This window comes from Bos mutus, chromosome 9 (genome assembly GCF_027580195.1).
Source record: "Bos mutus isolate GX-2022 chromosome 9, NWIPB_WYAK_1.1, whole genome shotgun sequence".
In the NCBI taxonomy this organism is placed as follows: domain Eukaryota; kingdom Metazoa; phylum Chordata; class Mammalia; order Artiodactyla; family Bovidae; genus Bos; species Bos mutus.
Genome location: NC_091625.1, coordinates 39,194,199 through 39,422,974, shown reverse-complemented (window position 1 = coordinate 39,422,974; position 228,776 = coordinate 39,194,199). Strand labels below are relative to the sequence as shown.

The 228,776-nt window shown below is 40.7% G+C and overlaps 3 protein-coding genes, 2 long non-coding RNA genes and 1 other non-coding gene across 15 annotated transcripts in view; 2 read left to right on the top strand and 4 right to left on the bottom strand.

The window, feature by feature from the left end:
* The first annotated feature begins 35,482 nt into the window (after positions 1-35,482).
* Positions 35,483-154,902, top strand: SLC16A10 (solute carrier family 16 member 10). Its single transcript, XM_005890219.2, has 6 exons — positions 35,483-36,014; positions 104,465-104,609; positions 109,559-110,021; positions 134,198-134,341; positions 142,706-142,934; positions 145,186-154,902. Exons 1-6 carry the CDS (start codon positions 35,678-35,680, stop codon positions 145,413-145,415), a joined length of 1,548 nt encoding a protein of 515 aa, XP_005890281.2. The 5' UTR covers positions 35,483-35,677; the 3' UTR covers positions 145,416-154,902.
* Positions 87,162-106,257, bottom strand: LOC138989141 (uncharacterized). 2 transcript variants are annotated; one of them, XR_011465362.1, is made up of 3 exons: positions 106,008-106,257; positions 90,009-90,180; positions 87,162-89,418 (listed from the first exon to the last, which is right to left on the bottom strand). It is a non-coding gene; the product is annotated as an uncharacterized lncRNA (long non-coding RNA). The 2 variants fall into 2 exon arrangements; XR_011465361.1 differs by lacking the exon at positions 106,008-106,257 and adding an exon at positions 102,379-102,570.
* TRNAE-CUC (transfer RNA glutamic acid (anticodon CUC)) lies at positions 108,672-108,744 on the bottom strand. Its single transcript has one exon. It is a non-coding gene; the product is annotated as a tRNA-Glu (tRNA).
* Positions 124,661-165,543, bottom strand: LOC138989140 (uncharacterized). 2 transcript variants are annotated; one of them, XR_011465360.1, is made up of 4 exons: positions 165,387-165,543; positions 131,907-132,963; positions 131,089-131,236; positions 124,661-130,594 (listed from the first exon to the last, which is right to left on the bottom strand). It is a non-coding gene; the product is annotated as an uncharacterized lncRNA (long non-coding RNA). The 2 variants fall into 2 exon arrangements; XR_011465359.1 differs by having other exon boundaries at positions 131,089-132,963.
* Positions 165,544-165,652: 109 nt separating this feature from the next.
* On the top strand, positions 165,653-181,302 carry MFSD4B (major facilitator superfamily domain containing 4B). Its single transcript, XM_070376426.1, is given in 5 exon segments — positions 165,653-166,031; positions 167,718-167,886; positions 169,196-169,312; positions 170,901-172,111; positions 172,113-181,302. Coding segments are annotated over 5 exon segments (1,737 nt in total). The 5' UTR covers positions 165,653-165,848; the 3' UTR covers positions 172,170-181,302.
* A 25,439-nt stretch (positions 181,303-206,741) lies between these two features.
* REV3L (REV3 like, DNA directed polymerase zeta catalytic subunit) overlaps positions 206,742-228,776 on the bottom strand; it is a 180,017-nt gene continuing 157,982 nt past the window's right edge. For all 8 annotated transcript variants that reach the window (XM_070376418.1, XM_070376420.1, XM_070376419.1 and 5 more), the window contains 7 exons: positions 226,593-226,702; positions 221,471-221,585; positions 217,102-217,239; positions 214,850-215,040; positions 213,823-214,069; positions 211,971-212,180; positions 206,742-207,868 (listed from right to left, as the gene is read on the bottom strand). In XM_070376418.1, coding sequence (XP_070232519.1) covers positions 207,728-207,868; positions 211,971-212,180; positions 213,823-214,069; positions 214,850-215,040; positions 217,102-217,239; positions 221,471-221,585; positions 226,593-226,702 — 1,152 coding nt within the window. In that variant the 3' untranslated portion in view covers positions 206,742-207,727. The remainder of the gene's footprint in view (positions 207,869-211,970; positions 212,181-213,822; positions 214,070-214,849; positions 215,041-217,101; positions 217,240-221,470; positions 221,586-226,592; positions 226,703-228,776) is intronic.

Below are 228,776 nucleotides of genomic sequence, written 5' to 3'. Positions count from 1 at the left end.
ATTGGAGAAGGAAATGGCAACCCACTCCAGTGTTCTTGCCTGGAGAATCCCAGGGACGGGGGAGCCTGGTGAGCTGCCGTCTGTGGGGTCGCACAGAGTCAGACACGACTGAAGTGACTTAGCAGTAGCAGCAGCAGTGCCAACTTAAGAACAATAAAGGAACAGGAAAAAGGAGGAGAAAGAAGGGAAAGAAAGAGGAAGACAGGGAGGAAGAGAAAACCATCTCACCATAAGAAACTTGCTGCTTCCGTCCTTCCACCACATCCTGAGTCCTTGTCTAGATGTTTCTATAATAATCAGGTAAGAGTGAGGCACGTTTTTAGTGCTATATGGCTTTGTGTCATATCAATTCAATAAAGCATATCATCAATTATCAATTCCTTATTGAATGAGCAGTATATTTAGGGTCATCAGCAGAATTCCTTGGCAGTTTCTTTGCTGTGGGAAGAGTGCATAAAGAATAGAAGTAAGATAAAATTCTCCAAGCAGGCTCCTCAAGCTGTGGTCCTATCACTTTTAGGGAATGTGGTATAGCCTACTTTTCCAACCCTGGTCATCCTCAGGGTCCTCAATTTGTGCAAGAAGGCAACTCATTTACCAGTAGCAGAGGACAGCTGTTCTCCAAGAACTTGCCAGAGAGTATAATCTTTTGGGGGATATATTCATGTATTGAATGGAGAAAGAAATGGCCACGCACTCCAGTACTCTTGCCTGGAAAATCTCATGGACAGAGGAGCCTGGTAGGCTACAGCCCATGGGGTTGTGAAGAGTCAGACACAACTGAGTGACTTCACTTTCGTTTTTCACTCTCATGCGTTGGAGAAGGAAATGGTAACCTACTCCAGTATTCTTGCCTGGAGAATCCCAGGGACAGAGGATCCTGATGGACTGCTGTCTATGGGGTCACACAGGGTCGGACACGACTGAAGCGACTTAGCAGCAGCAGCAGCAGCAGCATGTATTATAAGATTCGCCCTTTTAAAATGTACACATCAGTAGTTTTAGGATATTCACAGAGTTGTACAACAATCACTACTAACTTCAGAACATTTTTATCACCTCAAGAAGTCCCGTATCCATTAGCAGTCACTCTTCATTCTTCCCTCCTCTGAGTAATCCACTTTCTATCTCCACAGATTTGCCTATTCTGGACATTTCATGTAAATGGAATGGTACAATATGTGTTTTTTTGTGATTAACTTTCACTTAGCATAATGTTTTCAAAGTTCACCCGTGTTGTAGCATGTATAAATACTCCAGTCCATTTGTGACTGAATAGGGTTCCATTGCATGATATACTAGCTTGAACTCACTGTCACTCAGTATTCAACAGTTAGGCCATTGGAAAAATGAGTAAAGTCCTCAAATATATATATGAACAGCAATGCTCTGTATGGAATTGTGCTGTAAATGTCAAATGATGAAATGAAGATTGTCTAATTGTTACTAAACAAATATGTTCATAAAATTACACATCTCCAGAATGGAAATTTGATTCACTCATACTTGCAGAAGCAATATAAATTGCACAAATCTTTATCAGCTTTTGGGTTTTTTTTTAAGATAATATTCTTATCAGACCTTTTCTTCCCCATCCCACACACGATTTACTATGAAATGTCTCTTGTTTTAAATGAATTTCTTTTAAACAACTATTTTCCAATACCGGTTATCTCCAACTTCAAAAGCTAACAGTGATCATTTCTAGGTGGTAAACTTATGGGTGATTTTTATTTTCTCTTTTCACTTGTCTCTAGTTTTCTCAATGAGCATCATTATATTTGTAAATATTGATAATATGGGAAAGAAGGGGGAAAAAGGCTGAAAAAAATAGTTATAGAAGTTCTCCTGAAAGATGCACAGGCTGTTTGTTTTTCCAGAGTATATCATTGGATTATTAAGCCTGAGAGCATTGAATTGCATTTTCTTTAGTGCCCTATCCTGTATTAAAGAGGATTCTAAGAACATCCTTATGTTGTTGCATTGAAAGATATCGCCGGGACTGTCATTTACCACATCTTGTAGGACATTCTCTGAACACCTGTCTTAGTCTCTTCAGTCTTAGTACTAGAAATAGTAATGCTTCTTCCAAGGAAGTAGTTTGCTTTTTCAAAAAAGTTCTTAGTGTTAATTTTTCAAATAGATACATGGAGATACAACTCATAGGCTGTACAATTCATCCATTTAAAATGTATGATTCAAATGTATGATTCAGTCATAAAATGTATGATTCAATGGCTTTTAAACTATTTGGAGAGTGGCATAACTATCACTACAGTTAATTTTATAACATTTTCATTATCCCAAAAGAAACCTTCTACTCCTTAGCCTCCATTTCCTCTCTTCTTCCCCAGGCCAAGATAACTACTAATCTATTTGCTCTATGGATTTACCTAATTTGGGCATTTCATTTAATTGGAACCATATGAAATGGGATCCTTTGTGACTGCCTTTTTCCCTGAGCATGATGTTTTCAAGGCTCGTCCATTTTGTACATTGTATCAGTACTTCATCGATTTTTTATTGTCAAGTAGTATTTCACTGTATGGATGTGCCCCTTTCTATTTATTCATTCTTATGTTGATGGCCATTTGGATCATTTTCACCATTTAGCTATTGTAAACAATGCTGCTGTGAATGTTTGTGTACATGTATTTGCATGAATACCTGTTTTTAATTCTTTTAGATATATTACTAGGGATGATATAAGTGAATTATGTGTTAATCCTATGTTCTGATTTCTCCACATTCTTACCAAAACTTGTAGTTTTTGTTTTTCTAATGGACACTAAATGTTGTCTCATTTAGTCTTTTGCATTTCTGATTTTTCCGTGCTATTTAATTTATTTAATTTGTCCACAAAAGGAGATACTTCTTTGCCAGTAAATAACAGGTTACCATAAGCTGTTTTCAGACAGTTACTTTGCATTGCGGTTTTGATTTGCATTACCCTGATGACCAGTGATGTTAAATATCTTTTTATGTACTTATCGGCTGTTGGTAAATCTTCCTTGGAGAAATGTCTGTTAGATCCTTTCCTCATATAACAATAGGGTTATTTGTCTTTGGGGGCTTCCCTGGTGGCTCAGATGGTAAGGAATCTGCTTGTAATGTGGGAGATCTGGGTTGGATCCCTGGGTCGGGAAGATCCCCTGGAGAAGGGACTGGCTACCCACTCCAGTATTCTTGCCTGGAGAACTCCATGAACAGAGGAGCCTGGCAGGCTACAGTCCATGGGGTCACACAGAGTCAGAGGCAACTAAGAGCGACTAACGCTTCCGCTTTCTGTTTGTCTTTTAATTACTAAGTTGTATGGGCTCTTTGTCATCGTTTTCCTGCCAAGAAGCAATCCTCATTTGATTTCATGGCTGCAGTCACTGTCCACAGTGATTCCGGAGCCTAAGAAAAAGAAATCTGTCCTTACTTCCACCTTTTCTCCTTCTATTTGCCCTGCAGTAATGGGGCCAGATGCCATGATCTTAGTTGTTTTTTTCAATATTTAGTCTTAAGCCGGCTCTTTCACTCTCCTCCTTCACCCCATCAAGAGGCTCTTTAGTTCCTCTTCGCTTTCTGCCATTAGAGTGGCATCATCCAGGTATCTGAGGTTGTTGATGTTTCTCCCGTGTATCTTGATTCCAGCTTGTAACTCATCCAGCTCAGCATTTCTCATGAGGTGCTCAGAATATAGGTTAAACAGCAGGGTGACAGCAGACAGCCCTGTCCTACTCCTTTCTTCATCTTGAACCAGTCAGTTATTCCATACAGGGTTCTAACTGTTGCTTCTTGACCCACAGACATTAAAATGATGACAAAACTGGACAGTGTGTTGAAAGCAGAGATATGAACTCTGCCGACATAGGTCTGTATAATCAAGGCTATAGTCTTCTCAGTGGTTACTTACAGTTGTGAGAGCTGGACCATAAAGAAAGCAGAATGCCAAAGAATTGATGCCTTCGAACTGTGGTGCTAGAGAAGACTCCTGAAAGTCCCTTGGACTGCAAGATCAAACCAGTCAATCTTAAGGGAGATGAACCCTGAATATTCACTGGAAAGACTGATACTGAAGCTGAAGTTTCAGTATTTTGGTCATCTGATGTGAGCAGACAACTCATTGGAAAAGTCTGATGCTGGGAAAGATTGAGGGCAGAAGGAGAAGTGGGCGTCAGAGGATGAGATGGCTGGACAGCATCACCGATGCAATGAGCATGAACTTGGGTAAACTCCAGGAGATGGTGAGGGACAGGGAGGTCTTGTGTGTTGCAGTTTGTGGGGCTGCAAAGAGTGGGACATGACTGGGTGACTGAGCAACAACAGCAGTGAGCTCTTTATGGGCTTCCCCAGTGGCTCAGCAGTAAAGAATCTGCCTGCAATGCAGGAGCTGCAGGGGCTGTGGGTTTAATCACTGGGTCGGGAAGATCCCCTGGAGGAGGGCATGGCAACCCACTCCAATATTCTTTCCTGGAGAATTGCATGGACAGAGGAGCCTGGCAGGCTACAGTCCATAGGGTCACAAAGAGATATGACTGAAGCAACTTAGCATGCATACATGCATGGGCTCTTCATACATTCTAGAATCAAGTCCCCTGTTAGATACATGACTTATAAATATTTTCTCCTATCCTGTGAGTTTTCTTTTTGTTTTCTTGATGATGTCCTTTGAAGCATGAAAATTTTGAATTTTGATTAAGTCCCATTTATTAATTTTTTCTTTTGTTGATTGTGTTTTGGTGTCATATCTGAGAAACCATTGCCTATTCCAATGTCACAAAGATTCCTATGTTTTCTCTGAAGGGTTTTAGAGTTTTGGCTCTTACATTTAGGTCTTTGATTTTGAGTTAATTTTTGTATTGTGTGAGATAGGGAACTCAAATTCATTCTTTGACATATGGATATCCGGCAGCCTTGCACCATTTGTTGAAAAGACTGTTCTTTCCCAACTGAATAGTTTTGCATCCTAGTCAAAGATCAGTTTGCAGTAAATATAAGAGTTTATTTCTGGACTCTCAGTTTTATTCTGTTGACCCATATGCTTGTCATAATGCCAGTCCATGCTGTCTTGAACACTGTTGCCTTGTAGTGAGTTTTGAAATGGAGAAATGTGTCTTCAAACTTTGTTCTTTTTCAAGATTGTTTTGGCTTTTCTGGTCTCTTAAATTTTCACATGAATTTTAGAATCAGTTGTTAATTTCTGCAAAGAAGTCAGCTGTGATTTTGACAGGGATTTTTGCAAACCATGAACATGAGATATCTTTCCATTTATGTAGGTCTTTAATTTCTTTCAATGCTGCTTTGTAGTTTCTTTATTTCTTTCTTTCTTTTTTAGTGTAAAAGCCTTTTACTTTTTTTATTAAAATTAGTACCAAGTATTTATTCTTTCTGACACTATTATAAATGGAATTCTTTTCTTTATTTCATTTTCTGTGTTCCAATCTGAATGCCTTCTATTTCTTATTGTTGTCTAATTGCCTGGCTAGAATGTCCTGCTCAATGTTAAATAGAAATGAGGACACCAGACATCTTCGTCCTGCTTCTGATCTTAGGGGGAAATAGCCAGTCTTTCACCACTGATTTGATGTTAACTGTGGGTTTTGTTTTGTTTTTTAATAAATGTTTTATATCAGGTTGAAGACATTTCCTTCTATTCCTAGTTTGTTGAGTGTTTTTATCAAGTGGTCTTGAATTTTGTTAAATGCTTTTTCTGCATCTGTTATGATGATCCTGTAGTGTTTGGCCTTTATTCTATTAATGTGACATATTACATTAATTGACTTTTGAAGGTTAAGCCAATCTTGCATTCCTAGGATAAATCCTGTTTGATCATAGTATATAATCCTATTTTTACTCTACAAGACATACCAGTGTGAGCCTCTAAAATCTGCTTTTACAAAGATGGAAGAATTAGAAAGTGAGTATTTTCATTACAAACACATTTACTAATTTTTAAAAAAAATTCAGAATAAGGAGCCCTAAAAATAATTGGAATCTTTAGATATTATATGGTTCTAGTTCCAAAAATATTGTTTGCATACATTCTTCCAGGAGCACAATGTATTTTAAAATAAGGTTCACCTGTGTTTATATAATGAGAAAAGGGGAAAGCTAATGTTGGATTTCTTTTAAAGGTAAAATGTTAGTTGCTCAGTCATGTCTGACTCTCTGTGATCGCATGGACTATAACCTGCCAGGCTCCTCTGTCCGTGGAATTCTCCAGACAGGAATACTGGAGTGAGTTTCCATTCTTTTTGACCAGCAGGTCATCCTGACCCAGGAATCAAACCCAAGTCTCCTGCATTGCAGTCAGATTCTTTACTATCTGTGCCACCAGGGAAGTCCTTTAGAGGTAAAGTCCTGATCTAATTATTGAGAGGATTAGCCAACTCTAATGTGGATTAGTCCACATTTTATTCATTTAGCAAAAACATGCAAGCATAATATTTTTGCTCCTTTTCAGCATGTTCAGAGGCCCAGAAACCTTTGGTACAGAATACCTTTTGAGGTAAATTTTATTAACGGAACTCCAGGAACTCTTATTATATCTTTGTTTTTGATTAGCTAGTCTCACTGCTTTTGCATAACCTTGGATGTTTTGAAATAATATTGCATTGTTCCAACAATCTTTTAGGTATGAATTTTTCAGACAAGGAGATTTATGTCCAGGTGTGTCAAGGTAATTGCTGCTCTGCATCTTAAGATTTCACCTTAGATGCAGAGACTGTAACAGACTCTTTTTACTTCTGGCCCAGTTTTAGAGACTTGGAGTAGGTTCCAATTTCCATTTGACAGTCCTTTGTGATGTTCAGCCTTTGTGATATGGGATGATTGGAATAACCTTCCCTTCTACAAAGCTTTTAAAATAGCTTGGGTTTTGTTTTTTGTTGCTCAATTGTTTGAAAGGGAACACGCTTGTATGTCTTCATTTAATGAACTAGATTGAGTTTGACACAGAGTTGAAAGAGGGTGCACTGCTGTTGATGAGATTCTTACCAATTTAGGCCATGGAATTACCTCTAACTTCCTTTACCAAGCTGTTACTAGAACCACTAACAAACAACCTGCTTGGAAGATCATCTTCATTCCATGCCAGCAAGGTCAGTGAAAGGTGTTAAATGACTTAAAGGAAGCAGGAGAGTGCCACTCCCTTCAAAACCCCAAGAGCATATTTGTGGGTGGTGATTGTATACAACTGCTACCCATCCTCCATCCAGGAAGTCCAGGCTTGCTCTTCATGGTTAAAAATAAATTTAACCAACCAGATAATTTCAGATAACTTACATCCTATTCACTCTTCCAGAAATTATTTATGGAAGCTATAGGATGTACTAGGCCATAGGGACACAAGTAGGAACTAGACATCTTCCCACCCCGATGGAGCTTGAGATCCTCTACTTAAAGAACATGCAAAACTAAACCAAAAAAATTATTATAAATCGTAATAATACTTTTCATAAGATTTATGAAACACATCATGGCCTGGGATGGAGAACATCAGGAAGCCACCTCTGTCACCTGGGCTGTTCAGGGAAGTGAAATGTTAGCAGAGACCTGTGGGACAAGAGGTTGGTCATGTAAAAAGCAGGGGAACAGAGGTCTAGGGAGAAGGACCAGTGCGTGCAAAGGTCCAGAGCCTGGAGCAGGGCTCACCTGTTCTAGTAACTACAGAAAGCCAGCTCGTCTGGAAGGTAGACAGTAAGGGAGCCCAAGGTTAGTGGGGATCCAGATCATGCTCAGCCTTTTAAGCAACTATATTAGTTTGTTAGGGCCTAGGATTTGTGAGTTTTGCTTTGTTTTTTTCTGCTGTTGTCGTTTAGTCGCTAACTCATGTCCGACTCAGCCTGACAGGCTCCTCTGTCCGTGGGATTTCCCAGGCAGGAATACTGGAGTGGGTTGCCATTCCCTTCTCTAAAGATTTGTGGGTTTTGTTTTGTTTTGTTTTCTGTACCGTGAAACAATTAGCTCAATGCTGACACCATCTGCCTGGAGATAGGCTCAGATCCCACAGGTTAAGAGCTTAGTCCTACAAGGTGCAACCCCCCATACACACCACTCTTGGGTTTGATTAATTTGCTAGAATCAATCACAAAACACTGAGAAATATTTTACTTACTAGATTACTGGCTTACTATGAAAGGATGTGGAGAAGGCAATGGCAACCCATTCCAGTACTCTTGCCTGGAAAATCCCATGGATGGAGGAGCCTGGAAGGCTGCAGTCCATGGGGTCGCTGAGGGTCGGACACAACTGAGCGATTTCACTTTCACTTTTCACTTTCACGCATTGAAGAAGGAAATGGCAACCCACTCCAGTGTTCTTGCCTGGAGAATCCCAGGGACGGGGGAGCCTGGTGGGCTGCCGTCTATGGGGTTACACAGAGTCGGACACGACTGAAGCGACTTAGCAGCAGCAGCAGCATGAAAGGATATAACTCAAGAACACTCAGATGGAAGAGATGCTTAGATCAAGGTGTGTGGGAAGGGGTGAGGAGCTTCCAAGCTCTGTGAGAGAAATAGTCACTGCATCTCCACATGTTGACCAATTTAGAAGCTCTCTGAACTCGGTTCTTTTGGGTTTTAATGGAGGCTTCATTACAAAGGCAAGATTGATTAAATCATCGGCCTTTGGTGATGGAGCTCAATCTCCAACCCCTCTCTCCTCTTTAGAGGGCTGAAGTTTCCAATCCTCTAATCCCTTGATTGGTTCCCCTGGCAACTAGCCCAGATCCTTAGGTTACCTAGGAGCCTTCCCCAAATCACCTAATTAACATAACAAAAGACACCTTTATTGCACTCATCACTTTGAAAATTCCAAGGGTTTTAGGAGCTCTGTGCCATTAAGGGGAGGAAAACCAAATATATATTTCTTATTATAAATCACAACATCACAGGCTACCATAACAAAATAGCACAAACTAGGTGGCTTAAACAGCAGGAATTTATTTTGTCACAGTGGAGAAATGGAAGCTGGAACACCTCCAAGATCGAGTTGTTGGCAGTTTGGTTTCTCCTGCAGCCTCTCTCCTTGGTTTGCAGGTGGCTGCCTTCTCACTGTGTCCTCACGTGGCTTTTCCTCTGTGTCCATGCATCCCTGGTGTCTCTGTATGTATTAATCTCTTCTACTAAGGACACTGTTGTTGTTCAATCACTAAGTTGTGTCCAACTCTTTGAAACCCTATGGACTGTAACCCACCAGGCTCCTCTGTCCATGGGAGTTTCCAGACGAGAATACTGGAGTGAGTTGCCATCCCTTCTCCAGGGGATCTTCCCGACCCAGGGATTGAACCCAAGTCTCCTTTGTCTCCTGCATTGGCAGGTGGATTTTTTGCCACTGAGCCACCTGGGAAGCCCCTGTCTACTGGGATATTAAAAAATAACAGGCCCCAAGTGGAGTTGCTTGTACTAAACCCCATGTCGTCAAACTGAGACTTAATTACAGTTTCATCTCTCCTAGAAATGGAATCTTAAACGAGTCAGAAATTGCCTGATCAGCACTAGTTAGATAGTCTACATGAGAGACCCCTGTCATCCCCTAAAGTAAAGTAACCTTAAATAACCAACACACTTTTTTGCCTAGTATAATTTCCTTGGTCCTACTCCCTTCGGGCTATAAAAGTCTCTCATTTTGTACAGCTTCTTAGAGCTCCTTTCGGTCTGCTAGATTGGCTGCTGCCCAATTCGAACTGAGTTTTACTCAAATAAACGCTTAAAATTTTTAATATGCCTTAGTTTATCTTTTAGTCATATGAGCACATGAATTTGGGGGCTTGGTGGGACATGATCAGTCCATAACAGCAATATTAAGGCTTTCAGATTTGCTCTTTAGAGCAGTGGAAAACCATTGAAAGATTAGAAGCAAGGATTATGTTAAAAAGGATGTAGCTGATGATTTTAGACATCATTTTTATTTTTTTACTAACAAAACCCTGTATTTTCTTTGAAGGCTTCAATGTATTCAGTCAAAAACACAAACTCACTGGTTCCCTTGGCACAGGGAAGCCCATGGGAGGATATGTTACAGTATAAGTGGTTATAATGAGATATAATTTGGAAGTCTACTGAGTGGACATCAGTAGTCTCAGGGAAGGCTGTTGTTTTACTGATGAAAAGGTATGTTTCTTTATTCTACATTTTTTTTTTCCTATCTGGGAAAAGGATATAATGCCAGGAGGTACAGCAGACATCTTGCAACCATGAGGATGAAGGTTTCACGCTAAAGATATATAGAGCAGGCGGATAGAAGGAGCTTGGTTTTCAGATCACACCCTTGAGCTACTATTTATATAAGCTCTAGTTAGTCTATATGCAGACTTTTTGTTACATGTGAATAATAAATCCCTACTTGTTTAAACCACTGAGGTAGGGATTCCTGTTAGAGCTGAATACACTACTGTCTGGCACAGAGGGCTGGGGGAGAAGGAACACCAGTTTAGAGCCTTTGCCAGAGTCTAGCCCAGAGATGATGAGGACTTGCATTAGAATGGCAGCAATGGTCTTGGAACAAATTGGAAGGATCCCAGATGTAAGAAATAAGAAATATTGCCTGAGTAGCCCCTACATTCGGAGAAGGCAATGGCATCCCACTCCAGTACTCTTGCCTGGAAAATCCCATGGATGGAGGAGCCTGGTTGGCTGTAGTCCATGGGGTCGCTAGAGTTGGACACGACTGAGCCACTTCACTTTCACTTTTCGCTTTCATGCATTGGAGAAGGAAATGGCAACCCACTCCAGTGTTCTTGCCTGGAGAATCCCAGGGGCGGGGAAGCCTGGGGGGCTGCCGTCTATGGGGTCGCACAGAGTTGGACACGACTGACGTGACTTAGCAGCAGCAGCAGCAGCAGCAGCCCCTACATTTGATCCCAAGGATTAGGGTCATTGAGCCCACTCTGCTTTATTTGGCCTTCCCTTAAAGTCCTGTAGCATGCACAGCTTCAATAAACATTTTTGAGCACATACTCAGTGCTGGGTCCTGTACTTTTGAGGTATTTTCCCCTGGCTACTCACAAGTACATAAATCATTCTTTCCTGTGAAGTTAGTTGTTTTCAACTTTATGCCCATAATCCACAGTAATAAATACATTTTTAAGGATGACTGAAAGACGTGTAACTTGATATGCAACTGGAAAAGAAAAGTTTCACAAAGTGGAGTTCAAAATATGTACCTCAAGCTTTAGGATTTTTCATTCTATTCTACTATTTTTTAAAAAAGATCCTGGGGGACTTACCTGGTGGTCCAGGTAGCTGAGACTCCATGCTCCCAATGCAGGAGGCCTAGGTTCAATCCCTTATCAGACAACTAGATCCCACATGAGGCAACTAAAAATCCTGCATGTCTCAACAAAGACATGCTCAGCCAAAAAAAAAAAAAAAAAGATACCGATCACATCCATCGTTTGCTAAGTTTGCTTTCATGATCCACCAATGAGTCAAGGACCACAGTTTGAAAACTCAAACTCTATCATTCTTTGGGCCTCCACTCTTCACTCACTAGTGATATCTGTTGGACTGATATCTGTCTTACCATCTGGACCATGAACCCCTCCTCACCTCACTGTATCTATTCATAGTGCTGGCACTGTGCCTGGCACACAGTGGATTATAGGTTCCTTGAGATCAAGAGCTGCACAGTGTGACCCTTTGGGTCCCCTTGGCACTATGAACATGAGAAATCCACCCTTCCTGTTTATCTGGGGCTGAGTAGGGGGAGGTCTTAGAAGTTCAGGAAAACAGGAAAATCTTGTTTCCAACAAATACTTTAGCTCACTGTCCATATTTCTCTTCAATAATCTCCCTCTTTTTTAGGACCTGTAACATTATTATTTTATCAAACCTCTCAGATTTTTGGTTATCTTTCTGAATATTAAATGCATGAACTAATTGAGTTAGTAAAGTAAGACTCCTTAAAATACTAGCAGGATAGATCTAGTGCTGAAGGCTGGCCCTCTAACTGGGAAATTTCAAGAAAACTATGAGAAAAGAGCCGTGGCCAGGAGATGGAGGGATGTCTGTGGCAAGGTTGTCACGCCATCCCTGAAGATCTGCTGGAGAGATCTGCCTTTGATCTACTGGAGAGACTGATGGCTAGAGAGGCCCGGGGAGGTTTCCTGGAGCATGTGGGCTTTCACAAGCCAATGAACATGAAATAAAAAACAGCCTCATTTCTGGAGCAAGGTTCAGTCTTCCAGTCAGCCTCCATTCATTAACGAGAAACATTCCTGCCTCCTGGCTTCTGGGTCACCCTATCCTGTGGATTGGAGATGGAAATATCAGACTTGACATTCCTGGCTCGTAGGAGCAGACCTGGCTGACAGGCACCTTGGCCCAAGGGAGGGTCCCGCTGTTCCTAGGAGAGCCACCCTTTGTTGCCTACTAAGAAATTGCTTTTCTAATAAAAAGAACAAGGCAGCTTTAATTTGGCAATTTGGAACAGACTCCAAGATACACTGATAAGTGAAAAAAGCAAATTGCAGACATTGTATATAATATGCTGCCATTAGGGAGAGAAGAAAGAAGAATATTATTTACATTTATTTATAAATGCATATTTGGATATATGTAGAATATCCCTGGAAGAACACACAACAGAGTGGAACTAGTTTTATGTTTAAGGAGAACTGAAGGGCTGGGAGATAGGGATGGGAGAGACTTATTTTTCATGTATACCTTTACTGCATTTTGAATTTTTACTATGTATATATTATAAGACTCAAATAGATTATTGTTTCAATCAAAGGAATTCATGCAATCATTAAAAGTGGTATTTATGAAATATGTGCTAAACATAGCTTATACTATTTTAAATGAACTATTATATATGTATGCTAACACTAAATTAAATCTAACAACCTTATCATCTGCTGCTGCTGCTGCTGCTGCTGCTGCTGCTAAGTCGCTTCAGTCGTGTCCGACTCTGTGTGACGCCATAGACGGCAGTCCACCAGGCTCCCCCGTCCCTGGGATTTTCCAGACAAGAACACTGGAGTGGGTTGCCATTTCCTTCTCCAATGCATGAAAGTGAAAAGTGAAAGTGAAGTCATTCAGTCATGTCCGACTCTTAGCGACCCCATGGACTGCAGCCTACCAGGCTCCTCCATCCATGGGATTTTCCAGGCAAGAGTACATATGCTGGCAATAACCAAAAAATAAGCAAAACTCTTCAGTTCAGTTCAGTTACTCAGTCGTGTCCAACTCTTTGTGACCCCATGGACTGCAGCACGCCAGGCCTCCCCGTCCATCACCAACTCCCAGAGTTTACCCAAACTCATGTCCATTGAGTTAGTGATGCCATCCAACCATTTCATCCTCTGTCATCCCCTTCTCCTCCTGCCTTCAATCTTCCCCAGCATCAGGGTCTTTTCAAATGAGTCCCATTTTCTCTTCCCATCAGGTGGCCAAAGTATTGGAGTTTTAGCTTCAACATCTGTCCTTCCAATGAACACTCAGGACTGATCTCCTTTAGGATGGACTGGTTGGATCTCCTTGCAGTCCAAGGGACTCTCAAGAGTCTTCTCCAACACCACAGTTCAAAAGCATCAATTCTTCGGCACTCAGCTTTCTTCAGTCCAACTCTCACATCCATACATGCTACTGGAAAAACCATAGCCTTGACTGGATGGACCTTTGTTGGCAAAGTAATGTCTCTGCTTTTTAATATGCTATCTAGGTTGGTCACAACTTTTCTTCCAAGGAGTAAGAGTCTTTTAATTTCATGGCTGCAATCACCATCTGCAGTGATTTTGGAGCCCCAAAAATTAAGTCTGACACTGTTTCCACTGTTTCCCTGTCTATTTGCCATGAAGTGATGGGACCAGATGCCATGATCCTAGTTTTCTGAATGTTGAGCTTTAAGCCAACTTTTTCGCTCTCCTCTTTCACTTTCATCAAGAGGCTCTTTAGTTCTTCTTCACTTTATGTATATAGAAAAAGATTGGAAGGAAACGTTCCACAAGGGTAATGGTGATTTCTGAAACTAAGTATTCTCTCCTTTTTTCCCCCATTATTTCCAAATTTTCCTTTATTATATCTTTTATTGCATAATAGTAAAAAAAAAATCTTTTAACAAAGAGAGTAAATTGCTGTCCCTTTCCATGTTGCAACTGAGCTATCCAGGAACGGACTCACCTGTCCATTCCCCATGACTTGTGGTCTTGATGCCCTTTCTGGCTACAAAGGTAAATTTGAACCAGAGATGAGCCCCGAGGGGCACTGGGCAGAGTCAGAAAGAAAGACAAAGGAAGGATGTCAGGTGCCTTCTACCTGGTGGATTTTCTTCACTTCATCACAGACTTGAGTGGGCGTGTGGGAGTCAGGTGTTCCTGGCTGGATATCGCTGCTCCCTAAAGCGGTTTCCATCTACTGTGCTCCAGCCTCCTGGATCACCAACTGTTCTAGGTTCTTTCTAGTTTGTAGCTCAGGATGTCATACTTAATTCCTATACTGTGCCCATGTTTGTTGGTTTGATTGCTTTTTTCCTCGCTGTGTGGCATGCAGGGATCTCAGTTCCCTGACCAGGGACTGAACCGATGCCTCCTGCACTGCAAGGGCAGAATCCTTACCACCGGACCACCCCGGAAGTCCCCAGTAGTGCCTGTCTTGATTCTCAACTTGCGGGTGGACCTCCTCTTTGTAGGTGTATCCTTGCCTGCACTGCAAGTCCCAACCTCCCACTCTGTAGTCTTGTACTGTCCACTCCCTCTGAGTTTTTGCAGAATGCTCCAAGGTGCATTAAACAGGTTTGGAGTGAACGTGATGATTCCCTGCCAAACCTGCTGGCTGTCTTGTACTCCCCGGCTCTGTTAATATCATTACCACCCACCCAGCTGCCCAGCCAGGAATCTTGGCAGTTTGACTTGACTCTTTTCTTTCCCTTTGTTTTGCCAGTTCTTCTTTTCCCTCCATACCCTCACCCGTCACCCTTCATCTTTAGCCTTCCAGTGTTTAGTCCAATCTATCACCAAGCAGCTCTCCGACTTAAAAGACTCCCAGCAGAGCTCCCTTCATAGGATAAAATCCAAATTTCTTGTTTGGTAGAAGGCCTGCCCGTCTCTGGCCACATCCCCTATCACTACCTAAATTATTACAGCTTTCAACTTAATGTTCCGTGAACAACAGATGTTCTTTACAGCTCTGTACTTTAGTGCATGCTATTTCTAATACTTAGCAGTCTCCTATTCATCTTGCAGAATTACCTGAATTATCACCTCCTCCCCGAAGCCTTCCCAACTTCCCCAGACAGTAACTGTAGCTCCCTCCTATGTGCTTTGTATAGACGTTAATCCCTACCACAAGACAGAGATTGTGTTCTTTTTTATAGTCCCAACGTTCTCCTTGCTCAATGCCCAGTGCACAATAGATGCTCAAAATATTGAATGAATTAATAAAAAGTTTGCACTTCTTCAGTATTCCTCCTGTATTATGTTGTTGCTGTTGTTTAATTGCCAAGTTATGTTGGAGTCCTTGTGACCCCATTGACTGTAGCCCTCCAGGCTCCTCTGTCCATGGGATTTCCCAGGCAAGAATACTGGAGTGAGTTGACATTTCATTCTCCAGGGGATTTTCCCAACCTGGAGATCAAACCCGCATCTCCTGCATTGCAGACGGATTCTTTACTGCTGAACCACCAGGGAATCCCTCCTGTGTTATACTGGCCTTCAAATGTTGTGAAATTTACTAGGCAACACAGAGCTGTTGACAACAGGAGCAAAGGAAACTTCCCTTTCATTGGTTTACCTGGTTCTTCCCTCCAGCCTTTTCTGCTTTATCTCTTGATCAGCAGACCTGGGCTCTGTGGGTGGCGGTATGCATAATAAAACACCTAAGCTTTGATTTGCTTCTGTGCTTAATTTTCATCCTACTTAACTATTCTTTGTGAAGGTTTGATAAATAAGCATAAATCCTTTCTTGGCATCAGGCTGCAAGTGGAGTAAGAGGATTCTATTACATCTAAGAACCGTCTAAGCAAACAGAGGCAAGGAGAGCATCAAGATTGTGCTGGAAGGAAAATGGCTTTCAGGCTCTTGGAAGAGTTGCCTACACTGATCCTCTGAGTTTGCTCTCCAGGTTCCATTAGAACAAGGTATTAGCTTTAACCAGTTCTTTGTTTCTATGCCAGGAATGTAGACCAAGGGGTAGTACTTAGAAATAATGAAGATGAACAACAAATTGCTGCTAGAGTAAGACAAAACACAACATTAGGGATGAGTCCTAATCCAGCAGAGACAAGAAGCGGGCGCAGCCTTGGCCATGATCTACAACACAGGGGAGGAGGTGATCCCCTCCAAGGGAACTTGAGCCCCTGCTAAGAGGAGACCCAGACCCAGGACTTCCTGGGTGCTATGGCCACTCCTCCAGAGAGAGAGGTCATCATGTGGGCAGAGTCGGGGCAGATAGAGGTGGGAGCCACCCTCCCAGAAATCAGCCACACCGGTGTACCAAAAGACATTGTTGGGATGAGACACTCAGTTTCTAAGTACTTCCTGTCTCCTCACCACACACCACATGCATACATGCGTGTGCACGCACACACATGGGCACAGCCATGTGCTCTTTCCTTTGAGCTTTCTTCCAATTCTGTTTCACTGTGACCAACTCAGGTAGGAGGTTAGAATAGCCAGGATTATGATGCAGAGACATGGTTCAATTTAATATTTATGTAATATACATATATGGGGTGGGAGAGAAAAAAATGACAGTGATACTGTCATTTTTCTTGAGTCCAAGGTAACCCTTTAGTAGACAAACCACACTGATGTCCAAAGAGCACAGCTTTTCTACCTGACCTTCCTCTCGTTCATTCCTCAGCTGTGGATGACGTCCTCTCTTCTGATTATCTCCACTTCCTCGCCACAAACTCACTCGTCACCTGGCAGCATGGCCCCTTCTCCACTTCTTTCCTAAGCCTCCACCCAGCCTCCTGAATCTTCTCAGATCACATGCTCTCCTTCCAGGGGAGAAGGGCTGTTCCAGTCACAGGACACGGAGGTCGGTGGTCACTCATTTACTGGCTGTGACACCTTCAAGTCCTCTTTGCCCCTTTTGTCCATGTCTCCTTCCCCTCCCCAGCCATCACCTAATGAGTTCCCGGGTCCCACCGAGTCCACCTCACTGGCTCTCTCTAATGTCTGCCAGCCCTTTTTCTCCTCACTGTCATGGCAAAGCACAGAAGTGGGAGAGGGGATGTCGCCACCGTGAACCCCAACTCTATAGCCATGACCGTCTTCCTCTTTGTAGTCTTTTCCTAGGGCTACCGTGACAAATATCACAACAAAAATTTTTATTCTCTCATAGTTCTGGAGAATAAGTAAGTCCAAAATCAAGGTGTGGCAGATGGGTTCCTTCCAGAGGCCCTGAAGGAGAATCTGTTTCATGTCTCTCCTCGATTCTGGTAGCTGCTGACGATCCTTGCCATTCCTTGAGTCCTAGACCCGCGTCACTTCAGTCTCTGCCTCTGTCTTTATAAGACTTTCTCCTCTCTCTGTGTGTATTACCGTGACTCTGTTTTCTTATGAAGACACCAGTTGTTGAATTTAGGATCCATCCTAATGCGTTACGACTTCATCTTGACTAATTATGTCTGCAAAGACCCTCATGTCCAAGTTAGGTGGCATTCTGAAGTTCTGGGTGGGCATGGACTTTTGGAGGACACTATTCAAACCAGCACAGAGTTCCTCCGACTCCTGTTTTCAGCACAGTCCTTCCCCTCCCATTATTTCTTCTTTCCCCTCAGGGGGCCCTCCAGTCGCACTGGCTCCTGGCTTTGTCTGAGTGTGCCAGTCTTCTGATGTCCTCCAACTTTCCCGTCCAGCCTTGACACACAGTGGATGACCTGAAACTTACCACCCCTTACCATCTTACTGTATGGTCTGCCTCTCTCTATGGGATGCAGAGACTGTCATTTGCTAAAAGAAACTTCACACCCCTGAGGTCTAGAACCCTAACAAAACCTCTGCTTCCAACGCAGCAGCTGGGTCCTCCATCCCAGGCAACAGTCTTCAGGGATTCTTGCATAGCTTCACCTCTCTCTCCAGGCCCCAGCCAACGGACCCTCCTTCATTCAGTCTCAGGAGTTGACTCCCTGCTTCACTGAGAAAATTAAGCCAAGAACCTTCAAAAGTATGAAAAACCTGCTCCCCCTCCATTTTAGCTACATTTACAGCTGACCTCACCTCCTCTCCCCATCTCGGGCGCGCTGCTCCTCTGCTGAGTCCCACCCAGCTCCCCCACAGTGCCCAGGAGAACTTACTAGTTCAACCACTTCTGCTCTGTCTCTTAGTCCATACCCATGCCCAAGTCACTCTGGTGTTAAAACACACCTATCTCTGACCCTGTTTTCTTCTGGCTAATTCTCAGTCTCTCTCAGTAAGAGCTGCTTGACAAAACAGACCCTGTGGTAAACACACCTTCCCTTTCCATTGACTCAGAAGTCACTTGCTCCACGCAGCCTACCCATGGGATGTGGTCACTTCTCTCTGCCGCCCCTTTCTCTAATCACCAATGCTCTTTCTTACATGTCCTGTTAGGTGTCGTTGTATCTTCCAAATGAACACTTGCAGACATTTGATAACTGTGGTGCACATAAAGACTGCAAAGTCAGCAGGTTCTGGGCCACACTGTTCCTCTGGCCCACTTAAGGTGTCTGTTTTCCTCGGTGCGACTGGTTGAATGAAGTGGGCCACAACTGCTGAAGGAGACAAGAGAGCAACTTAACAGGACAAGTGAACAGATCCGTCTCCCAGGGTCTCCTCCCTGTGGAAGCTGTGCCGCCACCGCCTTCAGTGAGCAGCAGCTAGTGGTAGTGTGGGCAGGAAGAGGTGGGACGGGACAGGAAGGGTGGCTTCTCCCTGGTGCCAATGCCCTGCTTACCTCCCTTCTGACCTGAGGCTTTACATGTGCACAGGATGGCAGAGGAAGCCTGAATTTTCAGTTCATGCGCATCGTGGCTGGCCCACTCTTTGCCAGCCCACTCCCTTTCCCACACCTCCAGGGTAACCACCTCTTCCTGCCTCCACATCCAGGTCTCCTCTCTTATTCTCTGGGGTGAGAAAAGCCACCAATTATTAAACATTGTAGTCAGGCTTCGAGACAGATGCTTTACATACCACTGCTTTACAGCAGTCCAGTAAGGAAGGTACTATTTTCCCCCATTTTAAGATGAGACATTAAGACTTAAAAGAGGGTGAGTACTTTGCCTGGAGTCACACTGTGGGCCAGTGGAAACCCTGGCCGGGGTGATGCCAGAGCCCATGCTTGTAGCCACTGTCCCGGCCTGCCGTCTCATCTCCATAGGTCAACCTGGATGTCAATTTGCACCTGATTTCATGCACAATGGTGCTGGGGTGTGTTTACGAGGCGTGAGCAATTCTCCCCCTTCCCTGTGTCCCAGCTCTCTCTTCCATTCTCTTATCATAGAAATGCATAAAGGTTGTGGATGGAGATGAGGGATTAAATAGGGGGCAGCAGATATGAACTGGAATCTGATATATTAGATCCCCTCCCGTGTGACTAAGCACAAGGACTGGGACTGCATTCTACTAGTTTTCACATCTCTAATGCCCGTAAATACATGCTGAGAGAAGGAATACGTGGTTCCTCCTGACCGAAATCTACAGGCACATTTGTTTGCCTCGTGGTGGAATCTATTGTGGAAGACCCTCAACCTGACCCTCTTCCTGACCCATTATGGGAGTGTCAGCTCAACAAGACACAATCCTGTAGATGAACTGAGGGAGGCAGGCCTTTGAAGTCTTGCAGATGGTTCAGTTTTCACCATGATTTAATGTGGTAATTTAGGGAAAACCTGGCACAATCTTTACCAACAGGAAAGTGGCTGCTGCTGCTGCTGCTGCTAAGTTGCTTCAGTCTTGTCCGACTCTATGCGACCCCATAGACGGCAGTCCACCAGGCTCCCCATCCCTGGGATTCTCCAGGCTAAGAATACTGGAGTGGGTTGCCACGTCCTTCTCCAATGTATTAAAATGAAAAGTGAAAGTGAAGTCCCTCAGTCGTGCCTGACTCTTAGCGACCCTGTGGACTGCAGCCTACCAGGCTCCTCTGTCCATGGGATTTTCCAGGCAAGAGTACTGGAGTGGGGTGCCATTGCCTTCTGCAGGAAAGTGGCTAGTAAAGTATTAATAACAAAACATGAGATGACAAAGCTAATCCTCTACAGTAGTGTCTAGATAAATGAGGCAAAGGGGGTGGCTAGTAACTCCAGTGCCTCTTGAGATGGCTGTTTCACCTTAGCTTTGTTCCAGTCCTGGTATGTGGCATGCCTGCCATTGCACTGCTCTTATGGCTCTCCTTCATCCTTAGGATAAACCCCACTGCCTCCTCTGACTTTGGGCCCTTCTCTCTCTTCTTCCTGCTTCTGGGATCTCACCTCACACCCTCTCCCTCTCCGGTCTCTTGGCTGGGGGAGCAATTAAAGTGCATCTCCTTCCCTGATTGCCCTGTTGTGTCTTTGTCTTTCTGAGCAAAGACAGAGGAAGAGTGTTCTAGGTAGAGAAGATAGCAGAAGCTAAGGGGAAGCAGGGTATGCTTGAGGAGCAGGGAACAAAAATCAAGCATAACATGTCTTAAGGATGGGATTAGAATGGTAAACAAAAGAATAGTCACACAAGTGCACAAAAATGAATGTACAAGGCTGTTATTCCAGCACTATTGGAAATAAAAAGTGGAAGCAAAAACATGCATCTGTACTACATAACTACTAAAAGTTTTGAAATTCACCTCTGTTGACTTTGAAAGTTATAACATTTTATTGAGCAAAGAAAGCACATACACACACACACACACACAAAGGTATGGGTTATAGCACAAAATATAAATATCCATGATCTATATTGATATAAATAAATGATTAAGCACATAAGTAAAAGGGGGAATAAAGACCTCCATGGACCTTTGCAGGCAAAGTAATGTCTCTGCTTTTTAATATGCTGTCTAGGTTTGACATAGCTTTTCTTCTGAGGAGCAAGCGTCTTTTAATTTCATGACTGCAGTCACCATCTGGAATGATTTTGGAGCCCAAGAAAATAAAGTCTTTCACTGTTTCCATTGTTTCCCCATCTATTTCCCATAAAGTGATGGGACCAGATGCCATGATCTTCATTTTTCGAATGTTGGATTTTAGGCCAACTTTTTCACTCTCCTCTTTCATCTTCATCAAGAGACTTTTTAGTTCCTCTTTGAATTTTGCCATAAAGGTGGTATCATCTGCATATCTGAGATTATAGATATTTCTCCCAGCAATCTTGACTCCAGCTTGTGCTTCATCCAGCCCGGCATTTCACATGATGTACTCTGCATGTAAGTTAAATAAACTTGAGTGACAATATACAGCCTTGACATACTCCTTTCCCAATTTGGAACCAGTCCCTTGTTACATGTCCATTTTTAACCATTGTTTCTTGACCTGCATACAGGTTTCTCAGGAGGCAGGTAAGGTGGATATAAAAGGTACTTAAACACACATACACACCCCCTTCTGTTTGTGAGGCTAGTAGCTAACTGCTTAAAATATTTTTAGCTATCTCTAAACACCATCTATTTCCTGATTTTGCCTGTTGCCCTCACCCTGAGTGCTAAATGTACATGAGCTTAGCTTATGGTTTCCACCACAGTTTTCTAAATTTCTTACATGTTACTATCTTGATTTCTAATCTAACAAGGAAAATCTATACAGATTTTTATCCCAACTAAAATTATTCTACAACAGTAATAAGAATACAAAATTTGGGTCTTAGTCCAATTGCCAAACCTTCATAAAGAGTTGGTTGGTTCTGGGAACTCCCCTAACAGTCCAGTGGTTAGGACTCAGAACTTTCACTGCCAGGGCCTGGGTTTAATCCCTGGTCAGAGAACTAAGGTCTCGCAAGTCACATGGTGCAGCATCCCCCACACAAGAAGAGGTGATCTGTTTCAAAAAGAGGCCAGAGTGGGACTGACCCACAGGGTCCTCTCACCCAGGGCTTGTTAGGATAACAAAGATCCCAGCCAAGGGACAGAAGGTTGAAGGATTTCTGGGGAGTTGAGGTGTTGCTTCTGAGCACCATTAGGAGATGCTGTACAAGGGAGAAGGGAATGAGAAGGATCAGAAAACGTTTCCAAGGGAAAAAAGAGTTAAGGAGAGAAGTGAATGAATGCTTGATAGCCAATGAAAAAAATGCATAAACCAGGATTATAAGGTTTTATATATTCACTCCTCATCCTTGTGTACATTTATGCATCCATTAAACAAACATTAGGTGTACTGAGCAGGCACCAAACTAAGTCTGAGATGATGTAAGATGACTGAGTCTCGGCACACATTGTGAATAGCTCACATTAAGTGGCCAAATGATACAATGATGGTAAAAGGGGCTTGTGAATGGCCCCCACAGCAATGTGTTGGTTATTCTTCCAACATTTAATACAGTGACTGGCATGGGCAGGTGCTCAAAAACGGCTGTGGAATGAAAAAATAAGGAGGGGGGCTGAACAACAAGTGGGAACAGGAGACTGTCGGGGCTGAAAACTAAAGAGGAGATCTGTGTGTTTCAGTCAAATAGGGCCTCTTGATTATTCCAGATACTGGGAACTTCTTGTTCTCAAGTGTCCTTTTCTTATAACCATGTGATTTCGAGTGACGTGATCTCTTTGGGATTGAGTAAAGGAGTACAACCCTATCCTCAAACTACTACCTTTGATATGCTTTGTGAATTGGGCTTATCCTCAAGTTTGTTCAAGAAAGTAGCTGAAGTTAAAATAATACATTGTAAATTCCTTCAAATCCCATGAAAGAAAACAGATAAAACTGTTGAACAAACATTTCCTTTTCTGTGTAAGAATGCAGTCATCTCAAATGGGAACCACTGGTTAAATTATAACCTTACGCGGGTGCTTACGTTAGTTCTGTCTTTCCTGGTTGACCTTCAGGAAGCTGCAGCGAGGATTTAGTATCTAATTTGGGAATCAATTAGTTTGTCAGGTTTTGTAACTTGCTAGTTTCAAGAGATTTACAATAATTGCCCCAAATTAAGTCCCTCAATTTTTTTACATATCATAAAGTGACCATTAGTAGATATAAATGCAATAAATAGAAAGTTTTCAAAGGCTATTTGACCATCAAAGCTCATATGCCTCTTAATTTGTGCCAGGTCAGGGAAAAAAAAATCCCAGAGTGAAATGTGGCCAGAAACCACAGTACAGAGAAGTTTAACAATTCCCCAAGTTCCAGATTGAGCTGGAGAGAAGTCAAAACTTAATCTTACAATCTCATAAATGCTTTGTGACTGTAATTATTACTCAAAGCTATCAAATTGTACAGACATGTACTACCACTGTGAACACCAAATAATATACCTCCAAGTTTTCCAACAGAAAAATTACATTGAAGGTCAATGTATCACAAGTGGCCAGGATCTATTTATTTTGCATCAAAACAGTTTGACATATTTCCTTATATGATAAATAAATGCTTATTATTGAAAATTTAGAAAATGTAGATACTCGAAAAAGAGAAAAAACACAAAATCCCATCTTATGAGGGAAAATCACACATATACTTTTAAAATTAAAAGTAAGATTATACTATTTATAACAGAAAACATACTCAGAACCTAAGATAAAAATTTCTACTTTTATATTGCTTTACTAGAAAAAGCAGCAGCTGGAAAGGCAGAGGGGTAGAGGCTGACACTTCTTTTAGAAATTATAAATACAAAGGAAAATGAAAACTCAAAAAAAAAAAGCAACCTGATCTTAAGGCATGTTCATATGTATTATATTTATATGGTATTACTTCAGGTCAGAGCACTTGAGTTCTTATTTCCTGTGTTTAGTTCTCACAGACATTATTGAATGGTTTGCTGACTGGTAATGTTCAAGTGTTCCACTTAATCTATTAGGTAGAATAGTCTTTATTATACTCAAGAACTGAGTTGGCTAGGAATCAGCCTAGTACAGTGCTTTACACCTGGTAGGTTCTCCATGAATGTTCGTTGAATAAATGAATATATGTATTTAGGTCATAGTTTTAGATATTATGTGAGAGCACAAGCCCAGGATGTTGTATTCGCATGAGTTCAGAGGTCTTATCTTAACAAACTTCAGAACATTGTTTTCTTAAGAGACTCGACTGACATGCACAAGGTGTAGACTGATACTATCACAAAGACTAGGTGACATGACATGCTTCGCAAAGTGCCCCAGAGTTAGTCTGGAAACCTTACCACTCGGCTACTAAGAGAAAGGTTTGCTTCCTAGCAACAGTGAATGAACTATTAACTTTTAGGGAAGATGTATGCCCTTTATCACAAGGAAGAAAGAATGGGCCAAGGACATTGGTTCAGCAATTTCCCACTGGAGAATGATAGAGTTTATTTCATAGACAAGGAGAATTCCAGAGACGAGGTAGTGACTTGTTCAAGGTCATACAACTAAGCTAATGGCAGTGATAGAACTAGGACCCAGTCTTCTGGAATCCTAATTATTGCTTTTTCTACCACCAGGCTCCCTAATAATAACATGCCCTAAAAATGCCGGATCAGGGGTCTCAGTTTCAGAAGCTCACATGACGTTTCTAACTGTGAAAACCAGATGCTTACCATCCTTATGGTAGACAATGGATTCCCAGAGAAGTCCTCATGAATACGTTATCATAAATAGTACAACGGACTTTGAAAATGTGAGATTATCCTGGGTTACCTGAATGGGCCCAAAATAATCACAAGGGTCCTTATGAGAGGAATCTGTAATGTTTTGTATTTCTCCAGAAAAGGAGAGATGATTATACAAGCCAAAAATTGAAGTGATGAAGTGATGAAGTGTTCGAACACGAACACGACTGAGCAACTTCCCTTTCCCTTTTCACTTTCATGCATTGGAGAAGGCCATGGCAACCCACTCCAGTGATCTTGCCTGGAGAATCCCAGGGATGGGGGAGCCTGGTGGGCTGCCGTCTATGGGGTCGCACAGAGTCGGCACGACTGAAGCAACTTAGCAGCAGTAGCTGTGACCCAAGGAATGCCAGCAGTTTCTAGAAGCTGAAAGAGACAGAGAACGCATTTTCCCTTGGAGCCTCCAGAAGGAATCAGTTCTGACATCATCTTGCTTTTAGCCCAGAAGACTCCTTTCAGACCTTCAACCTCCAAAATTGTATGAGAACTACTGTGTTGTTTTAGATCAGTAAATTTGTGGTAACTTGTTAAAGCAGCTAAGAGGAGAATAATACAATCTTTATTTCAAAATAGTTCTGTTATTTTTGTTAGACTATTGAAGGGTGGAGGTTGAATAGGTGATAAAAGAAGAAACACTTTTTGCTCTGTGGGTGGTCAAATAGTTCCTGCTTTGCTCTTTCAAAAGTTTTGTAATAAAGGATGGAAGGGATGGGGAGGAAGGTTCAAAAGGGAGGGGATATATGTATACCTATGGCTGATTCATGTTGAGGTTTGACAGAAAACAAAATTCTGTAAAGCAATTATCCTTCAATTAAAAAATAAATTAATTAAAAAAACTTTGTAATGTTTTGTATTCATCACATTCATCTGTTTTTGTCTCTCCTTTTATCAAGCTCCTAGTTACATACCCAATTTCCATTTTTCTACTCCTATTTAAGCAGACTTGTCTTAAAAAGTGCTTATTAGGTCATTCGTTGAGTTAGGGAGAATAAAAATTGAGGCTTCTATTTGTACCTTTTATCACAAAGCTCCCATGTATATATCATTTTTTCTCCCCAAACCAATTCTTTCTTCTCTTTGACTTTCTTTTTCTTAAGATTCCCCTTTCCTCCTGCACCTTTTTCCCCTGTGCCTCTGCTCCATTAAATTCCAGTTAAATTGCTTAATCATCCACTTGCTTCCTCATTTTTTCCCTGGAGCAGTCTCTCACCATGTCACTTCATGAGTTCCCACCTGATCTTGCTCAAAATAGTACACTTTCCCTATTCCCCATACTCTTCTGAATTTCTCACCCAGTGGCTGAAAACCAATCCGAGGAGTTAGAGATTCTTCAAATTTCAAGGGGTTTCAAAGATCATCATGTCTAACAGCTCATTCATATTTGAATTCATATCTCCTTCCTGATATATTTGACAAATAACCTCCTTTCTTTCCCAATAAGAATCCTCCTTTCTTCCTCTTTCTTTTGCTTTTTAATGTCTGTGTTTAAGGCATGTGCTCAGCCTTTGTTTGAACACCCACCAGATGGACAGCTCATTCTTTAATGAGTCAGTCCATTCCGCCTCTGGATAGCTCTGAGGGAGAAGTTTTTCCTTCTCTTAAGCTAGAATCTTTTCTAACTCATGGGCTTAATTCTATCCCTTAAGTCACATGGTACAATATGACAGTTCTTCAATATTTGAAGATAATTTTCTTATTTCCTCTGGGTTTTCCTCTTCTCTGTAGTCAATATCTCTAGTTCTTTGAACTATTCCCCAGCTTAGGCTGAGCCAATCCATTGTCATTGGTCAAATAAGTACACTTGCCATATAATGGGAGAAATTCATTTTATGTTAACAGGGAAGCCTGCTCTTTGCCATTCTTGATTCTGACTTGTGACTATAAATTTCGAGTCTAGCTCAGTCTTCTCTGCTGATTGTACTTCCTGGTCTCCTGACTGCATTCCTGGAGTCTGGAATCCAGTTTCCGAGCTGATCTTCCTTAGACCTTCTGCTTGTTCTCATACAGTTCAGTTCAGTCGAGTGGCTCAGTCGTGTCCAACTCTTTGCGACCCCATGAATCGCAGCACGCCAGGCCTCCCTGTCCATCACCAGCCCCCGGAGTTCACTCAGACTCACGTCCATCGAGTCAGTGATGCCATCCAGCCATCTCATCCTCTGTCATCCCCTTCTCCTCCTGCCCCCAATCCCTCGCAGCATCAGAGTCTTTTCTAATGAGTCAACTCTTCGCATGAGGTGACCAAAGTACTGGAGTTTCAGCTTTGGCATCACTCCTTCCAAAGAAATCCCAGGACTGATCTCCTTCAGAATGGACTGGTTGGATCTCCTTGCAGTCCAGGGGCTCTCAAGAGTCTTCTCCAACACCACAGTTCAAAAGCATCAATCCTTCGGCGCTCAGCCTTCTTCACAGTCCAACTCTCACATCCATACATGACCACAGGAAAAACCATAGCCTTGACTAGACGAACATTTGTTGGCAAAGTAATGTCTCTGCTTTTCAATATGCTATCAAGGTTGGTCATAACTTTCCTTCCAAGGAGTAAACATCTTTTAATTTCATGGCTGCAGTCACCATCTGCAGTGATTTTAGAACCCCCCAAAATAAAGTCTGACACTGTTTCCACTGTTTCCCCATCTATTTCCCAAGAAGTGATGGGACCGGATGCCATGATCTTCGTTTTCTGAATGTTGAGCTTTAAGCCAACTTTTTCACTCTCCACTTTCACTTTCATCAAGAGGCTTTTTAGTTCCTCTTCACTTTCTGCCATAAGGGTGGTGTCATCTGCATATCTGAGATTATTGATATTTCTCCCAGCAATCTTGATTCCAGCTTGTGCTTCTTCCAGTCCAGCGTTTCTCATTATGTACTCTGCATAGAAGTTAAATAAGCAGGGTGACAATATACAGCCTTGACGTATTCCTTTTCCTATCTGGAACCAATCTGTTGTTCCATGTCCAGTTCTAGCTGTTGCTTCCTGACCTGCATACAGATTTCTCAAGAGGCAGGTCAGGTGGTCTGGTATTCCCATCTCTTTCAGAATTTTCCACAGTTTATTGTGATCCACACAGTCAAAGGCTTTGGTATAGTCAATAAAGCAGAAATAGATGTTTTTCTCATACAGTATGTGTTAATTAGTTGTTCTATCAGCATGTACGAAACACCTACGGAGAGCCAGGCAGGAGCTGCATTGGTTCTGTGCAGCAAGAGACAGTACTTTCTACAGCATTAACTGGTCTCCAGCTCTGATCTGCCAAGTCTGCAGTTTGCTTTCTGTCGCTGACTTCTTATCTCAAACTGTATCTTGTTATTATTGTTTGAAAGTGGGATGGAGATGGGCTGGGATGATGGTTGGGGAGAAGAAAGAACTAAGAGAAGTGTTTTGAAACTCTAGGGGGGAAAAAAAAACAAACACAAAACCACATCAAAAAGAGTTTGCACAATCTTTTGCTAGGAAAAGATAAGTAAAAACCTCCCAATCATAAACTTTTCATGGACTTCCCTGGTGGTCCAGTGGTTAAGACTTTACCCTTCCACTACAGGGGTTTGATCCTGCTTGGGGAAGATTCCACATGCCATGGGGCTTGGCCAAAAAAAAAGCTTTCATGACCAGTAGTCAATGTGTCTGTCTTTAACCATCTCCTCCCTCTTTATATCTCCACAGTCTTGTTCCTCATGTTCAAAAGTATTGCCTATGGAAAATCCAATATAACAGAAAGAGGCTCTGGATTTTGTTTCTGTTTTCTTGATTCCTTTAAATAGTCATATTTAAGATAGTGTTCAGGCTTCCCTGGTGGCTCACATGGTAAAGAATCTGCCTGCAATGTGGGAGACCTGGGTTTGATCCCTGGGTCAGGGAGATTTCCCCCTGGAGAAGGAAATGGCAACCCACTCCAGTATTCTTGCCTGGGAAATCCCATGGACAGAGGAGCCTGGTGGTCTATAGTCCATGGGGTTGCAAAGAGTCGGACACAACTGAGCAACTAACACACACAGGGACAAGATAGTGTGCATCTTATCAGGAATTACTGGTTGAAAAATATATCCCCTTTAAAGGCGGCTCTGGCAGGTTAGGCAAAGGGGAGTAGAGAAGAAGACAGAATGGCTTTAAGGCAAGAGGGCAGAGGAAGCTATTGCTCAAGGGCAAATCAGTGCAGTCTTTCTTCTCTAAGTGCTTTGGGGTATGGATTCTCCATAAACAGTGCCAAATTGCCCCAAACAACTTTTGATCAATCAGAGTTAGTTACGGACCGGTTCTCTGAAGGATTCTCCCCACATTCCATCTTTTCCCAAGGAAAGGAACTATCCTTTATTTTAACTTTCTAAGGACAGGCTCTCAGATGACTCTTTCCAGGTGTTAGCTAACTAATTCAAAGAAAAAGTCCCCACAAGCATAAGACTAGAGGGACACAGAGACCTTGGAAGGATCTCTCTTCTGGGCCACTGGTGTGTTAGGTCTTTGGGAAAAGAGCTTGCAGGGGCCCCTGCTGCAGCCAAAACACTGGGGGACATCCAGGGCAGATGGGAGGGAAAGGAGGACCCTTCATCCCTTGTCTGATAGAGGACTATTTTCTTGTTTCTAAAATAGAGTTAGGCGACATTATATCTCTATCCATGAAGCCAGGAGCAGTAATAGGAGGTTCTGAGGGAAGACCACGATCAGGAGACCTGGTGCCTTGTCACTGTCATGTTGGAAACGTATGTCTTTCTGGAATAGTCAGTCATTTCCTTTTTCTGAGACTCAGATTTCTTCATTTGTAAGATGGGAGCATTGGACAGGATCAGTGTTTTTCAAACCTCAAATCAAAAGTCATTAGTGGGTTGTAAAATCAGTTTAGAGTTTTTGTCAGTAGATTGTCAGTAGATTATTTCAATGAAACAAAATAGATCAGAATGAAGGGCTGTACTTACTATTGTAAGAAACTGCTTTGTTAAATTTTTGTTCCAATGTGTGTGTGTGTGTGTCTTGAGTGTATGTATTGGGTTATGACATCGAATGTGTTTCTAACTATGGATTACGGTTAGAAAATATCATGATTCCTGCGGTTCCTTCTGCCTGGTGTTTTAGGTTTCCCTGTGTCTGCAGAAGGCACTCCATAGGGATTTACCTCCATGGTGATTTCGGAGGACCAGTTTCCATGACACCATCCTACACCCTCAACCCAAGCAGCCAGTCTTTGTACTGAGCCCATGCTGAGCACAGCCACTGAGAGTGAGAGGAGGGGCTGAGGTGTGACCGTGAGCCCCGTTGTTACACAGCGGACTCCATGACATCATGTGGGCTTTTCTATATGTGGACACAGTGTCTCACAGGCCGTATACTCTTTGTTTCTGCTATGATGCTTCAGAAGAGAGTCTTGCTTTAAGCAGACAGTTAAACAAAAGAATAAGATCCCTTCTCTAGAAGAAATATCGTATAATTCCAAGAATACAAAATTTCAAGAAACATTTACAACTAAGGACATTCTTTCAGCAACAAGAATGCCACAGCCCCTTCACAGGGAGGCACAGGTCACAGACAGCTCCTGGTCATTTTCCCACTTCATCTCAACAGTCTTGGGACCATGGGTTGGCAGTTTGTGAAGGGTGGAGGTCAGGGCTGGATTTCAAATCTCCTTCCTCAGAAACCTTCTTAAATTCCATTGTACCACAGGGAGAAGAACTACTGTTACCAAATTTAAATTATCAATATGTTTTTCCTTCTCATGACAGTAAATTTCATTTTTAGTATGCTTCAACATCACCAGGGTGTGAATGGCGGGATGCTGAAGTCAACAGATCTGTGTTGGGCAGTCATGCTTTGGGGACACTTGGTGTAGATGGACAAAGCATGCAGAACCAGAGGCCACCAAGAGGACACACTCCTACAATTTGGGGTAGAGTTGGACAATGTTATCCTCTGCGAAAGAAGCTGATTAAGTATCAAATCCACAATTCTCATTCCAAAATATTTGCAAAGACATTGCTGCTAAAGAATGGGTTTCCCCAAACCTCTTTAGTGATACTAAAACATATCTGAGATGAACTTCGGTATGACTAAGGTAGTGCTGTCATGATGGAAAAATGGAGTGTGGGGTGGGTGGATTGGGTTAGACCCTGAGGAATTGTGTTTAAGTCTCAAACATTGACCTGCAGATAGGCAAGTGACTGGGCCAAGGTCACACTGATGGTAAAGTGACAGAAATTCATCTTCTGATTCCAAGATATTCCAAGATAGCCTGTGTCTTCTGTTGGAGGAGATCAGCATACAGTAGTTTAGAGACATCTTCTCTGAAGATTATTCAGCCTTCTTAACCTGGTTTTGGATTCCCTAATAGGGGCTTGAGAAGGCTTATGGAACAATCAACAGCATAAACACTGATGCACAGTGTTTTGTTTTTAAAGACATTTTATATAAAAATAAAATACTTGAAGAAAGAAGTCATTGCATTAGAAAAAAGGAAATGAAGTTACTTTCAATTAGGAATCTAAAGTGGGTAAATGTGTACACACAATTAAAGTGTGTCCATTTAAGATGTAGGACTGCATCTACATTAGCTATAAAATGATAAGGATGTTTTTTAATTAGGCTGGTATGCATTATCTTAATCCAGTAGATAATGCTTTGTTGTCAAATTTAGATCAGAGTGAAAATAAAAACTTAATCGCTTTTTACTGTATTAGCAATTGGTGATGGACAGGGAAGCCTAGTGTGCTGCAGTCCATGGGGTCACAAAGAGTCAGACACAACTGAGTGACTGAACTGAACTGAAGTGAACTGTATTAGCAACAACCAGTTAGAAGTTCTCATGAAAAAAGTCCATTCACAAAATCAGTGACAACAACATCACCAGCAACAAAAACATGAACGTGAAATGCCCAAAAATAATCCTAACAAGACAGGCATGGGACCTATATAAGAAACATTAGTAAACATGAATAAGGAAAAACATCAATCTTCCTGTTGGAAAATGTGGAGATTGACTATCAAGACAGTATTTATAAAAAAGGATATACAGATGATTAGTAAATATGATATTTGTCACTTATAACCAAAGATTTGAAAAATAAACTAATAAAGAGATTTCATTTTAATTTTAAATGGGCAGGTTTTAAAAATAATTACAAAAAGCTAAAAAAATGGAAATAATCCTATTATTCCCCGTTTCCTGAGGGGCACTAATATGGCATTCTTATACAGTGCTTGTGAGAGTATAAATTGACAATGTTGCTTTCAAATTTATCAACATGTTTAGTGTCTTAAAATATTCATATGCTTCTTACATCTAGAAATGTATTCTAAAAAATGATCACAGATGCTGGTAAAGATTTGTGTGTAAGGATGTTTATTGCAGTGCTATTTTTAATGATGAAAAACCTGAAATACATTATATATGTATAGGTATGATAGGAAATGATTAAATAAATTATGGTCCATTTCTATAGTTGAATCCTATTTAGCCACTAAATATATTTTTGAAGAATATGTAATGACACAGGGAGTTATTTATGATATGATGGTTTAAGTAAAAAATTGCAGGTTACAAAATTGTTCTTAGTTATGTCTCTTAGTTGGGGCTTCCCTGGGGTCCCAGGTAAAGAATCTGCCTGCCAAAGCAGAACACATGGGTTCCATCCCTCGTGTTGCTCCCCTGAACAAGGAAATGACAACCTACTTCAGTGTTCTTGCCTGGGAAATCCTGGGGACATAAGGGCCTGGAAGGCTGTAGTCCATGGGGTTGCAAAGAGCTAGGCATGACTTAGTAACTAGATCAGCAAAAACAATGTATGTTAGTTTACTGGGGCTGCCATAACAAAATATTTCAGACTGGGTGGCTCAAATAATAGAAATTTATCTCTCACGGTTCTGGAGGCTAGAAGTCTAAGGTCACGGTGTCAGCAGCGCTTTTTTATGTGTTTGTTTCTTCTGAGGCCTCTCTCCTTGACTTGCAGATGGCTGTCTTCCTCCTGTGACCTCACATGGCCGTTCACTGGTGTCTTTCTGTGTCCTAATCTCTTCTTCTTATAAGGACATCAGTCAGATTGGTTTAGGGTCCACTCAAATGGCCTCATTCTAACTTAATTACCTTTATTATAGGCCACATCTCCAAATATAATCATGTTCCCAGGTACTGGGGATTAGGGCTTCAATATGATTTTTTTTGGCAGGGAGGTAAAGAGTCAGTCCACAACATTGTAATTCTGATTTTATTTAAAAGTACAGGAAACTTCCCTGGTGGTAAAGTTGGATAAGAACCCGTTGGACATGGGTTCCATTCCTGTCCTGGAAGATCCCATATGACTCGGAGCAACTAAGCCCGTGAACCACAACTACTGAGCCTGCGCTATAGAGCTCTTGAGCCAGAACTACTGAAGCCCGAGTGCTCTGGGGCCTGGGAGCCATAACTCGAGTCTGTGCTCTGCAATAAGGGAAGCCACTACAATGAGAAGCCTATGCACCTCTATGAAGAGTAGCCCCTGCTTACTGAGACTAGAGAAAGCCCCCGTGCAGCAACCAAGACCTATGCATCCAAAAAGAAAGTAAAAAAATAATTTGTAAAAATGAAAACAACAACAAAAAGACTATAAGGAAACAGTAGATTTGTGGCTTTGTGAGCAAATCCTGAAGATTCATAATATGTAGTAACTGGTAAATTACTTTGCAGATGTACAAATCTAAGTCGAATGGACCTTTGAAGATGGCCTATGGCAAAGTCTCATCTCGTTGGGCTTCTTTATGTTTTGTTCATTATCTTGGATGAAGCAATTTTCATTAAGGGCAAAAAGACTCATAATTTTTTGGATGAGCTATACCATATTTTATAGGGGAAATATGTGATAATGGTAGTTATAAAATGGATGCTCTATCTTCCATAAATATGTAAAGAATTAAAAACTATTAAATGTTAAAGAGGTTATTTGAGTGATACAATAATACATTTTAAAAATTTTATTATTTTTTATGGTAACTGCTAAAGCCAGCATGTTTACTTTTACAACTGGAAAACAAATTCATGTTGTTTAAAAAATATTGAAAATATTCCACCTGAAAATATGGGACCAAGTTGGTGTGCTCAACTGAATGCTTTGTGATTCTTTAATTTTTTAAAAAAATTCAATTCAATTTGGTTCAACAATTATTTGTTATGCCCCAAAACTGTGCGTTGTGCTCTGGTCAAAGCTCCATGCAACATCATCTGACCTGTCTAAAAATTCTTACTCTAGTTAAGGAGACTGAAAACCACCCTGCAGCTGATTGCAAAAACTGTTTAAATAAAATATGGAAGTCTGGAGGAAGAACTGATAAAGGTAACTTCATTTTAGAGTTAAGCCTTGAAGATAGAGTGAGAATTCACCATTCCAAAAAGGTGAAAGACAATCAGGCATGGAGGTATTTATTCCCCCTTTTACTTATGTACTTAATCATTTACTTGTATCAATATAGATCATGGATATTTATATTTTGTGCTATAACCCATACCTTTGTGTGTGTGTGTGTGTGTGTGGATGTGCTTTCTTTGCTCAATAAAATGTTATAACTTTCAAAGTCAACAGAGGTGAATTTTAAAAACTTTTAGTAGTTATGTAGTACAGATGCATGTTTTTGCTTCCACTTTTTATTTCCAATAGTGTGGAATAACATCCTTGTACATTCATTTTTGTGCACTTGTGTGACTATTCTTTCGTTTACCATTCTAATCCCATCCTTAAGACATATTATGCTTGATTTTTGTTCCCTGCTCCTCAAGCATACCCTGCTTCCCCTTAGCTTCTGCTATCTTCTCTACCTAGAACACTCTTCCTCTATCTTTGCCCAGGAAAGCTCCTAGTATGATTCAGGGCTCAGCTCAAAGGCTGTTTGCTGTAGAAGCTTTTCTCTAATGTTTTGAAGATAATTTAATGGCTCCATTCCACTTCTCTTTGTTGTATATGTATTGTAACACTTATTATGTGACACTCCTGTTCTATCCTAGGACTTCTTCCTACTAGTTTTTGAACCCGTAGGGGCAGAAATGTGATCAATCACACTCATTTAGGGACTCCATCATCAAGTAATTAGCATATTTTGACTTTGAAGTTAAGAATTTGAGTGACTGAGAAATTAAGAATTGTGCCCAATATTATACAACTAGTTAATCTTCATTTCTTTTACATACATGGTTGTTCCTTGCTTTAAGGAGACAAGAGAAGTTGAATATAGGTACTAGTTTTTGTCTGAAGTGCAAACAACTGTGCTGTAGTTTAAAAGTAATGTTTTCTAGATGTCTGTCAAAAACGTTTGTTTCTTGAAGACTTTGATATGAGTCTGTGTCTTCCAAAATGAGCCTGTTCAATATGCAAAGTATTCATAGGAAATCACATGTGAATGTAGGAGAAATTAAATAGGGCCTCTGATCTTCCTGACTCCCTTTTTAAGTCCGCAGTTGGCATAACATATCTTATGTATTATAATTAGTAATTAGAGGTGAACGCCAGAAAACAACAACAAAAAGAAAACAAAGGGACAATGTTTGCTGGTCAGGCTGTCAGCGGACTGAGACTAAAGAAGGTCCCATTCTGTGGTCCCGATGACCCAATGCAGCCTGCACCTAGGAGGAGACGTGCCCCTTCCGTTAACACTTTCTGGCGGGGTGACCTACACATCTGTGACCCCCGCTGGAGAGGAGGAGGCCCGGCGGCAGGCGCGCGCGCAGATATAGCCACCCGCAGGCACCTGGGTCGCGCGCCGCGGGAGGGGGTGGGCCCCCCGCGTTCTCCCGAAGCCCAATCATCAGGAGATTCCGGGGCAGGTCCCGCCGTCGACCACGCCCCCAGGGGGGTGGGGCGGGGGGGGCGTCTTTAAGAGCTGGCGGTCCGGCCTCCTGCTGAGTCCGGGCGTGGGGCTGTGGACCCGGAGGTTCCAGTGTAAGCCCGCCGCCGCCCGCCCACGGTGGGCTCCACCGCCTTCGCCTCGGCCTCGCTAGCCCGCCAGCCCAACTCGGCGGCTCCTCCGCGAGCCCGCCGGGAACTCGCGCCCCTCGCGCTCCCCGGCGCCCGAGGGGGCCGCCCCCGGCCATGGTGCCCTCCCAGGAGGAGCCCGCCGCCGCGCGGGGGACAAGCGAGGCGCAGCCGCCCGGCTCCGCGCCTCCGGGGGCCGCTCCGCTGCCCGGCGCGGGACCCTTAGACGGCCCGGAGGCGGCGGCGGCCGAGAAGGTGGAAGTAGAGCTGGGTGGGTCGGTGGGCGCCGAGCCCCTTGAGCCCCCTGAGGGCGGCTGGGGTTGGCTGGTGATGCTAGCAGCCATGTGGTGCAACGGGTCGGTGTTCGGCATCCAGAACGCCTGCGGGGTGCTCTTCGTGTCCATGCTGAAGACCTTCGGGTCCAAGGACGATGACAAGATGGTCTTCAAGACAGGTGAGGCACAGCGCCCGCCGCGGCCAGCCCCGGGGGATGGGCGCGGGATGCATCCCGCGTGTGGAGCGAGCTTCTGCGCCTCCTGGTGCGCCCCTGCGGGTCCGTGTGTGTAAAGGGTGTGAGGGGTGGGTCTGTCCAATTGCAAAAGCAGCCCTGCCGCTCCCGGGGCCTCCGTGCGCCTCTCTTTGTGTTGAATCCAGATGTAGAGACTTCATTTGGATACAAGTCACAAAACTTATTTGCTTAGATCTTCCTGCTTCCCCTTTCTGCAGGATAGAGGCTGAGTCTCTGGTAGACTTTCTCTTAATTTTTGAAAACAAACAGACCCTTCCAAAGCCAGTTAGTTACACCGCTCCGTTATTTTTACAATCTCTTTCGTGACCGTGACGGTTGGGTTTTTGTTCTGCTGCCCCCGGCGCTGCAGAGGACTGTGTGTGGTGGGGGGAGGCGGAGTTGGCGAGATGAAAGATCTGTATTGCAAGGACTCGGGAGTTCTGAAGGAAACACGGTTTCGTGCTGGGTTTTTTTGGGGGTGGGGAAGGGGGTGTCACTCTGCTAAATATAGAAAGCATAGGAGGCAGCCAGATCAGGGACTGGGAAGAGGAAGGTGAAGGGTTGCCCTTTTCCTGTTGTGTTCTTTGTCATTTTTAATCATATACCAAATTAGATGAAAAAGGTGCAGACTCAACATTTTTTCCCTTTAAATGATTATTACCTGATCTACCAAGTCTTTTACATGCATTATTTCATGTCATCCTGCGAGGCAGGCGTTATCAACCCCTTTTAGGGGAGAAAAGTGAAGCTTGTTGAAATAAAGTGTTTTAATGAGTCCAGAATGGTGATGAAACATATCTTATTTAAAGGGCCAGGCGATTTTCATTACTAAAACATGCTCCCTCCTTGCCATTTGGGCAACTCTCTGTGGTTAATGAGGGCTTCCCAGGTGGCTTAGTGGTAAAGAACCCACATGCCAATGCAGGAGACCCACCCGGGTTCCATCCCTGGGTTGGGAAGATCTGCTGGAGAAGGAATCACAACCCACTCCAGTATTCTTGCCTGGGAAATCCTGTGGGCAGAGAAGCCTGGTGGGCTACAGTCCACAGGAGTCAAACATGACTTAGTGACTAAACAACAGTGACATATGGTCCTTTTTTTTTTTAACTTTAATTTTCAATTATTTTTAGTGTGTTTTCCTTAGCTCTTTAGTGTGCATACAAAAAAATATGCTAGTCTGTTATAACAAATTCTAAAGGAGCGGTAATGTTGGGAGTTTTAAAGACTTGTATTAAAGAGTATTATACTGTGGTTCTGCATCTTTTCTTCTACTTTGCGTTGTGTTTGCAGTTTATCCCCATAACAATATGAGCTAGTAGCTTAAATTCTTTACATTTTAATGCCTAGTTTTCCATTGTATGAATATATTATACTTTATATGCATTCTTTCTTTAATAAACATTTAGGTTACTTTCAAAATTACCATAGACAGTGCTGCCATGCATATTCTTGTACATTGTCTCCTTGCACATGTGAATCAGGTACCATATTTAACCTGGAATTTCTGTTCCTTAAATAGCTTTTAAAGCTGTTGTGTTCTTCAGGTCACAGAGCTAGGTACAAAAGTGTTCAAAATATAATATCATGTACTTGCTTGGCAGGATAGATATGCATATGCAGTAGTAAACAAAAATAACTTTGTGTATTTTCTCTCTGAGTAGCCAGCATCTGGGAGAGAAAAGGGCACTGAGGCAGAATTCAGAGTCCACATTTTAAGACTAGTTCTTTCAGCATTTAGTAAATTCTTGCCTGGGATTACACTTTTATTGCAGTCAGAACACCAAAACAAAATACTCATTTGTCTACCACAGGTTTTGCAAACTCAGGTGAGTAGATCCATTGTTGTTTGTGGAAAGTCTTATTTTTTTTCTCCTTCCTAACTCATTTTTTTGAGAGAGAGCGAGTGAGCAAGCAAGCAGTTGCTGGAGAGACCGTAGCTTCATCAGGAATCAAGAGTTTTGTGATGTCGAAGCCTCTCTCTCTTTGGTCCCAAAGATTCCCAGTGACAACGATAGCCCAATTCTGGGTAGCTGAAGGGTAGGGAGGCCACAGGGACCCATTCTCTTCAACTTTTTGAAACTCTGTATTTTCAGTTTTGATGAATATCTTCATTTACTCAGCCTTGATGGCTTTTCAGTCTTGTCTGTGTATGTGTGGGTGTGTACTACACAAACAGGTATGCAGGTGTGCACGTTAAATAGTGAAGACTTGGTCTTCCTGACTGCCGTAGGTGGTTGGTTGTGCCCTTGCACACAGGTGCGCGGCTCAGGGTCAGTGCTGACTGAGAACCAGCCTGTGCTCTGGGTGCTGTTGATCTAACTCCTGCAGAGGGGCCCGTGCCCTTGTAGTGGCCCTGTGTAACACCCCAGCCAGATGGCACAACAGCCTGTACTTGTACTTGGTTGATGTGTGAAACATGTACAGCAGATAAACTTTAAGGTCTGAGGTCACCTCATTGGTGAAAAAATGGAGACTGGATAGCCTTTACGCCAATTAATGTTTAAATTCCTGCCCCCCCACCTTTCTGTCTTTCCCTCCATTTTTCCCTCCCTTCTGCCAGCTCTCCCTCCTTTCTCTTTCTCTTTCTCCCCCCACTTTCTGCCTCGCCTTCCCTTCTTCCCTTTCTCTGTCTCGTCCCTCATTTAGTGTCTCTCTTGCTTCCCTCCTCCCTCCCTTCTTCCCCCGTCCATCTCCATCTCCCTCTGCTCATGCACTCTCTTGCAGACACATACGTACAGGTGTTGCATATAAAGTCTATCAACAACAGGTACTGAAGGGTTTGAGAATGCTTGCTTTGAAGTTTGACTCTTCAGGTTTTTATTTTGATATTCTAATGCTGAATCATCTGTGATCAAATGTGTGCTAGCTTCAGGTACAACATAAAACAGATGTGGAATTATTTAAGACTTAATTTTTCAAAGTTTTGGTCCATTTTCTATTACCTTGTTCATGATTGATAATTCCAGCATTAGAGGTCAGTTCATTCTGTCTCCACGTGCTCATTAGCTTCTTCATAGTTAGAAGCTCAAGGCTACACAGGGAGGTGCACAGGGTGGTGGAATGGGAACCTAGGTTTCCAAACGATGGTTCGTAACCATCAACAATGCTTGAGAACCTCCCACGTGTCAGGCCCAGTGCTAAGCACGTTCCATGCTTTCCTATTTTAAACCTTAGTGTGACTGCATGAGATAGGCTCGATTTAATCTTTCTTTTCAGATGTGGAAACTTAGGCTTATGGAGATTAAGTAAGCAGTGGACACCAGGGTTCAACCTCAGGTTTATCTGACTCCAGAAGCTAGGTTTTTAACGACTGATCATATTACATGGGTTGGATAACATTCTGGTAATGCATCATTCTTTATGCTTGATTAATTCAAGCTTTAGAAATGGATAACTATATAGGAATTCTGGAGTTAGAAAAGAAGTGTGAAAGATCAGGATCTCTGTTTCTTGATCTCACTTGGCTGTCAGTAAGCAATTGCCAGTTGTTAATGTCTCATTGAAATAGATTTTTGGGAGTTCCCTGGTGATCTAGTGATTAGGATTCAGCACTTTCACTGTGGTGGCTCCAAGTTCAATCCCTGGTTGGGGAACTGAGATCCTGCAAGCCGAGTGGTGCAGCCAAAATTAAAAAAAAAAAAAAATTTTTGAAGTATAGGGAGATGTTCATTGGAAAGCAAGATAATTTCTTATGGCATTCAAGCCAGACTCTGGAGTTTGCTTTGAAGAACCAGACTCCTTTAGACTGATCCATAGCAGAACAGTATTTCCAGATGTTAAGTGAAGAAGAGACTTCCTCAGGCTTTACTTTTTCTCTTCAAGGCTCTCTTATCTCTTTCTGCGCCACTGATGATCCTCCCACAATTTCTCAGGAACAGGCATGGAGAAATTCATTCACACTAAGATATAAGTGAGTTTACACATCTTAATGTTACTTCTCATTCATACTACAAATGTTTACCCAGTATTTGACACCCTCTGTGCTGGGCATAGAAGGAGGTAATTGAGAGAGACAAGATCAGCTGTCCCCAAGGAGCTTTTGATCTGCTGTGGGATACAAAAGTAAATAGAATATTTCTCTTTGCAATATACCAGGACACAGGCTTGGGGAGATTAAGAGGCTGAAAGTCTAAGGAAATTCCCACGAATGGTGGAGGCTGGGAAAAACGTTTGATGGCCTCTTTCCCTGTGGCAGTAGATCTCATTTTGTGAAATTAAGACTTTGGAAAGGGGAAGAAAGCTGAACTCCGGTGGAGTGCATCACAGCCCCATCATGTTATCCTGGCTGCTGATGACATGGCATTCAGAGATATGCCTTGCACTTACTGCTGTGTTAGAAAGGTCCATCAGAGGGAGCAAGATGAGCTTGAGTTGTCTCTGTTCATCTAAGATTTATCTGTTCGTATGTGCCTGCTTCTTGCCCAGGTGGGGGGAGATCAGACACTTTTGGGAAAACTAAAACAGGTAACTACAGTTAACTGGAACATTGTTTTCCCTTAGAAATTACAACTTACAATTATAATTTAGAAATTATAATTATTGGAAAACCTATTTTTAGTTTTTTCATGAAACTGAAAAAGATTCTAGGGTTCTTTTAGTGCTCTAAAAGAACACTCTCTGGGATCTTACTAGGGTATTAGTCTAGTTTACTTATCTGCTTGGAAAAAGTAAAAATACTTTAGTGGTATGTTGATATTTAGAAACATCTATTTAAAACAAGTATGTTTTCAGAATCAGTATTTAAGGTCACTAATGATATTCTTTTGAAGAAATTATTCACTCTGGTACAGAGGCTGAGTCAAGAAGACCCCTACTATTTCCAGTAATTCCGAGAATGTGTTCTTTAATAGCCTTTCTTTAACATAGAGTCTTGTGGTTAAATAAGTTTGGGAAACAGTGCACATTATCATATTCTTTTGGATATTCCAAGTACAAATCAAGGTATTAAAAATATTCAGTAGTTTTAAAGGAAAATGGGCTATCAAAAAGGTCTTTGGTTATCATCTTTAATACAACTCTACCTTTCCCATATGGAAGGAGATTGCTCTTTAGATAGTTATAATCACAAAGTAGGATTTTTAGTAGCATTGAGGGATGGATGCATCTTGCAGCACCTCTCAACATAGCCTTTTTTTTTTGGTCTTTATTCATTTATTTGCTTTTGACTGCCCTGGGTCTCTGTTGCTTTGGTGCGGCTCTGGTGTAGGCTTTTTCTAGTTGCGGCAGGCGGGGGCTACTCTTTGTTGCGGTTCGAGGTCTTCTCATTGTGGTGGCTTCTCTTGCTACAGAGCACAGGCTCTAGGGCTCACGGGCTTCAAGAGTTGCAGCACACGGGCTCTTTACTTGTGGCTCTAGAGCGCGGGCTCAGTAGTTGTGGCGATCGGGCTTAGTTGTTCCGCAGCATGGGGAATCCTCCTGGACAAGGGATCACACCTGTGTGCCCTGCATTGGCAGGCAGATTTTAATCCACTGTGCCACCAGGGAAGTCCTCAACATACTCTTTCTGGCACCTCTGAAATTTTTAAGTCAGTCAGTTTTTCCTAAAGGTTTCTTTTTCTTTTTTTTTAAAGTTTTTGCATTTACATACTGATATTACGCTGATACTTAAATACATACTGCAGTTGTGTGCTACACCTGAACTTACAGGAGGTTTTGGCTATGGTTCAGAACTGAACTTCTATGTCTGGTTTTTACGCTAAAGGATTTTGTTTTTGGTGGAAAAACCAGTCTGCATAACTAACCATTTCTGTGTTACAGGAAAGTTTTTTAGTAGTGGTGCTTTGTTAAGATGGTTACAGTGAACAAATTATCTGATTCGTGGTCCCATACTGTACACATTTTCCACTATAAGGAAAATGCCTGACTCTTATTTGCACTCAAAGAGAGGTTGAAAAGCCAAGAAAACTCTCTTATGGCAGATGTTATGAGGCTTGAATTTGCTTCATTCTTTTCCATCTTAAAACATTCAACTTTATATTCCGTGAATTAATCTAAACTGCCTGTTAAAATAAGTTGTTAGACCACAAAAATAGTTCAGAATTTTGGAAAGAAATGAGCATGGTATGAGCATTTCGTACTCCCATTTCCAAAATGTTTCTGAATTTAGAAACTTTCTTATAACACAGAAATGGTTAGTTATGCAAACAGGTTTTTCCACCAAAATAAAGCCCTTAGCATAAAAGTGTAAAACATGAAAAGTATAAAGAGTGTATAGTCAATTCTGCTTAAGTACAACAATATGAGTATTCCTGTGGTGTTTTATCATGGGATTTTTATCAGTAGAATTAACTGCCAAAAGAACCAACTCAACCAGAAATAGTGTAGGGATTATTTCGGGAGAGGTTTTGAGGTGTCTTTTATAAGGAATTGTATCCTGTACTCTTGATGTGGTTTGTTGTATCGGTTCTTATTGCATCCATGTGGCAGTTCCTTGAGACTTAGTCCCAGGCCATGTGCCTGCTTCACTCTTCCTGCCTCCCCTGGGTGTCTCGTATGACCTGTGGCTCAAACCACTATCTTGGGGTTGTTATTTCCAAATTTCTTTGTGTTCAGGACCCATGTTACCTATTTCTAGAAAATTCTATTTGGATGCACAGGTATATTGTTATTTAGTTGCTAAGTTGTGACCAACTGTTTTGCAGCCCTGTGGACTGCAGCCTGCCAGGCTCTCTGTCCATGGGATTTCCCAGGCAAGAATACAGGAGTGAGTTGCCATTTCCTTCTCCAGGGGATCTTCCTGACCCAGGAATTGAATCTGAGTGTCCCCTGTTGGCAGGCAGATTCCTTACCACTGAACCACCTGAGAAGCCCACTCTCATATTACTACAGCCTTGTATAACCATATACAAATATACTCACAGTCTTTAATCATAAGTTCCCCAAGTCTCTTGCCTTGGCAGGTGGATTCTTTACCACTGAGCCACCAGGAAGCCCCAAGTGTATCATACTCAACTAAAATGAACTCATTTTTTAGCCACCCCACATAGTGTTTTCACGTACCATCAAAAACCTCAGGTCACCTGTGGGTAGATGTAGCCTTCCTTCTGAATTCTCTTAGTGTATAACACCTCTGGTTGCTCACGTCAAAAACCTGGACTCCATCCTAATTTCTTATTTCTTCTCTTTCCTATTTTGTTAAATCAGACAAGGTCCTTTTGTGTTTACCTCCTTAATGCCTCATAAGTCAATCCCCATCTTATCCTTTAGTGCCGTGCATTAATTTGTGCCTTTATTACTTTTGGCCTCAATTACTGTCAAAACCCATTAACGGGTCTACTGGTCCTCAGTTTAGACACATGAGTGATTTTTCTAGAACATTAGACTATATCATTTTTCTGTTTAAAAGCCATCAGTGATACCCATTAATTCTGGGAAAACCAGAGTCGTTTGAGCACTGGCCCTTGCCTGACCCTGTAACCTTGCTCACCGCTCTCCCTTCTTGCACAGCATGTGGCATCTTAGTTCCCTGACTAGGGATCGATCCCAGACCCCCTGCAATGGGAGCACTGAGTCCTAACCACTTGACCACCAGTGGAAGGAAGGAAGACACTCCCCGTTCTTGGACTTCACACTCCAGCGTAGGCAGAGGAGGTTTTGCACTTTACCAAATCTGCCTTGCTTCTTCGCCTCTGTGTGTGCCACTTCCTCTCTCTAGTGTGGTTGTTGGTCCTTATAAGATTCTGGTGAAATGGCCTGGCTGTTTTATTTTTTTGATCACCGCTGTGGGATAAAAAATGCTTTTTTACAACTGTTGTTATGTTTTTGATGCACATGGGATGTTGTGGGGGTAGCATGAATTCAAATGAATTATGAATTCAGCTCAGAGTGGAAGACAGAGAACCTAATTCCAACTCATCCTGATCTAGCATTGTTTAAGATAACCCATATTTGTTCAAGTGATAATTTGTGTAGACCATAAAGGAAGGGTTTTCATATACATTACTTGATTTTATTTTTTAGAGTAGCCTTGTAGTGTGTCGTTACCTCATTTATAGATAATAAAGTCGCAACTTGCACAGTTTAAGGTTGGCCCACGTGATATCAGTATTTACATTCATTAAGTTGAATGTTGGACAGAAATCTGTCCTTCTGTTAAAGTTGTCTCGAGATGTGGAGTCCTGGCCTTTTATCCCCTTGAAACTATTTTCTGTGTGTTTACCTAAATGTTCTCTAGAACCTACGTAGTTTTTCCTACCCAGGCTACCAGAAATCCTGTGAAGTCGTCCAATCCATCCCATTTAGAGTTATCATAACCCAGCTAGAGATCTGGTCTCATTTTGAAGTGAAATAAATAAACCTTAACAAAAACAAGCTGAACCCCAGACCTTGCTCCTACAATTGGCTCAGCCCAGCTCTGAGCACCCACCTAGCCTGTTGGCACCCAGGCAGGAACTGTGGGTGTTTTTATTGGCAGTGTTTTAGAAGGAGCAACTCCAAGCCTTCTGGGAACTGGGTAGCAGCACCACCCAGGACTGGGTTAATGGAGGAGAGCAGTGCTGTTAGTCATCTCTGTACCACCTGCGTATGAGCAAACCTTTTCAGCTAAGCCATCTTCATTAACAGCAAAATGCCTGGATCCCACCTTGCCTGTAGGCACTAGAAGCAGGGAACTGAGGAGGTGGCTTGCCTTATTCCCAGCTGGAAGTCTTTTTTTTTCATTTCACTAATTAAAAATAAATGGAAGTATAGTTGATTTACAATGTTGTTAATTGCTGCTGTATCACAAAGTGATTCCATTATATATTTAAAGTATTCTTTTTCATTATGGTTTCTCATAGGATATTGAATGTAGTTTGCTGTGTTGCATAGGACTTTGTTGTTTATTCATTCTGTATATGAAAGCGTCCATCTGCTAACCTCAACCTTTCACTCCACTGCTCCTTCAGCCCCTTCCCCCTTGGCAACTAGCAGTCTGTTCTTTATGTCCCTGTGTCTGTTTCATGTTGTTTTCGTTCAGTCGCTCAGTCGTGTCCGACTCTTTGCGACCCCAGGGACTGCAGCACGCCAGACCTCCCTGTCCTTCACTGTCTGCTGGAGCCTGCTCAAACTCATGTCCGTTGAGTTGGTGATGCCATCAGCCGTCTCATCATCTCTCGTCCCCTTCTCCTGCCTTCAACCTTTCCTAGCATCAGGGTCTTTTCTAATGAGTCAGACCTTCACATAAGGTGGCCAAAGTATTGGAGCTTCAGCATAGATAGGTTCATTTGTGTCATAGTTTAGATTCCACATATGAGTGATATCACATGGTATTTGTCTTTCTCATTCTGACTTATGTCTCTTGGTATGATAATCTCTAGTTGTGTCCATGTTGCTGCAAGTGGCATTATTTCATTCTTTTTAATGGTTGAGTTCAGTTCAGTCGCTCAGTTGTGTCTGACTCTTTGCAACCCCATGAATCGCAGCACACCAGGCCTCCCTGTTCATCACCAACTCCCGGAGTTCACTCAGACTCACGTCCATCCAGTCAGTGATGCCATCCAGCCATCTCATCCTCTGTCATCCCCTTCTCCTCCTGCCCCCAATCCCTCCCAGCATCAGAGTCTTTTCTAATGAGTCAACTCTTCCCATGAGGTGACCAAAGTACTGGAGTTTCAGCTTCAGCATCATTCCGTAGTATTCCATTGTATATATGTACCACATCTCCTTTATGCATTTATCTGTCAGTGGGTATTTATTGATTGTTTCCATTTCTTGGCTATTGCATTTCACTAATTTTTAATTATGGGGAAACGCATGAAATAAATATTTGAAATAATGTATGTGGACTAAAGCAGTGTTTCTAACCCTTTTGTTCCCAAACGTAAAAGTCTTCTCATAGCCCTTGAAAATTCTGATACTCCCCTCCAAGGGTAATTTACCTTTTGAGATTCCCTAATACCCAGAAGGGAGAAGGCAATGGCAACCCACTCCAGTACTCTTGCCTGGAAAATCCCATGGTCGGAGGAGCCTGGTAGGCTGCAGCCCATGGGGTCGCTAAGAGTCGGGCACCACTGAGCGACTTCACTTTCACTTTTCACTTTCATGCATTGGAGAAGGAAATGGCAACCCACTCCAGTATTCTTGCCTGGAGAATCCCAGGGACGGGGGAGCGTGGTGGGCTGCCGTCTATGGGGTCGCACAGATTCGGACACGACTGAAGCGACTTAGCAGCAATACCCAGAAGATAAAGCCATTCTCTGTGTTTTTCCACCAGCTAAGATTTTGTCACGTTACTTTTACTGGCATTATTATAATTAGGATTCTTTTTTTTTTTTTTTTAGTTGCACCTCGAGGCATACAGGCTCTTAGTTCCTGGGCCAGCTCTGTGAAAGTGCCCAGTCCTAACCACTGGACTCCCAGGGAATTCCCTAGGACTCTTTTTTGTTTGTTTGTTTTTAAAGACAGTTATAATAGTGAATGTGCTTTTCAAAACTAAGTGTGCCTCTTAGATCTGCTCTTATTAGTAAGGGGGAACCAGCCTGCCTTCCTCCTACAGCCACCCAACTTGAGAATCGGTAACTGGAGTTTTGAATTGAGTTCAAGGCATGCTTTTCTATCATTAGTTAAATCCAAATGAAAGGTCAGCGGTTAAATTAGTGTATAAAACTCAGGGAAAGGTGCATTGATCTGTGGTTCAGCTGTTACCCATTTTTTTGGCTGAGGAGTAAATTGCATCAACAGTGCTCTGCATGTGTTCAGAAAGTAAAAACTTTATTTAGTCTTGTGACCAACTTAGACGCGATCCAAAAACCAATTCTGAAATACGTTTCATGAGAGTAGAAAACCACTACTCATTAAACAGATGTATTTATTGACTTTTCTGGGTAGATAGGTATTAATGCCAGAATCAAGTGGGTTAGTCTGGTGACTGGTTTTAATAGTGAAAACCTTTTCATCTTGTTTAATTATCCTTTTTATTAGTTTTGAGTTTACGTTCCAATTTCAAATGGCAGCATGTCAGAGGATTCACATTTGTCAATGGTTGTTTAAACAAGGGCATTCCACAAAGTTAATTGATGTTTTAGTGCAGATAGGGGCAGAAAGTTGCCCTTGTTGTTGCATAGCACTGTAACACTTGAACTTGGCAACAATTCCTCAACTCCGAAGTTATCTCCCGCTGCCAGGCTTTTAGGTTTCTTTCTGTTTTATCTGTAGCTCTTAGTTTTGCTTTGTTGAACAGTGTTGCTTTTATAATAGTAAAAATATTAATATTAAAAATAACTATTAGCATTAGAATATTAACTTTAATGACTGTAATAGTAAACTTGCCCTAAGATTAAGTGGTTTTATAGGAATAAATGATAGATATATGGAGTTTTCATTGTAATTGTTAGGTTTTGTCTCTTTTTTCTCAAGATAAAAATGTTAATTATGAAATAGTCTAGAACTGATAAATGAAACTGATTTTATTTTTATAATGAAAATCTTTTGTTAATCATATATGAACAGATTAGGAAGAAAGGTGTTTTTTTTTTTTTTTTTGGCCACACCCTGCAGCCTGGGGTATCTCAGTTCCCTGACCAGGAATCAAACCCATGCCGCCTGCATTGGAAGCTCAGAGTCTTAACCACTGGACCACCAGATAAGTCCCAGAGAACTGATTTTAAATCACATCAAGGAAATGGCAATCCACTCCAGTTTTTCTTGCCTGGAAAATCCCATGGACAGAGGAGCCTGGCGGGCTACAGTCCATGGGGTTGCAAGGAGTCGGACACGACTGAGTGACTCAACAACAACAACAACATTATTTGACCACGTTTTGTTTTGGATCAAAATGGAGATATTTAATGTCAGATGGACAGTTGCTAAGACTAGTGCTAATCACACCTAAGCCCCACACAGATATGCAACATGGAATTCTTATTAATGTATGTCTTTTTGGGGGGGGGTGTGTGTAGAGGGACTTAAGGAGGGTCAGAAGAAATAATAGATGAATGTTTGTGTTTATATGCATAATTGTATCCAGAATATTATATAATTACTAATCTAAAATCACGACTGAAGTGACTTAGCAGCAGCAGCAGCAGCAAACGTGGTATTGGATTTTAGGGGAAGGCAAAATGGCTTCTGACTGAGATGATCAGGGAAGGCATTTGGGAGGTAGCTTTTGAGTTAAGACTTCAAAAGATTGGTAATTTTCTTCAGCAGATTTAGCAGAATAGGCATCCCTGGGATGGGTACACACTAATAGTAAATGTCTTACTGTATGTTTTTTATTGCTTTATTGATCCTGTGGGATAATTGCTTTTATGAGCCTCATGTTTCAGATGGGCAGCTGAGGGTGGATTTGAATTCAGTCTCTGGGGTCAGGATCCAGGTTCATTATACTCAGCAACACACTGGGCTCTTTAAATAAATGACAAAGAATTTGGTTTGGCTGGAGCCCAGGATTTGTAGAGGAAAGCCCCCAGAAGATCAGGCCTGGAAAGAATAGGGATGGGAAGATTTAACTGCCAAGTTAAGAAGTTTGGATGTGATTTAATAGGCAATGGGGAGATTCTAAGGATTTCTGAAAAGTATGCCTTGAGAATCATGACTGGGTTTCTGAGGGAAAGAAAGAGGAACATCAGTTTTAGAGCTCTTGGCTGAGAGCCAGCGCAGTGATGGAAGTGGGCAGGGAGGGGTGGATGCGAGACACTTGAAAAGACAGATCAAGTAGTCTGGCAAGTGATGGGTGTGGACAGCGTCATGGAAACTGGGATGATGCCTTCGCTTGGGGACTGTGTCTTAATTTTGAGCTAGGAGCCCCACGTTTTTGTTTTGTACTTGGCCCTACAAATGCTGCAGACAGTGCTGGATGGTGCCACTGACAGGACCAGGAACGTGTGGAGGAGGAGTTGATAGGGAAAGGCTGACTCAAGCTGTTAGACATGATTGTGAAATACCAGAGGACATCAGGCGATGATGTCAAGCAGGTAACTGGAAATGTGAACCTGGAGCGTCAGAGCAAAGCTGAGGCCAGAGGTAGAGCTTTGGAAAGAGCCTGTGTCTTTAAGAGGAATGTGATATAATAATAGAAACTTAGAAATTCTGTCTCAAGAAGCCTTAGAGGCTGCCCCTAGGTAGCTTAGTTGGTTTCCATTGAAATCATCTTATTTAAAAGTAACAAAACTTCATCCTTAAAATCTTTTCAGCATTTAGATTTCTCTAAGACTTGCAACTTTTGAAAGTTTAGATTGTATTTTTTATTATCATTATCTTAAGTATTTTCAAAACTTAGTCCCAAGACTTAGTTTCTGCCCCGCATTCAGTTTTCCATGACTTCTGAGACTATTGGCATTTGCTGTTTCTACATTAACGATACAGTGAATTAAGCTGGTCCCTAAGTCTTACTTTCCAGATGTTCTAGACCCAAGAGCCTGTGGTGAGAGTAGCTTAGAATCATTTCCATTAGTTTATATAATTCTAATTGTAAAGTATTGATAGTGGTGGAAAACTTGTTCAACAGAAAGGTGTTATCTTGTAGATCAGCCTTCTGAGCCTAGGAACTGAGTCAGCTACCTCTCTTACAGTTCATAATGAAAACAGTGTAGGCTCACTCTTTAAAAAATTCATCTAGGAAAACTAGAAAAGCAGTATAAATGAAATTAAGTTTTCTGTTGACTAGGACTAGGGTGGAATATATTATACAGTTTCTTAAGAAATAGGACTTGTCTGTGGCATGTTAACACCAGACATCTGAGGTTTGATTGCAAGGAGGATATGTCTTGTGGTGCTTGCTGCCCAGAAATGGCGTTAGTTCGCTTTTAGGGAAAAGAGCGCCTGGCTGCACGCCGGTTTCTTTTTACGTTGGTTTCCTGTCGCGCAGCCTAGCAGTGAGTCTCACGTAAGATAATGTCAAAGTGCTTTGGATGGACAACACACTGAGATGGGTCAGACACTCTGGTTACTGAGTAGGTTGGTCCAGTCCCTGTGTGTGGGCGTGTTGTGGATTCACGTGCTGCGCTCTAATCTCTCAGAATTCAGGTCCTGAATTGCTCTCTTGTGATGGAAGCCCAGCTGAAGGTGCTGGAAGTACAGTGACCCTGGAGGAAGAGCCAATAAAAGCAGGGAGTGGGTGAAAGGGAATTTAATTGATGGTTGTGCAAGAAGATGGTATCTGCCTGTTTTATAAGCCAAGACACCCCTATCCCCTCTCCTTCCTTCCAGTAACTGTTTCATCTTTAGTACCTTTTGACTTCACTTACAAGGTCTGTGTTAAAGCACGTGTCAGCATTTAAGGCAGTATTTTGACCTTGCTTGCCTGCTGTTGTGCTTACTGGCGTGAACTGAAGTGTACTGGTCTGCTGACAAGTCAGTTTGACACCCAGTAATTGTGGGGAGGGTAGGTAAAAGGGAGGCCAACTCAAGTATTTTTTTTAAAGATTAATTATTTGTTTTGGTTGTGCTGGCTCTTGGTTGCTGCATGTGGGCTTTCTCTTCTTTGCTGCGTGTGGACTTCTCATCGCAGTGGTTTCTCTCATTGTGAGCACAGGCTCTAGGAGCGTGGGCTTCAGTAGTCACAGCTCTTGGGCCCTAGAGCGAAGGCTCCAGTAGTTATAGTGCAGAGGTTTTAGTTGCTTGTGGCACGTAGAATCTTCCTGGATCAGGGATTGAACCCATGACCTCTGCATTGGCAACTGGATTCTTACTGACTGTACCACCAGGGAAGTCCCAAGTCAAGTGTTTTTTCCTCAGAGTTTGAGAAACAGAAGCCATATAGTCTTTTAAATCTCATGCCAACACACCAGAGAGATTTGCTAATAGCAAAGGTTAGGAATAGCAAAAGAACAGTGTGTGTTTTTTGGTATTGACTTCAAAATACACTGGTTTCTATAACTTAGTGTTCATTTGTTATGTGTATGCTAACAAAATTATAATGAGTTGGTATATAATTAGTGGTAGTTATTTTTTGTAGTTTTGATTAGGAAACAAATATTGAGACACTTAAAGCAAAAGGCAGACTGTTACTCTTTTTGGGGAAAAAAAAACCGGATGAAAGTAATGCTTAATCCAATTAATTTGTCTTCTTCCTCCAATTCATCATGATGACTATGGGTGTCTGGTGGCAACTGAGAATGGGTTATGGAAAATGTCAAGGCAAAGTAATCCCTATTATTTATGGTCACTTAAGAAGATAAATTAATCACTGGCCACTAATCTTTGGATAATTACTGTATTTAGCTGGAAATATCCTTAATTTTTTGGAAAGCAAGTCGGTGAGTTAGTAGAATTGTCATAGTTGATCAGCTTTTCTAAGACTAATAATAAGTGAATGGAAATTAGTTGCCTTCAGCCTTTTCTCCCTTGCATTATAGCATGATCTTTTTGAAACTCAGGAAACTGTGTGGAACCAGGGAACATAATACACTGTCTTGTGGTTTTTAAGTAGACGTTCATAGGTTTACCCCAGCTAAGGATTAATAGGGTTGCCTTAACAGGTTAAGGCTTGCAACTTGTGTATATATTTCTGGTTACTAGGATTAGGGAAATTGTGATAACATCATAAAATTGGTTTGAATATAGATTGTTTAGGAAGTGAGTCTTTCGGTGACAGTAATTCCATTTATGCACTAAATACTTTTTGAAGGAGTCAACATAAAAGTATCATATATGTTAGGTACTCAGGTTGGGGTGGGCATAAAGAAAAGTAGATATTTCAATCCCAAGGGAGTAAGGTTAAGGAGGAAGTCTTTGTTTTGTGTTTTCCACATGGGTACAGTGTCTGAATGGAGAAGGCGATGGCACCCCACTCCAGTACTCTTGCCTGGAAAACCCCATGGATGGAGGAGCCTGGTAGGCTGCGGTCCATGGGGTCGCTGAGAGTCAGACACGACTGAGCGACTTCACTTTCACTTTTCACTTTCATGCATTGGAGAAGGAAATGGCAGCCCACTCCAGTGTTCTTGCCTGGAGAATCCCAGGGACGGGGGAGCCTGGTGGGCTGCCATCTATGGGGTCACACAGAGTCGGACACGACTGAAGTGACTTACCATAGCATAGCATACAGTGTCTAAAAGGCAGGCCAGTATTTACCTTTTGGGGTTTGCGGTCTTCATTTAAGAGGTTCCCAAAGAACCTTTTTATCTGAGTACATGAAATTGCTATTCCAGTGGAATCAGAGACATGCTACATATTTACCGTGATCAAGATACTACCATTTTAATAATAACAAAGTTCACACATATTGTAACAAATTGTTGCCTTAATAAGGTTTCTGGAAATAAAACAATTCTGTGTATGTTTCCAGTCAGAGGATTTGTATTATTATAAGAAACACATTATTATAAGTACTCTATATAGGACTGAATTACTATAGAACTGAAAATATTAATTAGGACTATGGAAAATAAATGTAGACACAGAGATTTTAACTAGGGTGTATTTTAGAAGACTCACTTTAATTTTTAGAAGGCAGCTCTATTTTACATGTGGTAAAATTCACCAGTGTTAAGTCTACAGTTTGAGTTCTGACAGTAAGGTGACCATCATTGCAGTCATGATACAGAGCCTTCCATCACCCCCGATGTTCCTGCAGGCCTCTTTTCTGTCAGTCTTCCCCTGCACCTCTGCCCTTGACGACCATTGATCTGCTTTCTGTCACTGTAGTTCTGCTTTTTCTAAAATTTTCTATAAATGGAATCCCACAGTGTTTTCTTTTGTGCCTAGCTTTCCCTCAGCTTGATGCTCTTGAGATTCAATCATATTGTTGCGTGTGCAGTTGGCCCTCCATACCCCTGGTTTTAGTATCCTGGGTTCAACCAACCACATGAAAAAATATTCAGAAAAAAAAATTTCAGAAAGCTCCAAAAAACAAAACTGGAATTTACCCCATGCCAGCAATTATTTTCATAGCATGTACATTAGGTATTATAAATAACCTGTTACTGGACCAAATTGGGTCTGCCCGCCTCAGGCCATGAAGCCAATCTACTGATACTAGGCTATAGTGAAGGGAAGTGGGGCATTTATTGCTGAGCAAGGAGTCCAGGAGAGCTAGTGCTCAAAGCACCTGAACTCCCTGTGGGTTTCAGCAAAGCATTCTTAAAGGCTAGGTGAAAGGGGGACGGTCCAGGGTGTGTGATCAGCTCTCTGATTGGGTGATGGTGAGGTTAACAGGGTGGGGTCATAGGGGTTGATATTTTCATTCCTCAGGCTCCAGTTAGATCTGGAGGCTTTGTGCTTATGGTCATCCAGTAGTTAACTCCTTCCATTTGGTAGTGGTTTTAGGTCTGTAAAACAACTCAGGAGATGTGCATCAGATGCTGTTATCAATGCACTGCAGAGAGGAGCTAAGCAGAGGATGTGCAGGAGGAGTCTGTCCCAGGAAGGCCCATAAAGTCCTGCAGGGCCATAGCCTAGAGATGGTTTAATGCATGTATATAGGACGACGTACATAGGTTATATGTATATGCTTTTTTATTTATATAAGGGACTTGAGCATCTGTAGATTTTGGTATCTGCTGGGGTCCTGGAGTCAACTCTCACATACTGAGAGACGACTGTACTAGCAGGTCAGTCCTTTTTATTGCTGAATAGTATTCCATTGTTTGCCTGTATCCATTCACGTATTGGTGGACATTTGGGTTGTTTCCACGTTATGCCTGCTCTGAATAGTTACTATGAACATTTGTGTGCAAGTCTTTGTATGGACATACGTTTTTGCCTCTTGTGCACCTTATTTTATTTAATTTTATTTTATATGCTTATCTGTATTTTTAAATTTAACAGGAAGATAATACTATGTATTTGTGTGTTTATATGTATTTGCGTGTGACTGAATGAGGAGGTGAAATAGCATGCAGGGACTTTGGAAAGGCAGGTTTTTCACTTGGGTGATTTTGGGTGAGTGGGTTTACTGCCAATCAAGTGAGTCAAATATGGCTGAGATTTTCTTTCCCTTTTTAAAGGAGGTCCTTTGAAATGAGTCAGTGGGAAATGACTGATGACTTCAGCTGGCAGATACTCCTTGGCCTGGGTGTGCAGGAAGCAGGGATTGACTGTAGTTTGTGGAGCAGTGAATGGGAGGCAGGGGTGGAGTTCAGGCTAAGAAAGGAGGGAGGGGAGAAATAGGGTGGTGGCTGGAAGAGAATTAGGGTTGGGAGTTGCAGGGATAACAATTTTTTAAACATGGAGTAGCTTGAGGAGAAAGAACCTGTAGAGAGGGAGAAGGTCAAGTTACCAAGTGGCTAACTGATGGAATAAGTTCACGAGCAGGACTCAGATGGGGGAATCCAGAGCACAGCTGGTGTGGGGCTGCGCCGTGCATTTGCCAGAGGTGCCATCTCTTCAGGACCTGGAGAGCCTGGAGAGAGGAAAGTCAGAACGGAAGCAGATGGAGGTAGGGCTGGTGAGAATCACTGACCTGTGCTTCCTCTGAGGAGAAGTCGTGTGTTAACTATGGCCTGTGGGATTGAGCAGCAGATTTAAGAGTGAAAAAGATTGGGGAGCTGATTACTGATAAGGAAAAGGATTGAGAACAGTTCTGAGAACTGAACCAAAATTAGAAATTGTGAATTTGTAGTGAAACCTGTATCTAAGGTTCTGGCTCCCCGCCGCCCCACCCCTCAGCTGTGTTCTCCAGGCGGGGTGAGGAGAGCAGGTGAACTGAGCAGTTCAGTAAAGTTGGAACAGAATCGAAGCCAAACAGTTTCACATTTTCTGTCGGCTTTCAGCTGTGTGCAGTATGGCTTCCTCTTCTCTCTACCTGTTATGCAGCATTCTGAGAGGCCAGGGTACTCGTGTGTTCTGAGTCTTTGTTAAATGTTGAATCAGCTTCACCTGATTAATCAGTCTAATATGATTTTAAAGTGCTGTTTTTTTTATTGTAGTAAAATATATATAGCATAAAAGCTACCATTTTATTCATTAAAATTTTTTTTTAATTTTATTTTTGGCTGTGCTGGGTCTTTGTTGCTGCCCATGCCTTTGTCTAGTTGCAGTGAGGGGGGCTGCTCTCTAGTTGTGATGTGCAGGCTGCTTCTTGAGGTGGCTTCTCTTGTTACGGAGCATGAGCTCTAGAGCTCACGGACTCAGTAGTTGTGGTACACGGGCTTAGTTGTTCCGCAGCCTGTGGAATCTTCCTGGACCAGGGATCAAACCCATGTCCCGAGCATTGGCAGGCGGATTCTTAACCACTTGTCCACCAGGGAAGTCCTTTATCCGTTTTTAAGTGTACACATCATGGCATTAAGTACACTCATAGTGCTCTGTACCACAGTTTTAATCTGAAGCAGGACTTTGTCATCTCTCTCCTTCACTTGGGTGTATGAACTTAACACAGGGAAACTTCACTGGGTAGACTGTAATTGAGGTGTTGATAACAGCATGTACTGAGCTTGACCCTGGCAGGTACTATGCAAGGCACCAGTTGAGACAGTAGCTTTCTCACTATTTGACTGTAATTGTTAAATGTTTGTGTTCTTTACTAGAGCTGGAGCTATCTGTGTCTGCCTTGTTTACGCTTATATCTGTGCTGCCCAGCACAGTTCTTAGCACATACTAGGCATTCAGTGAAGTTTTTGAACAAATGAGAGGCCTTCTTCACTGAGACAGTTTGTTTAATAAGTTCTTTCTGAATGCTTCATATGAAGTAGGCAAAACTTGTATTCACACATTAATACAGATTACACGGCATGGCACATTCCAATGTCTAGTTAATGAGTAAAAATTAAAAAGGGTTTATATTTGCAGTTTCACCTTGGAGGGTATTGGAACAGACCATGCATTAAACAAATGGTTGTACAGAATTGGCAGCAGTAATCCCAAAACTTGAAGACTGTAGGTTAATTAGGATAACTTGACAGAAAATGAGTTAATCAAAGTTGAAAGAATGTTCTGATAATTTATGTTCAAACACACTTCAAATATGTCAGCAAGTAGCAGGAACTTTAGTTGCAGAATGCTCTAAAATACCAGAATACATGTGGATTTTATGGCTGATAGAATGTATTGGAGAAAGAAATAAAGTGGTTGGGGACTGTTTGGTTCTATTACCTTATATGAAATAAAATGCACTAGAGTTTAATGGGTAAACCTATGGCTGATTCATGTTGATGTTTGGTAGAAACCAACATGATACTGTAAAGCAATTGTCCTTTAATTAAAAATAAATAAAGTAAAATATTCCAATTAAAAAAAAAGTTACTATGAGGACCCTACTGCTGGTCCAGTGGTTAAGAATCCGAGGGCCATTGCAGAGGACACAGGTTCGATCCCTGACCTGGGAAGATTCCACATGCTGAGGGGCCACAGAGCCCATGTGCCCACAACTTAGAAAGCTGAGCCTGAGCTCCAGAGCTCTGTGACAAGGGGAACCGCCTCAACAAGAAGCCTGTGCCCCTCGACCAGAGAGCAGGCCCTGCTCGTCACAGCCAGAGAAAGCCTGAGTGCAGCAATGAAGACCCAGCACAGCCAAAGATAAATTAATAAAAAAGGAAGTTATCTTGAGGACTGTTTTGGTGCCCCTTTAAATTTTGTGCTCAGAGAAAATGCCTTGCTTGCCTCACCCTCATTCTGGCTCTGTTGCTCCTGCATGATTGGCCTTCAACAAGTATTTATTTTTTGAACTTTTAATTTTTTGGGGGGTATAGGCGATTAACAATGTTGTGATAGTTTCAGGTGAACACAGAAGAGACTCAGCCAAACATACACAGGTATCCATTCTCCCCAAAACCCCGTCCCCTGCAGGCTGCCATATGACATTGAGCAGACTTGCCTGTGCTATACAGTAGGTCTTTGTTGGTTATCCATTTTAAATACAACAGTGTGTACATGATCACCCCAAACTCCTTGACTATCCCTTGCCCCCTGGCCACCATAAGTTCGTTCTCTAAGTCTGTCTCTCTCTTCAACAAGTATTTACTGAGAGAATAAAGCTCCCACATGTGAGGCAGATAGTCATATCTCTGTTTTTAAGATGAGGAAGGGGAGGCTCACGAAGGTGAAGCCCCTTGCTCAAGACCCAGAAAGAAGCTGGGATTTCTTCATGGATTGTCTTTCTCCAAAGCCTGGGCTTTGATCCATTGCATCCAGCTGTCCCCTCATCCTCCCTGCTTCTGAGTCTCCTATCCCGAGGTGGACCCTCCTGGGGTCTACTGAGGGGACAGATCTTGGGGAAGGGAAGCCAGTAGTGAGGAGAGAAAGGTCGAGAGTCTGGAGAAGGCATAACACACACGTTCACAGTGTCCGGATGGAGACGTATGATGGCCGCCTTCCACTTGAGACAAACCGCTTGCCTCTGTTGCTCACTGTAAACTGTCCCCCAGTCAGTGGGCTGACAGAGATGGACTCCCAACAAAGATGGACTCACGGCAAAATGAAGCTTTCTCAGGCATCTCATGGGGGGAAGGAAGCAGTTGGTTTGCTTGTGAATGCTTGGGGTAATCGTCTAATGTCCCTTCTGTCATTACAGAGGCTTGGCTCCATTCTCTTATCATGTAATTCCCAATGATTTCTCTGTTATGTCTTATTTTATTAAAGCATGATTGAACTGAAAAAAGAATACACTAGAGTTTAAAATATAACCTTTGTTAAAGATAAAAAATATATTTTATTTTTCATTAAAAGCTCCATTTATTAATGAATTCAGTAATACTTTTATTTAAGAAATATGTGTAAATATGGGCTTTGTTAGCTCCTGTTAGATCAGGTAGTGTCATAAGCTCATGGCTAAATGGAAATAAAGGGGCAAAACACACATGTAAGTGTTAATTTGCAGTATAATACATCTGTATAAGAATCATGGCAGTGTGTCTTCTGATAAGGGTAAGGGCTCTGTATGTGTATTTGGCCATTGAGGCTCTTCTTAGGAATAAAATCTGCCTCCATCAAGGTATTTTTATGTCATACGGAAAGAGAAAAGAAAAAGTTATTAGGAACTCTAGGTTTATTATTTCCTTTTTAAAACTCAGAATAAGTTAAAACTGGAGTTTGGCTTTAGGACCTAGTAATGGAAATTTTCTTATGTCCCATCAGCAAGATTTAGTCCTGATTGATTATTATGACATTTCACTGAGTGATTGTGTGTGTGTGTGTATGTATGTATGTGGGGAGAGCAGACAGTCAGTGGACATAGGTCTTCAAGTGCACTTCCTCAAGTAAGTAATTGAAAGGAGGAGCACAAATGAGCTGGGGAGGGAAGTTGTGCGGAGGAGGTGGGATGGAGGGGCAGGGAGGAGCAGAAGCAGAGGAAATAGACTAAGGCTGCAGTCCCTGTTGTGTAAGTGCCACTTGTTCGTCTCTGTCCCTGTGGCCTGGCCTGTCCTGATGCTGGAGTGAGAAGAGTTTGCTGTGTACAGGCAGGGTCTGGGGTCTTCGTGCTGCCTGGCTGACACGAGCAGGCTGCTTCTCCATCTGGGCTCTGAAGTAGCAACAGCACAGGTTTCCCGGGAATAGTTCCTCCTGTCATCATTTTTATTTCTGAATCATTATGTTTGATTATGCAGTCGTCGGCTGTCCCCAGCTACTTATGCATCGAGCAAGCCCCTTCTGTTTATCTTTTTTCCTTCCCTTTTTTTTTTCTTATTTTCATCTTGTCACTCCCTGTTTTTTAGCCAAGCACACACATTTGACGATAACGGTTGCCATTTCCACTAGCTACCATTCTTACCTAAAGGACTCCTAATTTTGTGTTGTGTAACAATGAATTAAGAACATTTAAAGATGCTGCATATATGTTGCAACATTAGGAAATCTTTGTAGTACTGGATGAAAATAGGAAGTTGTAGAATGTTTCATTTGATATAATTTATGTTTCATTAACGGAGAAGGCAATGGCACCCCACTCCAGTACTCTTGCCTGGAAAATCCCATGGACGGGGGAGCCTGGTAGGCTGCAGTCCATGGGGTCGCTAGGAGTCGGAATTGACTGAGCGACTTCACTTTCACTTTTCACTTTCATGCATTGGAGAAGGAAATGGCAACCCACTCCAGTGTTCTTGCCAGGAGAATCCCAGGGACGGGAAACCTGGTGGGCTGCCGTCTATGGGGTCGCACAGAGTTGGACAAGACTGAAGCGACTTAGCAGCAGCAGCATGTTTCATTAAAATGGGAAAAAAATACTACCGCATTTCATAGAGTCTAAAACCCTATTGATGCTGAGACATACCCCTATTGTAGGTATACTGACAAAAAGGGAAATCTGCAGATTAAATTGTGATGTAATGCTTTATTATGGATTGTAAGACACATTCCAATTTTAGGGATGTTATAGTATGAAAAGGCTTTCATTTTGGAATTAAATAAGGTAAATGTATTTTACTGAAACATACTTACAATAAAAATATAAAAGAAATAATACATAGCCAATTCAGCATGCAGTTTATCTCTGTGAAGGGGGGGGGAGGAGAATGGAAGGCTACACAGGGGGCTTCAGTTCTGTTTTTAAAAATCTAAAGCAAATATTGCAAAACATTAAGATTAGATAAAGCTGGTTGGTGAGTTCCTATAGTTTTCTGTATGCTGTATATATTTCATAATGAAAAGTGTATATATAGAAGCTACATAAAAAGCAAGTTGCAAAAGCCTATGTATAGTGGGTTCTGTTTTACTTTCTAGTATAGTGTAGTTGGCCCTCCACGTCAACGGTTCTGCATTCTCCAGTTCAACCAACTGTGGATCGAAAATACTCAGAAAAAAAAACTCCATAATTTCTAAAAAAGCAAAACTTGAATCTACCACATGCCTGAAACTCCTTATATAGTATTTACAGCTATTTACATATTAATCATGTAAAAAGTTATTTACATGTATTAAACTATGACTGTGATTGTGGTTTTCAGTCTGTCTGCCCTCTGATGGAGAATCATAAGAGGCTTATGATAAGGATCGGTCATGGTGAGGAGTTCTGACAAAATGTGGTCCACTGGAGAAGGGAATGGCGAACCACTTCAGTATTCTTGCCTTGAGAACCCCATGAACAGTATGAAAAGGCAAAAAGATAGGACACTGAAAGATGAACTCCCCAGGTAGGTAGGTGCCTAATATGCTACTAGAGATCAGTGGAGAAATAACTCCAGAAAGAATGAAGAAAGGGAGCCAAAGCAAAAACAACACCCAGTTGTGGATGTGACTGGTGATGGAAGCAAGGTCCAATGCTATAAAGAGCAGTATTGCATAGGAACCTGGAATGAATAAATCAAGGCAAATTGGAAGTGATCAAACAGGAGATGGCAAGAGTGAACATCAACATTTTAGGAATCAGTGAACTATAATGGACTGGAATGGGTGAATTTAACTCAGATGACCATTATATCTACTACTGTGGGCAGGAATCCCTTAGAAAAAATGGAGTAGCCATCATAGAAGAGTCTGAAATTCAGTACTTGGATGCAGTCTCAAAAACAACAGAATGATCTCTGTTCATTTTGAGATATTGAATGGTATCAATATACCATGGTATATCATGGTAATCCAAGTATATGCCCTGACCAGTAATGCTGAAGAAGCAGAAGTTGAATGGTTCTTTAAAGACCTACAAGACCTTCTAGAATTAACACCCCAAAAAGATGTCCTTTTCATTATAGGAGACTGGAATGCAAAAGTAGGAAGTCAAGAGACACCTGGAGTAACAGGCAGATTTGGCCTTGGAGTACAGAATGAAACAGGGCAAAGGCTAGTAGAGTTCTGCCAAGAGAACACACTGGTCATAGCAAACACTCTCTTCCAACAACTCTACACATGGACATCACCAGATGGCCAACACTGAAATCCGATTGATTATATTCTCATACAGTCAGCAAAAACAAGATTTGGAGCTGACTGTGACTCAGATCATGAATTCCTTATTGCCAAATTCAGACTTAAATTGAAGAAAGTAGGGAAAACCACTAGACCATTCAGGTGTGACCTAAATCAAATCTCTAACAATTATACAGTGTAAGTGAGAAATATATTTAAGGGCCTAGATCTGATAGAGTGCCTGATGAACTATGGATGGAGTTTCGTGACATTGTTGTACAGGAGACAGAGAGCAAGATCATCCCAAGAAAAAGAAATGCAAAAAGGACAAATGGCTGTTTGAGGAGGCCTTACAAATAGCTGTGAAAAGAAGAGAAGTGAAAAGCAAAGGAGAAAAGGAAAGATATACCCAATTGAATGCAGAATTCCAAAGAATAGCAAGGAGAGATAAGAAAACCTTCTTCAGTGATCAGTGCAAAGACATAGAGGAAAATAATAGAATGGGAAAGACTAGAGGTCTCTTCAAGAAAATTAGAGATACCAAGGGAACGTTTCATGCAAAGCTGGGCTCAATAAAGGACAGAAATGGTATGGACCTAACAGAAGAAGAAGATATTGAGAAGAGGTGGCAAGAATACACAGAACTGTACAAAAAAGATCTTCACGACCCAGATAATGAAGATGGTGTAATCACTGACCTAGAGCCAGACATCCTGGAATGTGAAGTCAAGTGGGTCTTAGGAAGCATCAGTATGAACAAGGCTTAGTGGAGGTGATGGAATTCCAGTTGAGCTATTCCAAATCCTGAAAGATGATGCTGTGAAAGTGCTGCACTCAATATGCCAGCAAATTTGGAAAACTCAGCAGTGGCCACAGGACTGGAAAAGGTCCGTTTTCATTCCAACCCCAAAGAAAGGCAATGCTAAAGAATGCTCAAACTACCACACGGTTGCACTCATCTCACATGCTAGTAAAGTTATGCTCAAAATTCTCCAGGGCAGACTTCAACAATATGTGAACCGTGAACTTCCAGATGTTCAAGCTGGTTTTAGAAAAGGCAGAGGAACCAGAGATCAAATTGCCATCATCCGCTGGATTATTGAAAAAGCAAGAGAGTTCCAGAAAAACATCTATTTCTGCTTTATTGACTATGCCAAAGCCTTTGACTGTGTGGACCACAATAAACTGTGGAAAATTCTGAAAGAGATGGGAATACCAGACCACCTGACCTGCCTCTTGAGAAACCTATATGCAGGTCAGGAAGCAACAGTTCGAACTGGACATGGAACAACAGACTGGTTCCAAATAGGAAAAGGAGTACGTCAAGGCTGTATATTGTCACCCTGCATATTTAACTTCTATGCAGAGTACATCATGAGAAACGCTGGACTGGAAGAAGTACAAGCTGAAATCAAGATTGCCAGGAGAAATATCAATAACCTCAGATATGCAGATGACACCACCCTTATGGCAGAAAGTGAAGAAGAACTAAAGAGCCTCTTGATGGAAGTGAAAGAGGAGAATGAAAAAGTTGGCTTAAAGTTCAACATTCAGAAAACTAAGATCATGGCATCTGGTCCTATCACTTCATGCAAATAGATGGAGAAACAATGGAAACAGTGGCAGACTCTATTTTTTTGGGCTCCCAAATCACTGCAAATGGTAACTGCAGGCATGAAATAAAAAGATGCTTACTCCTTGGAAGAAAAAGTTATGACCATCCTAGAGAGCATATTCAAAAGCAGAGACATTACTTTACAACAAAGGTCTGTCTAGTCAAGGCTGTGGTTTTTCCAGTAGTCATGTATGAATGTGAGAGTTGGACTGTGAACAAAGCTGAGTGCCGAAGAATGGATGCTTTTGAACTGTGGTGTTGGAGAAGACTCTTGAGAGTCCCTTGGACTGCAAGGAGATCCAACCAGTCCATTCTGAAGGAGATCAGTCCTGGGTGTTCATTGGAAGGACTGATGCGAAAGCTGAAACTCCAGTACTTTGGCCACCTCATGCAAAGAGTTGACTCATTGGAAAAGACTCTAATGCTGGGAGGGATTGGGGGCAGGAGGAGAAGGGGATGACAGAGGATGAGATGGCTGGATGGCATTACCGACTCGATGGACATGAGTTTGAGTAAACTCCGGGAGTTGGTGATGGACAGGGAGGCCTGGCGTGCTGCGATTCATGGGGTCACAAAGAGTCGGACACGACTGAGCGACTGAACTGACTGAAGCATTGAGGAATCAAGAGCTGAAGGAGTGTAGTGTGTTTTATCATACTACCTTTAGTGATCATTGCTTCCCACACCCATGAAAAGGTAATATTTTTCATATCCTGTAACATTTTTGTTTTATTTATTTATTTTGGCTGTACCACACTGCATGTGGGATCTTACATTCCCCAACTGGGGATCAAAACCTGTCCCCTCATGCTGTGGAAGTGTGGAGTCTTAACCATTGAACCACCAGGGAAGTCCTCATATTTTTAGCATCATTCTTATATGTTTAATAATCCTTACTGTTTGACTGAAAAAACGATTTGGCAGGGTCTATTAAAAAATGCCAAATATAGTCACATCACTTGACCCAGAATCTCATTCCTTTGGATCTTTTCTAATGACTCCTAAGTAAGAAAAAAGCATTATGCATGAAAATCTTCATCATACCATTACTGTAAAAAAGTAAAACTTTGGAATCAAATGTCCTCAAATATAGAAGTGGTTAAATAAGTGATGTTGATCTACTTTATGAGTTATGTTGCAGCTAACTGATGATGATAGTGATGTCTGTATAGCAACATGGAAAATTTTTGGTGAGAACAGAATGTGTCACATGATGTGACTCTAAAAAGTTGCATGAATGTGAATAAAGATGTAGGCAATACGGGAAAAGCACGCAGTAGTTGTATTAGAATGTAGGGACTTCCCTCGTGGTCCAGTGGTTAAGACGGCTTCCATTGTGGGGAGAAGGTACGTGTTCGTTCCCTGCTCAGGGAACTAGGATCTGGCATGCCACACAGGATGACCAAAAAAAAAAAGAATAGTAGAATTTTGAGTGGATTTCTCCCCTCACTGTTGGTTAAAAAAAAGTGTACTGTTTTGTTTTTGGTTGGGGAGCCAGATCTTTTAAAGAAAAATTTGAATTTCTAAGAAAATGGCAGATGTTAGGATAGGGGATATTAGAAAATGCAGAGTAGAGGCCCTTTTGATGATAAAACTAAAACCTAAACCAAGAGTGCTTTAGCAAGGCACAAATTGATTATTTAAATTTTGCCTTTTAGAATTAAGTTGGCTGAGGGCAATTGTGTGGAAATCAGATTATTGAGGATTGGTACAAGAAGTGGGAGGATCAGAGCTAATGTGACTAGCTTATTCTTCTGCACTACCAAATAAACCAAAATTCTGGACTGTGTTCTGGTTGGTCAATATTTGGTTATTTGCTCTGAAGCTATTTGTTTGCAATAATGCCATTAACATCCTGAACAGAACCAAAGTCTGACCCTGAGATGGTAGAATCTTAACTAATTTTATCATTTATACAGACACTGAAACTTCTGAGGGCATGAAAGACCATTTCTTTTTTCTCTATACTTCTTGTTTTTGATTTTTACGTCACTGCTGATTGATTTATGGCTACCAAAAAAAGAGTCCTATAATTAACTCACAGTTAAATCATCTTGTCATCATAGGTAGATTGAGGCTGGTGATAACCAGGGAAGGATTAGAAATAGAGTGAAAGAATTTTAGATATCTAAGGCCTACTGACCAGTTAATCCAGTTCCTTTACTTTATATGTCAGTAGATAAGACCCAAGGACTTAGCGATGAACCTCCGTCTTAGGGCTCCAAATCTAGTGTCTTTTATGCTGTTCCCCAAGGAGAGAAGGAGGAAAAGGGAGAGAGAACAGAGCCAAATGATTGACATTTTAGGGGCCACTCTTTCAGGATGGACAGAACATTGGGTATGATGTCATTCTCATCTTAAGTTAGTTTTTACAAACACTACCACCTCAAAACAGATATCAGCAAACATCAGCAAAACGACATCAGCAGACAATTTTCCAAAGAAAAAATACAGTAACGTGAAAAAAAAATGCAACGTTGTTGAAGAAATGTAAATAATAAATGCATCTTGTTGCCTCAGGGTGAAACATTTACAGATGAACTTTATTATTCAGACCATTGACATTGTAGGGGTTCTTGCTAACAGTCTGCTTTCTTTTTAGGAAATGTAATTATAATTGAAAGAACTGTTGCTAATAGTAAAAGGCAAAATACAGTGTGGAATGTGAATTTCATAAAAGTTCCAGTAGCTTTACACCTCTTTTTATTCATTCACTTAGTCCTATCTGGCACCTATGGGTGATTTATCTCAGGTGGTGTTTGCTGACTGTGGAGGACTAGGAAGAAAGCTGTGAAGCGCTCAAAGCAGTTGAGAATAGGAGCGTGTGTGTGTGCTAAGTCGCATCTGACTCTGTGTGACGCTATGGACTATAGCCTGCTAGGCTCTTCTGTCCCTGGGATTCTCCAGGCAAGAATACTGGAGTGGGTTGCCCTGCCCTTCTCCAGGGGGATCTTCCCAACCCAGGGATCGAACCTACATCTCTTACCTCTCCTGCAGATGGGTTCTTTGCCACTAGTGCCACCTGGGAAGCCCCTGAGAATAGGTATCCGCACCTAATTTTATGTTCCTCCCCTGCTCCACACAGTTAGAGAAGCTGGTTCAGATCTGAGTAAGGCAGTGTCCTTGTGCCCATCCAGAAGATACTACAGGGCCCCAGGAAGATGAAACCAGGGAATAAAACTCATCAAAACAGGAGTGAGACCGAAGGCAAGCCCAGTAACTGGAGGGTGTCCTGCTGATAAAGATGGGGGCGGGACATTGCTGTGACTCTGAGGCCAATTGAAGCCAAGATTAAGGGGCATGAGTGGGCTGTCTGTCCTTGGTAACCAAGGCCCACATCTGCACAGACCTTATCTGGGCCCAGGAATTCTGATAAGAGGGCTGAACTTAATACTACGGACCCACAAACAGGTCCCTTTAGATTCTAATTGGAAGTATACAGGGTAAAAGTGTTGCTTTTGACCACATAGAGATGCTTCACTCTGTTTCATCATTTGTAGCAAGAGTTGGCAAATGAGTTTTTCACAACTACTCAGCTCTGCTGTTGTGTACAAGCAGCCATATACAACATGTAAGTGATGGGTATTGCTGTGTTTCAGTAAAATTTTATTGGCCACTGACATTTCAGTTTTATATAATTTTCATTTGTTATGACATACTTGACTGAATAACAAACAACTCTGCTTTTGATTTTTTTTTGTTTTTTTAGGTATTTAAAAATGTAAAAGGCTGTAGCTTGTGGACTGTACAAGAACAGTGGGCAGATTTGGCCTTCAGGCAATAGTTTGTTGATGGCTGCTCTGTAGCAGCACTGCCAATAGAAATATAACACAGCCATGTATGTAAATCAAAAACTTCTACTAGCTGTATTTTACACAGTAGACAGAAACAGGTAAAACTAATTTTAATGCCTTTTTTTTTTTAAGCTGCACTGTGTGGCATGCGGCATCTTAGTTCCCCAACCAGGGATTGAACCTACATCCTTGCATCGGGAGTGTGGAGTCTCAGCCACTCGACTGCCAGGAGAGGTCCTAATACTTTATTTCAATTATGTAATCAGTGTAAAAAGATTACCATTTTGCACTCCTTTTTTTCCTATATGAAGTCTTTGAAATTTGTGTGTTGAACATTTTATAGCACATTTCAATTTGAATGCTTGATGCTGATCTTGTATTTAGAGCTCTTAAAATGTACAGTTGGAAAAAGTAGACTCACATCAATAAACATTTTCAGACATACCTAAAGGTTTTCCAGTAAGTGAACTGCGTATCAGGTGTACGTTTAATTTTCCAGTGTTCAGTAGCCACATGTGGCTAGTGGCCACTCTATTATGCAGTTCATCTCAGTGGCAGTCCGCTGTATGGATGCCCATAATTAACTGGGCCCCTCTGCTGGACCATAGGTGGTTTCCATCTTTTTCTTTTCCAAACAATGTTATAATAAACATTTTTGTATATGTAAATTATTAACACATGTTGGTAAACTTGTAGATACATCCTAAAAGGGAAAGTTCTGGGTCAAAGGGTTTTTCATTTTTTCACACAGTTAAAAATTTTATATTTAGCAATAAAGTTATAAGAATAATATAAAGAACAGTTGTAAACCCTTTATTGTCTCCTGACATTTTATTCCATTTGCTTTATCATTTGCTCTCTTCTGTCTCTTGCTCTGTGTTTGCATGCATGTGCATATAGATATAAGTACATTTTTCTCAACTGTTTTAAGTCTAAGTTGAATATATTATTGCCCCTTTCCTTTAAATACTTAAATGTGTGTTTTCTCAAAATAAGGATATCCTCTTATATAACCATAAGTTACCAACTTCAGTAAATTGAACATGGATACCTTTCTCTAATTTCCAAATTGATTCTCATCATTGACCCAATAATAGGCCTTCTGGCATGTATTTCTAATTTTAATAAAAATTACCATATTGTCTTCATAGAGGTGGTGCCACTTTACATTCCCAAAAGTAGTGCATGAGAATGCGTGTACAATTTACCTTTAACTGCACCAGCACTGTTAGTTAACAGTAAGTTAGTGAAATAATGGTATTCCACTATCACATGTTTTCCTTATTCTGGATAAAATTATATCATGGACAATTTAGGTAATCATTATGGTATCTTATGTGGGTAATTTTAATAATAATTATAGGTAAGGTTGAGGATCTTCTTCTGTATATGGAGAGTCACATATTTATATTTCCATTTTGAGAGCTGCCTATTATATCCTTTGTCTATTTTTCTACTGAGACGTTGGCTTTTTTGTTTTTTTTTTTTTTTTAGGAAGTGAAAGTGTTAATCGTTTAGTTGTGTCCAACTCTTTGTGACCCCATGGACTATAGCCCGCCAGGCTCCTCTGTCCATGGGATTCTCCAGGCAAGAATACTGGAGTGGGTTGCCATTTCCTTCTCCAGGGGATCTTCCTAACTCAGGGATCGAACTCTGGGTCTCCTGCATTGCAGGCAGATTCTTTACCACCTGAGCCACCAGGGAAGCCAATTTTTTTAGGAATTTCTGCTTTCTTGAAAAGCTCAGCCATTTGTCAGTGATATGAGTTGCAAACTATTTTTCCCAGTTTGTTATTTGCTTTTTGTCTTTATGGTGTTTTTAAAATTGTTGTTACTGTTTGTTTGCATTTGGGACATTTTGAAACCATGATGTACTGGCAGGACAAATTTTGAATATTTTGTGTAGGATTTTATAATCAAATACACAAATGTGCTTAGGCTATCAGTAGATACCCTAATATAAGAAAAAAAAAGGCAGAGCTTCACCTCTTAGTGTAATTGAGTAAGCTAAATAAAGTAAGATACCTTTATTTTGTATTTAAATAATTTCCATGAACCACACTGTGCCATGGGTTGTTGCTGATAACTCTGGCTCTCAGGAAGAAAACAAAGCAAAACAGTTATGGTGAATATATGTAATGCTGTGGGAAAATTAATCATATGCAGGCCTTATCTAGGACTTGGAATTTTGGAAACTAAAAAACACTGCAAAAAGAATGCTGTAACCTTACTAGTTTGGAAACCCTGGTACTGGTCGGACTTCTGGTCTCTATTTTTATCATTTTGCATGTCTTCCTTCAAATATTTTATGCATCCACATTCATAGTTTCCGTAATGAAGGAATTTCTTTTAAAGCTTATTGGGGCAGTTTTTAAATATGTAGTTGGTTTAAACCATTAAGTAGTATTAATGGGAACATCCATCATAAAAACTAACAAAATATTTAGAAATATTAAAAATGTGGTCATAATGGTATTGTTTGCATCTCTTTCTGTAAGAGGTGATTAGTACATGTCTTCATATTGCAGAATCACACTGATATTCAGAGAAACACACTGACATTATTCTTCCAATGGCTCCAGTTTGGGTTTCATGAAGCATTTTTTTCATTTCTCCTTTTCTTCTGTGTAATACTTTCTCACTTTCTTGGAAAAATAATCAAGAGGTTTTCCTCTGGGTCTACTTATAATCATTGGCATAACACCAGCATGAAAAATGGTCATTCACATTGTTTTAAAATAAACACAAGTACACAAACATGGACCCCTACACCAGAGGTTAGAGTTGATAAATGTCAGTTTTCCAGCATGTCACTATTGTAGAGATTTAACTTGGGCTATGGACTTACTTAGGGCCAGATAACTCTGGCAGTCTTTGCATTTTCCATATGTTTTTCTATAGTTGAATTTCGACACAGTGTAAATTTCATACCGTAAATGGAAGTAGAGTGAAATGCCAACAGGAATCTATTACTGTGTGTGTATCTCCAGTCCAAAATTACTAAAAAAAGGAAAAGCAGACATACAATGTTGGATTTGTATTTTATATTATAAATCTATCAGACATAAAATTCCCCATTCAAACTGTTATAAACAATTATAAATACTTTGTTTCCTCAGTTGTCTTGTTATGAGTTTCTAATAAATAGTTGATGGACCAGTACTCACCCATGGACCATTTTAAGCACTGGTTGTGGTGAATTTAACTTATGCTATGTACCAACAGGGACTGTAGGTTACTTGACATCCTTTTGAAAAGAGGATGACCATCATGTCATAGTGATGATTATCAGTATTTATTTGAACAGGATATTAGAGTTGTTGCAATCCCTGCAGAATGGTTAATTTTTTTTTTTAAGTAAAAATTTGATTTGATTGGGCTTCCTTGGCCATCCAATGGTTAAGACTCCATGCTTCCAATGGAGGGGGCATGGGTTAGATCCCTGGTCAGGGGATCTAACGTGTTGTGTAATGTGGCCAAAAAAAAAAGACTTTTATCAAATCAATTTTCTATCTTTAGGTGTCAGGGTTATTTTTACTCTTCAGAACTTCTGATATAATCTGACCCTCTCTGAAATAAAGCTTATTTTGTGGGGAATAATTTTTAAATTATGTGTGTGTGAGTGTGTGTGTGGATATGAAGCAAGTAGGAATTTTATTTCCCTAATGGAAAAAAATATAAAGTGTTTAGTCAAATATTTCTGTTCATTTATTTATTCAAAATATATTTGGAATGTTTATTCAGTTCAGTTCAGTTCAGTTGCTCAGTCGTGTCCGACTCTTTGCGACCCCATGAATCGCAGCATGCCAGGCCTCCCTGTCCATCACCAACTCCCGGAGTTCACTCAGACTCACGTCCATCGAGTCAGTGATGCCATCCAGCCATCTCATCCTCTGTCGTCCCCTTCTCCTCCTGCCCCCAATCCCTCCCAGCATCAGAGTCTTTTCCAATGAGTCAACTCTTCACATGAGGTGGCCAAAGTAATTTTGTGTATGCATTACAACTGTCTTCTTAAAGCTCCAGTTTAAATGACTCATGTGTCAAATAATGACCTGTAAGATATAATGACAAAGATCAAATTGCCAACATTCATTGGATCATTGAGACAGTGACTGCATCCATGAAATTAAAAGACACTTGCACCTTGGAAGGAAAGCCATGACAAACCTAGACAGTGTAATAAAAAGCTGAGACATCGCTTTGCCAACAAAGTTCGGTATAATCAAAGCTGTGGTTTTTCCAGTAGTCATGTACGGATGCGAGAATTGGACCATAAAGAAGGCTGAGTGCTGAAGAATTAATGCTTTCGAATTGTGGTCTCAGAGAAGACTCTTGAGAGTCCTTTGGACAGCAAGGAGATCAAACCAGTCAATCATAAAGGAAACCAACCCTGAATATTCTCTTGAAGGACTGATGCTGAAGCTGAAGCTCCCGTACTTTGGGCCAGAGCTGACTCATTGGAAAAGAAACTGAAAGCCAAAGGAGAATGGGACAACAGAGAATAAGATGGTTAGATAGCATCACTGACTCAGTGGACATGAATCTGAGCAAACTCTGGGAGATAGTGAAGGACAGGGAAGCCTGGAGTGCTGCAGACCATGGGGTTACAAAGAGTCAGATACGACTGAGCAACTGAACAGCAACAACAAGATATAATTACACACATGCTTCCCTCATTCGGTTGGAGGGCTTGAAGCAGCCTAGTTACCCTCCAGGCCTTTTTTAGTTTAGTTCTTTGGCAGCATTATCAAGATTTCATTGTGTTTGGAGGAACATAGTTTTTAGAGAAATTCTATGTTATTCTTCCATTTCCATTTAAAGCATAGTTTAAGGGAACTTCATGGAAAGCTACAGACTAATGGCCTTTAGAGTTTTTTCTTCATGTTACAGCAGAGAATCAGGCAGGGTTGGCTTCCTGGGCATGTGACCTGTGCAGTCACACAGGGCTCTGTGCTCAGAAGGGTTCCACGCTTCATTTAATGCTTTGCTGCCAGCATGTCGAATTCTTAATAATTTTATATTTGCTCTTGTTTTGTAAATGAGGTCCAGTGGGACAGTGGAACCCGTGCTTGGGGTCTGGGGCCTTGGCTCATGAGTAGCCACGTCTCCGCCTCCTCAGGCCCTGCCCTGCTCCCCCTTCCCAGCTACCAGCCATGTCCACTGACACCTTCCCCTGGGGCTGGTGCCTGGGTCAAGTTGGGAGGAGGAGGCCTATGTTCTGCTGTCACCCTGCACCTCCTGCTGTGGCCTGGGTACTGTTTCAGGGAGGGTTGGGGTCAGGTGCCTACGTCTTGCAGTGTCGTGGGGAGTGGTGGGAGCCAACCCTGCCCCAGGCTGGAAGCACACTGGTGCATTTGGGGGGTCAGCCTCTAGCCCATCCCCAATCCAGGTGCCTACTGTGCCCAGGTGTGGAGGTTTAAACAACCCTTAGGCATCCCTTAGCACAGTTTGCAGGGGCTGGGCAGAGGGCAGGGAAGATGCCTGGCTCTGCTTCCTCAGAGCCTTGGTCTGGTCAGTGATAAGAAGGGAAAACCCAGCAACCATCAGACCTGAGCATATACTTAGAGCACCACCCCCTTCCCCACCCGCCCCTTAGGAGTCCCACTTTTCTGTGAGTATCCTTGTGCCCAGAGGAATGCTTCTGGTGGTTTGGCTACATGCCCAAGGCATCCTCTCTTCCTCCTACCAACCAGCCTTCCTGAATCTGGCTTGAATTTATCTCTTCTAGCTAGCTCCAGGTTCCTTCTGGGGATGGGCTGTGAAGTGTGAATTGTGTAACTTCGTGATTCTGTGTATGAGTTAAACATTCTTAGACTTGCATTTAAGACTGGCATCGCACAGCATAAAGAGAGTGATAAAATTCATGCTACTAATTAAACATTTTTATTTTTCTTTTCTTGTAACTGCATGGTTTCAGTGGCCTCTGTTGATTTGTTTCAGATAGCCACCAGGGAAGCCACCCAGGAAGCTCTCTCTTCAAGCTGGATCATACAAATATGCATGAAATCTGATGTGCAATAAAACGGACCTGTGAAGCTCTTTGGTCAGAAGAATAATTCTCCTGAATTTACTGTATTCCTACCATACACAGTAAATTCTGTAGGAACACGTCTTCACTATAGTAAGCAGGTGGCTATACCACGAGCACGTAATGCCAGGAATGATTTCTGCTCCAAAATGAATTTTTTTCTTGTCCCTGTGCCTGCAGTGTCATAGTTTCTGACTTTTGGAGCCCCTGAGCTTTTTGACCATGTCTTGTCCTTACTGTTGCTTTTGAGTCTCTTGGTCTTGATAGATTTGGCCCTTCATTCATGCACTCCTCTCACTGACAGCCTCCTGTGTCTTATTCTTACATGTCCTGAACTTGGGCCTGACTCTACCCCTTTAGTCTGCTTCTTGGCATTCCCTAGAAACCCACCTCAGTTGCATAGAAAAAGGAGATGATTTGGGATTTTAAAGATGGAACCCAGTATGCTGACTGTCAGAAAGGAGTTACAATTCTGGCTGGACTCAGTCACTGATTTTCCAAGCGAGAGAAACTTTAATGCTCATTGGACTGCACACCAGGGAGAACTCCCCTCCCCACAGTGGCTTGCTAGGGAGGAAATCTGGCCCTTTTATCTCACTGTGCTCTTGAAAGCTTCCAGGAAACGATTGCCATCCTTCAGGTACAGCTCTTCTACGCAGACTTAACATCTGGTTTAGGTGAGCGCTCTCGTTGCCGGGTTCTTATCACGTCCTTAGCACACTCAGCATTGCTTCTGCTTCCTGCTTCCCGGGGAGAACTGGAGGGTTCTTTATTGGCTGTTGGCTGGGTTGGAGTTCACCCTCAGTTGCCGACTGTTGGCCGTCTCCTGGGAGAGGGATGCTGAGCATAATGACTAGATCCTGCTGCTGGTATTTTATTTGCTACCAGTTCATCATTGCTGAGAACCATTTCATTCGGAAAATAAACATCGCCTCACCTGTTCATAGCATAGTATTTTCACATTTGCCTTTTACTCACATGTTGCATATTAACTTTCCTTCTGAAAAGATCAGCATGATCTTGGAGCCAGTTGGAGCTGGATCTTATTACTCCCGCTGTGTGTGTGTTTACCATCAGGCATTTGTTCAGACTCTTGCCTGTTCCTCCCACCTGTCATCCTAACAGGCAGATCTCTGCCTGGTTTCCACAGTGACTTCACTTTTGGATTTTCATTTCTTCTTCATCGGAGAAGTCTCTTCAGATTACTACAGCATAAAAGAATGCTTTCTCTTTGGCCTGTGGATCAGTTATTTATTCACTTGTGTAATTCATGTCCATGCTCAGGTGTGGCTCCCGCTGGAGAAGGGTCTGTGTCTGACCTTAGCCTCCTCCCTCCGTGTCTAGTGAGGACTAAATTGGGGAGACCTACTGGCTGAGACTTACTGCCCTGTCAGTTACTTGGTTCACTATTTGAGCCCCAGAATTACAGCTGGTAGTAACCTCATATGATTCTACTGTATTCCAGTAGACCAACAACCAGAAGTTCCTAAATGTTCTGCTGTTAGGTCTAAGAGGCAAATAGGAGTCTGAATCGGAGTCCTGTATCAGAGGTGGTTTCCCTGGGGTGCTGGATTTGTTTTTGTCCTACTTTATACAAACTTCTGTGACCCCAGTTCAAAAAGTACTTTCTCACGTCAATGCCTTCCTGAAGAAGGCAGCGGTATTCATTTATCAGAAAAAGAGCAGTACAATTTCCATTGTGTTATCGACGGAGATTCTGGCTTAAACCTCGCCTCCCCACTCCCCTTTTCCTTTATTAAATCTCCAAAAAGGCCCAGAGCTTGGGGTCAGGGCTGGATGAGAAGCCAGCAGGAAAGTTATCCAGTTGGAGGTGGGAAAGGATAACTTTGGGCTGGAGGATAACTTGGGCTCAAAGTCTGGAGCCCATGGGCTCCAGGGCTCTGCTCCAGGACACAGTGAGAGGAAGCATTAGGGCAAACCACACACTCTGAAGTCCTAAGAGAAAATCAGAGCTCTATGTCCAGGGTTATCTCAGCCCCAGGTATAGGTGGAGGGGTTCTTGATTAGCAGTGGGCTTCCTAGTTGCCACGAAGTAAGTAAGCTTTGAAAGTGAATGAAAGTGAAAGTCACTCAGTCGTGTCTGACTCTTTGCAACCCCATGGACTATACAGTCCATGGAATTCTCCAGGCCAGAATACTGGAGTGGGTAACCTTTCCTTTCTCCAGAGGATTTACCCAACCCAGGGATAGAACCCAGGTCTCCTGCATTGCAGGCAGATTCTTTACCAGCTGAGCCACGAGGGAAGCCCGAATAAACTTTGGGTGATGGGATTGGCCATAGAAATATACAGGATTCTGTGCTTTCAACTCTTAAGTTTATCTGCTTCTATCTGCTTATTCTGAACCTATTTATTCAGGATTGGTTGATGGCTGAGAAACTGACTTTTCTACTTATTGCTTGAAAAAAAGATTTTTGTTTTTCCCAATAGAGTGCTTTTCCTTTGTTGTATCCCTAAAACTTTATTCTGGCTTAAGTTATTGAGTGGGAGTAGCAGAGGGTGGTAATTTTTAGGTTGATCTTTAGTAAGATGTAAAAATAAGTCTCTGAAGACATGTAGTAGAAAATGTTCTTACAGACTAGCTATAGGAAAAATAAATGTTTATAAACTCTGCTTATCAGTTGTTTGTTTTTCCTACCTCTGCAATTTCATCCATTAATAACTGTCAGAGTTAGTTCATTGTGCACTATCTGGAAATTTCCCCCTCTGTTGATTAGTAAGATTTTGAATCAAAAGTGTGCTTGTGTGCCCATGGCACTGAAAGCCAAACTCCACAGAAGTCATTTGCAGCGAAGTCAGGGGCTGCACTGGTGGCTCAGCGGTAAAGAATCCACCTGCAGTGCAGGAGAGGCAGATTCGATCCCTGGGTTGGGAAAATCCCTTGGAGAAGAAAATGGCAACCCACTCCAGTATTCTTGCTGGAGAAATCCTGTGGTCAGAGGGACCTGGCGGGCTACAGTCCATGGTGTCACAAAAGAGTCGGACACAATTTAGCAACTGAGACGGCAAACAACAAAAGCGCTTAGTGCAGGGCCCCAAGCATGGGGGTGGGAGACAAGCCTCAGCTCCACTCCAGCTCGGTCTTTGAGTTGGAGATGTTTTAAAAGGGAAGAACAAAGCATCTGGGGTTAGTCATCGTCTTCTGACATTTCTGTAACATTTCTTAATTGTGATTTCAGGAGACAGGATGTCTCAGTTTACAGTTCTCTGCCCAGGTGGTCCATGGTTCTGGACATTTTGAGCTCATCTGGACCTGGAGAGATAATCTGAGTTTGTACCTTAATGATAACATCTACACAACAGCAATTTTAGTACATTAACGATGTTATCAACGACAGCAGTCTTAGTCATCAAACTCTGGTTGATTAATGTTCTGTTAGCACAGGATTGAGGTCAGACGGGGCACCAAAGGGAATAAAATTTTGAATAGTGAAAGTGTTGGTCACTCAGTCATTTCCGATTCTTTGTGACCCCATAGACTGTAGCCCACCAGGCTCCTCTGTCCATGGAGTTTTCCAGGCAAGAATACTGGAGTGGGTTGCCATTCCCTTCTCAAGGGGATCTTCCCGACCCAGGGATCGAACCTGAGTCTCATGCATTGCAAGCAAATTCTTTACTGGTCTGAGCCAGCTGGGAATAGATTAATCATAAACTTGGTAAGGCAAATCAGTTTTAGGGGTGCTTGGCTTCATAAGTGCTAATGGCTAAATAGTGCAATTCATTAAAGATAGTCATACTTCTTTAACCTTAGAACTGCTGTGTGGAGAAGATGAAATATAGTTAGAAAAGTATCTTTTTAAAAAAAATTTTTTTTTATTTGGCCACACCAGTTTTTAGTTGCAGCATGCAAGATCTTTGAGCTGTGGCATGTGGGATCTAGTTCCCTAACCACGGATAGAATTCAGGCTCCCTGTGTTGGGAGCATGGAGTCTTAGCCACTGGACCGCCAGGGAAGTCCCTAGAGAAGTATCTTATTACAGTATCTTAAATTTTTATTAATGAAGTTAATTTTAACCCTGAATGAGTCTTTACTTTTGTATCTAAATTCCTCAACTAGATCTAAATAGATCATGAAATCTGCAGAGACATTTTAATTTGAAGATCTTTCTGTTTCTATAACTGCACTAAAGCTCACATTATCAACCTTAAAAACAGTGTTATTAAATTACAGAGTATTGGTTCATCTCCAGGGCTAATGGAAGTACTTTGGGGCAAGCCTTTGTAGGATTGGTAACGCTGTTCTGTGCTGTGAATAGTTGCTCAGTTGTGTCCAACTCTTTGCGACTCCATGGACTGTAGCCCGCCAGACTCCTCTGTCCATGGGGATTCTCCAGGCAAGAATACTGAATTATGTTTTGATAAATGTGTATGGGCATGGAGTGGTTCTCTCTTGCCTTCCTTGAAATTGCTAGAAAGGTATGTTCTGGATAACCAGAATACATTTACAAGAAGATATTAGGATTAAGACTCATTGAAAAACTGTCTGACTTGAGTTCACTAAAAAACTACTCTATGTCTCATCAAATTGTACTTGAGATCTTTCTAGACAGCCTGAATAAGGGAGTGTAATTCTTTGGATATTTCTATGGTTAAATAAGTATGTCCTGCAACTCTCTTCATTCCTGAGTATCAATAAAAGTTTTTATCTTTACTGGATATTTGCTGTTAGAATTGCCAACTACTATACAAAAAGTGTAAAGTGTGTTCACTGCTTTAGGTTTTCTGGTGTATTTTTGCATAAATAACACCCTCAATCCTAACTTGATCAACACGTAGGATGGTGGTGGTATTGTTACTATTATTATCATCAGTATCCTCATCCTCACTGTACAGTTGAGGAAACTGAGGTTCAGATTGACTACCTCAAAAAGGAGGTACCTGGAGAACCTAGGCCATAAACCTGCATTTTTGGACTCCAAACTCCTTGTTCCTTTTTTTGCTCCATATAGATTGACTTACATCATACATTCTTAGTGAAGACACGCGTGGCAATTATGACTTGACTCTGACACAGGTACATGCACATTTTATGGCATGTGCTTATCAGATCAGATCAGTCGCTCAGTCGTGTCCGACTCTTTGCCACCCCACGAATCGCAGCACGCCAGGCCTCCCTGTCCATCACCAACTCCCGGAGTTCACCCAGACTCGCGCCCATCGAGTCAGTGATGCCATCCAGCCATCTCATCCTCTGTCGTCCCCTTCTCCTCCTGCCCCCAATCCCTCCCAGCATCAGAGTCTTTTCCAATGAGTCAATTCTTCACGTGAGGTGGCCAAAGTACTGGAGTTTCAGCTTCAGCATCAGTCCTTCCAAAGAAATCCCAGGGCTCATCTCCTTCAGAATGGACTGGTTGGATCTCCTTGCAGTCCAAGGGACTCTCAGGAGTCTTCTCCAACACCACAGTTCAAAAGCATCAATTCTTCGGCACTCAGCCTTCTTTACAGTCCAACTCTCACATCCATACATGACCACAGGAAAAACCATAGCCTTGACTAGACGAACCTTTGTTGGCAAAGTAATGTCTCTGCTTTTGAATATGCTCTCTAGGTTGGTCATAACTTTCCTTCCAAGGAGTAAGTGTCTTTTAATTTCATGGCTGCAGTCACCATCTGCATTGATTTTGGAGCACAGAAAAATAAAGTCTGACACTGTTTCCACTGTTTCCCCATCTATTTCCCATGAAGTGGTGGGACCGGATGCCGTGATCTTCGTTTTCTGAATGTTGAGCTTTAAGCCAACTTTTTCACTCTCCACTTTCACTTTCATCAAGAGGCTTTTGAGTTCCTCTTCACTTTCTGCCATAAGGGTGGTGTCATCTGCATAGCTGAGGTTATTGATGTTTCTCCCGGCAATCTTGATTCCAGTTTGTGTTTCTTCCAGTACAGTGTTTCTCATGATGTACTCTGCATATAAGTTAAATAAACAGGGTGACAATATACAGCCTTGACGAACTCCTTTTCCTATTTGGAACCAGTCTGTTGTTCCTTGTCCAGTTTGAACTGTTGCTTCCTGACCTGCATACAAATTTCTCAAGAGGCAGATCAGGTGGTCTGGTATTCTCATCTCTTTCAGAATTTTCCACAGTTTATTGTGATCCACACAGTCAAAGGCTTTGGCATAGTCAATGAAGCAGAAATAGATGTTTTTCTGGAACTCTCTTGCTTTTTCCATGATCCAGTGGATGTTGGCGATTTGATCTCTGGTTCCTCTGCCTTTTCTAAAACCAGCTTGAACATCAGGAAGTTCACGGTTCACGTATTGCTGAAGCCTGGCTTGGAGAATTTTGAGCATTACTTTACTAGCGTGTGAGATGAGTGCAATTGTGCGGTAGTTTGAGCATTCTTTTGTATTGCCTTTCTTTGGGATTGGAATGAAGACCTTTTCCAGTCCTGTGGCCACTGCTGAGTTTTCCAAATTTGCTGGCATATTGAGTGCAGCACTTTCACAGCATCATCATTCAGGATTTGGAATAGCTCAACTGGAATTCCATCACTTCCACTAGCTTTGTTCATAGTGATGCTTTCTAAGGCCCACTTGACTTCACATTCCAGGATGTCTGGCTCTAGGTCAGTGATCACACCATCGTGATTATCTGGGTCGTGAAGATCTTTTTTGTACAGTTCTGTGTATTCTTGCCATCTCTTCTTAATATCTTCTGCTTCTGTTAGGTCCATACCATTTCTGTCCTTTATTGAGCTCATCCTTGCATGAAATGTTCCTTTGGTATCTCTGATTTTCTTGAAGAGATCCCTAGTCTTTCCCATTCTGTTGTTTTCTTCTATTTCTTTGCATTGATGGCTGAAGAAGGCTTTCTTATCTCGTCTTGCTATTCTTTGGAACTCTGCATTCAGATGTTTATATCTTTCCTTTTCTCCTTTGCTTTTCGCTTCTCTTCTTTTCACAGCTATTTGTAAGCTATTTTCCGAACAGTATGAAAAGGCGTGTGTTTATATGTATATACTATTTGTTGTAAATGTTAAGAGTTGTAATCAGTAGTGCCTTAGTTTTAGATTTACAGATGAGAACCACTTACTGTTTTAGTGAAAATTATCTTAGAGTCCTAGAATCAGAGATACTAAGATTTTGAAGACTGCTTCAATTATTCCATTTACTCCACATGATGAATGAGGAACCAATGTGTTGGTATTTGGTTATGGTTATAAAGGTGAAGCTGACTTTGCCAGGAGTATTTTCTTGGTATTTATAGGTCTTTTTTTGGACACTAATCCTTTGGTTGGCTTCTTCCCTGTATTTCATAATTATGCAGTTGCAGCTGAAGGGTAGGTGGAGAGAACATGCATTGATGTATGCTAAAATGTGTCCTGGAGTGTCAGATTCATGCTGCTGCTGACAGCTGTGCCAGAGATGAAGTGTGAGATTAAATAATTTTATTGCTTATTGAGTTTCTTTTTGACCTATTAGATGTATCCTATGCAGTTTGTGACTATTTTACGATATGGTAATATATCTGCATAGCCACTTTATGTTTTCCAACCTGTTTTTTTATATTTGTTCCTCATAATAAACATGTTAAGTCATGTGAGATGACATGGTTATTATCATATTACAGACAAAGAACTCTGACTTGGAGATAGTGCAGCACCATGGCTAAGAATATGTTCTTACATTTACGGATTGGACCAGAATCCTAGCTCTTAATCTGAGCTTCGTATTCTTATATGTAAAATGGGGGACCTTATAAGATTGTTGAAATGTTTAAATGAGATAATGAGTACAAAGTGTTTAGAATGGTGGAGGCAAGCAGTAGACAGTCAGTAAATATTAGGTAGCATTATCCTCTTCAGAGGTTGTCACTCATTTATTTGTTAACTCCACAAAAATGTGGGAGTCTTGAAGTGTGGGGTCTTGAGCAGGGAAGGGATGTGTACACGTTGGGGCAAGTCCAAACCAGGTGCTGTGAAAGAGACAAAGGTATGGACGAAACATTTCTTTCTTCCTATAACTGGCAGTTTTCTGTGTGGTAAGACCAGTATGTAGCAGATAAGCAGTTAGAGCACTGCACAGTGTTCGGTTGGTCGGCACCTCATCTGATAATGGATGCTGTTTATCATGTGTTCTCACAGAGTCAGCTCTCCAGCGCCACGGTTTCCTGTTACCTGTTTCTCTAACAAGCTGTCCAAGGGGAATGGAAGACATTCCTTCCAGGTGGAGAGTGGAGGGAAAGGGTAAAGAGACTGTTTCTGAACACTGGATAGAAAGTAGAGATTGGAGAGTACAGGAGTGAAGGGAAAAGCAAGATTCTGTTGTGCACAGAGCTGAGGGATGCATTTTATTTTATTTTTTTTTTATTTTATTTTTTTTGAGGGATGCATTTTAAACTGTGGCTTCTTGAGGTGACCTGAGGGAGCCTGCATGGACCGCTTCTCTCCCAGGTTCCCTGTGAATTCAGGCAGCGCAACCCCGATGCAGCCTCCTTGGCTCTGTGGTCTGAAGCTCCGTCAGTATATTTTCTCATCTTGGCCGAGGCCAGAAACAGGCGTACTTCTGTGTTTTCTTTTCAGAACAGGGTTCTAGTCCCTGAGAAGTTAGTTTCTTTGAATTATTCCATCTGTTTAGCTATGATAATTATCAACAAATGTTTCAATCATATATAATTATTATAGTTGCTAACATTTACTGAGTGCTTATGGAGAAGGAAATGGCACCCCACTCCAGTACTCTTGCCTGGAAAATCCCATGGACGGAGGAGCTTGGTAGGCTGCAGTCCATGGGGTCGCTACGAGTCAGACATGACTGAGTGACTTCACTTCACTTATGGAAAGCTAGTTATACACTTTTCTACCTACATTATTCTGCTCATTCTTGAACCATCCAGGGTAGGTGCTGGTCTTTCCACTTTTGAGAAAAATGAGGCAGAGAGAGTTTAATTAATCTGCTTATGGTCCCAGAGCAGGTCAGTGAAGCCAGGGCTCAAACTCATGCTTAACTCTAGAGTAGAGATTATGCTCTTAATCGCTTCTTCACACTTTTATATATTTGCTGCTGCTGCTGCTAAGTCGCTTCAGTCGTGTCCGACTCTGTGCGACCCCATAGATGGCAGCCTACCAGGCTCCCCCGTCCCTGGGATTCTCCAGGCAAGAATACTGGAGTGGGTTGCCATTTCCTTCTCTAATGCATGAAAGTGAAAAGTGAAAGTGAAGTCGCTCAGTCGTGCCCGACTCTAGCGACCCCATGGACTGCAGGGGGTCCCATCCTCCATCCATGGGATTTTCCAGGCAAGAGTACTGAAGTGGGGTGCCATTGCCTTCTCTGCTTTTATATATTTATCGGTTACTAATTGGTTATTTAGTGGTCTGATAAGAAGTGGGGGGAGTGGCACTAGCTAAGAGAATACCAGTTAGTTTTAAAAAGGAATATAGTTCATTCCATGGACCATATAATAAGTGTCTCTATTCTGAAGAGTTCTGTCTGTATGCATATGAAGTGCAGTCCATTAAGAAAGGCTATTTATTGGTACTTCCCTGGTGGTCTACTGGTTAGGAAATCACCTGCCAATGCAGGGGACACGAGTTCGATCCCTGGTCCGGGAAGATCCCACATGCCATGGAGCAACTAGGCTTGCAAGCTGAGTGCCTAGAGCCTGTGCTCTGCAACAAGAGAAGCCCACACACTGCGACAAAGAGTAACCCCTGATTGCCACAGCTGGAGAAGGGCCATGTGCCGCAGCAAAGACCCAGCACAGCCAAAAATAAATAAATAAATAAATAAATAAAAATTAAAAAAAAAAAACCACTTTATTGAGAAAATCAGAATCTCTGTTTCTTCAAAAGAGTATGTGTTATCCCTTACAGAAGGGGGCTTAACTAATGACAGATTGTGATTATTACCTCTTTAGTGGTTTTATTGCAGAAACAATATAATAATAGTAATTTATAAATCAAGAAAAATCTTTATCCTAGCAAATTAGCTGTTCTTATTTTTTCACATTCACTTCCAGTTCTTGTGTTTATTTGTGTATAATTTGTACATAGTTATAACATATTCATTTTTCATTTAACATTATGTTATCAGGGTTTTTAAGTTAAGTAATAAGCCTCTCCAGTGAGGAGAGTGGAATGTGAAACGGCTACAGGGCATTAATAATTGATTGGGGTGATGCCTACCAGGCAGCCACGTCAGTTTTAGAGCTGGCCTTGGAAGGAGCAGCTGTGTGTTTGGACCTTGGAAAGTCTTCATCTTTCCATGCAATCTGTCAGGCTTCCAAGAGAGCCAAGGGGAAGTGGAAAAATACAGTGATTTGGAGCCATGTGAAACTAGCAATATGGTTAAGTTCAGTGTTGGAAAAGAGGAAAAATAATCCCTACCTAATATGGTACTTTAACTGAGGGTAAAGCTTTAGTGAGCAGGCAGTGTATCAGGGTTTGTCAGAATTATCAATGTTTTGCTTTTTGTGGTGGCTTTAATAGTTACTTATTGTTTATAAAACCAGTTTTATCAGAGTGGAAGAACAAAGTACATACTTGACAAATACTATTTTAGTGATAAAGCTGTTACTCTGTATTTAAATTCAGTTTAATTCAAAGTGATTTTTCAGTTTCAAATTTGTATAACTACAGACTAGCCACTTGGGCCTCAAGTCTTCCATGATGTAAAGCCAAGCACCCTGAGGATGGAATCCCATATTCAGGAGGTTTACTGATAATTCCTCCATCCAAATTACCCTTTTCCTCTTGGGTTTTTGGATGTGACAAGAGGTAAGTGAAAGGCAATGGGACAAAGTAATCAGTAGAAATCCTGTTAAACCTGTTTGGAGAAGGTCTGAGACAATTGATAGATTATTTCTTCATTTCTCCATCATTACTTTGAAATTTTACTTTTTTGGAGGGGAGGGAGGTAGAGAGAGGGACCTTGGCACAGTGGATTCCATCTGCTTGAGGGAAAATAATTTACTTAACGAGAATTTCAAAATCAGGTTTGATGTTAATTTCAGACCATCACACTTTAAATTATGGAAGCCTACATTTGAGTTATGAACTGCAGTACTTAATTATGAGACACATCACAGTATCAGAATATCTAGTTTGCTTTAAAGCACCTCTTTGTATAGAGTATACAAAAGCGCTCTACTTTTGTCACAACAAAAACGTGAGTGCATGTTGGTGCTGGAGCATGTGTGTGTGTGTATAGGTCAGGGAGAATGCATTCTAGATGAATTGCAGTGCAGTGCAGTCACTTCCTGTTAAATTCACGTAGAGGTTTTCTTTTATAGTATGGAAGCTTGTGTGACAGTCTTCAGTGAACCTGTTGCTGAAATGTGGCCATTTCCTTTGTGTTTACATGCGAATAGTGCCTGGAAAAAGGCACTGTTCCCCGAGACGCTGCCTTTTCTCGGGTGCCTCAGTTGGTTGGCTCTCAGCACCAGGCATCCTGTTGAGTGTGTTGAGCTGCCCTGTGGTCTGGTAGGGCAGCCCACTCCCATACTCTTGCCTGGAGGATCCCATGGACCGAGGAGCCTGGTGGACTGCAATCCAGGGGATTGTAAAGAGTCAGACATGACTGATGCGACTCAGCACGTGTGCACACACACACACACACACACACACACACAGGCATTACATCCGCCCTTGGGGAGGCTGCAGTCTTACTGGGCAGAGAGTCCACTCTTGTTTGCTGCTATTGTTGACCTCTCTTTCTGCCAGTGCACCCTTATCCACCAACTCCAGACTTGAGTTCCATTTGGCAATCATCCAGGCTGCCACCTGCCCATCTCTGTTTTGAGTCCTCTAAGATAATAGAGTATCTTTTTCCCACCAGTATAATCTGGTGCAAAAATCTTGTTTTTGTTTTGTTTTTCAGGATAATCTATTTTTTAATAGGTAGCAATGTATAGTGGTTAAGAGCATGATCCAACTGCTTGTGTTTGAATCCTGACTAGGTTACTTACTAGCTGTGTAATCTTAGGGCTTCCCTAGTAGCTCAGCTGGTAAAGAATCTGCCTGCAATGCAGGAGACCCCAGTTCCATTCCTGAGTCGGGAAGATGCCCTGGAGAAGGGATAGGCTATCCATTCCAGTATTCTTGGGCTTCCCTGGTGGGTCAGATGGTAAAGAATCCGCTTACAGTGTGGGAGACCTGGATTCGATCCCTGAGTTGGGAAGATCTCCTGGAGAAGGGAACGCCTACCCACTCCAGTATTCTGGCCTAGAGAATTCCATGGACTGTATAGTTATTGGGTCACAAAGAGTTGGACACGACTGAGTGACTTTCACACACACACAATCTGAGGCAAATTAATTTCTCTGTTCCTTAGGTAAAAGGGGGATCCTAATGGTGCCTTCCTTATAGGGTTGTTATGAGGATTAAATGGATTAATAGTTAAAAATAAACACTTAGAACTACCTGGCATACAGTACACATCGTGTGCTTAGTTGCTCAGTCATGTCTAACTTTTTGTGAGCCCCATGGACTGTAGCCTGCTGGGCTCCTCTGTCCATGGGGATTCTCCAGGCAAGAATACTGGAGTGGGTTGCCATGCCTTCCTCCAGGGGATCCTCCCAACTCAGGAATCGAACTGCGGTCTCCTGCATTGCAGGCGGATTCTTTACCAGCTGAGTACACATTATATAAGCATAAAGTGAAACAAATGCTTTTTTAAAAAATAATTATTACCTAGTAAGAGTTGGAATAAATAAATAAATGGGGTACAGAATGGCAGGAGTGTATTTCAGACAGGGAGGTGTGTGATGTCAAGGAGCTGAAACTAGAATCTGGTCTTCGAACCCCTTCGTTGGTCATCTTATTCATCTTGATGGTTTGCTTGTTTTTCCAATTCCTAGATCTTTCTTCTGTCATTGATGGGTCAGTCAATTTGGTGTATTTGGTGAATGAATCTTCAGCAAGCTGGCCCTGAGCCAGCACTGTACTAACCAGCTCTGTGGCTTTTTGGAGAAGTAATCTTTGTGAGCTTTAGCTTTCCTCCCAGTGAAGTGGAGCCCATAATCCTTGTCTGCCAGAGCTGTTGCAAAGCTTAAATGACATATGTATGCGGAAAGCCCTTGGCTGTGTGCCTGGCCCACCATGGTGCTGCTTGGATGTTCTTTCCCTTGGTTTCCCTCCCAGCCCTTCTGATAGTATTGGAGTTGGTCTGTGTAGAAGGTCCCTCCCCTCCCTGGTTGCCTCAGGCAGTGACATCCTGGAGAGCTGTAGGTTTGGTTCAATTCCTCCAAAAGCTGAATTCATATGTAAACAGTAGTGACTCCACCCATTCTTCCCCTCTTCGCCGCACCCCACCCCCCCACCCCCCCATTGGCTGGGCTGCACAGTATACAGGTCTTAGTTCCCTGATCAGGGATCGAACCCTTGCGCCCTGCAGTGGAAGCACCAAATCTTAACCACTGGACTGTCCAGGGAAGTTCACCAGGATGTAGAGTGTTTATCAGTGGTGTGACCTTCTGAGATGCTTTTTCCTTTTCCTTTCCTCTTTCTTTTACTGTGAAATGTAATCTATGTATAAGTGAAAGTTGCTCGGTTGTATCCAACTCTTTGCGACCCCATTCACTGTACAGTCCATGGAATTCTCCAGGCCAGAATAACCGGAGTGGGTAGCCTTTCCCTTCTCCAGGGGATCTTCCCAACCCAGGGATCGAACCCAGATCTCCTGCATTGCAGGTAGATTCTTTACCAGCTGAGCCACGAAGGAACCTGTGTATAGAAAAGAGCAAAAGCTTGCCTGTATATTTTGAAAGATAATTATAAACACTCTTATGAAGAAACAGAATGTTGCCAACCCAGCCTGCTTCTAAAGTACAAATGGAGTCCTACATACCGTATGTCTGAAAATGGTTAAGATATGCTCTGTATCTTGACAACCTTCATAGCAACAAAACTAGGAAATATATAAAGTTGTGGCTTTAGATAACTGAAAGCAAAATATCAAAGATAACTGAATGCAATCAATTCAGTTATCAATTCAGTTATTACTTAAAGTGTTTTCTTTTGATAGACCTGTAATGTTTGGAGGAGTAGTAAAGTAAAATAAAGACATATTCAAAACTTACTATGTAATTATTCTATAGAATTATTTATCTTACTTCAGCAAAACCACTGTTTTCAAGATATTTTGGAAAAAAAAAAAAAAGATATTTTGGTGTACTAGTAACAAGACCCAGTCTATGATGATTTAAGGATTAAAAAATAATGTATTCCAACTGTAATCTTTGAATAATTTTCTACAAAGATGTAAATTGAAGTAAATGTAGGGGTGGTAGACTGGTTGGGAGTCTGCCTGCTGATTCAGGGGACATGGGTTCCATCCCTGGTTCGGGAAGGTTCCACATTGCTGAGGAGCAGCTAAGCCCTTGTTGTGGAACAACAACTGTGTTCAACAACTACTGAACTCAGGTGCCGCAGCTATTGAAGCCCGAGTGCCTGGAGCCCGTGCTCTACAACAGGAGGGGCTGCCGCAGTGAGAAGCCCACACGCAGCAATGAAGAGTAGCCCCTGCTCACTGCAACTAGAGAAAGCCCTTGTGCAGCAACAAAGACCCAAGTGCAACCGAAGAGAAAAGTAAATGTGGGAATTCTCTGGTTGTCCAGTGGTCAGGACTCAGCACTTTTACTGCAGGGAGCACGGGTTGTATCCCTGGCTGCAGAACTAAGATCCCACATCCCTTACAGCGTGGCCAAAAAAATAAATGTAAAAGTATAAACCAAAGTAGATATTGTATGATTCTAGTCATGTAAATAAGTCTAAAAACTAATCTACAGTGACAGAAAATGAATCGGTGTTGTATGGGAAGTGACAGGAGGGAAGAATTACAGAGGGGCATGAAGAAACTTTTTGAGTGATAGAAATATTCATTGTCTTGATTGTAGAAGTGGTCGCATGAGCATATACATGTCAGAGCTTCTCACTGAATACTTTATGTGCAATTTATTGTGTAACAGTTATGTATGTAAAACTAAAAAATAAATTTTTTTAAATGATATGATTTTTTTTGTCCTAAATATTAAAAATTATTAAGACAAAGGAAGCCAAAACAATTCAGTGGGGGATAGGATAAACTTAACTAATGGTGTTGGAACAACTGGACAGCCACATTAAGAATGAATATGGACTCTTTATCTCATACCATGTACACAAATTAATTAAAAATGGATTAAAGACTTAAAAAACTGAAACTGTAAAACTATCAGAAGAGCACATAAGGCATAAATCTTCATGACCTTGGGTAAGGCAGTGATTTCCTAGCTATGACATCAGAAGCACAGGCAGCAAAGGAAAAAATAAAATATATGTGCCCATAGAAAATATATGTGCCTGTAGAACTTTGTACACAAATATTCACAGTAGTGCGGTTCATAATAACTGAAAAGAGGAGACAATCTAGGTGTCAATCAATGAATGGATAAATGACATGTGGTATATTCATAAATGAAATATTAGTTACAAAAAGGAACAAAGTACTAACATATCCTACAAATTGGATGAACTTTGAAGACATTATACTCAATGAAAGAAGCTAGACAAAAATGGAAGCATGAATGGAGAAACGGACGTAGAGAATAGACTTATGGACATGGGGAGAGGGGAGGAGAGGGTGAGATGTATGTTGAGAGTGACATGGAAACTTACATTACCATATGTAAAATAGATCACCAATGGGAATTTGCTGTATGGCTCAGGAAACTCAAACAGGGGCTCTGTATCAACCTAGAGGGTGGGATGCGGAGGGAGATGGGAGGGAGGTTCAGAAGGGAGGGGATATATGTATACCCAGAGCCTTTGACTGTGTGGATCACAATAAACTGTGGAAAATTCTTCAAGAGATGGGAATATCAGACCACCTGACCTGCCTCTTGAGAAACCTATATGCAGGTCAGGAAGCAACAGTTAGAACTGGACATGGAACAACAGACTGGTTCCAAATAGGAAAAGGAGTACGTCAAGGCTGTATATTGTCACCCTGCTTATTTAACTTCTATGCAGAGTAAACCATGAGAAACGCTGGGCTGGATGAAGCACAAGGTGGAATCAAGATTGCCAGGAGAAATATCAATAACCTCAGCTATGCAGATGACACCACCCTTATGGCAGAAAGTGAAGAGGAACTAAAAAGCCTCTTGATGAAAGTGAAGGTGGAGAGTGAAAAAGTTGGCTTAAAGCTCAACATTCAGAAAACTAAGATCATGGCATCCGGTCCCATCACTTCATGGGAAATAGATGGGAAAACAGTGGAAACAGTGTCAGACTTTATTTTTCTGGGCTCCAAAATCACTGCAAGATGGTGATTGCGGCCATGAAATTAAAAGACGCTTACTCCTTGGAAGGAAAGTTATGACCAACCTAGAGAGCATATTCAAAAGCAGAGACATTACTTTGCCAACAAAGGTTCGTCTAGTCAAGGCTATGGTTTTCCCAGTGGTCATGTATGGATGTGAGAGTTGGACTGTGAAGAAGGCTGAGCGCTGAAGAATTGATGCTTTTGAACTGTGGTGTTGGAGAAAACTCTTGAGAGTCCCTTGGACTGCAAGGAGATCCAACCAGTCTATCCTAAAGGAGATCAGTCCTGGGTGTTCATTGGAAGGACTGATGCTGAGGCTGAAACTCCAGTACTTCGGCCACCTCATGCGAAGAGTTGACTCAGTGGAAAAGACTGAATGCTGGGAGGGATTGGGGGCAGGAGGAGAAGGGGACGACAGAGGATGAGATGGCTGGATGGCATCACCGACTTGATGCACATGACTTTGGGTGAACTCCGGAAGTTGGTGATAGACAGAGAGGCCTGACGTTCTGCGATTCATGGGGTCACAAAGAGTCGGACACGACTGAGCAACTGAACTGAACTGAATGGCTGGTTCAGGTTGAGGTTTGACAGAAAACAAGAAAATTCTGTAAAGCAATTATCCTTCAATTAAAATTTTTTTTAAAAAAGGTAACATGTTTTATATCCAGAATGTGTGTGTGCCAAGTTGCTTGAGTCGTGTCCGACTCTGCGACCCTATGGACCATAGCCTGCCAGGATCCTCTGTCCGTGGAATTCTCCGGGCAAGAATACTGGAGTGGATTGCCATGCCCTCCTCCAGGGTATCTTCCTGGCCCAGGGATCCAACCTGCATTTCTTGTCTCCTGCATTGCAGGCAGATCCTTTACCACTAGCGCCACCTGGTAATCCCTTATGTCCAGAATGATGAAAAATTTCTCAGTCGTGTCTGACTCTTTGCAACTCCATGGACTGTGGCCCTTCAGGCTCCTCTGTCCGTGGAATTCTCCAGGCAAGAATAATGGCATAGGCAATTCTATAAAGACAGAAAGCAGATTAGTGGTCACCAGGGGCTCTGGGGAAGAAGGAATGGGAGTAACTATTAGTTGGTACAGGGTTTCTGTTTGGGGTGAGGAAAATGGTCTGTAATTGGATGATGATGGTTGCATAACTTTGTGAATGTACTGAACACCACTGACTTTTGTAAGAGATCTAATTTTATGGTGTGTGAATTATATCTCTTTTAAATTGTTACATGAGAGAAAAAAATCAAAAGGCAAAATACAGAATATCAAGAATTTTAATTTTGAAATACAAACTGTTAATAGCTGAATTTGATTTATTTTTGAAAATTTTAAAAATCTTATTAAGTAGTTTAATAAAATCAGAAATGTTCTAGTGTTCCGTGTCTGTTAGTTCCTGCATAAGCAGTGTCATGTGTCATTCATATTACAGGTTCACCAACACGTGTATGTATTCACCAGGAGTTAAGACAACCGTGCTGCTTAGCGCACCAGAACCATGAATGGCACAGAAAGTGAATACTCAACACTGCTTTGAAGTAATCTTCATTATGAAAGAATCGATTGTGTTGGGGCTAAGAGGAAGGATTTGCTTTTCTCTTACCTCTTAGCTGAGTGCTTCTCCTGTTCCTACTCTGCAGGCATCTGAGGCCGCTCTGGTGCCAGTCTGAGTTTGGCAGTGGCACAGCCACAGCTTACTTCATGACGTTTAGGTGAAATCTCCTTTCGCTTCCTGGACATAAGACAAAGGCTGTGGAGATGTGCTTCTCTGAAGCCTGAACAAGGAAGACGGTTCAGGGTGATGAGTCTGACTGTATCAGTGCTGTTTGATGTGGGGACCAGGGCAGGGGTCCCTCTCATGGAGTTCTAGCTCATCTCGTTGCACCCATGTTAGGCCTTACTTGGTTACCTGTCTACTTTTTCGCTGTTGTCCTTTCAAGAGGGAGAGGGTGGGAAGATTTGGGAGAATGGCATTGAAACATGTAAAATATCATGTATGAAACGAGATGCCAGTCCAGGTTCGATGCACGATACTGGATGCTTGGGGCTGGTGCACTGGGACGACCCACAGGGATGGTATGGGGAGGGAGGAGGGAGGAGGGTTCAGGATGGGGAACACATGTATACCTGTGGCGGATTCATTTTGATATTTGGCAAAACTAATACAATTATGTAAAGTTTAAAAATAAAATTAAACAAAAATAAAAATAAACAATGGCAGAGATAGTTTTGATTTGGCTAAGACAGTTCTTTCTTTCCTTTAGTGCTGTGAGATATCACTTCACACCAGTCAGAATGGCCATCATCAAAAGGTCTACAAAGAGTAATTGCTGGAAAGGGTGTGGAGAAAAGAGAACCCTCCTACAGTGTTGCTGGGAATGTAAATTAGTACAGCAACTAGGCAGAACAGTGTGGCTGTTCCTTAAAAAACTAAAAATAGAGCTACCATATGACCCTGAAGTCCTACTCCTGGTCATATATCTGGAGAAAAGCATAATGTAATTCAGTTAGATTGTGAGCTTCTCCAAAGTGGGATAAGTTTTTATCAGCATCAAGTATGGTACCTGGTGGGTTGGTTTTTTTTTTGAGGGTGCAGTGTGTTTATTTTATATACATACATAGTGTGAATGATCACCACAAATAGCTTAACACATCTATCACCTCACATGGTTGCAACTTTTATTTTTTGTGGTAAGCGTTTTAGGATTTATGCTCATAGCAACTTCCAAGTGTACAATATAGTACTGTTAACTGATAGTTACCATGCTGTGCATATACATTTACAGTATTACTCGTTTGAGTCCTTTTTTTTTTGGTTAGTCTAGCTAAAGTTTTGTCAATTGTGTTTATCTTTCCAAAGAACCAGCTTTTAGTTTTGTTAATCTTTTATATTGCTTTCATATTCTTTCATTTCTTTGCTATTTAATTGATTGTCTTAAAAGTCAAACTATACAAGGTGTTAGTTTCTGGTGTACAGTGAAGTGATTCAGATATATATATATATATTCAAGCATATAGATTTCATATTGTTTTTCATTATGGTTTATTGTAGGATATTGAATAAAGTTCCCTGGGTTGTGTAGTAGGACCTTATTGTTTATTTTATATAGAGTAGTTTTTATCTGATAATCCCAAACTCCTAATTTATCCCTCCCCTACCTCATCTCCCTTTTTATAACCATGTTTGTTTTCTATGTCTGTGAGTGTTTCTGTTTTGTAAATAAATTTGTATCATATTTTAGACTCCACACATAAGTGATATAGTATTTAATATTTGTCTTTCTTTTTCTGACTTACTTCACTTAGTATGATAATCTCTGGGTCTATCCGTGTTGCTGCAAATGGCATTATTTCCATTTTTATGGCTGAATAGTATTCCATTGTATATATAGACACCACATCTTTTTAATTACCCATCTGTCAGTGGATACTTAGGTTGCTTCCATGTCTTGGCTGTTGTAAATAGTGCTATAGTGAACATTAGGATGCATTTTCTAATTAGAGTTTTTGTTTTTCCAGATATATGCCAGAGTGAGATTGCTGGATTATATGGCAACTCTGTTTTTCATTTGTTAAGGAACCTCCATAATGTTCTGGTTGAGGGCAGGAGGAGAACGGGGCGACAGAGGATGAGATGGTTGGATGGCATCATCACCGCAATGGACATGAGTTGGAGCAAACTCTGGGAGAGAATGAAGGACAGGGAAGCCTGGTGTGCTTCAGTCCATGGGGTTGCAGAGAGTCGGATACGACTTAGCGACTAAACAGCAACAATACTGTTCTCCACCATGGCTGCACCAGTTCACATTCCCACCAACAGTGTAGGAGGGTTCCTTTTTCTCTGGGGTTTTTTTTTTTTATTTATTTTGGATGCACTGGGTCTTTGTTACTGTGCACCACGGGCTTTCTCTAGTTGTGGGGGCTGCGCTTTGGTGTGGTGGGTGGGCTTCTCATTGTGGTGCCTTGTCTTGCGGAGCTCAGGCTTCAGTGGCTGCAGCACGCAGGTTCCGTAGTTGGGTTTGCTGGCTCTGCAGCAGGTGGGCTTCCGTAGTTGCAGCATAGGGGCTCATTAGTTGAGGCTCCTGGCGCCAGAGCATGCAGGCTTCAGTAGTTGCTTACAGGCTCTACAGCGTGGGCTCAGAAGTTGTGGTGCGTGAGCTTCGTTGTTCCACGACAGGTGGAACCGTCCCAGACCAGGGATCGAACCCGTGTCCCCTGCACTGGCAGGCGGATTCTTACCCACTGCACACCAGGGAAGTCTGGTGGATGTTTTTTAATGAAGGACTTTGGGCATGTTTTCTTATTCCTTTTTCCACCTGGAATCTTACCAGAGTTGCATAAATAACCTTGGCAAGTTGCTAAATACCTCTAATCTGTTTTTTCCCCATCTATAAAATGAACGTAATGCCTCACCATGTTGCCTGAGAATCTGATGACAGTTTTATGCAGGCACTGCGCATGGATTAAGTGGCATTTTGTATGTGTTAGTTCTCCTTCCATCTTTCCCCACCCAACTCTACCCTCATCAGTGATTAAAAATTTCGCTGGCAGAGCAAACAGCTTTCTGCAGTTGGTGTTGGATATAGTGTTCTGTAAATGTCAGTTATGCTGCTTGATGCTGTCATCCAGACATTTATATTTTGGTATTCCTGTTCTATTAATTACTGAGAGTGATGTGGTTAAATATACAGCTGTGACTGTGGATTTGTCTAGTTCTCCCTTTAGTTCTCTCAGTTTTGTGTGTTTGTTTTTTATGACATCTGTTTTTTTGTTATTGTTGAAAACCTCCATATAGTTTCTATTTTTTCCTTCCAGTTTATCCTGAAATGATGATTACAATTGAGTTTAGTGAACATCTACCATGTCATATAAATACAGGGTTTCTCTTATTTTTTTTAAAAGCAACATTATTGTGTAATTGACATGAAATAAGCTGTATGACATGAAATAAAGTAGGTAATTTGATGAGTTTTGTCATATGTATACACCAGTGAGACACAACCACCACGGTCCAGATAATGAACGTGTCCATCACATTCAGGTTTCTTGGTGTCTTTGACAGTCCCTCCCTCTGTATCCCTCTCCACAACGAGGTGAACACTGATACGCTTCCTGTCCTGTATATTGGCTTATATTTTTAGGAAATTTTTAATAATTGGAGTCATGTTTTATATATTCCTTTTTTGCCTTTTTTCCACTGTGTATGAGTATTTTGGTATTCATCCATGTTGTATTTATCAATAGTTCACTCCTGGTATTTTGCTAGGTAGTATTCCATTATGTGGGCTTCTCAGGTGATAATAGTGGCAAAGAACCGCCTGCCAATGCAGGAGACATAAGAGATGAGGGTTCGATCCCTGGGTGGGGAAGATCCCCTGGAGGAGGGCGTGGCAACCCACTCCAGTATTCTTGCCTGGAGAATCTCCAGGGACAGAGGAGCCTGGTGGGCTACAGTCCATGGGGTTGCAAAGAGTCAGACGCCACTCAAGCGACTGAGCACGCATGCACGCATGTTCCATTATATGAACATACCATAATTGGTTTATCCAGTCACTTTATTTCTGGATATTTGGGCTCTTTGCAGTTTTTGACTGTTAGAAATAAGACAATCAAAACCATCTGTAGATAAGTTTTGTATGGACATATGCTCTTGTTTCTCTTAGGTAAATACCTGGGAGCGGAATGGCTGGATCATATAATAGGGATGTATTTAGCTGAAAAAAAATCCCTACTCAGTTTTCCAAAATGATTGTCCAATTTTAAATTCCCAGTAGCAGTGTATGACAGACATCCTTACATCCTAACATCCTTACCAACACTTGGTATGATTAGCTATTTTAGCCATTTGAATAGGTGTGTGTGGTTTTTTTCATTGTTCTAATTTATATTTTCCTTATGGCTAATGATGTTGAGCATCTTTTCAAAAATGAATATTTTCCATTTGTATATCTTTTGTGAAGAGATTGTTCAAATCTTTTTAACCTATTTTTAAATTAGGTTGCTTGGTTTTTAAGAGTTTTGAGAATTCTTTTTATAATCTGGGTGCAGGGTTTTTTTTTTTTTTTTTGGTAAGATATATAACTTGCTAGTCTTTCCTCCCAGTTTATGGCTTGCCTTTTCATTTTCTTAAAAGTGTCTTTCAAATAGTAATTCTTAATTTTGCTGAAGTGAAGTTTATCTATGGATTATGTTTTTGATGTTGTGTCTAAGAAATCTTTGCCTAACCCAAGGTAACAACGATTTTCTCCTGTGTTTTTTCCTAGAAGTTTTATACTTTTCAGTTTCAAATTTCATTTTTATGATTCATTTTGAGGTAAGTAAAAATATGGTGTAAAGTAGAGATCAAATTTCCTTCTTGTGTTTCTGGAGCTCTGTTATATTAGGTGTATATAGATTTGTCATTGTTGTATCTTCCTGATGTGTTGAGACTTTTATCATTAGAATCCCTCTTTATTTCTAGTAAAACTACTTGCCTTCAAGTCTGTTTTGTCTGGTATTAGTACAGCCATTCCAGTCTTCTTAGGGTTATTAATTCATGGCATATCTTTTCCCATCTTTTTTATTTCCAAGTTATTTGTGTATTTGTATTTAAACTGCATCTCTTTAAACAGGATATAAGTGATTTTTGATTTTTTTTAATCCAGTTAGATAGTCTTTGCCATTTGCTTGGAGTCTTTCTTTTTCTGTAATATCATTACTGATATGGTCATATTTAGGTCTGACATTTTGCTATTTGGTTTTATTTGTCTCATCTGCCTCTTGTTCTTCTGTTCTTTCTCTTCTGCCTTCCTTTACATTAATCAAGTAATTTTTAGTAATCAATTTTAATTTCTCTATTGGCTTTCAAGCTGTATTTCTACATTTTTAAAAAAGTGCTACCTTTAGGGATTACAATGTATATCTCAATGTATTTTAAGTTGATATGGAATTGCTTCAGATAAAATATAGGAATCTTATGGTAGTGTATTTTCATTTACTTCCATCTTTAGTGCTGTTATCATATTATGTATCATATATGTATCATATGTGTATTATAGATGTATTATAATACATCTATCCCAGGTGGCTCAGCGGTAAAGAATCTGCCTGCCAATGCAGAAGCCACTGGAGGTGTGGGTTCCATCCCTATGTCAGGATGATCCCCTGGAGGAGGAAATGGCAACCCATAGTATTCTTGCCTGGAAAATTCTGTGGACAGAGGAGCCTGGTGGGCTGCAGTCTGTGGAGTCACAGAGTCAGATACCTGAAGCAACTAAGCACTCCTGCACATACATTGTTATAATTTTTGTTTTAAATAGTCATATATCTTATAAAGAAATATGAGAAAGCAGCGTGTTGTGTGCGTTTGTATGTTTCAGTCCTTCCTTTGGACTTAAGTTGTGGAACTTTCTTTAAGATTTCTTGTAGTGGAAATCTCCTAGATTTCCATTCCAAGATCTCTGAGACTTTGTTCATTCTCCTTCAGTATTATTTTTCTCTTTTCTTATATTAGGTAATTTTTGTCTTCAAATTCCCAGATTCTTTCTTACGTATGAGCCTATCATAATGCATTTTTTTCAGCTATTGTACTTTTCGCCCCTAAAATTTCCATTTTCTTGTAGTTTACATTTCACTGTTGAGATTCTCTCTCTCTTCACTCAGTAATTCCATATTTTACTTTTAAAGTATTATCCATTAATATCAATACTTTTAACATAATTATAATAGACATTTTGTAGTTTTTGTTTCTGAATTCAACATCTAAGTTCATTCAGAGTCCATTTATATTTAGTATCTGTTTCTTTGCATGTCTGGTAATTTTAGGTTGAATACTTGAACATTGTAGATAATATTTGAAACAACTCTTAACTCCATTTTGTTTTTCCAAGTATTATTGAGTTTTTGTTCCTAGGAGGCAGTTATTTTGCCTGGACTCAAACTGCAAAGTCTGTCTGTCTGTGGTACGTAGCAGCTGGTATCTCTGTTTTCAGTTCATATAGTTTCCAACTGTTGCTTTTTTTTTTCCCCTCTCCAGCTGTTGCTTTTTAGTCTGGCCCCTTACTAGTCCACCCAGCATCTGCATAGTTTGTTGATCTTCAAGAAGGCCCACAAACTGGTAATTTTTATCTCTTCCAGATTCAGCTTCTCCAGGTATAAAAGGGAAAAGGAAGTGTTAGTTGCTGGTCTCTCAGACTCTCTGCGACGCCATGGACTGTAGTCTGCCAGGCTTCTCTGTCCATGCGGATTTTCCAGGCAAGAATACTGGAGTGGGTTGTCATTTCCTTCTCTAGGGAATCTTCCCAATCCAAGGATTGAACCTGGTCTCCCACATTTCAGGCAGGTTCTTTTCGGTCTGAGCCACCAGGGAAGAAAACTCTCCTACTTCTGTCTGTTTTAAAACATTTCCCAGTGTGTTTAAATAAGTTTTTTTCCCCCAACACAATTATTATCTGTAAGAGGACTTACTTGACCACTTCACTCTGCTGCTACTAACAGAAGTTGATAGTAAATAACTTCAGAACCACTCCTAAGTGAAATATAGCTACCAAATAACCTTTCGATTGGCAATAAAATGGTCAAATCAAGTACAGTTTACTCGTTTCTGAATTTTTATGTAGTTGCCAGACAATACCACACTCAAAAGTCATTGGAACTTTGTTAAATAATATTTAAATGTTTATTTGAGGCTATTAGACCAATGTTCTATTACAGAGCAAAGATGTTGTGAAAAAGGCCAAGATCAAGTGGAAATGGGGGTTGGAGCTCTCAAAACAGGGCGAAAGAGTATTTATCAGCCTTCAACTAACCACAGTAAGTCTTCCCTTTGGGTGTTTTCAATTGTAAACATTTTGTCCTTGTAGTCATTTACATCCATGTAGTTATAACATTTTTGTTTTACTTAATATGCAGGAAACTCTTTTTAAATATTAAACCTAACCACTTCTTCCAAGTGATTTACATTTTCCTTTGGCCATGCTGAGAAATGAGGATTTGTTCTTAGTATGGAGTGGTAAACAAAGAGGGTCTGGATGGGGAAACTGGAAAGCTGATTGTTACTTTTAGATATATATGTAGTTTACAATTTATTGTTTTTTAAAATTTGCATTTAATTTGTACTTTTATGGTCGCCTTACTATAACTGCTAACGGTTACACAGGATTTGAATTGAATTTGTATTTATGCTAACCACTTTGATTGTTACTTTATAAAAAAGATTTTCCTACCTGGTCTTTTTTTTGGATGTTTCTCTCTGTTAACATCAAACACACACATTCAAATAAGAGTGTACAAACGCACTCTAAAGTCTTTCTTTCTTTCTTGTTTTTTTAAGGGAAAATGGACTTTATGTAATAGCTAACTTGAATCCTATAGAAGTGCCAACAACCTCAAAATCAATTCATTACATACATAGGTATGCCACTCTACAACAACAGTAAATATAGAAAAGTACAGTTCATTGAGAAATACTGTTAATGCCAAAGAGGTCCACTATGAAGTCATTAGCATTTTAAAATATCTGAATTTTATTACTAACATCTACATACATTTTAAAAACAGTATTGCAAATGAGAAGAAGATACAGCAGTATGTAACACGCTTTGCTGATTAGGGATTCTAAGCTGGTACATTTTTGGGAGATATTTAATCCCTTCTTTATTATACATTTTTGAAATCTATATCTCTTAAGACATTTAGCACATTGTATTGGAGAAGGAAATGGCAACCCACTCCAGTGTTCTTGCCTGGAGAATCCCAGGGACGGGGGAGCCTGGTGGGCTGCCGTCTATGGGGTCACACAGAGTTGGACACGACTGAAGTGACTTAGCAGCATGTCTTCTTTGGAGAAATGTCTATTTAGATCTTCTGCCCATTTTTTAATTGGGTTGTTTTTTTGATATTCAGCTACATGAGCTGTTTGCATATTTTGGAAATTAATCCCTTGTCAGTTGCTTTATTTGAAATATTTTCTCCCATTCTGAGGGCTGTCTTATTGTTTTGTTTATGGTTTCCTTTGCTATGCAAAAGCTTTTAAGTTTAATTAGATCCCACTTGTTTATTTTTACTTTTATTTTCATTATGCTGGGAGGTAGATCAAAAAAGATCTTGTCAAAGAGTGTTCTATGTTCTTCTCTAAGAGTTCTATAGTGTCCGATCTTACATTTAGGTCTTTAATCCATTTTGAGATTATTTTTGTGTGTGGTATTAGGAAGTGTTTTAATTTCATTATTTTACATGTAGCTGTCCTGTTTTCCCAGCAGCACGTACTGAAGAGACTGTCTTTTTTCCATTGTATATTCCTGCCTCTGTCATAGATTATGTGACCAAAAATATTAATTCTTGAATGAATCTATTACTTGGCACTGTTTTTGTAAAATGTTAACATGGCATAACGAAGAATCCAAGGTGTTATGGATTATGCTATACACCATAAAAATAAAAGAGCCTGTTGTTCTCTTCTGACCCTTCCAAGTCTATGATTACTATTAATAATGGAAACTGAGAAACTGAAAGACACAGTCACTATATCCAGCATGGTAAAACTTGGTTTAAAAATTGCAAACTAGGGACTTCCCTGCTGGTCCAGTGGTTAACTCTCTCAGCTCCCAATGCAGGGGGCCCAGGTTTGATCCCTGGTCAGGGAACTAGATCCCACATGCTGCAACTAAGACCTGGTGCAGCCAAATAAATGAATAAATAGTAAAAAAAAAAAAAAAAAAAGAAAAAAACTACCCCTAATCCTCCCATATAATTTGACTAAACATCTACACAGGGTTTCCTAATTCTGTTGAAGAGCAAATATTTTCCAATGGAAGAGATACTATCTAAAATATGGAATAACAACATTCTCTCCATTCCAAGTAAGTGTTTATTATGTATGTTCTTGGCACTATCATAGGCTCCTGAGAATATTAAAACAACTAAAATATTTTTCTATCTTCCAATAATTTCCATCTAGTAATATACATACAGAAATAGAGGTCCAACCAGAACACCATATGCTGCTGCTGCTAACTTGCTTCAGTCGTGTCCAACTCTGTGCGACCCCATAGACGGCAGCCCACCAGGCTCCCCCATCCCTGGGATTCTCCAGGCAAGAACACTGGAGTGGGTTGCCATTTCCTTCTCCAATACAATGTGCTAAATGTCTTAAGAGATATAGATTTCAAAAAATGTATAATAAAGAAGGGATTAAATATCTTCTGAAAATGCACCAGCTTAGAATCCCTAATCAGCAAAGCGTGTTACATACTGCTGTATCTTCTTCTCATTTGCAATACTGTTTTTAAAATGTATGTAGATGTTAGTAATAAAATTCAGATATTTTAAAATGCTAATGACTTCATAGTGGACCTCTTTGGCATTAACAGTATTTCTCAATGAACTGTACTTTTCTATATTTACTGTTGTTGTAGAGTGGCATACCTATGTATGTAATGAATTGATTTTGAGGTTGTTGGCACTTCTATAGGATTCAAGTTAGCTATTACATAAAGTCCATTTTCCCTTAAAAAAACAAGAAAGAAAGAAAGACTTTAGAGTGCGTTTGTACACTCTTATTTGAATGTGTGTGTTTGATGTTAACAGAGAGAAACATCCAAAAAAAAGACCAGGTAGGAAAATCTTTTTTATAAAGTAACAATCAAAGTGGTTAGCATAAATACAAATTCAATTCAAATCCTGTGTAACCGTTAGCAGTTATAGTAAGGCGACCATAAAAGTACAAATTAAATGCAAATTTTAAAAAACAATAAATTATAAACTACATATATATCTAAAAGTAACAATCAGCTTTCCAGTTTCCCCATCCAGACCCTCTTTGTTTACCACTCCATACTAAGAACAAATCCTCATTTCTCAGCACGGCCAAAGGAAAATGTAAATCACTTGGAAGAAGTGGTTAGGTTTAATATTTAAAAAGAGTTTCCTGCATATTAAGTAAAACAAAAATGTTATAACTACATGGATGTAAATGACTACAAGGACAAAATGTTTACAATTGAAAACACCCAAAGGGAAGACTTACTGTGGTTAGTTGAAGGCTGATAAATACTCTTTCGCCCTGTTTTGAGAGCTCCAACCCCCATTTCCACTTGATCTTGGCCTTTTTCACAACATCTTTGCTCTGTAATAGAACATTGGTCTAATAGCCTCAAATAAACATTTAAATATTATTTAACAAAGTTCCAATGACTTTTGGAGTGTGGTATTGTCTGGCAACTACATAAAAATTCAGAAACGAGTAAACTGTACTTGATTTGACCATTTTATTGCCAATTGAAAGGTTATTTGGTAGCTATATTTCATGGATAGCCAAAAAGTACATGAAAAGATGCTCAACATCACTATTAGGGAAATGCAAATCAGAACTACAATGAGGTATCACCTCACACCAGTCAGAATGGCCATCATCAAAAATCTACAAACAGTAAATGCTGGAGAGCATGTGTAGAAAAGGCAGTTCTCCTACACTGTTGGTGGGAAGGTGAATTGGTACAACCACTATGGAAACAGTATGTTGTATGGGAGTTCCTTAAAATAGAACTACCATATGACCCAACAATCTCACTCCTGGGCATATACCCAGAGAAGACCATAATTTGAAAAGATACATGCACCCCAGTGTTCATTGCAGCACTATTTACAATAGCCAGGGCATGGAAGCACCTAAATGTCCATCAACAGAGAAATGGTTAAAGAAGATATGGTACCTATATACAATGCAGTGTTACTCAGCCATAAAAGAATGAAATAATGTCATTTGCAGTGACGTGGCTTTACCTAGAGATTATTATCCTGAATGAAGTAAGTCAGACACAGAGAGACAAATACCATATGATATCACTTATATGTGGAGTATAAAAGAGTATAAATGAACTTATTTATGAAACAGAAATAGTCATGGATGTAGAAAACAAACTTGCGATTATCAGGGGATGGAGGGATAAATTGGAAGATTGAGACTGACATATATACACTGCTGTATATAAAATAGATAACTAAGAAGAACCTGCTGTATAGCACAGAGACCTCTCAGTATTCTCTAATGGCCTATATGGGAAAAGAATCTTAAAAAAAAAAAGTGAATATATGTATAACTGATTGACTTTGCTGTTTGTCCAAAACTAACACAACATTATAAGTCAACTATACTCCAATAAAAAATTTCTAAAAAGAGAATTTCTTGAATTCTCTGGTAGTCCAGTGGTTAGGATCCCCCTGCTTCCATTGCCGGGGGAACTAAGATCCCTCAAGCTGTGCGGTGCAGCCAAAAAAAAAAAAGATGTTTGGAATTTAGCTGAGGCATCAAGGTACAGAAGCATGAAATTCAAAAGTGGGATAGTTCATGTTCAAGGATCAGTTAGAGGCTCTAAAACCCAGAAGAAGGATATTTATGGGTCAAGGAAGAGCATTTTGTGAAGATTTTTTAATGAAATTATGCTATGGCTTCCTTCCACCCAACCCCTCATGGGATAAGTTTGGGTACACACTCTCTCACTTGATAACCTAGTGAGAGGAGCTTTAGAGGGACTACTTAGAGGTTTAAAAAATTCTCTTCAGTTAGGGGATACAGAGGACTGAGCTCTGAATCCCGTGAGAAATCCAACAAGCAGAGAACTGCATCTGGCCAGCTGCTCCCACAGCAAGAGGAGGGCTCTGTGGAACTTGCCCACACTCCAGTGTTTGTCAGGGCAGAGGAAACATGAATATTTCCTGCAGAGCAGAGGAGGCTGAGTGGAGGAGAGAGGAGCTGTTTTGATCCCTGCCCAAATAAACCGTCTAGAAGGGCAACGAGGCTCCAACAGTGAGTCTTTTAAGTGACAGCCAGAAAGCCAGGACGAGAGTGAACTGTCCTTGTCTGTGGAGCTGTAGCCAGAAGGAGCTCTGAGGTGAGACTTGGAAGAACCCATGGAAGTGCACCTGAGGGAAAGCGTCCGCTTCGGACACGCCGTTCAGGCCTTTTGGCAGGACCTGTTAAGTAGGAGTCTCCTTACCTTGTCTCCGAGCAGCCCTCTGTCTCATGCCTGCCCACTTTGGAGAGAGCAATAGCTAGGGAGGGGAAGAAGGGCCACGAAAAAGAGACAAAGCTGATCTTCCTCTCCTCCTGAGGAAAAAAGATTCTGATTACCTAGTGAAGGTTAGTTTGTAACCTAAAGCACCTGAGGCCTTCCTGCTGCTCAGCACTGGCTGCAGGGGTCAGGTGGGCCTGCTGAAGTGCTCATGCAGTGGCAGGGAACATCTTCTCCATGCGTGCATTTTAAGGCAATAGTCGAGACAAAAGTAAAGTTGTGTTTGATTATATCCTGCACTTAGTGCTTGTTCAGTGGACATAAGATTCTGTAAAAACTTTCACATTTGGTGTTAAAGGTAGACCAACACCTAGATAATGCATAAAGACTTGTTCTTGAAACATGCCTTGACTTCTTTGAACGTTAGCGCAATATAAATATTTGCTCTTGAATTTCTTAATGTGATTTCCTGTTTAGTGTTGGCGTTTCACTTAATTGTCAAGTACCTTCATCCAAAAATAAAGGTTAGGATGCTGTTCTTCTGGTCTGACTAGACTGGTTTAGATTGTTTCATCAACATGATAGATGACTGAAATTTTTTTGAATGAGATTAAATGATTAAAAATCAGTAACATTTTTATATAACATGGACTGAAAAAGTCATACTTCTCCTTGAGTGGGTACATCCGGGGCTGTGGTGTGGTAATATCTGGCCCATCACCTCTCCCCCAGAGCCTGTCCACTTCTGATCCCTCCCACCAACACCTAAGCTAAGCCTGCATTGTTTGTACAGTCTCTTCATTGTGTTTTGTCTCCTTTCTGGTAAGGGAAGAAAGGAAAGAAATTATGGCTCATAAAATATACATAATTTTAAAATAACTTAAAATGTAAGAAGGCAAAGAATTAAATGAAATTGTTAGTCTGGTGAAGCTCCATTTGAATACCATTATTAGCAAATAGTCATTTGTACAGGGTCTGTCTGGACTTAACTTCCTTTGCTAAGGAAATAGAGTGGTTTACTAGTAGACTGTCAGAGCTGGGTGGAATGCTGGAGATCATTTCATTTTTTAAGACAATTTGTTGCTGTTAAAACTCTGCATTATTAAGCACTCTGTGCTATATTTGGAGGTTTAGACACATTTTCTCTAATCTTTAATAATTCTGGAAAGATCTGTGTTCAATCCCCTCTCAAGGTGAGAAAACAGACTCAGAGGAAATGATTTGCCCAAGAATTTGTTGCATAGTTCAGAGCTGGGGACTTGAGGGATTTGTTTATTTTATAGCTCATGTTCACTTAGGGCTCACTAGTTCATTATACTTTTTAAGAATTCACAGACTCAGTGTCTTACAAGATCACTCATTTCTTTGGCACAAATTTATGATCATTTGTGCTCAGTATGTCTCTCTTTTGCTTTCCTTTTGTTTTTGTCTTTATAGCATCAGAACAGGAAATTATGACCTGACTCTTAAATCTTTTCTATTGTGAATGATAACATACTTTCAAAAAAGAAGATAAACTGTGTGTATGGCTTTATGAATAAAGTGAATATACAGTAACTATTATCTAGGTCAACAAATTGCCTGTGTGGATTTGATTCCTTTAACAAAAGCACAAAGCCCAGACTCTAGGCAGATGTTTGATTCTTAACTACTGTGTCCATATAACTCCTTTTCTTCAAGTTTCACCACTGTTGAGTTCGGTGGTTATTTCTTTGCAGTTTGATCACCTGGGCATGGGTTCCTAAATATATTTCAATTTTTTCAGACAGATTTCTTTCCGCAGATTAGAAGTTGCTTAAAACCATAGTTACCAGGATAGAGATTAGGTCCCAGGAGAATGTTTGGTTTATTTAAGGATACAGACTTTTTTCAGAAGTTCCACTGAACACAAATAATTGCTTTGCTAATTATAATGAGTCCTTGCCAATGCTTTGATCTATGAAACCATTCATCAGTCTGAGTAATATCTTTCCTGCACTGGTACTTTTCTCAATATGTCTTGCATTTTATGAGATAAGAACAACTAGAATTCCCCGTGTCATAATGTCCCCCATCTCCCCCTCTCTTGCAGCATGGGTTAGTTCTCTCTCCATGGGGATGATTTTCTTCTGCTGCCCGATTGTCAGTGTCTTCACAGACATATTTGGTTGTCGGAAAACAGCTGTCGTGGGCGCTGCTGTTGGATTTGTTGGACTCTTATCAAGTTCTTTTGTAAGGTAAGGACTTGGTTTCTTCATGTTGCTTTTCAAAATCTGTGCGCTATCTTCCAGATTTCCTTTCAGAAACTTTGCTGTTTACAAGGAAAAAAAGTCCTCCTTTTCAAGTGCTTAAAACTTGAAGCGTGTCACTTACGCACTGTCCACAGCAGCAAATCAGAGCTTGTAAATTTGAATGCTTTTGCTTGCAGTGCCTCAGAGTGAGATGCCAAGTCAGGGTACATGTGTTCCCTGGAGCCAAGAAAAAATATTTCTCCTTTTGTTTTTTTCCATTCACAGAAAAATCCCAAAGAACTCAGATTCTAGCAGTAAAGTTGTCTAAAGCAATGGCCTTAATTTAAGATCAACTCATTCTGAGTTCCAAAGCGTACAAGAACATATATTTTGAAATGGTTGTTCATAGGCTTGATGTGAAATATTTTTATTAATGAGATCTAGACTTTGCTGTTTATTTTAATCCAGGTAGAGAATTCCTACCTGCACTTTTTTGGGGGGTGGGGGTGGGGAGGGGGAAAGAACAGTGCTGAAATTTAAAAAGAGCATGACAAAATGTAGTGATCAAATGCAGCTTAAAATAAAAATTCCTATCAAAACATTGTTCCCTGTGTCTGTTAGAAGCCCTGCAGAGGCGCTAACTGCAGAGAGCTGGTGGGCACCCTTACCGTGGAAGCACCGCTCCCTCCAGCTCCTGTTTTACCTGCAAATCCTCTTTCATTATCAGGATAATCCCCAGATAGAGAAGCCCTGGTTTAATGGGTAGCTCTGGCTAACAGGCAGCACTTAACAGGAAAACCCTTAGATGATTTCCACCCTCTGTCTCCTTTTGTGGTTTATCTTCATTTCCTGTCCCTTTCTCTTCCCTAGCTATCTTCGAGCTCTAGTTGAAAAGCATTATTGTAGTTACTAGGAAAAAAAAAATCAAACTTACATTGCTTGCCCTGTTGATTTTTTTCTATTTTTTTAAAATTTAAATTAAAAGGGTTTTTTTTTGCAATGTTGTATTGGTTTCTGTTACACAACAGTGCAGAACAGCCATAATTATCCTTAGACCCCCTCCCTGTCTAGCCTCCCTACCCCCCACCCCCATCCCATCCCTCCAGGTCATCACAGAGCACAAGCCTGGGTTCCCTGTGGTGCACAGCAACTTCTCACCAGCTGTCCATCTTTCACCTAAGAGTTTCTGTCTGTTGCTGCTACTTTCTCCATTCATCCCGCCGTCTCCCTCCCCACTGTGCCCACAAGTCCATTCTCTACATTTGTGTCTCCATTCCTTCCCTGAAAATAGCTGCATCAATATCATTTTTCTAGATTCCATATATATGGTTAATATACTTTATTTGTTTTTCTCTTTCTGACTTATTTCACTCGTGTAACTATAGGTTCATCTACCTTACTCACTCAGTTCAGTCGCTCAGTCGTGTCTGACTCTTTGCAACCCCATGAACCGCAGCACGCCAGGCCTCCTTGTCCATCACCAACTCCCGGGGTCCACCCAAACCCATGTCCATTGAGTCAGTGTTGCCATCCAGCCATCTCATCCTCTGTCGTCCCCTTCTCCTCCTGTCCTCAACCTTTCCGCACTAGAACTGACTTAAATCCGTTCCTTTTTATGGCTGAGTAACGTTGCATTGTGTGTATGCACCGCGTCTTCCTTATCCACTCCTCTGTCGGTGGACGTCTGGGTTGCTTCCCTGTCCTGGCTACTGTAAACAGTGCTGCTGTCAACACTGGGGAACACGTGTCGTTTTTGATTGTGATTTTCTCAGGGTATATGCCCAGTAGTGGAGTTGCTAGGTCATATGGTAGATTTATTCCTAGTTTTTTCATATTGTTCTCACTAATGGCTGTATAAGTTCACATTCCCGCTAACAGTATAGGAGGGTTCCCTTTCCTCCACATTATCTCCAGCATTTATTGTTGGTAGATTTTCTGATGCTGGCCATCCTGACTGCTGTGAGGGAGATACCTCATAGTAGTTTTAATTTGCATTTCTCTGTTAATTAATGATCTTGAGCATCTTTTCATGTGTTCATTGGCCATTGCCCTGTTTATTTATTTCTTCGATCTTTATTTTGGCCACACCACACAGCACGAGGAAGCTTAGCTTCCAACCAGGGATTGAACCAGGCCCCTGTGTGAAAACTCGGAGTCCTTAATCTCTGGATCACCAGGGGAGTCCCACCCTGCTTATTTTTAAGTATTCAGAATCAACAGAATCCGTGGTTTACTGATTTTACCCTCACTCTCCCCACATATACCCCTTCCTCAACTCTAAAGTGAGCCTTTCTTTCACCTTAGACATTTTATTTGGATTCTAAACAATTATTTTTATTTCTCTTTAGAAAATAAGTATTCCACCTTTAAAGTTGCCTTTGTTCTTGTCTTCTAAAGTTGTTTTTTAAAGAAATAAAGAACCAGTTTTGTTTGGGATAAGATTCTACTTAGGTAATTCTGTGAGATCATTTACTTTTAGTTCTTCTTTATCTCTAATACAGTATTGTGCTCTTACTGCCTCATCAGACCCCTGCATGGCCCAGAAGCCTCCAGATACCCATTGTCAGTGACCTTAGCATTTGCTGAAGTATTAACACTCAGGCTTTGGTGGAGAGAGAAACGAAGAGATAAAAAACTCATGTAACTTATTACCTAGTTTGGTAGACAAAATTCATATACACAGACCAACTTACAGCAAGCAATGTTTCTCAAACTTCTTTGACCACTGAGAAAAAAAATTATAAAGTGTATTTTATGTGGTGACCTAGTTCTTTTTCTCTCTCTTCCTCCCCCATCCCCACCCCTTGAAGGGATCTTTACCTTACCACGTATGTTGAACAGTGGACTGACCTTCTTTTCCTCTAGTTCAAATTCTGCCTTCTTAAGAAAGCCTTCTGTAGCAATTCCAGGGTGCTGCGTCAGTGTCTCTTCTTTGAATACTTTTCCCACACATACTTGCTATCTTACTGATTTACACGGCACTTACTCAGTTGTCAAACTTCAACAATTTGAACCATCTGTTACTAAAGTGAAAATTAGAAGTGAAGAAGGTTCCAGCAGCAGTGAAAATGCCATCACAAAGCTGATGTATTTTACCCTGTAGGAGAGATTCCAAGGCTAACCTTACCCAGCACTCCGTATTTAAATGGTGTGCAAAAGAATGTCTCTATTTATATCCATGGCTCTCTGGTTTTCCAACTGACAGCTTTACAATAATGTAGTGTAACTATAGATATTGTCATTGTTTATGACAATACTGTGCTGTCAATACTATTTTTAACATACACTTTGAAGAAGGCAGAGAAAAACGTATTTAGATTTTTCCTTTAAAATTATTAAATAAAAGTAAATTGGCACCTTAAGAAATTTGTTGCAGTTATCTGGAAAAATACTGAATGTGAAAAGACTGTTGCAGAATGAGTGAAATATTATTTATATTTTGTTTTACATTCTTGTTATTTCAGGTAGGTGTCTTGTTTCACTAAGCAGACTAGAAGTAGGGCATAACCACACTTAAAATGTTTTTTTCACCAAGTATCTGGAACATAGTAGCTGTTAAATATGTTTATTGAATAAGAGTGAGATTTTAGTAAAGAGTGATCAGAGTTAGGTAAGATTAATTTGGGAGAATTAGGGACTGGCTCTTGAACCTGATTTGAAGATGGTTTTTACGTAGATTAATAGACGGGGAAGGGGCATCTCAGAGTGAGAGGACTGCAAGCCTGCCTTAATTTTATCAGATTCTAGAGTTCCTTGTGATTACCTCAGCATATTGCTAGCTACAATTATTGTTCAAAATTTAATTATTAACCAACTTTATCTACCTTAGTTTCTAATATAAAGAGCTTGCCTTTACTACTGATACACAGCCTTCTGAATTTTCAAAAGAAAAAACACTTCAGCATTCTTTTACTCCTTGTTTCAAAGAATGTAATGCTGTGTTCCTTTACTTTCTTTTTTTAAAACATTTCCTCCACTTTGCAGCCTCCTCTTGCTTCAGCCCTCTCTTTTCTTTTGTTCATTTTCTTTTTTTGTTGTTGTTGCACTGTGCAGCTTGTGGGATCTTAGTTCCCTGACCGGGGATCGAACCCAGGCTCTTGGCAGTGAGAGTGCTGAGTCCTAACCACTGGACTGCCAGGGAATTCCCTATGTTCCTTGACTTTCATCAGAAGTGTGTAATTAAGTATTTGGTTAAATATAGAATTCTTAACCTTTGATTATTTTTGCTGAGACTTGCCTGGCCCTGAAGCTTACAGACTGGGATCAGTAGTGAATGCACTTCATTTAGCAGTCCTGCGATCAGAATATGATTTCTCATTATCTTGCACAACACTGAGAACAGTGCAGCACAGGGCGAAGGTTGGTCTGCAGCCCTTAGGCCAGCAAAATGCAGCAGACGCACAACTGCCTGTCCGTGCGAACGTTCCTCGCATTAGCCTGGGGAGAAAATATCAAACGTGGCCTTCTCTTTGAGTACATTGCTGATTAATAAGTCCCTGGGAAAATTCCATTAAGGAAAAGAGTTTTCATAGTTCAATTCTCCTTTTTAAAAGCTTTTATTGAGACTAGGTGTTTCTTAGGTAGTTTAATGATTGTCAGTGTCACTGGGGCCCCTCCTGGCACCGCTGTTTATTTCTAAGTTGGGAGCATCACAGTTTTTATCCAGTGCTGCGTGGTTCGCCTGAAAGTCAATAGAAAGAGGAGCAGGGATCAAATCACTGAGGACCTTATTGATCATTTTTCACATATTAAGGCGTTTTTTATTATCTGTTCAGATGAAATTAAAATATTGTAATGTTGTATTCTTATTAAGATTTTAACCTCTTTTTGGTTAATTTTTATTTGTAGAAAATATGTTGATTAACTGAAACCCCCTTTGACCGTAAGGCTTTATTCCTCCAAGCACATGATGAAAATAATGAAAGCTGCTCTACATCTTTTTCATCTTCGCACAGCTCCATTGAGCCTCTGTACCTGACCTACGGGATCATATTTGCCTGTGGCTGCTCCTTCGCCTACCAGCCTTCCTTGGTCATTTTGGGACACTATTTCAAGAAGCGCCTTGGACTGGTGAACGGCATCGTCACCGCTGGCAGCAGCATCTTCACAATTTTGCTGCCTTTCCTTTTGAGGGTTCTGACTGACAGCGTGGGCCTCTTCCACACCCTCAGGGTCCTCTGCATCTTCGTGTTTGTCCTCTTTCTGGCTGGCTTCACTTACCGACCTTTTGCTTCCAGTGCCAAAGATAAAGACGGTACAACCAAAGGAGGCAACAGACTCTCCCTCTTTTCCAGGAGAAAGTTCAGTCCTCCAAAAAAAATCTTCAATTTTGCCATCTTCAAGGTGACAGCATACGCGGTGTGGGCCGTTGGAATCCCACTTGCACTTTTTGGGTACTTTGTGCCTTATGTTCACTTGGTGAGTACGCCGCTCTGGCTTTGCTGGTAACGGGTATTATTATTTCATACAGAAAAGCTTCTCAGAAGAGCAAGAGAGCTCAGATTGAAGTTGGCCTTAAATGCTTTCCTGGTTGTAATTCAGGGACTCTTGAAAGTCAAGGTCTCCTAAGACAAGGTCAGCACAGTCATCCGATCATTACATAGAGAATATGTTTCCTGGTATGCTTTGGTATTTAACAGATCACCAAACCTACACAAATAAAACCAACTTTGTTTTTTTTTTTTAAGAACACTAAAATGTTGGAACAAATGTCATCTATACAAAAAAGCTGACAGGTCCCTTTTTGTTCAAATGGCTTATTAATCATAATCAGGGACAAAGATGGTGCAATGATTTTGTCAACAGCAATAAATTATTTTTCAACAAAGGGGTGAAAAAATTAGGTAAATAGTAAAAGCCAGTGACTTTGACACAAAGAAGCACTTTGTCTACTTGTGAGATACTTCTGAAAAAATGGGAATTCCATTTGGAGGATTATTTGAGAGATGTTAGCAAGTTCCAAATAACAAGAGAGAGCAAGGGTTTCATAGGAAATTAGGATTTCACGTCCTCGAGCACTTTATATTGCTTATTTATACTGCAAAGGCAAATTTCAACCTCTTTATAATAAGAGTAAGCAGTGTCTAAAGTATTTGCCCCTGGCAAAATTTGCTCAGAAGTGCTTATTATTATGTTTCTTCCTTTATTCTTGTTGTTATGACTGAAAATGTATTTATAGTTCAACATAGTTGATAAATGATAAACAAAAATGGTACTAGGATAAGTTTTTCTTTTATGTGTATACTGTGTGATTTGGAGTTTTTCTAGCTTTCAGTCTACTTTTGGATGCTTGTGCAATTTTCTTTAGTTAAAATTCTGGCGCAATTTGGCAGTGTAGTTCAGAGAATTACTGGGGTCAAGGGGTCAGCTACTAAATGACATCATCAATCCTTTGTGGATCTAAGACAATTAGAATTCTTAATTCTCCTATTCTCTTTTTGCCAGAGGTTTTAAGGAGGCAGCTGGGGTGATCAATGGGGAGACAAGGAGAGGACTAGCTTTTAGGACTCTGAACCATGAGGCATTTTGCAGAGCCTGAGTTACTAGGTAAAATGACCTGGTATGTCACACCTATCACATATGAAGTCTGTGGCTAAGAAAACATTTGTCGTGTCCTTTTCAAAGATGAGTAGATTTTTAAAAAAAAATTCCGTTTGTTATTACAACGTGAAAACCCTTAGAGAAATCAATATCTCAACTTTGCTGCTGCTGCTGCTAAGTCGCTAGTACCTGACGTTTACCAAAGGGCAAGTGGTAGTTGATTATCTAGTTATTTCTGGTAACTTCTAGTAATGTAATTTGTAAATTAATTTACATATATTATTTCATTTGACCTTTCACAGTAAACTTGTGAGGTAGGCAGAATAAATAATATTAGCTCATGATTTACAGGCTGGAAAGCAGATCCATCATTAACAAAGATTTTGAGCAGCTTCCCCAGAATCATGGCAGAGCAGGGGCTGGTTGCCTCCTGCTGTGTTTACCTGGAGAACACACCTGGCATGGTCTTCCTCTGGTGCACACCAGCTCCCGTCCCCAGATATACCACTGGAAACCTGCATTGTATTGAAGAGGGAGTGAGTGTTCCCTAAGAACTTCCATAAATATGTTATTGGTCTTTTTCTTAAAGTAGATGAAATTTCATAATGAGTAATGAGTTAGACAGTGTTACAGTTACTACTGTCATCAGGAAGCTGTAAATCAGATTGTACACAGAACAACAAGGTCTCTGTTAACTCAGATAACAAACCAGGCCTTATTCTGCTGTCCCTCCTTCCAGGCATGTTTTCTTACAAAATGTGATACTTTTTCATTTGGGATTTTTCTCCCTTTCGAACTCTTATGGCACTAAGGCCATGGTGGAGAGGAAATACCAGTTACATGCTGGGCAGGTGGTTTAAATCTCCTGTTTGATGAGCTCGCTGAGTTTGTCACTGTGTTGTAGTTTAAGGTTAGGATTAGGGATATTCGATACTCAATCCAGACTTCATGCAGTGAGATACCACCTCCCTCCTTAGAGGGGGGAAAAGGTGTCTGAAGTCGTTACAAGGACTGGTAAGATGGTGTTCAATTCATGTTGAATGTTGAAGGGAAAATGCCTGTAAGGCATAAGAACCTGTGCTGAAGGAACATAAAATGTACTCTGAGTAGTAATACCGACCATTACAGTTTATAAAGGAATTTTACAGGCATTACCTTATATAATCTTCACCACAGTGCAGCACCTGTAGAGTATCATCCGCATTTCATGAATGAGGCACTGAGAGGTATAAAAACTCGTCCAGGGTCACAAGACACAGCGACTGGCAATTATTAGTGTCATACTTTCATGCAAGAGGCAGTACTGCATAGTTAGTAAAACAGATGCTGGTTTTGTCCCTTTATACTTGGGTAACCTTAGGTAACAGACTCTAACCATCAGTTTCAACATCTATAAAATAGGGATAAATCCTTGTTGTAAGGATGACAAAAAAATGTATGTAAAGCATCTCTCCAGTTCTGGTATAAAAATGAGAGTTATTCAAATTTAAGATGACATGATGGTGAATTGTCTGGTTTTAGTGGACAAGTCAAAGGAGAAAGATGGTATCTTTTTGGAAAAGTGGTTAGTAAAAGCTTCATAGGATTGGAATTGGTCCTTAATCATGAGCTTTGCTGTTAAAAGTACATCTTTAATTAGGGAACTAATTTCTCTATCTAGGTCTCTTTTGAAGGATTCAGAAATACAATGAGTGCTTTCATGGTTATGTTAAAAATTCTAAGGTCACTTGCTTGTTGGACTATGTGTGATGATTTGAGAGAAAATATGTATGCTTTGTGGCATTCTTATTCTCAGAGCAAGGTTGAAAGTTTTCTTTTAGTAGTTGACTTTTAAAAATGAAGAATCATGTTGCTTCCTAGAAGGGGTCAAATGATTCTTTTAAGCCTTCCCAGTTGTAATCTCTATTGGGAGGGTATGAATCTTTTTTCTTCTAGTTTTATTGAGATATGATTGTCCTACAGCATGTCTTAAGTTTAAGGTATACAGCATAATCATTTGAATCGTATACATCTTGAAATGAATATCATAACAAGTTTAGTAAACATCCCATATCTCATAGATAGAAAATTACAGAAATAGAGTAAGGGTACAAATCTTATATATTAATTTTGATGAGCTATAACTTTCCAAATAACCATTCCCATTAACAGCTGCTTTAGTTTTTCTGAATTGCCCTTTTTTTCCTGAGAGTTGTTTTGTTCTGTTTTCTAGGTTAAGGGTTTTTTTTTTTAACTTTTTATTTTGTATTGGAGTATAGTTGATTATCAATGTTGTGTTGGTTTTTTAGGTGTACAGCAAAGTGGTTCAGTTATACATGTATCTATTCTTTTTCAAATTCTTTTCCCATTTAGATTGTTACATAATATTGAGCAGAGGTCCCTGTGTCACTGTTGGTTATCCATTTTGTCTTGTTTTTTATTTTTTTTTAGCTTTTTATTTTGTCTTGGAGTACTGCCGATTAACCATGTCACAGTGGTTTCAGGTGAACAGCAGAGGGACTCAGCCACACATACACTGTATCCATTCTCCCCCGAGCTCCTCTCCCACCCAGCCCGCCACTGACATTGAGCAGAGTTCCGTGTTGCTAGTTAGCAGGTCCTCCTTGGTTGTCCATTTTAATTATGGCAGTGTGTGCATGTCAGTCCCCCACTCCCTTGCTACCCCTTCCCTGCTGTGTTTCCTGTGTTTCCTCTCTGGTAACTATAAGTTCATTCTTTAAGTCTGTGAGTCCATTTTTGTCTTATAAATAAGTTTATTTGTGTAATTTTCTTTAGATTCTGTGACATGATATCTGTCTTTCTTTGTCTGACTTACTTCAGTCATTATGACACTCTGGGTCCACCCATGTTGCTGCCAGTGGCATTATTTCATTCTTTTTCATGACTGAGTAATCTTCCACTGTGTGTAAGTCCCACATCTTCTTTATCCACTCCTCTGTCGATGGACATTGGGGTTGCTTCCATGTCCTGGCTATTGTAAACAATGCTGCTAAGAACATTGAGGTGCAGTATCCTTTTGGAGGATGTTTTTCTCTGGTTACATGCCCAGGAGTGGGATTGCTGGATCATATGGTAATTCTATTTTAGTTTCTTAAGGAGCCTCCATACTGTTCTCCATAGTGGCTGTACAAATTTACATTCCCACAAACAGTGCCAGAGGGTTCCCTTTTCCACACACCCTCTCCAGCATTTATTGTTTGTAGCTTTTTGATAATGGCCATTCTGACTGGTGTGATGTGATACGTCATTATAGTCTTGGTCTGCATTTCTCTGATAATTAATGATGTTGAGCGTTTTTCGTGTGCCTCTTGGCCATTTGTATATTAATATTTCTTTGGAGAAATGTCTGTTTGGATCTTCTGCCAATTTTTAGATTGGGTTATTTGCTCTTTTTATTTGAGCTGCATGAGCTGTTTGTATATTTTTGAGATTAATCCTTTGTAGGTCACTTGGATTAAGTTTTTATGGCTTCTTTGTCTTCAGTTTTTCTTCACTAGCTTCCAGAAACATGCTTTTAGTTTTCCTCCTACCTCTCCATCATTCCTCTTATTAATAGTTTCTTCTGGTTCCTTCTTTTTCACCCTGACTCTGAATATCAAGGGACTTGCCTCTTGATCTTTTCCTGTATTAATTCCAAATGATGATTTCATCTAATTTCCTGAGTTCAGATATCATGTATATGCCAGTGGCTCAAAATTTATATTAATTTAGTCTAAACCCCTTTATTGAATTCTTTACCAAACTTTTATAGCCAACTGCTTACTTAATATCTCCACTTGGAGGACTGCTGGATGTTTCAGATTTAACATGAAGAGCCCTGAAGGTTATCCCCTGTCCTCCAAACCTGTTCTGCCCTCAGCGTTCCTTATCTCAGGAAATGGCAATTCCATCAGGCCCCAAACCTTGGAGGCATCCTTGGCGCCTCTTTCTTTCACACCATACTCCTGATCCAGACCAGAAATCTTGGTGGTTCTCCTTTCAAGATATATTTAGAATCTGTCCACTTCTCAACATCATCATTACTATTCCTCTGACTGGGCCAGCATCACCCCTAGCCTGGATCACTATGTAATAGACTCCTATCTGATCTCCCCACTTCCTTCCTTGCCCTGCTGCAGTCTGTATGCAGAAACCTCAGGTGTTCTTTCAACATAAGTCTCTCAAAATCTTTTAGTGGCTCCCCATTGCTCTGAGAGTAAAAACTAATGTCCTTCTGGTGGCTCTCAATGTAGGGTAAGGAAATTAGAGAAAGCAAGGTTCGGAGAAAGAACGAGACTGGCACTTTACAAGAACAAATCACTTTTAATGAGGCAAGAAGGGGCAGCAGTCAGATTAGTGAGTTGCTGCACTAACCGAAGAAAAGAGTTAAGTATATATATAGGCATATATGTGGAAATCTACTGTCTTAAGGGGGCCTCTTCTTCTCCAAGGTTGTTCAGATTAGTTATGTCTTAAACAGCTGGGGCAAGGAATTCTGGAGATTGGCCAGAGGCTGGGACCAGCCGGGATCTGGGCATAATCAATCTTAATGTCCATTTTTTTCTTCGGGTGAGAGAGTTCTTTGTTTTGTAGAGAATGGTGGGGAGGACCCAGAGGGGAGTTTTAACTCCAGGCTATTTTGAGCGCCTAACTTCCCTTCACTCAGAGTCCTCCGTGGCCTGTCCCCTCCTGTCTCCATCTCATCTGGCCCATCCCCTCACACACTCTGCTCTCAACACTCCGCTGTCTTTCCTGTTCACTTTTAAGGAGGCTTGCCCTGACCACCTGGTTAAACTCCCTTCATCCATTTCCCCTCCACACACTCCCAGACTCTCACACTGCTATTTCTTTGTCATACCTTCTAATGTGTTATATAACTTCATTGTGATGCTGATTGTTTGTTCTCTGTGTGTATACCTCTGTTAGAATGTAAATGTCAAGGCCAACCAAGAGTCCTTCTATGCCTTGTTCAATGAATGAACCCGAGCACCTAGCACAGTGCCTAACATAGCAGTGGGTGCTCAAATATTTGTTGAATGACTAAATGTCTTATGGATTAATCAAAAGGGACACTATATAAGCACTGTTCATCTTCTCTTCATTTTGATCTTTAAAATTCTCTGCTATGATACTAAAATGATGTTTCACATGTTATACCTATATGACATGATGGTATTCATACCCACTCCACAGTTAATCAATAAGCTCAAACTCAGCAGACCTCAGACTTAAAAGTACCACTAATGCCATCTGTTGATGGAGAAAAGAGTTGATGCGTTTTGCTTTTGACCTATAGCCGTATATACATGTTGAAATTGAAAATTTATAAATGGAAGAAATTTGTGTGTCTCTGTCACTGTTGTGAGTGTGTGGAGGGATGGAATGGCCGTCCCCATTAACAAGGAAAGCTAGACAGTTGGTGTCTGCTCTCCTGCATAGCAACTGAAAATCTTGCAGAGCCTGGGTGGTGTGAGTGAGAACAGAATGGGGATACAGGCCCAGAGCACTGACCACAGGGCTGCATCAGTCAGATGCCTGGTAAACACCTGCAACTGGCAACAGCGATGCAGCTCTTCTCAGTGGCATAGAACGTCCCATCCGCAGTATGAGAGTGATGGCTTAGTTTTATTGCTTTTACATCTCTCCACCACTACTCGCCTTGAAAAGCAGCACTTGGGTTCTTGGACTCCAGAACATACGGCAGTGAAGTTTTAGGTTTTAAGCTTTGACCCACATAGTTTCTGTATCAGAGAGATGACTGACTCGTGTGTTGAAATTTGTGTTTATTAGCTCATTTTCAAAAAACTCCATAAGATGTGTCAGTTTTGTGGCAGATAGTAATTGTCCTCAAAAGAAATTCTGATCTGGTACGAATATCCCACTTATCTGAGACTATGATTAAAGGCCCCATTATTTGCCTGCCGACAGGGCAATTCAGTGGATACCAAGTCCAATTGTAATTGGGAACAAACAAGTTGTGTTTTTAAATTAGAATGAAATCTGTAGGCAAACAAGCCAATCAATGGGGCATGTAAAACCTCAGGAGATATTTTATGGCTTTGATTAATGCCAGGTGCTCCATGGCTCAGTAGTGGAATGCACCTGTTAGACTTCACTGGCCAGGTTACCACTGGCCACGTTGTAGTCACAGCAGGAATATCGCCCCAGGGTAGAGCTCAGGGTGCTGAGCCGTGTAAATAGGAACAGCAGACATGTTCTTGTCTCTTTGTGGCTTCCTCAAACGGAGATTCAGGTGACATTTGTCAAGAATCTGTCATGTGCCAAGCATCTCCACAAAATCTCACATAACCATCACAAGGGTGAGGGTAACAAATGTCATAAACAATTATATACTTGGAGCCAAGGAAGCGACTTTGCTAAATAAGCTATGCTTAGTCAGGGTCAAGCACTGAGTTTGCTCAGAGCTGGGATTTGAACGTGGGTCTCAGACTCTGAGTCTCGTGTTCTTTTCGTAGAGTTGTCTGTTCTCTCTTCGGATCACCTGAGAGGTGGCGTGCTGCCTGCCATCAGCCGCACTGGGCCGGGACCAGGATTTTCTTTGGCTTTTGCATGTTTCCCCCGTGTTCTATCAGAACTAAGCACAGAAGCAGGGCTGGACCATTCAGGCACTCAGAGCACGCTGCACAGCCGTGGAGAGGACTCCGAGCAAATGGGCTGATGTGAATGACAGGGTGTCATGGAACTGCTCTCTCAGCCCCTGTGTCTCCTCTTTTGGTCTCTAGGACGTTGTGAATATGAGAAAATCAAGTGGAACATGAAATATGCATAGTTTCTTGCTCAGTTTGGTTTTATACAGTAAACATTAAGCATAGCCGAAGAAAAAAATGGACAAATGTACAAATCTATAGTAAAATGTACAAATGTATTTGATTGATAACAGAGTACTATTATAGGAAAATGCGAAGAAACAAATTGCTTGAATTTTAGAGTTACATATAAACTCTGAAGACCCTGATAGATCTTTACGTGTCCCGTGTGTGTGTGTGCTAAGTCACTCCAGTCTTGTCCAACTCTTTGCGACCCTATGGACCGTAGCTCCCCAGGCTCCTCTGTCCATGTGATTCTCCAGGCAAGAATGCTGGAGTGGGTTGCCATGCCCTCCTCCAGGGGATCTTCCTAACCCAGGGGTCAAACCTGGGTCTCTCATGTCTCCTGCATTGGCAGGCAGGTTTTTTTTCCTACTAGTGCCACTTGGGAAGCCCGCTGAAGTGTCCTAAGACACTGAAGTTTCCTGAGAAGGCCCTAAAAGCATTGGAGAAACTGTTCCTTCTCTTGTCCCCTCGCCATATCTATAATGTTTTTTCTTGTTTTTTTTTAATTGAAGTATAGTTGATTTACAATATTATATTAGTTTCAGGTATACAACATAGTGATTCAATATTTTTATAGATTTAAAAAATTATATAAATTTATTATAAATCTATATAAATTCATTTATAAATCTATAATAAAATTTATTGTAAGATATTTAAAGTTGTTATAAGATACTGGCTTTAGTCCCCATGCTGTACAATATGTCCTTGTAGCTTACTTAAGCATACTAGTGCGTACCTCTTCATACCCTATTCCCTGTTTTGCCCCTCACCCCTTTCCTCTCCCCAGTGATAACCACTAGTTTATCCTCTGTATCTGTTTTTCTGTCTTGTTAATTTGTAAATTTCGCCAGGTCTTTCTGTTTAATTGTCTCATGTTTTATTTGTCAAAATATAATATTCTCTAGAAAATGTCAAAATTTAACTGTAATAGGGATATTTGCTTTATCCGTCAACTCGTCGGATTAATATCAAAATTTTTTCAAGTTTGAGGAACCTAAATTTAGCTGATAAGGGGTCCTATCCTGATTTTTCTGTCAACTAGAAAATAAATTGTTATGATAGAGAATTAACACAATAGAAATATTAATTTGAAGACTCTTAAAGGTATGAGGGTAAACCTGGATGTTGCCTTTTGCCCTGCATTTACCAGGTGGCTCTGGTGGGTGGAGAGAATTGTCTGATCAATTGAGAGTACCTTCTGCTAGTTTAACCTTCTCTCTAGGTTCTGGGACATCTCTTTGGAAAAGCCCTCACAGACACTAACTCCAGTGATTACAGAGTATCGAGGGAGAAGGTAACTTACGTATTCATGATGTAGGGAAGTGTCTCTAGATCCAAAGAAAGTTTGAGGAGTGCCGGTCTCTTACGTATCCGCCCCCAGATGCCACTGTCCCTTTTCCCCTTTGCTTTCCAGCCCCATTATCTGTATCTAGTTTTTTCACTCCTCTACCTTTTGGCAACTCACTTATCATCAGAAAGTTTATATTGCCTCATAACAAATTGGAGAAAAGCTCATTTAACTGTAGTTAGTGTGGAGGCAGAATTGCAAACATGGACAGCTGACGTGCAGTTACGTAACCCAGCTATGTCTGCATCCATGTCAAGTTGAACTGATGTATTGTCAGAGTAAAAGGCCAGAACAACTGCAGCGTTCAATCTTCAGAGCATGGTTTAGCTGTATGCCCAGTCATCACAGCCACACGAGGGTTTATTTTAACTCCTAAGTTTCTTTTAAACATAGTATTTTTATATCCCACACTTTTATTAACATTTACTTTCTAAGACTATCCCACAAGTATTATCTCTTGCTGGAGCCTCAGAGCCACCCTACAAGATGGGCAGGATCAGATTCCATTTAGCAGGAGAGGAACTGGACTTGGGGTTATTAAGACAACTTGCTCAGGGTTGTAAGGCTGGTGCCTGGTGCAGCCTTGAGCTTGAGGCTTGAGCCTGGTCTTCTTAAATGTGTGGCTTTGAAGTAAAATATAAATATTTAGATGCCTTTAAAAAAAAGTATGATAGTAAATTAGGAGTTGAATGGAGTGTACAGGTCATTTAATGGTACTTAAAAAAAAAACTGGTAAAGTAGTTAAGACACAGAAAGGTTAAGTTGCTTGCCAAAAGTCACATAGTTACAAAAAGGGTAGAACCTGGCACCATTACATGCAAGAATATCCACGGAAAATGAATGGAAGCTTATCCTAGCCTGAAATGTGTATGTAGTGGAAACTGAATCATTAGAGGAATGAAGTTGGCTTATCTAACACAACCCTCATCAGTTTATGGGGTTCCTTTCCCAGTCTGGAGGTCACCTCACCGTTTTGACACAGTCCAGGTATTCAGAGTTGCCAGCAGCGATTGTACTGGTTTTGTCATCTTTCTCTCATGGATATATTTAGAGCTCAAAGTTACAGTTATTGAGTGGCTAAGCCCCGAGAATGCAGGGTTCATAGCAGAATTCATCTAAACCAGAGGTTACTGTATATGGGGCCAGGTCTGGGCAGCTGAGCTGACCTCACCTGCCTTGTTTATCTGTTTCTTGTAAGGTTCTGACAGGAGAAAGGCCTGGAGGCCCATTACATGTCCTCAGCCCTGGGATGGTGATTGCAGAGTTTTGGAAACATTTTAAAAATGATTTCCATTGGGATTATATAACCTGAAGAGTTGCCCTATCTCAGTCTTCTGGCACTATAACCAGATAAAAGAGGCAGAGTTGACATTTTAATTTTGTTTTTAGCCTGGATGCTAAACAATAAAGTTTAAATACTAGGGGTTAAATTTCATTTTTGCCTTCCCTCCCTCCCTCCTTTTTGTTCTTGATTTGGGTTTATTATTCTGATTATCTTTATTGTTACTTTGACATTTATTAGCTATGCAGAATGTTTTGGTACTTTGCAGAATAAAAAATAATCAAGATTTTTCACCAAGATTTTCTAATTTAAGTAATTTTTGTTTTTTCATTCAAAAGCATGCTTACAAGATTTCCTTGACGACAAGAATATTTCTTTTTATAGTGTATTGATTTAAATAACAGAATTTACTGTGTGCTGATCTACACACACACACACATATACACCTGCTAAATTTTTTCCCTGTTATGTGGTCTGGAAATGTTTTGTTGTTCATTTATTTCCATTTCATTTCATTCATTCATTCCCATCCCAGTGGACTTCCCTAAAGAATATGAAGGAATTCACTTCACAGATATATTTTCTGATTCAACTCTCACAGCAGCCTTTTATGAGGAAAGCAGCATTGATACTGGTCTCTCCTACTAATAGATAAGAACCTGGACCAAAAGAGAGGTTTTCTTTTGTGCAGAGTTTCACAGTAAGTGGCAGGGATGTTACTAGGGTAGAGTTAGGGTGAGTTATTCCTTTGTCACTGCTGTATTTTCTCGCATGTGTAATTCCCTCTCAGGAATTACGACTCAGTTTGCAGATTCAAATTGAGCGGATTCAAGTGCGTACCTGATAGATACTTACTGGGCACCTGCGGGTGCCTTCAGATGTGGGATTGCAGTGCTGAGAAGGGCTGTAGTCTCTACTCTTAGGGAGCTCAGTAAACAGTAACCTCGTGAATAAACAAGGTAGTTTTCAAATAGTGATATTTTCTTTGAAGGCAGTAAAATGAGATGGAAGGTGGCGGTGGGACATGACCTCAGTGTGTAAATCAGCGACAACCCCTTTGAGGAGGTGCTGGTAGGTGCATTCTTCTGGGTGAAGGGCAGCAGTAGGTATTTAGAAGACAGAAAAACGAGATGGCTTCCTGTTGCCCGCAGGAAGCCTATGGCATGGAAATTCTCTAGTTTCTGTCTTTAAGGCCAGCCAACAGTCAATGAATTTTTTCATTCAACTTATTTTTATCTGATGTATTATATTAAAATCTGTATGTTAGAAATGAAAAATTCTTGCACAGGACCCAAGCATTGCTTTTTCTGCAGATACCTCATTCACTACTTACATCCTCTAACTGCAGTCCTCAGTTCTCCTGGGGTTATTACATGAGTGAGTAGATATCCTCTCACCATCACTTTATCCCCACTTTTTTCAGATTTTTTTCAGTGGTGTCTGTGCTTTTCTTGCTTTTCTAACCTTGCATTTATTTCCCTGCAGATCTCACCATCTGCTGCAATTTGACTACTCAGGTTAGTGAAAATTTGCCCATTTACCAGTTTTGTGCCTTAGGCAGTATTCACCAGCATTCTCCTACTTGAGATGAATAAGGATCTTTACTTCTCTGGCCACTTGTGACTCATTAATGGTGAAGTTCCATATCTTTAGAACAGTTTCATCCAAAAAAAGCTAGCTGGTTTTTTGAGTATTTTTTTCTTCTGAATTGTAGTACACTAGTATAGGAACCGGAGAAGGCAATGGCACCCCACTCCAGTACTCTTGCCTGGAGAATCCCATGGGCCGAGGAGCCTGGTAGGCTGCAGTCCATGGGGTCTTGAAGAGTCGGACACGACTGAGCGACTTCACTTTCACTTTTCACTTTCATGCATTGGAGAAGGAAATGGCAACCCACTCCAGTGTTCTTGCCTGGAGAATCCCAGGGACGGGGGAGCCTGGTGGGCTGCCGTCTATGGGGTCACATAGAGTCAGACACGACTGAAGTGACTTAGCAGCAGCAGCAGCAGTATAGGAACATGATAGGAAGACAATATATAATACATAAGAAATCTAGAAATGAATCATTTACAGATAAATGAAAACAGAGCTGCTGCTTTTAGTAAGGTAGAGTAAGCTTGTCATGTCTTCCAAATTATATTTCAGTTCAGTCGCTCAGTCGTGTCTGACTCTTTGCGACCCCATGAATCACAGTACGCCAGGCCTCCCTGTCCATCACCAACTCCTGGAGTTTTTTATTAGCCAAAAATAATATGTACTTACAAACAATAATATGTATTTACACATAATTCAACGCTAGTTTTTAGAAGTGATGGATGGTTTATTCAGGCATGAAAATTATCCCTAGAATGTGGGCCCTACACAGCTGAAAGATTTAAGATTGGTGGTGGAGAAAGAAATCCTCAAACATTTAAGAGTATCTGATTTTATGTTAAGTCGGAATGCAGCAGTAGTGTGTTTTGGTTAGGCCCTTCTACTGTATGATGTGTTCAGTGTAAGTATGGGAAAGGCTGGTGAAGACTGTGGATTTATCTACAACATATACTGGGGCGTTTTGTGTGGGGAGGGTCCTAACACCTCATGAAATGATAAAGAAGAACCAGGTAAGGCAGACGGGACAAGGGTAGGGACAGAGCCTCCTCTTCACTGCTGCATCTCAGCCCCCAGCACGCAAATCGTTTTGACCAGTTTGAGGCTGAGCTTATAGGTTGGTTGAGTTGCTGGAGTATGAGGTCTAGTAATTTCCCTACTCCTGACAGTTTTTCCGTTCTAATTGTGCTTTATGTTCTTCAACTCTTGTGGAGAGGAGTTAATTGGTTTTGAGACTTTCTCTGATCACACATGTGTAATTAGTGACAAGGTGGAAATAAAAGTATGTTTATCTAGACTAGTGTCGAGTAATTTAAAGATACAGAAATGAGCAGCTACAGGTACATAGTCAGTATATAGTCGGCCCTGCTAAGGTGGAATATCCTCTCTCATACCTGGTACCATGTGCTTCCAGGAGAATGGGATGTCTGAGTGGACCTCCACCACATAGACTAGCAGATTCTGCTGCAGCCTCGTGACCCCTGCACACATTTGTAGAATGTAAAGTGCTCCCATATGTTGATTATTTAATTTATGAAGCATGGTAAAAACCTCAACATAAACCGGGTATCCCTGGGTTTGCTCCTGTGAACACACAGCTTCCTTTTACATGTCTGACTCCTCGGGAGCTGTCCTAGGGACTTCTCACAGCTCCCTGCCGATGTCTCCTGTCTCCTGGGCTCCAGCTTTCGGGGCCGCCCTGAGTCCTGAAGTCGGGATGCCCGGTCCTGGGGTCCCCGTCCCACATCTCCCCGTGAGGTGCTAAGTTAGTGTCACATTCGCCTTCACAGCTGCCCGGTCACACATCTAGAGTAGTGTGTCAGACCTGGAGCCTCCTTTTCTCTCCTGAAACCAAATTCCTAGGTCATAAAACCTACCTGTACACATAATTTTAAAAAAAAGTCAGTAATGCCCCACTTGTAACATAAAAAGAAATAAAAAGTAGTTTTTGGATAAAATAAAAGGTAATGTTTGAGATATATGTGACAACACAGAGGAACCTTGAAGACATTATGCTAAATGAAATAAACCAGATTCAAAGTGTATGATTTCACTTAGATGAGGCACCTAGGGGAGTCAGATTCAGAGAGATGGAAGTACAGTGAGGGCTCCCAGGGACTTTGAGAAGGGGGAAGAGGGGAGAGATTATTTAATGGGTTTGGAGTTTCAGTTTGAGAAAGTGAAGAAGTTCTGGAGATGGATGGTGGTGATAGTTACGTAAGAACGTGAATGTACTTAATGCCACTGACTGTATACACTTTAAAATGGCTTAAATGGTAAATGTTATGTGATAAAAAAAATTTATTAAAATAAAAAATTAATTGGAAAAAAAGCAATGTTTGGGCACAACTATATCAGATAAAAATAGCCTTTGTAGATTTCCAGAACATCCCTCCAAGGGAGTGAAGCAGTGTGCATTGCCGACTTGAAACCAAGGAAGTGATGTCCAAGATCTTAGACTCTGTAAGGAACAGAGCTCACAATTTCAAAGACTTTTTTACCTGCTCTGCTTAGGCCTTCCAACTCTCAGTATATAAAAGACTGAGAGTCATGCCAGCTGCCTTAATCCAGACCACTCAGGCTTTCTACTTTCTTATCTATCCTGCAGAGGTGTGGTCCTTTTCTTCCTGAACGCTTTAAAATCACAAGACAGGACCAAACATGTCTAAAGTAATGTTAGTCACCACCACCTCACCCCGACTCTGAAGTAGTCTTATTCTTTAAAGAGGGGGTAAAAAACTGGGGTAGATGGTTTCAGAAGTATGTGAAAGGGGCAGCAGTGGAAGGGAGACTGATCTGCACTTACTCCTATTTTTTTCCTTTTTGGCCATCCCGTGAAGCATATGCTGCTGTGAAGTCACTTCAGTCGTGTCCGACTCTGTGCGACCCCATAGACAGCAGCCCACCAGGCCCTGCCGTCCCTGGGATTCTCCTGGCAAGAACACTGGAGTGGGTTGCCGTTTCCTTCTCCTTTGTGTGAAAGTGAAAAGTGAAAGTGAAGTCGCTCAGTCGCGACCGACTCGTGGCGACCCCATGGACTGTAGCCCACCAGGCTCCTCCATCCATGGGATTTTCTAGGCAAGAGTACTGGAGTGGCTTGCCAAGCATATATAGGATCTTAATTCCCTGACCAGGGATCAAACTGATCTCACTGTAGTGGAAGTATGGAGTCTTAACCATTGGGCTGCCAAAGAATTAATTCCCTAATCCTAACGGTTTTTGATCTTTATTCAGATAATTTTTTTAAAATGTGATGTGATTCTAGGGAGAGAATTTAAGAGATAACTCTTAGAATTAGTAAAAAAGACAAGCTCTATGGTGTGCCTTAGAAAGACTGAAGGAGAAAGGCGGCCAGAAGGCTTTTGGTAAAAGGGTTCTCTAGCCAGCATCACTAGCCTGAAAGAATCTTAGTGAGGAGAGGTTAGAAGAAGGTAGAATTTTTGTGGAAGGATCAGTCTTTTATCACTTTAAAATTAAGGGCAAAATCAAGAGGCTAAGTAAGAACTAATAATGGTCCAGGGTCATTATCAAATTACCCAGAATCCTAGTGATTTAAATAATACTTTCTGAAGTTATCCCTTCCTATTTTAAGATGAAGTCTATCTTAAAAAATTCAGCCTTAATTGAACTAGCCTTTTGCTGGGTGCATTTGTTCATTTTGGACTATTTTTCTAAATTCATGCAGTTCAGCTGCTGACTAGAAACTCCATAACCCACACCTGTCTATCTGCATGTACACTTAGCTGATGGGTGATTTTATCACCAGATGAATCCAAGAGTAAGTTTAGAAGAGCATGTATCACCTCCTCCCTTAAAAAAAAATAAATGAAAACATGGAAACTCAGTGATGCCTCAGAAAAGCATTAACCACAACCAGGGGTCTGCATCTGTGGAGACCTTGCTACCACTTTATGCCTTCAAAGTGCTGTCCTGAAGCGTTGGCAGTCATGCAGGCATGCTAGGGACCACAGCGGGGCCTTCCCGAGCCATCCCGACCAGAGTAGAGGCAGTCTGCCTCCTTCACAGAGGGGCCCGGTCTCCACAGTTCACAGTCCACTGTGTTCATCCAGCCTAGCCAGGACCCACGGGTCTGTGGGAGTGGTGACCTTGGTGTGCCAAGAATGAGCCTCCAAGAAAGCTGGTCAGAATCATATTTGGATTTGGGTGGAATGAATAAAAATTAAGTCAACCAACAGATTAAACATCTTTCATAGTTCAAGAAGGATGAGAATAATTTTTGATAATTTGAGAACTGTCTGGCATGGATGTTATTGTCAGGGTCACTAATAACTTCAAGTTATGTAAAAACCCTAGTGATTTATTTTTTAAGATTAAGTTCATTTTAACTTCTATAATTTAGGATTATTTGAAAAAAAGTGAAGTCGCTCAGTCGTGTCCGACTCTTTGCTACCCCGTGGAGTATAGCCCACCAGGCTCCTCTGTCCATGGATTTTCCAGGCAAGAATACTGGAGTGGGTTGCCATTTCGTTCATCCAGGGGATCTTCCCAACCCAGGGATCAAACCCAGCTCTCCTGCACTGCAGGCAGACACTCTAACCTCTGAGCTACCAGGGAAGCTTCTAAATCCAGATTGGTTTTGACCGATAATTCCTCTGAAACATTTTGCCAAATCTCATCTAAACAATACTATGTCAAGGATGAACTTTGTTTTAATCAAAGGAAAATTATTTTTGGAAAAAAAAAAAAAACAGAGAAAAATAATCAGGTCTGAAGAATTTTTAGAGTTAGAAAATGTTTTCCAAATCAGGGATTTCCAAACCATCAGCTACCTTCCTTCCTTTAGAACTTGTCTTTTTCTACCCCTTGGTGGCTGTTAAATAAGTTCCTGGAAACTCTTCCCTTTTTTAGTGTTGACTTTTATGTGTCTTAGTAGTGCCGTGTGTGATTACCGGCACCATGGAAACCCATCTCAATGAAATGGGAAGACTGGCCGTTTAAAAAAACAAACAGAGCCAACTGCCCATGCCTCCTAGAGTCCTGCCAGGGCAAAGGTCTGCCCTCCGCTGGGTTAGTTCCTGGGGAGGCAGGCAGTACCCATGCCACGGCTTTAATCGAAACAGGTACCTTATTAGTAAAGAGACAGTGGGCTGCCTAAGATATTAGCCCTTAAAAATGTTGGCAGCCAAGGAGATTCTGTGTTTTCACTTCAAGTACATCTTAGAGCTGTTTTACTTCAAAGCACAGTTGATCAGATTTAACATGTTAAAATGATACTTTGAGGCTGCTCTAATCAGCACTTATCTTAATGGCCATAACGTCCTATTTCAGTATTAAATGGTGTAAAGGGATTAATTTTATGTACCCAAATCCGTGGGCTTAGTTTTCTGCTATCTATAGTCACCTCACTGGACTTGCTGGTGTACTGTACTCGTGTAAAAGTTTCTCAGGGAATGCCCTGTAGTGCTGACTTACTTTCTTAGCAAAAACAAAGATGGAAAAAAACACAATTGTTGTAAAAAAGAAAGAAAAAAACAAACCAAACCCTCCATCCATTCAGATTTCTGTTCATCGTTCTTTGAAGTCAAAGGGTAGTATAAAGTTTTGATTTGCAACAAAATCTGAGATTATCCATTAACTACTCTAGCAACCTTCTACTGCCTTTCAAATGTACATGTAATTTTTAAAGGAACCAGGCTCTTTTCTTTGTGATTGCCTTAAAAAAAAAGTATATTTAAGTAGAATACACTTAAATACTCCACTTAAAGAGTTATGGAGTAGCTTTTTGGGTGTTGAAAGGATGTGTTCTTAGAAATTAAATTGCATGCAAGGAAGAGGCAACAAGCGGAACCTGCTAATCTCAGGTTAGAAGAGATTAACTTGCTCAGGAAGAGCGAGAGAGCAGAAGTGCTTGGAACTCAGCATCCCTGTGGGGAAGTAGGAAGCTGGAGAAATTCTGAATTCCACAGCCCTGAAAATACGGTGCAGCATTTATTATCCCGTTTTTGAAGGTACTGTGTAAATGTAAATGATACAGGTCCCTTGTCCCCACCGAAAGGAGTGCAACAGGACTACCTGTTGTCTGCCTCCTTCTCAGCTTGATGGTGTGGATCTGATGAGGAGGGCAGAAGATCAGGGAGTGAGATGCCACAGACAAGGACAGGTAGTGACTGCTGCCTGGAATCAGTTCTCTCCCAAAGGGCACAGTAACTGCAGCAACAGTGGATGATAAATAGGGTTTGGTTTTTCCCCTCAGTTCTGCAGAGGCAGTTGTTCCATTAGCCCCATAGCCTGCAATGCTCTACTGCGCCTGTTTTTACCCTGCTTTCCTGGCCTTCCTGAAATACCGCCTTTGTTAGCACTTGCTACTTGAGTCAGTCAGCTGTTACTACAAGTCTGCTGTCAGAAATAAAGTTGTTTTTGTTCTACATCTTCAGTAGTTTTCCTCCTTTAACTGCTATCCCCTAGTGATACATAATTTAACTTGTATGTACCAAAGTTTTATCATTTTTTTGTAATAAATTATATAAAAGGTATTAAATGAAGACCACCCATCCCCTTAAAATGGTGCTGGTGGAGGGGAGGACAGTGAGGCTAATAACTATTGCACGGCCAGATAACACTCAATCTTAGAAAGCAGTACTGTAGGTGATTATTGGACTTTTTCTTTTTTTCCCCACACTGCCAGCCATGTGGGATCTTACCCAACCATATGTCGAACCTAGGCGCTCAGCACCAAGTCCTAATCACTGGACTGCCAGGGAGTTCTCTAGTTATTGCATCTTTTGGACCAGTGAGCTCCTTGTTTTGCAGCTGCGTAGTGTCAGAGAAGGCAATGGCACCCCACTCCAGTACTCTTGCCTGGAAAATCCCATGGACAGAGGAGCCTGGTAGGCTGCAGTCCATGGGGTCGCTAGGAGTTGGACACGACTGAGCGACTTTAACTTTTCACTTTCATGCATTGGAGAGGGACATGGCAACCCACTTCAGTGTTCTTGCCTGGAGAATCCCAGGGATGGGGGAGCCTGGTGGGCTGCCGTCTGTGGGGTCACACAGGGTCGGACACGACTGAAGCGACTTAGCAGCAGCAGCAGGGTCACAGGATTTCAGGGGCTTCCGTAGATAACGTGAGTTGAGGTTCCCTTCTGCTGGGCCATCTTCTGTCGTGAAACCACCCGTCAAGGAGAAGCTTGAGTTTCTAGTGCACTGCGTCAGCTGTACTGGAGCTGGTTTCATACGATGGCTGTCTGCTGGGCTTCCTTCACAGTTGGCTCTCGGAGCCAGAAGACTCAGCCTGGCTTCTCAGCTGAAGAGCACTACCTGATGTCTCAGTGTCTGCAGCTGTGCCTCATGTTGGGAAGAGGTAAGAGGGGGAGAAGCCAGGCTGAGGCCAGCGCCGTGAGAGGGTCACTCTTAGGCACTGGCTCTAGGCTCCAGTGAGTGGGGAGGAGCTTCTCCCTTCACTTGGCTGATCAGAATCGTGTCCTCCATGGAGAGAGGCTGAATCGCCCTTTACTTGAAGTGGGGATGGTTAGGAGGGAAGGGTGTAAACCCTGAGCTCATGTGTCTTGTTCCCTTCTTTCACCCATGGATAAGGAGTGAGAAGCTATGATGGGTTTTAAGTTCTTGGTTATCTTTGGATAACAAAACAAAAAGAGGGTTTCACCCAGTCCAAAAATGGCTTCTGTGACTGATGAAGTTCAGTTGTTGTTGGAATGATGGAAAATGTTTCAAGAGCAGGCAGTACCCAGGCTCTGGTCATCACTGAGAGGTGTGCAGCCCTGGAGTAAACACATGTTTAGAATAGAAACAAAAGAGTAGTCCCTGCCCTAAAGGCACTTCCACATTTGGATAAAGTCGGTTTTAAAACCACTGTTCTAAAAATGATGTTTTCCCCTGCTGAAGTGATGTGTTAGTCACTCAGTTGTGTCCGACTCTTTGCGACCCCACGGACTATAGCCTGCCAGGCTTCTCTGTCCATGAAATTCTCCAGGCTAGAATACTGGAGTGGGTTGCCATGCCCTCCTCCAGGAGATCTTCCTGACCCAGGGATCAAACCCAGGTCTCTAGCATTGCAGCCAGACTCTTTACCGACGAAGCCACTGGCGAAGCCTATCCCCTGGGTAGGTAATGGCTTCTAATAAGAGCTCTCTATTGGTTTAAATAAGTTAGGTTAAACATGGGAACATCTGGTCAACATCTTCATGTCCCTGCCCATGGGACTGTTATTGGAAATACCAGTTTTGCCAGTACTCGTGCCTTCTGCTAAACTAAACTGTGTGCCAGTCTCCAGAGGATGAAGGATGGGTGGGGATTCCGGGAATAGTTGTAGCAGTAGTGGGGGGCCCAGGCTGGTAGAATACACCAGCTCTCCCGCGGGCTGTTTCCTCAATGAGGAAGGTCTGCTGGACCAGTAGATGCCGCCTCCCCAGATGCTGTTCTCCAGTTCCCTTATTTCCTGCCCAAACAAAACCAAAAGACAAACAAAATAAACCACAGCTTAACTTTGAAAATTTTGGCTGAGGGTAGGAAAGGAGGTATTAGAAGCTGAAGTTCTTGCTTTGTTTCAACAACAATAACAAAATTCAATGAAATAAGGCCCGTTACAGCTGAAGAAGTAAGTTTCCACTTAAGCATAATTTGAATTTACCAAGTTTACCATTATTTCACAAGACCCCCAAACATTTATCCTCATTATTCCTTTTAAGGATTACAAAGTGTAGAGCGGGGGGAAGAAAAATAAACCACTAATAAAGGATAATAGTGCGGCAGGCATGTGTTCTTAGTTTCATCAAAAGAATGACTAGCATATTCAGTCTGGTTTGAATACTAAAGAATGTCTCTTAAAAAATTACACTAGATCCTTTGAGTGATTCCTAAAATGGATTAATACATGAGAGTCAGAATTCAAATTCCAAATAAAGCTGATGAATTCCCGTAATTATATCTCACCTGCCTCAGATCAGGTTATTCATTTTCTTCAGAATTGAGCTGTATTCCATCTCTGATAAGGACCTGGAGGAATTTGCCAGTTTGAAGTCACTTTTATCAACAGCTGTTTTATCTTTGTGTCCACAAGTGAATTTCTTAGACCAGCACTCTTCAATAGAAATATAATGCAAGACACATGTCATTTAAAATTTTCTTGTCATATTTTTAAAAGTTAAAAAAACAACAAAAAAAACAGAAAAAAGACCTCAGAAATGTTTTCATAATATATTTTATTTAGCCAATATAGCCAAAGTATTATTCCAACAAAGAATTGGTATTTTTAAATTATTGAGATATTTTACGTTTTTTTTTCACTAAGGTTTCTAAATTTTCTGTGTGTTTTACACTTACACATCTCAGTTCAAATTAGCCACATTTCAAGTGCTGGACAGCCCAGCCCACCGTGGCCAGCACCCACCGACGTGGGTGCATGAGGAGGCAGCTGGAGGTGAGGCTTCATCTGACAAACCAGGAGTCTGAGCTTTACCCTGAAGGCTGCAAGGCCACAGTGGTGAAGCAGTGTTATTTAAAATTTGAACTTCATCTGGTGGTCTCAGGGGATGCAGGTTAGGGGTTTAGGAGTGAGGGCTCTGGCCTGAGGCACGTTCAAGCGGGTGTAGGGATCCAGGGGAGGAGGGATCCCCCAAAGTAGAAACTGTGGGGAGCATGGACCAAGGGAGGGTGTCTGAAAGGTTTGGGAGGACAGGTCATCAGAACTGGATGGCGGCTACTGGATTTGAAGGGAGGGGGGTGGTCTAGGATGGTTGTCCAGTGTTTACCTGGGTGGTTGGGTCAACAGCAGTGGTGGTGACTGAAATGGAAGAAGGAAGGTTGTGAGCCCGCCAGGCCCCTCTGTCCATGGGATTCTCCAAGCAAGAATACTGAGGTGGGTTGCCGTGCTCTCCTCCAGGGGATCTTTCTGACCCAGGGGTCGAACCCATGTCTCTTCTTATCTCTTGCATTGGCAGGCAGGTTCTTTACCACTAGCGCCACCTATGATGCCAGAAGGGCTGGGGAGGGCGCTCAGTACTTAAGATGCCCATGAAGGCTAGGCAGAAACCCAAAGGGGATGTAAGGGTCAGGTAATCAAGGACAGCTTTATAGAAAAGGTGGGACTTGGGCAGAGTCAGAGAACCAGGAGAAGTGGCAGCAGAAATGTAGACAGATGAGAAGGTGTTGGACGTGTCTAAGTGACACCGTGATTAAACCTTCCTGCTGGGCCAGATGAGATCAATGCTGTAGACATGTCGTGTTTGGCACACATGGGGTTGGATCACGCAGTGTTCTAAATTTAAGATAGATGCCAACATTTCCACACAAAAATCCAGATTTCTGACTTTTCTTTAAAATAAAAGGCAGCCAGGAGGTTGACTTGGCAGCACAGGAGGTCCTATACGGTAATGATGGGACTCAGTGTACGCAGTCCCTCTCCAGCAAGTCTCTTTTATTCCTTTCTGCTGTTTACCCGAATCCTGTAGACATCTGAGTTTTCTGAGTCAAGGATTGGTAGGTAATAAAGTTACAGAGATAGATCAGTGACAGATTATGGAGGGCTTTTAATACCAAAGTAAGGGGTATAAATGTAGTCAGCTGATGTATAAGGGATCGATGAAGATTGAAGCCGTGTTTAGGAGAGTTATTCTGTTCTGGTTGTTGGATATTTATTTATTTGGCTGAGCCAGGTCTTAATTGTGGCATGCTACTGCATGTGGGATAGATCCCTGTATAGCATGTGGGATCTAGTTCCCTGACCAGGGATCAAACCTGGGCCCCCTGAACCTGGGAACACAGCATCTTAGCCACTGGACCATCTCCTTGGAGAGTTATCCTGGAGCACTGTGAAAATACAAGAGGAAGAATAGTTAACCAGTTTTGAAAGGGAAAAGAGAGATGTGATGGTGTTGGTTACCCAAGTAGGCCTAAAACTGCAAAATGGAGGTCTTCTAAGGCAGTGTTGTCCAGAAAGGCTGCAGGTGCCACAAGCAGATCATCTGGGCCAGCATGCTTTCTGGGAAACTGGCTTTGCAGACTTTCAGAATTCAGGCCAGTGTTTGGTGTAGGGGACAGTGAGTCTGACTGTTTGAAACAACTGTTTGATATAATAACTCTGTGATTGCAGAGAAAGCAGTGGAAGTACAGTTCAGTTCAGTCGCTTAGTCCTGTCTGACTCTTTGCGACCCCATGAACCGCAGCACGCCAGGCCTCCCTGTCCATCACCAACTCCCGGAGTTCACTCAGACTCACTTCCATCGAGTCAGTGATGCCATCCAGCCAGCTCATCCTCTGTCGTGCCCTTCTCCTCCTGCCCCCAATCCCTCCCAGCATCAGAGTCTTTTCCAGTGAGTCAACTCTTCGCTTGAGGTGGCCAAAGTACTGGAGTTTCAGCTTTAGCATCATTCCTTCCAAAGAAATCCCAGGGCTGATCTCCTTTAGAATGGACTGGTTGGATCTCCTTGCAGTCCAAGGGACTCTCAAGAGCGTTCTCCAATGCCACAGTTCAAAAGCATCAATTCTTCGGCTCTCAGCCTTCTTCACAGTCCAACTCTCATATCCATACATGACCACTGGAAAAACCATAGCCTTGACTAGACAGACCTTTGTTGGCAAAGTAATGTCTCTGCTTTTGAATATGCTATCTAAGTTGGTCATAAGTTTTCTTCCAAGGAGTAAGTGTCTTTTAATTTCATGGCTGCAGTCACCATCTGCAGTGATTTTGGAACCCCAAAAAGAAAGTCTGACACTGTTTCCACTGTTTCCCCATCTATTTCCCATCGCAAAGAGTCAGACACGACTGAGCAACTGAACTGAACTGAACTGAAAGGGTGTGCTGGTTACCTTTTATTAAAAATGTTTTTAAAGCCCTCTTATAAAAATTATTTATACAGGCTAAACCATGTTGTTTTTTCTTCATGTGTTCCTATGAAAAATTATCATAGACAAATTTTTATAAATATTTGACTTTGGAAGGAGAGTCTATTACATGTACAAAAAAAGGCATTTGTACCAAGCCTCAAAACTTGTCAAGTTTTCCTACCACATTTAGTGTGGCTTCTTTCTCTTTGGCCTACAGATGAAATATGTGAATGAAAGGTTTCAAGATGAGAAAAATAAAGAGGTGGTTCTCATGTGCATCGGCATCACTTCAGGAGTCGGACGGCTGCTCTTCGGCCGGATCGCGGATTATGTGCCTGGTGTGAAGAAAATTTATCTCCAGGTACTTTCTTTTTTTTAAAAAACATCTTGTACTATGTAAAGTTTTAAACCTCATTGATGAACCTCCCATGTACCCATCCTACAGTGTCAGGCATTATTGCATGGATTTCCAAGGGAACTAAGAAGTACAGGGAGATGCTTTCAGGTCAGCCTATGGAGTGGAGATGGGCTTGAGGTGTTGCTTTGATTCTTTATTATTTTTTTTTTTCTATTTTTGCTGTGCTGGGTCTTCTTGGTTGTGCGGGGTCTGCTCTCTGTTGAGGTGCGCAGGCCTCTCATTGCGGCGATGTCTCTTGTCGCGGAGCACAGGCTCTGGGGTGTGGGGCTTCCATGGTTGAAGCACGTGGGCTCAGTGGTGGTGGTTCCCAGGCTCTCGAGCGCGGGCTCAATAGAAGTTGCTCTGCAGCATGTGGGATCTTCCTGGACCAGGGATTGAACCTGTCCTCTCTGCGATGGCAAGTGGATTCTTTACCACTGAGCCACCAGGGAAGCCCTTACAGGTACTTCCTTAATAAGCCTTTATTCCTCTAGCAGATTTATCCTTGTCACCTAATGGCTCATACATGTACTTATTTACTTAAATTCTTCCATAAACATGAGAACTATTTTGTAGACCTCAACAAGAAGCTTTTAAAGGGCAAAATCAGTTATGAGGTCTGGGTTTTTTCTCTGGCTATGCTGCATGGCATGTGGGATCTTAGTTCCCTAACCTCCAGTTTGCAGAGGGAGCTCAGAGTCTTGACTGCCAGGGTAGTTCGGAGTTCGGGGTTTTCAACATAAGAAATTGGTGAGCAAACAATATTCTTTGTTCTGTCATGGAACTGCACCAAACCAGAATGGTTTTCTATCTTTTGCGTTTTTCTAAGAATGCTTTATTTTTGATGTAGTTCTCATGGTCATGTGCCTTTGGCAATCCCTGTGAAATTCAGGGGTGTGCATGTCTTTTGAATTTTCTCACTGCAGATTGCCTTCTGGGTGTTGTGGGCTGTGCTGTCCCGAGACCATACTGTTGTTCACTTCACAAGTATTTAAGTGACTCCTCCATGCCCAGTACTGTGCTAAATGCTACAGATGAAACACCATCTGTGTGCTCTGTGACGAGTGGTCTCTGGGCAAGACAGATAAAGCCGTGTTCCAGCACAGTGAAATAACGGGGCTAGGTGGGGCCACAGAAACACAGGCCCAAAGCAGCTAAATCACTAGAGGAGGTCTGAGCAGGCTCCCTTGGCTGGCGGACTGTTGAGAGGTAACAGTTAAATAGATAAGGAAGACAGAGAAGAGTGCTGCAAGCAGAAGCAGCTGCATGGGCAGAGATGGAGATGTGACATTGTGTGCTGTGTCTGGGAACAGTGTTTGAGTGGACTAAGAGAATAGTAGATTGGCTGGCTGGCGAATAGGCAGGAGTCAGGTTGGGAAGGGCCTTGTGAGCACAGAAAAGGCTGAGCTCAATCCTGAATCTACCAGGAGCCATTAAGGATTTTTTTATACAAGGGCGTGACAAGAGTTGTATTTTATAAAGCTTAGCCTAGTAGCTATGAAGGGTGAATACAGAGGAGGAGGGGCCAGGGTTCATACAGTCACAAAAGGCCACATATTATGTGGTTCCCTGTATACATAGTGTCCAGAATTGGCTGATCCAGGGACAGAAAGTGTAGATCAGTGGTTGCTGGTGGCTGAGCGAAGGAGGGTCTGGGGAGTAACTCCTACCGGCAGTGGGGTTTCTTTTGGGGTGATGTAAATATTCTAAAACTACACAGTAGTGGTGGTCAATGAACCGAGTGCGCCTTCCCTCCTTGCCCAGCCCTTCAAGGTGCGTACCATCCCACTTACAGATGTGAACTCGGAGGGACAGAGGCTGCCTCACTGTGGGTGTCTCTGTAGATCTAGGCGGTCAGCGCAGTAAGGAGTCTGGTCACATAGCTGGAAGGCTGGGAGAACACTACCTTTGCAAGTATTTCTGTGTTAACGACCATTCCCCCTTTTATTAACACCTTAACTGTGGGTATCTCTGTCGAATGTTTAACAGAAGTCTTGTTCTCAAGTGTCAAGGGAGCCCTCTAGTGGACATTTGTTGCCTTACAGACTTTTGGCTTCCTTTCATTTATTAAAAGAGTGTCTGCTGTGCCCAAGCACCAGCCCCGACCCTGGTGGGTGATACAAACATGATACAGACATGGTCCTTGAGTTCCCAGAGCAAGACCTGAGGCAGGGAAAAGCTGGGCATGATTGGGAACTCAAGAAGACAGAGTGGCCTGGGAAGAGGTTGGAAAGAGCAGGGCATGGGGAGAGGAGGGGCCTCTCCCCATGATTAAACAGAGCCTTGGAATACACGGAGGAGACATTTTACTTTAAGCATAGTAGGTCCTTGTTGGAGAATAATGTGATCTTGCATTTTGAAGTCGGCGTGGTTGCTCCGTGTGTGGAGGATTGAAGACTGTGAGGGAAGCGGGAGTGCAAGAGGGAGGGAGACCAGGGAGGAGATGATACAGCATCCAGGTTAGAGAGGATGGAGGCCAGACTGTGGTGACACGATGGACGAAGTCATGGCGTGTTTTATACATCAACACTTTACTCCAAAACAACTTTTGACTTTAGAAAGGTTTCCCCCCAGAGGAGGGTCATTTACAACATAACAGGGGGCAAATACATTAGTAGTTCATGTAACTGAGGAAAGAAAACAGCCTTTCCTGACTTGGCCCACGTGTGGCCGACAGTTACACGGAAGTGAGTGAAGAATGAGTAATTTCATTTTGGATGAAAGGTTAGCCACAGTGTGGCACAGCGAGTGTCACAGCGAGGTGAGGTGACTGCAGTCCAGGGAGGCCCGTGGAGCAGAAGGGGTGTCCTGTGCTGCTGGGAGCCACCAACAGCCCTCCCCGCTCTGTCTCTCCCCTGCCCCAACTCCCAAAAATTGTGTGGTTTTTGATCCTTGGCTCTTCTCTGCTGTGATCAAGTCCAGCTCTGTGGGTCGGCTTATTCCTCCTCCCCTCCCTGTCTCCCTGCCTGGCTGTTTGCCCTCTGGCCCCGCTGTTAAGGGCTGGAATGCTTCTGCAGCCTACCTTCCTCTCCTTCCTTTCCTGGCTGCTGGGTTTTCTCAGACACGCCTGCTTCTTGCTGCTGTTACAGCTCAGCCTTGTCAGGGCAGTCCTCCTCCCTCCCTGTCCCTGTGATACCAGTTCTGAGTGGCTTCCAGGCCTGGGACACAGTTCGCAGCATCCCATGTGGTCTGCTTTGGGGGCACAGTCATCTTGGGTTTGGGGAGGCTGCAGAGCAGAAAAGCACAGACTCTAAAGTGAGATACAGCTTGTCTCCCCCAGATCCTGCAGAGGGTTGTGTGAGGATTCATGGTGACAGCTTACGTAAACTGCCTGCCCAGGGGGATCACTAATAAATCCTTGCTTTTGTGAGATTTTAATATTCTATTAAATACTGAGGCAGATCCTGATTTGGAACAGGTCTCAAGAAAGGAGACCTTGGTTTTTCTGATGTGGGGATCTTTGCTTATAGGTAACAGAGTTTAGGAATATATCTTACACTTTTGCTGAAGAGTTCTGAATTTAAACTTCCAGCAAGGTCTTGGGTAACCAAGTATTTTCAGCCTAACAATGCTGAATACTGAGCGAAGAGATGATTGAAATGTATTATATAGAATGATAAGAGAATCTCTGCAGAGGTTCCCGGAGTACTCCATTAGGAGAGGGAAGACTGCGTCCTGGCACCTTCCCAGCCATCCTTCTTAACTTCACAGGCCTGTCTTTCTAGTCACCAGTACAGTATTGCAGATTTCTGTCTTTACTGTGTACCTGTTTCAACAGTGTGAGTGTTTAAAGGTTTGGAAGTTGTAACTCTAATGAAAGAATGGAAAGCTTTGGATTAAGATCACTCTCCCATTGTGTCAGATTGCTCTGTGCCATGGATGTAAACCAAAGTGTGGACATCATATCCATGTACGTAAGCAGACAAACCCCGATGGGTGCAGACAGGAAGGGTCTGGGAGGACCATCCCATTAGTGACTGGTTATTCCTGACCAGGACAGTGTGGGTTGAGGGTGGAGGGGGTTGAAGGAAGACTTTCATTTATTACTGTATACATTTTTCTACAGTTTGAATTTTGTCAGGAATATATTCATGAGTTACTTTTGAAATGCAGAATTGTTTTTTTGTAATTTAGAAAAATGAATCACTTTTAGATCCATCTTCCTCTGGAAGTCACTTCTGCTTGTAAAACAAACTGAGCCTCATTGCCCAGTTTTGTTGTTGCTGCTGCTGTTTTTTGTTCCCTTTTAGTATTTTATATTTTCTGAAAGATACCTTAGGATAAAAGGTATATGCTTTACCAAACATAAGCTACTTCTACAATGGTATCCAGATATTGAGCAGTTCCCCTGCCTGAACAAGGAACCAGACTATGATTCTCTCTTCTCACCTGGGCTGTGGCATTGGGGCTGGTTCCTCCTCCAGGCAGCACTGGTGGTGTTTATGTGTAGTAGGAAAGCTGGACAGACTTCTGGGTGAAGCGCTGCCACAGGACTGCGTGCTTTAGAAGAAGCCGGATGCCCGGCTGTGCCCTGAACACTTCCCTTTGGTGTGATGGACCCGAAGACCACTGCTGCCAACTAGTGGACTCCTAGCCAGAGGCTCTGAGAGTCTGCAAACTTTATATTGAATAAATTCATAGGAGCAACACTTGTTTCTAACTGTGGCCAAGAGAATATAAATTAATGTAATTTGCATCTGCCTCTGAAAGTGCCTTCTGCTTATTCAGGTGCAGCTCATTTTTCCCTCTTCCGTCATTATGCTTAGATTTCTGAGCAAAACTGCCACTGACATTTCCTCCAAAAATGTTCTTTGTGACAGAAATGGGAACTATAATAGCAAGGACTTTGCTTGTTGTTGTTCTTAGGTACATAAACTAACTGAAGCAGGGGGTTATTCTTCTAGAGACTGTAATATTATGACAGAAGATATTTCCTGTACAGTTTTAAGAAGCAGAAGCAAGAAAGAAATCTCAAAAGTCAATGTCTCATTAAATGGCAGTGCTAGACCCTAGAAAAGGGTTAGGAACCTTTGAATCTCTTTTTTAAATCTAACCAGAGCTACTGTGTTTGGGGTGGAAAAAAAGACTGTAATACTAACTAACTCACCCTACACACTGGGGCTTGTATCTACAGATCAGTAGATACTGGGGGAAGTGATGAACTTCCTACACGCACAGTGCACTATGCTACTTGTGTGTGGAGTGTTCCTGAGTGTGGGGAACAGGTATGTCCTTGTCAGCTTGGTCTGCTACCTCTGAACTTTAGCTACATTTAGGGTAGTTACACCTGCTGAGAAACAGCAGCATTTCTCACTACTATTTAGCTGCAAATAAGGCAGAAGTAACCAGGTATTTTCTGAGAGCTACTAGAGAATGTGTGTAAATTTCTATCAGTTCAATTCTTAAAGAAAAACCAACAAATTTTACTTTAAATAACTAATAATTTTTATTTAACAATTATTGTTAAAATTTAAGTTTTAAATACTGTCAAATAGTTGAAAAAGAATATAAATTAATATAATTTCAATTGAGAAAAGGAGAGCTTGTAGTCAGGTAAAGAATTAAGAAGTAATAATGTGCTCAAAATATATAATAATAAACTTGAAACTCTTATATGAATGATTTCTTAGAAAACTGAACAAAGAATAAAAATTTGAAGGGGCCAAAAATGAATAGAAAAATCAGGATAAGCACTGTAAGTGCCTGGGTCTTGTGTTAAATGTATTGGGTCCAAGAAAACATTTGTTTATTCAGCAAAACTGACTTCGTGCTATAAGCTTTCAACTTTCACTCTGGTTGTCTTATCTTGCAGGAGATTTGTACTGAACAAAATATGAAAAGAACAGGAAGCGCATTCTAAGCTAACCTAGTAGAAGTACAGTGGTGTGGTTGGGCATTAAACCCACTGAATCTGGCCCCGTGATGTCCTAACATTTTATTCCAGGTTCGCTGGAATTTTATCTCCTTTGTGTTTGTAGATAGAGTAAAACTGTATCTAATAAATAATATTAGGATTGGTCTAATTAGTTTTTCAGTAACAGTAACTCCTTAACTCTAGACGGTAGATGGGAAGCATCGGGTCTTTCTGCCAGGATCACAGCGGTCTGGACCCGGGCCTGTCCTCTGGGCCTTAGCTCTTTCCAGCCTTAAGGCTGCAAGCCCAGTGCCTAGCCAGTCTGTGTCTGTTAGTCACCCAGTCGTGTCCGACTCTGCAAGCCCATGGAATGTAGCCCGCCAGGCTCCTGTCCATGGAATTCTCCAGGCAAGAATACTAGAATGAGTTGCCATTTCCTCCTCCAGGGGATCTTCCCAACTCAGGGATAAAACCCAGGTCTCCTGAATTGCAGGCATATGCTGTATCATCTGAGCCACCAGGGAAGCCCAAAGCACTAAGCAGCACTAAGGAATTACGCTTCCACCCTAATGGACATGGGATCTGAGGAAAAGATGTTTCAGTAGAGTATAAACAATCAGAATGTGGAGATCATGTTCTTTAGGAAAAAAATGTGAAGTGCCAGACTTCTTTTTCAAATAGCCAACTCTGAGTCTTAAACTAATTCTACCATAAAGCCGTATTTACTCAGCTATATAATACAATGGTATCAGAAGAGAGACCAACTTGGATTTTTTTTTTCTCCCTGGCCTCCCTGAGTGGCATGTGGGATCTTAATCCCCTGACCAGGAATCAAACCTGTGCCCCCTGTATTGGAGAAGGCAATGGCACCCCACTCCAGTACTCTTGCCTGGAAAATCCCATGGGCAAAGGAGCCTGGTAGGCTGCAGTCCATGGGGTCTCGAAGAGTCGGACACGACTGAGCGACTTCACTTTCACTTTTCACTTTCATGCATTGGAGAAGGGAATGGCAACCCACTCCAGTGTTCTTGCCTGGAGAATCCCAGGGACGGGGGAGCCTGGTGGGCTGCCGTCTCAGGGGTCACACAGAGTTGGACATGACTGAAGTGACTTAGCATCAGCAGCAGCAGCCCCCAGTATTGGGAGCACAGAGCCTTAACCACTAGACCGCCAGAGAAGTCCCCAACTTGGAGTTTAAAATCTTTTTCAAGAATGCTTTTGATTGTGGGGTCAGTGGATGACATGTGCCAAAGTCACCTGGGGAGCTTGTGAAAACCACTCTTGGGGGGTCCCTGTCCTCAAGTGATCCTGCTGTGCACTGAGGTGGTGGGGGCTGCCCCGAGGCCCTGCCAAGCTTGGTGTCCCCCATTAAGCCCTGGCCAAACAGAGCAGATGAAGGTGGAGATCTGAGCGCTGCTCTCTGTGGCTTCTCCCTCCCGTCCCTGCCCTGCTGTCATCAGAGGGGGCCCTCTAGGAACGGTTCCACTGCCCCTGCTACTTACTGCCCAGGCAGGCCCGGCTTCCAGGCTGGCTCCACCTGGGGTTACTAAACCTCCCAGCATCACTCGCTTCATCTGTAAAATGGGGAAAATATTAGGGCTCACCTCATAAAGTCACCACCTAAAGTCCTTGGAACAATGCCTGCATTTCATAAGCATTAAATAAACGACAGTTTCTGTTATATGCATACTTTTAAAAAAGCTGATTCTTTTTAAAACATCTATTCCACCTAATGAGTGAATGATCAATTTTAGTTATTTGCCTAAAAAACTGAATTGTCCACTCCTTCCTTTTTTGTACCCACCATGCTTTGAATATACAACTAGAACATCTAGAATACTTCATGTGCACTTACACAGTCATCTCTTCATAACCCAAAGGTACTAACCAGGTTTTATTCACATAGCACAGTGCATAGAACAGAGCACAGGAGCTGCCCAATGGCAGGGAAAATCCAGTGTTTGATTCTGTTACTTTAGCAAACTGGAAGCTCTGTGAGGTGAAGGATAGATCTGGCTGGCGTATTTTCATTATGCAGAGGACTGACACCAGTAAAGTGCAAATTTCAAAGGTAAAATTTCTAAATCATACGTTGGATGAGTGAATTTGAGCTGATATTCAAAGAACAAATACGTAATGAGCACTGACCAGGTACAAGATCCTTAAACCTTATTATATGTAGGGCCAAAGATGACTTTTGTACAGATTGTGATCTCAAAGAGCTTACTGCTGGGAAAGGAAAGTAAGTATACAAAAACCCTTACTTTTTTCTTGTCCCTTAATGGAAATACTGAGAAAGGGTGAGGGGAATTCAGGGAAGATGATTGTGGGAGTTGATTATGTATATAAAATCAAGGCAAAGTGGGCTGGGGAGGTGACTAACCGGTAACCACTTAAAAGCTCTACGCATGTCGCTCAGTAATTGTGATGCTCCCTGTTCCGAGAGCGGCGCTGACACTGTGTGCCTGTCCCAGGTCCTGTCCTTTCTCTTCATCGGTCTGATGTCCATGATGATCCCCCTGTGCAGCGTCTTTGGGGGCCTCATTGCTGTCTGCCTCATCATGGGTCTCTTCGATGGATGCTTCATTTCCATTATGGCCCCCATTGCCTTTGAGTTGGTTGGTGCCCAGGACGTCTCCCAAGCAATTGGATTTCTGCTCGGATTCATGTCTATACCCATGACTGTGGGCCCACCGATCGCAGGTAAATAACATTGTCCTAGCACTGTCTACGGTAGGTCCTGAGTCTCACATGTTAAATATATTATGATTTATTGCTTTCTGCTGTCTTGCTGTTGTATGTGGCTTATCTATAACATTTTTACTAAGACCAGCAGATGGCATGTTGGAAAAATTTGCTGATGAGCCCTCTTACTCTTACTGATATCTTAAATGCCTGATGAAATGTATAGCAGTTAGCTTCTGGACTTGGAGACTTAAGAGTTCCTGTGCTAGTAAGTGTTTTGGAGGAATAGGAAATGTGACTTCTTTCTTTCAAGAGGTGAAGATTCTGAAAGATTTCTAAATATGTATGAATTGTGTAAGAGATCACAGTCCTCCCTGAGAAATAGTTAAATGAAAAGTAACACTTAACAGGAGAACCCAAATGTCCGTCAGTAGATGAATGGGTAAACAGAATGTACTACATCCGTACAATGGGGTTCTTCGGCCATAGAAAGGAATGAAGCATCGTACCGGCACACACCACCAGGTAGGTGAGCCTCAGACATCATGCTAAGTGTGAAAGAAGCCAAATACAAAAGGTCACATACTATTCCATTTATGTGAAATAGCCAGAATAAATTCAGAGACAGAACAGATGCGAGGGGATGGAGGGAAGGGGGATTAGGGAGTCACTGTGTATTGGGTGTGGACTTTTCTTCTGGTGTGATGAAAATATTTTGGAACTAGAGAGAGAGTGGTGGTTGTACAACACTGTAAATATACCAGATGCCACTAAAATGGTTAATTTTATGTTACACGAATTTTACCTTTAGAAATCTTCTGAATGATAGTATAAAGTTGTCTCACATTCAGTATTAACTGGGTACTACTATAAATTATAAGATTTGATATAAATATTATGAAATTTAAATGTATGTACTAGCATCTGTCTTGTATGTGAGTGACTCAGTGAAACTTCAATTCATTCTCATATTCAGAACCACACATGTCAGCAAATTTGCCAGTTAGGAACCTAGTCATGAATCAAGCAAGCAGAACCACTACTGAGCACACCAAGTGAAATATAAGTTCTAAACATCACAGTCTCCTTGCAGGAGAACCCTCCAGTCCTTCCCCTCTCTCCCAGTTAACAACCTGTTTTTACCTCTTACATGCTTTGTTAGGGTTTCCAAGTCCACAGCAAGTTATAGGAAGTACTTTACTAGAAAAGGTGTTTCTTTTTGCCACTGGAGGTGACTATAACAGATCAAGAATGAAGGGGGTAACAGGAAATTCCCAAAGTGGGCAGAAAAACGCCAGGAGGTTCTAGGGATTACAGTATTACAGCCAAACATAACCTGTGTTCATGAAGATGCAAGGTTCAGTTACATATGCAATATTTGATTCAGATAGGAAAAGCATGTATTTAGATATACTGTATGTTTTAGGTTTCTATTTGGAATGACTGTACACTTTTTTTCCCCCCAATGTGTTGGTATTTACCTGAACAAATCCTCAGCTGTTTATTTAGCAGAGTCAGATACCCATTATAATGTGTTCCTGGAACATTTCTGGTCACTTAGGTTGTACAGCAAAAGTCTGAAACACTAAGATAACTTTTAAAATCTGGATTTTGTTAGCAAAATAGAAATAAGGAGTACTCTGACAGTTTTCAGAAGCACAGCCGTAGGCTCTATTAGAATACCATATCTATACTCTTACATTTTCCCCTCAGGTGCTGACAAACCTTAGTATCTTTCCAAAATGTATTTAACAATGTAACTTTTTCATCCTCTTAGATTTATAATTTTTCATGATTTTGGATTATCATTTTAAGTAGTTTCATGTTATTTCATAAACAGGCACACAAAAGGTCTGAAAATGTAAACATTTTGAAGCCTGTGTGTATGACAGGTTTCAGCTTGGTGGACCGTCCACTTTCAGCCGAAACAGGACCTTAACACCATGTGTCAGAATACCCAAAGGGCCTCTGAAGGGTTTTGAGAAAGCCAAAGCTTGACTGCACGTGTTCTGTCCACGTGATATCTTGGTAGGAAAACTCAGAAGCCTGTCACAGATTTGCAACAAGATTAAAGAAATGACATCTTTTCTTTCCTATCAGAAAAGGTTTATCTTTCAGAACCATGTCCTTAAAAACGTCTGCTCTCTGAGGTGTCTGCACTGGCCTGCTGGGATTAAGGTCCTAGGTTGGCAGTGGGCCACCAGGGCGACTCCTCTGGGCCCCAACAGTCATGCTTTTCTCTCCTGCTGACAGTGTTTTCCCTTCCCAGGGCTACTCCGGGACAAGCTGGGCTCCTATGATGTGGCCTTCTACCTCGCTGGAATCCCTCCCCTTATTGGAGGTGCTGTTCTTTGTTTTATCCCATGGGTCCACAGTAAGAAGCAAAGAGAGGTCACTAAAACCACTGGAGGAGAAAAGATGGAGAAAATGCTGGCGAACCAGAACTCTCTGTCAAGCTCATCTGCAATCTTTAAGAAGGAATCTGACTCTGTTATTTAATGTCTTATATACCTCCACCAGACTGGACTTGCTTTCAGAAACTGAAGCAAGTATTCCTTTTATATATGAATTGCAAATTTGTTATTTTTTTAATCACATCCTAGGAGTAGCACAATAATTGGGAAATAGAACCCTCATTACTACAAGAACCATTTGCTGCCAGTGAACAGCTAGCTGTCCGATATTTCCGTGAGTCTGAGGGCAGAGACTCAGACTCAGTTTTCATGTACAAGAAAACCTGTCTGAAAGTCAACTATCATGAGAATATGAGGCTATCTCAGTAAAAAAGCAGCTTTGGAAACTGTGAATGCTATTTAGCTTGTACAAATACTTAAAAATACCTCAAGCTATACTGAAAGGGTTGTGGTTTGATTAGGACTGGAAATATTATTTGTTGTCTCACATTGGTGTTTTTAGTATCTCTGTTTTAATTTCTTCTGCTATTTGGAAACTTCGTACAAAATTTAAGCCTGGATTCTAGATAATATCAGATCGACTTAGATTTCAAGCCAGTGTAAAAATTGTTCGCCTGCTGTTAAATAAGCTATGAAAGTAAGTTATTCTGACTTGCTCCAGTGTCAAGGGACCTTCTTGGAGCAGGTGCTGACAAGGTATTCAGAATCAATATGTGAGATGAACAGGATACTGTTCATAAGGGCAAAACAGTTCAGAAATCAGACATTTCTTCCATTTACATGTTCTCCCTTTGGATTTGCAGTGTGTTTTACTCAAGTTGCCAGAAACACCCCAGATTTCTGAATTGTTTAAGTTGTAACAGTAAAATAGAATGAAAGATATTCTAGCAATTTTAGAATTTTTCTGACTTCTGAATTTGTTGCACTAGGACCTGATATTTAAACAAGCATATTATCAAGTTGCAGTTTTAGGCATAAATGGGGGGAAAAAAAAACTCTTTATGAAGAAAATATCTATTTCTGCTAGAAAGAATTGCTCAAATTGGTAAAACTTTCTGGCAAAAATTTGCATTCATATATATTTATCCTAGTGTGTTCCCCTTTAACACTGCCTGTATTTTTTCTATTTATATATAAATATAAGAAAGCAATTAAAATTTTAAAGATTTAAAGTTAAAACCAAAGTCATGACATGACCTAAACTCCACTGAAAGAAAAAAACAGGAATGGGTCCCTCATCTTGAAATTATGTTAGTGCGTTTGTTTCTAGGATGCCAAGGGTCTTCCACTTGTTTCTTCTTCTTATTGCGTTAATAATACACAAACTCATAATTAAATCCCCAATGCATATGTGTATTAGATCCTCCTCAAATGCGGCTTGTTCACCTGGGAAGATGCCATCTTTTTTATAAAGCCCCTTCAGGATCCGCCTGTTCTTAAATTCTTTGTGCTGAGAGAAATGCAATCTCCTTAACTTTTCTTTTCAGCTTGGATCGTTTGTGAAGGGCAAAGTCCTTCCATTCCTGTCTCAAGCTCAGGATGGAGATGTCGGTAAAACATATGGATTTGTAGTTGTTGGGGGAGGAGGGCACTCAGGAGGAAAGGCAAAGTGAGGCTGATAAGTAAACAACTAGAAAACCCAGTAACTTTTTCAATATCAGCTTTCTCAATCTGCAACCTTGAAGGTTCAGTATAAACACTAAATATGTAATTTATTTATAATAGAGCTTTAAACAATTTTGATCTTAGAGACATTCAGCAACTTACTACACCATACACACAGCTGCAACTTACTACTGGAAGTTGTATTTCATATACAAACAGCTATGAACAATCATCAAACCTGCCGCTATAAAATACTTATTTTTTTCTATAGTTTCAGCACAAACTCCTGACTACCCTGTGATTTTTCAGAAAGAGTAGATCTGAGAAAACTTATTCTGTAAAGACCTTCAGAATGTTTTTCCTTTTATTATTTGGCTGATATTGGGGGGGGGAAGTAATTATCTGAAACTCAGACTTGATCTTGTTTATCTTACATAGTAAAAGAGCAACACGACCAGTATAATATAACTTAGATCTCAGACTATTGTGTTTGTGTATAATATTACACATATGTAGTTTCAGTCTAATGGAATGAATCAAACAGGATCTATAACACTGCGAAGGCTCCACTAAAATAGACTCTTAGGGAGAGTGCTGTGCTGTAATAATATAAAGTTAAAAGTATAGAAGATAAGATGCTAAATTACATAAAATGCATATTTAGTAATATGTTGTTTGGTACAAAAAGTTCTCAAAGTCTAAAATATACAACCTAAGAAAAAATACCAGTATTCACAAAGATTTGTTTTAGACCAAGGAATGTTACTTTAATCTTTCAAACTAAGGCCTAATTTCTAAAGACTGTTACTTAATTGCAGTAAAGTGACCTGATGGACATACATTTTGTTGTTGTTGTTGTTTAATCCAAGACACTTTTTTAAAAGAATAGATAAAATCTTTAAAGAACTCAGCAAATTCTCAAACGTAAAAGGTTCTGGCGTTTGAGGCCAACACTATAAAAGAAGGGAGCGATCATTCCTCTTCACACACAGTCCGGATGGGATGTTACTGTAACAGGATGCCCAGGGATCTTCCAGAAACATTCTGGTTAGGGTTTACTGCAGTGCCTGTGGCTGGGATGCATCCATTTCAGTAACAATAAGCCACCCAGATTACTGATACTATTTTCAGAATTCATCTCTTTGATCACAGTTGCAATGCTTAAGTCTATAGCCCTACCCCAAGACCTGTAATTTCTCCTGAAAACTGCACAGTGCTTGCACTGAGCTTCAAATTCTATTCATAAATAGAAATAAGACTTCATTTGCATTTCATGATCAGACATTATCTGTTTAGACATGTTTGCAGATGATCCCATGGACTCTGCCCAAGTATGGGGGAAAAAAAAATTAATGCCATTAGCTTCAACTTCCCACACTTTTAAAGTAAATGTACACTTGGTTGTAAAGTAAACATATGTTTACTTCTGGTAATTATACTCCTTTAACTGCACTTAACATTTAAATACGTGCCACTGTTATTTGTAAGCTGTCCCATGTTCAGATAACCTGATGATAAATCCAATAAGGCTGAACAGAAAATGTGCTATGAGATCAGAGGTAGGCACCTGTAGCATGGGTGGGACTGAAGACTTCCTGGTGGCGAACTTTCATGCCCTCGCATACCTCTTTTTATACTGTCTTTACATTCTGTTGCCCTTTCTTCCCTACATCCTTCAAAAGCCTGCTGAAGAGTCAATGACTATCCCTGCTTAGTTCCACTGGTTGCTTAGTTGCAGTACTTACTGGTCCCGGTGATTTCAGAGGATGGAACCCCATCCAATTTTGTGTAACCTAGAGAATGGCTTGGTCTCAGCTTTCCACTTAGAGTTCTAATGGTACACTGGAAAAAAAATTATAATGGGTGGGGGGATAAGAAGTTTCATATAATTGTCAACTTTTGTGTTAACATATAAAACTTTAAATATTTAAGGTAAATGCTTTGAGAGGAAAGTATGTCAAGTTCTTAACATATTTTCAGAGCATACTTTTTTTACTTTGATTTTCATATTCCATTAAAGTTTTGCTAAATTGTAGTCCTGAGAACATACCCTGGAGGCTGCCTGGGAATCTAGTAGGCCTCTGGGATGCAGTGTCTCGTGAATCTGCTTTAGGCCTGGGTTACAATTTATGGTGAACGGTATTAAGAGTAAGTTCCCGGCGTCTAGAGATATGGGTGGAAAGTATGAGCAAATTAGCTCCAAAATTTAAAAATATGTGAATAATTTAAATACATATTTAAAACTATTCAGGAGTTTTCAAACTGAAAACTTCATTGTTGCTGCAAGGAGGGAGCAAATAATAAGGTAGACAACAGCAACACACAGCTTCCAGGCTCACTGAGTGGATGACAGTCACAGCCACATTGGATCACTTTACTTGTTGACAGAGACTCATGCTTTGTTTCAGATATACACTGCAAGTGATAGGCTACAATTTTCAAGAATAAAGGGCCAAATCCCCATAGCTAAATGTGAAGCCTGCACACAACACAGACTCATTACCACCAAACTACCATAAATAGGGATTTTTATCAGATGACTGCTTAGGACCCATGAAACAATTCATTGCCACATCTTTGAATCACTCAAACCTTGATATTTGGGATACAGTAGCCTACTTTAGCTTTAAAAATTAATAATTTTAAAAAGTAAACATTAATTACCTTGGCCTCTCTACATTCAAAGAAATTTCCCATGGTACAATTTTTTTTTTGACAGATATAAAATAGGAGGCTACCTCATTTATGAAACAAGGTTTTTGTTTTTTATTAGTATGCTGGAAATACCATGAGAATGAAATAAAACCTTGTCAAGTACTTGATCATGACACTCAGCTTTGTCATGGCAGCCCACCTACCTCAGCTTCCGGGGTCTACCTAAAACCCCAGCGTAATCAATTCCTGCATAACCAGCGAGTGAATGGTGATTCTGGAGACTAAAAGGCAAGGGAGTGTAGGCTGTTAAAGGGGGTCGAAATACCAGTAAAACAAAACGTGTTTAGTTCCGATAAGTAGTATTTAAAAGGAAACAAAAATGGAATATTAACTAATATGGCCTGTGGATAATCTGAAAAAGGGAAAAAAAAAAAGACGAACCTTATAACCTATATACAATAATGAACAGTTGCTAAAATGCATCGTGAGTGGCTTGTACAAATTACACCGGCAGCTTGACGATGAGGTCTTGCCTTCATGTTTTCTTTGGCAGGAAGATGGATGATCGCTGACAACAGATTATATGCTTGTGCCTTAGCCTTACAGCTTCCATGTTAAACTCCTGTAAGAAGCACTCCTTTCCAAGTGGATCAGGGACTGTGGTGATGAGTTTTCGTCTTACTGGAGTTTTGGAAAATGCTACCACTGAGTGTGGCGATAGAGTAGGGGTTAATGCACAAGTTCCCAATCTAATGACAGAGGTTTCTCGCCTTTCAGTATGGTGGCCTATAAGAAGAGCATTTTGGAGTTCAGTGTCACTAAGCATGCATGTGATATCACTATCTACACAAAACAACATTTAGAAGTCAATATCAGATAATATTTTCAGTATCCGTTGGTTATTAAGAGTGAATCTGTTAAATATGTGTGTAAACACATAAACCTTTTTCTACTGTTATCTTCACCGAATGTAATCATCTATAGTAGGTTCTACAACGCAAGACAGTGATAGGTCAACGTATCTGTCGTAATTTAGCCTATACTGGAATATTATTTCAGGGACCCAGGGTTTGTTATCCAGACTGCTGTATTCTCACCCCAGCCTAGGAGACCCAGGGTTTCTTACTGAGTGCTGTGTTCTCACCCCAGCCTAGGAGACCCAGGGTTTCTTATTGAGTGCTGTGTTCTCACCCCAGCCTAGGAGACCCAGGGTTTGTTATCAAGTGCTGTATTTTCACCCCAGCCTATGAACTGACTGTATTTGGTGCCTTTTTTTTTTCTAGCAGAGAAAGATTAGATCAGGATTGGTGCTAAACTTGATGTTCTTTGCAAAATTATTTTTTTTTTTAAATATATATAATTCAATAGGAAGTCTATATGTCTGGCAGTTATTATGCATGTTACATTTTGTATATATATATATGAGGGAAAACCCCTCCTATAGAGGAATTATTGAGTTCAGATCTACTAAAAAATATGTAATTTTTGTTAATACAGAAGGTGTTAGGGTACAAAACTCAAAAAAATGATCACCAAATGAAAACCTAATGATGAACACAGCCCCCAAAGGTAATGACTAAAGAAAAGTCCCTGGTCAGTGTTGCTAGCATGAAGTTAGCTATTCAAAGTATTCTGTAACTCTTATGTGAAAAAAAGTCATGTTTTATTATATATATAATTATATATGTGTGTGTATGTGTGTGTGTATATGTATTATATACACACATAAACACGAAGTAGCTTTCTGTTGGGCTTAAGGATGTAACTTAAGCTATTTTTCGGGCTTAGAATTTTGGGAGCCATCAATTTTAAAATATCATTGTCCATCTTTCAGATTTAACCTAAAGAAATTAGATTAGAAACAACTGTGTCTGGGGCAGAGTCAGCAAATCTCAGACCTATGATTGGCTCTGAGCATCATGGTTGTGGCTGACTGTGTGACTCGCACCAGAACTCTACCCCAGATTCCATGCAGGTCTCTTGAGTCCCTAAGGTACCTGCGAGTAGGATTCAGAGGAACTGGGGACCACAGATTTGTATTTAACCTTGCTGTCTTTATAGATGTTGCCTTAACTCTATTTTTGTGAAGATATTAAAAATGTAAGTTAGAAAAATACTATCATTTTTCTAATTAGGAAAACCAAACATTTAGAATCTACTAGAATATACTGGATTCACTGTTAACTAATGATAATTCCATTCTACTGTTAACATGATTTGTATGTAAGAGAATGGGCCTGTTAATCAGAAGTTATAGAGGGAGGAGATTGGGATTGACATACATAACACCATATATAACACAGGTAACTAATATAGCACAGGGAACTCTACTCAATACTGTAATGACCTATATGGGAAAAGTCTACAAAAGAATGTATTTATGTATATGTATAACTGATTCACTGTGCTGTAGAGCAGAAACCAACACAACACTGTAAACTAACGATACTCAAAAAAAAAGTTACAGTGGAGTGAGATGAAATATCCCCTTAGTAATAACTTCTCATGTAATTGTTATAATATTGTAGTTTGAGAACTATAACATTATTAAGGCATTGCCCAATGCTTGATAAATTTGAATTTTGTCATTCTGTTCTCCTACAAATTTACTTTAGCTTGAAAGTTACAGCTATGACAGACTGAACCCTGCAGTATTACTGAGAGAGAGCTTGGATATTTTAAGTATCTCCTAATAGACACTTTTTTTGTCAACTTGTTTTAATGTTTAACTGAAAACTAATTTTTAAATTATTTTGCATATTTTCGAAGTTAGGAAAACATGTTTGACCTTAGACATCAAAACCAGATTATTCCGAGTGCATGCTGCAGAGTGACTCTGCTCTGTCTACACAGGGTGCCATTTTTGGCATAGGAGTTGTCTAAATATAGGTCACTTATGTGAAATGATTATGCTGGGTTTGATCAGTGTGCAGTGTTTTAGTACTTGCCTTTTAAAAAATTTTATGTTTCTTTTTAAAGAGTATAATTTATAATTGATTTTTTATAATGTTCAATTTAATATAGATAACCAAAATGTTTTTAATGAAAAAGAGCTTTGTAATCATTTGGAGGGTAAAATCATTTTACTGTGAAACAATATGATATTCTCAGTTAATAAAAATTTTTTAGCAAATGTCTATACGGCTCTGTGCTTATATTTATGAAATTCCCTGGGGAGGTGGAGGCGGGGAGGAAAAATGACTAAAGGGAAGGAAATAGTGTGTACGGAATAAAAGAAATAAGCTGTATGCTTTTAAAGCTTCATATATGTATTTCAGGTGTGTTTGGGTATTGTTATTTCTCTAGGGGACGAAGACATAAACCACAAGCACTGGATAGTCCAAAAACTATTTCTATTTGACATTTTTTTTTTTTTGCAGTTGACTTAAAATTATTGCTTCTTTTACTTACACTGAATAAACTTATTAAATTCAGCTGGTACTAAGTGATCTATTTCTCACTGACAATTTCAGGGGGTGATCAAGACCAGGCTGGAGGGTTTTTTAAAAATTTCCTACTATTATGGATTACCCACTTGGAGAAAAACTGATTGCAGTCAGAGGATGTTTATTATTTGATAAGACCTAACTACAAAGCAAGTCACTATTGATGTTTAATGGTGCTAAATATATTTTACATATCAATGTGAAATTCGCAGTATGTCATTGAATCTATTAATTATTTATATGCCTGCAAATAAGTACCAGATGTGCAGGCGATCCTAAGCAGGGTAAACTTCACTCTCTCGATAAAATAATTTTTATAGGGAAAAAATAGATCTAATGTATACAGAAAACAAATTTTCTAGAGGTATAACTCAAAGAATTATCATAGTATCATACTTCCAGGGTTTAAAATTCTCTTGTTGTTCAGTTGCTAAGTCATGTCCAACTCTTTTGTGACCCCCGTGGACTGCAGCCTGCCAGCTCCTTTCCCCATGGGACAGTCTCCTACAAATGAACCTAAATTCAAAAGTTCTTTTTTAAAACCCTCCAGAGTCACCAGTGTTTTCTTAAAACTTACAGAAACAGGAAACTCACTACCCTAGAGGATGGTCTACAGTACAAGAGGGCCCCCTTGCCTTCCACGCTCACCATCCAGCCCTACCGCCCATCACTGTCTCAGTCACCTGCCAGCCTCGCTGGTCACTCCTACACACCCATCACGCTAGCACATGGCTTTTGGTTCAATGTTCAGTATTCATATGGAGCAACTTTATTTCACTCAGACTTAACAGAGACACTTGGAACCTTGTCTTCTCTGGAAGTTGCTTCATCTTTGGAACCTTTAGCACCAATATCCTGGTCTCTTATCACAGCTGATCACTTCATTCCCCCCCGCTGACTTCCCTCAGTCTGCTCCTCAACTTTGAGATCTTCTTCCCATTAACTTCTCCCTCTCTTGACCAATCAGATCTCTTCAGTCTTTACTTCATTTTTCTAACCCTTAACCCTGGGTCTGGCAAAACTCCAATAAGCTCCCTGAATATTCAGTTCATTAGCTGCCCCGTATCTCCCCCACACACAGAACACAGAAGTCGCTCAGTCGTGTCTGACTCTTTGCCACCCCATTGATTGTAGCCCACCAGGCTCCTAGGTCCATGGGATTTTCCAGGCGTGAATACTGGAGTGGGTTGCCGTTTCCTTCTCCACATATCTCCCCCAACCCCAAATTAAACACTTCCAGCTTCCTTCCTCAAACTATTTCTTCCCTCTTTTCTAACATCAGTTTTTCCCCTCTACAGGATTATTCCCATGGGCATATGCATATATATGCTCTTCTGTCTTGCATTTTGGTGGTGGTGGGGGGGGTGTAGAGCGGGAAAGATTTCTTTTAAATTCACATGCCCCTTGCAGCTATTGCCTCATGTCTTTCCATCCATTTATAATAGAAAAAAAAAATTCTTGAAACAATTCCTACTCTCTCCAATTTTATCTCTACTATTCTCTTTTGAATCTGCTCCATCAGGATTTTGCCCCTACTACTCCACTGAAACTGCCCTTCTCAAAGTTACAACTGACATCCACACTCCAAAATCAAATAGTCATTTTTCAGCCCTGGTTTTATTCAAATGATCAGCAGCATGTGTTACAGGGAGTCCGTTCCTGATGCTGGGAATCCATCACGGTTTAGTTTCTGAACCTTGTCCTACTCTATCTCCGCTCACTCCCTGGGTGGACTCATCCTTTCTCATGACTTGAATTACCATCTAAATGCAGATGGAGCACGCATCTCTCTCTTAGACTACAGACCCTTATACAACTGCCAACCTAACACCTCTAGAAGGATGACTACAAAGAACCTCCCAACTTAACATCCAAAACTGAGCTCCTAATATGCTGCTCTCCTGTACTTGCATCTTTTTGCAACTCTCTTCATTTCTGTTAACGACAACTTCATTTTGCTAGTTGTTCAGAGAAAAAACTTTGGAGTTATCCTTAAGTCCTCGTCTCTCACCCAGTTCCAGCCTACTATCAAACCCTACTGCTTCTACTTCCAAACTACATCCAGAATTTCTCCCCCCACTTCTACTATCCCCAACTGCTGAAAAAAAAAAAAAAAAAAAAATGCCTGGCATACAGTAAGTACTCAACAATTACTTGTTGAATAAATGAATGGTTTCCAAATGTGTCAGCATTAGCATATCGACTTCCTCTGCCTAGGAATATTTCACTAGAGGACTCAGCCAGTGCAGCTGGAGTGAGGCAGCAAAACCAGGATCAGGACGGGGGAGAGCCTGGCTGGCCCCAAGTAGAGGAGAGGGCCCACAGAGTTGGGAGCTTTGATTCTATATGTGGGGCTTTTGAAGAAGGAAATGGCAACCTCACTCCAGTATTCTTGCCTGGGAAATCTTGTGGACAGAGGAGCTGGTGGGCTACAGTCCATGGGGTCGCAAAAGAGTCGGACACAACTTAGTGATTAAACAATAACAACGCGGCTTGAACAGGTAAGTAAATAAATTGCAAATAAAAAGAACCAGGTTTCTACCACAGGAGAAGGGAGGTACATATCTGGAGAGGTGGAAGGCTGGAATAAACGCTGTGGTGATGGACGAGGACTGGCAAATTCTAGTGTATATACATAACACATGTATATAGGTGTGTGTGGATGTTGTGTTCATATGTTTCCCACCTCCATCCATCCACTGAGGACATCCCAGAAGCAATGCGTGTGTCCCCTTGTAACAGCAGAGACTCAGATGATAGATATTTGGCTAAAGATAGGCCCCTGTATATATTTTAAATCTAAATTATAATGCTGACGTGATGGAGTCAAAGATGACACTCATGGAAAGCCTTCTAATTTTACAGAGAGAGAAAAGCTTGTCTTCAGACACTAAACAAGAATAAAAAGCATGGACAATCCCCTGATCCACAGATAATTGCCTTTATCATTACAGAATGTGTCCCTTAAGACTCTTATCTGTGAAAATGTTTTGTGAAAGTGAGGAAATATACAATTTTCCAACATACTTTTCTAACTTCCTGACTTTTTATTGATGTTGTCAGGTTAAAAAAAAAATCAAACTGGCTTAAGTCAAAGGGTGAAAAGTTCAGGTGCAGTCTGAAATCAGACGGCTAGGATCTAGGGTCGAATGACGTCATGGGAGCTATAGCCTTGCCATCTCTCGACTATTTATTTTTCTATAGGCTTAATTCGGGTAAAAACATAATTCTTCCCAACAACTCTAAGCTATCCTTTTCATCAACTCCGGCAGGAAAAAAAAAAGCTTCTCTTGTCCAATATTTTGGACAAATTCCTGGGACTGAAACATACTGGTCCAACATAGGTCAGGAGCCCAGCTCTAAACCCATCATTGAGGCTGGAAGACAGAATATGCTGATTCAACCAGGCCTCAGCCTCAGGCTACCTGAAGCTGGCTAGTGCTCAACCCACTTCATGGAACAAGAGAAGTAGGCTCCCTTCTAAGAAAACTGGGGTTCTCTTGTCTGAAAAAGGGATGAATGGATTCTGGGAAGGCATAATAAGAGAAGTTTACCACATATATCAGTTAATAAACTTCTACATCTTTTTTTTTTTTTTTTTTTGATGGATGCACAATTATCTCATGAGACAGATGAACAATTAATTTGATGCAACTCTATTAGTGGCTATCTGGAGTAGCATCATTGTTCCACACTAATAAACACTCCCACTATGAACAAACTAATAGCTGAATTTTTATGCTCATCTTTATTTCCTTTAGGCTGGATTCCTAGTAGTGGGATTTCTAGGTGGAAGGACAAGTACTTTTGATTTTTACTGTTTTTACCAAATTGCATTACCACATGTTTTCTCTGTACCTTTGTAACACTGCTGCTGCTGCTGCCGCTACTAAGTTGCTTCAGTCGTGTCGGACTCTGTGTGACCCCGTAGACGGCAGCCCACCAGGCTCCCCCGTCCCTGGGATTCTCCAGGCAAGAACACTGGAGCGGGTTGCCATTTCCTTCTCCAATGCATGAAAGTGAAAAGTGAAAGTGAAGTCGCTCAGTCGTGTCGGACTCTTCACAACCCCATGGGCTGCAGCCTACCAGGGTCCTCTGTCCACGGGATTTTCCAGGCAAGAGTACTGGAGTGAGGTGCCATTGCCTTCTCCCTAGGTAGGATTATTTTATAACACTAGGTATGATTATTATTTTTAGGATTATTTTTAAAAATCCTAAAACATGAAAAATTTATAGGTTAAAAAAAAACCCTCATTGTAAATTTGCGTTTTTGTTTGTTTTCCAACTACAATAAAATCTACTTAACATAAAATGTAGCATTTGAACCATTTTAAAGTGTGTTGTGGCATTAAGTACATTCACACTGTTGGGTAACCATCACTAGCCATCTCCTGAATGCTTCAATCATCCTAAACTGAAACTCTGCACCCATTCAACACTAACTCCCTGTCCCTCCCTCCCCTCGGTCCCTGTCAACCACCATTCTATTTCTGTCTCTATGAATTTGGTTATGCTGTGCTGTGTGGTGCTGTGCTGAGTCGCTCAGTTGTATCTGACGCTTTGTGACCTCATGGACTGTAGCCCGCCAGGCTCCTCTGTCCAGGGCAATCTCCAGGCAAGAATACTAGAGTGGGTCGCCATGCCCTCCCTCCAGGGGATCTTCCCACCCCAGGGATCAAACCCAGGTCTCCCGCACTGCAGGCAGACTCTTTACTGTTGATCATGCTAGGTGCTTCATATAGTGGACACATACGGTATTTGTCCATGCTTGCATTTTTATGACTAATTAGTGTAAATATTTTTTCATAAGCTTCTCAGCCATGGCATTGCTTCTTTGGTGTATTATGTTACTATCTGTTGTCTATTTTTCAATTGAGGGGTTCCTCTTTTTCTTACTGGTTTGTGAGTGAAAGTGAAAGTCGCTCAGTCACGTCCAACTCTTTGCAACTCCATGGACTGTACAGTGGATACACAATACTGTATATTGGAGTGGATAGCCTTTCCCTTCTCCAGGGGATCTTACCAACCCAGGGGTCAAACCCAGATCTCCTGCATTGCAGGCAGATTCTTTAGCAACTGAGCTATCAGGGAAGCCTATTGGTTTATGAGCACTCTTCATATATTATGTGAGACTCTAATAAGCACTGGTAAAAGTTTCCCCAGTTTGTCTTTTTACTTTTTTTTTTCAAATTAAAGTTTTCACTTTTATAGACTCTCTTATTGCTTATATGTTTAGTAAGGCCTACCCTTATTATGTAACTATATTTTTTAAATCCCTTTTAATATCTTTACGGCTTCATTTTTTACATTAAATCTGTAAACTCTGATTTATTTTTGAAGTATGAGGGAATAGCAACCCACCCACTGCAATTATTTTGATGTGCAAGCTAGGTCCTCCTGGATCACAGTGGGTACCTGTTCCTGTGAATCATGTTGAGACTTGATCTTTGTTATGGACCTACTGGCAACAGAGGATGGGTTGTCATGGATCTTAAGGAGAAGGAAACTTCTTTTTCAAGGCACCTGTCCCAGGTGACATTATCACAGTTTTTAAACAGACTAATCTCTTTAGATACTAGACCGCAAGCAGCTTTCATTGGTAAGGGAAGTTCTGCCACCTAGCAATGACCATCCTTTATCACTGTATGTCTATAAATGTTTTGAAGCTTAAGAACAAAGATAGTTCATATGTGAATTTCTTACCATGTATGAACTTTTAACATGAAGCATCTTGTAAAAGAATACCATATCTAGAATCCTGATAGTGTACAATAGAAATGTTATTGTCTTCTCTTGCCCCTATGAGAGAACACTATTTGCCAAGCTTTGAGGCTGACATTTGACATGAGTAGTTTTCAACTGAAGCCTTATTGTATCCAGAAGGTACTCTGGAAATCTGGGAGGGTGTCATTTAGTGGTCAGGTGTCAGAGATGCTAGACACCCTATAGTGTATATGGTTGGATACAATGTTGCATGGTCCCACACACTGTCAACTTTTGAATGTCCTGCTAAGTATTCATTGAGTGAAAAAAGCTTGTTTTTAAGTGTCTGAGCTTATATTCTAACTCTCTTGTTCATGTAAACACAAAATTTTTTGCATGGTTTCATTAAACACTAAATTTGCCGAGAACATAAACTATTATGTAACTCAAGGGATCACTACGTTTTGTTTTTGTTAGAACTTTACCAAGAGTGGGTCTTCATTTTGGAAAATCATCAAAGGAATGGCACTCGTGGTATTTAATGTGGCATTCATAGCAATTTGTCTATAAGAATATACTTATTTAGTCTTTATTTCATTAATTATAGAGAAGTATCAATATTCAATTGAATATTTCAAGTAGGCTTTTATATCTTTGCCCACAAATGAACAGTTATTGTATGTTCATTTTGTTAACATGTTTTTCTCTAATGAAGCAATGAAACCATCAAAATTAAGTGACCACTTTACAGGGAAGCATGATGAAAAGTTGGCAGAGATAATAGCATCCTTCTGACATAAGGCACTCTGAAAAGTTTGAAAACTGTCTTACTATTTATTGGAAGGTATAACAAATTTTTCCTAATCAGAAAGACAGTTTCATTATTTCTTTCAGAATAACACAAATGCTTGAAAAATGCAAGCTTCATGGCATTGGTCTTGGTAATGTCCATGAATTTCATGAATTCAGTGATCCCATGAATAGGACACCAAAAGCACAGGCAACAAGAACAAAAATAAACAAGTGCAACGATATCAAAGTAAAAACTTCTGCACAGCAAAGAAGACAGTCAGGGTGAAGAGGTAACCTACGGAATGGGAGAAAACATTTGCAAACCATCTATGTGATAAAAGGTTAATCTCCAAAATATATGAGAACTCCTACCACTCCTATGCTACCTGCCGTTAACAGTAATGCACTGTGCACTTAAGCGTTTGTTAAAAGGAAGAAGAGCAACCCTATACGAATCTGAAATCATCTACAGGCAGAACCTGAAATTTTAACAAGTCTTACAAATGACAATACTGTTTGATATTCTGTGTTAGTGGTTGGACAAAATAGTTAAGCCTTTTAAATGGTTTTAGTTTCCTTATTTGTAAACTGGGACTAGTAATAACTACTTTCCCGCTGAGAATTATATGGAAAGTGCTTCAAGGTTTTATACTCTCCAAGAAGTAGTAGCTTAATTGGTTTGTGTACATGTGTATGTGTGTGAGTATGTGCTTTTTCCTAAATGTTTAACAGTAAAATCACCTTTAAAAAGGAAATATAGGTCTATAATCCCTTCTCTGGCAGCCTTGGTTGCACATGTTTCAGAATCCAGTTTTGTTTTTATTATGAGAAAGTACTATAGAAATATATTGTTGATTACATCATACTCCCAATGGGATACATAATCAAACATTAATATCACATTCCCACCAAATAAATAAAAAATCATAAACAGCCTCATATCAGCTTGGGTTAGGTTTTACTGCCAATTGATTTTTTTTTTTTTTTTACTAAGTTTTAAGATTCCGTGGTACTGGGTCTTTGTTGCTGTGTGCGGGCTTTCTCTGACTGTGGTGAGTGCGGGTTACACTCCAGCTGTGGGGCGCCAGCTTCTCCTGTTTAGGAGCATGGGCTTCGACAGTTGTGTCACGGGGGCTTAGCAGGTGCGGCTCTCTCTAGAGTGGGGGCTCTGTAGTTGTGGCGCATATGTTAGCCTGTTTTTCTCTGCAGAGTCTACAGTAGCCATACTCTCACTTTTGGTTGCTTTGTTTTTATTTTCCTGGTATATTGATTTTGGCTAATAATAGTACAGTACAGCAAAGATTTTATCTGATCCGTACAGTCTAGGAGACCATTATGACAGTAGATTCAGAGAGTCCTGCAGCCCTGTTACAATGCATCCAGCTAAAGAAAATTTTAAGTTTATATTTTTAAAAAGAAATTAAGAATCAGTAACTTTTGATTTTTAATAAGATAAGTTAATTCCATCAAACAGATACCAATGTTAGGTCCTTTCAATGCTATTTCTAACTTTTCAAAATACATAGCACAAACATGAAAGTTATCTTACTGAAATTAAATCTTTGAGTTGGTTTTAACAGGCTGGGCTTTTAGTGATGAGGTTAAAGAATGATCGTTTAGTGTACTGATAAAAATAGTTATGATGACACCTACTTTTTCATGATGTACTTCAAGCACTGATGAAACTTATCTGATAAGTAAAAAGGATGGTCCTTCCAGAGAATACGCTTACTCCTTGGAAGAAAAGTTATGACCAACTTAGATAGCATATTCAAAAGCAGAGACATTACTTTGCCAACAAAGGTCTGTCTAGTCAAGGCTATGGTTTTTCCAGTGGTCATGTATGGATGTGAGAGTTGGACTGTGAAGAAGGCTGAGCGCTGAAGAATTGATGCTTTTGAACTGTGGTGTTGGAGAAGACTCTTGAGAGTCCCTTGGACTGCAAGGAGATCCGACCAGTCCATTCTAAAGGAGATCAGCCCTGGGTGTTCTTTGGAAGGAATGATGCTAAAGCTGAAACTCCAGTATTTTGGCCACCTCATGTGAAGAGTTGACTCATTGGAAAAGACTCTGATGCTGGGAGGGATTGGGGGCAGGAGGAGAAGGGGACGACAGAGGATGAGATGGCTGGATGGCATCACCGACTCGATGGACGTGAGTTTGAGTGAACTCCGGGAGTTGGTGATGGACAGGGAGGCCTGGCGTGCTGCAGTTCATGGGGTCTCGAAGAGTCGGACACAACTGAGCGACTGAACTGAGCTGAACTGAATAGTGATATATAGTCCCTAAACATAATCCAACTTCTCATTCTTGTCCAAAGTAAAATTTTAAGTTGTAAGATGAAAAATCTGCCTCCCTGTTGCCATTTCACAAATATGCCAAGGTAGTATCTTGCTAGCCACTACTGCTGCTAAGTCGCTTCAGTCGTGTCCGACTCTGTGCGACCCCATAGACGGCAGCCCACCAGGCTCCCCCGTCCCTGGGATTCTCCAGGCAAGATCACTGGAGTGGGTTGCCATTTCCTTCTCCAATGCATGAAAATGGAAAGTGAAAGTAGGAAGTCACTTGGTCGTGTCCGACTCTCATCGACCCCATGGACTGCAGCCCACGAGGCTCCTCTGTCCATGGGATTTCCCAGGCAAGAGTACTGGAGTGGGTTGCCATTGACTAGCCACTAAGACCCAGATATTTATTTTCTTCATAAATTGTCATAGATGTTGTAAAATATCCATTCCCTCCCCCCAAGGGAATCAAAACTATATTTATTTAAAGAAAAGCCCATTCTCATGAACAAAAAAAATTATCCTCAGTAATAGTCTAAAGAGAAGCCTGCATGAAGCAATGTCCTATTTTAATCACCTCTTTTTAAAAAAAAGGTGGTGAGTGGCCTCTGGAGGAAAGTGGAAAAAGTATCCTGCTGCTTTCTGGAGTGAAGTGGGTAGAATGAGAAAGCAGATCTTTCCCTTGGAGAAAAAAAAATTATTTTGATGTTTAATCAGGGTGAATTAAAACATTTAACTTTAAAATTAGTGTACTGAACCTCAATGCAGGGAAGCCTGGAGTGATGCAGTCCATGGGGTCTCAAAGAGTCAGACACAACTTAGTGACTGAACAACAAAAACCTCAATTCAATTATATAATATTTATAAAGTATATAATACAATGCCACAAGGGAGAGAGAGACGTAAGGTCCATAGTTTCTATCTCACTGAGCTTACGATCTCCTAGGGAAGTAAAAACAAGTGTTGAAACAACCCTGACACAAGCCAGAATGTTGAGCACATTTAGGGGCAGCATGGCTACACAGGAATTCGGTTTTGGTTAGGGTGTTCAGAAAAAGTCTACATTCAACAAACATTTACTGAAGACACAATGCGTCCCAGGCACTATGCTAAAGACTAAGTAAGACATAGTCGCCTTCCTTTGGGCATTCCTGGTATAAAAGGGAAGTTGACACATAAATAGGAAAATTCTGTATTTATGAACTTATGCATAATTCTAATAGACCACTGGCTACTTCACACAGAATTTTCCTATTTATGTGTCAAAGGGAAACTAAAACAGACCAGAGACTAAGAGGAGGGTCAGAAGAGGATTCCTAGAGGAAGTAACACACCTCAGCTGACTCTTCAAAGACAGGGAGGGAGAGTGCTGGTCCAGCGCTGGCGCCGTAAGCCTGCTCCAGCCCATCTCCACTCACGATGAAATACAAAGAGAAAGTACTCGAGGACTGTGAAAAGTCAACAAAGGAGCGGGGAATCAAGACTTAGAGAAAAGAAACCTGCAAGGCAGTGAACTGTCTGGCCTTCCCTGCCTCTTTCCTCTTGTAGCTGTGTTCTGAGTAGCTAAAACTCTGATGGAAACCCCATCTTTCTGGTCCAACGAACTGAGAAATGGAGACTGTGGACTGGAAAGTGAGTGGGGAGGGGAAGAAGGGAGAGCTAGAAAAGGTGACCCCTAAAATTTTGTGTATGAACCATCTAAGCCCCTTGGGTTTGCCCGAAGCAGCACAGCAACAGCTCTGACGACTGGTCTGAGAGGTAAAGCACTGCCCAAGTCTCAGATGAACCCAGGAGTGCTGCATGTTCAGGACTGGCCCAGAGCAGCACAGCACGGGCTTTGACAACTGAACTGAGACTGGCACCTTCACCCACAGAAGGCTATAGGAAACTTGCAGCCTGAACTTAACCAGGTTGACGGCCTGCTTAAATAAACATTCTCCAGAGGATTTTAACAGGACCCAGAGTCTGCACAGTGTAACTGACATAATGTCCAGGATACAGTAGAAAATGACCTGTCATACAAAAAAACTAGGAAGATGTGACCAAATTCCAAGGGGAAAATGATAATAGACATAAACTCTGAGATAACACAGTTGCTGGAATTTTCAAACACTCTAAAGCAGCTATTATATGCTCCAGGAGGTAAAGATGAATGTAAAGATAGGCATCTTTAGCAGAGAAAAAGAAACTATGAAAAAGAACCAGGTGGAAATTTTAAACTGAAAAGTATATCTGAAATAAATTCACTGGATGGGTGCAATATACTTGAAGATAGAGAAATCAACAGTGCTTATCTAAACTCAAGAGCAGAGGTGGAAAAAAACGGCTAGGGGGAAAAAAAAGGAACATGAGCAGCATGGACCTTTGTGACTATATCAAAAGGTCTAATGGACAAGTCATTAAGGGTCTCAGAAGGAGAAGACAAAGAAATGGAGGCAATCTGGATTTGCCCTTAGCAATTTGGACCTAACCTACCTCTCCCATATCATATCTTATTCTCTTTAATATATGTATATGCCTTTTGTTTCAACCCCATTAAACTTAGAGACATATTCCCTGACTCTGAAATCTAAAACAGGTTCTCTTAAGTCATAGAACCTGTACTTTCTGATGTACATGGAGAAAGTGCTTAATGACCAAATAGATGGGGCTGGGCTGCAAGGGAAATGATGACACTCAGGTGTGGTATAATTGGGAGCCTACCGTGGATGAGCTAAGGATTAATTAGGTGGAAAAGAATACTCCAGATAGACGACAAAGAGAAATACACATTTGGTCTGTCTGGTCAAGGAGCAAAAGGAAACAAAAAGCTAAAGTAGGATACAGAATGTAAGGTTTTTCCTTTTCCGCTGGTATAATCTTATCCAGTTCAGCGCTTCACGCTCAGTCGTCTCCGTATCATCATGCTCTATGATATGGTCGACTCCCTGCGACCCCATGGAGTGCAGCAGGCCAGGCTTCTCTGTCCAGGGAACTTTCCAGGCAAGAATACTGGAGTGGCTTGCCAATTCCTACTCCAGGGGATCTACTCAACCCAGGGATGGAACCTGCGTCTTCTATGTCCCTGCATTGGCAGGCGGATTCTTTACCACTAGCACCACCTGGGAAGTTACTCTTAATTCGGGGATTCTGCAAATCGATGCCCTGCTCCACTTCCTAACAACAATGGAAATATTTGTAGAGATTGGGGCGAGTGTGTGCTAGAAACCGCAGCTTTGGCTCCAGATTTCTTTTTTGAGCTAGTATTACACTGTTTATGAAGAGCCACGGATTCGCTCACTGACCTTGGGCAAGTTGTTAGTTTCTATGACTTCACTCTCCTATCTGTAAAACCAGTATAATATGGAATTTAGAGTGTTGTTAAGAGGATCAATTGAGATCATACACGTGAAAGTTTACATAGTGGCTCAACAAATGTGGAGTGACTGGCGAACCTCAGATCAATAGTCGACAGAACCCAAAGGAACTAGGGCAGAACTTTTGTGAACTTGTATAAGAGAGAGATCTTGTGGTTCCCTTTGCCCCACCCGCCCGCCCCACGAAGAGACCCGGGGAGCGGGCGCGAAGCCATACCTTGCGTTTCTCGGCCAGCAATTCCTCGTGACGGCTTGGCTGCGTCTTACCTCCTAACTCGTCCCAAGCTGCAGCTTCAGCTCGCTCCGCCACGGGGCGCCCGCCTGCAGGGCCTCGGTGGGCTCAGCTAAGTGTGATGCTGAGGCCTGAGAGAGACGTCGGGTCTCCTGGGCAACCACATCAACTTCCGGTTTGGGGAGAGGCCGCGGTTGGCGAGAGGCCACATTTCCGCCACGTGATCTGCGCAGGCGCCTGCGTGAGGGAGGGCGTGCGGCCGCAGCCTGCGACGGCCGGCGCGTCCCAAAGTTCGACTCCTCCGCCCGGACTAGGGCCACCCCCGGGGAGGTGGCGCCAGCCGGGACCGCAGGCTCTGGAGGCACGAGGCCCGGGCAGGGTGCCGAGTTCCCGAGGCTCCGCTGAGAAGCCGAGGGGTAGCGAGACCGCTGCTCGGGAGCCGCCACGATGGAGCTGGAACTGGAACCCTGTGGGGCCGGGGCCCCGGCTGCCGGGCAGAGGCTTCTCCAGGCCGAGGCCCCGGCGGAGAATGAGCCGGAGGCAGTGGTGGGCTCCCGGAGGAGCGGCCGGGCAGACAGCATGCTGCGCTGGTTCATCACCGTCCTCCTGTGTGCCGCCTTCTTGGGGCTGGTGAGAGCCGGGGCTGGAACCCTCCCAAACCGAGACGAGGGCAGACGTTCTACAGAGAACGCGGCCTTCTGAGCTCTTGTCTCCGCCGCTTGCAGACTCTGTGACCTTGGGCTCATCCATCTGCCCGAGCCTCAGTTTTGCAGTCTGTAAAATGGGCACAATTACGATTTTTCGAGAAATATTGTCAAGTGTAAAATAGATTTTCGTAATATATAATGTTATCCAGTTCCAGCAAACCTTTCTACCTCTCCTCTGTGGGGTCAGGGGAATGCAAGAGGGGTCGCCAGGTCTACAGCCGCTCACCCAACCCCCAAATTATTGCACAAAGCTGCTTTATTGGGTTCTCGTCTTCGTTTGACTGAATTGACCCCTTATTCTTGCAAATGGGAAAATAGACCCACGCAGGAAGAGTGACTTTTTCGGACCACACAGCCGGTTAAGTGGTTGAGCCAGGAATACTGTTTCCTAGTCTGCGTACAATCGTATGTAAAGCAAATTTTCTGATTCTTGAATGTTTTTCCTAGAACAAAGTGTAAGGCTAGTTTAGCCTTTTGCCAAACTTCTTGGCCGTCGTTTTCTGGAATAAGGCGGTTACTTTATTCCAGAAAACTTCCCTTAGTAGCTTGTCTTAAATATTGGGGTCTTGGGGAGTTGGGAGGGTGAGTTCTCTGAGCTGTCACTTCTGGCCACTTAATATCTTTCCCTGAGGCACAGGTGATTCTTAGAGTATTTGTATTTGAAGAAAAGTCAATGCAAACGCCGTTCCTCGTCCTGTTAAATGCGTTGCAGGTGGGACTAATTTGGTTACAGCTGGGGCACTGCCTTCCCTTCATGTATTAGTCGATAGCTCTGTGCCTGTGCCCGCGTCTGGGGAGGGGCTACATCCAAGCGTTTAGGGCAGAGTCATGCAATTAGAATCACTTATTCTTGAAATGTAGACCGATTGGAAACATTTTTTTGAGTGTCCAACGAATTTCCTGTGAAAGCCAAATGCAGCCCCTAGTTTTTGCTAAAGTTACATGTCTTTGAATAAAATTTTATTTTTAAATCTGTTGCATGCAGGTGTATGTAATATTGTCTAAGAAAGCCTTACAGACTATACCCCTGAGGCTTTGGTTTTCTTGAAGAAAAATGTAGATTGGGAAACGTTCAAATTGTTTCTCTCTTGCATGTTTTATACGTATAATTTTAAAGAAGGACCCTATGTACATCCAGAAGTTCTGCTGTTTTAACAGCATCAAAAATGCGATACTACTTTGATGGCTTGAAAACAAATTTTTAGCATCACAATTCTTGTGTTATTTGTGCATGCAGTGTGTTTCAGACTACTTAAAACTTTCAAAAACGTTTTTTAATGTTACATTTTACTGTTAATAGAAATACTGTAGTCTTTTCTGGTATTGTTCAAAACAGAAACATAATTGCACCAAAAAGCTAAAAGAATTAATTTTTTTAAAGTTCAATTTGAGAGTTGTCAGGATGAGAAAAACCATAGGATTTGACACACCAGAAATAGTCTGTAGCTCTAGTAGTACTATTAGTCGGTTCATTATGAATTTAACTTTGGGACTTAATCTCCTACCGTCCGTTGAAGTTCCCTCCCTTTTTATAGTGAAAAAAGCTACCACATACATAGACATTATTTTAATGATTGTAAATAAAAACTTCTGTCTTTTTGAATTTTAGGGGATGAGTGTTGCTATACTGGGACCCACGTTTCAAGACTTGGCAACGAATGTGAACCGCAACATCAGCCGTCTTTCTCTGATTTTTGTGGGCCGTGCCTTTGGATACCTGGGTGGCTCTGTGATTGGTGGAGTTCTTTTCGACAGTATGAATCACTTCCTCCTTTTGGGTGAGTAAACGACAGTTTCAGCTTCTTTGAGACTTGCAAGGAATTTACAGCTTGCTTTTAAATATGAAACATACTGGCTTGCAGAATGGTTGACAGCTTAAAAGTAGTGTTTAGGCATCCTCACTGGAAGCCAGGCTCCTCTGCTGCCTGCTCTCTTCTTGGCAGTTGCTTGGAATCTGGGCTGGATGCCTCTGGAAACTTAGATGAGTCCTAGTGTGTTAGCAATCCTTAGCCCTCCTGACCTTCACTGTGGTCTAGATACCACTGCTGCATCACATGCCAGTTGTTTAAAGAGCTCTGTTTGTCAGTGTTTAGGGCAGATTTTCTGGGGCCATAGATGAGAATAAACTCCTCAGACCTGCCCAGACTAGACACTGGGCTGAGAACAAAGGTGGGAAGGGATGGTGGGTGAAATGATGAATGCTAAATTTTTGTCCCAGCTGCTCCTTGTGAGTGATCAACCCAGGCCTCTCCACCTCGCTCTCAAAATAGATAGCAAAGCTTTTAACTTACTCTTTTTTGGATAAATTGACATGTTTAGAGAAAATCTGGATTAATGTGACAAAACTGCTTTGGAAGGAGATAATTACTCTTGTTGATGAATGAGTCAATAATCCCTCTGATTTCCATAGTGGGTTGAAAGAATGTATTTCTTACATTTCCCTACCTAGTCTTCAAACAGATCTGTTTGTGCTGTGTGCTCAGTTGATCAGTTGTGTCTGACTCTCTGTGCTTACCATGGATTGTAGCCTGCCAGGCTCCTCTCTCCTTGGAATTTTCTTGGCAAGAATACTGGAGTGGGGTGCCATTTCCTACTCCAGGGGATCTTCCTGATCCATGGATTGAACCCATGTCTCTTGTGTCTCCTGCATTGGCAGGCAGATTCTTTACCACTAGTGCCACTGTTTAATACATTTCTACTACAGACTACTATGGTAATTGCACTTAATTTTTTACCTTTATCTAAAAATCTGTTTAGGTTGTTAAAAATCAATAATTTTTGAGCTGTCTGGCTATAAAATTTTGCCTTGTGGTATAATGTATGTTTTGATTATTAGCAGTACTAGAAGTGTACTAGTTACACTTCTAGTTACACTAATATTAGAATAGCTTAAACTTTATAGTTCATAAGGATGATAGAAGCTTTTAAATGAAATAACTTCATAGAAGCAGAACCTTTCCTCTGCTCGTTACTCAATTTTAATTTGACCTGTTCTGCATTTTTGAGAGTTTTTATGATGTTGACTTCATCCATGACCCTTTGCCATAAATAGTATTTTTCATAGCTGACTTTGACCTTTTTTCTCAGGGGTGTCAATGTTCGCTACCACAGTTGGTCTTTATCTCGTTCCATTTTGTAAGACTGCAGTGTTACTGATCGTCATGATGTCCACCTTCGGTGTTTCAATTGGCATTCTGGATACAGGTTAGTGAGCCCTTCATTATCGTCTCTGGGACTAGCGTCTTTCTACTAGAAAAAGAGCAGCTGGTATTAAATTGTCACTTGCACTGTCCCCTAAAATGACTCTGACCTGCTGTGTTTTCCATGGGGTCTCCCAGTCAGTACCACCCTTCTTGCCAGGTAGAGTGCCTGTTTTTGAGCAGCCAACCACAGAGTGAATTCAGGGGGTTTTGTTCTTTGAGAGTTTGTTGATTTACAATATCCAAAGAGGAGAGGGGCCCCGGTGTGGGTGATTACAATGCAGATGAGCAGGCTTTCAGTTGGGCTAGGTCTTTATCATTGTAATGTGGGAAGAATTGATGAATTAACAGATGAAACCAAGTTTGGAACCATTATATGGCTGAGGAAACATAGAAGCAGCTCTCCAATTTAAAATGCACTCTGCCTTTCAAACTAAGAAACCTGTGTTGTGTATTATTTCCCTTTTCCTTTTCTCTCAAAAGTTGCTGCCCTCATGTATCTTTATTTTTTAAAATGTACTAAATAATGTATGTGACATTCGTTCCCCCCAGAGCCAACTTTCTCCACCTCTTCCTTGGTATTTGATAGGTTGGGGAAATATTTTTTACTTTGGGTTTAATTTGGTTGTGAAATTACAGGATAGAATTGTATGTGTGCAAATCTATTAAAAAGAAAGAAAAAAAATATTATATTTGATGCTTCTCATCTTCACCCTGTAGATACCTACAGTATGACCGCAGATGTTAGAAGGCATCCTTGTTACTTGTTCTTGTAACGGGCAGAATCCTGTCATGGTCAGGGTTCTGAATATGTGTTTTGCACCTGCTGTATACATAAGTAGTTTTCCTCAAGTGGCTATTGATTTCCAGTATAGAAAAATTTGGTCATTTGGCTACTATGTGATAATATATATTTATTATATATTTATATAGAAATACATATTTATATATATTATATATTTATATATTTAAAACATTTAGAAGTAAGTAACTATAAATATCCTTCCCTACCCCCACCCCTCCTGTGCCTGGTATTATTGTTGTTCAGTTTCTGAGTTGTGTCCACCTCTTTGTGACCCCGTGGACTGCAGTACACCAGGCTCCTCTGACCTCCACTATCTCCTGGAGTTTGCTCAAATTCATGTCCGTTGAGTTGGTGATGCTATCTAACCATCTCATCCTCTGCCACACTTTTCTCCTTTTGCCTTCAGTCTTTCCCAGCATCACAGTCTTTTCTGATGAGTTGGCTGTTCACATCAGGTGGCCAAAGTATTCAGAGCTGCTATTGGAACTGTATTGTGAAAAGCCTTGGGCTAATGTACTTAGCTCTCGGAGATAGTGCTTTACTAGATTATAGAATTCCATTTGTGAGTGTGGGAGGTTCTAGTGCTGAAAGTTTCTTGGTAGTGTTGGTGAGTTAGAATTGACTTAGTCATAAGGACTAATCGTAGAATTGACTTAGTTGCCACAGTTGATAACTTAGAATATTATAATTCTTGTGCCACGTGAAATATTTCTTTCTGATAGTAATGAACTTTTTTCTATTTTGCCAAGTTACTATAATTAAACCATTCTCCATCTTTCATTGATAGGTGGTAACGTCCTAATCTTGGCTATTTGGGGGGACAAAGGAGCCCCGCACATGCAGGCCTTACACTTCAGCTTTGCCCTAGGTGCCTTTTTGGCTCCACTGCTGGCTAAATTGGCATTGGGCACGACGGTGTCTGCTGAAAACCGCACAGAGGCTGACTTTAACCAATCTGCCTTCAACCAGTCATCTGAAGCTGACTCAGAATCTCTATTTGGAATACCTGATGATATGAATTTGCTGTGGGCTTACGCTGTTATCGGTACTTATATTTTTGTAGTTGCTCTCTTTTTTTTCGCTCTGTTTTTAAAGAAAAGCTCAAAGCAAGAAAAAGCAAGAGTATCTGCTCAAAGGTTTCGAAGAGCCAAATACCACAATGCCCTTCTCTGTCTCCTTTTCCTGTTCTTCTTTTTTTATGTTGGAGCTGAGGTGACATATGGCTCTTACGTTTTCTCATTTGCAACCACCCATGCTGGCATGAAAGAAAGGGAAGCGGCCGGGTTGAACTCCATCTTCTGGGGGACCTTTGCAGCCTGCAGGGGCATGGCAATCTTTTTTGCTACATGTTTACAACCTGGAACCATGATTGTGCTGAGCAACATTGGCAGCCTGACTTCATCTTTATTTCTGGTGCTTTTCAACAAGAGCCCAGTTTGTCTTTGGATAGCGACTTCAGTGTATGGGGCCTCAATGGCAACCACGTTCCCCAGTGGAGTGTCTTGGATTGAGCAGTACACGACCATCCATGGGAAAGCTGCAGCATTTTTTGTAGTCGGTGCCGCCCTGGGAGAAATGGCTATTCCTGCAGTAATTGGAATTCTTCAAGGCAAATACCCTGATTTGCCTGTAGTTTTGTACACCTCTTTGGGGTCATCAATAGCCACTGCTATTTTATTTCCTGTACTGTACAAATTAGCCACCTTGCCGCTTGATCGTCAGCGAAAAGAACACAGGAAAAGTGAGGACCAGAAAGCTCTGCTTTCTAGCTCTGGGCTCAATGACTATGAGGAAGAGAATGAAGAAGATGATGCAGAAAAATGGAATGAAATGGACTTTGAAGTGATTGAAATGAATGATACAATGAGGAATTCTGTAATAGAGACATCTAGAAATATTTTGATGGAGCCTACGGCTGAAGTCCCCAACCATTCCTACTCAAATGTGTTAATGTTTGAATCCTCTCCAGTTAATACTGGCAACTCCTCTGTGAATTACCTTGCAAGAAACCAGGACAAAAGGGACTAATGCTTTGAGAGGATGGATTATTTACTGACTGTTCAAATAATCACCAGTTCTAAGGAGGCCAGTCAGAGCAAAGCATAATATATTTGTAACAAGCTTTGAGGATCACAATTTCTAGGTCCGAGTATAGCAAATGCTAAAAAGTTTTGAAATGTTCTGTAATCCCCAGAGCCTTTCATAAAGAACCAGTGATCTCATACAGCAGGATCCTGTTGTGAGGCTAGTGTTTGGTGGCATGTGGCTGAGTAGGTGATATTTTATGGCCTTCACCCCTCCTCAGAGCATGCAGAGAAGGCATTTGTTTTTGAGAAGTTGGGTGTGCCATTCAGATAAAGCAAAACTGTTTAGTAGTTGAATCGGTTAGCCAAACAAATTCTCTGTCATCAGTATTCTGCCAGGGAAGTTGAGAATCGTTTCATAAAGAGACATCTTTGAAAATGGACAGAGATTTCTGTTAATTGTTTTACTCTGTAGTGTTGGATCAAAACATGGTAATTACTGATGTTTTCAGATTTTTATGAAGAGAGCAGAGAACAGGTGCTGGAGACCTGGCTTCAACCTCCACTGCTGCTTCCTAGTCTGGCCCTGTACTCAGTCATCTGACTTATGTAGGCCTTGTTTATCTCATCTCCTGGTCTGGGTCTCTAATGAAAGTGAGATGACTTTCAAATGGGAATCCCTCATTTTTACATTTTGTGCAAGGTGTCTGTCAGAAATGAACATAAGTGCCACTCCATTCGTCATTTCAAATGAGAAGTGGAAAAAAAATGAATAGCTTTAAGAATGTGCTACTGATTATGAATAACGTCAATGTAAGAGACTCAGTATTTAATACTTTATTTGAATAATTATGAGGAATACATTTTTAGCACTGTATGTCATTGATGCTGAGATGCACCTTTTTTTTTTTCACATTTTTAACATCTCTGAAATCAAAGTATGTGTTAAAATCAGTGATCATTTAATGTGACAAAATTGAGTTTTTTCCCATATACTTCTATAAAGTAATGTTGCATTTTACAATCAGTGTCTTAGTTTCAGTGAATACAGTGGTTCGTTCAATGATGGAGATTGTACTATTTTTACAGACATTTTAAGAAGTTATTTTTATATGCTCATTTTCTCTGTGTTCACACAGGATTTGGAGATGCCTTGTTGCAGTTTTTAAAGCTGTTTCAGAGTTACTATGTTAGTAGTAGGGCTGTGAACGGGGTCTCTTGTGGTCCTTTGGTTACCTCAGTGACAATCTGGGAATGAGTCTGCTGTTCCAGGAGTTGCTCCTTATTGAGTCTAGTTGGTAGTCACGTTGTAAGCACTGTAAATTAGACTGCTAATTTAATTAACCGTGAGACACGGTCTTTTCCAGCGATTGGAATACCTGTGTTAGGCCTCTGGACCTCCTTCTCCCTGAGTTTGAAATATCTCGGAAATCAAAGTAATGATTTGAAAGTGGCTTGGGGGCTTAAGAGGGATCGTGAGCATGGCAAATCTGGTGTGGGGTATCCTTTGATAAATGACTGGCATTGATGACAGATTTTGTTCTCTTCTTCTTAGCACATTTTGTGCTGAATAATACCTAATTTCTACTTGGTTGCGGTATGTCTACTTTTTAACTAATTTCTGTAAATTTGCCTTTGTTTTTTCATAAGTGGAAAATAGTACCTTTCTTGACCACTGTCCGTTATTGGTCATTTTAACAATCTGACAGTTTTGGAGAGAGCTGGTGGAGAAATTAACAGTGAAAAGCCTATTCTTCTTGCTTTCTTTATTCTATCCTTTTCTCTTAGCTGGAACTTGGAGATTAGGTCCACTCCACTTACTGCCCTTTCTCAGGTTGTTGGAATGTAGGCAGTAGCAACTATTTGGCATCCGGGCGGCTTGCCAGAATAGGGATTCAACCTGTGGCATCGACATTTAAAGGATAAAAGTGCAACTCAGAGAAAGAAGGGAATAAGAACATGATAGAAAACTTGGAAATCCATGAAAAATGCATTAGAATTCCACAAACCAAAATGTGAATGGCCATATGAGATTATAGGGATTGTTAAAGTTTGATAATGTATTTCCATATTGGAAAGATAAGACAGTACAATTCCAGGAATTAGCCTTCATCCTAATAATCAGTTCTTAGTTAAATAAGTGTCTGCCGATACTCAAGTAACCAATACCGAAGTTTTCTATTTCTGAGTAACAAATTATTGTATCACAAATTTAACAGCTTAGAACAACAGACCTTTTATTTCTTTAACCTCACAGTTTTCTTGAGTCAAGAATTTGGGTGTGACTTCACTGGGTTGGTTCTCTGCTCAGGATCTCATGGGCTGCAGTCAGGCTGTTGAAAGAGCTGTGCTTTGTAGAGCTTGGACTTCCCTTCTACGCTGTGTGGTTTTTGACAGTAATTCAGTTCCTTGAGGTAGTAGACTGAGATCTCCATTTTTTTTTTTTTCCTGGCTGTCAGCAGGCACCTGTCTCGATTGCTAGGCCCTCTCATAGATCCTTTCGAAGCATGGCAGCTTGTTTCTTCAAAGCCAGCAGGAGAATCTCACTGGAGCCAACTGAGCTGGGGTTTTAAATGATACCGTGTAATCATGGGAGTGACATCCTGTCCCTTTTGCCAGATTTTGTAGACTAGAAGGAAGTCTCAGAGTCTGTCCAAACTCTAGGGAAGAGGATAGTATATGGATGTATCTGATTACTGGGGGTCACCTTAGGGTGTGTCTGCTATACTCAAATGTCTGCAACACTCAAGGGAGTCAGAAAACTTTAGCTGGGGAAAAATCCTTCAGTAGTCACCAAAAGTGATAATAGATACAACCTACTGAATGTTCTAGTGCAGGAATGGAAAACTCCCTATAGACCAGGCCAATAAACCTGACTCAGAATTAGGCTTTTTCCCTTGAGATTTTAGGTTGTGCTCTTTTCCACTGTACTTTTAACCAGTTCAAATGCAGCTTAATATGAGGGAAATTCGTAAGTTTCGGTCTAATGGTATTTTCATAGTAAAGTCCAAGAAGACTTTGAGAGCATTTTTCAATCCCTGTTGTTTTTTAAAGAAAAATCTTTAAAAAAATAATTTTTATTATATATGAAGGTATAAAAAAGGTCATGGTAGAAGATTAGGGAAGTACCTAAAATTTTTAAGGGGCAAATGTAATCATAATCCTAAATACCTAGAAAGTTCTTAAATTTCTAGTCAGCTTAGTTTCCCAAGACAAGGGTAAAGGGGTAAAAAAAATTTCCTTCTTCCAGATAAAGTATCAGAAACAACTTGAATTTTATGTCTAGAATGTATTGATACTACATTTGGTGGACTGGTTTTTAGTTTGAATAGTTGTAATTTATTAAGAACAAAAAGAGAGTATCAACACACCCCTGAAAAATGTGAGACCCAGATTCCATGTAAAATGATTTTGTTTCAAGTAGATTTATTGAATAATCAGGATAGTTTTCTCATAACCAGAACTTTTGTATTATTATAGCAAGGTAGCATTCAATCCTGCCACTTAAAAATTATTACTAAAATAGAGCTTAAAATTCTTAGTGAAAGTAGATACAGTCTTCTGGGGTCCCTTGTGTTTGTTGGGTGCCCTGGTTCATAATATGTATTCGTAATGTTTTGTTGTGAATGTGTGCGTGTGTATATGTCTGTATGTGGAGCCCACAGATGCTGTGTGTGTCTGATATTTTCTTATAGTGTGGGGATGTAGCACAGGGGTAGAGGTGGTAGGGAAGGGATACAGAAAAGCTTACTGTGTGATTTCAAAGTTTGTTACAATTGTTCTTTTAAGTTGAAATTTTTATGAAGGTTATTGTCGATTTACATGTAGTTGTGTGCAGTGTTTTTTTCAAACTTGCTGAGTGAAGAATACTTGCTCAGTCTGGAAAAATAGAGAAATAGATGGGTGCTTCTCATACTTTAATGTGCATTTGAATTGCGTCTTAAAATGCAGATTCTGATTTAGTTGGACTGGGTTAGGGACTGAGATTCTTCATTTCTAACAAGCTCCTAGGTGCTGTTGGCCCATGGGTCGACCACACTTTGGGTAGCAAGGTCCACTTTTTGGGAATGTTAAATTCTTTGCTGCTACTGTTGGGAATTTCATTTGTTTTCTTTTAGGTTTTCTAAATAAATCTAAATCTCTGGGAGTCTATAGTCCCCATGAACCCCCTCCATTTGTATACACTATTCTAAGACTGAGTTCTCTTCAGTCCTCTCCATTTGCTGCATTAGCTGTTGAATATTTATTTCACATGTTATTGAATGCCTCTTGTTTGGTAGTTTCTGTGGGAGATGTACACTGGTGAAAAATCAGAAATTTCCTGCCTTCATGGAACTTACCTCTAATGCAGTACTGTCCAGTATCTGCATTGGCCGGTGGCTGCCATATGTAGATAACACAGGTCCAGTGGGAGAAACAAAGCGTCAAACAAGTCATCACACAAGATATTTCCAGGAAGGCTTTATTTCCTGTTGTTCTAGAGATTGATTAACTACTATCTGGGGTCAGAAGGTTGTGATAGATACCTTGTTAAATGGCATAATATAAATTATGGCATTTAAGAAAGACCTGGTGATCTAAAAGAGAAGGTGTTGGTTTTCTTGGGTATAAAAGAAGCAAACCAAAGCTGGTGATTTGGTTGTCAGAAGGAATATTAAAGCTCTCTCCTTTAATGCACTTTGGCCAGTTGGCACTTGAGCTAGGTTGAGCCTGAGTTGGATTTTTATTTAGGTTTAAATAGTCTCATATTTAATGATTTAAAACTGTACAGCACTGAATTTTTACAATCAAAGAGAATTGTTCTTTATTTTCCAACATTTTCCTGTGGTAATTGTAATTATGTCTTCTCTTGTCCTGTATTTCTGCCCTTTTTATTTCTTTTAATTCTTCAACAACAACAAGGAGGATCCCTTAGGTTCTTGCACTGTGACTATTGATTCTTATTATTGTCTCCTGTCTTCCTTTTGACTTATATTTTTAATTGCAGAATGCCTCAGTTTCTGATCTCTAAATTATTGCAGCTTGCCTTTGATGCATTTGGTAATGTTAGTAAATGGATGGCCTGGAGAAATGTTCTGAAGTTGTAAGATGACATGAGTAGCTTAAGGAGTTGGGCTTTCTAGCTTCTGAACAATTTATTGTGATTAATAAGGTGCTTTCTTTTTTTTTTTTAATCCTTTTTAGTTGTGATAAAATACGCATAACAAAATTTATCGTTTTAACCATTTTTAAGTGTACAGTTCAGTGGCATTAAGGGCATTATCATTATTGTGCTATAGTCATTGCCATCATCTGCAGAACATTTTTTATCTTGCAAAACTGAAACTCTCAAGCCATTGAACAGTAACTCGCCAATTCCACCCTCCTTCCAGCCCCTGACAACCATCGTTCTACTTTCTGTCTCTGAGTGTTTGACTGCTCTTAAGTACCTCATATAAGTGGATACAAACAGTATTTGTCCTTTTATGACCAGGTTATTTTATTTAGTGTAACATCCTCAAGGTCCATCTTATTGCAAAATGTGTCAGAATTTCCTTTGTAAAAATAAACAATACTCTGTTGTATGCATATTTTGTTTACCTATTTATATGTTGATGGCTACATGCTTTGCTTTCACCTTTTGGCAGTTGTGAATAATGCTGCTATGAACATTGATGTACAAATACCTGCTTTTTTAATTTTTAAATATTGAAGTATAGTTGATTTTACAATGTTGTTTGAAGTGTACGGCATAGTGATTCAGTTGTATGTGTATTATATAAATATGATATATATAAATATATACATGTGTCTGTGTTCTTTTTAGACTTTTTCCCTTATAGATTATTATGAAATATTGAGTATAGTTCCCTGTGTGATACAGTAAGTCCTCTAGTCTCTGCTTTTCATTCTTTTAGGTATATCCCCATAAGTGAAATTGATGAATCATATGATGATTCTGGTTTTAATTTTGAGGGGTGCTTTATTTTTATTATTCTGCTTAGATATTATTCTAATCCACTAGGAAGAGGGAAACACTATCGCTTCAAACTCTAGGCAGGCTTTTGGTGCATTATAATTAGCTTAATATCACCCACACCCTGAGTAAATGAACTTAAATGTCAGGTATCTACCTCACAGTTTTGTTATTTCTGCTTCCAATCTTTGTTCGGTCACTAAGCTTACACTGAGAGCTTACTTTGTGCTAGGCACTGTAGACTAAGTATTAATGAAACTTCCTCTCCTGTCCTTGGAGTACCAAGTATCATTATCATGTATTTAGGGATTTTTGATCCCTGTTTTCTGCTAAATGGCTAGTCTCGAGTCATGTTCTCCTTTGTTTGGGAACATAGAGACTCCCCCTGGCCACCTTGGAAGAGATAGTGTGTGGTCAGGGAACCATGGGCTGCAATGGGCCTGGTGCTGGGGCCAGGCTGCTCTCTGCTTGTCTCTCAAAGCAGTTCTGCCTGTCGGTGGAACTTCTCCCTGTTCCTCCTCCCTTAGGCCCATCCTCTGTATATCTCTAGTCCAAATTCCAGAGGAAACCTGTCTGACTGACTTGAGTAGCTGCTCTTGTCCTTACTGGGCAGAGCCTGGCCTCAGGAGTTGTTGACCAGCCCGTTACTTGGCCTCTCTTGGGTCGGTGCCTGTTGCCCCCATCCAGAGAGTGGCCATCTTGACACTTCTCTCCCTGCTGCTCTGATATGGGCACTGTCACAACCAAAAAGGAAGTTCCCCTGTCTGCTCTGTACCTGGGGTAGTACTGGGTTTATTGGATATTTGCTAGCAGATGCCTGAATGGGATACAAATTGTCAGGCTCTAGGGAGATGGTCTGGTTCATGTTTTGAATCAAAATTGGAAAAACAGTCACATCCAGTGGTAGATCTTTTTTGAGGAGCTTATTAGACAAAGTTGGTAGTGAACTGTACGGTTTCCATCAAGGACAAAAGCTCTCTCTTAATAGGGTAGCATGTGTACTTAAGAGAGATAAAAGAGGATTCCCAATTTGCAAGAGATCTTATTAAAGCTCTAATCTCTGTGAACCAGAAAAATTTCCAAGTCTAAATATTTTAGTTATTTAGCAGGTATCTACTGAGCATTTGGGCTCCCAGGTGGTGCTAGTGATGATAAGCCTGCCTGCAGGAGATGTAAGAGATGCAGGTCAGATCCCTGGGTTGGGAAGATCCCCTGGAGGAGGGCACGGCAACCCATTCTAGTATTCTTGCCTGGAGAATCCCTTGGATAGAGGAGCCTGGTGGGCTGCGGTCCATAGGGTCACAGAGTCGGACATGACTGAAGCGACCAAGCACATGCGCTGAGCATTTACTGTGCTCGGTAATCCGCTGCGGGAACATAGCAGAGGACAAGGCAGGTGGGATCCTTGCTGGCATTGAGCTTATGCTTTACTATTTCAAGTAAGATTTGCCATGACAGTCTTTGTTAGCTGAAGCATCAGTAAAGCCTGTTGTAAAGGGTTTTACCAGTTCGGAAAAGTCAGTATTGACAAGAGCCAGGCTCTTGTTTCCTTGGTGTATGTCTGTGTCTGTTCATTTCCAGTATTTCTACATGTAATCTCTGGAGTGATTCTTGATTTAGAGCTTTATACAAATGATTTAGCACAGTGCAGTTGAGGTGAATACAGTGAAAACCTGCTGCAGAAAGCGGCAGCAGGGGCCTCTGACACCTCGGGAATTGTTCACAGGAGCCAAAGGACACATTTCTGGTTGAACTGGAATCTTGGGTCACACCTTCAAACACCTATGGGTTAACTGAGCTGGTTCTCATTCACTTGAGAAGTTTTTTTCCTTAGGTGGGGATTATCGAGTTCTGGGTCCACATACTCTTTGGGCCTTTACTCTTAGTGAAGATAAGCTCAGAGACAGAAGCATTTAGGACAGGAAAAGTTTACCTCAAAGAGAAGGACTGGCTTGCTAAGTAGAAACACAAGTATTTAAGGAGAAAAGCAACATGTACCAAAGTTTCCAAGTTTGCGTTAGTCTGTGCATAATGGAAAAGCAGTACCTCTCCCACATATTTATCATATTCATAGACAGTGAAGTGAAAGTTGCTCAGTCGCGTCCGAGTCTTTGTGACCCCGTGGACTATACAGTCCGTGGAATTCTCCAGGCCAGAATACTGGAGTAGGTAACCTTTCCCTTCTCCAGGGGATCTTCCCAACCCAGGAATTGAACCGGTGTCTCCTCCATTGCAGGCAGATTCTTTACCAACTGAGCTATCAGGGAAGCCCCCACATATTCATAAGAGGTCGTGACATATTCATATTCATAGAGAGTGTGACAAGTCTTCAGATGCCAGTGCAGCAAAAGCCAGGGATAGAATTGCTTTGTTAGGGAGTCCAGGCTTATGGGAAATGTTTGTGATTTTATTGTTTCTGAGATCAGAGCCAGTTAGGTGACCCTGTTACTTTGGTTTTATCTTGGTGAGGGGCAGAGGGAGTGTCTGCAGACTGTGATAAGGATACAGAAGCAGGGCAAAGTGACATTTTGCTTTTACACCCTCTGAAACCCATAAACTCCAGGAGGAAAAACAGCCTGAAGGAAAAACGTTAATTGCAGCATGTATTCTTGTTCCCCTGGGCAAGAGATCAGCCATTTGCTCCAGTGTTTTTTTTTAACCCTAACTGCTGTTAGAATCAGCTAACAGTGTTCAAAATCTACTGATGCCAGCCTTTTCACTTAAATAAGAATTTAATTGGTGTGAAGTGGGGCCTGAATGTTGATATTTTTGAAAGTACCCCCTAAAGTAATGTGCAGTAGAGGTTGAGAACTGCTGCTTTTATCAATGCAGAGAACTGAAACTTCTAAACTTGTTGCAATGGTTTTTAAAGGGTGATTTACAGCTTGGTTACATCATGTTTCTTTTATGGATGCTTGAAATCCTGTGTACTTTCTCTGAAGGAGAAATGGAAAGGGAGAGCTCTCATATTTCGTGTTATTGCCGCTGCTGCTTGGTCAGTTAAAGGGGGTAATCAGTACTGGTTGAAATTCTGTCCCCCCAAAAACCAAACCCGGCTCTTTTGGAAGTTGCTCTTCTAGACAGGTTTTTGCTAGTCACTTTTGTTTTGGGGGGCTTAATGGAGGAGGAGCGGTAAACTTGTAGATTTATTACATTTGGATTTAAGCCTGCTCACTGTTTATATGACTTTGTACAATGTAAAAGCTTGTTTTAGTAAAATATTGATGTAAATAAACACTGATACTGGTTAAAGATAAAATTTGTGTCTTATTTCATGGATTTTTAAAAATGAGTTTGGTATCTCTCCAGAAATTAGTCAAGAATATTTCTAGAGTTTAGATTATGAGTGCGCCAAATGTGTGTGATAGTGTATTGGTTCCTAAAATGGGAATAGTATTTTATTTTCACTTCACATGGATATTTTAGAAATGACATCTAGAATCTCTGATGACATCTAACATTTTGGCCCTTCAGCTCCTCTTAAAGAAGTTTATGACATAATCTCTAACCTTACAAGTCCACCAAAGAAGCTATTCAGTTCAGTTCAGTCGCTCAGTCGTGTCCGACTCTTTGCAACCGCATGAATCACAGCACGCCAGGCCTCCCTGTCCATCACCAACTCCCGGAGTTCACTCAAACTCATGTCCATCGAGTTGGTGATGCCATCCAGCCATCTCATCCTCTGTCGTCCCCTTCTCCTCCTGCCCCCAATCCCTCTCAGCATCAGAGACTTTTCCAATGAGTCAACCCTTCGCATGAGGTGGCCAAAGTACTGGAGTTTCAGCTTTAGCATCATTCCTTCCAAAGAACACCCAGGGCTGATCTCCTTTAGAATGGACTGGCTGGATCTCCTTGCAGTCCAAGGGACTCTCAAGAGTCTTCTCCAACACCACAGTTCAAAAGCATCAATTCTTTGGCGCTCAGCTTTCTTCACAGTCCAACTCTCACATCCATACATGACCACAGGAAAAACCATAGCCTTGACTAGATGGAGTTGCGAATTTTAATGTTTTGCTTGAATGATATTAATGCTTCCCTAATTAAGAGGATGGCAGGGATGTCTCTGTTTCAGAAAGGAAAGGAGATTTTCAAATTGCACATCAGGCAGCAGCTGGGCTACCTCTCCTTGCTTCCTCTGTACGGGGCCCAGCAGGTGAAAGACTGCCTATTTCTTAACTTGTTTAAAACAACTGTGGTGATGGTTTGGTTAAATACTTGAAACTTGGATTGTGATTCAGGTATACAGCAACTTCCTTATCCCCTTCATTCTTTATGGGGGTCTTAGAAAAGGATATTTTTTTAAAGTGGGACGTTTAAGCTGAGAGAAACTAAATGACCACGTTCTCCCTTGTCTTGTGGGAGCAGTTGTAGGTGACATTCTGGGTATCCTTATGTGACCCCTGCTGGCTCTGCTTTCAGTGGCCCAGTTTACAGCTGTGCACTTCACTCTGCACAGGGATCCTCTTGTACCTTTGCCTCGTGCCAGGGACTGTGGGCAAAACTTGGCCGTTTCTGGCTCATCATAAACCAAAACCTCTAGAAGCCTCGGTATTGGGCCAGATGGGATTTCAAGCATAACTGACTGTGACATCCAACGCTGGTCATCACATGGTCCCTAATGCTTACATGAGGAAGCAGGGGCTTTGTTGATCCTTGCACACCCATTTCATCTTCCATGAACTTGGCGAGGCGTGAGTGGGCCGAATGACCACACCACCCGCTCCTAAGGGTTCCCTGGGCTGGAAAGATGGGGTAAAAGACTGTGGTTCACAAGGACACACTTGAGGACTGGCAGGGCCCCTCTGGTACCTTCCACTGGAAATGATCATTGTTTGGGGAGTGCAATTTTTTTGTTGTTGTTGGAGGAGCAGAATTTTTCTGTTGGTGTACTATAGCAGCCATTTAATTCTCTCTCCTTTGAGAAACTTTAATGGATCCAGAAGAATACATGAAAAAAAAATTCATGTGCAGTATAGAGCTGAAGAGTCTTATGATCTGGAGCCTGGATTCAAATTCTGACTCTGCTGTCTATTACCTGGGCTGCATTGCTTATTCTTGTGCCATGGGTTGCATTCATAGGCAAGCAGATTTTGAACTCCAACCCCCTCCCCCAGCCCCCCAGTATCCTAGACTGTGACTGGAGACAGGGCTTTTAGAGAGGCAATTAAACTGAAATGAGTTTATTAGGGTGTACACTAATCCAATATGACAGGTGTCTTTATCAGAAGAAGAGACAGAGGCAAGATCAGATGAAGACACAGAAGATAGCCTCCTACAAGCCACGGAGAGGCCACGTAGCAAAGCAGCCCTCCCAATGCCTTGATCTCAGAACCTCCAGAATAATGGGAAGGATCTCTGTTGTTTAAAGCACCTTGTTTATGATATTTTTTATGGCAGCCCTAGCAAACGAACACAGTTAAGCACACAACGAATGTTTGCTACTATTGTTATTATTCCCAAACCACACAGTCAAAGAAAAAATAAAGCAACCACAGTGGGGAACTTTAATAAGAAACTAATGTTCATTAGTTTAGAAAAGCGACCATGTACAAAAGGGAAATAATGAGGTTTGTTTTTTTTTCCTCCCATAACTGTTGTGGCCAGGAAGGCCAGTTGGGGCACCCTAACTAAGCTAATGGGGTTATGGGTCACAGGACACTTAGTTGTCCTGGTAAGTCAGTAAGAATACGTGTGACTAGGAGCCACACCAGGCCTGGTGAGCTCTCCGCTCAGGCGCCAGGCAGAGGACGGACTTCCTTGGACCTGACCAAGCAGCTGAGATGAGCCCACCAGCAACAAAAGAGTGAGAAGCACCAAGAGCATACAGTTGTTTTTAGTGGGTCATATGTGCGCATAGTAATAAAATCAAACAGTACAGAGGTGAATTTAAAAATGTTATTTACCCTTGATCCGTTAAAACAACCATTTTTATTATATTTGTGCACTTGCTAGAGATTTTATCTGTGCAAACATAAAAATGTGTTTATATATATACCTGTGTATGTATGCTCAGTCGCTTCAATTGTGTCCGACTCTTTGCGACCCCATGGGCTGTAGCCCGTGAGGCTCCTTTGCCTGTGGAATTCTCCAGGCAAGAATACTGGAGTGGGTTGCTATTTCCTCTTCCAGGGGATCTTCCTGACCCAGGGAATGAACCCAAGGCTCTAGTGTCTCTTGCATTGCAAGCAGATTCTTTACTGTTTGAGCCATCAGGAAGCCCTCTGTATACCTGTGTGTGTGTGTGTGTGTGTGTGTGTGTGTGTGTGTGTGTGTGTGTGAAAGTCGCTCAGTCATGTCTGACTCCTTGTGATCCCATGGACTGTAGCCTACCAGGCTCCTCTGTCCATGGAATTCTGCAGGCCAGAATACTGTAGTGGGTAGCTGTTCCCTTCTCCAGGGGATCTTATATATACCTATAAATGAACATAAATAAATGCATTCTGATTAATTGATATTGAGACATCATTGGCATTTAACACTGTATTAGTTTTTGGCGTACAACAAAATCATTTGATATGTGTATATACTGTGAAATGATTACCACAGTAGGTTTAGTTAGATGTTAATCTATCTCCACACAGTTACATATTTTTTTCCTTGTGATGAGAACTTTTAAGATTTATTCTTTTCAGTTCAGTTCAGTTGCTCAGTCGTGTCTGACTCTTTGTGACCCCATGAATTGCAGCATGCCAGGCCTCCCTGTCCATCATTAACTCCTGGAGTTTACCCAAACTCATGTCCATCAAGTCGATGATGCCATCCAACCATCTCATCCTCTGTCGTCCCCTTCTCCTCCTGCCCCCAATCCCTCCCAGCATCAGGGTCTTTTCCAGTGAGTCAACTCTTTGCATGAGGTGGCCAAAGTATTGCTTCAGCCTCAGCATCAGTCCTTCCAATGAACACCCAGGACTGGTCTCCTTTAGGATGGACTGGTTGGATCTCCTTGCAGTCCAAGGGACTCTCAAGAGTCTTCTCCAACACCACAGTTCAAAAGCATCAATTCTTCGGCACTCAGCTTTCTGTATAGTCCAACTCTCACATCCATACATGACCACTGGAAAAACTATAGCCTTGACTAGACGGACCTTTGTTGGCAAAGTAATGTCTCTGCTTTTGAATATGCTCTCTAGGTTGGTCATAACTTTCCTTCCAAGGAGTAAGCGTCTTTTAATTTCATGGCTTCAATCACCATCTGCAGTGATTTTGGAGCCCCCAAAAAATAAAGTTTGACACTGTTTCCCCACCTATTTGCCATGAAGTAATGGGACCAGATGCCATGATCTTAGTTTTCTGAATGTTGAGGTTTAAGCCAACTTTTTCACTCTCCTCTTTCACTTTCATCAAGAGGCTTTTGAGTTCCTCTTCACTTTCTGCCCTAAGGAGGGTGTCATCTGCATATCTGAGGTTATTGATATTTCTCCCGGCAATCTTGATTCCAGCTTGTGCTTCTTCCAGCCCAGCGTTTCTCATGATGTACTCTTTCAAGTATTCAGTACACTTGTTTTCTTTTTAATTTTGGGGGGAGTGTAGTTGATCTACAACACTGTTGTGTTAGTCTGGTATACAGCAAAGTGAATCAGTTATACATATATCCACTCTTTTTTAGATTATTTTCCCATATAAGTCATTACTGAGTATTTAGTAGAGTTCTCTGTGCTATACAGTAGGTCCTTATTCTATTTTATAATAGTAGTGTGTATATGTCAATCTCAGTCTCCCAATTTATCCCTCTCCCCTACCGTGGTTAACCATAAGTTTGTTTCTACCTTCATGATACTATTTCTGTTTTATAAATAAGTTCATTTGTGTCATTTTTTTAGATTCCACATATAAGCGATTCCACTTGTCTTTGACTTACTTCACTTAGTATGATAATCTCTAGATCCATCCATGTTATACATAGTGGCATTATTTCATTCTTTTTTTAAATGACTAAGTAATGTTCCATTGTATATAGGTATCACATCTTTTTTTTTTTTTTTTTTTTTTCTGGAGTCAGGCCAGTCATTCCAGATGAGAGTACCACATTTTCCTTATCCATTTATCTGTTGATGGACATTTAGATTGCTTCCATGTCTGGGCCATTGTAAATAGCACTGCAATGAACATGGGAGTGATTTATATCTTTTTGAATTAGAGTTTTCTCCAGAGGTGTGCCCAGGAGTGGGATTGCTGGATCATGCTGCTAAGTCACTTCAGTCGTGTCCGATCTGTGCGACCCCATAGACGGCAGCCCACCAGGCTCCCCGTCCCTGGGATTCTCCAGGCAAGAACACCGGAGTGGGTTACCATTTCCTTCTCCAATGCATGAAAGGGAAAAGTGAAAGTGAAGTCGCTCAGTCGTGTCTGACTCTTAGCGACCCCATGGACTGCAGCCTACCAGGCTCCTCCATCCATGGGATTTTCCCGGCAAGAGTACTGGAGTGGGGTGCCATTGCCTTGTCCATGCTGGATCATATGGTAGTTCTATTTTTAGTTTTTTATAAGGAACATCTCTACTGTTCTCCATAATAGTTGTACCAATTTACCTTCCCACCAACAGTGTAGGAGGGTTCCCTTTTCTCCATACCCTCTCCAGAATTTATTGTTTGTAGACTTTTTGATGATGGACATTCTGATTGGTGTGAGGTGATACCTCATTGTAGTTTTGATTTGCATTTCTCTCATAATTAGTGATTTTGAGCATCTTTTCATGTGCTTTTTGGGCATCTGTATGTCTTCTTTGAAGAAATGTCTTATTTAGATCTTCTACCCATTTTTAGATTTTTTTTTTTTTTTTACATAGAGCTGCATGAGCTATTTGTTATTTTGGAGATTAATCCCTTGCTGGTTGCTTTGTTTGCAAATCCTTCCTCCCATCCTGTGGGTTGTCTCCTTGTTTATTGCCTCCTTTTTTGTGCTCAGTATACTATGGTTAACTACAGTCACCACTGCTTCACTGTATATGCCCAGGATTTACTTATTTTATAACTGGAAGCTTTTACCTTGTGACCCTCTTCACCCATTTTGTCGACTCCCCACCCCCCAACTCTTGCAATCACCAATGTGTTCTATGTATCTATGAATTCAGCTTTTAAGTTTCCACGTGTAAGTGATATTATACAGTATTTGTCTTTCTTGGACTTACTGAGCATAGTAACTCTAAGGTCCATTCATGTAGATGCAAATGGCAGGGTTTCTTTTTTATGATTAGCATTCTACCACGTACACACGCATGTGTCCACACATGTCATACTCCCTTTATTCATCCATCAGTGGGCGCTTGCACTGTTTCCCTGTTTGGCTATTGTAAACAATGCTGCATTGAACACGGGCACACACATTTCTTTTCAAGAAAGTGATTTCATTTCCTTTGAATAGATATCTAGAAGGAAAATTGGTGGGTCGTTTGATAGTTCTATTCTATTTGAAGAAACTCCATACTGTTTACCATAGTGGTTGGACCAAATTACAGTTCCATCAACAGTGCACAAGGGTTTTTGTTTTTCTCCACATCTTTGCTAACACTTGTTATTTCACACTTTTTTGATTTTGATAATAGCCATTTTAACAGATGTGAGGTGATCTCTCTTTGATTTTAATTTGCATTTTCCTGATGATTAATGTTGCTGACCACTTTTTCAGTAACTGTTGGCCATATGTATGTCTTCTCTGGAAAAACATCTCCTCAGATCCCCTGCCCATTTTCAGGTCATATTGCTTTTTGTGTGTGTGTGTGCTGTTTGTTTATATAAATAAATTTGCAAATATTTTCTCCCATTTGTTAGGTTGCCGTTTTGTCGATGGTTTCCTTTGCTGTGCAGAAACTGTTTAATTTGATATAGTTCCATTTGTTTATTATTGTTTTTATTGCCTTTGATTTTAGTGTCAAGTCTAGAAAATCACAGCCAAGACTGATGTCAGGATACTTACGACCTGTTTTCTTCTAGAATTTTTATGGCTTAAGGTTTTACATTCAATTTAATCCATTTTGAGTTAACTTTTGTGTAGAGTATAAAACAGTGGTCCTGTTTCATTCTTTTGTATGTAGCTGTCCAGTTTTCCCAGCACCATTTATTAAAGAGACTGTCCTTCCTCACTGTATTCTCTTGGCTCCTTTGTTGTATGTCAATCAACCATACATGTATGGATTTATTTCTGGGTGCTCTATAGGTATAGGTTTCATTGGCTTATGTGTCTTCCCCCTCCCAGCCATACTGTTTTGATTACTCTAAGTCTGTAATATAGTTTGAAACCAGGGTGCATGATGCCTCCAGCTTTTTTCTTCTTTCTTAAGATAGTTTTGGCTACCTGGGATTTTTGTGCTTCCATTCAAATTTTAAAATTGTTTTATTTTTGTGAAAAATATCATTGGAATTTTGATCTGGACTGCATTGAATCTGTAGATTTGTTTGAGTAGTATGGACATTTAAAAATATTTATTCTAAAAAGAAATATTAATTCTTTCAATCCTTGAGTGTGAATATCTTTTTATTTATGTTTTCAATTTCTTTTATTAGTGTCTTACACTTTTCAGTGTACAGGGCTTTTACCTCCTTAGTTAAGTTTATATTTATTCATTTTGATGCCATTGTAAATTGTAAATAGGACTGCTTTCTTAATTTCACTTTCTAATATTTGGTTATTAGTGTTTAGAGACACAATAGTTCTTCTGTATATGTATTAGTTTAGATGTACAGCAAAGTGATTCAGTTATACATGTGTCTATTCTTTAAAATTTTTTTCCTATTTGTGTTGTTACATAATATTGTGCAGAGTTCCCTGTGCTATATCGTAGGTCCTTGTTGAATATCCACTTTAAACATAGCAGTGTGTACATGTCACTCCCAAACTCCCTAACTATTCCTCCCCCTCATTTTTCACCCCTGGTAACCGTAAATTCATTCTTTAAGTCTGTGAGTCTGTTTCCGTTTTGTAAATAAGTTGATTTGTATCAGGTTTTTTTTTTAAAGATTCTGCATGTAAGTGATGTCATATGATGTGTGTCTTTATCTAACTTCACTCAGTATGACAGTCTCTCGGTGCATATAGTTTGTTGCACGTGGCATTATTTCTTTCTTTTCCATAGTTGAGTAATGTTCCATTTATGTATGTACCACATCTTTTTCCTTTTTTTTTTTGAAGTTTTTATTTTGTGTTGGGATATAGTAGATTAACAATGTTGTGATGATTTCAGATGAACAGTGAAGGGACCTAGCCATCCATATACATGTATCCATTTTCCCTCAAATCCCCTCCCATCTAGGCTGCCATATAACACTGAGCAGAGTTCCATGCGCTGTGCAGCAGGGCCTTGTTGGTTATCCACTTTAAATATAGCAGTGTGTACATGTCCATCTCAAACTCCCTGTCCCTCCTGCCCCGCCCCCGCCCCACAGCCATAAGCTGTTCTCTAGGTCTATGAGTTTCTTTCTGTGTTGTAATCTCATTTGTATCATTTTCTTTTAGATTCCACATATAAGGGATGTCATACGATATTTTCCCTCTCTGTCTGCCTTCACTCAGTATGACACCCTCTAGGCCCATCCATGTTGTTGCAGATAGCATTATTTCATCCTTCTTAGTGATTAACATTCCGTGTGTATACGTGCCACATCTTTATTCATCCCTGTCAATGGACGTTTGGGTTGCTTGCATGTCTTGGCTGTTGTAAACAGCGCTGCAGTGAATGCTGGGGTGCATGTACTGTCTTGGACCGTGTTTTTCGCTGGGTGTATGTGTGAAAGTTGGATTGTAGGAGGAGCATATGATAGCTCTATGTTTAGTTTCTAAGGAACCTTCATACTATTCTCCAGAGTGACTGTACCAGTTTACATTCCTACCAGCTGTGTAGAAGGGGTCCCTTCTTTCCACACTCTCTGTAGCATTTATTGTTTGTACATTTTTGGATGATGGTCATTCTGACTGGTGTGAGGTGATAGGTTTGTATTTGCATTTGATTTGCATTTCTATGATTTGCATTTCTCTAATAATCAGTGATGTTAAACATCTTTTCATGTGCCTCTTGGCGGTCTGTATGTCTTTGGAGAAATGTCTGTTTAGGTCTTCTGCCGATTTTTAGATTGTGTGTTGTTTTTTTTTTTAATTATTCCACATGAGCTGTTTGTAAAATTTGGATACTAATCCCTTGTCAGTTGCGTAGTTTGCAAATATTTTCTTACCATTCTGTGGGTTGTCTTTTTGTTTTGTTTATGGTTATCTTTGCTGTCCAAAAGCTTTTGAGTTGGAGTAGGTCTTATTTGTTTTCGTTTTTATTTCCATTATTCTGTGAGACAGATCAAAAAAGATACTGCTGCAATTTATGTCAAGAGAGTGTTCTGCCTGTGTTTTCCTCTCAGAGTTTTATAATATCTGATCTTACAGTTAGGTCCCTAGTCCATTTTGAGTTTGTTGTGTATGGTGTTAAAGAGTGTTCTCATTTTGTTTTTTGTGCTGTTGTTCAGTTGCTAAGTTGTGCCTGATTCTTTGTGACCCCATGGACTGCACATGTCAGGCTCCTCTGTTGTCCAGTATCTCCTAGAGTTTGCTCAAATTCATGTCCATTGGGTTGGTGATACTATCTAACCATCTCATCCTCTGCCACCTCTCTCCCTTTGCCTTCAATCTTTCCCAGTATCAGAGTGTTTTCCAATGAGTCGGCTCTTTGCATCATGTGGCCAAAGTATTGGAGCTTCAACCTCAGTCCTTCCAATGGATATTCAGTGTTGATTTCCTTTAGGATTGACTGGTTTGATCTTGCAGTCCAAGGGACTCTCAAGAATCTTCTCCAGCAGCACAGTTCGAAAGCATCAATTCTTTGGTGCAGCTTTGACTACACAGAGCTTTGTTGGAAAAATGATATCTCTGCTTTTTAATATGCTCTCTAGGTTTGTCATACCTTTCCTTCCAAGGAGCAAGTGTCTTTTAATTTCATGGCTGCAGTCACCATCTGGAGTGATTTTGGCACCCAAGAAAACAAAATCTGTCACTGCTTTCACTTCTTCCCTTTCTGTTTGCCATGCAGTGATGGGACCAAATGACATGATCTTAGTTTTTTGAATATTGAGTTTCAAGCCAGCTTCTTCAATCTCCTCGTTTACCTTCATCTCGAGGCTCTTTAGTTCCTCTTCACTTTCTGCCATTAGAATGGCAGTATCGGCATACCTGAAGTTGTTGATGTTTCTCCCAGTAATCTTGATTCCAGCTTGTGATTCATCCAGCCTGGCATTTTGCACCATGTACTCTGCATATAAGTTAAATAAGCAGAATGACAATATACAACCTTGTCTTACTTCTTTCCAGTCATTTTGAACCAGTCATTTATTCCATGTCCAGTTCTAACTGTCGATTCTTGACCCGTGTACAGATTTCTCAGGAGACAGGTGAGGTGGTCTGGGTATTCCCATCTCTTTAAGAATTTTTCACAGTTTGTTGTGATCCACAGAATTAAAAGCTTTAATGTAGTCAATGAAGCAGATGTTTTTCTGGAATTCTCTTTTTCTATAATCCAGTGGATGTTGGCAATTTGATCTCTGGTTCCTCAGCATTTTCTAAACTCAGCTTGTATGTCTGGAAGTTCTAGGGTCATGTACTGCTGAAGCCTAGCTTGAAGGATTTTGAGTATAACCTGTTAGCATATGAAATGAGTGCAGTTGTGCCATAGTTTGAACATTCTTTGGCATTGCCCTTCTTTGGGATTGGAGTCAAAACTGACCTTTTCCAGTCCTGTGTCCACTACTGAGTTTTCCAAATTTGCTGGCATACTGAGTGCAGCACTTTAAGAGCATCATCTTTTAATATTTTAAGTAGCTCTTTGCTCAGTTGGAATTCTATCTAACTTCGTTCATAGTAATGCTTCCTAAGGCCCACCTAACTTCACACACCAGGACATCTGGCTCTAGGTGGGTGACCACACCATCATGGTTATCCCGGTCATTAAGGCTTTTTTGTATAGTTCTTCTGTGTATTCTTGCCACCTCTTCTTAATCTCTTCTGCTGCTTCTTACTGTTTCTGTCCTTTATCATGCCTATCCTTGCATGAAGTGTTCACTTGATATGTTGACCTGAAGAGGTCTCTCGTCTTTCCCATTCTATTGTTTTCCTCTATTTCTTCACGTTGTTCATTTAAGAAGGCCTTCTGATCTCTCCTTGCTGTTCTCTGGAACTCTACATTCAGTTGGGTATATCTTTCCCTTTCTCCCCTGCTTTTCACTTCTCTCCTTTCCTCAGCTATTTGTAAAGCCTCCTCAGACAACCAGTTTGCCTTCTTGCTTTTCTTTTTCTTTGGGATGGTCTTTGTCACTGCCTCCTATATAGTGTTATGAACCTCTGTCCATAGTTCAGGCACTCTCTACCAGATCTGATCCCTTAAAGCTATTTGTCACCTCCACTGTATAATCATAAGGGGTTTGATTTAGGTCATACCTGAGTGGTCTAGTGGTTTTCCTTACTTTCTTCAATTTAAGCCTGAATTTTGCAATAAGGAGCTCATGATTTGAGCCCCAGTCAGCTCCAGATCTTACTTTTGCTGACTGTATAGAGCTTCTCCATCTTTGACTGCAAAGAATATAATCAATCTGATTTTGGTATTAAAAATCTGGTGATGTCCCTATGTAGAAAGTCCTCTCTTGGGTTGTTGGGAAAGGGTATTTGCTATGACCAATGTGTTCTCTTGACAAAATTCTGTTAGCCTTTGCCCTGCTTCATTTTGTACTCAAAGGCCAAATTTGCCTGTTGTTCCAGATATCTCTTGACCTCTTATTGTTGCATTCTAATCCCCATGATGAAAAGGACATTCTTTTTTGGTGTTAGTTCTAGAAGGTGTTGTGATCTTTATAGAACCAGTCAACTTCAGCTTCTTTATCATCAGTGGTTGGGGTATAGACTTGGATTACTGTGATGTTGAATGGTTTGCCTTAGACATGAACAAAGATACTGTCATTTTTGAGGCTGCACCCAAGGGCTGCATTTCAGGCTCTAATTGACTATGAGGGCTACTCCATTTCTTCTCAGAGATTCTTGCCAACAGTAGTAGTTATTATGGTCACCTGAATTAAATTCGCCCATTCCTGTCCATTTTAGTTCACTGATTCCTAAGATGTTGATGTTCATTCTTGCCATCTCCTGCTTGACTATGTCCAACTTACTTTGATTCAGGGACCCCTAATATTCCAGCTTCTTATGCAATATTGTTCTTTACAGCATCAGACTTTACTTTCACCACCAGACACATCCACAACTGAGCATCATTTCCGCTTTGGCCCAGCCGCTTCATTCTTTCTGGAGCGATTAGTGATTGTCCTCCACTCTTCCCCAGTAGCATATTGGACCCAGTCTGACCTGGGGGCTCATCTTCCAGTGTCATATCCTTTTGCCTTTTCATGACGTTCATGGAGTTCTCACAGCAAGACTACTGGAGTGGTTTGCCATTTACTCCTCCAGAGGACCACGTTTTATAAGAAGCCTTCACTGTGGCCTGTTCATCTTAGGTGGCCCTGCACAGCATGGCTTATAGCTTCATTGAGTTATGGAAGCCCCTTCACCATGACGAGGCTGTGATCCATGAATTAGTTTTTACACATAGCTGTCCAGTTTTCCTAGCACCGTTTATTGAAGAGATTGTCTTTTCTCCATTGTATAGTCTTGTGTTCCTTGTCATAGATTAATTGGCCATAGGTGCATGTGTTTATTCATGGGCTTTCTGTCCTGTCCCATTAATCTGTATTTCTGTTTTTGTGCCAGTACCATACAGTTTTGATGAGTGGAGTCATTGGACCTGATTTCTCCAGCTCCATTTTTTCTTTCTCAATATTGCTTTGGCTATTTGGAGTCTTTTGGGTCTTTATAGAAACTAAAAATTCTTTTGTTTTAGTTCTGTGGTGATTTGATAGGGATTGTATTGACTCTGTAGATTGCCTTGGGTAGTATAGTCATTTTGGCACCATTGACTGTTCTAATCCAAGAACATAGAAGAATATCTTTCCATCTGTTTGTGCCATCTTTGATTTCTTTCATCAGCATTTTACAGTTTTTGGAGTACAGGTCTTTTGTCTCCTTAAGACAGTAGGTTTATTCCTTGATACTTTATTCTTTTTGCCATGGTAGTAAATGGGGTTTCATTAATTTTTCTTTATGATATTTTGGTTTTAGTATATAGAAATATAACGGATTTTTGTGTATTTTGAATCCTGCAACTTTACCAAATTCATTATGAGCTCTAGTAGCTTTATGTATCAGTAGTATCATGTCATCTGCAGAAAGTGACAATTTAACTTCTTTCCACTTTGGATTCCCTTTTATTTCCTTTTCTTCTCAAAATTCTGTTGAATTAAAGTGATGAGAGTAGATATCCTTGTCATGTTTCTGATCTTGGAGGAAATGCTTTTAGCTTTTCCCCATTGAGTATGATGCTGGCTACAGGTTGTCATATATGGCCTTTATTATGTTGAGGTATGTTTCCTCTATGCCCACTTTAAGGAGGTTTTTTTTTTAATTATAAATAGGTGTTGAATTTTGTCAAAAGCTTTTCCTTTTGACAAGTGTGTATTGAGTACACCTTAAGTATGTACATACATACATCTCAAGTGTGTATTGAGATGATCATACGGTTTTTATGATCTTCAGTTTATTGATGTTGTGTATCACACTGATGGATTTGCAGATGTTGAAAAATCCTTGCATCCTTGAGATAAACCTCATGTGTGTATAATCCTTTTAATATACTGTCAAATTCAATTTGCTATGATTTTGTTGAGAATTTCTGTACTTGTATCTATCAATAGTGTTCAGTTCAGTTCAGTCGCTCAGTCGTGTCCAACTCTGCGACCCTATGAACCGCAGCACACCAGGCCTCCCTGTCCATCACCAGCTCCCAGAGCTTACTTAAACCCATGTCTATTGAGTTGGTGATGCCATCCAACCATCTCATCTTCTGTCGTCCCCTTCTCTTCCTGCCTTCAATCTTTCCCAGCATAAGGGTCTTTTCAAATGGGTCAGTTCTTCACATCAGGTGGCCAAAGTATTGGAGTTTCAGCTTCAACATCAGTCCTTCCAGTGCATATTCAGGACTGATCTCCTTTAGGATGGACTGGTTGGATCTCCTTGTAGTCCAAGGGACTCTCAAAAGTCTTCTCCAACACCACAGTTCAAAAGCATCCATTCTTCGGCACTCAGCTTTCTTTATAGTCCAACTCTCACAACCATACATGACTATTGAAAAAGCCATAGCTTTGACTAGATGGACCTTTGTTGGCAAAGTAACGTCTCTGCTTTTTAATCTGCTGTCTATTTTGGTCATAACTTTTCTTCCAAGGAGCAAGCATCTTTTAATTTCATGGCTATAGTCACCATTTGCACCCCCCCCCCCCAAAATAAAGTCTGTCACTGTTTCCATTGTTTCCCCATCTATTTGCCATGGAGTGATGGAACCAGATGCCATGATCTTAGTTTTTTAATGTTGAGTTTAAAGCCAACCTTTTCACTCTCCTCTTTTCACTTTCATCAAGAGGCTTTTTAGTTCTTCACTTTCTGCCATAAGGGTGGTGTCATCTGTGTATCTGAGGTTATTGATATTTCTCCCGGCAATCTTGATTCCAGCTTGTGCTTCATTCAGCCCAGCATTTCTCATGATGTACTCTGCATATAAGTTAAATAAGCAGGGTGACAATATACAGCCTCAACGTACTCCTTTTCCTATTTGGAACCAGTCTGTTCTTCATGTCCAATTCTGATGTTTCCTGACCTGCATACAAATTTCTCAAGAGGCAGGTCAGGTGGTCTGATATTCCCATCTCTTTCAGAATTTTCCAGAGTTTGTTTGGTCCACACAGTCAAAGGCTTTGGCATAGTCAATAAAGCAGAAATAGATGTTTTTCTGGAACTCTCTTGCTTTTTCCATTATCCAGCGGATGTTGGCAATTTGATCTCTGGTTCCTCTGCCTTTTCTAAAACCAGCTTGAACATATGGAAGTTCACGGTTCACATATTGCTGAAGCCTGGCTTGGAGAATTTTGAGCATTACTTTACTAGCGTGTGAGATGAGTGCAATTATGTGGTAGTTTGAGCATTCTTTGGCATTGCCGTTCTTTGGGATTGGAATGAACATTGACCTTGTCCAGTCCTGTGGCCACTGCTGAGTTTTCCAAATTTGCTGGCATATTGAGTGCAGCACTTTCACAGCATCATCTTCCAGGATTTGAAATAGCTCCACTGGAATTCCATCACCTCCACTAGCTTTGTTCGTAGTGATGCTTTCTAAGGCCCACTTGACTTCACAATCCAGGATGTCTGGCTCTAGGTCAGTGATCATACCATCATGATTATCTGGGTTGTTAAGATCTTTTTTGTACAGTTCTTCTGTGTATTCTTGCCACCTCTTCTTAACATCTTCTGCTTCTGTTAGGTCCATACCATTTCTGTCCTTTATCGAGCCCATCTTTGCATGAAATGTTCCCTTGGTATCTCTGATTTTCTTGAAGAGATCGCTAGACTTTCCCATTCTGTTGTTTTCCTCTATTTCTTTGCACTGATCACTGGGCAAGGCTTTCTTATCTCTCCTTGCTATTCTTTGGAACTCTGCATTCAAATGGGTATATCTTTCCTTTTCTCCTTTGCCTTTTGCTTCCCTTCTATTCACAGCTATTGTAAGGCCTCCTCAGACAACCATTTTGCCTCTTTGCATTTCTTTTCCTTGGGGATGGTCTTGATCCCTGCTTCCTGTACAATGTCACAAACCTCTGTCCATAGTTCTTCAGGCACTCTGTCTATCAGATCTAATCCCTTGAATCTATTTGTCACTTCCACTGTATAATCGTAAGGGACGTTATTTAGGTCATACCTGAATGGTGTAGTGGTTTTCCCTGCTTTCTTCAATTTGAATCTGAATTTGGCAATAAGGAGTTCATGATCTGAGCCACAGTCAGCTCCCAGTCATGTTTTTGCTGACTGTATAGAGCTTCTCCATCTTTGGCTGCAAAGAATATAATCAGTCTGATTTCAGTGTTGACCATCTGGTGATGTCCACCTGTAGAGTCTTCTCTTGTGTTGTTGGGAGAAGGCGTTTGCTATGACCAGTGCGCTCTCTTGGAAAAATTCTATTAGCCTTTGCCCTGCTTCATTCTGTACTCCAAGGCCAAATTTGCCTGTTACTCCAGGTGTTTCTTGACTTCCTAGTTTTGCATTCCAGTCCCCTATAATGAAAAGGACATCTCTTTTGGGTGTTAGTTCTAGAAGGTCTTGTAGGTCTTCATAGAACCGTTCAGCTTCTTCATTACTGGTCAGGGCACATAGACTCGAATTACTGTGATATTGAACGGTATCATCAATGGTGTTAGCCTATTATTTTCTTTTTGTGTGATATCTTTGTCTGGTATCAGGGTGATCCTGGCCTCATTGAATGAGTTAGAAAGCATTCTTTCCTCTGAAATTTTTGGAATAGTATGAGAAGGATAGGTATTAGCTGTTCTGTACATGTTTGGTAGAATTCACCAGTGAACCTGTCTGGCAATGACCTTTTACTTATTGGGAGTTTTTTTTTTTTAATTTTTAATCATTTATTTATTTTTGGCTGCTCTGGGTCTTCTTGTGCATGGGCTTCTCATTGTGGTGGCTTCTCACTGTGGAGCATGGGCTCTAGGGTGTGCAGTTGTGATGGGTCAGTTGTTCTGGGCTTCAGTAGTGTGTGTGGGCTCAGTATTAACAACTTCCTGTCTAGAGCCCAGGGTCCGTAGTTGTGGTACGTGGGTTTGCCTGTTCTGTGGCATGTGGAATTTTTCTGGACCAGGTATTCAACTTGTGTCCTTTGCATTGGCAGGCGGATTCTTAACAACCAAACCACCAGGAAAGTTCTCTTGGGAGGTTTTTTAAATTACAGATTGAATTTCATCACTGGTAATTTGTTCAGTATTTTCTATTTCTTCCTGGTTCGCTGTTGGGAGATTTTATGTTTCTAGGCATTTGTCCACGTTATCTAGGTTGTCCCTTTTCTTGGGATGTAGTTGTTTGTAATCGTGTCTTATGGGCCTTTGTCTTTCTGTGGTGTCAGCTATAACTACTGCTTTTCCATTTCTGATTTTATTGCTTTGGGCACTCTCTTTTTTTCTTGATGAGTGTGGGTAAAGGTTTATCAATTTTGTTTGTCTTTTCAAAGAATCAGCTCTTAGGTTCACTGATTTTTTTTTTCTATTTTTTTAGACTTATTTTTCTTTAAAAAAATTCTAAATTTTTTATTAGAGTATAGTTGATAACAATGTTGTGTTGGTTTCGGGTGTACAGCAAAGTGTTTCAGTTATATATATACATGTACCTTTTCTTTTTCAGGTTATTTTCCTATTTAGGTTATTACAGAATACTGAACAGAGTTCCCTGTGGTATACAGTTGGTTGTTTTAGTTCATAGTTTCATTGAGTTTTTTGCATTGTATTTTTTTAGTCTCTATTTCATTTATTTCTGCTCTGATCTTTATGCTTTTTCTTCTTCTATCAATATTGGCTTTTATTTATTCTACTTTTTCTAGTTCCTTTAGTCATAGTTTAGGTTGTTTAGTTGAGATTTTTTCTTGTTTTCTGAGGTAAGCTTGTATTGCTGTAAACTCTTTTAAACTGCTTTTGCTGTGTCCCATATATTTTGGATCATTGTGTTTTTGTTTTCATTGGTCTCCAAGTATTTTTCTATCTCCTGTTTGATTTCCTCAGTGATTCATTATTTATTTAGTAGCACATTTAGTAGCATAGTGTTCTTGCCTGGAGAATCCCAGGGACAGCAGGGCCTGGTGGGCTGCCGTCTATGGGGTCGCACAGAGTCGAACATGACTGGTGACTTAGCAGAGAGAGCATATTGTTTAGACTCCACCCTTTGTGTGTGTGTGTGTGTGTGTGTGTGTGTGTGTGTGTTTTTTTTTTTTTGGGTTTTTAAGTTTTTTTTCTTGTAATTGTTTTTTAGTCTCATAGTGTCTTCACAAAAGATGCTTGATACTGTTTCAGTTTTCTCAGATTTAGTAAGGTTTGTTTTGTGGCCTAGCATGTGATCTGTCCTGGAGAGTGTTCCATGTACACTTGAAAAGAATGTGTATTCTGGTACTTTTGAATGGAATCATCTATCTGTATGTATCTGCTAAGTGCACTTGATATAATATGTCATTTTAAGCCAACATTTTCTTAGTAGTTTTTTTGTTCTGGATGATCTGTCACTGATGTAAATGGGGTATTAAAATCCCCTTCTACTATGTGTCATTATTGGTTTCTTCTCTTATGTCCATTAATATTTGCTTTATCTATTTAGGTGCTTCTGTGTTGGGTGCATATATATTTGCAGTTGTTTTATCTTCTTTGATTGATCCATTGGTCATCATGTAACATCTTTCTAGGTCTCTTATAAAAGTCTTCATTTTAAAGTCTGTTTTGTCAGATATAAATATTGGTACTCGGGCTTTCTTTAGATTTCAATTCACATGGAACACCTTTTTCCATTCCCTCACTTTCTCTCTGTCTTTAAGACCTGAAGTGTGTCTTTTGTAGGCAGCATATACAGGTCTTGTTTTGTATCCATTCAGCCATTCTTTGTCTTTTGGTTGGAGCATTTAATCAGTTTACATTTATGATGATTATTGATATATATATATTATTATCACCATTTTGTTAATTCTTTGGGGGTTGTTTTTGCAGATTTTTTTTTCTTTCTTCTTTTGTTCTTATGATTTGAATGATGACTATCTCGAGTGTTATATTTTGAGTCCTTTCTCTGTTTTGTGTATCTTTTATAGATTTTTTGGTTTGTGGTTACCATGAAGTAGGGAGGGCTGTGTGTGTGTGTATGATTGTTTTCGATTGCTGTTCTCTCAATTTCAAATATATTTTAAAAACCCTTCATTTGTACTCTCTACCCCTCACAGTTACTGTTTTTGAAATTATTATACATCTAAATAGTTTGTGTATCTTTTAGCTGCTCATTGTGGATACAGATGATTTTACTTTTGTATTTTAGCCTCCCCAGTAACTTTGCATGTGGATGATTTACTACCTTTAGTGTATATTTCCCTTTACTTATGAGCCTTTTCATAAGTTTCACATTTTTAATTGTCATCTTTTCTTTTTTGCTTAGAGAAGTTCCTTTAATATTTCTTGTAATGCTGTTGTGGTGCTGATGAAGTCTTTTAGCTTTTGTGTGTCTATAAAACTTTTGATTCATCCATCAAATCTGAACAAGAGCCTTGATGGGTAGAATCTTCTTGGTTATAGGCTTTTCCCTTTCATTACTTTAAATATATCGTGCCACTCTCTTCTGAAAGTGATAGTTGCTCAGTCGTGTCTGTGAGTTTCCATGGACTATAGCCCGCCAGGCTCCTCTGTCCATGAAATTCTCCAGGCAAGAATACTGGAGTAGGTTGCCATTCCATTCTCCAGGGGATCTTCCCAACCCAGGGATTGAACCTGGGTCTCCTGCATTGCAGGCAGGTTCTTTACTGTCTGAGCCCCAACTAGGGAAGCCCCCACTCCCTTCTGGTCTGCTGAAAAGTCAGCTGTTAGCCTTATGGGAGTTCCTTTATGTTAACTCCTTGTTTTTCCCTTTCCAATTTTAATATTTTCTCTTTAATTTTTGTCATTTTAATTACTGTGTCTTGGTGTGGTCCACTTTGGGTTAATCTAGTTTGGGACTCTCTGTGCTTCCTGGTTTTGAATGTCTGTGTCCTTTCCCAGGTTAGGCACGTTTTCAGCTATTATGTCTCAAATGTGTTCTCAACCTCTTTGTCTTTTTCTTTTCCCTCTGGAATCCTCATAAAGCAAATATTTGTACCCTTACTGTTGTCTCAGAGGTCTCTTAAACTGTTCTCATTTCTTTATTTTCTCCACATCACTGATTTCCACTACTCTGACTTCCAGCTAGCTGATTCATTCTTCTGTATCAGTCTACTATTGATTCCCACCAGGATTTTTCATTTTAGTTACTGCATTCTTCATCCCTGGTAGGTAGTTCTTTGTATTTGTGGACTCTGTTGTAAACTTATAACTTCTTGTTCTGTTCATCCATTTTTCTCCCAAGTTCTTTGATCATCTTTATGATCATTACCCTGAATTCTTTCTTGGGTACTTGCCTATATCCACTTGACTTAGTTTTTCTTCTGGACTTTATCTTGTTTCTTCTTTTGGGGTATTTTCCTCTGTCACCTCATTTTCTGTAATGTTTTTAATGTACCTGGTGGGTTGGGTACCTTTCCTGACCTTGGAGAAGTGGCCTATCGTAGGCGATGCTCTGTGTGTACCGGCAGCACACTCCCCTCTCATCACCAGAGCTGAATGCTCTAGGGATGCCCACTGAGCTGGCTGTGTGATCCTTGTGTGGCAGGCTGACTGGTATGGGCAGTCTAGTAAGCTTGATTGGCCCCTGGCTGAGTTGGTTGCAGGCCCTGACTTCTGCAGAGGCTACCGGGGTTGCTCGTTGCTAGGGCTTGGTCATGCCGTGTCTGGCTGTGGAACTCCAGGGGTCCTGGGGCTAGTGCTGGCTCACTGGTCAGCCGAGTTAGGGTCCAGGAGACCTCAGGCAGGGCTGGTGCCTGCCTGCTGGTGGGTGAGGCCAGGACCTGGGGCTCACGCTAGCCCACTGGACTAGCTGCTCCTTTTGAATATTCAGTTCCCACCTGGGGTCTTCTGTGGCTAAGCCTTCCTGGAGTTCTCTAACAGTGATCAGCTCTGGTATTCTCTTTTATTTTTGGATTTATTCAATGGAGACAGCAAAAATCTTCATCCTCTTGAAACCAGTGTCAATTATCTGTCTTTACCAATAGACTGTGATGTACCCGTGGGCAGGGGATTACTTTGGTTTCTCTAGATGAACAAAATGTGGGGCATAACTTAAATGCTAAGTATTTATTAAATGACTAATACTTTACATTTGTGTACATATTTTGCATTCACCCACATTCCCATTCTTAAAGCCTGTTAGGACAGGTGGTATTATCCTGAATTTTCAAAGAAAATGACTATTTTTAAACTTCTTAATATCTGTAGACAAATCAGTTCCTTTTCCAAAGGGCTGCGTTACCATTAACAATCATGTGAAACCCCAGGGCACAGGATTTCCTTACTCCTAACGTATCATTAATGCAGTACTTGGATGCAATCTCAAAAATGACAGAATGATCTCTGTTCATTTCCAAGATTCAATATCACAGTAATCCAAGTCTATGCCCCAACCAGTAACGCTGAAGAAGCTGAAGTTGAACGGTTCTATGAAGACCTACAAGACCTTTTAGAACTAACACCCAAAAAAGATGTCCTTTTCATTATAGGGGACTGGAATGCAAAACTAGGAAGTCAAGAAACACCTGGAGTAACAGGCAAATTTGGCCTTGGAGTACAGAATGAAGCAGGGCAAAGGCTAATAGAATTTTTCCAAGAGAGCGCACTGGTCATAGCAAACGCCTTCTCCCAACAACACAAGAGAAGACTCTACACGTGGACATCACCAGATGGTCAACACCGAAATCAGACTGATTATATTCTTTGCAGCCAAAGATGGAGAAGCTCTATACAGTCAGCAAAAACATGACTGGGAGCTGACTGTGGCTCAGATCATGAACTCCTTATTGCCAAATTCAGATTCAAATTGAAGAAAGCAGGGAAAACCACTACACCATTCAGGTATGACCTAAATAACATCCCTTACGATTATACAGTGGAAGTGACAAATAGATTCAAGGGATTAGCTCTGATAGACAGAGTGCCTGAAGAACTATGGACAGAGGTTTGTGACATTGTACAGGAAGCAGGGATCAAGACCATCCCCAAGGAAAAGAAATGCAAAGAGGCAAAATGGTTGTCTGAGGAGGCCTTACAATAGCTGTGAATAGAAGGGAAGCAAAAGGCAAAGGAGAAAAGGAAAGATATACCCATTTGAATGCAGAGTTCCAAAGAATAGCAAGGAGAGATAAGAAAGCCTTGCCCAGTGATCAGTGCAAAGAAATAGAGGAAAACAACAGAATGGGAAAGTCTAGCGATCTCTTCAAGAAAATCAGAGATACCAAGGGAACATTTCATGCAAAGATGGGCTCGATAAAGGACAGAAATGGTATGGACCTAACAGAAGCAGAAGATGTTAAGAGGTGGCAAGAATACACAGGAGAACTGTACAAAAAATATCTTCAAGACCAAGATAATCATGATGGTATGATCACTGACCTAGAGCCAGACATCCTGGAATGTGAAGTCAAGTGGGCCTTAGAAAGCATCACTACGAACAAAGCTAGTGGAGGTGATGGAATTCCAGTTGAGCTATTTCAAATCCTGGAAGATGATGCTGTGAAAGTGCTGCACTCAATATGCCAGCAAATTTGGAAAACTCAGCAGTGGCCACAGGACTGGACAAGGTCAGTGTTCATTCCAATCCCAAAGAAAGGCAATGCCAAAGAATGCTCAAACTACTGCACAATTGCACTCATCTCACACACTAGTAAAGTAATGCTCAAAATTCTCCAAGCCAGGCTTCAGCAATATGTGAACTGTGAACTTCCAGATGTTCAAGCTGGTTTTAGAAAAGGCAGAGGATCCAGAGAACAAATTTCCAACATCCGTTGAATAATCGGAAAAGCAAGAGAGTTCCAGAAAAACATCTATTTCTGCTTTATTGACTATGCCAAAGCCTTTGACTGTGTGGATCACAATAAACTGTGGAAAATTCTTCAAGAGATGGGATACCAGACCACCTGACCTGCCTCTTGAGAAACCGATATGCAGGTCAGGAAGCAACAGTTAGAACTGGACATGGAACAACTGACTGGTTCCAAATAGGAAAAGAGTATGTCAAAGCTGTATATTGTTACCCTGCTCATTTAACTTCAATGCAGAGAACATCATGAGAAACGCTGGGCTGGAAGAAGCACAAGCTGGAATCAAGATTGCTGGGAGAAATATCAATAACCTCAGATATGCAGATGACACCACCCTTATGACAGAAAGTGAAGAGGAACTCAAAAGCATCTTGATGAAAGTGAAAGTGGTGTGAAGAAGTTGGCTTAAAGTTCAACATTCAGAAAACTAAGATCATGGCATCTGGTCCCATCACTTCATGGGAAATAGATGGGGAAACAGTGTTAAGACTTTATTTTTGGGGGCTCCATAATTACTGCAGATGGTGACTGCAGCCATGAAATTAAAAGATGCTTACTCCTTGGAAGAAAAGTTACGACCAACCTACATAGCATGTTGAAAAGCAGAGATATTACTTTGCCAACAAAGGTCCGTCAGTCAAGGCTATGGTTTTTCCAGTGGTCATGTATGGATGTGAGAGTTGGACTGTGAAGAAAGCTGAGCGCCGAAGAATTGATGCTTTTGAACTGTGGTGTTGGAGAAGACTTTTGAGAGTCCCTTGGACTGCAAGGAGATCCAACCAGTCCATTCTAAAGGAGATCAGCCCTGGGATTTCTTTGGAAGGAATGATGCTAAAACTGAAACTCCAGTACTTTGGCCACCTCATGTGAAGAGTTGACTCATTGGAAAAGACTCTGATGCTGGGAGGGATTGGGGGCAGGAGGAGAAGGGGACGACAGAGGATGAGATGGCTGGATGGCATCACCGACTCGATAGACATGAGTTTGAGTGAACTCTGGGAGTTGGTCATGGTCAGGGAATCCTGGCGTGCTGCGATTCATGGGGTTGCAAAGAGTCGGATACGACTGAGCGATTGAACTGAACTGAATGTATCGTTATTACCCATAACCTCCCTGTCCTTCCCTCCAACAAGTCAGTCAGTGAAAGATTCCAGGCACTAAGGTTGTATTTTGATCTTAAAATGGCTTCATTTGTCTCCCTGGTCACATTTTCTTTCCAAATATGTACAGAAATCTCATTTATAAATCAGTTCTTCTGCAAGATATTTTTCTTTGTAAGCTGCTCCGACCAAAGTGACAAAACAGTTATGAGAGTGAGGAGACGAGACACATGTGCTAGTTTTACTGCTACGTCTTCCTCCTCAGATCCCCAGTGCTAGAAACCACCCACGACTGTTTCCTATAGCTACTTATTAAGCAAACCTCCAGGGCATTAATGGTATCAAAAGTCATTCATTTATAAAACCAAAAATGGTTAGGTATAACAAGACTCCTCCTATCATGGAGAGACAGGTATTTAGGAGGGTAACAATGAGTAGAGCGCAGCTGGCAGGCAACTCCAAGAGGCGCGGTCTTACTGAGAACACTCTTCCAGCCTGAAAATAGCGATTTGTGCACTGCCATCTTCCCCGCCTCTTCGCTGTTTTCATGGCAGAGCCCTAATAATGTCATTTATAACCAGGTTTATTTTTACTTTATAAAATCAAATGTGTGAGTGTTTTAAGAATTGCCATTCTGAAGTTGAGAAATCAACAGAAGCCTTATTTGATAGGCCTTTAAAGAATATCCTTGTGCTTCAGCTATTAAGAAACTAAAACACTGGGGAACAGATGGACAGATCATTCTACAGCAACAAGACTCGACTAGTATAAAGTACAGCTCTGGGAGGGCAGCATTCTTGATGGCAGGGCAAGTGCTTCTTCCGAGACCAGCAAGGACATGCCCTGTGACAATCAGCAAGGTTGAACACAGTCTGCAAACTCGCTCCAGCCCTCAGAACTACCTCCTCTAAGAGCTCTTTGTGACTACTCCTCTGTTCACAGTTTAATGTTTCCCCCCAATATTTTGGCCTTCTTCACAGACACTATTAGAAACTGAAGTTCATATAAAATTGAACATTACCTGTCAGCATCTGCCTGTCTCCGCTGTTGACTGGGGCCTCTCTCTGTGGGAGCAGAGGGGAGCTTAGCGTTGGAAGTAGCTTTTGTCACTGCTTTACCTCTAGGGAAACACGTTGGTGGGAGGAGAACACAATGAGAGAAGAGTTTTAACATAAGGGATTGTTGAGATTATTTCTTAAGCATAACTCAGAAGATGAAAGTTTGTTTTTTTTTCAATCTGGGTGAAAGAGAAATCTTTATTAATAGCTGTTCTAAAAGGGAGGAGAAATAATTATGAAAGTATATTGGAAGCTTCTTACAAATGTTTTTTGGTAAAATAGGATCATGTTTCAACACACTCACTGGTGACAGTTATTGAAACAGCAAATGCAGCTCATTAAAAGGCGGTCAGGCTACAGACTCTGAGGGCAGAGTGAAAAGGGAACCAGAGATATGCTAAGTGCCAAAAACTAGTTTTGAGCACTAGGTACTGAATAACTCCTTGTTAGTTTGGCTGTGTCCAATTATGAAGAGGTTAAGAATGATTATTCCGTTGAAAATATTTTGTCTAGCTATTCTGATGAGAAAGATGATGTAAATAGAAGACCTATTTCCAGTGCATAACCAGATGAGCTTTCTATGTTAAAATTTTTTCTATTGAAAATAATTAAGAAGTACTAATATAATTTTTGCCTTCCCTCTGGACATTATATCTAAATGAACATGGGAGATGCACTAAAATGTAGATTTGTAGAACTCTGAAAGGATGAAAGCTAAACATTTCCTAGACTACTTTTGCTCCCATTAAAAAAAAATCTGAAAGTTTGGGTAAGGGAATTACAGCATCAATTAGGATATGAGTTAAATTTACCTTATTAAAATTCAGAAGGGGTGGGGTAAGGAGGGTGTAACTAGTGTAGGCTTATAGAACAGATGAAGAGCATTTGACTTACAGCAAGATAAAACCACAATGCTGTATTTCGTATTTTATTCAATTTTAATATGGTTTCCATTATTAACTTTTAAAACAAAATGATTTCCAGTTTAGAAAACAATGCACTGACCACATAATTCTTTTTTTATATACAGTTATACAAATATTCTAAATACACATTTTGTGTTCAAGATGATGGCAAATAAGATTAACTGTACAGTACATAAGGAAAGAAAATATTTTAAGCATATTTAGAAGCAATAGAAATGTCTATACAAAACAAGCAAAAATGGAATAAAATTTTTTATTTTTAAAGTATTGCAACAGGCCCACAGGTTTGTAACAAAAATGTCTTTGCACAGTTCCTCACAATGCCCCATTAATAGCTAAAGCAAGACAGCGGTTTTAGAAAATAATGTTTCAAAATGCTACACATGGTACTACTGTTTGCACAGTCTGATCAAAATAACAACTCTACTCTGAGTCAAGCAAAACCTAGAGGAAATATACCAAACAACTTGAAAATCATTTGTATAAAATTCATTGCACATTATTTTACTCAGTTGTCTGAAAAGTAAAAAAGTGTATTTACAAAATATTTCGCAGTCAAAATTATAAAGTGAATGAGTATCTCTAAGTAACACGTCTTGATACAGACAGTTCAAGGAAAACACGAATGTCTTTTTTTAAAGAGGTTTTCAGTGCTCCTTCCACAGGGAAGTAAATACGATCTACTCAAATGGATTTACAAGATGTTACACATACTGGAGCAAATTCAACACCGGCATTATAAAACAATGTTAAAAAGGTGAAAGGATGAGGAATTTGTACATTGTAAGAAGTGAGCTATTCAGAGATCAACGAATACGATTTTTAATTCAGTTATCATAAAAGTCTTCATAGTCTTCAGATAATAGACAGACAATGAACATACTTGACTCGATGAAAGTTGAAAAAGCACCATGCACAACAGTTTAGTGGTAAACACTGAAAAATAGCACCTGGAATTCTGTGATATTGACAATTTAAAACTGGTCTAGTAATTGCCGGAGATACGGTGCCTTGGATAGTTCTCTATTTACTCGGGAGAGCTTGTAAAGTACTGGGCAGTTCAGAGAAACACATGGGATATGTCGATCAAAGCAGCCTGTACAGTTCTTGCATATCTGAAAGGACAAGAGGAGTGCGTCAAACCATAGGAAGGTTTCTGTCTCCGTGTGTAAACAGCAGACTTTTATAATCCTTCATGACCCACCACAAATTACTGGCACATATTACAGAAAAGTTTCATTAGTTCTCATCTTTTTGAAGCATAGCCAACCCTAAGTTGAGATGTTTCTAAAGAATATTATTTCGCAAACCAGAGAGCATGAAATTCCCTAAAGGATTCATTTAATCCCAGAAATCAACTTTCATTTATGGTAGAATCCTATTGTATTAAGATCCACAAAATAGGCTACCCAATTACCATTCAAAGACTGGCTCTTAAATTAGCTTATGTACACTGTTTTTTCAAGTTACTCTAACATTTTATATGCTAATCAAAAAAGTTATCCACTTTCTTATTTCAGAAGAGAAAATGCTAGTATGGGGGTGGGGGTGGAAATCAAAGATGTTGAAAGTAGCTGGATAGACCAATAGTTTCAACCCTGGCTGTACATGAGCTTAAAAATAGACTAATGTCTGAGCAAGGAATCAGGATCTTTGGGTGTGAGAGCTTAAGAATCTGTACATCTTAGGGCTCCCAGATGATGCTGATGTATAATGAGAACTGATCTAAAAGAAAATACTAAATCATAAGGCAGTTTTTAAAGAAAAGCATTATATCTTACCCAGTGATCAGATTTTAATATGTAAGGTCTCAAGTCACACACACAGTTTTTGTTTTTTTTTTTTTTTTGGAGGTTCTAGCAGGGGAGCGCAGCTACTCGTATACCCTTGACCGAAGACCGGTCCTCCTCTAGCGGGGATGGTCGTCCTCTTTGACCAAGCGCGCAGCTTCGGGAGGGACGCACATGGAGCGGTGAGGGAGGAAGGGGACACCCGCCTAGTCAGCCAGATCAGCCGCATCAACCCTGGCGATCAATGGGGTGACAGATGTCGCAACCAGATCGCCCTCACATCCACACACACAGTTTAAAAGTGGTAAAACATGAAAAACTTTAAAGAAAAAAACTTTAAAGGATACTAGTGAGGGCCCCAAGGGTTAAGAAAATACAGGCTGATTTTTAATGTGAACAGTTTATCCAAGTGATTTAAAAAAGGAATAGCAATTAGCTGCTGTTATACTAATTACCTTTTAAGAGAGAAATCAGATCTGCTCTAGTTAATTCTCTGGTCTGTATCTAATAGCTTCTGTTTTAGAGGCCTCACAGCTGGAGGAGGGGGGAGGACGACTTGTTCTCTGCCCCAATATTTTTCAGTCGATTGCAGGGCCCATTTTTCTCAACACCCTGGTTACTCTACCTGGTATTATGATACTGCTACAAGCGAACTGCTCAGAGCCCCAAACTTCAGTGTGCTTTCTGGAGAATGTGCTGTTCTCTTCTGAAGACTTTCACCGATTAGATCTCTGCCAAGAGACTTAAAGCTACTTCTAAATATAGAATGTCTGTATCACAGCTCCATTGCCTGCAGCTACATCCAGGTGCCAGAACAAACTGATAAATATTTATGCACTCTGTGCTTGTCTGATAAACCAGGATGGAATTACTTGTCTCGCTAAACTTAATGTTTAATTTCAAGATCCTTTACTGGTGATTTAAACCCTGAACAGGTTATGTTTAAAACTTTAAACACCACAACCTAGAAACTTATTTTTTAGCAGATGCTTAAGAAACAAACAAACAAAAACCTGCTTTACTATTTATTGATTCTTTTTTGTTATCCTTTGGCTTACTTTCTAGATTTTTGAAAACTTTTCAGTCAGATGCTTAATTTTGTTTATGTTTATAATTAAATGTTTAAGGTGATGAATTTTTCTCTGAGATCTGCCATGGCTGTCTAGAATCTTGTATGTACTGTTTGTTTAATAAGTGTTAAAATTTCCAAATACAAGGATCATTTTGTTTTCTGAGTTTACTAGCTTTATAGAATTGTATTGATAAAATGTTTGTAATATTTCTACTTTCTGAAATGTATTAAGGTTTTCTTTGTAGTCTAAGATATGGTCAATTATTTAACATTTCATATAAATGTTTTCCATAACTTGAAAGATATATTCTCTAATTATTAGGTTAGAGAGTTTGATATATATAATCAAAAGGTTTACCTTATAATGTTTAGATCTTTAGTAATTGTACTTATTTCTGATCACTTGTCTTGGTATGAGAGCTGTTTACTAATGTTTCTGACAATTTCTTATTTTATCTCCTGTAATTTCTGCTTTGTGAGAATTCCTACAGGTTATTTATGTACAGGAGACACACATTTTAATTATCTTAGGAAAAAAGCAATCCTAAAGTTAAAATGTCTCTTTAAAGATGATGAACCACCCCTTATTCATGAATAGCATTACTTTTAAAACTGCATTTTTATAAGAAATAAGATCTAATATTGAACGAGGGTTCTGGTTGAACTGATGGCACTTACTAGCACAGTGTATGTTGCTGGGGGCAGAGGACAGGTCCAGGGAGCTGCCTCGGACTCGGGAGCTCTGGAGGCCCTGCCCATGTCTGCACCTTCTACTAGAAGCCAACAGGGAATTTTCTAGGAGGGCAAGTTGCTGCCATTGGGGTAGGAACCCAAAAACCACAAGTTAGGGACACCCGGTTACTAGTGGTTGTACTAACTACAACCACCACTTTGTGGTGGTACAAAAACTGGGACAAATGGGCTAAAAATTGGTTGGTAATCACTCCAGTGACTTACTGCTGCTTTAACTGTGCATTCAGCAAGCAGCTGTTTCCTCATTTAATACATATGTATGACCACCAGCAAGGGCTGGACTCTAGCTAGGGACAGCTGACTCAGCAGTGAGAGAAGGGCAGGGCCTCTGTCCTCACCTGCTCTCTGGTGAGGAGGCTCGAGCCACAGTGCTGAGAATGGACAGGATGGCAGGGGGATTAGTGTGAGGCTGCTGCAGGAGTTTAGGGAGAAATAATGGTGGTTGGACTATAGGATGATAATAGAAGAGAAGCAGAAAAGTTCTTATTTATTTAAGAACTAATTAGTAGATGGATGGGGAGAGGGAAAAGTCAATTTATCATTTCAATAAGCTAGGTTTCTATGGTTGCATCAATAAAATCATACCTTTCAGATGCTACCATCCTTAATGAAATTCATTTACTGCATTCTGAATGACTAGCTATATACACTATATAACTTTTTTCTGCCAATGCAGAACAGCGGCTAGGATGGTGTAGAGCAAACAGTCTCTAACAGTCCGTAATTTTCCTTCTATAAGCATACAAGTTCTGAACAGCCTAGTCTCCCCAGAGATGGCTTCTGTCCTGTTGCCCTGCGTGGCAGCTAGGAGTGTCTTCTAGGAGGCTGTGGACACTCCGACTTGGTTCAAAAGCCTCTTTACCTTGAAGGGGCATGGTGCAGAGCCTGGCCTTTACATACTAGTGGCTGGTTTACTTTAGAGCAGATGAGCTGCTAGGAGCGATTGTAAGGAGAGTTCACAACAGAAGAGCTAGTAGGGACCTATGAGCATCAATTTGCATTCTGAGAAATCTGGGGCCAGGGACACAGCCAATACTATGGAGTCCAGACTGAAAACCCGATGTCCTTACTATCAGCTGGATTCATTTTCCACTGAATCACACTGCCTCTTAACTATCAGGTTGGCTTTAAAATATTTCAATAACCTTATATGTTGCTCATCTAAAGACAAAACAAACTCTACCACAAGATTGTTACTCTTGCCTGAAAGCTAAAAATCTAACTGGAAACATGATGGTATAAGGAGATACAATCAGTCATTAAGAACTGCAAACGTTCCAAGTTGACTAGCAATTCTCTAAGAAAACAAGATTTCTATGAGAATGGTAAGTGATATGGGAGACAAAGCAATTAGTATTTTCTTTTTTTAGAAATACTGCTATAAAAGAAACTGGATGGCTGGACAGTATAGTTCTATGGTTCTAATAAGCACAATTAGTTTTTAGTAGTTCAATTATGCTATTTTCAGGATTTTAGAAGTTGATTAACTTAGAATCCTTACTCCACTTTCACATCTCACACTACACCTCCCTCAGGAGTTGACTACATTTCCCTGAAGACTCAGACTGCTTGGGATTCTGGGTCTATTGAACAAGGCTGTACCTTTACAAGTCGCTCCTGTTGACGTTCCAACTCTCGAATTTCTTGGTTGAGGATGACTGCAACATGCTGAGGCTGGCTGCGACATTTACTGCAGATGCCGTGCTGAGTCAGGTCATCACACACAGGACAGTGTAAGGTAGTGAAATATTGTGCAATAGTGCCTTTCCGCCCTTCAAGTTCACTTCGAGAGGAGCTGGTGGCCTTCTGGATCTATGTAAGCATCAATTCAGAAATAAGTCTAAGCCAGCTTTATAGCAGTGTGGCTCTTCTCAAGCTAATTACAGGATCACTAAGGCATTATTTCCGGTGTTGAACAAATACTGAATAGCTACTATGTATCTGGAACGGTTCTAGATAATGGGGCTTTAGAAAAGAACAAAGTCCTTCTTTTATAGCTTAATATCATCAGATATATTGTTTTGTTTTCCTTTTTGGGGGGGAGGAAAATGGTCTTAGAAAGGTACAAACTTCCAGTTGTAAATAAGTCATCAGGATATATTATACAGATTAGGAAATAAAGTCAATAATATTGCAGTAACTTTAAATGGTAACAGACGATAACTAGATTTTATCATGGTGATCATCTCATTGTCAAATCACTATACTGTATAGTTGAAACTAATATCAGATTGTGTGTCAATTGTACTTCAATGAAAAACAAAAATAGTTTCTTGTCACTCGGTTTTTTTTGGTTGCAATATGTAGATGTATGAAATTATAGGGGGCAAAGGAGATCAGGGAGGACAAAGGAGAAAATCCAGGTTGAGAGTGGATACTGTTTAAGACTGCACAGTTTTGGCCAAGGAAGCAAGGTAAAAAGTAGCCTGTTAGGCATTAAGGTGCAAAATTCAAGCAAAAGTAAACCTGGAGCATTTCAAATGAAATTAGATACATGTCACCTAAGCTTCCTTCTTTGAAGTTGATAATGTTTCAGAGATCTGTCTTCTGATACTCTTCACACTGAAATAACATTATCCTCTTACTATCATACCCTTGCTGCATTCCCCTGGTGTCTTACAAGTCACTCTGCACAAAAGTTATTAGGTTAGCCTTTTATAAATGCCACTCCTGCTACTGATGCAATGAAAAACACTGATAGCTCTGTGGAGCAGAGCCAGGGCCCAGCGTTACGGATGCTGGCCAGCAAAGACTAAAGCACAGTTTCCCCCTCAGTTTCCCAGCTGCTTCTTTTCCTTGAGGCCCTAAGTGCATACTGAGAAAGTAAAAACAATTTAAGTATTAAACTTACATCAATTTTCCTGAATACTCTCAGGCTTTCATAGTCTGAGCAAATGACTCAGCAGACCTAATTGTAAACATCAGATAACAACTGCTACTTTCCTAGAGAAATGTATCTCTGATTGTTACAGAACCACAAACTGTTCCTTCAGAGTTCGGATGGGGATAAACTAAGAAAAAAGGAGTTCAGGCAAAACTCCCTTTGGTAAGATTTCACACTGCATGTTTTATTTTAGTAAAATGATACTTTAATATTCTTTACTCTGGTCTCTATAGAACTATGTCTAGCTACTAGAGCTTATATATTTCTTAAATACCCATTTTGAAGGAATTTCTGCTTTCATTTTTATTTGCTGTTTGTGATATAGTTAAGTGTTTACCACTGAAGTAGTTGTGGGATTTATTTTAATCTTCTATAATTTGGCTAATCTGACAGAAGCTGGGAAGGTGTTTGTAAAAGATGAAACCAGAAGAGTATAGCGCCTTTGTTGGTTTAGGATAATAAAGGATTTGCTCTGCTCTGATAGCATGTAAATAAAGTCTTTAGTTCTACTGAAAATGTTAAGTGAATTCTCTATGGAGTCATAGCATAGGTACTGTTTAGTAGGCTTACCCGTGGTAATTCATGATACCAGCTGAAGACATCAATACCAATAAGAGAGAAGATTCTTGCCAGGGGTGGAAGGATTTGCTTGGTGATATAGTAAGTGGCATTCAGTCTCAGAGTTGGGTCCTGCAGGACTTCCACTGGGCGCCTTACTAGTTGGATAAGCGGTACTCCAGGGGCTCCATAAATGATGACATATGGTACTCGCTCCCCAACTCGAGGCTCAGAGCGCCGATCGTAAGTAAGCATTTTCCTATTTAAATCCAAATAAAACAGTCACTCAAAGACTGTCATGGAAGGCATCTCTCCAGAAAATGAAATGAGAATTAAATAATGAAGCCATGAGAAACTGACAAGGGGAACCTTAAAGGTAGTTTAACTCTGACAGCCATATACACTTCACTTAGCACCAAGTGGATATGCTCTAAGAGTTTAATCAAACTTACCCTGTAAATTACTGTTACCTGGAGAACAGTATGAGTTGGGAGATACCAACTAGCTTAAATTAACTATCATAAATCTAAAAGATAAGAGAAAATTTAGCTGATCAGCTGATCTCCTTCTAGAATGACACCACCTTACTGCTGTGGTAGGATCAATATTAAGGACTACCTATGATTCCGATGGAGAAGGAAATGGCAACCCACTCCAGTGTTCTTGCCTGGAGAATTCCAGGGATGGCAGAGCCCTGTCGTCTATGGGGTCACACAGAGTCGGACACGACTGAAATGACTTAGCAGAAGCATGATTCTGATATAGGAAAAACAATCACTTCCAGCTCTGTAACAGATTACAGTTTCACTGAATCTAGTTTTTGTAGGGAAGGCCAGAAGAGGAGCTCTTTTTTCTACTTCAGAGCTTGCAGTATTTGGGGGTCACCCACTCATGTTATTAAGGCTTCATGTGGGCAGGAGAACAGACAACTGTGTATCTGTGCCTGTGGACTAGGTCTTTTCATCTACTCCAAACCATTCAGAATCCCAGGACCACACTTCCTAGGTACTGAGGGCTGTGCTGCTGTGCGCATCATTACCTTGTAAGTTCCAGGGCTGGCACACAGGCACCAGGTTTGTAAGAGGCACTTCCTCTGTATTCCTTGGCAAAGATAAAATCTTGTATGCTGGCCTTTCCTTCCAGAAGCTTCATACATTGTCGTTGAACATATTGTTTAATTAAACTTATATCTCTTGTTTCAAATAGCAGCTTCAGAGAACGCTCAAGTATCTTAAAAAGAAAATGGATATGCTCGTAAAGGTAAAATATCCTCTAATATATTTCATCACTGCTGTTACACTTTCACTTACATAACTACCAGAAAACTTCCTGATCTACCTAAACAATCTGCTATTTACAATGACTGGATAATAAAAAATTATTGAAAATGGAAATTATTTGGAGATTTAGCTTGCTATTTCTAAAAATAGAATTATGTAGTTTGAGGAAAATCATATTGGAATGACATGCAGATGAAATGTGTGCTGTGTGTGATGAGCAGCATGAAACATTTGTCTTATACAGCCAAGAGCACTGTAGGGCAGAAAGCCAGACATGATTTTCATGTCTTATTTTTTATTTACTCTGTTATAGAAAGGGTTGGATTCAGGTGGACAGAAAGAAGTTTAAACATCACCAAACAGTGAAAGAAAAGCCAGTCTTTTGCCTTTTTATAATGTCAGTAAATAGAAACTGTGACAGAATTTTCTGTGCTACAGTATTTCTACTGGAAAATGACTGACATACACTGGAATGAATTTAAATTAGTTCCAGGTGAAAGCTCTGTATCTTATTTTGAGTACTGGAACCCATATGTATTTTACACAAGTTTGCTAACTTAGCTAAGGTACCATTTACCATTCTTCCCTCAGAGAAAGAATGCACTGGATAGTATCCTTCCAGAAACTAGTATGAAATATATCTCAAATTTATATGTTACATATATGACATATAGGTTGATTACTGTCAATCTTCTGCTTTTAATGCTCTCATATGATATAAACGGAACAGCACTCTACACACTTTTTTTGCTTTGAGAAAAGCTTTATTGCACATGCTTGAATTGTTTGTATAAACAGCACACAAAACAAAGAATTATGTTCTGAGAATCCCTGAAGCTTCTAATCAGCAGTCTGCAAGGAGTTGAGACTTTGGTTTTGTGTCTTTTTAAGGCATACATTTCTCATTTATTTTTAAATTTTGAACACAATTTGTTTTCCAAAATATTTTTGATGTCCATTATAAAACTTCTCTACCATGAAACCGCAGTTCCTGATCCTGAAAGGCTGCTCTTTTCTATGAGACTGCATGTGCCCCAAAGGGACCTGGTGCATCATGCACTTTTCACAAAGCTGGGCAAGTACTAATAAGTCAATCCCTGTGGGATCAAATATCAAATATTTGGAATGCACTTTGATTTTCATAGACATACAGAATACTCTTTCAACTTTGTCCTTTAATACTACACAGGAAAGGAAAAAGCCTATACATGAGTACTAAAAACTCTGATCTTCTCTAGAAATTGTAACAGTTGTCCTTCAGAACCAAATCTGTGACTGTTAGATGATTTTTTCTTTTCTTTCTCATTCTCTCTTTTGAAAGTGAAAGTCACTTAGTCATGTATGACTCATGAGACCCCATGCACTGTAGCCCACCAGGCTCCTCTGTCCATAGAATTATCCAGGCAGGAATACTGGAGTGGGCTGCCATTTCCTACTCTATACACACTGAGTTTTATGACAGCATTAAAAGCATAAGAGATTGACAGTAATTATTTTTGGTTTGTTACAGAACAAATATGGGCCTGAATAAAGAAAAAAAATAAAAAATACTATGACTAAAATTACTGTGGTTGAGAAATTTGGGTAATTTATAGTACCAGTGTTCAGAAATCTTCCTAACTTGTATTTGGTAACCCAAGTAAACAATTTCAGTTAATCTCAGATGGATTATTTTACTTATGAAATTTCTCTGTTCACTTTCTCTTCTTTATCCTGCTTCACAGCTTTTGGGTGTTGCCACATGATAAAGTATCATATCAACTCTAGATGATTAGGCAGGAAATTTTTATCAAGTTCAAGTGTTACTTTTTAGCAACTGTGTAAAAGGTAAGGACTTAAATAAGCTGCTTTCATTAGAAATGAAACTCAAAAAATCATACAGTTTCTCTTTAGTTAGACATAGTCATACAGTCTATACAGTTCTTCCACTTAGATATTTGCTTAAGGATGTTTACCACTTTCTTTGCCATTTATTTCTAAAAGATGAAAACAAGACAGATAAAACACTTACCTTAGAAACAGCAGGGCAGGAATCTCTTCTCACTGTTTCTATTCCTTTTGCATCAAATACTGGGTCCTTTTGATCAAGTGTTTCATACATATAACCCACATATCTCTTTTTTGTTTGTAAGACACAGGGCAAATATACCTGTGATGAAATTAATAAAATGTCTCTCTATAAGCACTCTTCCCCCAACCACAAACATCTTATTTTTATATGCCTTTTTCTCTCTCTAACCAGATGTCAATTTTAAGAAAATTCTAAATATGGCTCAGGGCCCAACAAATTCATGAGCGACACTTGGAGGACAGAGCACACAAAATGAGTTGTCTTTACTTGCACTACCAATTCTGCTCCTTCTTCAGCTGACTGCTTTCAGAGTCAACCATATCTCTTTAAAGAATTAAAAAATTTCAGTGACACCTACATATGGTACAAATTAAAAAGTTACAAGAGAATATACAATAAAGAGTCTACCGTCCCCTCCATAGAGGAATCCTTTGTTACTGATTTCCTGTATGTTCTTCCAGAGATATTCCAAGTAAATGTACTTATACACATAGGGTAGCTTACCTTCTACCTCACTCTGCACTTTGCTTGCTTCATTTGGTAATTATCTTGGAGAGAAGTCCATTCTCAATAGAAAGTTCATTTTGTTTTGTAGCTACATAGCAGTCCATTTTATGAGGGTATAATAAATTTTGTAACCAGTTACCTACTCTGCATCATTTAGGATGTTTTCAATCTTTTGGAATTACAAATAGTGTTCCCGTGAACAACCTTGCATGGATTAATCCAAAAGATAAATTCCTTGAAGCGGAATTCCTGGGTGAATGGGTGTGTGTCTCCACCCCTTTTTACATTACCAAACTGGTCCTTTCTTCTGCCCCAAGCTGTATCAGTAATCACATTAAATGTAGGTGGTGTAAAAAGTGTAAAAATGGTGTTAGAAAATGTGAAAAGAAAATGTAACTTGTAAAAAGCAGTAATGATCAGATTAGATCCCATCAAAGAGATGCGACAATATGCTTTCTACTAGAAATCTATTTTAAATAGAATAGAAAGGTTAGAAAAAAATATATATTTGTTAATACTAATCAAAACAAAGCTGGAGTTGCTATATAATATCAGAAAAAGTAGATTTCCAGACAAGGGATATTATCAAAGATAAAAATGTCAGTTCATCAAGGAGATAAATAATCATAAATGTATATATAGCTAGTAAGAAAACTTCAAAATACATGAAATATAAACTGGCAGAACTAAAAGCAAGAGACAGGCAAATCTGTGATTGTATTTGATACTTTGGCCCTCTCTCCTAGAAATTGACAAAGTCAGCAAAATTGTTACTGTTGGCTTCAACAACACTATTAATTAACCTAAGTGTTACTGTAGACCATTCCACCCAATAACCAGAATACACAGGGATTTTCAAGGTCACATGGGAACATGCTGGGCTTCCTAGGTGGTCCAGTGGTTAAGAATCCACCTTGCAATGCAGCAGACATCGGTTCCATCCCTGGTTCAGGAAGATCCCACGTGCCACAACTCCAGAGCCTACGCTCAGGAGCCCACGTGCAGCAACTACTAAAGCCTGTGCACCACAACGAGAGAAGACGACAAAATGGGCAGCCCGTGCACTGCAACTAGAGAGTAGCCCCAGCTGGCCGCAGACAGAGGAAGGCTGCATGGTCACAGCAAAGACCCAGTAGAGTCCAAAAAAAAAAAGAGACCATATGCTAGACCAAACAATGAACTTTAACAAATTTAAAAGCACTGAAATTATATAGACTATGTTCTTTCACCACATGGAATTAAAATTAGTAACAGAAAGATATCTGAAAATATTAAATATTTGGAACTTAAACAGCACACTTCTAAATAACCTATAGATCATTATCACTGAAGCACAAGATTCCCAGGTAGCTGCTGCTTCCCTGGTGACTCAGTGGTAAAGAATCTGCCTGCAACGCAGGATACTCAGATTTGATCCCTGGGTCAGGAAGACCCCCTGGAAGAGGAAAAAGCAACCCACTCCACTATTCTTGCTTGGAGAATCCCATGGACAGAGGAGCTTGGCGGGCTATAATCCATGGGATGCAAAGAGTCAAGCATGACTGAGCACACACACGTATGGGAGTGCCTAGGGGTCCTGCAAGGGAACCTGTAAGAGGAGCCGGCTTTCAGCTGCCCTGATGGAGAAAAAGGAATACTGACTATGAACAGGGATTCCCAAGTGGCACAGTGTTAAGTTTGCCTGCCATTGCAGGAGATGGGCTGGATCCCTGGTTTGGGAAGATTCCCTGGAAAATCACATGGACAGAGGAGCCTGGTGGGCTAGCAGGTTGATAAAATTCATCAGTGAAGCAGTCTAGTCCAGAAATTTTATGGGGGAGGGAAGATTTTCAATTATAACTTAAATATCTTTAATAATTCAGGTTCTCTTCTCATGTCAGTTTTAAAATTTGTGATTGTCAATGAGTTTGTCCATTTCTCTGAAGTTACCAAATTTACTGGCATGAATTATTTATACTTCATTGGTTGGATCTCTGTGTAGTCCAAGGGACTCTCAGGAGTCTTCTCCAACACCACAGTTCAAAAGCATCAATTCTTTGGTGCTCAGCCTTCTTCACAGTCCAACTCTCACATCCATACATGACCAGTGGAAAAACCATAGCCTTGACTAGACAGACCTTTGTTGGCAAAGTAATGTCTCTCTCTGCTTTTGAATATGCTATCTAGGTTGGACATAACTTTCCTTCCAAGGAACAAGTGTCTTTTAATTTCACGCCTGCAGTCACCATCTGCAGTGATTTTGGAGCCCCCAAAAATAAAGTCTGACACTGTTTTCACTGTTTCCCCATCTATTTCCCATGAAGTGATGGGACCGGATGCCATGATCTTCGTTTTCTGAATGTTGAGCTTTAAGCCAACTTTTTCACTCTCCACTTTCACTTTCATCAAGAGGCTTTTGAGTTCCTCTTCACTTTCTGCCATAAGAGTGGTGTCATCTGCATATCTGAGGTTATTGATATTTCTCCCGGCAGCCCTGGGATTTCTTTGGAAGGAATGATGCTAAAGCTGAAACTCCAGTACTTTGGCCACCTCACGCAAAGAGTTGTCTCACTGGAAAAGACTCTGATGCTGGGAGGAATTGGGGGCAGGAGGAGGAGGGGACAAAGAGGATGAGATGGCTGGATGGCATCACTGACTCGATGGACGTGAGTCTGAGTGAACTCCGGGAGTTGGTGATGGACAGGGAGGCCTGGTGTGCTGCGATTCATGGGGTCGCAAAGAGTCGGACATGACTGAGCGACTGAACTGAACTGAACTGAAATGATTTTGGTATCTGTAAACTCTAGTAACATCCCACCTTTTATTTTTGATATTGATAATTTATGTTAACCCTTGATCATTCTAGCTAGCGGTTTAACCATTTATAGAACTTTCTGAAGAACCATTTCATTAACATCCACTCTTTATTATTTCCTTCCTTTGGGATTAGTTTGCTTCTCTTTTCCTGTCTTGTTAATTTACAAACGTGAATCACTAATTTTAAACAAATTTTTAATATAAGCACTTTAAATATATAAATTTCTCTCAAAGCACCAGTTTAGCTTCAGATTTTGATATCTTGTGGTGGTGGTGCTCAGTCATGATTCTTTGCGACCAGGTTACAGAGTGTCTTGAATGCCAAGCTAACCTGTATATACTAAAGTAGGGGGATGAACTTCCAACTCATGAGGTCAGCTTTTTTTTTTACCCTGTCCCCAAAGCAAAGACAATACAAGCAGAAAACAAAAACAAAAACAAAACCACTACAGACCAATATTCATGAACATATGCATCACAATTCTTAACAGATGGTTTGTTTTCTTTGAGCAGTTGTACAGGTTTTGCTTTTATGTTTAGGCCTGTAATCTATTTCAGGTAAAATCTCATGTCCACTGGTAGTTTCTCAGGACACCATGCTCTTCACTTTGCTACACAGGCTGAATGTCCACAGCATCACATTCTCCCAGAATAGCCCTGAGCTGTCAGCTGAGGATCCAGACGTCGTGGAGCAGAGACATGCCATCCAGCTGTACCCTTTCTGAATTCCTGGCCCATAAAATCTGGGAGCGTAACAAAATGCTGCTTGTTTTATACCATGAAGTTTGGGGCTGCACATTGATAGTTAAGTCGAACAGTCTTTTCATTTCTTTATATCAGATATTACTAAAAAAATTTTTGTGAAAATGATACCAAACTAATGGAAAAATACTTTAAATTTAACACTTTCACAGACCTGTATACCCTGAAAATGTATTAAGAAATCAGAAATCTCTAGAAGGTATGCGAATTTTATAAGTCATTTTTAGTATTACGTTTCTCTTACCTTTTCAAACTTCAATTTCACTGGTTTAGGGTTGGTAGCAGTTACAGCTTCAGCAATTTCTTGCCCAATCTTAAAAGACTGCTCCTTAGTGGCTCCTTTCAGTAGCACAAACATACTAAGAGGATTAAAAATAGAGTAGAGTAATAAGGAAGTTGCAACAAATTCTCATCAATAGTAATTTTCCTGCCTAATACTATAATACCAGGGAAAACCCTTCCCCTTACTCTTCCTTACTAAGTTGTTTCCTGTCTGAGCTTTCTTGTTTTATCACCCTTGCCTTGTGTACCCATGATATATCTTGTTACAGATCCTTAAAGTATCTAATGTTTCTAGTTTAGCTACACACAGACCAGTTAGCACAGCTGCCAAGAAGGTCCTGAGTCATTCCTATACATTTACGGCTTTTTATGACACACAGTTATGTCAGTCACAAAATAAAAGATGTGATTATAAAGAAATGGAAAATTTACTTGTGATATGGGAGAAGATTTCCTTTCAGAACCACCCAACTTAGAAAAGAACACACATACATAAAACTTGTTCACCGAAGAACAGTCAGAAAACACTAAAAGGCACAAAGAGAACAGCCACTTATAATCTCACTGCTCAGATCAAAGACACCAGAAAATCTGTATATCTTTTGTGTCCATCTGTAAATCTTTTCTCATTTGGGATCACAGATCATAAAGTTTGATAACTTTCCCCTTTCATTTAATAGTGTATTATGAACATTTCCCCACATTTAGTTCTTTTACATTATTTTAACAGTTCTGTATTTCAATGTATGGATATTGTCATTAAATTTTTTTCTAATATTTCATATGTAATAGTAAACATGGCACACACTCTATGTCTTTAGAATAAATTCCTAAAAGTGGAATTTCCAGATAAATGGTATACACTAAAAATATTTTCTGAAACATAATGTGAAACTGAATTCCAGAAAGCTTTTTTTTTTTTGCAGAAAGCTATTTCTGATGTATAATCCCACCAGTAGTATATACAGATACAATTTGCATATAATGAAATGAATATACTTTAAGTGTATAGTTCACGAATATTGACAAATGTGTAAGACTTGTGATGGGCTGAACTGTGTCCCTTAAAGTCCTATTTTGAAACCCTAACCCCCAGTATCTCAGAACGTGACTATACTTGGAGACAGGGCCTTAAAAGAGATGATTAAGTTAAAATGTGGCTCTAATTTAGGTGGTTAGGGTGAGCCTAATCTGGTATCCTTGTAAGAGGAAACTAAACAAAGAAATACCAAGGCTGCACGTGAAGGGAGGAAAGGGCATGTGAGGGCAAAGTAAGAGGTGGCCACCTGCAAGGCAAGCCGAGAGGCTTCAGGAGAAAGCACACCTGCTAACGCACGCCTCCATCCTGGGCTTCAGCCAGAACTGTGAGAGTAAATTTCTGTGTTTAAACCACCAGATCTGTGACAGCCCTAGAAAACTAATACATCTGTGTAACTACCACCAGAGTCAAGATATAGGACATTTTCATGACCCCATGGAGTTCCCTTGTATTCCTTTGCAATAATTCTCTACTCCACTTTGGATCCCAGGCAACACAACCTGCTTTCAGTTACTATAAGTTTGCTTTTTTCAAGAATTTTACATAGTATACAAAGCTAATATACTTGTCGGGATTCTTTTACTCAACATAATTTTGAGATAGACCCATATTGCTGAAGTAACACTGGTTCCTTTTTAATGCTGAATAGTATTCTCTTATGGATATGTCACATTTGTTCATTCATCCATTGATGAACATCTGGACTGCAGTTTTGGACCATCAATAAAACTACAATGAAGAGTTGCATCAGGGATTTATGTGGACCGAAGCTTTCATTTCTCTTAGGTATATATCGAGAGTAGTACTGTTGAATCATATGCTAAGGGTATGTTTTAGTTTAGATGTAAATACCAAACTTAAAAAAAAAACAATTATTATACTTAAAACTAAGCTGTGGTAAATGAAATCAGGTAAATGGTTGCCTAGGGGTATGGGATGAAAACGAGGGACTGACTGCAGTGGAGCACGGCAGAACTTCAACAGGGACAGAATGTTCTGTATCTTGAGTCGGGTGGCAGCTGATTATATGTGTCTATACATTTTGTGTGCTGAACTATATATACTGTGTACTTTGTTAAAAACTGTATCTTGATACAGCTGATAAAAAAATTAAAGTTATAAATACTTTACATGTTAAAAGTTATTACAATAGTATATATATGTATTTGAGATTTTCTCTAGCAGTGTCAGTAAATTTACTTGAGTTCATCTATACTCTTTTGGCCAGTTATAGTTGAAGCTAAGCTTCAAGGGAGCTGACCAGGATTAATGGGAATTTTTGGTCACTTAACAGAATTAAGGCGACTAGCCTACAGAGAGAGACTGTCTTAAAGGAGTGGTTGTCATTTCACATGGGATGGAGAGCTGAGTGGGGTATTAGAATCACCCAGGAGGCCTTTTCTCAATTACACACAGATGAATTTCCTGAGGGACTCTTTGCTCTAGTTCCCCAGCACCGTCCTGCTGCCCTGGACGCGTATATTGTCAAACGTCCTTCCCTATCCTGCCTGAGAACCACTACTAGAGAGAGCTTCAATAGCTGATGGAAGTAGGTCTGTCCCACTAAGATGGGACAAATATTGTTGAGAACCACAATTATATCTGCTCTTGAGAAAGAAACACCCTTTCTGACAGAGTAATTTTGATGCTTTGGTAACTGGTCTCCCTTAGCTAGACTCCAAGATTCACAAAATCAGCAGTCTTGAAATTGGAGGGAGCCAATGGTCATTCATCATCATGTATCAGATGTGGTCTGATGATAGTCTGAGAGAGGCTCAAGTGACTTTTTGATGGCCATGCAATCAGTTAGGAGCATAGCTAGAAAGAGACTCCACATCTCACTCTTGGTAAAGAACTCTTTGCTTCCATCAAGCATTCATCTGTTATCCCTAGAGCAGTACTTCTCACTATGGTATCATTATTGTCTGCTCCAAAAAAAAAAAAGAAGTTAAAAAAGTAAATTTAACAAGAGAAAGTAATCAATAAGGAATAAAATATTGTTGGGTACAGCTGATCTTCGTGGGGCCCAGATCCACCACACTATCTAAGTGATTTGCTCCTCAAAGACCGATTTGTACTCTGTTGGGGCAATGTTACTACCATTGAGAATGCATGCCCTAGAGTAAAGTGTCCTCATTCAGTATATTTCAGTAAGCATTACTGGATGAATCAGACGGTGAATGGTGATCAAAAGTTCTAATGATACTGCAAATACATTTCATTGATTAGAATCATAAAAAGAACCTGTGATATCTGATGTAGTAATGAAAGTTGCTCAGTCACGACTGGCACTTTATGACCTCATGAACTGTAGCCCACCAGGCTCCTCTGTCCATGGAATTCTCCAGCAAGAATACTGGAGTGGGTAGCCATTCCCTTCTCCAGGGGATCTTCCTGACCCAGGGACCAAACCCTGGTCTCTTGCATTGCAGGCAGTCTCTTTACCATCTGAGCTCTATGTCTTACTAGTTGGGTGATCTCAGACACACTTCTTACTCCAGGGGAATCTGCTCCTAAGGAGCACCTGAGAATGGGCCTCCTAGGATTTTCTTCCAGCCACATGGAAACTCTGACCCAAAAGTCCTCTTCCAGCCTGATATTCTAAGTCCGTGTTTTTTGATTTGTCTGATTTCCTAAAAATCTTAAAGGCTAAACAACATAAGTATAATCAGAATCATGCCAATTTCTGATTCTGGGTGTGTGCTGTCAACCACTGACATTTAAGACCCTGAATTAAATTCAGTATTTTAAAGTTTTTCTCCTCTTCCCTAATTATTTTGTGAGGAGCTCTGGAAAATTGTGTCCTAGTAATTTTTATTTTGCTAGACCTCTCAGCAGAAGTGGTTTTACAGAGCAGTAAAATACTCAAAGTGAGGAGTGGCTTTTGATGGGGAACAGTAGAGACTGTGGATAAATAGGGCCTGGATAACTTGAAACTATCCCCACCTGTTGATAATGAAACAGCTGCTATGTGAAGACAAGGTCTTATTCAGCATTAATATGATTATGCTGATTTTATGTGCACTAAAAAACTGGAGAAGATTAAATGCTGTTTAAAGATTAGCTGGAAGCTATTTTCACTGATTAGAAGCATTATTTCTGATTGGTCCACTGCACTGTAAAGTGATCAGAGCTCCTGAAGCAAATGCTCTTAGAATTATCACTGTGACTTTAAGCCTTTAATATGAAAAGAAAATTTCAGACTCCAAGAAACTTGCATAACCCCTATATTCTAGAAAAATTTTATTAAGTCATATAAATAGGATATTACATAAATAACTGGGCCCTGAAAAATATCAAAGTAAGCCAGGTTGAGGTTATTTTTAGGATTCAAAGGCAGTCCTATCCTTTGTCAGCTCATAGATGATGGGCTTTAGGAAGTCTGTGAGCCTCTGGAATCAAAAGTGAAAACTGTATTTACCTATATGAACTGTTTATATAAGAAGGGCAACAGATTTTGGGGCCCAGTGAAAAGTGAACCACTCTTACCTTTGGCAACTGTTTTTCCAAAACAGTTTGATTATTTTAAGATATATATTTAAATTCAGAGACCTGCAGCTATCTGAGGAATTCTTCACATTAAAAACTCTTTCTTTAAACAGACTAGACTCCTGTATATACAGTTTTTACAGATCCCTATCTAAATACTTAAGGGTTCCCAGATGGCTCAGCAGTAAAGAATCCACCTGCGCCAATGCAGGAGATGTGGATTTGATCCCTGGGTTGGGAACATCCATCCCTTGGAGAAGGAAATGGCAACCCACTCCAGTATTCTTGCCTGGAGAATCCCATGGACAGAGGAGCCTGGTGGGCTACAGTCCAGAGGGTTGCAAAGAATTGGACACAACTAACGCACCATCACATCTACATACTTGCTACCTGGAGAGATGCCATGGGAATCTTCACAGTCTGCGGCTCACAAAAACTGGAGAGAACTTAGGTAGAATTCTATTCTTAGGAAGGATTACCCTTAAGGCATTTCAAACACTGAAATGAATATCTGAAGAGATGCAAAAGGACAACTACAAAACAGAAAGTTCATTACCTGTCAGTATCACCATATACAACCCTGGCACCCCATTTCTTGGTATCATTCACCAGTTTAATAGCTCGTTCCAAAGTTTCTCTGGCTTTGTGAACAATACTATCACCAACCTGTTGGTACAAACACATAGGAAAAAATTTCTTAATATAGTTTAGTATAAGACAATAGGCTTTAATGTATAATACTTAATTTTCATTACTGAATATTTCTAAAACTGAAACAAGGAGAAAAGAACACTGAAAAGAAAACAAAATAGTCACCAGTGCCATTCATTATTCCTTCTTCAGGTACTCAAGAAGAAAATGGGATGGATGAATAATTTAAAAGAAGAAACCGATCAATATACAGACTTGCCTGTGTGAGTGTATCAGTAAGTATAATGGTCTGCACTGTATACAAGGATAGCTATATTTGATCCTAGAAGAATAAACCTTATTTATTCAAGGACTTTCTAATATGCCTTTATACCAACAGGAGACCACACTGTGTATATGCATGTGTGTGCATGTATATCTTTCAAATTTTTTCTGTTGGAGTGTTATAATAATTTCTTTCAGTATCATTAAAGCACTCAAAGCCCGTGCACTGGGACAACCCTGAGGTATGGGATGGGGAGGGAGGAGGCAGGGGGGTTCAGGATGGGGGACACATGTACACCCATGACTGATTCATGTCAATGTATGGCAAAAACCACTACAATCTTGTACAGTAATTAGCCTTCAATTAAAATAAATTTTAAAAAAGTTTATGCTGAACCTAAATATCAGTGATTGGTTATACATAATTTTTATATTAATACTGAATGCAAGCAAAAATGCATGATTATATGATGAAAAATATATCACAGTGTTCAATTTAAATCAGGTAAGCAGATATATGTCTAACAAGGGTTCTTTCATTGGTGATTGGTGAGTTTTAACAACGATAATGGCATAAGCTGACATAGCAAAAAAGATGATGGATCTTGACAAATACAAGCAGCAAGCTAATTATATTTCATAGTTAAATAAATTAAGGAGGCTAGTATAGCACTGCTGCTTCATTTATTAAACTCATTAAAGCTAAAGGCTAGGGAAACTGCTGTTCAGCATAAATGGAACATTACTTTTTAAAGTTTTAAAGTAAGAATTATGTACTTTTTCTTTTGCAAACAGTATTTATAATGATCTTTCCCATTTTACTGTAAAATATGAATTATATGAACTAAATGCAGGATTTATTAATAATTAAAAGGCTGTTTAAAGATGTTTACAAAGGAAATATTAAGTATATGAACAAAGGAATAAATAAACTGATCACAGAAACTTAATTTGGTTTTTAAATTAAGATCATAAATCCTGTTGAGACCTTTTGTGCATTAGAAAACCTTGAGAATATGAACTACAACCTAATACATTAAAAGAATCAATCATGTCATCTAATTGAAATTCAAGTTTAAATAAAACATTCAGTCTGTCTTTTGCCACTTTCACAAGATAAAAATATGTGATAGCAAATAGCTAAATGGGCAAGCCATCCAGAATTAGAGTCAAATATGATTTTGAGATCTACACATACAAATAAATACACACATACACTGATCCTAAATGTCTTCCTCCTGCCATCTACTCTGACCCATTTAAACTACACCCGGAAGAGTCAGAACTTTTGCAGCTGGCCCTGAGGTCCATGCTCTATGAAGAACTCAGGCATGAGAGCGAGGGGCACAGTCGAGCACTGGAGGAGAAGAAACGAGTGGGAATTACATTAAAACTGATTCTGCTACTTTGTGTAACAGTTCCTAATAAATAAGATTACAGGGCTAAGAGAATGGATTTAAAAAGAAGAAAAATTAATTGGTTTCATAATTTAGCCAATGGTTGGGATCCTGAAAAGTCATAATAAGAAAAATATTTAAAGTAAAAATTCTCTGAAAAGAATGCTGGTAACGATGTGGAGAAAAGGGAACCCTTGTGCACTGTTGGTGGAAATGTAAATTGGTGCAGCCACTATAGAAAACAGCATGGAGGTTCTTCCAAAAATTGAAAGTATGATGCAGCAATTCCACCTCTGGGTATTTATCTGAAGGAAACAAAAACTCTAACTGGAAAAGAAGCCTATATCCTCATGTTCACTGCAGCATTACTTACAATAGTCAAGACATGGAAACAAGCTAAGTGTCCATGATGGATGAATGGATAAAGA

Excerpts from the sequence above, each read along its gene's own strand:
- SLC16A10 (XM_005890219.2), top strand. The coding sequence starts at position 35,678 with ATGGTGCCCTCCCAGGAGGAGCCCGCCGCCGCGCGGGGGACAAGCGAG. Across the intron at positions 104,610-109,558 it reads TTATCAAGTTCTTTTGTAAG|CTCCATTGAGCCTCTGTACC; the intron begins GTAAGGACTTGG and ends ATCTTCGCACAG. Across the intron at positions 142,935-145,185 it reads TGTGGGCCCACCGATCGCAG|GGCTACTCCGGGACAAGCTG; the intron begins GTAAATAACATT and ends TTCCCTTCCCAG.